Source organism: Ixodes scapularis, unplaced genomic scaffold, assembly GCF_016920785.2.
Source record: "Ixodes scapularis isolate PalLabHiFi unplaced genomic scaffold, ASM1692078v2 PGA_scaffold6__148_contigs__length_123643588, whole genome shotgun sequence".
Lineage (NCBI taxonomy): Eukaryota > Metazoa > Arthropoda > Arachnida > Ixodida > Ixodidae > Ixodes > Ixodes scapularis.
Window position 1 is genome coordinate 2,918,250 of NW_024609881.1, and position 288,358 is coordinate 3,206,607.

At 47.3% G+C, this 288,358-nt stretch overlaps 4 protein-coding genes, 1 long non-coding RNA gene and 2 pseudogenes across 5 annotated transcripts; 3 read left to right on the top strand and 4 right to left on the bottom strand.

Moving 5' to 3' along the window:
* Nucleotides 1-661: 661 nt before the first annotated feature.
* On the bottom strand, nucleotides 662-30,089 carry LOC8033666 (fatty acid synthase-like). The gene is made up of 4 exons (XM_040207050.1): nucleotides 30,071-30,089; nucleotides 29,160-29,356; nucleotides 28,210-28,467; nucleotides 662-778 (listed from the first exon to the last, which is right to left on the bottom strand). Exons 1-4 carry the CDS (start codon nucleotides 30,087-30,089, stop codon nucleotides 662-664), a joined length of 591 nt encoding a protein of 196 aa, XP_040062984.1.
* Nucleotides 12,269-12,942, bottom strand: LOC121838276. Its single transcript, XR_006078434.1, has 3 exons — nucleotides 12,832-12,942; nucleotides 12,610-12,739; nucleotides 12,269-12,398 (listed from the first exon to the last, which is right to left on the bottom strand). It is a non-coding gene; the product is annotated as an uncharacterized LOC121838276 (long non-coding RNA).
* On the top strand, nucleotides 13,617-14,936 carry LOC121045977. Its single transcript, XM_040499503.2, has one exon. It carries the CDS (start codon nucleotides 13,643-13,645, stop codon nucleotides 14,597-14,599), a length of 957 nt encoding a protein of 318 aa, XP_040355437.2. The 5' UTR covers nucleotides 13,617-13,642; the 3' UTR covers nucleotides 14,600-14,936.
* A 28,363-nt stretch (nucleotides 30,090-58,452) lies between the features above and the next one.
* LOC120836901 lies at nucleotides 58,453-60,834 on the bottom strand (annotated as a pseudogene).
* A 2,600-nt stretch (nucleotides 60,835-63,434) lies between these two features.
* On the bottom strand, nucleotides 63,435-224,647 carry LOC8036850 (fatty acid synthase). The gene is made up of 25 exons (XM_029993281.4): nucleotides 224,173-224,647; nucleotides 200,021-200,347; nucleotides 199,534-199,734; nucleotides 190,875-190,997; nucleotides 186,525-186,758; nucleotides 164,345-164,646; nucleotides 163,574-163,729; nucleotides 159,275-159,502; nucleotides 157,514-157,703; nucleotides 155,088-155,317; nucleotides 149,578-149,811; nucleotides 144,180-144,410; nucleotides 118,700-118,919; nucleotides 115,071-115,325; nucleotides 114,349-114,522; nucleotides 111,795-113,019; nucleotides 111,081-111,238; nucleotides 105,282-105,485; nucleotides 104,283-104,612; nucleotides 102,564-102,683; nucleotides 102,083-102,408; nucleotides 96,608-96,961; nucleotides 74,282-74,525; nucleotides 71,702-71,938; nucleotides 63,435-63,641 (listed from the first exon to the last, which is right to left on the bottom strand). Exons 1-25 carry the CDS (start codon nucleotides 224,345-224,347, stop codon nucleotides 63,454-63,456), a joined length of 6,666 nt encoding a protein of 2,221 aa, XP_029849141.2. The 5' UTR covers nucleotides 224,348-224,647; the 3' UTR covers nucleotides 63,435-63,453.
* Nucleotides 224,648-258,920: 34,273 nt separating this feature from the next.
* On the top strand, nucleotides 258,921-259,495 carry LOC115331200 (annotated as a pseudogene).
* Nucleotides 259,496-269,963: 10,468 nt separating this feature from the next.
* On the top strand, nucleotides 269,964-271,091 carry LOC115324830. Its single transcript, XM_040210772.3, has one exon. The coding sequence runs from the start codon at nucleotides 269,979-269,981 to the stop codon at nucleotides 270,834-270,836; it is 858 nt and encodes a 285-aa protein (XP_040066706.2). The 5' UTR covers nucleotides 269,964-269,978; the 3' UTR covers nucleotides 270,837-271,091.
* The last annotated feature ends 17,267 nt before the right edge of the window (nucleotides 271,092-288,358 follow it).

Here is a 288,358-nt window from a genome sequence, read left to right on the forward strand (position 1 = left end):
TTTCTGACTGGACCGGGTGGTTTGCTAATGACCCTTGCACGCCACAACTTTCAACTGAAGAAAGTGTTGATCACTAGCGCTTCTATCGGCTTGAAGCTTTGCACAATGAAGTCCAAGCCTACTTAACGCCGTTTAGATTTCCCCCTTCGACAACGCGTCTCGTGTCTGTGTGGCACCACAACACATGTTCACTATAAAGGACACAATTATCATTCCAAGACACTGGCTTCACACAAGCTGTGTATAGTCCCAGTAAGAGAGGATGTTGAAAAGAAAAGCGATGGTGCCCACGCCTGCAGCAAGCACCCATCTCCACAAGGTGATGCGCTTGTTACAAACTCAAACGTTCCAGGTTCTCAGAATTATTTTAGGCCGGTTTGTTTTGAGGTTGTTACTGGCACTGCATGTCCCAGCAGGTCACACACATCCCACGATTCGATAGTTATTTATTGGGGAAACACAATAAACAAAAACACAATAAGAGTATACATAAATACACAGTGGGGGCACAAATGCTGTTCGTGTCGTCTGTCTGCTGTACAAAAGGAGCGGGGGAGCACCGCAGGGTCAACACGACGAAAACAGCGGGAGCAAGCGGCATTGAGGACCATTGCACGGCAGCAGCCCGGGTATGCCGCCGCTCTGGAATGGGTGGGCCGAGCTACGCCGTGCAGACTTGTTGGGCAACCAGATTGGCACACTCCAGCGCCCCCTTGCCCAGGATGAAGTTTTCGTGGAGTCCCTCCACCACATGGATGTGAACTTTGCCCTCGCAGCACTGCGAGAAAAATGAAGAACCTTCAGCCAATGCCAGGAAACAATCAGCTTCTGGAAACAATGTGTCGACAACCCCAGATTAAGTGAGGCTGTCCTCAGACAAGTTCAACGAAGATGACCCAGACTCAATATTCCAGTATGTATATGAATGCTTCCGATTCAGTCACATTCGCTATACTTCATTCACCCCTCAGCTGACAGTGCGGTGGAAGCTGCAGGCTGGTTGGATCAGTCGTACGCTTATCTTTCACCACGTGATCACCCTAGCCCGCCCATACCCACGCACCAAGAGTGGAGCCGGGTGATGAAAGGGGAGCGGAAAGGGAAATCGCACCACACCTGCGCCCAGATGGGTTTAAAGCAAAATAAATAATGTTATTATTGGTCGTCCCTAATATTTTAAGAAGTTAAAGAAAAGCGCAAGTCACGGGACATTCGCTGCACTTCAATTGGTTTAGCCGATGAAGGAACACGTACAAGGGGATGACAATTATACCTTGATGTCGCGCTTTGATGCTGCGAATCAACCGGCCAGATGCATTGATGGTGCGTATCAACTTCTCTGGTCGGTTGATTGCCGACGTCGTCTAAATTTGCGGACGATGTCGGCGATGCCGGGAACTGAAACTTCCGAGAAAACTTTGCAAAACACTAAGATTGCAGCTCCTGTGATAAGACAGAACCAGGGTCGTGTACTCCTGATCACATTACTGGATTATCACATCCGCCACATGCCTTTATGCCGTGACTGCAGAGTACCGTGGCACTTGTGCCACTCACGTTTTCCTTCACCTCTCACCAGCATGCGTGCGTCGAGCTTCACCACTTTGCACCGCAGTGCTAGGAGCAGCGGCGGATTGGGAAAAGTGCCTGGGTTAGCGCGAGAGGCTCGCACATTATGCTCAGGTTTATTGGTAGTCCACCTTCCCGTCCTAATCCATAATAATCCACAATAAAGATTGATCCATATTAAAAAAGAAATTGTAAAAACAAATTGAGCCGAGAATAGGTTTTTATAATATTTGTTAAAGATTTTTTTTTGTAGTCTATGATAATAGAGTTGAGTTCGGTTGGTTCATTAAACTTAGGGGACACATTTTTAATGATAAATGTGTTGGCATTTTATGGAAATTATATTCACGGGCTAAATGAGAAACCGAGTAAAATGGGGAGGGAGAAGGGTTTTATGTAGGGATGCCGTGAACTTTTTTCGAATCGAAGTTTCGATGATCGAATCGAGCGGTTCGAAAGATTTCGAACTTTCCATATCAAGAAATTCGACGGGAGTCGAACTTTCGAACTTATTAAACAAAGTTCGACGCTTTTCGCATTTTCGAACTTATTACGCTGCAAAATTCGATGTTTGTCGAACTTTCGACCTTGATAGACTAAAAAAAATCGATGATTTTTGAACCTTCGAATTTCTTGCACTAAAAAGTTTGAAGCTTTTCGAACTTTCGAACTTCCTATGCTAAGAAATTCGAAAATTTTCGAACTTATTATTCTAAAGAATTAGAAAATTGTCGAACTCTCGATTCCTGAAAAGTCAAAAGTTCGACGAACTTCGAACTTTTAGGGTAAAAGTTTTTTTCGCCGGTCTTTCGAAGTTCGTCGAACTTCGAAATACCGGCGGGCGGTTTCATTTGGATTCAAGCAGTGAGGTACATTCGTAATTTTTTTTTTTCACAATTTTACATGGGGTGCCGCATTCCTTGCAAAAGACAATGCCGTTTATTTCAATCATCTGGCATGCTTGGTTTTAGAAAAATAAATTCCCGAAGGAGCGAGGAAGGACGACGGGTTTTTGACAATTGTCGTTTGTGCCATATTTGAAGCGCGCTATTGCCGAAGCTATTTATGGTAGAGATGTCAAACTTTTTAAGAATAATTTATATATAGCCTAGGTGAGTGTCGTCTTAAGATATGGTTATTGTTGTTTAAGACGAGTTTCGAATAAATATCCAAACATGTACCTACGGACAATTATGCCCTAAACTTGGTAATTTTTTCGCCTACATTGTTTGGGGTATCGCGTTTAAATTAACACCAGAGACAGTACATATCATTACCATCTGCAGAATACAAAATAATGTATTTATTGTTTTTTTCACGTTGAGGAATAAATTAACTCATGGGGGAAGATTTCTAAAATTGTTCAAGTTCAGCGCGTCATAAAATGTTTTTTTTTTTTCTCATTTTACGTTTTTGGGACGTGTTTCTTTTGGACTGTAGACATTTTGGTAGGAGAAACTTGTTTCATAGTTCTGAGCTTCTGAATATGCAAGAATACAACACTTCTGGCGGGTTCTTGATAGTTTTTTTTTCTCCAGCTTTTTATTTTTGCATTTATTGTTATGTTTATTTATTGAATTTTTTTTTTTACCAATGGCACAGTTATTTATGTCGAAAACACATAGCTTTGAACTTCCGAGCCACCGATCATGTGACGAGTAGTGCCTCCTGACAACGAGTTTCTAAAGGCCTGTTCACACATGCAGTGGAGCGCAACAAGCATAGCGCTGACCTCGTGCTAAGCACGTGCCGACGGGAGCGTTCACCAGCTTTGTATCGCACCGTCAAAACTGTTGCTCATGGCATACGATAAGTACCTGACGGCACGTGAGCAGCGTTACATCAGCGCTTCGCTGCATGTCAGAACCGGCCTTAACAATGACTATCTACGCGATCTTTTATGCAGTGAAGAGCGACAGTAGCTATACATATGCATAAATAATTTCAGATTAAAATAAGCTCGACCACGCCCTCTTTCCCCGTATTGTTGTCTTTAACAGTCCTAAATATCTGGAAAGGGGGGGGGGGGGGGCGGGGGAGACTGGAGCCCCCCCCCCCCCCCCCCCCCTCCCCGTTTTTCCTCTTCCGACGCCACTGGTATGGTAGAACGATCCTCGACCTCAAGTTGCTTCATCTTCTGTGCTTTTTGCTTGGCGTTTCTTCCGCCCCAGAAAATAAACCTTCAAAGCAATTACAAACAAAAAAATTGTCAAGGTGCAGGCGATCAGGTGTCTGTTGATCATGATGCAAAATCCCGAGACTGGGAATGAAATTCGCAAGAAATAGTGTAAGAAGAAAGGAAAAAGGGGACAGGACAACGTCATAAACTTAGCTGAGTTGAGTTTGAGACGTTGTCCTGAGCTGAGTTTTTAGCTGAGTTGAGTTTAAGACGTTGTCCTGTCCCCTTCTTTCTGTCTTCTTACACTTTTTCTTTAAAATTTCATTCCCAGTCTCAGGAGTTTGCATCATGTACAAACTAAACTTACTATATGCCAGCGTCACTCGGGCGGCGTTTGATCGGATTACTGCCAGCGTGCAAGGGGATAGGGGGCCAGTTTGCCAGATCACTTCAAGGTTTTTCTGAACCTCAACCACCTGCCTGCCCCTGGCCGTTTCGAACTGGATGAGTATCGTTAAACAGTGCGTTCGTAGGATCACTACTTCGTAATGCACGTTGATGACCACCCCGGGCTGGCGGTCACAATTACTGATCTATTGTTACACGTCACTGCAATGGCAAATATTCCAGCTCATCCGGGGCACTCGTCGTCTCATTTAGTTGCCTGACCAACTTCGCGCAGTCTAAATATCACACCCGAACTTTTCTAAACCCGATTTCGTGAAAACCAGTGAGGCGTGAAAACGTTATTTGAAACTGAAACTGTGGCGGATTTTCGAATTTATCGAACCTCAAGTAAACAAATATTCGAAATAATCGAACCCGAACTTTTAGAAACCGTGAAAGCTTCGAACGTTTCGAATTCAAAACCCCACGATTTTGGAAAGTTGCGAATTTTTCGAATTCGAACCTCCCTACGGTCAAAAATATCGAAACTTTTCGAAATCGAACATCAGTTCGGTTCGAATATATTGAACCCTTTCGAATTCAAACCTAGGGTGGTTCGCGGCATCCCTAGTTTTATCCCCTGTGAAGTGTTACCAGCGACCCCGGAAGAGCATTTTACGTGGGGAGGGCTAGCGGTCGATATAAAGGAGGGGGAGAGGGGGAGGAGGAGGAGGAGGAGGAAGGAAAAAAAGTAAAATGGAAAAAAGTAAAATGGAAAAAAAACAACTTTTACCAAGATTTTACTGTTTAAAATGTTTATTATCACTAGCTATACCGTGTGTCTATACATTCATCCAAAATTCCTGTCACGAAGCAATCAGATGTTTACACAATCTGACCCAATAGTAGTAAATATACGGCGACATCGAACTACGCGGTCGATGTAAAATGCTCTGGAAAATCGGGCGCCTGCACGGAAAAAGCTGCCATTTTCAACAAAGGTGTATTTTAATCGTGGACGCATTTCGGGGAAATTTTTCGGCACAGCTTTTTTCCTGTAGAAAGTTATTACAGTGCATTCTTGAAAATTTCAAAAAGTCTACCTCTGGTTGACACGGTCGTCCTTCAGGTGTAAACCTTCACGTGCGATGCCCTTTTTTATTTCAGCATGTTTCCTGTTTTTATGGTCGTATTTCAGAATAGGGTAAAAGTGACCCAGTCATGAGCACGTTAGTGCTAAAATATAAAGGTGTTACAGTTACACAGGGAAAAAAGTAACCCTGCTAGTTAGTTACAAAATTTAAAGAGTAACTTGTTACAGTAACAGTTACTTCGCTAAAATAACCCCGCTACTTTGCCGTTATATTACAAAAATAAATAAAAGAAAAACATTTAAAAGTAATTTCCCTAATATGTATCTTATTTAACATAGATTTCTCGTAAGACATTGTGTTGTTCACGGGAGTGACATCCCCAGCCATTCCTGGACACGGTCCCCTTGCGCTCTCTCTTAGCTATTCTAAAAAAAAAATAAAAAAAAGTAAAATGATAATATCAGCCAAACTGCTGCAGAAATCCCTAAGTTCCCCGGGATATCTATAGAGGGCACTGATACACTCTTATTTAATACCTACTTGAACCTCAGCATTGTATACTTTTTATTCCTGGGCCCGATAATATATTGTTGCATTGGGTCCTAAGGGCCACTTTGACAAAATTTTACATTTTTTCTCACTGAAATGAAGAATCGCAAAGTTCCCGAGGAATACATAAGTTGCCGACTCATAGCACACATCGCAGTTAATTTTTTTGTATTTTAATTAATACTTTTTATTCCTCGAGACTTTCAAATTCGGCCCGCTTTTTGCCCCTGTAAAGTTAGCACTCCGCCGTGCACCTAGAAGCTTGCGGCCAAGCTACCTTTACATAGGCTTATCGAAAGAAAGATTTGTACCATGCGTTTGTGACAGCATGATCATTAAAAATGTGGCGGTTATAATATGACTATATAATAATTAGATGTTTACAATCAAAATTCGTGTCCTGGATTTTAAATATAAGCAATTGTTATGTAAGGTCAGAAACACTTGCATTGTATATATTGGGCTTTGAATTTGCCTGTGTACGTAAATTTTTAGCTCGGTTACAGACAAAAACTGAACAAAATTCTTCCAGGCGTGTATAACTAGAAATAACTAGAAATATAACTAGAATGGCGCGCTGCTGGCCATTCGATTGTGGTTTTTTTTTATCTATCTTATTTCATTTATACATATATACGCGTATTAATAAAGAACACGACGACGACGACGTTGAGAGGATGACACAGCGGGCGACGGTGGTGCCTCAACCTGAGCTCTGGTTCCTCGTAAGCGGCAGCTTCTACTTTGACTGGGCTACCTCCTTGGAGCCTGATGCTTTGGCCCAGTGGACCCCAGTGAGCAACAGCGCCATCATGTTCCGGAAGCTCCTTCATGCACCGGTCGAAGGGCGTGCCAGATCCCCATGGCTCGCTGCTGACCCGCCCAACCCTCCTCCACAAAATCCCGACTTCTGCGAATCGGACTGCCATCCTCCCCAATACCAACAATTCCTGTTGTCATCATCATGCATGTATATACTCATCACATTATCATGTTCACTAGGCGCGGCACCGCGGGCCTCATTGGTACGGGCTACTGCCTTTCCGCGGTGCCTCTCCAGAGCCAAATAAATAAAGACTAAAATCTAAGGACCAAAGATAAAATGCTTTGCTGACCTACAGCCGGTAGCGCCTTAAAAGAAAGAACAATAGTGTTTCCTTGATCAGAGGATTCAAATTCCAAAACTACACCATACTATTAACGAGAAAAGAGTCAAAGTACATGCTAGCTGGTGGAAGTCAACCATTTCGTCGTTTACCCTGAGACTGGGGGGTCTTTTTGAAGAGCATAAGTAACAGAAAAAACAGACAGGTCTCAAACTCAGCTACAAGTTTATTTCAACAACTTCCTCTTATATAGTTCATTTTCGTCGTCAACAACCAATCACATACGACTTGTCCTTTGCACCGTGACTTTACAGGTTCCACTCTATCACAAAAGAAGCGGACACTATAGTCGGTTGCAAGCTAAGAAAAACCGGAAATGCCTCTCAGAGGAAAATGTAATCCTACGCCGAGAAACGCCAGCCAATCGTTTTCATGACGTCACGATTCCGTGGACCAATCGCGATCCTTTTGAAGAAAAAAAAAAAGCTCAACATGGCTGCTGGCCTTAGCAACGCGACGCTAGTTTCTCGTGACAATTATTCTGCTTTTTTGCTCCGTGTTTTACGTGCCCGAGGTTACGCCACGAAATCTTAATGGTATCGGCTTGTGTTTGCAGCAGTTTTTGCGCGACAACGTCAGAATCCAGCGACGCTATCGCCAACGAAAATTTCGAAGCGGGCGCGAGGCTTAGCACTGCTGAGAGGTATGTTAGACGGTATGTTAGACAGCATCTTGGATAGAAAATGAATTGGGAAGACGGTACATTGGACATGACTTTCTTTCTTTACTAAACAGCTATTTCGTTGACAAAAACGTATTCTAACTTATTTAAATGTCCTGAATGAATTAAATAAATATTGTAGTAGTTTAAGACACGTTTCCTGGAGGAAGAAAAAGCAACGTTGCTAGCGAACTACTTTCTCGACGGCGGAGGCACTTCAGATGGGCGCAATGCGCTTGTGGGTGGAGCTAAAAGATTGTTCTTAGGTTGCATCCGACTATTGGGCAGGAGATCGAACTATAGGGGGCGCTCTGACCCGTTTGTTTTCCCCACGCTAGGTGTTTACTCAACACAAGGCCTGTGCACATGCCGACAGGCCTTATGGGCATGGGCATGTCATCTTCTACAATAGAGCGCGGGGCGCAGTTTAATGTAAAAAATACTAACAATCAATGAAGCGACGTTAAGTGCCGGATCTATCCTCAGAGAATGCGAGCTTGACCCACTTCGGCTTTTGTGCTAAGCTGGGATCGTGCGTGCTGCATTGTTCATGCAGGCCCTAGTGGAAACAAGAGCCCCTCCTCCCCCTCGCCGGAGAGCACGAACTCCAGCCGAACGCTGACGCCGCGTTCGGTTATGTCGGCCGAGCGCTGCGTCATTGTATTTGTTGTCCCCATCCGTGTAGTTGTTAAGTTAACCGCTTGGGGCGTCACGGTCTGTCCTCCTCCCCAATAGTGGCGCACATCACTGAAAAACATACGCAATACAGAAAATAAGTCATTGCCTCTTGAACGCAAAACGGCAAACTACACATGGTTGAAAAAACCCCGAGACTACGGGTAAACGACAAAACCCTAAAAAGTTTTAGAGACTTGTTAGTGTTTTGTCGTTTACCCGCAGTCTCGGGGTTTTTCATCCATGTGCAATGTACACCAGCTCGTTTGCGCCCTTACTTTTTGTTCATCAAACTACACATAATTGGAGAGATTTTTTGTTTCTAAAAGTCAAATTCAGAAACCTAAACTAAATTGATGTTTGCTGAAACTCGGGGTATATCGAGACGCTGGCTTGCATTGGCTTGCCTCGAGATACTGGCTTGCACTGGCGCACCGACCGCCGGCGTAGTTTAGCGCGTCAACGTGAAATGTCTGCGACTGATGATTATGATAGCTTATTTGCCAAAAAGAGAAGGCTCGGCGCGGACCTCCCCTCTGTCAGGGCTGGATTCGGCGCTGTTGGCGTTCTGTCTAATGCAAATGAGCGGATTATAATGTATTCCCCCTATACTCTGTTTCACCCTATGATGTACCGCAGGAAAGGCTACAAGCGCAAGCTCCTTGCTCTGGGGCACATCTCGGCGGCACAAGCTCTCGTGACTTAAGAGCGGCTGCCAACGCTATGAGCTCGCGCTTCTAGCCTTCGATGAGGTACACCATAAGGTGAAACAAAGTAGAGTAAAGTATTTGGCCAGACGCAAGCGGTGAAAAGGGTGGGAGGCCGGAGAGCTGAGTGACACCGGATTGCGCGCGCTTTAAGATACATAAAAAACGATTGGGCGAAAGGCTGAGATGTCACCACTCAAGCAAAAGCGCGCGTGTATGTGAAGGCACTCTATCTGGCTCAAGGTTGATACGCCATGTGTCGGGAGAATCGGGAACTAAAACAGCGTGTCTCATAAAGCTGGCCATCGGAATCAGATGTTTCGAGACACTAAGATTTTTCTATTAACCAATATTAACATGTTTGATACTTCCTTATTCAATTTTTGCATTGAAGTTCTCCCTGAATGCGTAAGTCCATTATATGATAAGGCATTTAACAGATACTTGCTGATGTTCCATAAAAAAACTTTAAAATTAAATGCGACCACCATAAGGTATACACGAATACACCAGCACGCGTCTAGATCTCGGGTTTATCCAATCATAATGCGAGTTTATAAAATCGGTAAATCCTAATTTCAGATTTCTTTGGCAAGGCGAAACTGGACGGAAGCAATAAACATCGTTCATATGTCCAGTCCATAATAATATAAGTCATACCTTGCAATCAGCTTTGTAGATGTGCCATTCTAATCCACTCGTCAATCGAATCGTTTTCTACAGCGTGCGCACAATTTTTCATGAAACACGAAGCTTCTCTTGAACACTTGAGAACAATGTAGCGGCAACATTCCTTCGTCAAACCCACTGAACAGGGAAGCGGTGAAAAAGAAGCACTGATCGAGGTACAAACGGCCACTTGCGTGTAGCATTTCAGACGGGCTTTGCAGTCTTTCCTCCGCCGCTTCCCAACCAGATCGGACACGTTTGCTCTCCTCCATCTCACCATTTGAACTAGAAGAGAGTCGAGACCACACGGAAAGCCCACGACGTGAATATCCACAAAGCAACCTAGCTGAAAATTTCCATTAGATCCAATTGGAATTCCAACTGGTTTTAATTGGAGCCAATCGGTATTGGTGGGTTCCAGACGGAAGCACACTGGCCAATGGGTCTCACCAATTGTAATAATTTTTCCAGTTGGAACGTGAACGTGATCCAAATGGTTTCCGTTGGTTCCCACTGGCAGTGACCAATTGGTTGTCCGAAAACCTAACTGGTACCAATGGAAAATTCCAATTGGAATGTAGCGGGAATTTTCAGCTAGGAAGTGATGGCAAGTGCCTCTGGTCCCGGTCAAGGGCGGTCTTTCAAGTACAAGAAAACACACAAACTAGCAGAACGACACACTCGGTTCGAGCCAGTGGCGTACGCAGGATTTCATTTCGCGGGGGGCCGGACCAACGAGAGTAAATGGGGAGACGACGACGAAGTTGGCAGGCAAGTCCACTCTTCCTTTGGCTCCTGCTTATATTTCGATTTTTCTCTAATTATTTCATAATATTCATACCTTTTTATTTACCGGATATTAAAAAAAAAAAAAAAAAAAAACAACGTCTGAGCAAGGGAGCAGCGTTTCCAGGCGCCGACGGGCGATCTCCCGCCCGAGAATACCAAGAATGAATTCCGCAAGCCCTGGCACTTCAGGAGGCCTAACGGCCGACCAAAGTGAGCAACTGAGAGACACTGGACCCATCGGCTGTATGCAAGACGCACATCCAATCGCTGATCATGCAGCAAAAAGACCACGTACAGGTACGGAGGACTATTACGAGGACACAACCTCGAACTACTCGATAAGCGGGATGGAGAACATCGAAGAAGGAGGCACTCCATTCACCTTCGTTTCTTATAAAAAAGATCGCCCCTCAGGGATTCCAATCCTGATCAAACCAACAAACCCTGGATCATCGTTCTGGAGGGTAAATCCAAACGCAATTGCTTCAGAAATCCTCGCAGTGTCACAAGAGAAACTGATCGCGCATCGCTTCACCAAGGACGGGAGCCTGGCGGTCAATGTGGCATCACTTGCGTCAGCCAACAAACTCCTGGCCATAACCACTCTGGTTGGTGTTACATGCACAGCCACAGTCCCCAAGTCCTACTCCAGGAATATCGGAAAAATCACGGGAGTTCCTCTGGAATATACAGAAGGAGAACTCTTAGAGTTCTTGAAGGACTTCGGGGTGCTCTCACTACGACGCCAGGCGTCCTACTACCGGCGTGAAGACGATGATAGCACAGACACAATATACATGGTATTCCTAGGTAAACAATAACAAACATGGCGGAACGTCCGGCGGGCAGTCGTCTCATCCGGTCTGGCGCTCTCGCTGTGTGTTTTGATGGGCGAAAATGAGCAGCGGATATTTTAAGTGCCTTTCAGAAGAAAATAAAAGGCGGTATATCGAGAAGCTAACCTACCATGGGTCAGTATGCCTCCCTGACCCCTATGACACCAAGAACGCGACTCTTTTCTCATCCGATTTGGTGCTTTTGCCGAAAGTTACGTGGCCCTTCCTGTTTGACTACCTTGTTGAGACGCCTGGCCCATTCACACGGGAGAAGTTGAAAGCTCACAAATCTCTGGAAGCATTCAATTATTTTGTTAATGGAAAGGTAGCAAGCGTGTGCGTGCACCAACCCGTCGCTGCGACTGTGCAAGCCGGACAGAAAGGAGCTCGCAGTTACGATTCCTGGATCGTAGGTGAAGATGGTGGCGAGGTCCTGGCTGGGCACTGCACCTGTATGGCTGGGTTAGTGGACCATGATTAATTCAAGGGTGCGCTGTTCGCGATATTGAAGGTGCCCCGTTTTGACGTGGCGTTTGCTTGCTCTTGTACCTCAGGCTCGGAGAGGTTTGCAGTCACGTTGCTGCCACGTTGTTTGCAGTATTATCATGGTAAATAGAAATTGTGCTTAGTAAATCCCTTGGCCCATACATATGCGAGATATTTCAATGCAGTAAATCTATATGTCATAAAACTGCAAGAGGTGCACCATTAAGAAAATCTGAGCCAGTATTTAGTTGCTGGATTATATATTTACTTGAACAGGCACAGTTGTCTTCCTCATTGATCTCTATAGTCTTCATAGGATCAAGAGGCAATCTCTCTGAACGTATGAAAATGTCGATGTGGCTCAAACCCACTGACCACACCTTTCCAGAAAGAAAATGTCTCAAGTACCATTAGTACTCGAGGCCTGCTTGATTAGGATTTAACATGCTACTGTCTCATCCTACAGTTGTTCAGAGATATTTACCTAAAGGTGTTTCATCAATTTACAGAAAAATCAGGTCTAGCTGCAGCTCCTTTGGCAATGGACACTTACCTTTATGTGGAGGAAGAGTTCTAAGGGATTGCCTTTGGGCTGTGGCGGAACAAAAATCCTTTGTGAAGCTGGCTCTTTTGGCAGGCCACCACGTTTTGGTTGCGAAAAGTCGATGTCCACAACAGATGATGGGCCAGCCTAGATTTAGAACGAGACGAGTACACAAACATTTAAAATGGGCAGGTACATATTTAGGGGTAGATGCGCACGACTTACACGGACAAATCAATCGGAATCATGATTCTTTTTTCAAATTATTTTTAGAAGTTCCTGAGACAAAGGTAATCAGTGTATTTTGTTTGCGTCAATTCATCTTGCAGTAAGAATTCAGTAGACAAACATGTAATACCTTTCCACTGCTTGAGCTGGCACTCCATGCACAGCGCACTGAGGTCGAGGACACATCGGTGGCTCCGTGTCTGACCGCAGCCTCGATGAAAAAGAGTAGGGCAGCAACGTGACTGCAAACCTCTCCGAGCCTGAGGTACAAGAGCAAGCAAACGCCACGTCAAAACGGGGCACCTTCAATATCGCGAACAGCGCACCCTTGAATTAATCATGGTCCACTAACCCAGCCATACAGGTGCAGTGCCCAGCCGGGACCTCGCCACCATCTTCACCTACGATCCAGGAATCGTAACTGCGAGCTCCTTTCTGTCCGGCTTGCACAGTCGCAGCGACGGGTTGGTGCACGCACACGCTTGCTACCTTTCCATTAACAAAATAATTGAATGCTTCCAGAGATTTGTGAGCTTTCAACTTCTCCCGTGTGAATGGGCCAGGCGTCTCAACAAGGTAGTCAAACAGGAAGGGCCACGTAACCTTCGGCAAAAGCACCAAATCGGATGAGAAAAGAGTCGCGTTCTTGGTGTCATAGGGGTAGGGGAGGCATACTGACCCATGGTAGGTTAGCTTCTCGATATACCGCCTCTTATTTTCTTCTGAAAGGCACTTAAAATATCCGCTGCTCATTTTCGCCCATCAAAACACACAGCGAGAGCGCCAGACCGGATGAGACGACTGCCCGCCGGAAGTTCCGCCATGTTTGTTATTGTTTACCTAGGAATACCATGTATATGCAGATTCCAACCTTACTAGCCATGGCAGCTATCGCTCCTCTTTTATAGACAGTGGATGCAGCCACTTTTACTGTTCATTTGGTTTGTTCATCATATGCTGCCGTAAAGCTCCTCATTGGTGCACAACTCTGTCACCGCCTGTTAAATAAAACCAATTGTAATTTCAAACTTCAAATTTGCATCGGCTTTCCTGATAACATAACAATGCCTCATCATGCTGCAGTGATGCATTATCTAGAACATAACCAGTACCACCCATGGTTACTCTTGCAGGAACACTCTCCAGGTGCAAAGCTCTTGAAGATGGTGCCCTCTCACCAGCTGGATCCAGAGGACACAGACACGGCATCAGAGGATGGGGATGAGCCTGAGCTGCTCCCACTTCCCCTCACAAGTGTCTTTCAGGAGACCTACAAAAACCTGCCAAAGGACGAGCTCGAGAACATCCTCATCTCTGTCTATGATTGTCTTATGATCAGCAAGGTAGAGGCAGACTTTTTAGAGCGCAGCACACGGAAGCAGTCGCGGTCGGAAGCATGGCACTTACACAGGAGGGGGCGCATTACTGCATCAAATTTCAGTAGAGTGCATACTCTGCAGGGAAGCTCTAGCCCAACTCACCTGATCACAGATGTGATGGGTTATGCCACACACACTAACATCGGTGGCCAGGTGCCTCCACAAATTTTGTGGGGCATTGAAAAGGAGCCAGTTGCAAGGCAAAGCTTCGTTGCCACAGAGGCACCAAAGCACACCGACTTTAGTGTTGCAAAGGCGGGACTCGTAGTTAATCCACAGTGGCCGTACCTGGGAGCTAGCCCAGATGGGATAGTCAGCTGTGCATGTTGCCCCCAGGCTACGCTCGAGATCAAGTGCTCGTACAAATACAGACACGTGCATCTAAGCACAGTGAAGGACAAAGATTTTTATCTTGACGCAGACATGACACTCAAGGAAAACCATGCACATTATTTCCAGTTACAAGGCCAGATGGCTCTCCCTGGGCTTCAGATGGGATATTTTGTAGTGTGGACGGAGTGCTCTCTGGTGACCATAAGGATACAAAGAGATGAGCAGCTGTGGGAGGAGCTTCTGACAAAGCTGGAATCCTTTTTCTTAAGACACATTCTGCCCGAGCTGGTCACGCGGCGGCTAGATCCAGATGGCGGACGTTCTGCTGTGGCAGTGTACTGCACTTGTAAGAAGCCAGAGAAGGGTCGCATGATAGCATGTGACTCGGACACATGCACAACTATCTGATACCATTACACGTGTGTAAATCTGAAAAGAAAACCATCAAAGAAGTGGTATTGCATGAGCTGCAAATAAGTGTACTATGTTGGAAATTGCCAGCAGGGAAATAATGTCCAGTTTTGAAGGACATTGATTAGCTTTTTGTGCTAGGTATCTTTTCCTACTACAGAAGAATTGTCACTGCACCAGTTTTTCAATCTGGAGGCCCCTTTTAGCCACCATTAACTAGCAACTCTCACTTCTCACTGCATGTTCCAATTCTTTTGCAATATTCTCTTCTGTCAGTTACGCATTCTGCTCTTTGTGTGTTCATGTGAATAAAAAAGTTGTTTATTGCTGTTTGCATTTGTAAGACCCTGCATGCTTTTTGAAGAACAGATCAAGAACCACCATCCTTCTTCTTGCCAAAAATTGAACTGCGCATATTTACAAGGGCAGCACATATAACGACGATTTTGTCAATCGTTGCCATGCCCCTGTCCCCCTTTTTTTCAGAAGTGAGACAGGAATGATGCGCTGCAGGAGGTGGAACTTCTTCAGCTGACCAATGGTTCTCTCGACTTGTATCCGAACACTGGAGATCCTTCGGGACACTTCAACTTCTTGGCGTGTTAGCTGAGTCTTCCCTCGTGTATAGGCCGGGACTATCAGGAAAGCCCCACGAATAGCTAGAAGTTCTTCAATGGGAAATCCCCTATCGGCCATCACGAGGTCCCCGCTCTGAATGAAGTCCAAAAACCCACAGTGTCTTGTGAGCTCCAGATCGCTCACCTTCCCACCCCAGCATTTAGAAATGAAACAGATCCCTCCACTTGGACAAATGGCGATTAAGAACTTTACCGTGTTATGATGTTTGTAGGACGAGAACGTTTGCGTCCTTGCCTTAAAGGTGCATGGTCGCTCTATGAAGATTTCCGAGCAATCAATGATGCACTGAAGGTTCCGTAGCATTGGTACCTTGCACAGCTTTGGGAGCCGCTGTCTAACTGTGTCCGCTTTAGGCCAGAGAATGCATGGAGACAGCTCAACACTGAGGATGTTAATCCAGGCATGGAAGACTTTTGGTACAGTTCCAGGAGAAATTCCAAACCTGGACGATAGGTCCTTGTTGAGGAGGCCGAGGCGGAGCTTCATCAACACCATCAGGAGTTGGCTCCAGTGCGGTATCTTGGCACTGAAGTTTGGAGTGTAGAGTGCCAGAATGTAATGGAGCAGAGCCCAGAACATTCCGTTGCTTGGTAATCCTGTAAAGAACTCCACCTCCGAGTCATTCTAGAGGTTGACGTTACCATACACAGTTTTTGTTTCTTCTTTGAGAGCTTGATTTTCCATTTGCAGCCTCCTATTTTCTTCCAGAAGAGTGTCAATGTCAGCGCTAGACATATCTGTTTCGCACGACACACCTGTTATCTCTTCCTCATCCATTGGTGCATCGGGCGCGTCGGGGGCACCGGCCGGGTCAGGCGCGTCGGCCACTTCGGGTCGCATCCGTGACGACGCACGATGATACCGCCGCAGTGCAGCAGGGCTCCGCCGTGATGAAGAAGCCCGATGAGCAAAGATGTGTGGCACCCAGTCTGGGTGATTGGGATCGTCAGATGGTGATCCTAGAGGAAATTGAAACAAAACGAAACGTATGGCTGCGCTGCTCGCGAAGGCCTGAGGACGTGGCAGCTTTCCAAAATAAAGCGGTAATCTTCTCTACAACTATACACAGCACTCGTACTTACCAGTTGTGAAATGCTTGCTGCAAATCCTTGTATCGTTATTGGGCACAAACCCAACGCGTTTACCAGCGACGGCCCAAGCTTGGCGGCGTCCCTCGTTCCTCGGAAATCTAAATAATTTAACTTTTGACAGTCTGTTGGTCCCGGCCTGCATTGTGCAGCCAACTGCACAACACTGTGGCATCTTCCCTGTGACCTGATGTTCAGAAGGCTAAACTGACTAAACGGTAATATAAAATGCTGAAGCACAGGGAGCTACTCGCAAGAGCTCCCTCCCATAATTGCCTTGTCAGGCAATCGACGCACTTACGTCCAGCGGCGTCATTTTGCAGAAATATACAGAAACAAAATTGTGAAGCCGACTGTTAAACTCTGCGGTAAACACCCAGAAAACGCAAAATATGTGGGCAGAATAACCGAACGAACACAACCTGCTGAACGCGTTGCCATTGAAAAACATGTAAACAAAACCCGAACCGGAAAAGATTTCTGCCCACTGTCATGGCAACCGGAAGTGCCCGGAATGCCATGTATATCACGACAGCGTGATACTTCACTTCCGACCAGACAAGCCACTACCAACCCGGGTAATGTTAGGTTTCACAAGCCATCCAGTCCAAGAGTACTTTTGAACAGCTGTGCAGTGTTTCCGCTGTCAGAAACATGGTCACATTGCCAAGTACTGCCGGGGACCGCAGCGGTGTAAAGTTTGCGCGGGATCGCATCATCATAAAGAATGCGATTTAAAACAATCTCCTCTCTGTGCGAATTGCGCTGGACCCCATGCAGCGTCGTACGGAGGATGCCCAAGTAAGAAAATTGCGTCTCTGTCGAGGAAACAGGAACTGCAAGAAGGAAGACCACAAAAGAGACGATCGCCTCCGCCCAATCCAAAGATGATTCGCACAACTCCAGTTCCAAGTCTTCAAGACCCATTGCACTTTCCCCACATACAAGGGGCGAAGGGAACGTACTCTACAGTTTTGACAAGCAACCCACTGAAAAGTCAAGTGCGTCAAAAAACCCAAGCTCCGGACGCACAGGAAACTCGACCAAAGCAGACTGTCACTTCACCTATACCTGCACCTCGGAGAAAACGTGCGAGCAGAAACGACGGTGGTACGACTACGAGGAACATACAATCAGAAAATGACAGCTTGGAGAAGATCATCCTTCCACTTGTATTCGCTGCGTTAAAAGCAATCTTACGATCATTTCCGGACATCCGAAATGTACAAGAGGTACAAACTCTCCTAACGATGGAACCTCTGATTACCCTTGCATCACGGGGATTCCAAACTCAACCTTATGAATAAGTCATATGAAACAACTGCCATATTTCAATGGAATGCAAACGGATTACGCTCAAAAAGCGGTGACTTCCGTCATTTCATTGCCCAATACCAATTTCCTATTTTGACTCTCTCAGAGGCCAGAGTAAATGATGATTTTCGTCTTTCAAATTATGTAACATACAAATCACAGCGTTTAAATGGACTTAGCCGAGCCATGCTCTTTGTACGCAAGGACCTGCCCTCATCTCTAGTGGCCTCATCTGACGACTGCGACGCACCGGAGTATGTTACTTGCAAACTTCTATTCGGGCGTGTGAGTGTGTGCTTGTCAAGCGTTTACATCGAACCTGGTGCAAGTGTATTGTTTTCTTCTGTTTTAAAAACCATAAGTGAGCCCTATATTGTATGTGGTGACTTTAACGCCCACAACACAATATGAGGAAGTGATCACACGAATGCGAGGGGGCGTTCGATTGAAAACATTATGGACAAATTCGATATTACCCTACTTAACGACGGTTCACCAACATTCCTGAGAGGTCACGATTATTCGAGTTGCCTGGACTTGACTATGTGCTCAAGTGAATTTGCGCCCGGCATAACCTGGAGAACGGATACTGAAACTAGGGGAAGTGATCACCTACCGATTCTCGTGCATCACCCCAAACTTTTGCGCTCCAAAAATCGTCGACTAATTTCATACACAAACTGGAAGGCGTTTCGCCATTTCAACACGGCAAATATTAATCAAGTGGCAACAATTGACAACTTCGCAGAATGCGTCAGCAGCAACCTCAAAAGAGTGACCCGAAAACTTCCCGTTCCGCAAGGTCACACAGGTATAAACGGAGAATATGAACGGCTGCGGGCCATACGCCGCAGGTCAGAACGTCGATATAGAAGAACTGGAAGTCTTGAGTTTTATAAGGAAGCCCAACGCATCCACGGACTTATGCACAGAGAATTACAAAAACTGGCTACAAAAAACTGGCGAGGAATGTGCGGAACATTGACTCCATTCACTCCGATACCCAAAGTATGGATAATTCTACGCAGCCTGCAGCTCCCTGTTATCCAGAAAACACCATTTCGCGCTTTGGCTGTTGCACGCGGTGTACTTGAAATGACCGTGGCCGACGAGTTTTGTAAATTGCTCTCAAAACCAGGAGAAGCGGCCAACAGCTCTGAGCACAAATTATCTTGCACTTATGCTGAAACCAGTTTCAAAAGGCACAGCTCAGAAGCTAATGTACAACTGGACAGCATGTATACCATGGGAGAAATGAAAACCGCACTTCGGACAACAAGAAAACGCACCGCCCCTGGTCCAGATGGTGTAACGTATGGAGCGCTCGCTAATCTTGGACCAACAGCAACGGACGTATTGTTGCAATTCTTCAATTGCATTTGGGAAGACGAAATTCTTCCTGAATGCTGGAAGATCGCACAAGTTGTTCCGATATTGAAGCCAGGAAAATCAGTCCGTGGAGTCTTTTCGTCCAGTCAGCCTCACCAGTTGTATAGGCAAGCTGATGGAAAAGCTTGTGAACGAAAGACTTCAATGGTGGCTTGAGGTCAACGACGTTCTTCCATACCTAATGACCGGATTCCGACGCCACCGCTGTACCATGGACAGTGTCATAGACCTAGTGACTTCTGTGGAACATGAAAAAACTCTGGGAAACGTCACCATCGCCATATTCTTAGATATCCGCCGTGCATTTGACACAGTAAGTCACATTCATGTGCTTGAAGGACTGCTAAATCTTGGGGTAAGAGGTAGAATGATTCGGTGGATCGCTAACTTTCTAAAAAATAGGAAAATCTTTGTCCTTACATTAGATGGAAAAAGCAAAGACCATGACATGCCTCATGGAGTCCCACAAGGCAGTGTCTTAAGTCCGACATTATTTAATGCCGTCATTTCCCAGCTCTCCAAATTGCTGCCATCATGTCTCAACTTTTCCATATACGCGGATGACATCTGTATTTGGGCTTCGAGCTCTTCTATACAAATACTTCAAGCACAGTTGCAGAACGGCCTAGATATCATTGAAAAGTTTCTAAAAGAACGCGGAATGGATTTATCGGTAGAAAAATCTGTCGTTCTGCCGTTTACGCGGAAACGTATAGAAGAATTTAAACTTGTTTCGCATGGTCGAAACCTTGAAATGGTTCGTGAACATCGATTTCTAGGAATAACACTTGACCAATCACTCACATGGACGAAACATGTAAATGCGCTAGAGACCAGAATTAATAGAGTTATTCATGCCCTGCGCTGCATAGCAGGCACGAAGTGGGGAGCTTCAACATCGGCAATGCTCCAATTGCACGGCGCGCTCGTGCGTCAAGCAATCACTTACTCACTTCCAATCCTTCATGGGCTTTCGAAGACTCTGGACAACCGACTACACTACTTGTTGGCACGTAGCCTAAGAGTGTGCTTAGGTGTCCCCCGCGCTACATCCGGCGTCCTTGTCATAGCTGAAGCTAGAGAATTACCTATTTCAGTTCTCAGGAACCAAGAGACATGCAGGCACCTTCTACGTATCACTTCACAGCATCGCCACCACCCACTTGCGAACCTCGTTCAAGAAAGATATGGAGCGCGTTTACATAGGTCCTTAGCACTATGCGAAGCCATATGCCCACCGTTTGAATACTGGAAATATGAAAACAGCTGTGCACCTTAGACCATTACAGTTCCTCACATTCAAACCAACATACCAAACATTGAGAAAAAATCGGCTGTGTCCGGTGTCGTAGCTGCACAACTGACGTTATCCCACCTCTCGTCATTTCGGGATTCTAGCTTGATTTACACAGATGGATCAACCACAGAGACGGGCTCTGCCTCTGGTTTTACGATTCCAGATTTAAATGTAAAAGTGTGCAATCGTCTCTCCCACCAAACCTCCTCCACGTCTTCAGAACTTCATGGCATCTTGTCAGCTCTTTATTTTATAAAAGAAACCTACGAAACAAGAAGATGGGTCATTTGTACAGATTCGAAAGCAGCTCTATAATCCCTACGAAACGTAAACACACGAAGTATAAATGCAAAGTTCGTTTACAGAATTTTACAGGAAACATCGTTGCTTAAAAGTGCCGGACATGACATAAAATTACAGTGGGTGCCCGGACACAGTGGCGTACCTGGCAACGTGGAAGCCGACAGACTCGCCGCCCTGGGACATGACTGCGCAGAAGCCCAACTGATCCCGATATTACGAACTGACCTGAGGTCTCTACTCCGCAAGTCCAGTGAAAACTTATGTAAAGATTCCTGGTTTGATGAGCACTCAAAGAACTCTCTTCTCTTCTCCATTGATCCTCACCTGAATTTTCCAGCAGACACCATTTTACCACGGCATCTGGACACATTGCTTCATGGACTTCGTCTAAATGTTGCCTTCACAAAAAAATTCTTGCACAAAATATCACGAGCGTCATCCCCTGAATGTCCCTGTGGACAAGCAGAAGAAGATGTCGAACATCTGATTATCCATTGTGTCCGATTTTCAAGACAACGCAAGCGACTTGAACAGCGATTACGCTTCATGGACAATCGACCGTTTACTCTCTCGAAAGTGCTTGGACCATGGCCCAGTCCGGCCCTTCAAAGAAAGGCGTTAAATGCTGTGCGCGACTTTATCGTCGAAAGCGACATGACTTGTACGTACTAACTCGGAACGTTGCCTGGGGTGCGCAACTACGTACCATACAGTGTAGCATCGTTACTTCTGTGCGCGTGAGTGTGGTTTATATGCCCATCCGTATGTATACATGAGTACACAGCTTTTAGGGTATTTTTAACTTGAACTATACATCCTAAGTGGCTCTCAAGTGTATATATTACCAAGACCAACCAACCGTAGTGGAGTAGCCGGCACTGAATAGACAGTGCCAACATCTCCACAAAACCCTCCATTTAATAAAGAAGAGAGTAAATGGGGACAAGATAAAAAGAAAAGAAAGTCCAAGAGAAAATAAAAGCATGCTCATTTTTTTCTAATAGTTATGCATTCTTCTATTAAGTAATTAAAATAAAGTTGTCATATTGGGTTTGGAATGATTGTGATACATAAAAATGATGCCCCGGAAATTCCCCACCAGGAAGGCATTTGCATTTTACTTTTTCATTTACAAGTCACGTCAAAAGAAGGCACTAGAGTAAGCAGAAAACAAGAATCATAAAAACAAATATTTTATGAAGCACGACTCCAATGCACAAAGCCTCCAGTCATCGGGGCTGATAAAACAATGATGCATAACTAGAAACGCGGAACATCTTGATTGATAGACGATAAGCACTGGAAAGCCGCTCCATCATAAAGTACTCCCTATCTTAACCTGATCTAACCAACAAAAATCTCACGTGATTTGTTCGTTGGTGTCGATTTCTAAGGTTTCCGAAGTCCGCTCACAGAAGAAAGTCAAGGAAGTCACACAACGCAACAAAGGGACGATGTAAAATGGTTTACACACTCACATATTGCACTTCGCTCTCGTCCTGAGGCAGCAGGTCGCACACTCGCGCCCCTATCTCGCGCGGTTCTCGAACTGCCGATGACAACTTCCGTACTCGAACCTTACTCGAACCGTACTCGAACGGGAAGGGCACTTTTGCTGTGCCCTTCCCGTCTCAGGACTTCGGACTCCCTCAAGAGTTGCGAGACGATTTGGCGGTAGTGTTTACAATATTTTTGCACGTAAATCTGAGAAGTAACTGTAGCGACGTTACCCTTTCTAGTTACTTTCGAAAAATAATAACCCTGTTAGAGTTACAAGTTCTTCGCACTAAGGAGTAACGAGTTACAGTCACAAGTCTGAAAAAGTAACTAGTTCCCAGTAACGGGTTACTAGAAACTAGTTACTGCCCAGGACTGGAAAACCGTCCAGCTGTATAATAGGGTGGCCGCCTGAACATAGCAGGCTGGCTCGCCAAGAACCAAATGGTGTTTTGAAAACCAGGCACAGAAATACAGGCGAGAATGCCGCGATTTTTGTTTTTTTGTCTTTGACGACCACCGTGATAACGGTGCTTCAACACACACCGCAGTGCGATCTCTTCCTTGAGAAACTGTATCGCCTGCTAAGACCACCACTTTCCTTAGGAGTTGGGATACTTTATTCCCTCAGCTCGCTACATCCGTAGGCAGTGCCTCGTACAAGAAGGGCTTTCGTCTTGCGCAGCCCATCTCCCCGCCTCGCGCTTCGGCTCTCCCCACGGAAACAATTACACGACCCTCGTGGTTACTCAAACCGCCAAAACAACAACTATAAAAAAGCGCAACCGCAAAAAGAAAAAAAAGAGAAACTTTTTGAGTTCTTTGGGAAACGTTCTTTGGGAACTGCTCAAAATATAAGCAAAACGAAGCCGGCTGGCTGGGTGGACAAAAACAGTGCGCTGCGCGTTTCCCCGCATGGCTAACCCGCGAGAATCGTATGGGAGGGCCCCAGGAAAATGACCGAGGAGGGGAAAAGAAGAGGTCTCCCTGACTGCTATAAAAGCCGCAGGCGCCGGCTTTTTTTCTTCTTTTTTTTTTTTTCTCATTTTTTTGGGGGGTGCCGCGTCGTCCACGGTTTACTGACACTTTGCTTTACTTCGTAATTTTTTCCCGGAATTTCGTGGCCGAAGGTTTACCCTTAATTCGGTGAATAACCACCCGTAACAAAAAAATTTGCAGTGGCTTAGCTCGGCTATGCCAGGATATACGTAGCGTGAGTTAAGGTTCAGCTGGTTATTCTTAGCTTTCCTGGTTGTCTAGGATCAGCTTGATTATCATGCTTACTGCTGCTTTAATGACACACACACGGTATACGCATTATGTGACACACGTTTATTTTTAGTTTTGCTCAACGTCTGGTTGTTTTTCTATTCCCACAAAGACGGCTCGGTAATCAGTGTAGTAACAAGCTGCCGTCTCTATGGCCCCAACGCAGTATTTGGAATTGATTGTCTGTCTCTGATATACAAGATCAATGGTAGTTCCCCATTGGGTAGACGGCGCCACTAAACTCAACGTTTCACGCATGGCACTACTTACCGGCGTCAAGTCTTTCATGTGCCAGTCTTTCACACACGTCGCACACATATCCAAACAGATTGTTTAGGAAGTCCGTCTCGAAAATACGAGTCGCACTGGCGCTTTCGCTAAGTTTCACCGTATAGTCATGCAGTCAATCGGCGAGCCTTGACGTCATCGACGGCGTCTTGTTGTTGCTGCTGCTGAGATGGTAGGGCACGTCGCTCAGCCTCCTGGCGACGCCGCTTTGCTAAACGTTCCTTTCTTTGCTCCGATGTCTCCGCAGCACGTTTAGCCTTCTGTTCGGTCTTTCTACGCTCAACCGCTAATTGCCGGGCATCTACTTCGGGATCCGAGTTAAGCTTCGCCGCTCTTCTGCGCCGCTGAGGAGAAAATTTCCTCTCCTTCTCTATGGCTATAGCTCTGATTCTCTCGGCCAGGGGGAGCTGTAGCGTTCACGAGACGCGACCACAAAAGAAGCGCTTCCGATAGCGTCCGCGACACGAGACCATTTAATGGTGACGTGAAGCGGCGTCTAGCGTTCCATTATGTACAGTCGGGAGCAAAAGTTTGCGGGGCACCGGAGCGCGTGCCGAAATGCATCGCCGCGCCGTCCGACGGCGCGCCGCCGCATAAAGGAGATGCGCTTTGCGCATGCGCGGCTTTCGTGCTCGCAATCATGTCTGTTTCGCTCGTTTTTTTTCGACGCACTCCTGATAACAGGAGTCGGCGCCAGGGGCGCGAGTTAGCGCTTCGCTGATTGTCATGCTGTGCGTCTGCTTCAGCCGCCTCAGCCACCGTGCTTTGTCATGGAGGTCGCGTAGGGGGAAGAGGGGGGGAGGGGGGGGGGGGTTAACCAGGCGCTCCGTCACCCAGCGCGGCTGCTGAGGCAGCTGAAGAGGACGCGAGGCATGACCATAGAGTTATTATAATGTACGCTAGAGGTTCAACTGGCGCTAGTGTGCTGCTGCAAATTGAAGCAGACAGCAACCAGTCCGAAATTGACTTCCGGTAATGCATTTCTATGGGAAAAAGCGAGTGCATTTTCTCTCTGCGCTCGATTATAAGAGCAAATACCACACACAATTCGTACGTACTGGGCACATTCGAACATTTCCCAGTTACGCAGACGAAATAATTGGTCAGTTACTGTATTTTTATTTGGAATTTGTGGCATGAAAAACGGTGCTTAAACCGCTTCGTACGTGTATTTATGTGCACTGTCGGACACTGTTAGCGCGAACACGGCGTCGGCGTTTTCAGTATGGGGGATATACGTGCCAAACGAACGAAGGACATGTGGAAAGCCAAAAGAGACGGCAAGAACTACGCAGTACCACTGGATAAGTACCTCCTGTGAATGCAGACGATCAAAATAAATTGAAAGCCACGTAATATAGTCAGATCTGCAATAAATGAATACTGCTTTATTCTTTCTGCTCATGATGTGTGTGCAAAGATGCTTGTTCTGGGTTCAGATCATCATCCGCACGCTCCAAATCTTTGCAAATAGGGAGAAGCCAGAGAACAGGTGCCCGATTAAAACTGTCCGACATAGGAAATAATGAAAAGACACACCTTTCGTAGCCCACATACTTTTTTTTTTTTTTTTTTAACAGATCGTGAAGATGCACGACGGAGTCATTTTCATATAGTGACAGAACGGGCATATTAGCTATGTATAAGCGCCACCGGAATGCTAGCGAACCTTGAACGGACTCTGCATTCCTTTCGATCTTTATTTTGCTTAGAATCGTCGCTCATTTTTACGTACCTGCCTTGGAACGGAGGTTTGGGCCTGAAATATAGCGAAGTTGAACATCGTTCATTGGTAAAGAAAAATGCTGTAACTAAATCAATTAGACTTTCACAATGTCAATAAAGGTACATACTATTCGGTACAACCGATATAACAAAAGTTATTCGCGTTATTTTCCGGCGAAGAGACAAAATTCATGCGCGTTTTCCCATAGGAATACACAGGAGCACCGCAAAAGTTGACTGGTTGCTGTCTGCTTCAATTTGCCTCCCGGAAGTCGCATAGACACTAGCGCCAGTTGAACCTCTAGCGTACATTATAATAACTCTATGGGCATGACAGCCAGCGAAACGGCAACTTGCGCCCCTGGCGCCGACTCCGGTTATCAGGAGTGAGTCGGACAGAAACGAGCGAAAGAGACCTGTCTGCCAGCACGAATGGCGCGCATGCGCAAAACGCGGCTTAGTAATGCGGCGGAGCGCCGTTGCACGGCGCGGCAATGCATTTCGGCACGCGCTCCCGTGCCCCGCAAACTTTTGCTCCCGACTGTACACTCCACGGGCGTAAACTAGAGTCTGTATAGCTTCCCTCGGCGTCTGCTCGCGTCTGTCGCGGCAAACGCCGAAGCGCGCGGTGGCGAGGCGTCTGCAGCGACCGGCGAGGCCGGCGAGGCGCGCTGTGGCGGCTCCGGCGCGTTAGCTGTGCGCCGTGTGACGTCACTGCTCCTCGCGCTTGCGCCGACCGGCGAGGCGCGCGCAATGGCGGCCGAGCCCGCGGAGCCCGTGTGACATCACTGCTCCTCGCTCTTGCGCAGCACGGGGCACGGCTCATTATGCGAGCCACGCGAAACTGCTCAACCTCGGCCAGTGTAGCTCACGCTGCAAAACAGAGCTACGTGGAGCTAAGCCACGATGGGAACACAGAGGGGAAAGGGCAGGGGCAGGGGTGCAGGCATTGTTCAGTAGGCCTTGAGCCAAACGCACGGGGGTTCAGCATACTGTCCAGCACCTCCTGGAAAATGTCAGCGGGTGCTCAAGCCGCCAATGCCCCCCCCCCCCCCCCCCCCCCCCCCCCCCACCCCGTTTCCGGGGTCCTGAGTGTTACGCTACAATTCACTTTTGAACCTTTTTTAGTACTTATTGTAAATGAACCCTACTCTGACCGGAGCGTTATTCCTGAAAAAAAAAGACTGCATTTCTTTTGCACCTTATTTATTCGTATCGCAAAGGTTAATAAATAATATGATCCAGTATCAAAGAGGAAACCTCGATCACTATCAGAATTGAAACCATTTAGAAATGCATTCCATTTTTATCTTCGAGGTACATGCTAACAGATGTTGGCATCTGCTCCAAAAGCGTCAGTGGCTGCTACAGGACTAGCTACAAAAAGTCAAATGCCGCTTTCATCACTGCGATTGGTTCTGCGATCACGTAGGTCTAGCTGCATTGTCAGCTTAGGGGTGTACGGTGTATAGGCACAGCTCTGGCAAGTTATGCCATTCCGTTCGGGTGGCTAGCACTCTATCGTTGCGCTGGAATCTGGCATGTCCGGTTCTTTACCCAATTAATTTATACCCGAGGAACGACCGTGCTCGGATATTACGGACGTGCGTAAGGGGGCGTAGAAACGGCAAACGCGCGAGCCACAGCCAACCAGACTGCGTATCTGTCGTTAGTCCGCGACCATTTCACCGACATGCTCAACGTTCCGACGATTATAACCAGACAACGATATTAGGTCGAATGTGACATACATTGAGGACTTTGGAACAGTGGTAGTGCTACCCCTAAACACACCAGCCCTCCCTCCCTCCCCCCAATCGCACACAAACAGCATATACAACCCACCTACTTTATGCATATGGCAGCCTAACAGATTCTGTGCCTAATCGTTTGTCAGCATGATAGAGCTAGCGTAAAATTGTTTACAAGATCATCTCGAAATTTTGGGCGGGCACTGGCTCGCTCTTTAGTGCCATTACCTCGGACCTTCCACTTAGAGGCTGGTTCACACACTAGCGACTGCTTACGACCGACAGACGACCTTTCGCGATATCTGGCGACCAGAAAATACACTAGCGCGCTGGCGCCGTCTATGAGGTGACCCAGCAACTGCATTTTACGAGATCGAAGTTTTTGCAGTATTTGCAAGATCAAACACTTGTACTAAGAGAAATGGTTGTTTTTAAAATTGTTTTCTCAAACTAATAGTTAAAGAATAATGCACAAAAAAAGTAAATATACGAAAATCGCGAGTGATTCGTGGCTATTCGTAGCATTGTGTTGCCTGGTCGTAAGGGATGGCAAAGGTTTTCATTGCACTGGGTTGCAAGAAGTGGCTAGTGTATGGACGAGCCTTGACACTGCGGTCCAACTTAATGTACAAAAGACAGTCTGCAGTAGACGGTGTCTTCTTCCTTGTATAACGGTGCAGACACGATACACGTGAGGCGTGTCCGCAGGTAATTTTGCCCTCGCGTTTGTAGCGAACACAATGACTTTTTTACCATGTACGAGCAACGTGGCTGCGCCTTAAAGGCCGACCTAGAGAATAAGAATAGTCTTCTGCCGAGAAGACCGATTCCCAGTTTCCTTCTCTCCATTCTCCCTCGCACAGGTTTCTTCTCTACCCACAGGAGCGGGTGTCTGAACTGCTCCCCGCAGAAGGGAGGAGGGCCTCCTCCTCCTCATGTGTAAAGAAGGACTAGAGTTTCCCCCTTTCTGGCCGTTGGTCAGCCTTCAAGGCGCTACCGCGCACAGACCCCAAAATCGGACAGGACCCGGCGCTGAACGCCACGCACCTCGGAGAGGCCGTAATCGGGGGAAAGCTGCTTGGCCTTCTTGCGGAGCCTGGAGGGCTTGACCAGGGTGACGTCCCCCCGGAACTTGGCCGTGGGGGCGTATCCGCTGCCGGCCTTGAGAAGGTCGTAGAAGGCGCTCGTGGCCAGGGCCACGTCCTCCCGGCTGGGGTGCAAGTCGGGGATGCCCGCCAGCAGCAGGTCCGTGGCCGCCTCCTGCTTCGCCTCCCACGTCGAGTACTGCACCACCTGCCGCTTCACCTGCGAACCCACGTCGGACACGCTCGGCACGTCGCACGGAACGCCCCTCTCCCCGAGACCTCTCGCTACCGTGCCCGGAATGCGTCTCCGACCAGTGCGCGTTCGCCGCATCCAACGAAGCAGTCTCTCGATTTCCGCCCGAGGACGTCCTAAAAGTGTCCCGCTGTCGCCGGCCACAATCCTGGCAGTGTCACGGCAGCGGAGGTGGAGGAGGCAGCCTCCCGTTCCGCCTCAGGTCTTTGTTCAGCTTGAAAGTATATGAAAGCGTCGGCAGCCGGGAGTTGTGATAGAGTGACGACGGCGATGCTCACAGACTCGTGCTTTATGAAAGAACTCCTACGGCCAACTTCCAGCATCGCGACATCCGGCAGCGCGACACTACAGCCTTTGCGACGTCACTTACTGCCGCTTAGGGAACCACTTTTGATGCATGGGCAGAATAGGACGCTAAACACACTAGTCGCAGACGCATTCCAGGCACCATATTTTCGCCGACTTGCGCTCTGTACGAACACAATGTTTTGTGAAAGACGGAACAGGAATCGACTCGTAGGGTCTCGCAAAAGTGCACTCTGGAAGCTCCCAATCTTTCTTCTGTCCCATGATTAACACGGTTAACAACGAAAGCACACACAGACGACCATAGACACTTCCTCCTCATCCGGCAGCCCCACTCTCCCCCAAAGGTTCACCTCCCGTCGTTTGGTGTGCCAGGCTTGTGGAGTGGACTGTGCACTCCGATGTACCGAGGCGCCCCGTCGAGGAGCACCAGGCTGCCCACGAGGGCCCCCGCCCCCTGCAGCTGCACCGCCATCTCGAAGGCCACTGTGGCCCCGAACGAGTAGCCCATCATGTGGTACGGCCCCTGGGGCTGCTCCTCCACTAGCCGCTGCACAAAGGGAGAGGGACACGTAAGACCACGGAGCCGGGACTACAACAGACTCGTTATTTCAAGCTCCAGGAAGCCAAGAATTTTGTTTGAATTATCGAAAGCTCTAATTATCAAAAATCCATCTAAATATGATGCGAGAAAAACCTATGATTTGCCACGTGAATGGCTACACATGCAAAGCAGATACTTAATGATTTCCCATACATAGGCCTGCTTGTCATAAGCAGGTGCGCACACATTAAACATTTGTGAAATGTTCGACATAACTTTATTGATCCCTCAAAGATGTTGTTTTCGTGGACTATTTAGACAGCACACCACTGAAAACAAAAATAGGTTTGTTCATTGGTTCATGAAATGGGCACCGTGCGAGTTTTCATAGCAACTTGCATGGACGTTGCGACGTGGACCTATGCCATGCCGCCGCGTCACAGCGTCCGCGCAAGTTGCTGTGGAAATTTCCGCGTGGTTCCCGTTCTCCACTTGAACCCCCTTGAGTGCACTACTCGCCAGGCACCGATGTTCTGCGGAGACGCTACACGCGCGGAAGCAAGCTCCGCGTGTGTTGCCGCTCTGCAGGGCCACGGAAACAAAAAGGATTAATTACACGAAAACGGTGTTTGAATTAGGCGGCTTGTGAATTCATGAAAAACATAGCGGGATAACCAATATATATTGAAGCATTTGTCTGCTTTCAAACTCTTTAATTACAGGACAGAACGTCCGCCATCTTCTATCGTTCTTGCCCCAACCTCCGCGCGCTCTTTCTGTCGCGTTGCTAGCTCGTCTTCTTCCCCGCTACAGTATTTTTTTAAAATTTGTTTGAATTAACCAAAAATATGAAATATCCGAGTTTAAAGGGGTACTCCGGCCGTTTTTTAGGCTACTCAAACAAATTGCATTTTCTGACTACCCGGACTTTAGTCTTCACGTTATGCTATTTATTTTTTAGCAATTCAAAATAGCAGTTGAGATAACTGTAAATGAAGATGTCGCCAAAACAAGCATTAAAATTTTCGCGGGCTCTCCAGTGATGTAGGTTTAGAAAGAGTTATATACGTAAAAACAGGGGACGGTTTTTACGTATATAACTCTTTCTAAACCTACATCATTACCAACGCGCTCACTAAGAAGTTCTCCAGTGATATGGCGCCACAAATGGTACAGACCTTCACGTCGTGCATGTAGCCTTAAACAGAGTATGTCGACTGTTTTTTGCGTGCTTTCTCAGTGAATCAGCTACCAAACATTCTTTTCCCACCATCAAACGTCTTGCAATCAATTTTGAACATGGCTTACTGCCCACTTTGTACCATTTCTGTCGTCACACTTTATTGTTGCCAGTGGGACTCCTGGTTTGAGAAAGACGATGAAAACGAAGTTTGAAAATTTAGTAACTTCGTGAGTTATTTTTTTTTTCCACACAATACTTGGGGAACTGGTACAGTTGTGTCTCTCAGTGTGATGAGCAAATTTTGAGGCGAATCTGCGACCATGAGAAGATCACCTGAGTACCTATAACTATCGCGAGGCTTCAGGACGGCCCTCTGGCGGCAAAGCTGGAAGGAGTCGTAGAACTAACCTATTTTTTGCGCAAATAGTACCCAAGTTTACTTGAATAAAATGCCACTGATCAAGGAGCTTAACGATGCTTTGCATTAGTACCCACAAGACGAAAAAACTGACGGCGTCCGTCTTTGGACAAAGCAGTTGAAAGGGAAGCGCGCCGCGTAGAGAGGAGGCGAGTAGTGAAGGACAGACGCGAGAGAGAAGCGATGTAACAGGGCGGAAGCCAATGCGCACGGGTGCTGGGGAAATTGAACTTGCAGGCGCGCGGAGCGCGTATGCTTTGTTTTATGGTACCAAATAGTGTGTGAACCAGGTACTAGCGCTGGTCCAGGTAGTCGGCAAAAAAAGTAAAGGAAGATCCATCGGTGGATCTTTAGGGAATTCGTTAGGATGACCCTTGGTAAACGATGACACTGACCACGTAACGAAGTAAAAAGGAGGCAGAGAAAGTTAAGGAAGCAAAACAGAAAGTCAAAAGAAAAAAGTGAAGGGGTCAGCGTTTGCCTTCCGCAAAGGGGGACATGAGTGGCATATCCCAACAGTCACGATAACGCACTTTATACCCCACTTATACCCTTGTTACACGGGCAGACTTAACTGCAGTTAGGCTAAGCCGCAGTTAGCGCACAATACTTGCCGACAACATTCTGCGGCTATGCAGTCAAAGCTATGGGCGAATGTGCACTTGAGCATCTTGAGCATCTATCAAAGCAGTGCACGCGCGCTCTTCACTTCTTCTGAAATAGCTGTCAGAGAGTATAGTGCGGTAACTGTGGTGCCGCGCAAAAGCAGTTAAGCTGAGTTAACCGCGGTTCAAGTTAACCGCGGTTCAAGGGTATTATACCCTTGTTACACGGGCACACTTAACTGCAGTTACGCTAAACCACAATTAGCGCACAATACTTGCCGACAACATTCTGCGGCAATGCAGCCAGAGCTATGGGCGAGCGTGCGCTTGAGCATCTTGAGCACCCATCAAAGCAGTGCACGCGCTCTCTTCACTTCTTTTGAAATAGCTGTCCGAGGGTATAGTGCGGCGTCTGTGCTGCCACGTAACCGCAGTTAAAGCTGAGTTAACCGCGGTTAAGTGTGCCCGTGTTATACCCTTGTTACACGGGCACATTTAACTGCAGTTACGCTAAGCCATGGATAGCGCACACTACTTGCGGACAACCTTCTGCGGCTATGCAGTCAAAGCTATGGGCGAACGTGCCCTTGAGCATCTTGAGCATCTATCGAAGCAGTGCGCGCGCGCTCTTCACTTCTTCTGAAATAGCTGTCAGAGAGTATAGTGCGGTATCTGTGGTGCCGCGAAACAGCAGTTTAGTTGAGTTAACCGCGGTTAAGTGTGCCCGTGTAATACCCTTGTTACACGGGCACATTTAACTGCAGTTACGCTAAGCCATGGATAGCGCACACTACTTGCGGACAACCTTCTGCGGCTATGCAGTCAAAGCTATGGGCGAACGTGCCCTTGAGCATCTTGAGCATCTATCGAAGCAGTGCGCGCGCGCTCTTCACTTCTTCCGAAATAGCTGTCAGAGAGTATAGTGCGGTATCTGTGGTGCCGCGAAACAGCAGTTTAGTTGAGTTAACCGCGGTTAAGTGTGCCCGTGTAACAGGGGTATAACAGGGGTATAACAGGGGTATTATACCCTTGTTACACGGGCACACTTAACTGCAGTTACGCTAAGCCACAGTTAGTGCACAATACTTGCCGACAACATTCTACGGCTGTGCAGTCAAAGCTATGGTCGAACGTGCGCTTGAGCATCTTGAGCACTTATCAAAGCAGTGCGCGCGCGCTCTTCACTTCTTCCGAAATAGCTGTCCGAGAGTATAGTGTGGTATCTGTGGTGCCGTGCAACAGCAGTTAAGCTGAGTTAACCGCGGTTAAGTGTGCCCGTGTAACAGGGGTATTACACGGGTAAAATTAACCTCAGTTAAGCCACCCTAGGTTATGCTCAACCACAGTTATCACACTATACTTTCGGGCAGTTATTTTTCGGAAATCAAATGTGCGCGCGTGCAGCGTCGATAGGCGCCCAAGATGCGCAAGCGCACTTGCGCATCTCGTTGGCGTTGTCAAGGATGGAATCCCCAGAATGTTGTCATCGAGCTTGGCGATGTCCGCAGCGACGATATCTGAACGGCTGCCCATGGGGGCCCCCGCAGTGGGCACATAGTGCTCGCGCACAGTGCACGCGAGCACTACGTGAGCGTTCCATTCGGGCTCGTGAGAATGCCTCGACGCGCATTCGGATGATGGTTCGTTCCCGATCGCCGCGATGGCGGGAATATTGCCGCGCGCGCAGCTGGCGAAAGGCAGCGCGGCCGTGGCCCAGCGGTTATCGTATACTTGCCTCCCACGCGAAGAGCCAGGGTTCGATTCCCGGGAGCGACGCGTCTGTCATTTATTATTTCAGTTTAATCTTTTGGTACATTCGAGAACTCTGTTGCTTGTTCGAGGTGCGAATGTTCTAGTCGCCAAACCTTCTAGGTCGAGTGTTTTAGAAGCCGACGCGTGTATGTACATAAGGGGCTACACGTCTCGATCAGTCTCGCCCCAGCGTTCGATCCTGCTTTTACGCCGATTTCGACGCCCGCGACGCTCTGCTGTTCTCTTGTTTCCTTTTTCTCTTGGGCACAAGTTCGCCCCAATAAACGTTTCAGCTTCCTCAGTTATTCTTTGTTTCAGGGTTGGGCAGAAATACTCAAAATTGTATTCGGAAATACAAATACTGGGATACTTTAATATAATACCTAAAATACTGATACTGAAATATATCTGTAAAAGTGTATCGCGATACGTATCGGAAATACATTTTAAAGAGAGGCAAAAAGTATCTGGAAATACAAATACAGGAATACATTTTAGGGAGGGCAGAAATACAAATACAGAAATACTGATACTGCAACACATTTTTCAAATTTATTTGAGACCAAATTAGATGAAGCTTGGAGTTGGAAGTGGAAATTTTTGATCCTGAAAATACTTTCCCGTAGGCTTGGCGCTTTCCCTTGAAGGCAGTGATTTCGGACGTCGAGGAGTCTTCAATGGGCTCAGAAAAACGTTCCATCAAGGACCGACCGTGGTCCCTTCCCTGGCATCCTGTCTGTCTCGTGAGGGATGCGAAAAGACTTCGACCTCTAAATAAATTTTCTGTCATCCTAAATCCCATCAAAACGTCACCACGCCCCCGTCAAATAAGGACGCCCCTGTCAACATTTATCACAGGACGTCATGGTAGAATGAACTGGTATTCTTTATCTGTAGGTGTGGCCTTGAACATGAAACTTTAACACGATGCTGTATGAAAGGACAATATGTAATTTCGCTGTAGGTTGCCTCGTTGAAGATCGTGGAGTATTTTCGAGAATGGTGGACCACCTGAAACATCCTGGAACACATGTCTTATCTTCTGTTACGGTGAAAAAAAAACGATACGGTGGCATCCCTGTTGTGAAGCTGCTTTCTGCTGACCTTCTGCCACCGACGCATGGATTGCAGTCATCAAGTTTCGCCTTGCATACTCCAAATAGAGACCTCATGGATTGCGACCTGATATTGCCGGCAGAGGTGCGGGCTCTCCGAGAAGCAGCGCTCTCGAGACGAGTCGCAGGTGCACGAAGTCTGACTCGGCACAGCGAGGCCACGTCTGACCTTCTTTTTGGGTTTCGGATCACCAGAGCAGCGGGTCACTTTCACGTCGGCTGGGACGTTCCCCTTGAGTCGTGCAATATTACGGGCGCAGCCGCAGACGCATTCAAATAAAAATTGGGTTATGGAGATATTTATACAGCGTGTAGTTGGTCAGCCATTAAAGTTGCGACAAGTCACACGCTGTAGATGAGCAATTTAGCCAGTGCAGTACAACCGCTAGCCTGGGGTCTTTAACGTGCACCACGCGGTAGTGATACACGACCGCACGGCGGTACGAAGCTCATCCAGATCGAAACGGGCAGGGGTGGACTCGAACCCAGGATTCCTGGGTTCTGCAGCGCGAGCTTTCGCTCCACGCGCGTCGTGCTGGGTGTGCGCTGTAGCCCACTGGGCCACCGATCCACCTCGCATTCAAATATCTGTTGAACTTCATTACGCGAGTTATCCTACTATATCAAGTCAACCACCGCCAGGCTCGTGCTGCAACGGATTGTGACTCAGCTTTGCCGGGTGGGCGTACTGTCTACGCTAAGGCAAGAGAGACGGTTAGCAGCGTGCTTTGGATGCCCGCAAACAATGACTCAAGAAACCCCTACCTAAGGACCTGCGGCACAAGATGCTCTGACTCCACTCCTGGCACGCCACCTAGTTCGAGTCCCCGAGCGCAACAGTTCTCAGAAGAGAGAAGAGGACGCATAGAAGAGAGAAGAGGACGCATAGAAAAATAGTTTGGAGAATCGGGAGGAACCTTGGTCAGCATGGTAACAATGCCCCAGCATCTCCTTGACCCTGGTGCCCTCAGAAAAAAAGAAAGCGCTCGGATTTTTTTTTTTCTTTGGGGGGGGGGGGGGGGGGGGGGTATTTTTCAAGAAATGTAACGAAATACATTGCACCCTGATTGTATCGCGATACAAAAGAACATTCAAAATGTGTTTGGATACAGAAATACAGATACTGGTGAAAAAATGTATCGCGATACAGAAATACAGATACGAAATGTATTCCTGAAATACTATCGCGATACTGCCCAACCCTGCTTTGTTTCGCCACCTCGTCATTCGTGATATTTTGGTGGAGGTGCGGGGTAGATGCATTTCCGTGCAGCGTACCCCTCCGAGGGCACACAGTCCAAGTCCGACCCCAAGCCCTCGAAGACCCAACGAAGAGAGCACCGAGTCCCGACGAAGTCGCTACGATCAAGGCCTACCCCCGGAACTTGGACCACTGCCAGAAAAGACAAAGAAGCTACCGAAGCCGACAATGAACACCACGTCGCAACAAGACAGAACGCCACCGACGTCCGTCGTCTACGTGCAGGCCCTACCAAGGACGCCGGCGAATTTCAGTGGCAATCTTCATGAAGATGTGGACGACTGGTTGAGCCAGTACAAACGCGTTGTACGGATGTGTGGCGCATGGCCGATCGATGACTGCTGTGTTACCACTGCGGCGAGGCCGATCACGTCTACCGGAGGTGCCCGTACCGACAAATGGGCCTGCGAGGCTTTGTCCCGAGCGACCCTCCACCCCGCCTTGAGGAGCGACCAAGAAACATCGAGGAGCACCTCCGACAACCCCTGTCCCCGGTGCCGACACCACCCCGAGGTTCCCTTTCGCCTTCGCCTCGACGTGCACTTTCGCTCTTCCACCGCTTATCTCGTCGGGAAAACTAAGTGCGGCAATGCCTGCAGGTGGCGTTGCCGAAGACGACCGAAGCACAGAGCCTCCAGGAATGACGGGGTGCTCCCACTCTCCCGACGCTACGCATCAGAACGACGCCCCTGAATCGGTGTCCAACGACCTAAACGTTATTTTCGACCGCAACGACGCATCGGCACTCGTGAACACCGGTGCAGACTACTCAGTCTTGAGTGGGAGGCTCACTCGCCGCCTTAGAAAATTGACGACGCCGTGGGTGAGGCCGCAGATACGATCTGCTGGACGACACCTCATTACGCCTGTTGGGAGGTTCACTGCTGGAGGCGAAATATGGCGCCGTCATCGACTTCAGAACAAACCCGCTGACGCTACGATAACCTGCTCCACTACCGGAGAAACCCAAAGCCACGTCATCCGCGATCCGAGCCCTCGCAAACGACGTAGACATACCACCGCTGTGGAATGTTTTCGTACTCGTCGGGATCGATGAAGCTTCCTGCGCCAAAGTTCTTCTCGAGGGAAGCCTGCAATTGCTCATGGGAAGAGGAATAGGCGTCGCAAGGGGTGTAGCTGAACTTCAGGATGGCCGCACTGTGGTCCTCGTGACAAACTTCCGGAATGAAACGCAACACCTCACGAAAGGTGCATCCGTGGGCCACGTCGAGGAACTCCGAAATCGCCGCCGAAATCGCCGCGATTACTGACGAATCCTCGCCACCTCCGCAAGACAGCACGTTGCCAGCGCAGTTCGACATTGACCCTAAACTTCCGGGCCCGAAACGACGGCCGCTGATTATATTAGTCCTAATTTTATTCTAGGATCAGTTACGGCATCATGGTTTGGGGTATGACAACTGCTACAAACTACAACCAACTAATCATTTTACAAAAAAAAAAAAAAAATACTACGGATATGTGAAAATTATAGAGACAACATAAGGATTTTAAGAACGCAGCCACTCTTTATCAATTATAATATTCTCAAGGCAAATCAAATTCATTATTTCAAACTCTTGCAATAGACACGTAAAAATATACTTCACTCGACGCCCATTAACAGTTCTAATTCATACTGATTACGGAACCCAAAGCGAAAAACGCCATACGTAAGAACTATCTATGATCGATAAGCAATACATTTTCAGATCACTAAAAATTTTAATAGAACATATCTAAACACAAACTTTGATCAGCCGTTTGGTAGTTTCAAACATTTTTGCAGAAAGATACTTGTGGCGAGTGATGTGTCATTTTCTTTGCTATAAATATATTTTCATAGGTAAAACGTTGTTTGATTTTCGCCCTACAGTATTCAAAAACTCAAATTTGCATAGCAGTATCTGTCTGACCTTTTAAAAATATTTGTCATTTGCCCATCAACAGAGCGTGCAGATATTTTTGTCTTCAAATAATTGTTTAACTTGTTTTGTATACGCTTCATTTCGTGTTCATTCTTGACACCATCATTTATGTTCTCTGTTCATAGCATGCTTTATTTCGTTACAGTGGTTATTTTGCTGGTTTGGTTGAAACTTTTGTTGCTCCTATGTTGAACGGTACGATGGGGGGGGGGGGGGGGGGGGGAGGGGGGAGGCAGTGCTTTGTCAAGGATTCTGCCTTTATCTCTGCAACCTCTGCGGAAACGAATCCGCAAAGCAAATAAATAATAATAAAAAAAAACCTCCTCGACGAATACCGCAAGTGCTTCGCGACTTTATCGAAGGTGCGCCAAACCGCCGTTGCGAAGCACCGCATCGTTACCGAGGACGTCGCGCGCCCTGTGCATCGATCACCGTACGAACTCTCCGTTTAAGAAAGGGAGGTGATCCAGGAGCACGTTCCAGAGATTATGAGCAACGACATAATCCAACCTTCAAGCAGTCCGTGGGCCTCTCCAGTCGTGCTGGTTAAGAAGGACAGACCGCTTCGGTTATGCGTGGACTACCGGCAGCTGAACGCGGTGACGAAGAAAGACGTATACCCACTCCCCTGCATCGACGAAACTCTAGACTGGCCGCGCCACTGTCGATATTTCCTATCGATGGACCTGAAGAGCGGCTATACTGGCAGATCGAAGTCGACGAACGGGACCAAGAGAAGACAGCCTTCGTCACCCCGGATGGACCGTACGAGTTCAAGGTGATGTCCTTCGGAGTATGCACGGCGCCAGTAACTTTTCAGCATGCCATGAATACAGTACTGGAAGGGCTAAAGTGGCAGAGCTGTCTCGTCTACCTTGACGACGTCGTAGCATTTTCATCTGACTTCGACGAGCACTTGTGACGACTCCCAGCTGTTCTCCAAGCCATGCAGACCGCCGGGCTCCCCCTCAAGCCGTCAAAGTGCTGGTTCGCTTATCACAAACTTAAGTTCCCAGGCCACGTGGTTAGTACAGAAGGAGTCCGTCCAGACCCCGAGAAGATACGCTCCGTTGCGGCATTTCCAGCGCCGACAGACAAGAAGGCCGTGCAAAGATTCCTCGGACTTTGTGCCTACTATCGACGCTTCGTGCGGGATTTCGCAAGGATTTCCGCACCGCTCACAAACTCCACAAAGGACGCCGAGAAGTTCGAATTGGCCGAGGTCTGAAGCGAAGACTCCAGACTCTTCCTGTCCTTGGACACTTTGATCAGGATGAAACAACCGACATTCACACGGACGATAGTAATGCAGGACTTAGAGTGGTACTAGATCAAGTACAAGAAGGCACCGTGCGAGTCATCGCCTACGCAAGTCGGACGCTGTACAAATCAAAGATAAATTGCTCAACGACTGAAAAAGAATGTCTTGAAATCGTGTGGGCAATCATGAAGTTCCGCCCGTACTTGTACGGAAGCCCGTTCCGCGTAGTCACAGACAATCACTCGCTCTGCCGACTTGCGAACCAGATGCACCCTTTAGGATGCCTCTCTCGATGAAGTCTCCAACAACAAGAGTTCAACGTGACTGTAGTCTACAAGTTAGGCCACAAGCACAGCGACGCTGACTGCCTGTGCAAGGCCGCTGTCGAAACACATTCCGGCAGCAGCAACGACGAAGACGACGAGTGCTTTCTAGGTACAGTGAACACCGACGACATGTCACGACGTCAAAGAGAAGATCCTGAGTTGCGCGCGCTAATCGAGCACCTCGAAGGACGAGGGGGTACTGTCCCCCGTGTCTTCTCGAGAGCCCTGCCGACTTGACAATGACGACGAGTGCTTCCTTGGAGCAGTGACCACCGACGACCTGGCACAACGTCAACGAGACGATCCTGAGCTGCCCGCATTAATTGAGCACCTTGAAGGGCACGGGAGTACTGTGCCACGTGTTTTCTCACAAACCCTGCCGACCTTCTCCATTCGACAAGGTGTACTCTACGAATAGAACTTCGGAGAAACAACTCGCCGTGGCTGCTGGTAATTCAGACCGACCTTCGAAACGAGATCATTCAAGCATGTCACGATGACCCGACGTCCGGACACCTTGGTTACTACCGGACACTGGCCCGTATTCGTGAAAAGTATTACTGGCCGAACCTCCCCAAAACCATCCACCTCTACACCCGACCCTGCCACGAATGCCAGCGATGCAAGAAACCGCCGACGAAGCCGGCAGGTTTCCTGCAGCCAATTCCTCCGCCAACTGCTCCGTTCGAGCAGATGGAAATGAATCTACGAGGTCGTTTTCCGCCGACCCTGGGAACCGGTAGATAATCGTCGCCACAGAATATCTCATGCGGTGCGCAGAAACGAAAGCCCTTCCTTCGGGGACTGCGGTTGAAGTCGCCAAGTTTTTCCTCGAGTCCATCGTACTACGGCACGGCGCTCCGGAATTTCGGATCACAGATCGAGGATCATCGTTTATGGCACAGCAGACCCAAGAAATCCTCCGACTCAGTGACACCAGTGGTTGTCGTACCATTGCGTACCACCCGCAGACCAACGGGCTGACGAAGCGACTCAACAGGACAATCGCCGGCATGATTTCTATGTACGTTGACGTGGAACACAAGGCGTGGGACGAAGGGTTGCCTACGTCACGTTCGCCTACAATACGGGGGTTCAAGAGACCACTGGATTCACACCTTTCCAGCTAGTATATGTTCGGAAGGTTACGACCATGCTGGACGCTGTGCTGCCCCATTAGCCAGCTGACAATGAGAGTGACGACGCCCAGGTGGTTGCTCAAGGGGCCGAAGAAGCCCGTTAGCTAGATAGACTTTTTAGTGTTGTGTCGTTTACCCGCAGTCTCGGGGTTTTTTCAACCATAGCTAGCTACCGGACTTTTCGGTACAAACCTCGCGCGCTCGCGCGCCCATACAAAAATGTCCTATGGTCGGCTATAGAAAATTCTTTGTATGGTCGGCTTTAGGTATATGGCCCAATTAGCTAAAGAATTTTCTATGGCTGCCTTTAGCATTTTTTATGGTCGCCTTTATGGGCCTCTTTAGCTTCGTCTATGGCCCTATCGCAGTACAGCCATAGCGTTCTTTAGCTTTTCTAATGGCTGACTAAAGACCTCTTTATGGCTTACCCTATGGCTTTCTTTAGCCAGCAAACTCTAAAAAAAATTTTACTTCAACTTCCCTTGACTTGTGAACGCTACATATACTATATCTCTGAACACACAGAATACACAAAGCACAATCACAACATTGACCCACACAACAGCAACAACGCAGCGACACCGGACCCCCCTATATATGCAATGTTCGCACTAGCTATATATATGGGAGTCTAATTTTTGAATCCGACCTTGCCGGTAACCCATCATTTGTCGCAAAAACGCTGAGAGGAGGAGCAAATATTACTCGTACTTAACACATTATTTAAATTGTCTCCTGGAATAGTCCCCCCTTTTAATTCAACACCCTGAGCAAAGGAAATGTAGATCATTAGGTAATTAGCTAAAATTTATTAATTATCTTTTTAATAAGTTTGATGAATCGTGTTGACAGTGAAGTGTTGAAATGCAGTACACTGGTGGTGAACATTGCAATCGAGCTATTTCTAGATTGCAGTGTACTATATTTTCAGTTTTGGTGGGGTAATAATTAATTTTAATTGTTGCACAAGTATTTCAATGGATTTTTCAAGCAAACAACATTACTGGATTTCACGACTCGTTGCAACAGCAGAGAACATAACTTGGGTCATGCTTTATCACCGGTATTACATAAATTTAGTATTGCTTTAAGTTTTTAACCCGGAGCGTTTTTCCTACAAAAAGTAGTTGCCGAGAGTGATAAGAATCCACAAACCATGACTTGTGTATCACAGCAGACGACTAAAATGAGACTGCCTTCGGTGATATAATGCGACCGCTTGAAAACATCAAGTTGCCCAAGTCAGAAAATAAAAAGCCAATGTTGAGAGTTTTAGTAGATCGTTTAGCAGACCGCCGCTGCCGCCGCGAGCATGAAGGAGGAATTTTTAGACTCGTTGTCATAAAGTATTCAAACGGGTAAAGCAAATTTATTGGTTTTCAGTCTTTAGACTCGAGGCCATAAAATTTTCTATAGGCGGGTAAAGACGATTTATTGCTTCACTGTCTTGAGACTAAGGGCCATTGAACTTTCTATAGGCAGGTAAAGACAATTTATCAATCCCCAGTCTCTAGACTCGCGGCCATAGAATTTTCTATAGCGGGTAAAGAAAGTTTATTGGTTCCCTGTCTTTAGACACAGGATTATAGATTTTTCTATAGCTCGCTGTAGCTGCATTTATGGATTTCTATGGCCGACAATAAAGACCATAGGGGGTGATAGCCTGCCATAGAATTTTCTATAGAGGACCATAGACCATTTTTGTATGGCTAGCTCGCCCGACTCCTGATTCAAGACCAGCAACGCGTCGACGCGGGCCGCTACAACCTACGTCATAGGGACGCCCACTTCCAGCCCGGAGACAGGATGTGGGCGTGGACGCCCATCCGTCGCCGCGGCCTTAGTGAGAAACTGCTGAAACGGTACTTTGAACCATACAAGGTACTTGTCGCCTTGGGAAGCTGAACTACGAGGTGATGACCGACGGAACAAGAACACCATCACGCCGCCCACCACGACCTGAAGTCGCCCACGTCGTGCGTCCAACTACGCTCGGCAGGACTGTAGACCTTATGTGTGCCAAACGACTCCTTAGTTTTCCGTTCTTTTTATTTCCTTTGTTTTGCTTCGTGTTGCATCGGGGCGATGCACTCTTTAAAGGGGGGAGCAATGCCGCGCGCGCAGCTGGCCAAGTAGGCATGGATTCCGCTTCTGGCAGCCGTGCTGTTCGGACGCGTGATGGAGCGCTCTTCAGGAGCGGCGATAACGGCCAGCGACGGCCGTGGTAAATCTGTTCAGGCGGCGGTTCCTCGGGATTACGCGGTGGTTTTACCGCCGCTATCAACAGGCGTATCGATGAAGTGCAGCCTTGTGCTGCACTGTGATACTTCAGGGAGGCCTTACCGAGCGGAAGATTTTGTGCGTCCGCTGGAGCAGGCGGGTTTGCTGCCGGACGTGGCCGGGCTGGGCGTGTACCAGATGAACCACGTCTGGCTGCTCAAGCTGCGTTCCCCAGAAGCAAAGGAAAAACTGCTGAGTGCCGGGACAATTGAAGTCAAAGGCAAGTGTTGTCTGGTGATAGACCCCAACCGGCGTGAAATTAGAGTCAAGATACTCTGGGTGGCGTTTGACGCCCCTCTCGATGCCATTCGTCGGGCCTTCGAGCCCTATGGTGTCTTCAAGGAAGCGGTCCGGGATATGTGGAAAATTAACGGTCTCCTGAACGCTGAATCGACGACCCTAACTGTCGTGATGACGCTTCGTCAGGACTTGTCGGAAGACAGCCTCCCACACCAGCTGCGTTTCTTCGGAGGTATGGTCCTGGTTGTTGTGCCCGGGCGTGCGCCCATATGCCTTCGTTGTCGATGCAAGGGGCACGTCCGGCGTGACTGCAAGACTCCTCGGTGCACTGAGTGTCGTGGCTTCGGCCATGTAGATAAAGACTGCGCCAAGACCTACGCCGGTGCCGCAGCAAAGAACGGCGGAAACGATGTCAACGACATGGTGATGGACGAAGCGGAGGCGGAGGAGGCGGCGTCGTCGACGACGAAGGCGGGGAAGGGAGATCCGTGCTTTTCCGGAGCCAGTGACGGGGATGCAGCACGAGCAACCCCCCTTCAAGAAGAAGTTGGGATGACCCAAGAGCAGGAAGGTAGCCCGTCTCTGCAAGACCCAAAGAGAGCAGCAGAGGTACCTGCAGTGCCACCAGTCTTCAACGTAGGAGATGAAGGCAATGATATGATACTGGACACGACGACAAGCAAGCGGAGGCACGAAGAATCGACTGAGGCATCCGATGGAGAGCCGACGTGGAGGCGCATCGAAAAAAAGCGGAACGCACCAAAGAGTATGAAAAGAGGGCCAAAGTCAAAGCCAAGGTCGTCTTCCTTGCCTCGCGAGGATCTTTTGGCCGAATGAAAGGACCTGCTGTGCCATCGTGCTCTCGGTGCCGAACCCAACCTAAGCTCTGGACGCCCTCGTGAGACCACTCAACGTCGCCACTCTAAATGTGCGGGGCCTTGGGGCCAGGCGTAAGCAGTGCCAGTTATACCACCTCCTAACTGAGAAAGAGCTGGACATCGTGGCAGTGCAAGAAACTAAGGTAGGGGGCGACGACCGGGCCGAGGGTATGTTGCGACCTTTCGCGAGCCGCTACGAAGCATGTGTTAGTCATGCGGTTGGGATTTCAGGTGGTTGCTGTATTTTTCTAAAAAAGTCAATTAGGATAACGGAAAAAAGTGTTGTTGCGTGTGAATCAGGCAGATTAGTAACGTGCGATTTTTCTTTTTCCGGCATTAACTGGCGTGCCCTGTGTGTGTACGCCCCAAATTCAGTTCGGGAAAGGTGTTCCTTTTTGAATCCTTTTGCAACTATCTGAAGTGCGATAGGCACGTAATTCTTCTCGGGGATTTTAATTGTGTCTGTGCCAGTGAAGACAGGGTAAGCACAGTGCGGTATCACGATCAGAGTGCTGACCTACGTAGGGAGATGCTTGATGATTGTGAACTTGCAGACGTGGCGCAGTGTGCGTCGAGCCCGGGTTGTCTTCCGTTTACGCATTTTCAGGGAACCAGCCATGCGCGACTGGATAGAGTGTACGTGTCCCTGGAGCTCGTAACTTGCTGCGAGAACTATAACGTCGATCATGTCGCGTTCAGCGATCACTGTATAGTTTCGGTAGAGTTAGGAGGGAGAAGAAATTATTCAAAGAAATTTAGCTGGGAATTCTGGAAGTTAAACGCGAAGCTGTTACAAGACGAGATTTTTAGTGAGACGGTAAAGAACTCTTTCAGCAAGTATAAAGATAAAGAGAACATTAGCTGGGGAGAAAAGTGGGAACTTTTTAAACAAGATATCAAAATGAGCGCAATTGAGAGAGCAGGAAATCTAAAGCACATTGAAAAAGAGAACGAACAAAAACTTCGTTCTAATCTTGGAAAGTTACTTAACCTTGAATGCCAGACGCCCGGATTATTTCGAGATGATATAGCAGATATAACAAGTAGACTGGAGGCAATAGATAAGGAGAGATACCGAGGGGCTACAGTGAGAGCCCGCGCTGAAAGGCTATTGGTTGGGGAGATGCCTACAAAAAGAGCATTGCGTGATGAAATGAAGTATGCGAAGGGGAATGAAATGGAGGAAATTGTCTATCACGGCGTACTTACACGCATTAGGACATGCGTGGAAGAAGCGTTCGTAGACTATTACAGAAACCTTCTCAGCAAAAAGAGTACGAACATAGACATCTTTAAACAAAGATTCCTTCCAACAATGCCCCGGTTAGAAGAAGAGACAAGGAAAGAACTAGAAGAGCCGATCACCATGAACGAGATAAATAAAGTGATTGACGAATTAAAAAATGAAAAATCGCCAGGCCCGGACGGTATAATTGCAGATTTTTATAAATTGTTTAGCGACCAAGCCGCCTCTTTCTTATATTATGTGTTCAAAGAGGCCTATACTAAACAACTTTTGCCACCATCCTTTTTGCGCACGTATACGGTTCTTATCCCGAAAAGTGGCGACCGGGTTAAGCTTCAGTCAGTCTCAGGGTACCGACCAATCACGCTAGCGAATGTCGACTACAAGATACTCATGAAGGTCTTGGGCAGGCGTATGCAAGGAATTATAACTTCGATCGTTGGATCGCATCAGACCTGCGGTATTCGTGGCAGGAGTATCGTTACGAACATTCATGTTGCTCGTAGTATTTTACAGTGCTGCGATTTGATGTTCCGCAAAGTGGCAATGCTTCAAATTGACTTTGAAAAAGCGTTCGACCGTGTATCCCATGAGATTCTTTTTTGTATCTTGCAACATGTAAACGTCGGTGACGTCCTCTTAGCTGGAATACGGATGGCGTATCAAAACTGCTTGACACAGCTGATAGTGAACAAAAGTGTGACTGAAAGAATACCAGTATTGTCGTCTGTTCGGCAGGGATGTCCCTTGTCGCCGCTTTTGTTTTGTATGTTTCTGGAGCCCTTTTGTTTGAAGATTATCCAGAGTGAAAATGTGCGAGGTTTCAGGTTGCACTCCAGCGAAGTACGTCTTCTGACGTATGCTGATGATGTGGCTGTATTCTGTGAAAACGCAGACAGTGTGAGTAATGTAATAGCCATAACCAAGGAATTTTGTGCGGCCACCAACAGCTCGGTGAACTGGGAGAAGTGCTCTGGGTTATGGCACGGAGAGTGGGCATCAGCGCCGGTCTTGTTTGAGACCATAAAGTGGTCAACCTCGCCAGTTCGGTACCTAGGTGTGCCTTTGGAATCTTATCGTAATAGTAACGAATACTGGGACGAGGAAACATCAAAGCTTAGAGAAAAAACAACCAAGTGGGGTGGACGAGAATTTTCAGTGTTCGCCAGAGCAACCGTCTGCAATTTATTTCTTTTGGCAAAAATTTGGTACGTCATGCAGGTACTTCATTGTTCCCGGTTGCATGTACAAAAAATGCACCGCATATTTGCAGTGTTTGTGTGGAACTCAGGATGGGAGCGAACCAGCAGAAGCTGTCTGTTCCGCACTGTTCGTTCTTGAGGTGTTAGTTTGTGCCATATATTTCTGCGGCAAATCGTAAACCGTCTTTTATTTCTAAGAGACACAACAGATTATTTCTTACGGACTTTTTTTCAAGTGGTATTCCCTTATGAGCTGCCCGAGTTTGTGGTTTCTTCAGTTGATGACGGGTGTTACACTGTCACCGGCTATATGAAAGAAGTTGTAAGTTCGGTAAAGTTTTTGGGTACACGATTTTCATTTGAATATCTCTCGACAGTTTCAAGAAAGTGCTTGTCAAAGCATTTAAGAGAAATGCTGTTTGCGGTGCCAATATACCGATCCCTGTATCAGGAAGGCCCAGGACAAAATGTTCTTTCTCGTGTTAAGATGTTCGTCCCAGCACCTGTAAAGACATTTTTCTTCAAACTAAATACAGGGACGCTGCCGGTAAAAACGTGGATGGAAAAGAAAGGCTTGTTCGTTGCTTGGTCGACACAGTGTATTTTGTGCAAAAAGCCGGAGTCCATAGAGCATGTCTTCCTGGAATGCTGGGATGCCATCTTTTTTTGGGACGTTCTACAGTGGACGTTAAAGAAAGACCTACCGTTAACAACCCATGGAATCCGTTTTTTGTCTGTAGACTGTGAGGAGGGACTTCCATATGATATAGTGATGCTCCTTGGCCTGCACGCAATATGGCGAAGTCGAATGGCTGTAAGGCATGCTGATATTGATGCACAGCCAGTTCGCAGTTATTTTGTTCAAAATGTGTGCACTCTGAGAGACGCTTATAAGATACACTGTCCCGGGTGTGAGTGGTTACCACTGTTAGATAATCTGGTAACCTTGAGAGAATTTTAACCGACCGCGTCAGCCGAAGCTAGGTTGACGGTCTTTTATGCGCTCTTTGACCAAGTGTTGTTGTCAAAATACAAAAAAAAGGAAATAAATAAAAAAAAAAAAAAAAACAAAGTAGGCAGCGCGGCCGTGGCTTAACGGTTATCGTACTTCTCTTCCGCGCGAACAGCCAGGGCTCGATTCCCGGAAGCGACGCGTCTTTTATTTATTCCTTCAGTTTAATGTTCTGGTACATTCGAGAACTCTGTTGATGTTCGAGGTACGAATGTTCTCGTCGTCGAAATTTAGGTCAATGGTTCGAGAAGCCAACGTGTGTACATTAGGGGCTTGCGTGGCGATCTGCGGTCAGGCTCGCCCCAGCGTTCGATCCTGCTACTACGCCGACCTCGACGCCTGCGACTCTGTTATTTTCTTCTATTTCCTTTTTTTCTTTTGGGCACAAGTTTGCCCCATTACACGTTTCAGTTTCCTCGATTATTCTTTGTTTCGCCACCTCGTCATTCGTGAAAATATCAGAAACCAATCAATGACGGAACTCTGTCGGGGGGACTAATGCTCCTTGCTTTTCTTTTGTCCTTTCTGCGACAGCCATTCCGTGGAGAACAAACAACTAAGGCTTGTTTCACAGCTATAGGTTATGAATTTCAAGGAACCATTCTGAGCGGCCATAAATAGTACAGAAGACGGAATTATCTGCCCTCGCGCACCTTCGAAGCGCGTCTGTACGTATGCGACCTTCGAACATGTCTGCACGTTCAGTCTCACAGGAACAAGCCTCGGGCAGTATCTGCAGAATGACTTTTGCGCGATGTATTACAGCTCAATCTACTTATAACGACAATGAGAAAACCCGAAAATTCACCATTTTTTTTTTAACAACCTGAGACTGACTGGAGAACTAGAAGAACCAAAAGTGGAAGGGTGAGGAACAGAAATACAGAAGGTGTCATCTTTCGAGACGATTCCTTCTGTCTTTTTGTTCCTGTCCCTTCCACTTTTGGTTCTTCTAGTTCTCCACCTATATTCTCAGCTGTTTCAAGAAAATAATAAATTTAAACCAGCCCGCCCGCGCCATCAGAGTCTTATTGAAAATTCAATCGTTATAACCGATCATAGTTGTATCTGGACTACAACTGAGCGTTTCCAGACTAGAACCGATTGTTATAACCGGTACATCGTTATAAGTGGTATCGCTCTAAGTGGATCGCACTGTAGGAGCGTGACCACGACTAAGATTGTGTGCAGTGCCCCTGCATTCTTTCGATCGAGGCCTCGCGCGACGCCTCGCGCCTGTCGGCCGGCGGGAGGGCGGGCCGTGTGAGCTCACCCGAAGGTAGATGGCGGCCAGCTCCTCTATGCTGCGTGCGGCGACGTCGCGCGTGCGCTGCAGGCCGACGGCCCGCACGGGCAGTTGCTGAGCCAGCTCGTAGAGGGCCCCCACGTGGCCCTCGATGGGATGCACCAGGAACACCGGTCTGCCGGTGTACCCGTTCATCTCCACCGCCACTTGGTCCGGCACCAGCTTCTCGATCAGCGTCAGCCGGGGAACCTCCGACACCGACGCGTCCTCTGCGGGGCAAAAGAGCCAGTAAGCCTCGCACGCTAGCGCGGTATTCGTTAACTACGGCAAAATGATCGCCAGAAACACTCTTTACTGTTTGAATCATTATTCACTTTGTGTACGATAGCTGTTGGCTCTTTCATTGACATTTGCGAAATTCATTCCTTCGTATGTATTTTTTTGCAACTAAAGTGTCAGGTACGGGTTTTAGTTGAGCTAGTTGATAGGTGTACGCTTGGCAATCGGTTCAGCTGAACACATAAAAATAAGAACACGAAGGAAAGGACTGGGCGAACACACCGCTGACAAACAATTGACTTTTAATTTTTTTTTTCTAACCTAGGCCGTTTCTTCTTCATCCTATGGCACATTAAACAAGTTTAAAACAACATTTTGGCCTACCACTCAACGGGTTGAATCGTAGGCCCCGTTGAGTGGTAGGTCAAAAGGTTGTTTTAAACGTGTTTAATATGCCGTAGGACGAAGAAGAAAAGGCCTAGGCTGGGAAGAGGATTGAGTAAAAGTCAGTTGTTAGTCAGCTGTGTGTTTGCCTAGTCCATTCCTTCGTGTCATTGTTTTTCCGTGTTCAGCGGACCTGATTGCTAAAGCCTGAGCGTAAATGTAAACGTAAAGTTTAAGCGTAAACCACTTAAAGGCGGGGTTATTTTCTAGCGTCTTTATAAAAACGCCACAGTCGCCGGTATTTCAGCGCATAACTGCGGGTGTATGGCATAGAAGTCAAGCTTCGGACAGAATTCCTTAAAATAATCTTTTCGGCAGAAAAATGCGCAGAGCACCATCGAAGTCTCTCGATCGCTTCGCAAATTAAGGGCAGCGAAATCGCCATAAAGACGCGAAGAATTATTACTCCGGGCTAGACCTTCCTCGATTCATCACTAAACGCTGGTTCAGGCACTTGAGTTAGATTGCAAGAAAGCGCAGCCCCTTACTACTTCATAAATGCTCATGACCATAGAGGATACACTTTAAGAAAAACTGAAGGAAAAAAGTAAAAACGGCGCGTTTTCCTCCTTTTTAGTGACGCGCCCCCAAGTGGACACGAGAAGAAGCGAGGAACGAGACGTTTTTCTCCTTCTCCAGGCAGACAGGCGAAAGGTTTCGCCCTCCTGCCACATCATCTTTCGGTTTCGTTTTTCGAGTACGTTGTTTAACAAATGTTGAGTTGAGTGAGCTTCAGCGGCAGCAAAGGCCGCCTGTAATTCCGTCTCCCAGTTCAAACGTGCAGAACATTTCGGTTGCATTGGCGTTTTTACTACTAATTTTATTAAACGAGCAAACGCAGCCGCTAGAAACATCGAAGTTCCGGAGCACGGCCAGCATCGCTACGTACACTGGGCTAAGACGGCCGTCTCCGGATTGCAGAACCCACGCGGAACCACGTGGACCGCGCGGAGCACGTGGAACGTTGTGTCGACGCTGATGACGTTAGGGAAATCGCGGAAACTGCGTCCAAGACAGGCAGGTTTTGCTGCTGAGTGTCTGGGTGACTTCTGTGCTGAATTAGTTTCTGTTTTTTTGATTCCGAGTGCTAACACGCAATCAAATTGGTTCGGTATTTGTTCGTGTCAGCAACATAGCAGCGACATCACGATGGCAATGTTGATCGTTGTGAACAGAAGGCTGGAATTATCACCGATGTGATCGCTGTGAACAGAAGGCTGGAATTATCACCGATGTGATCGTGTGTTGGCGTATCAGTGGTGCAACAACAAAATGAGATGACGAAAACGGTCGGGCTAGAGTGCCTTCATGTGCGCTTCGCATAGAGTGATGCCAACTGCCTGTTTCCCTTTCCCACACCCTCTTCCACCGCCATTTTGTTTCTCTCATTGTTTCCCCGTGCGCCGGAAAGTGGCCTTTGTGTCCATCGGTAATCCCATCCGAGGGGGAAAATGCTAATCCTCCCTCCGTGGGTTCCACAACGCTGCTCCGAACTTCTGAGATAAGGTGCTTGTTTCCGGGAGGGTTATAAGCCCCACGGATTATCGCCGAGAAACAAAATGGCTGCTGGTTTGTCGGCGAGTGGTATTACAAAGGGTGGCATCACCCTAGCAAAGCGCACATGAAGGCTCCCTAGGTCGGGCCATGATGCCGCCGGTCGGGCCGTGATTGGAGGGGGCGGGGTGTCGGAGGTTGACACTTCGCTTTACACTAAAGTGTTAAAGACCGCTTGAGGAATTACGGTGCAATCGATCGACCTGCGGATAGTCACATTGTAATGCTAGTCTGAACCGTAGCTCCTATCGTACAGTGGCCAATTTGACTGTCGTCTGCGATGTCCAGTTGTCTCCACCCCGAAAGAGCTTACGCTTTGGGGGAAAGGAATAGAAAGTATAGAAATATGACGGAAATTACGTATATTTACAGTTTGAACTTATAACATTAATGAAGAATGGTAAGTAAAATCGAAAAAAAAAACCTATCCTTTATTTTGCTGTTTAACCATACTGCCATTCGTGGAGAAACTGCCCTCCCAGTGGCGCACTGGGATGAGTGCTAGACGTTTTCAAGCTCACCATGGCGTAGCTCCGCACACTTAACACCTGCCGCAAGTCGCGGCTTTAACTGCATTCAAGTAGATCGAAAATCGATTTCCCTGCCCGTAAAGCATCGCTGCCATCTGAGTGAATATCCGCGTTACAGAGCGGATATTCACATAGACGACAATCGCAACCGCACGCGAACAGCTTAAATAGAAACAAATACTATAATATACAAACTGGCTACGACGTGCTGCGCAGGGAAGCAAACACATGGCTTGGAACCCCAGTGGAGCAGCTTGTTTTATTGATTTCATATAATTAGAGTATCAGCCTTTACTTTTTACTGAGAGGTTGATCCCCTAAGCCGTTCAAAATACCTTCAGAGGCATGACAGTACTGAAAAATAATCAACAAGCGGAAAATATTATTTATGTCTTAGGTGGTCACCGAGAAAATCTGTACTTTCAATACGACAAGTACGAAAAGCGGAAACGAAGAGCTCGTAAGTAGTAATCGGGTTAGTGAGCAATTGTATTGTTGTTTGCATGTGCCGTGTATGGGCATGCGTTCAATGTATACGTTCAGCTGATGCTAGTGGTAATGCATCTACAAGTGTGTATGATAAAGAGGCCCTAAGGTCCCGCAGAGCAACGGTGACGTGAGCAAATAAAAATATTTTTGTAGAGTATAAATTAGGCAGTACCTAGCGCCACCTAGCCTAGCTACTTGCAATTACTCTGCTTGACCCTGCCGTTTGGTGGCAGGTGATTTAACCTTCTTTCACGCTTCGCGATAATTTTTGGTTACCGTGCAACCGCTGCTTCGAATTTGCTCTTTTGAGAGCGGCTTCTGGTTTCGCAAATGAATTACCACTCCTCCCTGATTTATTTGCGGTAGACGAAGGAATTGTGGTTCGAGGAATTGCAAAGGGAAGACGTAAAGTGCGTGAAGTAACTGGGTATCGGTTGTCTCGGTTTAACATCGCACTGCTGACGACACTGAGTAACTGCCTTCGAAACCCAAGTTCCTTTACCTTCGGGGAAAAGCTGGCTTCGGAAATAAATACAGTTTGCAGAAAGCTCGTTTTAGGCTTTTATTTGCTGCTCCTCTCGCCCCGTTCAATAGACGTAGACCCGTGCCACACGGGCAACTCGAATGCGATTTACAACGAATGACATTTATGTGATCGGCGAACCAGCTCGCAATCTGTCGCGCGCTGATTGGCCGTCCGCTCAAATGTCATTTGTTGTAAATGGCTTTCGAGTTGCCCGGGTGGCACGGGAAGTACTGAGCTTGATTTGCTCGATTCGGGCCGCTATAATGAGATGCAGGCGACGGAGGAACTTTGCTACCCTGCATTCAAGAGGAAATCTCTCTTTCTAAAGGAACATGGGTTGCAAGAGCGTTCCTTCCTTTAGGGCACACTATAGAGGCCCTTTTTTCCAAGAGTGTCGCATAATTTTTCCCCACTGTTTACAAAAAACATGACATAAACCCCAAGCCCGAGATTGCAGGCAAAAAACGACACCGTGGCGTCTTTTATCTGCAGTATTTGGGTTTATGTCATGTTCAATCTAAATCACCTCATTTGCGCCCTTACATTCACTTCATGATTACAAAAAGCTTGATGGTGCCAAATGAGTGCTCTCGAAGCTCGCAGCAACACGGAACAAACCTGCATTAGGCACGTTTTTCTAGACTGCCCGCTCGGCCCGCAAGCCCGCCTTCTGTTGACGTTCCTAATTAAGAGATCTCCAATAGAGTGCGCAAAAGAGTATAGGTGAAAAAACATAGGTAGTCTGGGTGGTTAAAAAAAAATTTTAATTTATCTCTATCCGAGGGATAAAGTCTGCGTACGCAGGACGTGTTTCCGCGGGAATCTTTGGGGGTAGCAGAAAACTTTTAAGTTTTTTTTTTATTTAATTATTTTAGTTATATAGACCAAAGGTGTGGGAGAAGAGAGGACAGCGCGCTGGGATGTCGGAGCACCGAGCTCTGGTACGAACGATTAGTGGGTAGACTCGGAGCTAGCCGCCTTCGTCTCTGCTTCCCGTTCGAACGCGTTCGCACGCCGAACGCCGGCGTTTGTGCTCTCCACTGCCCCTCTGTCACCGGCACTCTACCATGACCCCTCTGGCCGTTCCCGTTGGGGTGCGATCAAAGTTCGGTTTTCTTCGCAACTAATTACCGCGCCTTTTTGACAATAAGTTATTTTGTACAGAACTCGTAGCGCAACGGTTTCCGTGACGGGCCGTCGCACTTTCCTCTGGGATCTCAGCCTGGAGCACATTCCGCGTTAAAATTGCCGGAGTGCCCTTCTAATCGAAGGTCTCTTAGGTTTGACCGAGCGGGTGGTCTCATCGCCTTAAACGCCGCTGTGTGCCGCGAGAGAGAGAGGGGGGGGGGGGGGGGGGGGGGGGCTACCTGCCACCTGGGGCGCCGCAGTCTTCGGCTGTATAGCCCCTCTATACTGGGAAAAGTGGCGCCATTCTTTGAACTAGCCGCCTCGCACACTATTGGCCGACCGTCATGTGACATCTGGCTTTCGGTTTTGGACTTCCGGCGGCCATGAATTTCCCAAGATGTTGCTACGTCGTAGCTGCCGGGCTGCTGCGCCTGTAGCGTTGGCCTGTAGAAAAGTCGGCCGGAAAGCTTTAGAGTGTTCTCTCTGGAACGGAAAATGAACCTCGGTGGAAGATCTTGCTTTACCGAATCGGTCGAAAAGATCTCAATCCGACGGGAGCCGCAAAGTTATGCGAGGTGAGTGGCATGCAAGAAGACAGCTGTTTAGAGCGAGTTATCCACTCCATTCCATCGTAAACGCGAGCGATGTAATAGCGAGCACAAGATTGCCAACTTGGCATGCACGGATGCCCGTGCCGTGGAAGTAAAGGCCCCTACGCACAGTTGCGTTTGAGAGCGTTTAACTACGTTGCGTCGAGAAACGAATGTGATTGACCGGCACATCTGCGCTTCGTATGAAGCGTGGAATCCGATTCAAGGAATCGTTTGGCATGCGGCAAAAGAAGTATGAATGTCCTGCGTCCTCGCAGTCGCAACGCAGTGAAACGCTCTCAAACGCAACCGTGCGTAGGGGTCTTTGGTCGTTCTAAGCGGCCCGCTCCCGCTCGTGCTTGTGGCATTAGGGAGTTTTCGTAGATCGTTTTCGCCGTCCCGCAAGGCCCTCCGCAATCCGCTACGATAGCGGGAACTCCACAGTCAAGGCTATCGGCGCGCAGGCGCAGTAGCGACTTCTTTGTTGCGGAACGCTTAGCGGAGGGGGTAGCGCGGTCTACGAAAACTCCCTATTGGCGCCGCTCCCAATTACGGGTGCACGCGGAGTACGCGCTCACGTCAAGTGTTGCGTACAGTGTACTCAACTGTTAAACATAACGCGGGAGCGGTGGCCGGAGAGACTGCCTGCGCCATCTACCAGCTCACTCTGGAAGCTTTTGCAGCTGCTGTTTTCTGGAGTTACACTCCCAGCAGTGTTGCGGAGTTGCCACTCCGGAGTTGGAATGATTCCGGAATCACTCCGCATTTTCGCGACCCCGGAATGGAATGGGAATGGAATGACGGCAAAGTTCGGGGGAATGGAATGGGAATGGAATTAGATGCCTTTTGCCCGGAATGGAATGGGCCAGGTTCTTTATATTTTATTTATTTATTTATTTATTTTTTTACGTTCAGCTATACCGAGCCAGTCAGGGAGTTGGTTGTTCAGAAATAAAATGAGCGCGAAACTGCGAACCCGCGTAAGGCCCTAGCAGACTTATGCGCAAAAGAAAAAAATGCAATACAAAGAACAAGCGTCAAAGCAACGAACAGAGGAGGGAGGGGGGGGGGGGGGGGGGGGGCGGCGGTGGCGCCTTTCACCAGTGAAGTTCAACACATATCCGAATACGTCTGCGCCTGTAATATTGCACGGCTGATACGCCATCAGCCGACGTGAACGTGACCTGCTGCTCTGGTGATCCGATACCCAGGAAGGAGGCCAGATGTGGCCTCGCTGTGCGGACTCAAACTTCGTACACTTTTGACTCGTCTCGAGCGCGCTGCTTCTCGAAGAGCTCGCACCTGTGCCGGCCATCCCAGGTCGCAATCCACGAGGTCCCTGTTTGAAAGAAGCTAGGCGAAACTTGAAGACTGCCATTCATGCGTTGGAGGCGGAGAGTCGGCAGGAAGGACCGTCACAACAGGGATGCCACCGTATCGATTTTTCAACCGTAACAGAAGATAATACATGCGCTTCAAGATGCTTCAGGTGGTCCACTTTTCTCGAAAATTCCAAATGCAACTGCCTGCATGGTCTTCAAAGAGGTCAGCTACAACGAAAGTATGTATTGTCCTTTCAAACAGCAGCGTGGGTAAAGTTTCTTGTTCAAGGCAACACCTACAGATTCAAGAATACTGGTTCATCTCACCGTGACGTCATGCAGTGCTGACAGGGGCGCCCTTATTGGACAGGGAAGTGGTGATTTTTTGATGGAATTTATTTTAGAGGTTGGTCTTTTCGCATCACTGGTCAGTCAGACAGGATGCCAGGGAAGGGACCGCGGTCAATCCTTGATGGAACGTTTTTTAAACCCATTTAGGACTCTTCGTCCGGAACCACTAGCTTCAAGGCAAAGTAATTTCGGGACCCCCCCCCCCAAAAAAAAAAAAAAAAAAAATAAAAAAAAAAAACTTTTATTTTAAACTTAAAGCCTTACCTCAGCTGGCGTCTCAAAGAAATTTGAAAAAAATGTATTGTATTATCAGTATTTATGTTTCTGCCCTCCATAAAATGTATTCTTGTATTTGTATTTCTAAAGACTTTTTGCCTCTTTTTAAAATGTATTTCCGATACGTGTCACGATACATTTTTATGGATATATTTGAGACTTGAGTATCAGTATCTCAGCAACTATTTTCATCTGTCCCAGTATTTGTAGTCCTAAATACATTTCTGAATATTTCTGCCCAACCCTGCAACGTAATGCAGCTGTCAAGTGACACTTTTAACGTTGAGGAATTGGAGGAATGGAATGGAGCGACTCAGCCATTCCAGGAGTGGGAATGGGCCCAGTGTCCCCATTCCTAGGAGTTGAAAGGAATGGAATTATCGAAAACTCTAATTCCCCGGAATGGAATTGGAATGGAATGGGGGTGCCCATTCCGCAACACTGACTCCCAGCTCTGAAACAATCACCGATACGTGACTCGGCGATAAAAAAAAAGTTTTTTTTTTGTTGTTGTTTAAAGAAGGTGGCCTTTATTAGAGAAACTGCAAGATCACCGAGATATGGTAGCCCGGCATGGTAAATGCGTTGATGTGAATAAACGGACTGGAAAAAACAACAAAACAAACAAGTAAAAATTTAAAGCGTGGGTGATAAAGAAAGGAACGAGGAGGTCGTGCGATAATTGTATCGGGGAGTGGCGACATTTCCAAGAAGAGCCGGCTTATTCTCTGCCGCATCACTGATTTAAATGCTAGACAGCTCTGGTATCAGTTTCGGTCACCGCTCCCGCGTTATGTTTAACAGTTGAGCACACTGTACGTGCTCCTGTACCATACCTTGCTTCGCACACATAGCTCGCAACGCTGCCGCAACTGCGGACCCGAGCATGTGGAAGTATCTATACTCCGCCTCAATATAAGTGCGAGTGCAGCCAGTGCGGCAAGCACGAGTATCTTTTCTCTGATGACGGTCTTGCTGAACGAGCGTGTGTATTAGCCCGCTCAAAGTGCGTTCGCTCTCGTAGTGTCAATAGGGTCTCCTTCGCTCGCAGTCTTATTGAAACAAAACGCAAGAAAATAAAACATTTGAGATCAACCCCACACTCGCGCCAGCAGCTTTGTCAGCGCAAACTTTACGTGCAGGTCTTTGGCACGCTAACCTAGGATCTGGAGAAACGGGCGTTTGAGGTGTCATTACATGATGCGTTTTCGACTAAAATTCGATCTCTTCAATCTATTACAGGACCGCTTCATTATCCACCAATTCAAAACACTAATCATGCAAAACAAAGGGGAGCAAAAAATTGAGGAAAAATGCTCTCCCAAATATTTCTTTTTTTGTTACCTTCAACCTAAAGAGTAAACCACCCCTGCAAGGGAACTGGAAATGTAGGGGGTATTTACATCTCACAAACCATTTTTTTAATTTTTTTTTATCAAGACACGTTATCTGTTTTACAATACAAATTCGATGCAAAAACAGATAATTTTGGATGCCTCCTTTACAAAATGCAGTTTCATTTATTTGTTGTGGTTGGCTCCCTAAAGTCCCCGAGGCACCCCACCACAAGGCAATGCCCTCAGTACTGAAACATCTCCAGAACAGACTGCTGCAGCAACCGCAGCTGCTCTTTAGTTTGGCTGTCCGATACTGTTTCTTGGTCGACCGGGGCACCCTTACCACAAGTGCCATCTCTGTCCATTCTAGGAGTGTGTGTCCTCCGGAGGGCCCCCAGCAAGGTTCAAGCGGAGCTTTTCCCTCGGGGCATTCTGCCGCAGTGACCGTAGCTGTTGGTGAGTTTGGCAGTCCGATACTTTTTCCAGGTCAACTGAAGCTCACCTATCACTAGTGCCGTATTCGTCGATTCTAGGTGAGTGTGTCCTCCTGAGGCCCCCCAGGAAGTTCTAAGCGGTGCTGTACAGAAGCCGACTTTCCCAGCTTCCCTAGAGCAGCCTGGTTCGCACCCCCCCCCCCCCCCCCCCTTTTCAGCTGCTGGTGAGTTTAGCACAATGATAGTGTTTCCAAGTCGACCGAGGCACACCTACAACGACTGTCGTCTCTGTTCATTTATTCATTCTAGAAGTGCGTACCATCCCATGGCTGCCTGAACAAGGTCTGAGCAGTGCCCTACGGGCCCTTGCTTTTCCGGCTTGTCCTGGACAGGTTGCTGCAGCAACAGCTGAGGAGTTTTCATGACTGCCTGGAGCTGAGCCGGTTGGTATGACATGATTCTGAAGGTTTCCAGCTGAACGTAGAAGTAAAAACCGAGGAGTGGAAAAAAAGAGACATACACTGCTGGACTATCAACCATTTACTGAAATTCTTCCTTTTCCTTTTCATCTACCTTCATGAATTAAACTATTTATTTATTTATTTATTAACTGGAATTTTTTTTTTCATCTACTCTCATGAATTAAACGAATGAGATCCCTGGGGTAACTTCTTCTTCTGTATGACATTTGGTGGCTAGCGCGGCTAGCGTTCACATCTTCCTGACTTGGTTCCCCACTTGGGGCGCTCCCAGAAGATACAGTTTTTCTTTCGAAAATAGCGTTATGGAGGCGGCACTCACGCAGTCATCCCCGTGCGCCTCAATAGTCAGAGATTCCAGGATTTCCCTTGCGAGCTGGTTTCTGAGCTTTCCGACGATGGTGATGTTTTCGAAATCAGGAGCACATTGGCATACTCGGCAATGCGCCGGTAGATGGCCACCTGACATTAGTGCGCCAACGGGAGCTGCATGCTCCCTGGTGCGGTCGTTAATACACCGCCCAGTTTGTCCAATGTAGCTTTTGCCACATGACAGCGGAATACGGTACACAACTCCTTTTTCGCACGGGGCGTACGTTGTTCGGTGCGCGATGCCACAGGTAGACCTCGGATTTTGATCATTCTTAAAATTTACCTTACGGCACATAGCGTAAGCCTTGTTGGGGGCTGAGCATACGACCTGTACGCCTTGTCGGCCGGCGATCTTTTTTAGGCGATGCGTTATCCCGTGGATGTATGGCATCACCACAAGAGGTTTGGGGGGCTTCTTTTTCGTTGGTTGTGCATTGGTTTCCTGTTTTTGCCGCACTTTCTTGCAGAGGGTCTCGCATACCGGTATGAGGGGTGTGCTTGCGTAACCAGAGTCCTGAAGCCTACTGAGCTGTTTTTGAAAGCTACGGCCGACTCTATGGGGGCAAGATTTTTGTAATGCCGAGGCGAGAGCTTTGGTTGCCAACCCTCGTTTTACTGTTCTTGAGTGTTCGGAGTTGCTTGGAAGGAATCCTTTACATGAGCGGGCTTCATACATCCAGCACACGTGGGTATTTCTGAACTCCAAGGAGAGATCCAGAAACCGTATGGACTGGTTTACCGGAAGTTCCTGGGTGAAAGATAGTCCTGGACAGCTGTGTTTAAAGGTGCGTAAAACAGCATCTAAGCACCCGTTGTTGGGCTCGTCTGCTTCGGAATTACACAGTATGAGAAAGTCATCCACATACCGGAAAATGACCTCGATGCGTTGATCTTTTAGATTTTCTTGGATATTCTTACCGCATGCTGCAAGGTACAAATCACACAAGTATGGGGCTACTCGGGATCCTATGCATACTCCACTTTTCTGTACATAGCGTTGCTCCTGGTGTGATATCACAGTCGCTGTGAGGTAGATTTCGAGAAGCTCCAAGAAGCTATCGAGGCTCATACCAGCTGCATTCTGGAATCATTGAAGGCCCTGCTCCTCGATGGTTGTTCGGAGGATCATCAGGAGAGTGGCATGGGGAATCGAATAATACATGTCCGTGATATCTAAGGAGAACCCCGATACTATTTCACATCCTTTTTCCTGAAGAAAGGAAATCACTCGGTCCGAGTTTGGTATTCTGAAGGGGTCGTTTACTTTAACTTGTGCTAGAATCTTCGCCAAGACCTGTGACACATTACTTTGCCACGTGTGTCTCTCTGATACTATGGCGCGAAAAGGGACATTGTTTTTGTGTGTTTTTGCCGAGAAAAAGACACACAATTCGCCTTGTTGCGATCCTCTGATTTTGGTGATGAGGCTTCTGCATTGCTCCTTTTCAAGTAATTTGAGGATGGCTTTTTTTGCTGATAGAGTTTGTTTTGGATCTACTTTTTTGAAGTTCTTCGTTATGGCTTGTTGGGCTTTTTCTCCATACGACCCCGCATCCAGGACTACAAAACCTCCCTCTTTGTCGGAGAGGCACAGCCTTAGGTCTTTGCGGCGTAGTTCCTGCACCGTTGAGGCAAATGTCATATTTGTAGTGTCCTGGTTGCGTAAGCTGGCCAGGCATTCAAGTCCCTCATTGATGATTTGCGATGATGTTTCCTGAGGTGCTTTGGACGCGATTTCCCTTACCATTAGGACCTTGTCGATGGCGTCTTGCCTTGGTGGGAGGCAGAACTTAGGCCCTTGTTCGAGCACGCGTCGGGCTGGTGCCGAAAGAGATACGTCCCCGATGATCTGGAGCGGCGAGCTTTTTGGTGCCGTCGTAACTCTTCGTGCTAGATGTTGTTTCCATGTTGGGAGGAAACGCATTTTCCAAAGGTACTCCGTTGTGTGTCTTGTCACTGTCATGTGGTTTGAAAAAGCGTTGGGGCTGAAAGATTTCACCCTGAGAAAATCTGTGAGAATGCGTACTTGGCGCCATGCCTCTGATTTCAGAATCTTCGAAACTCGTTGGGCATGCCCCTGTGATGGCTCAATGAAGCCGAAGAAATGCCGTACCTCGTCAAGAAGTATCTTCTTTCTGATGCTGCGGGCGAGCAACCTTGCCCGGCAGATGTTGGTTGCAATGAGATGACAAAGACCTTGCGGGTCAAGGAGGTGAAAATAAAGAGAAGATGTGCTCAGAGAACTAGAAAGATAATTCATGACTGCCTGGAGCTGAGCTGGTTGGTATGACATGATTCTGAAGGTTTCCAGCTGAACGTAGAAGTAAAAACCGAGGAGTGGAGAAAAAGAGACATACACTGCTGGACTATCAACCATTTACTGAAATTCTTCCTTTTCCTTTTCATCTACCTTCATGAATTAAACTATTTATTTATTTATTTATTTACTGGAATTTTTCTTTTTTTTCATCTACTCTCATGAATTAAACGAATGAGATCCTATTGACTATTGAGGCGCACGGGGATGACTGCGTGAGTGCCGCCTCCATAACGCTATTTTCGAAAGAAAAACTGTATCTTCTGGGAGCGCCCCAAGTGGGGAACCAAGTCAGGAAGATGTGAACGCTAGCCGCGCTAGCCACCAAATGTCATACAGAAGAAGAAGTTACCCCAGGGATCTCATTCGTTTAATTCATGAGAGTAGATGAAAAAAAAAAATTCCAGTAAATAAATAAATAAATAGATAGTTTAATTCATGAAGGTAGATGAAAAGGAAAAGGAAGAATTTCAGTAAATGGTTGATAGTCCAGCAGTGTATGTCTCTTTTTCTCCACTCCTCGGTTTTTACTTCTACGTTCAGCTGGAAACCTTCCGAGGAGTTTTCATTTTCGACTGCTGTTTATTTCCTTGCAGAGTGCAGACAGTTAAACACGGTTACTTACATTTGCTCTTATTGTCTCACTGCTAGCCACTTGACAAGACAAAATAATAATCTTTTTTTTTCTTTTTCAGGCACACTGTTTACGCTTGGCATCAGGCCGTATCATCAGACTGCCAGTTTTTCTGGTGTACTGATGAATAACAAAGAGCTACAAAACAGTTAAATGCAGATAAAACTGATATTGGCGCAATGACAGGAGTACCAGTTACAATGTGAAGAGAACAATTTACAATTTGGACTTAAGCGCTTTCTCGTTGCAGACCAACTTAAGTGTCTCGAAAAGTCCACTATGAAGGGGACTGCATGGAGTAAAGGGATCCTCGAGAACGTCTTTAAGATTCATCTTTTTTGTGTTTCCCATGGTTACAATGTGGTACTGGGGAATCGGGGTAGCTTTTGCCTGTAGAATGCACACTTCATTGGCATCTACAGGACTTCAACTTTGTGTCAGACATAATGCACAAGCTGATGGATTCTTTAGCATACAAGGTGAGCCAAACTTGCAGCATATAACACACTCGTGCATCCTTATCTTAAAAAAAACATCTCATGTTGGATAGCTGCACACCCATCTGATTAAATAGCTCGATGTTCAATTCCATGTGGTTTGTACAATTTATTGCTACATGTGTACCGTACCAGTTACAGCATTAGAACGTGTAAGGGCTTTAGAAGTATTTTATGATATGTAAAAGTGACTGCACCTGTCAGTAAAGCAACCCGCACATTTGTGAAGTGTTAAGAAAGCATTTTGATTGTGTATGGTGTGTCTCCGTGTCATATATCTTTTGTCATTCTGTAATCTCTTATCTTATGTACTGGGCATCCGTTCTACTGGCAGTGAATTCTCCTGCCGTGGCCTTTCACTTGGCTAGCAGTTTTGTAAAATAAATAAAATTGTGACTTTGATTTTGTTCTTTTTAACGCCATCTGTGCTTGTGTATTTTCATGGAGATTTTGATCTCGCAATCGCTTATTTTGCATTGTTCTCTGGGTGTAATTTTAATTATTTTTTCCTCATTTCCTTTTACTGAAATAATCAGCAATTGCTTTACTCGAGAACTAGGTGCTGAAACCGAGCGTTAGTTTCCAAGTCTGCACCAGGGCGCTGGCCCAGGAGTCTAAAAGCAGCATAAATCGTAATTAAACCTGGATTTTTTTTGTGTGTGAACAAATAACAAAAATGATACACTGATAAAATTACGGAGTAACAAAACTAAACAAAAACGGAGTTTTAATTTCTAAAAACGGTTTCATCAAATAAAATCACGAAAATTATACGCTCGGAAAGGTAGCGGCACCGCGTAGCCTCGTAGCGAAAGGCCCGCGGTGTCGCTAATTTTTACAGCAAGCACAGAAATACGTAGCGATTTTTATCACTACTAGTACTGCAGGCAGCTCAAAAGTGCTTGCTTAGCGTCAACCACATCAACACTTCCCCGATTAGAAAGAAAGTAGCATCTTGCTGTCTAGGCCGCCAAATTGTTTTTAGCGCCCGCAGGCCGAACCCTCCCAATAGCTCGCCAAGGACACGTATTAAAAAGTAGTCAATCATTTGAAATCGCAAAGAATAAAATTGCAATATCGCGATTTTATATGATGATTAAAAACGACTTGCAATTCCTGTGAAGCCGAAGACTCACGAGACACTGACCTATGCAACTCGGTAGGGACGATTATCTAAAGCACTTTCGGGATCCACGGTTGGACGAACAGATCTAGAGCGGCTTCAGGACGGCCCGATATGAATGCGGGTACTAAAAGAGGTCATTGCCACACTTGTCTGGCGAGAAAAGTCCACACGATCGGCATCTCGACCGCTTCAGCTGACCGAGACGTCGAGACGCTTGGGAAATTCCAGAGGGCACCTCCGTCGCAAAGCGGAAGTTAGAGGTGGGGTAAGGAGGGTTTTTAGAGGAGAAGGAAAGAGAATGAGCCACTTTCCCAGATATAGGGACTTTATTCGGCCGCGGCCCCTCCGCCGATCTCCTTGAGCCGACCGATGCTGAGCTGCCGAGTGTCCTGCATGGACAGGTTGAGGTCGTAGTCCCTCTGGATAGTGTGCTTCACCTCGACGCCCATCAGGGAGTCCATGCCCAGCGCCCCCAGGGTCAGGGAGGGGTTTAGGCTCGAAAGATCCTTCACACCTGCAGCCAGGGAGCGCCACCTCAGGTCGCCGCCACGACGATTACCCCGCGAGTCGCCCGACGGAATGCGTTTCGGGAGCCTTATTACGCCGCCTAGAGCAACGCTCGGCTGGCCCACACACTTGCAACTGCTTACGAGCAAGTGGACCGATAGCTCCATATATTCCCTTTCTTTTCAAGCATTATTCTATCTTTCTTGGCTCGATAAATTTTCCAGAATGTTATGTACTAGCATTTCTCATAGATAGTACTTACATTTCATCTCATAGATACTGGAAAACCCTCGCTCTAGTGAAATGCAGTTCCAGGATCCCCTCGTTGACTGCACCAGTGTGGCATCGCGTTCTCTCGTAAGACATCGCGAGAGGTCGTAATGCGGTTGGTCTTAAGGGGGCCCTGCAATGATATTCGCTTGAAATGTGTTTCACTTTACACGAGCTTACTTGCACTAGGAATACCCAAGTATGTGTTCGCACACAACGCCGTTGACCAAGAAACCTTAATGGAATAAAACAGCGCGAAGATAGAAATAGGAAGAGACACACCAGACAGGACAGAGCGCTGACTCGCAACTACGGCTTCTTTACTCAACGAAAAAGAGAAAGACAAAGAGAAGGAAAAAAGATAAAAATATACAGGAAAAGAAGAAGAAAAAAATTAAGAAAAAAAGGAGAAAAAAGACATTACTGTACGCAATCACACGCGCACCTTTCAGCCATGGTAGCTGACTACGGCACGTGCTGGACCCTCATTGTCAACTTCAGGAATTCCAGCTCCTTGCCTGACAACGCCACTGATGCTGCGCTGATACACTTTTTTCCTCTACTCTGGATGTGGAAGGCCTCCAGCACCTCGCGTGTCACTTTGTCCCTGTGTCGTCCCAAGATGGTGGTGGCACTAAAAAACGGCTCGCACAGGCACTCTTTACAGTGAACCGATAGGTGTCCTCCCACTGTCGCTCCGAGGGAGTACCTGTGCTCGCGGAGCCTTTCATTCAGGCACCGTCCCGTTTGTCCCACGTAGGTGGAGCCGCACGAGAGGGGGATACTGTAGACTACTCCCGTGGCACATGGGACGAACGGCCTGGCGTGCTTCTTGCTACACTTGTTTCTGGCGATTCCCTCTGCCTTCGCATGAACTCTGGGGCAGATCTGGCTCATTTTTTCTGGTGCGGAGAAAACCACTGGGATTCCATATCTTTTTCCAACATTTTTTAAATTGTGAGAGATCCTGTGTAAGTATGGGATAACTACAGGTCGCTTGCGTTCCACATCCCGTTGTGTAGACTGGCTCCCCTTTACTTTCTTCAGCAGTTTGCTTGCGACGTCTGAAAGTAGTGTCGTCGGATAGCCAGCTTTCCTCAGTCTTTCTGTCTGTATCCTAAAGCTCTCCCCCAGAGTGTGGAGGCAAGATTTTTTGAGCGCTGAGCTCAGACAAGATGTAACGATGCCCCTCTTCACAACCTTCGAGTGGGCCGACCTCCAGTCGAGGATGCCTTTCTTGGATCGTGGACGATAGGTCCAGCAGACACGCGAGTCTCCTATGCGCAAAGAAAGGTCCAGGTACTGGAGTACCCCTTCTTTTGGGACCTCAAAGGTAAACCTAAGGCCTCCCCCACACTTCTCGAATACCGCCACCACTGTGTCAACCAACGCTTCCAATGTTCCAGATCTTCTGAAAAACACCAAAAAGTCATCCACATAGCGAATTATCTTGATAATACTCGTGCCGCCTAGCTCTCTTTCAATGCCACAGTCCACTTCACCGAGGTAAATGTCACTTAAGACGGGGGCTACGCAAGAGCCGATACACACACCCGACTTTTGCCGGTAGCACCCTTCCTGCCACCCGACTACCATTGACTGCAGATAGAATAATAACAACTCCAAAAAGCTTTCCAGGGATACTCCACTAGAACTCCTAAAAGCCAGTTCTCCATTGGCTTCGATGCACCCTTTCACTGCTTCCAGCAATCTGTCGTGCGGCAAGGAGTAAAAAAGATCTTCCACGTCTATACTACAAGCGTGCCTCATCTCTGGACCCTCAGCTTCGAGGTACTCTACAAGCTCCAAAGAATTGAAAACCCTAAAAGGGTCCTTGATATTCAATGATGATAACTGTTTTTGTAGGTAGGAGGCCACCTGCCTTTGCCACGATCCCTTTTCCGTGACAATGGCTCGGAACGGGCACCCTTCTTTATGGGTTTTGGCGCTGAAAAACGCTTGCAGGTGTACATTCTCCGCTTTTCCCACTCTCACCGCCAGCTGGGTTAACGCCAGGCGATCACAAAGTCCTTTTGCCCTGTCTCGAAGTTTCTTCAGACCCACATTGACCGGTCTGAAATTTTTCTCAATGGCCGCGTTTGCCTTTTCATTGAACATGCCCTTTGGTAACACAACAAACTGACCCTCTTTGTCGGATAACATGACACGTAGGTCACTGTCTACCATGAAATCCACCAAAGTGGTAATTGGACAAACCTGTCCTCTTCTTCTTGGTGATTGAAGAACTTCCACACACTCGTGAATGCACCTTGGCCTGTCGCCTTCCATTGCCTTCTCTGCTACGTTCTTGGCCAGAGTCACCAACTCGGGAGGGCTTAGGACCGGCTCGAAGCAGAACTTGGGACCCAGCTCTAACGGCTTGCCAATTTCTGGAGGAATCTCGGCTTCACCCAATGTTGTGTATCCGCGGGTCGACGGAGTCATCAGGTCCTTCTTCTTTGGAAGTTGTGGCCGGATTCTCTGCCACAAGAACTCCGTGGCATCCCTTGCTCTCTTGTTCATCTCATGGTAGAAATTTCGTGAATTGGCAGGGTTTTCCTTTGCGGAGGCACAGGCTACTCTCAGGCAGTCTCGGAAGAATTTTTCCTGGCGCCAGTACTCGGATCTTAAAACACGACACACCCTTTTTGTGTGTCCTTCCGATGGAGCGAGGAGGCCGAAAATCCCTTTCAGTTCCACAGGACACGTACCACGTCGAATGTGCCAAGAAGAAACCCTTGCACTACACACACACTGGGCTATTAGGTTAACGAGGACACAAGGATTAGAGAAAAAAACATTAGAATTGACAGGAGAAGGGCCCGATGCAAAAGAAATAAACTGTACTAAGGTTGAAAGCTGGGCTAGTTGGTGATCGTTGTACATAATGGAATAAAACAGCGCGAAGATAGAAATAGGAAGAGGCACACCAGACAGGACAGAGCGCTGACTCGCAACTACGGCTTCTTTACTCAACGAAAAAGAGAAAGACAAAGAGAAGGAAAAAAGATAAAAATATACAGGAAAAGAAGAAGAAAAAAATGAAGAAAAAAGTAGAAAAAAGACATTACTGTACGCAATCACACGCGCACTTTTCAGCCATGGTAGATGACTACGGCACGTGCTGGACCCTCATTGTCAACTTCAGGAATTCCAGCTCCTTGCCTGACAACGCCACTGATGCTGCGCTGATACACTTTTTTCCTCTACTCTGGATGTGGAAGGCCTCCAGCACCCCGCGTGTCACTTTGTCCCTGTGTCGTCCCAAGATGGTGGTGGCACTTGTCTTTCTCTTTTTCGTTGAGTAAAGAAGCCGTAGTTGCGAGTCAGCGCTCTGTCCTGTCTGGTGTGTCTCTTCCTATTTCTATCTTCGCGCTGTTTTATTCCATTATGTACAACGATCACCAACTAGCCCAGCTTTCAACCTTAGTACAGTTTATTTCTTTTGCATCGGGCCCTTCTCCTGTCAATTCTAATGTTTTTTTTCTCTAATCCTTGTGTCCTCGTTAACCTAATAGCCCAGTGTTTGTGTAGTGCAAGGGTTTCTTCTTGGCACATTCGACGTGGTACGCGTCCTGTGGAACTGAAAGGGATTTTCGGCCTCCTCGCTCCATCGGAAGGACACACAAAAAGGGTGTGTCGTGTTTTAAGATCCGAGTACTGGCGCCAGGAAAAATTCTTCCGAGACTGCCTGAGAGTAGCCTGTGCCTCCGCAAAGGAAAACCCTGCCAATTCACGAAGGTTCTACCATGAGATGAACAAGAGAGCAAGGGATGCCACGGAGTTCTTGTGGCAGAGAATCCGGCCACAACTTCCAAAGAAGAAGGACCTGATGACTCCGTCGACCCGCGGATACACAACATTGGGTGAAGCCGAGATTCCTCCAGAAATTGGCAAGCCGTTAGAGCTGGGTCCCAAGTTCTGCTTCGAGCCGGTCCTAAGCCCTCCCGAGTTGGTGACTCTGGCCAAGAACGTAGCAGAGAAGGCGATGGAAGGCGACAGGCCAAGGTGCATTCACGAGTGTGTGGAAGTTCTTCAATCACCAAGAAGAAGAGGACAGGTTTGTCCAATTACCACTTTGGTGGATTTCATGGTAGACAGTGACCTACGTGTCATGTTATCCGACAAAGAGGGTCAGTTTGTTGTGTTACCAAAGGGCATGTTCAATGAAAAGGCAAACGCGGCCATTGAGAAAAATTTCAGACCGGTCAATGTGGATCTGAAGAAACTTCGAGACAGGGCAAAAGGACTTTGTGATCGCCTGGCGTTAACCCAGCTGGCGGTGAGAGTGGGAAAAGCGGAGAATGTACACCTGCAAGCGTTTTTCAGCGCCAAAACCCATAAAGAAGGGTGCCCGTTCCGAGCCATTGTCACGGAAAAGGGATCGAGGCAAAGGCAGGTGGCCTCCTACCTACAAAAACAGTTATCATCATTGAATATCAAGGACCCTTTTAGGGTTTTCAATTCTTTGGAGCTTGTAGAGTACCTCGAAGCTGAGGGTCCAGAGATGAGGCACGCTTGTAGTATAGACGTGGAAGATCTTTTTTACTCCTTGCCGCACGACAGATTGCTGGAGGCAGTGAAAGGGTGCATCGAAGCCAATGGAGAACTGGCTTTTAGGAGTTCTAGTGGAGTATCCCTGGAAAGCTTTTTGGAGTTGTTGTTATTCTATCTGCAGTCAATGGTAGTCGGGTGGCAGGAAGGGTGCTACCGGCAAAAGTCGGGTGTGTGTATCGGCTCTTGCGTAGCCCCCGTCTTAAGTGACATTTACCTCGGTGAAGTGGACTGTGGCATTGAAAGAGAGCTAGGCGGCACGAGTATTATCAAAATAATTCGCTATGTGGATGACTTTTTGGTGTTTTTCAGAAGATCTGGAACATTGGAAGCGTTGGTTGACACAGTGGTGGCGGTATTCGAGAAGTGTGGGGGAGGCCTTAGGTTTACCTTTGAGGTCCCAAAAGAAGGGGTACTCCAGTACCTGGACCTTTCTTTGCGCATAGGAGACTCGCGTGTCTGCTGGACCTATCGTCCACGATCCAAGAAAGGCATCCTCGACTGGAGGTCGGCCCACTCGAAGGTTGTGAAGAGGGGCATCGTTACATCTTGTCTGAGCTCAGCGCTTAAAAAATCTTGCCTCCACACTCTGGGGGAGAGCTTTAGGATACAGACAGAAAGACTGAGGAAAGCTGGCTATCCGACGACACTACTTTCAGACGTCGCAAGCAAACTGCTGAAGAAAGTAAAGGGGAGCCAGTCTACACAACGGGATGTGGAACGCAAGCGACCTGTAGTTATCCCATACTTACACAGGATCTCTCACAATTTAAAAAATGTTGGAAAAAGATATGGAATCCCAGTGGTTTTCTCCGCACCAGAAAAAATGAGCCAGATCTGCCCCAGAGTTCATGCGAAGGCAGAGGGAATCGCCAGAAACAAGTGTAGCAAGAAGCACGCCAGGCCGTTCGTCCCATGTGCCACGGGAGTAGTCTACAGTATCCCCCTCTCGTGCGGCTCCACCTACGTGGGACAAACGGGACGGTGCCTGAATGAAAGGCTCCGCGAGCACAGGTACTCCCTCGGAGCGACAGTGGGAGGACACCTATCGGTTCACTGTAAAGAGTGCCTGTGCGAGCCGTTTTTTAGTGCCACCACCATCTTGGGACGACACAGGGACAAAGTGACACGCGAGGTGCTGGAGGCCTTCCACATCCAGAGTAGAGGAAAAAAGTGTATCAGCGCAGCATCAGTGGCGTTGTCAGGCAAGGAGCTGGAATTCCTGAAGTTGACAATGAGGGTCCAGCACGTGCCGTAGTCAGCTACCATGGCCGAAAGGTGCGCGTGTGATTGCGTACAGTAATGTCTTTTTTCTCCTTTTTTTCTTCATTTTTTTCTTCTTCTTTTCCTGTATATTTTTATCTTTTTTCCTTCTCTTTGTCTTTCTCTTTTTCGTTGAGTAAAGAAGCCGTAGTTGCGAGTCAGCGCTCTGTCCTGTCTGGTGTGTCTCTTCCTATTTCTATCTTCGCGCTGTTTTATTCCATTATGTACAACGATCACCAACTAGCCCAGCTTTCAACCTTAGTACCAAGAAACCTCTTTGTCGCGGTGTAATTTCACGAATAAAAACGAGCGTTTTCTTTCAGTCTTTTCGCAAATCTTCACGACGTAGTTTAGAGCATAGAGTTATTATAATGTACGCTAGAGGTTCAACTGGCGCTAGTGTCTATGCGACTTCCGGGAGGCAAATTGAAGCAGACAGCAACCAGTCTACTTTTGCGGTGCTCCTGTGCATTCCTATGGGAAAACGCGCGTGCATTTTGTCTCTTCGCCGTAAAATAACATGAATAACTTTTATTATTTCGGTTGTACCGGATAGTATGTACATCTATTAATATTGTAAAAGTGTAATTGCTTTAATTACAGCATTTTTCATTATCACTGAGCGATGTTAAGCTTCGCTATATTTCAGGCCCAAACCTATGTTCCATGGCAGGTATGTAAAGACAAGCGACGATTCTAAGCAAACTAACGATCGAAAAGAATGTGGAGTGTGTTCAAGGTTCGCTAGCAAATATGCCCGTCCGGTCACTCTATGAACATGACTCCGTCGTGCATCTTTACGACGGTTAAAACACATAAAACATTCGAATGTAAGAAATAAAGTACGTGGACCGCGAAAGGTGTGCCTTTTTATTATCTCCTATGCCGGGCAGTTTTTATCGGGCACCTGTTTTCCGACTTTTCCCTATTTGCAAATATTTAGAGCGTGCAGTTGATGATTTGAACCCAAAACGTGCATCTTTGCACATATTCATGAGCAGAAAGAATAAAGCAGTACTTATTTATTGCAAATCGGACTATATTACGTGGTTTTCAATTTATTTTGATCGCCTGCATGCACAACGAGTTACTTATTCAGTGTTACTGCGTAGTTCTTGCCGTCTCTCTTGGTTTTCCACATGTCCTTCGTTCGTTTGACACGTATATCCCATGGTGGAATGCACCGATGCCGCGTTCGCGCTAACAGTGTCCGACAGTGCACATAAATACATGTACGAAGCGGTTTTAGCACCGTTTTTCATGCCACGAATTTCACATAAAAACGCCGTAACTGACCAATTATTTCATCTGCGTGACTGAGAAATGTTCCAATGTGCCAGTACGTATGGAATATTCGTGATATTTGCTCTTATAATCGAGCACAGCGAGAAAATGCACTCGCTTTTTCCCATAGAAATGCATTACCGGAAGTCAATTTCAGACTGGTTGCTGTCTGCTTCAATTTGCAGCAGCACACTAGCGCCAGTTGAACCTCTAGCGTACATTATAATAACTCTATGGTTTAGAGGTCGCAGTGTTGACATAGTTGCCCATGGCAATATTTGAACGCGGCTCGTAGATTGGACACGAGCATTGCACGAGCACTCGATTTGGGCTCTCGATAATCAATAGCTCGACGAGCATTCGGGTAGTAGCTCGTGTCCAATCGCTGCAATGACGACCATAGCCGACTCCCTAACAACGTGTATCTATGATAAACATGGGCGGCATATAATCTTCTCCAGATCACGCGACTACTTGTTCTGGCGGCGAGCTGAGAAAAAAAAAAAAATGCTGCACGTGTTTCCTATTTTTTTTCGACTACCTTTGCATGACGAGAAAGACGCGTGTTTCATAGGTAAGGAATTAATTCTAAATGGAATTTTTGCAAAGTATCAAAATAGTTGCTTCTTTATGTAGTCGCAAGTCTGTGAACCGGCCTCAGCGCCTCCCACGAGGAGCACGAGAGAGAGGACTTACCGAGGATGTCTGCCACGGACTGGAGGAGGTCGTGCTTGTCCTTGGCCTTGGACCCAGAGGAGAGGTTGGCCTTGATCAGGCTTGAGACCACGGGGTGGCCTTGGCGCAGGAAGTGGTCCAGCACCGTCAGGCACGAGCCGATGCGCTGGGGCACTGTGCCGCCCACCCCCACGTCCGGCCCCATCGTCTCCCACAGGACGCCAACGTCGCCGATGGAGCCCCACTGGATGGCCAGGCCTGGGGGAAGAGGGAGGTCGGCGGGGGTTGTCCTGCCTCGCGTCCAGTTTGCGCGAGGGTCACCTCTAGCTCACTATATTGATCCACTGTATCGGCACAGATTTCGAGCTTCGCGGATCTTATGTTAAAACCTAAGAAGCGTGTTGGTAGGGACTTCAAAAACACAAAAAAGGAATGAACACAAATAGCTTGTCCTTTTTGTGTTTATTCTTTCGGTGTTTTTTAAGCGCATCTTGTGTTTCAGGTATGTACAAGAATCGTTCAAGGTCTGCCGGGACCACGGAGTAAGATATAGAGGCGTGGGTATCGCGCGTGTGGACGCCACAAGTGCTAAAAGTAGCGCTAATGTGCACTACAATTGCGTACACTATTTTAAAACTCCATTGGCTCTTGTTTTGTGTCTCGATCAACAGCAGCAAGAACAGTTTTAGGAACGCATTGAAGTGAAGAGAGTCGGAGCAGATGCACCGAGCAAAAAGTTTTGTTGCAATGGCACCCCGGTGCCATGGCAACAAAACACTTTTACAGCGAAGCTGTATATGACTCAAGTCGGATTTCTGGAATTGTATCGTGTCGTCATCCTCACGAAAAAAACAAAACAAAAAAAACCTTCAGCGATTAAAGCGAAAAGTGCATATCACCCATACAACATACAGCTGGGCATTCGTTTCAATAAAGACAAGCACAAAACAAGCATTCGAACCACATATTTGATGATAAGGCGCTCCTGATAACCATACGAATCACGTAGCGCTCACCGCATACGTTTCCCGGTGAAGATTACAGTTGTGGAAGCTGCCGGGACGACAGCAGCTTGCGACGCGGGGAGTGGCGTCACTAGCCTTTATATTTAAAAAGAACCCGCCTATACTCCGTTTCACCTTACATCCGGAAGAAGTAGACGCTACAAGCTACCCTAGCCAATCCCGTTCTGTGGACGCAGCCCGCGATACGCTTATCGCGCTTTGCTCTGCCCCTCTCTAAAGTCACGAGACATTCACACGTCCTTGGATTGGCTCCGATGGCTCGTAACATCCGCTGCGCTCGGACGTAAAGTGAAATGGAGTATAGCAACCGATTGCGTTGTTATTGTAGCACCGCCATGGGTAGGCTACGCATAGTTAGGACTCCCGAGGTGCAGCGTGAATACGAGGAGCGGCAAAGGGAGAAGATACGGCAATACCACCAGTGGCGGCATTTGATATATGGGTGATCTTTGCAGGTGATACCACATCTTCGCTGGCCAACCGCCTTCACTGCGTGAATTGGAGCCCTCATTGTTTTGTTTCTGTTGGTTATTTTTACTCAGTTGCGCCGTTAGGCCAACGGTGACGCTGTTGGCATAGGCTACTCGGATACTTTCCAACAGGACTTTATGCAGCCGATCGCGTCGATGCATTCACCGTGCTGCGTGTCCTAACCTAAAGAGGAGTACCTTACACCGTGGCGGGAACTTTTGTCCGTGAGATATTGCTGAGCAAGTGTAGCACGATTAAATTTACAAAGGAACATTAACATAATGCTTCTCAAGTATCTCGTGCCAGGAAAGACTTATTTGATGCGATTGCAGCATTCCGACCATCGTGGCGATGAGCCCATTTGTGGGGCAGTGGTGCACAGTCAAATTGTTAACAAAGGAGATGGTTAGACTAGTCTAAATTTTGAGAAGAATGCAAGCACAGCATGGTATTTTCGATGGATGCACAGAAGGGTATCTTGCACCAAGTCCCAGAGCATATAGATTCCTCGGAACTCAGGGACTCCCCAGAGAAGCTTTAAAGGGTCTGAAAACGATTTCCTTAATCGCTTTTTCTCCTAAGCCAAAGTTTTATACAAATTTAATCACAACTTCGGAAAATTTGAGCCACCCACAGATGCGCACGTATGAGCCAAACACTCCTTACTGTGAAGGTACTACTGTTTACGGTAGTTGTAGGCTTCCGAACTGCTTTATATCATCTTTGCCAAGTTTAGGAGGAGTTCCTCAGTTGTCATTCAAGTACTGTTGTGCGAGTGTCCAAATGTCTTAATAGTAGTTTCGAATATTACATGCTTTTCGACGTCCGCCTCGACGTGAACTGCGATATTTGTACTTTCCGAAACATTCATCGCGGCGGGTTAGGCCCGTTGAGGGCACTTCTCAACGAATACGTGTGAACCGCGGTGAAGCAATACCAGCGGACCCGCTGTAATCAATACTTCGGTAAGTATAGATATTGCGTTTCACCTCGAAGCCAATATGGAACGACGTTCTAATAGAAACCGCTAATTGAATACGCACAATCATAGTTCCTCAAGATTGCAAATTCCAAGAACTCGTGCCCTGGAGCAAGAGACACCCACCGGGCAGTCCGTCGGCCACCCGTCTCTCGCAGACGCGTTCCATGACGGAGTTGGCGTAGCCGTAGTTGGTCTGGCCCTTGTTGCCCCGGCCGCACGACACCGACGAAAAGACCACGAAGTGGTCCAGCTGGGGACACAGCTCCCGGGACGCCGCATCCAGGTGCAGGGTGCCGGCCACCTTGGGGCGGCACACCGCCGCGAACGCCTCCGCCGTCTGGTTCTCCAGCAGGGCGTCCCTCAGCACCTGCGATCCACACACACACACTCTCGGGAACGGCTCACGCATCCGCGTTTCACTGCGACTAGAGTAACTGTATATGCTCCGCTTGCAAAGCAGAGTGTCGCGACGGACCCGAATTTTTTACTGCACTTATTGCGGGAGAAGCGACCGTTATCCTTGCAGGAGACGCAGCGGGTGAAAAGACACGAGGCGGCGATTGACCGCGAATGCGCCGTCGTGCGTCTCTGTGGTGTAGCCAACGAGGCCCAAGTGACGAGCAAGCAGCTGCAGTCGCGCATGGCTTTTAATATATCAACACTTGTTTATGTAGACAACAACAGTGGCGACACACACAGTACGAGGTTGACAGACTTAATAGACAAATTGAAACTACGATACAACATATTCCCCACCTTAAAAAGTACATTCGAAACAACGCCCGTGCCAGCTGCAGGTGAAACAGACCAGCCCTCCGTAACGCATATTGTTCCTGCACCCCCTTGGCTTCCGAAGACTCTTTCCAGCGAGTTCGGATCTCGTTTTGCCCCAGGACTTAAAGTTGCCAAGTCCTGGTCAAAATCTGAGCGACGGTAGCACTTTAAAAGAATAGCGTGCTAGGCTGGTTGGTTGTACGACATATTACAAAACAGCGCAAAAAGACGGGACACAAAGTAGAAGGACACAGGACTTACGCTGACTACCAACCAAACGTTTATTGAAACTTCTCGCGAAGTTCGACCGCACTGTTTCACAGGCTTCGACTGACGTCCTTTGTTGTCAAGATCTGTAGATATGTGGATGACTTCGTCGTACTCATTAGCGTACCCCCTAAAACTCGCCTGAACTCTGTCGCTCAATCTGTCGGACAAGTTTTTGAACAGTGCTCGAGCCACTTACGTTTTACGCTCGAGTTCCCGGCGGACGGTGCATTGCAGTTCTTGGACTTACGTTTGTCCTTCAATGGTTCCGACCACATCTGTTGGATGTACTCACCGCGAACCAAAAAGGCTTTTTTATCATTTGACTCGGCGCACTCTAAATTAGTAAAACGGGGTATCGTCAAGCTATGCCTCCGCTCGGCTTTACAAAAGTCCTGTGCCCATGACGCACTTCAGAGCTTCGACCGTCAGCTACACCGCCTGGAACGTTCGGGTTTTCCTCCTTTTCTGGTGAGAGGAGTGGCTGAATCCCTGCTCAAGAAGATGAAAAATCCTGACATGGGAACTAGGAAAACGCCAAACAAATTCGAAGTGCTGCACTATGTTCACAGGATTTCGCACAATCTGAAACGTGTAGGAGCGAAATTTAACTTCGACGTTGTCTTACGGCCCCCTGCAAACCGTCCAAACTGTGCGCGATGTCAAGTGGGAGAAAACCTAGGAACGACCCTTGTGACACGAGGCATGCCAAGCGGTTTGTGTCTTGTGTCAAGGAAGTCGTCTACGAGATCCCTCTGAGCTGTGGTAGCGTCTGCTCAGCTGCGGTAGAGACTCTTATCTGCTTTGCAGCCACGTTTATCGGCATTTCTCGCTGTTCATTATTCGTGGAAATTCAAGTCATTGTCACATGGCCAACTCAAGGGACGAAAACAGACGGCGCCTACCGTCATCGGGGATTATAAAAGAAGACAGCGGAGCCAGGCCCGTCGCTTTTTGAGTCGTTGAACGTTGCCGCGAACAATTGTGTCGCGCGCGGAGTGCCACCGGCAGTGCGATAGAAGTTTCATTATCTTCTTGTTTTTCTTTTTCCCTGGAAGGTGACTCAAGACTCCGCAGGCACCCGGCCACTCTTGACACCGCCACACTCGCTGGGAGCACCAGGCTGCGTCTCGGGCTCGGGCCTTCTGGCGCGATGTCCCAGATGGGTGAACCGACCGGAGGACTACCACCTACGTCAACGAAGCGACAACTAAGTGCGGACAGCGCCGGCGAGACCGCCAGCACAACATCGACACCAAGCAACGCCATGGACGACATCGTGCTTGACGGTCAGGAGGACGGCGATTTCAACATGGTGACCAACAGAAAGAGAAAGAGAACCTGTCACGAAGGAGCGCAACGGAGCAAAGGTACCGTGAAACTTGCAACTACATCACGCACCGTCTTGTTCGCGCCAATAGACCCGAGTACGAACCTGAGAAAAATCAACCGGTAGCTTCTCTCAGACGAACGTGCAAGCGCTGGCCCCAGGACAATTCAGCGAAGTTCGAGTAAACACACGTAAAAACATCATAGCCGCAGATGCAAGGTCGGAGGCGGGGGTACTGGAGCTTCTCATTCCGAACGAAATAGGCGGTGTACCGGTCCGCGCGTTCCTGCCTCGCGCGAAGAATACACGCGCAGGCGTAATTACAGACGTCGACACCACAACCATTGAAGACAGGCTGACGACGCTAATCGACAGCGGAGTGCGAGTCATTGAAGTGAGGCGCATGGGTACCACTCAGGCAGTTAAAATTGTCTTTGAGGGCGACACACTGCCTGCCCACGTCAAGATCGGCTTAATATGCCACAGCGTTAAGCCTTTTGTGCCACGCACCCTGCAGTGCCGATGGTGTTTTCGCATCGGACACATAGCGGCAGCCTGTCATAACGATGCCATTTGCCCCAAATGCTCACAACCGCAGGGCGATAAAAGCTGCGCCTCTTTGCAGAAGTGCGTGAGCTGCCATCAAGCGCACGCTGCAACCTCGCCGGATTGCCCAAGGCTCAAAACGGAAAGGGAAACCTGCCAGGCCAAGGCTCGGCAGAACCTAACGTTCCTAGAGGCAGCCAAGGTGGTAAACGATCAACGAAAGAACAAGAGACACAGCGACCAACAGTCAAGGAAACTTGAAGCAGGCATCGCGCTGCCCAGAGGTCAGACCACTACGAGGGTAACAGATCCTGGGTTACAAGACAGCCTCCGACCGTCAGGGATAGCAAAGATCGCGATTCCGGAAAACGATGGCAGGAACCCCACAGCCATGGACACGGGCACCCACACCTACTGCAAGGCCACCCAGGGCATCCCCCCAGGGGCCCTAATCTGGACACTTGGCGGAAAGTCGGCGAGAAATTCGGCGGCTATGATTGGCCGGCGCCAAGGTCAAGTGTGGCGTTGGCCAATTGCGGCCGCCAGATTTCTCGCCGTCGTTTTCGCCAAGCGTCCAGCTTAGGGCCCCAGATCCGGCTCAGGGCACCAGCAACCCACGCCGCTCTTCTGGGGTGGAGGCCTGGTCGAACAGGACAAAGAAGGCGACCGCGGGGTCAGTATGCAGTCGACAATGGGAAAGGTCATCAAGCTAATTTTCACGACGCTGCGTCGGCTTCTTGAGCTGCTGCCACCATCAGATTTCCGCACTACACTGAGGAGTATCCTCTCCTTGGAGAAAATTCTGGGGATTTTCTTCTAGAGGAGAGCAAACAGACGTAAATTTTCATCCGATGACAGAACGACCCTCCAGACCCACCAAGCAGACACGAACGGCTCCTACTGTCCTTCAGGAGGTTGTAACGTACAGTTACAACCTCATAAAAATCAGTAATTTCGCAGAACGATTCTAATATCTCACAATTTCTTTTATTTTTTACCAACATAGCAGCACCGCCGCCTAGCCTATCGTTTCTATTTAGGTTGACATGATAATGTCCCGGAAGCAGAAAGGAATCAGCACTACAACTGTACCATGTTTCCGTTAGCATGACGACGTTAATATTCGGTCCAATGCAGTCGAACAAAACACCGAGGTCATCGTGCTTATTTCTTTCAGATCGAACATTTAGGTGAATGATTGTCATCTGAAATGCAGACTCATTCTGAAGTAGATTTTGTAGTTTAAAAGGTGAAATGAAGGATTCAGACATAGTTTTTCAAGAAGACAACCAAAAAATCAACACACGAATGTTTGCTAGCTCGCCGTTATCTTGCACACATCATCAACATGCGTTACTTTCAGAAGCGGCGTCTGTTCAGCCTTACGAGCAGCTATGCTATCGTTTCGCGCCCAGGCGAATTTCCAGTTGCATTCTTTTTTCTTTGCGACGATCACTCCCAGCAGTTTCTTTAGCGCGGGGCACATGTGCTCGTTCACATAGACTGAGCTACCCGATCTAATGCCAAGATTCTTGCAAGTGACGAGTCGTTTTTTGGCATGCCCAAGGAAGTTATTTTGCCTGTCCCGGCGCATGAACTGAACATCAATGTTCCTAGCCGTCCTGTTCGGAACGGGCACACGGTGACACACCTCGGTATCAGTTTCAAGTATAGGCGCGCCAATCACGACTCCCAGTTTTTCAACAATGTCAAGTAAGTTTTCATTTTGCTGGGGTGGGATGCCCTTTATTTCAACAGTTCGACTTTGGCTGTATTGCTCGCAGTTTACAAGCCGACTTTCACTTTCTCTGGCCTGCTGATACCACTGCTTTCATTCCGATCGAAATTTATTGATTTTCCACCCCGAGCTCCGCATTTTTCTTTATTGTTGCATTTAGCTTATCCTTTATTTCCTCGAACGTTTTGTTAATAAATTCCATACTTGCTTTCACTTCTCTAAACTCTCCGCGCAACTCTCTTCCAATCGTGCTTCTTAATTATTTGTGTTCTGCGTAGTCCGCATCTCTGTACCCGCTCCAGCTAGTCCCTGTCCGTTTGTGACGGCGTCATGTACGAAAGTCTGTATAAGACTCGTGATGATCATGATACCAAGGCTCTGTGGGCGGTTGCAAGTGTCCATTCTGCGCATCCCCAAGAGGTCCCTGTCATGCAGCGGATTGCATTTGCGGCCGGTCTGCAGACATCCATTACAGCTTTCACGGCCTGAGCCCATTTCAGTTGTCTGGTGAGTATAATTCCTAGGAACCGTTGTTTGTGTACCTGTTTGATCTTTGACCCTGACAGTGTTACGTCGGCTTGAGGGAAACGCCGTCCATTTCCCCGTATTGGCATACAGGCTCCTTTCCCCTGTGAAAGGGCGAGTCCAGATTACACCAGGAAACCCTCCGTCGCATTGATGGCTTCTTGAATGCAGTGGTAAATTTGTCTATTGTATATTCCTGATGCCTACAAGCAAATGTCATCTGCGTATATTGACATCTGTATAGGCAGTGCGGTTCTGGGGATGGACTGTGGGAGTTTGGTCATCATTATGTTGAAAAGTGTCGGACTTCGCACGCTTCCCTGGGGAAGCCCGCGGTGAATGATCCTTGGGGTGAATACGATGCCACTGTCCCGTATGTGGATTATTCGCCAAGTTAAGAAATTTCTCAGGAAGGCTTGAATCTTGCCAGTGAGTCCGATCTCGGTGAGCCTTCCGAGGATGGTGGAGAGGGGTACGCCGTCGTAGGACCGCTCCACGTCGAGAACGACGACCACGGTATTACTCCGCCTGTATTTGTTGTCTTCGAGATCGCTCGTTAGATCCAAGATGCAATCTTAAGCTGTTAGCCCTTTCCTAAACCCCGTCATGCATTTTGGAAGTCTTTCGTGCTTTTCCAGGTACCAAGAAAGCCGTGCCTGCAAGAGGCGCTTGAAAAGCTTGCTTAAGCACGACGTCAGTGCCACTAGTCGATAGGACTCCGCCTCGCCAGGCTGTTTGCCTGTCTTTAACAACGGGGTGATGTCTGCCAAATTCCTGCCTTCAGGAACGTCTCCTGTTTCCCATATCTTATTGAACCAGTTTACCATGGCCTGCTGTGCTTCATGTGTCGAGTTTGTTAAGGCCTGGTATGGTATCCCATCCGGGTCGACCGCGCTTTTTTCCGGCATTTCTTCAGGGCGCTTTGGAGCTCTTGTACCCTAAAAGGAGAATCATTTGGCCCAGGCGTCATGTTCGGTTCTCTGGGTCGTTCTCGGGCTTCTACGGGTGCGTATCGTGCGCACAAGTCCTCTGCCGCCTCTTCTGCCAACTTGTTGCTTGACAGCGCTAAGGTATAAAGCGAGTGTCTTCATCTGCCTTTTCCAGTCATGGCCCCCAAAAGTTTCCACAGCTTGGTCATGGAAGTGTGGGCGTCCGCGTTCTTGCAAAGTAAGGGCCAATGGTTTCTAACGAGGGATTTTGCATGCCGTCTCAACTTGGCTGATATCTTGTTGAAGTCGGACTTGTCGCGGGCCGAGCCTGTCTTCCAGAACCTTCGGTGTGCACGGGTTCTCGCCGCCGTCAGGTTCAAATACATCAGGTCTGGCTCTGGAAGCCATTCCGAGATGTTTGTTGTTTTTGTGGTCTTCTTAATGGCTGCTATAATGGCACTTGGTATGTCGCCTTGGCTTAGGCCCAGCGCTGTGCGGAACACTTCCCAGTTCACGCAGGACTTCCGCCCTTTTCAGAGCGCAGCTCTTAGGGGCCCGTTTCCAGCCTGAGCGGCGTCGGCGTCGCCGTTGGCGTCGCCGTTGGCGTCGCCGTCGGCGTCGCCGTCGCCGTCGGCGTCGGCGTAACCGCGCCCCTTCTCTCCTCCTCCTCCCCCTCCTCCTCCTCTCCTCCTCCTCTTCCTCCCCCTCATTCTCCTCCTCCCCTCATTGTGTAGTATGGTCCGGGCGGGTCACGTGACCTCGGGGGGAGGGGGTCACATGACCCGTTTCCAGCCTGTGCGGCGTCGGCGTCGCCCCTCCCCCTCCTCCTCCTCCCCCTCCGTTCCTTCTCCTCCCCCTCCTCCCCCGCCCAGGTCACGTGACCCCGGGGGGTGACTCCCCTCCCCCCGTCGAAGTCACGTGACGGCCCGCCCAAGGTCATGTGATCCCGTCCCCTCGAGGTCACGTGACCCCCCGGACCTCTGCCCTCCCCCTCCTCCCCCTCCTCCTCCTCCCCTCATTGTCTGGTTCGGGGGGTCACGTGACCTCGGGGGGAGGGGGTCACATGACCAGCGGCGAGGAGGAAAGCAGTACGAAGGTGGAGGAGGGGGGAGGAGAGACGAGGAGGCGGAGGCGAGGGGAGGGGAGGAGCTTGAAGGACGAGGAGGTGGTAAAGGAGAGGGAGGGGGAGCAGGAGGGGAGGAGGAATAGCAGGCATGATCACGAGGGAGGAGGAGGAATATACCCTCCACTCCTCCTCCTCAAGAGCTGCGCTCCAATTCGGCGTTACAGGAAGTTGTAAACTGCTTTCACTTTTTTTTGTGATCTGACAGCCTTTCACCGTAATGCCGATGGGAAAATGGTCACTTCCTCGGGTGTCCGGAGCCAGTTCCCACTTTATCCACAGGGATGGGGAGTGCGCTGTGACATCAAGTGCGCTGTACGAGTTTGGCGGCCTGAAGAAAGTTGGCTGTCCATCATTTGCCACGGCAAGCCCTAGCTTCTCGGTCACTGTCATCAGGGCGTCCCCCCTCCTGTCTGTGCGCAAGCTGCCCCAAGCCACGTTGAGGGCATTGAAATCGCCGCACATGAGCACCTCCTCAGTTTTTTTTTCCTGGCACCACTTCAGCATCTCCTCGCTCGGCAGGATTGTGCCTTTTCGACGAACTTACCCAAGTAGTATTGCAATTTTGTGGTTCCTATGCGCACCCTCACTCCCACAAACACTGCTGACAGTGGCATAATTGGCTGGTGTCAACTTGTTCATGTGGTATTCCTTTGAGTATATACAATGCCGCGCTACCATACGGAAAACTTGGAATGGATTGGCTGGTTCATCTGATGTATCCAAGCAGGGTTCTCTTACCAGGAAGCCCAGCCTCCGTCAATGCCAACACCGGGCATGGGTAACGTTGTGGAAACAGACTGACCTCACTGTGCGCGATGACGGCGCAGTAGAGGTTGGTTGCACTATCTCTCCACGGAGCGCGGTGCCGCCGGGGCCCAGATGCGCTCTGATAGCAAACCGAAACTTAAAAACCCGTCGATTTTGTGCGGTTTTTCAGAAAGCCGCAAAATGCTTCGCGTGCCTTCTATCGTTTTGCAATTTGTTAATTTAGTGTTTTTCGATGATGCTGAGCAATTTTCTAATTGAAACCATGCCCTTAAACACAATATTAAAAAAGTTAATTACGCAAAAATAATTAAAAACTTAATTATCCCGGACTTCAATAATTTTCCTAAATGGACCCCTGGCACAGGAACAAAACGCCACAAGCCTTTCTTTGTTGCGATGAGTAGTTTTCGCAGGAGCGATTTGGCCTGCGTTTTCTGAAACACCCTGTATATATATATATATATATATATATATATATATATATATATATATATATATATATATATATATATATATGGGTGGTTTCATCTCAAATCGTGCAGGCAAAAACGGTCGAATTTTTTATTTCGCTGAAAAAAATATATGTTATGGCGCCGTCTCTAAAAACACAGTAGCCACTAACCGCAAGTTCGTCTGATTTTTGTTCTCGACTTACGAATTTTAAGAGGCCGCGGCGGAAAGCACTGTTTTTCACATCCGTCGTAGGTCGGATGTTTCGCTCCATCTCCCGCCGTGGATTTTCAGTCCACATTATATTAAATTTTTTCAAGAACTTTGTGAACACATTTAAAAGGCTCTAGTACCATAAAATAATTTTAGGCTTTTTTCTTTTTTTCTGTAAAAATGTCAAAAACGCCCCCTCGGTCAATTGTTGACGAAATTCATCAATTAATTACTGGCGATCTACTTGGGTTACATTAATATTTCTTAAGTCCACGGAGAGCCCAAAACACGCTCTTTACATATATTATAAAATGACTCGGCTGTGTAATATAAGCTTTGCGGGACGTTTACGTTAATATAATGCAAAAACCAAAAAGTACCATTTTTGAAATCAATTTTCTAAAAAAAAAAAAAAAAAAAAAAAAAAAAAAAAACATTTCTATAATTTCTATTTTTTGTTAAAATGTAGATATGATAGTTGTCTACACGAAAAGCAACTCGAGAAAGTGTGTTTTGTTTATGTTCTATATTTAAGCATCAATATCGTATAAAAACGTGTTTTTACGGCTCGAAATGAATTTGCGAATTGCGCGCCTTCACAAACGGTGAAATATTTTTGCCTTTTTTCAACGTTCCCACATAAACATGAAATACAGTAGTTCCACCCTGTTCTATTTATTGATTATTTAAATTTTATTACAGGCGGCAAGCTACATTGGAGGAGTTCAAAAGAGAAAGCAACACTTCTAAACAAACCAGTAGGAGTCGTAAATGTTTAATAAGTAGAAATCGGCAAACGTCGTATTGATTCGGGGCCTTCATTGGCCTATATAAACGTCCCGCCCTTTCGGAACCAGCAGATGATCATGACCTTTCGCACTCGTTGTGTTAGATAGGACGGCTGTGGCAGTAAAGTGAGTAGCGCAACCTGGGGGGGGGGGGGGGGGGGAGTGAAATAGTACGAATGTGTCGTTGACGCGGCGAACATCTCTCTTAGCGGAGATCCGATAGCACCGAAGGGTTATCTCTTTTGGAAACAGCAAAGCCCGAAGACTTACATTAAAAACGAGCGTGTTGGTAAATAAATATACTTGTGTTTATTCTGCCCGGAACCTAGTTGGGTCGAAGTCAGCCTCCTTGTTAACTCTAATCGTTTGTGAACAGTGGCCTTCTCCCGAGATGAAAAGTTAGCGCCGGCTGACGTGTTCTTTTGAAAAAGGGAAGGGGAAAGAGAAAGTTTGAGTAACTGCAGAAACTACCTCGAAAGCTCCTCTCCCGATATGAGGCTCGAGGTATGTTACGTCTCGGTTACCTTCTCGCGCATCGCTGCTCGAATCGATTCCTCGCTTTGTTCCGCACAGAAACTGTTCCGCACAGCCATCGTGGATGTGCGGAACAGAGTGAAGAACAAATTCGAGCATCATCTGGATGCCGTCAACCTGCCAGACTTCAGTGTGGTGGGACTGGAGTCTCTGAACTCGGCATCGGTCAGTTAATACTTTTTTTATTTTGTGTGTGTTTCATCATTTCGCTGAACTTTGTTTCTCATGTGCGGTCCTGCTGAACTATTTTGTTTTAATGTTTTCTGACTAACTGTTTGTTAGCACTGTTTAGTTGTTGGGTTTATGTCGTCATGACATAGCGGCCTGACGGTGCTGAAGAGAGCGTGTTCGCACGCATTCGGTTGTGCCCCGTTTAGGGAATGCCCGGAGGAGTTGGTTTTTGTTCGTGTCATGTGCGGCTGAGTTTTTCCGTCTTTATTAAATCTTTGTTTCTTTGTTTTACCTTTACGTGTCGTCGACTTCTTTGTGTGACTCTCCACCGGGCGTGGACCTATCGCCTTGCCACCGCCTTTTATTTGTTTAACGCAAATTTCGTTAAGATCAGAGTTGGCTAATTTTATTTTTATTTATTTATTTTTATTCCCTACCCCTCTCCGTGACACTTTCTTTGTGTGTTTCGAATCGCTTCTGTGTCACCTCTTTTGTGTATTACGGAAGTGAAAGGATATTCCCTGGTGATCTAGCTGTGCGATGTGCGGTGGAACAAAACCTAGCGTTTGGTTTCGGAAACAATTGTATATAATATATCAATGATGTGGTGACTTTCTATGTCTTAGTAATATGACAGATAATAACTAGTCACGCTAGTTTACAATGAAAGGTTTATAAATCGAAACAATACAACGTCTGCGCCTCTTGGATATTGATGGTATACTAGCTAGGCCTACTCATTTGGTTAAATATGTTTCTCGTGGTTTCCCACTCTTATTAAAACATTAAATAACTATTAAATATCACGAAATACGTTTATAATTGATTACAAAACGCAGACAAAATTCAAGAAAACTTTTCCACAATTCATAGAAACGCATGGGTCGCTATGTCTGACTTAGGTCTTGCAAAACGAAGACGGCTTTATCCGATATTGAGGCTCAAATATAGAACATACAAACAAAATACACACTTTTCGGACTTGATTTTTGAGTAGACAACTACCATATCTACATTTTAACAAAAAATAAAACAATAAATAAAAAATGGTTTTTTTGAGAAAATCGATCTTAAAATTGGTACTTTTTGTTTTCGCATAACATTAACATAAGCGTCCCACAAAGGATATTTTATACAGCTGAGTTATTTTATAATATATATAAAGAACGTGTTTTGGGCTCTCCGTAGACATAAAAAATATTGGTGTAACCCAAGTAGATCGCCAGTATTTAATTGTCAAATTTCGTCAACAATTGACCAAGTGGGCGTTTTTGACATTTTTACAGAAAAAAAGCAAAACGCCACAAACTCTTTCATGGTATTAGAGCGTTTTAAACGGTCTCACAGAGTGCTTGCTAAAATTTAATATAATATGGACTGAAAATCCATGGCGGGAGATCGAGCTGCGGCTACTGCGTTTTTAGAGACGATGCCATAACATATATTTTTTCAACGAAATTAAAGATTCGGCCCTTTTTGCCTGCACGATTTGAGAGATATATATATATATATAAAGGCATGTGGGAATATTCAAAATTTCAAAAAGTAGTTTCGAATAATAGACTATTCGATAAGGCTTCGAGAAGAATTGCACTATTCGCGTTTTTCGAAGTGTTGATTGCGATGGGTTAGCCCCGGTGAGTGCACTTCTTTCCGAGCACCAGTGCATAGCGGAGAAGCAATACCCACAGAAACGAGCTCCGCGGGTGTTGCTTGTCTGCGTTACATCGGTGCTCGGTAAGAAGCGCACTTAACGGAGTAACCCGCTGCAATAAAGACTTAGAAGAGTATGAATATCGCAGTTGCGTTCTTGGAAGAAAAGCATACATTCAAAGCGGGATGGTGCACGAGTTCCAAAATTAAACTGACCGTTATGGAAGAGTATACTTTATTAGGCGCCCTTACAACCTGCGTTCAACATGTGCCATTATGTATTTTTGACTCGAGATTAAAAAATGCATATTTTAAATAGCCAACTTTGTAAATTCACTCAATTGGGTATAGCTCGCCTTCTCTATAGGACTCATTTTATGTCGAATTCGTTGTTTAGTTGCCATCCCAAGACATCAGACCTTACGAAGACACAGTTGAAAAATATAGATAAACTTAGCTTATAATTGAACAAGTGGAACAACCTTCACAAGTTAGCTGTGTTTTCGTCTAAGCATTACGCAATGGTAGGGAAAGGCATGGAAAAACTATTCGATATTCGAATCGAAAATATTCGGCCAAAACCAGTCTTCGCTTCGAATTCGCTTCGAACTCAAAATCCACTATTCGCACTATGCGAGGTGTTATATATATATATATAACCTCGCATTAGAAACAGGCTGTTTTCCCCTAAGAATGAAGGTATCGAAAATTAGTGTTCTACATAAAGGCGGTGATAGGCTTGACAGAAATAACTATAGGCCCATCTCAATTCTTCTTGTCGTTTCTAAATCACTTGTGAAACTAATACACTCATAACACATCTTGATAAGCATTATTTAATTTCCGATGCGCCATTCAGTTTTCCTAAACATGGATCTACCGAATTGTCTTTATTAAACCAGAAAAAACAAACTGTGAAAGCTTTTGACGAAAGAAAAATGACATTAGGCGTCTTTCTTGATTACTCAAAACTCTTTGATTCCGCCGATCATAATATTTTACATGCCAAATTACCATTTTTTTGGAATAAGAGGCGTAGCACTCGGTCTTATAGAATCATACTTCGTAAATAGCAACCAATACGTGTCTTTTCCGAATTTTCATTCGGATAGGCTTGCTATCAAATCGGGTGTTCCCCAGGGTAGCATTTTAGGCCCATTGTTATTTATATCATACATAAACGACATTGTGCATGTGGCCAAAAACGGTGATCTGATAATTCACGCTGATGATACGAGTATTTTTTTCTCCCATAACAATCTTTGTACTTCTATTGCTACAATTCATGAAGTACTAAAACAAATCTCCACCTGTACGCTAAACAACAAATTAAAATTAAACCGTAAAAAGACCAAAGCTGTTTGATTTAGGCCCCAAAATAAGAAAATAAATATTCTACATCATCTTAAAATAAACAACAGAGAAATTGAGTTCGTAGACTGTATTAAAACTCTAAGTGTGTTGTTTTCTCATGATATGAGCTGGAACGCGCACATAGACTATGTGCAAGCAAACATATATAAAAATGTAGGCCTAATTACAAGATTTAGAAGTTCACTTCCTACTCGAATTAAATTAACTATATATAATGCGTTAATTTGTTCTCAGTTAAATTACTGTAACTTGATATGGGGAACCACAACAAGAAGTAATCTTAATAAGTTGCGTCGATTACAAAAGAAGGCAGAACGTGCAATTTCAGGAACTCCATTTCCTCATCCCACTAAATCACTATTTAAATCCCTAAATGTAAAAACCGTCCAGCAAATGTATGCTTACAAGCTTCTATCCACGTATAACAGGGCTCTTCAGCACAATAATGTTAATTTAATAAACTAGCCAACCTAAAACATCACATCATCCTACGCAACCAAGACAAAATGAGCCCTGGATGATTCGCCCAACGCGTACAAATTACCTAAATCAAACGCTTCATTTTGAGACTGTCCACCATGTTAAATAGTTTGCATAGAAAGGGTCGACATTTGGAATCACTATCACATAGGAATTAAAATAACTTACTTTTTATGCGATTTTTGAATACTGCCGATGTTTTTATCAGTGCTTTAATTAGTCGTGTTTTTTTCACTGGCCTATGCATTTTTCGTCTATATGTTCGCATGAAATCTAGTATCGTAGAAATAAGGCTTTTGCACTGGTTTGTACTCGTCTCTGTGCACTGTTAAATTCTGTTTAAAACTGTTGCGGACTGCACGGGGGCTGGGACCTTTGTCAAGCTCCTCTTTAGCAGCTTTCTGACCGAGTCCCTGTTGTCATGTAAAATGTGACAAAAAATAAACTTGATTTGATTTGATTTGATTTGTATTTCTTGGGTCAGCTGTGCCATGAACTACCATCCGCGATCTGTATTAAGAACTTCGGGAGCGTCATGCCGGAGGAGGATGGACTCGACAAAAATCTTGGCGACTTGAACAGCAGTCACTGAATGAAGGGCTTTTGTTTTTACGTACCGCGTGAGATAATCTGTGGCGACGATTATCCAACGGTTTTCCTGGGTCGACGGCGGAAAATAACCAAGTAGATCCATTCCGATCTGCCGGAACGGTGCAGTTGGTGGAGGAATTTGCTGCAGGAGACCTGCCGGATTCGTCGGGGGTTCTTCCGTCGCTGGCACTCGTGACATGACCGGGTGTAGAGGTGAACGGTTTCGGGGAGCTTGGACCAGTAATACTTTTCACGAATACGGGCGAGTGTCGGGCTGTAACCAAGGTGTCCGGAAGTCGAGACGTCGTGAGATGCTTGAATGATCTCCTCTCGAAGGTCGGTCGGGATTACCAGCAGCCACGGCGAGTTGTTGTACCAGAAGTTCTCTGTAGAGCACACCTTGTCGAATGGCGAAGGCCGACAGGGCTTGTGAAAAAAACACGTGACACGGTTCGCCCGCGCCCTTCCAGGAGCTCCATTAATTTGCGCAGCTCAGGATCGTCTTGTTGACATCGTGCCATGTCGTCGGGTTCACTGTTCCTAGGAAGCACTCGTCGTTATCGTCGTCGCTCCTGCCGAAAGGTGTATCGACAGGGGCCCTGGACAGGCAGTCGGCGTCGCTGTGCTTGCGGCCTGACTCGTAGACTACAGTCACGTTGAACTCTTGATTGTAGTCGGAGAACCATCGAGCGAGGCGTTCTGAAGGGCCCTTGAGGTTCTCAAGTTAGCAGAGCGAGTGATGGTCTGTGACTACGCGGAACGGGCTCCCGTACAAGCATGGGCGGAACTTCGTGATTGTCCAGAAGACCGCGAGACATTCTTTTTCAGTCGTGGAGTAATTTCTTTCCGCCCTGCAGAGTGTCCTGCTTGCGTAGGCGATGACTCGCTCTGTGCTTTTTTGCACTTGAACCAGTACCGCCGCAAGTCCTGGTTTACTAGTGTCCGTGTGAATCTCGGTTTCCGCACCCTGATCAAAGTGTCCAAGAAAAGGAGGAGTCTAGAGTCGTCGCTTCAGCTCGTCAAATGCTTGCTGCTGCTCCTCGGCCCATTCGTACTTCTCGGCGTCCTTCGTGAGGTTTGCGAGCAGTGCGGAAATCCTTCCGAAATCCCGAATAAAGCGTCGACAGTAGGTACAAAGTCCAAAGAATCTTCGCAGAGCCTTCTTGTCTGTCAGTGTTGGAAATGCCGCGACGGCGCGAGTCTTATCGGGGTCTGGACGGACGCCTTCGTTACTAACGACGTGGCGTAGAAACTTCAGTTCTTTATTGGCGAACCGGCATCCCAACGGCTTGAGGGTGAGTCCGGCGGTCTGTGTAGCTTGGCGAACAGCTCAGAATCGTCGCAAGTGCTCGTCGAAGTCACATGAAAACCCTACGACTTTGCTAAGGTAAACGAGACAGCTCTGCCACTTCAGCCCTGTCAGTACGGTGTCCATGGCACGCTAGAAAGTGGCTGGCGCCGTGCACAGTCCGAAGGGGATCACATTGAGTTCGTACAGTCCATCCGGCTTGACCAAGGCTGTCTTCTATCGGCCCCGTTCGTCGACTTCGATCTGCCAGTAGCCCCTCTTCAGGTCCATCGATGAAAAATATCGAGAGTGGAGCAGCCGGTCTAGAGTGTTGTCGATGTGGGGGAGTGGATAGACGCCTTTCTTTTGTCACCGCGTTCAGCTGCCGGTAGTTCACGCAGAACCTAAGCGCCCCGTCCTTCTTCTTTACCAGTACCACTGGAGAGGCCCACGTACTGCTTGAGGGCTGGATTATATCGTCGTTCAGCATCTCTTGAAGTTGCTCCTGGATTACCTCGCTTTCTCTTACGGATACTCTGTACGGTGATGGATGCACAGAAAGCGCGTCGTCCTCAGTAACGATGCGGTGCTTTGCAACGGCGGTTTGGAGCACCTTTGACGACGTCGTAAAGCAGTCGCGGTGTTCAACGAGGTTGATCAGCGGCCGTCGTTTTGGGCCCGGAAGCTTAGGGCCAAAGTGCAGCTGGGCTGGCGACACACTGTCTTGTTGAGGTGTCGTGGATTTTTCAGTAATAGCGGCGATTTCGGCGGAGTTCCGGAGTTCCTCGACGTGGCCCACGGCTGCACATTTGCGAGGCGTTGCGTTTCTAGTCGGAAGTTTGTCACAAGGACCACAGACCATCCATCCTCAAGTTCAGCTACTTTTCTTGCGACGCCTGTGCCTCTTCCCAGGAGAAATTGAAGATTTCCTTCCAGAACAACTTCGCCACATGTAGCTCCTCGGTCACGACGGGTACAACACCACTTGATCGCAGCGGCAGGTTCACGTGATCGGCAGTGAGTCGGACGGCAGCTGACGCTGTTTGGTGTTTCTCGGAAGGCGGAAAAGGTATCTGCAGCGTCAATGAATTTTTTCCAAGGTCAATGACGGCGCCGTATTCACACAAAAAGTTCATACCAAGAATGCCGTCTCTGGCACAGTCGTATAGAACGACGAATTTCACAGGACAAGTCTCGCCGTGAATTTCGACGCGAGCAGTGCACCCTCCGACAGGCGTGATGAAGTGTCCTCTAGCGGCTCGTATCTGCAGCCCCTCCCACGGCGGCGTCAAATTTAAAAGAGACGGAGAGTCAGCCTCCCACTCAAGACTTAGTAGTCTGCTCCGGTGTCCACGAGTGCCGATGCGTCGTGGCCGTCGATAACAACGTTTCAGTCGTTGGGCACCGTTGCAGGAGCGTGGTTACGATGCGTGGCGTCGGGAAAGTGGGAGAGCTCCGGGGTTCGTGGAGGCTCTTTGCACAAAAACTAAACTTTGCCGGGCTTAGTTTTTTCGCTGAAACAAGGGCGACAGGTTCTCACGACGGGGTCAGTGCATCGGCGAAGCCAGAGGTCGTGGTGGCGGCGACCGGGACCCGCGGCTTGGTGCAGGCAGGGGAGACTGAGGTCGCTGAAGGTACTCTTTTATCTCCTGTGATCGCTCTCCATAGCGTGCGCGTGGGTCGCTTGTTTGGAGGCCGCGCAGCCCTATTTGCCGGTAGTACCAACGGCGGTAGATTTGGTCTGCTTTCCCGCAGTGGTAACACAACGGGCATCCATCGGCCGTCCTCCACACATCGATCTTCCTCGGCGAGGGTCGCTCCAGGCAAGCGTCCTGGAGTTGTTCTTCCTGGCGCCGAGGATTCTGCGGCATCGGAGGGTCTCGTCGGGGTGACGCAGTGAGATTGCGGTTAGCTTGAGGCGGTCGTCTGGCCATGGGAGCGTAGCTCAATGTCGGTTCCTCTGTAGTCGTCGTGTTGATGGGAACTTCCGGTTGGAAGGCTTGGTAAACATCCTCTCAGACGACCTCGGCGAGCGATAGTGAGGACGGGCGATCCGCAGTGGGGAGCTCCTCCCGAAGGACTTCACGGATGATGTCGTGAATGTTGGGGACGCTAGGGCTGATGTCGTAGCCCCATGGAGAAGACGCAGCGACGTTAGAGTGCCGATGGTAGTGGCTGGCCCTTTCGAGGAGGGCACGTTCCATATTCATGCTTCATTGACGAAATTTTTGACGGTGGATGGAAGGTTGAGAACAAGACCACCGAAGATGTCATCTTTTACACCTCGCATCAGGATTTTCAGCTTCTTTTTGTCCGTGGCTTGAGGGTCGGCGCCGGCGATCAGGCGCAAAACATCCTCGACGAAACTGGTGATAGTCTCGTTTGCGCCCTGGGTCCTCATTCGAAAAAGGTCCTCGGCCCTCTCCCGTCGATATTGGTTGGTAAATGTCCGTCTTAGCGGCATTCTTGCAGGCGGTTCACGAGACCAGGGAAGTCTCGCGATTCTCGAACCAGTGCCTGGACGTTCCTTCGAGCTCGAAGTAAAGACTCTGGAGGCGCTGTTGTTCCGTCCATCGGTTGTGCTGCGCCACTCGCCAGTCCTCGACGTCTTCATAAGGCTCCCCATGGAAGGATGTGGGCGTACGTGCAGCGACGGGTAGGACAACGACGGGCGAAGTGGTCATCCTCGCGGTCTGCTTGTTTAGCCTCTGTGGCAGGAGTCAAAATTCCGGGGGTTGCCCTTTGGAACAGCGGCTTGTTTGATCTTTGGCGTCTTTGACGAAGGGTAGCCTTCCGGGGCTGAGCACCTCACTTGGCCGTGGTGTCTTCAGAGGCGTACGCTCCATGGGAATAGAATGCACTACCGAGCACCTCCACCAGAATGTCACGAATGACAATCGATGAGCCAACGAAAGCAGAAACAAATTAAACGTGTAATGAGCAAACTTGTGCCCAAAACAAAATAGAAAAAGGCTAGCGTCGCAGGCGGCGATGGTGGTGAAACAGCAGTATCGAACGCTGGGGCGAGACTGACCGCGGCTCGCCACGCGGAGCCCCTTATGTACACGCGTTTGCTTCTGAAACTATCGGCGTAGAAAATTTGGCTACTAGAACATTCGGATTTCGAATAAGCAACAGGGTTCTAAACTGAAAGCATAACTAAAAGACACGTAACTCCAAGGAATCGAACACTGAGCCTCCGAATGCAAGTCAAGCGCGGTAACCACCTGGCCAATCATGCGCTCGCTCGCCGACGCGCGTGGCAAAATAGACAACACTAGTGCCACTAAATAAGCTATGCTTCAAAGTAAGGACACTTGGCCATATCGTTTCTTAAAGTCATGGTTGCCAGTTATCTGAAGCTTTATCTTAAATCACAGGAAACACCTGTCCACCCTCCACAAATGTTTAAACAGTTCGCGACAAAGCAAGGCAATATTACATGAGCTTCCTAACACCAAATCTAATGCCGAAGAAGTCGCACTTTTGGATCATGACGATCGGCAGTTTCGTCTGCTCTGCAAAAGTACCAAAATGCCCACAACAATGTCGGGGAGCGGAGTGCCGATAGTCAACGCGTAGCTCATTTAGTGGCTCTAGACAACACCACTAGCGACACACGTAGTACAGGTTTGGCACACTTAATACAGAAACCGAACCTACGACACAACCGTCTTTAAATTGTCGTCGTGCGTCCCTCAAAGTCAACCGTTCCCCCTCTAAAGGTTCGGTAATACTGCGACGTCGAGGGCAGCGAACGCAGTGTAGTGCAGAACGGGCGCGTTTCGTTGACCGGCAAGCAAGAACTCGATATCTGCGACCAATCAGTATCCATGTGCGGTGCGCTACGGCGGATTTGCTACGCTCGACGTCAAAACATAACGGAGGCTTAAGTCTTTAAAGGGCAATATTTTTTTTTATGAAAAAACGACATGCCCCAGTTTCTTAGGAAGAAATGACAATTATTAGGTCAAGAGGATAGATCTGGGGAATGCTTTGCCCGCGAGGTCACATCTGTCCAGTAGGCCTCTGCGCATGGGTACGCTTTCACCCCTGGCATATTCTTCCTGCTGCCGCCATTTATAGCCTGGACTGTATAGTATGACCAATAATATCGGAGCCTATCTGCGCACATTTTGACTTTTGTTGGCGATTCCTTTTCGAGCATAAGTAGCACGGGTTATACAATTAAAGGTAACAAAAATCGATACAATGGTATTGTGGGAGAAGCGCTAAGTAGATTCACTCACCCTCAAACTCACACTCACACTCACACCAGAAAAACGGTCATTCACGTCGCGCTGACTTTCAACTCAAATTGTATTTTCGTCTTCTTTCGTTTTTCTTTTACCCGTTTTAAAATTGTCATCTCACTTCATTCTCTTCTTTACAAAACAATTAGCAATGTCTATCGCATATTACCTTCGAGAATCAAGAAAAAACAATTATTTTTCCGTCGGCGTTATGGATGGACTGCTATCACAGGTGTCGCTTCTTTTTATGATGTGAGCTGCCTCTATTATCTCACGTGTTAACTGATGATGGTTCTTTGCGATTATGGTGCTATTTTCGAAGTCCGCGGCGCACCCACAGTCACGGCAGTGAATGCCCAAAAGTCCTGAGTTAGCTAATCGGGTGTTGTTGTTGTGTTCCCTTAATCTGTCGTTAATACATCTTCCATTTGATGGGGGCGGAAAAGACTACGTCGATGTTTGCGCGATTCCCAATCTTCTTCAGGTTATGAGAAATGTTATGAATGTAGGGGATGACTACCGGTCTCTGGTTACTGAATCTTTCGCGTGGCTTGCGGGATGTGATTTGACCTTTTTTAATCTGTTTAAGGAGACTTTCGGCGACTGAAGTTAATATATGTGAAGGATATCCCGCACTTACTATCCTAGATACTTGTCATGTGAAGCTTGTTAGGCCTGAATGTGGGCAGGACTTGAAAATAGAGTTTTTGAAGCACTGATTAACTATGCCTCTCTTTACCAATTTGGAATGCGCCGAATTATAATTGAGGAGTGGTTTTTTCCCTCTTGGCTCATACGACCAACAGACATGACGGGGCTGAAAAGACAATCTTAGGTCCAGAAATCTTAAGGATCCTAGCACTGGAAGCTCGTGCGTAATCTCCAAAGGGTTTAAGCATGTTTTAAACTTGACGAGCACATTGGGCACATGAATCGGGAGGTCTTTTTCGTTGGTGTCCAGGAGTATCAAATAGTCGTCAACGTAGCGGAACACTTTCACAACAGTCGAGGAATCTAAGCTCTTTTGAAGCAGTCTGTCGTGGTGTGCTAGGAATAAATCACTGAGAATTGGCGCTATGCAGGATCCAATGCAGACTCCCTTTTTTTGAAGGTATGTGTTACCGTTCCAAGACACGAAGGTAGACCTGAGGTAAAACCTGAGCAAATCAAGAAAGTTGCTTTGGGAAAGTCCTGAGGTATTCTGGAAAGCTATGGCACCATACGAGTCAATGCTGTCTTCAAGGCACTCTAAAAGGCGTACCTGAGGTAAAGCATAGTATAAGTCTTTGATGTCAATTGAGAAGGCCTGGTATTGGTTGGCGCTGTGTTCTTGTAAAAAGCTTATGACCTCATATGAGTTTTTTTACCAAAAAGGGGTCATCAACTGTTAATAAATTAAGTCTTTTTTGTAAAAATATAGCCAAAGATTTTTGCCAGGTGTCTCTTTCTGACACAATAACTCGCAAAGGACACTCAACCTTGTGCGTCTTGGCGCTGAAAAATATTTCTAAGCTAAGGCGTTTGCTTTTTTCAAAAGAAGGGCAAGGCTCTTTTATATTTAGGTCCTGAAGGAGCCTTTTAGCTTCACATTTTACTTTTGTTAATGAGATTCCGTCGTGACGTTGGAACACAGATTCGATTGCTAAAAGGGCTTTTACCCCGAACTCCTCTTTAGGCATGACAACAAAACCGCCTTCTTTGTCTGCTGGTGTTAAGGTTAAGGAATTCTCCTTGAAGTAATCTTCAACCTTTTTGATTGGCAGATGTCTTACAGAAGGTTTATATCGTGATAAAATGTCTACGCCCTCTGAAGTGCATCTATCAGACTCAGATAAGGAAGCCCTTCTTGACACTTGCCTTACTAGAGACAGTAGCTCAGGTGCCGATTTTCTGGGTTCTACGGCGAACTTACCCATACTGAGAACGTGCTGCACATGTTGCGGTAACTGTACGTCTCCGATGATGTGTACAAGATTGCAGGGACTTGTGGTTTTATTTGGTGTGATCGCGCGAAGATGGTTTAGGGTGAGACGCCAGAGAAACTCCGTCATTCTTTCAGTAGTGTAAGAAATCTCTCGCCATCTCTTTTTTTCCCGTCGAAGGACTTGCATTGTCAGAGAGTTTAAAGTGAAGGCAATCACGGTAATGTCTTGTTTGCCTATGCCACTCGGATTGTAAGATCTTGCATACTCTCCTCCCGTGACCTACAGAGGGGGTAAAGCCCCCAAACAGCTCCTTGACTTCGGGGGGTAATATTTTCACCCGGAGACAGTAACCGTAGGTCCTCGCTTGACAAGTGGAGATGGAAATCATGGTGGTGAGGAAGGACGAGCTCAAAGATGTTCTTGCGAATGGGCCCGAAATACAATGGTACTATGCTAATGTGTTCTGGCGGATGGAAGAACGCTTGGACGACGTCGGGTGTCCCTTCGTTTGCAATTCACAGTAGTCGCTCGTCAATCGGAAAAAGTCCCTAGATCGAAGGAGCAATTCCCGTCTGCCACTGACACTCGAAAGTGACAATGCCCGACAAAATACAGCTTCGCGACTGCCTCCAGTTTGCCAAAAAGCGAAACTGCTTTTCACGCCACCAGATGGCACCGGATTTCAAAAAGAGCACGACGCTTTCGCCGCCGCCAGGCGCCACCCACCAGGGCGAGGTTGAAGATGCCGCCCACGGGGCCGAGGGCGGCGGCCTCCCGCAGCAGCGCCCTGGCGCCCTCCTCGGTGGCCACGTCCGCCCGGCTCACGGCCACCTTGGCGCCGGCCATCCGCCAGCGGTGCAGGCAGAGGCGCTGGTAGCCCGTGCGGACGCCCGAGCGGGCCGTGAGCAGCAGCCTGCGGCAGCCCCGGGCCACCATCCAGTCGGCCAGCTCCAGGCCGAAGCCGCCCAGGCCCCCGGCCACCACGTAGCTCTTGTCCTCGAAGAAGTAGGTGCGCGCGTGGGCCTCCACCGAGAGGGGCCTGGCCGCCATCGTCTGCCGCTGGGGCTCTTCGGGCCGCACCTGGGAGAGGACGCGTTCGGTCGTAAGGCCCCTCGGCCAAATTCACGCTTTCTTTTTCTTACGAGTACCGAAAATATTGGTTTGCAAGTGCCGAAAACCGCGTGGTTTTTCTGGGGCAGGAAGTAAATAGAAAATAATTAATAATAATGATAATAATACTTTATTCGTACTTTGCAGGGGTTTATCCAGGCGCACAGGGTCGCAAAAGGCAGTGATGCCGATACCACGAAGGCTTGGAGTCCCAACCTGGGGCCCATTATCGCACACGCACGTGAAAAAAAAAGGAGGGGGGTGTGAGAGGGAGAAGAAAAAAAAAAAGAAAAAAAAAAGGGGGGGGGGTAATGTCAGAACCCATCACACGTGATAGGTCCAAGGTCGTGGCGATCAGGGGGAAATGTTTGTGTGAGTTTAGGCGGCAGCTGTCGCCACAGTGCTACAGCACGAGGTAACCACGAAGAAGCATGCCTTGCTGTTCGGGTGAGGAGGGGCTGCAGGCGGGCTGTGCGGTTGTTGAGGCGGGTAGCATCCACTAGCTCTTGGTGACCAGGAGCCAGGAGTCGACAAAGCAGACGGGTGGTGGCTGCCTGCACCCTCGATGCAAGGGGATGCCACAAGGCAAACCGCAGCAAGCCTTCTGTTGTAGCCTGGGTATACATGAAAGGCGTAAAGCCAAAGGCGTGCTGCGGCTGTAATATGTGTAGGCAGCACGCCGCTACACGCTGGCAAGGCGAACCCGGAGAGCGGCGGAGTGAGGCAGCCAGATGGCAGAGCAGTACTCTAGGCAGGGTAACACTAGGGCTGTATACAGCAGCCGAAACGCATTTGGTGGCATGCCAGTGGTGGTACGAGCAACAAATCCAAGCATGCCGCGGGACTTGGCGACTGTTCGGTGAACATGGGTTGCGAACGACAGCCGTGTATCGAGCTCGACACCAAGCACAGTCACAGAGGACACACGCGCCGAATTTCTCTGTACCCAAAAGTGAGTGCGGGTGCTCCTAGGGAACGGCACAGTCCAGCAAATGTCATTGCACAAGACTTGTCAGCGTTGACGGGCAAGTTGTGCTGCTTGGTCCATCGGTGACACATGTCAAGGTCGGCTTGGAGGGAGACATAGTCAGCGGGGCTGCGAATGGGCTGAAGTGAGGTAAGGTCATCAGCATACAGAATTGGGAAGCAGCTGAGACTCCGGGTGATACTGTCAATATATATCGTGAAAAGCGTCGGGCCGAGGACGCTTTCTTGGGGTACCCCCGCTAGGACAGCTGTGCTCGTAGAAACTGCGCCACGGTATATAACGCGTTGAGTCCGGTCACTGATGAAAGATGCAAGCCACGAGAGCACAACACCTGAGATGCCCTTAAGCTCAATGCTACCAAGCAGGGCAGTGTGAGGCAGGCGGTCAAAAGCACGTGACAGGTCAAGCTGTATGAGTTCGCTTGGGATACGCCGATCGAGGTGGGCACTGACTGTATGAACCAGGGCTTCGAGAGCAGTTTCACAACTGCGGTTGTGGCGAAAACCGTGCTGGGCTGGGGACAACAGTCCATGCTCCTCAAGATGGGCATGGATCTTTGCGTTCAGAATGCGCTCAAAGGTGCGGCAGACAATTGAAGTGAAGGCAATGGGCCGATATGATGACAATAGGTCAGCGCGGGCACCATGACCCTCGTGAACCGGTGTGATCTTCCACGCATCGGGTGTCATGCCGGAGTCCAGAATTTTTTGGGACATAGAACAAAAGAATTGGGCCATGGAGGGAAAATAAGATTTGAAGATCAAAGGATGGATGCCGTCGGGACCAGGACTTTGGAATGCATTGACGAGGGAGACAGCCTCTAGGACATCGTCAACGGTTATGTTCACGGTGGGCAACCTGGGTGAAACGGGTACTGTGGGCGATACAATGACGTCTGCGGGTCTGAGGACGGTACAGGATGGGTCAGGAGTAGCTCTCTACACGGAAGAGAAATGGCGGCTAAATGCTTCTGCAAGGAGAGATGGAGAAGAGACCGTGTCACCACTGAGGAGAAACGATGGACACTTGGACTGCTTTCGCTGGGAATTGACGTAAGCCCAGAAAAGCTTCGGCTCCTTAGCTGCTCTGCTGGCGATGTCCTCAACAAAGCACCGGTGAGCTATACGAATCTGCTGCTTGACCTCCCGTTGCCGTTGCTTGGCAGCTAGGATATCATCCCGGGAGTGGCTCTTCTTAGCACGGCGAAACAGATTGTCCTTGGACTTGCACATGGCAATGATGTCGCGTGTAATCCACGGAGCGTGGTGCTTGTGACGGAAGCGTTTAACTGGAACAGTGTCGGACGCAAGCGAGCACATTAGAGTGGTGAAGAGGTCATACATGTCGTTGATGTTTGGCTCAGATAGCACAATATCCCATGGGGTAATGGCAACAAGTCGCTGTAAATGACCGGAATCTAAATTCCTATAGGAATGAACGAGCCTGGCATGGGGGCCGCGAGTCGGGATGGATGCGGGCGTGGTGAGGTGAATGGCACAGTGGTCAGACGAACTTAGGCCAACTGTGATGGCACACTCCCGGACAAGTGTGGGGTCCAATGTGAAGCAAAGGTCGAGGTAGGAAGTACCACCAGCAGGGGAGGTGTAGGTAGGCTCAGTGTACAGTTGAATAAAGCCAGACGATTCTATAGTCTCAAGGAAAGAGTCTGATGCGGGGTCCTGTGGGACTTGGGTGAGGGGGTCACTCCAATCGATCTGGGCGTTGAAGTCTCCAAGAATGTAGACGTTGCGGAATGTGCTTCGCAAGGACATGACACGTTCAATCGACGAGTGGAGGAGGCTGTAGGATTCAGCACGCCGACCAGGCGGGCAGTAGGCGCAGACCACTAGGTATCTCTGGTGCTTGATGGTGACCTCGATGAAGAGCGATTCCAAGCTTTCCATTTCAAACTCCTGGCGCCGGCGGCACAATAGCGAGCTCGGTACCGCTACGAGCACGCCACCACCACGGGAGGTAGAGCGATCCCTGGGGAACACAGAATACTGGCCAAACGCGTCGAGCTGTCCGTCATGATTTGATGCATCCAGCCAAGTCTCACAGAGAGCGAAGATCGTGTTGGGCATTGATGCCATCGTTGTCTGGAGTTCGGGTATCTTGTTCCGAATGGATCGTGCGTTCGAGAACCAGATCATGGCACTGCTAGGAACCGAGCGCTGGGGCACAGTGGAGTTAGGAGGCGCCAGGGGTGGGGGACTTGCTGGTGGGGCTGCAGGGGTCGGGTCAAACCGCCGCGTAGCGCAAGCATCCACTGGGTCGAGGGGAGGGGTTGAGCACCGAGGAGCGGGCGTTGGGAACAGGGCATCGTCGAAGTCCGGGAGCTGGCAAGCGGCACAGTACCATTCTTCCGATGTCAACGACAGGCGTCTGTAGGAGCGGAGGGAGAGCGATTCACACTTCCGGTGCGGCCAGGCATTGCACTTGTCACATTGTAAAGCGGCGACACTGTCGTAGACGGCTCGGTCGCAGCGGGGGCAACTGGGACAAGGGCCAGGGTTCAGTGACACGTCACCGGCAAGCAGGAGCAGCAGAGTCTGCGGCTGACAGATCCGGGTAGTGCGGATCAGCGTCCCCTTAGGCTTAGTGCTCAGCCAGTAACCGAGCGAGTCCCGAGTACAGGCGCAGTCGGGGGTCCGTGTGACCAACACGGCTTGGGCGCCGGTACAATCCAGGCAATCACCGTCTCCTGATGTGACGGGCGAGAGGCGACGAAGTTGGAGAATGTTCACAGTACAAACAAGAAGGCGGAGGAGCGCAAAAACGCGTGAGTCCGCCATTGTAGCCGGTGCCAACAATGTTGACACCGGCTACAATTATTGTTGTTCAAAACGCGAGCCACCAATCACCTCTGCATGAAGACCGCGCTTCGTGCGGCAGAAGGAAATGGCGGGGCAGCTCTGAAATGAGCCGCCCATGGAAGCGAATGGCGCCTTAGTCGCCATTCGCTTCTAAGGGCGGCTCATTTGAGAGCTGCACCGCCATTTCCTTCTGCCGCACGAGGCGTGGGCCTCACGCACTGGTAACTTTGACGCTTGAAGAACTTTTGACACGTCGAGGAGCTTTACTTGGTTGCAGTCAGCAGTGCCTCCGACCGTCCGCCGAACGCGGCAGAAACAAATCGGGCGACGAAGGAAACGGCGGCGCTCCAGGGCGGATCGAAACGCGACACAATGGCGATTTTCCGAATTCTCTCCATAGGCTTGTTCACACACCCAAGTTTGGTTGCAGCCGAGCGCACTGTGCGCTGCTGTGCAGTCTAAAGGTCGGTTCACACACTTACAGTACTTACGACCGAATGCATTACCGCCTTTAGTGATCTCTTACGACGAGAATAGAGCTCAGAGGTAGAGAGGGTCCATCTCAAAACACGGGGAGGGTTTGTAATTTAATGGCGGAGATTAATCGCAACGGCGCATGCGCCGTGGTTACGCGTGGTAAGGAGAAAAGCGGGTGGAAATGCAGAGACGCTTGCAGATGATCGACGCTTTCGTCACCTCCTCGCAGCACGTATTGCAAATATAAATCACGTGATCCTGATTCCGCAGTTAGAGCCTCTCTGCAATGTAGGCTCCTTAACGACGAGAGAGCACAGTGGTGCCTTCTATCGGCTAGCCGTGGAACACACGCGATTGCGATATATTTCCTTTTTTTTTGCGGATAATTCTTTCGCTGTTGGTTCGAAGAGCTTTTGACAATGTTATAAACAACCATTTCACGTACACGGTATATGTACATTTGATCTCCCAAATGCTGCGAAACCTTCGCTCTAGTGAAACTCAATACCAGGGTTGCTTCATAGATGGCGCCAGGGTGTCCTCTTGCAAGATATCGCAGGAGGTCATACTGCACTTGGTCGCAAGCAGTCACAAGCGCGGTTGTTTGCGACCGAGTGCGAAAAGACACTCACTGCAGACACGACAGCAGATGTATTTCTAGACACGCCTCAAGTACGTTGCAAGTATGTTTGCCTCATACGTATGCTTCCAACGTGTGTGAAGACAGGGCGACAAATGGGACAGTCGTATGAAGGAAGCGCTACTGTAACACTGGCCAGAACGACCTGGCGAGCGGCGTGGGGCACCCACCTCGAGCACCACCTTGCCCACGTGCTTGCCGGAGGCCATGAAGCGGAAGGTCTCATCGACGCGGTCCCGGGCAATGCAGACGGCGTCCAGGGGCCGCACTGCGCCCGAGGCGATGCCCTCGCGCACCAGCTGGGCCACCCGACGCTTGTCCGCCGCCGCCCCGGGGTCGTCCCCGAACAGGGCTTTGAGGAACACCGCCATGCCCACGCCGTTGTTCCGAGACAGGTCGAACTTGCCGATCTCCAGGAAGCGGCCGTGGGTGGCCAGGCAGCGCACGCTCGCCAGCAGCTTCTCCTCGGCCAGCGTGTTCAGCACCAGGTCCACCCCTGGGCGTGTACGAGAGGGTTCTTAGCCCTCCCACAGGCTCACGGAGCTAGCCGTGTCTCTCGCACCGTCTTTTCGTCCGGTGAAAGCGGGACTTGGTAAGGCCGTCGTGGCCCGGGGTCTCGAGGTGCGGGGCAAACGAAAAAAGTTGACTCACCCCTTCCCTCGGTCGCGCGGAGGATGTGCTCTATGAAGGACAAGTCCTGAGAGCTCGCAAAGTTGCGGTGCTGCAGTTGTGGGAAGCGCCGCTTCAGGAACTCCCGCTTCTTCTGGGAACCTGCAGGCAACGCCGAGCGGACAGCGTGCGTGAGCAGTTTGGATGCCAGGGATCGGCACTTCTATTATCCCCACAGATTTTGTTTTCGTACCCCCTTTAGTACTTGGCCATGAAATGGCTTTGACTACCATATTTCTCGGACTATATTCCGTGAAATACCTTAACGAAATAAATGAGTGTGCAGGCGAGCTGGCGATAACTAATCCTAATGTAGCACCCGAGACTGTGGTGTGGAAAAATGAAGAAAATTATAGGTCTAAAAGAAACAGTAAACAAACTACATTTTCGTTTTTATAAGGAGGGGGCGGTTTAGTTTTTTCCATCAGTGCACAAGGTCGGTGTGTTTCTGTATTGCCGCCTGTCCTCCAAATCTTTTTTTTTAGAGGGTTTTGTAGTTAATTGTAAAAGAAAGTGTCTTTAAGTCATAGCCACTGCGAATAAAGGTTGTACGCTTAAGAGGAATGTTTCTACCGGTATCGACGTGTTGATATTAACAGGTCATTCAGTTGTTGTGCACACTAAGAGTCTATCCTTCAAGAAGTCGGTGAGATAAAAAGCGGGTGTATATAAGGAGCGAGAAAAATACACGATTTTAGCTTCGTTTGACAGGTTCTCCTCCTGCTGTCTTTTTTTCGACTTCAGATTCCTCATTTTTCCGCACCACAGTCTTGGGTGTTACATTATGATCAATATACTACACATGTTTAAAATGTTAAGTTTATGCAGTGCAGACTCTCTTAGCTTCGTATACAAGGTTTTGTTATTTCTGGATTGCTTATTACAATAAGACGCGAGATAGGTATTCTGTTAATGTCTGCGTATGGTAACGGTGACCTATGTACAATACAAGCTTTTTGTTTTTGTAAGCTAATGAAGAAGCGATTGCCAAGATGTGCTTTGCTTAAGAATTTTTTTACACATAGACTGGGCACCAGATAAGGATTATCCAAGCAAAATTTTTTTTTTTCAACCGAGATTTGCTTTTTGAGACTACACCAGTGCACGGCTCCTATATCGTGCCGCCGCGGTGGCGACGCTGTGCAGACGCAGACACTTCACTTCATTCGAGTCTGGTTTCTGCCCACGTGCAGTGCCCACACTTGGCGTAGACAAACGGGAAATCGTCTGTAAAACGCACTTCGATCCAGAATACCGGGCGTGGACTATAGGGTGAGTGATACAGTAAATGGTTAGCAGTCTCCTCGAAATAAATTCGACAAAACTAAAGTACAGGCAGACCGCTGAAGTCATAGATTTTAAATAATAATCTAAAGATACCATTCTTTCTGGCCGCTTTAGAATGGAGGGGCATAGACGTGGACATTGGTGGCCCCAGTAGATGGCCTCGACGGGTCCGTCTCGCGGGCTGAACATCGTCCGTAAGGTCTCAATCCAAGTCTTTTCTAGCTTACTTCGCAGGAAAGCGCCAGCGTCGTGCAATGTTTAGAAATAGATCGAGTTCACAAACAATCGAACGCAGCAAAGTGAAGACGCCCAACTTATCGTCCGTATTCTTCTTCTGCTCTTTTTTTGCTCTCATTATCCTCGTCTTGTCTCAAGACCTCCCCGGGGCGTTGAAGTAAGGAGGGTCCCACCCACCGACGGTGGTGAAGACGGTGCAGCCCATGGAGAGGGCGATGGAGATGGCGGCCTGGCCGACGCCCTCGCTGCCCGAGTGCACCAGCAGGGCCTCCCCGGGACGCATGGCGCCCCGCACCAGCAGGGCGTAGTAGGCCGTCGAGTAGGCGACGGGCACCGTCGCCGCCTCTTCCATGCTCCAGTCCGCCGGCACCTCCCACAGAAAGTCCGGGTCGGCCGCTACGGTGGTCGCCATGGCTCCGGCCGCCACCGAGCCCATCACCCGGCGCCCCGAGGGCTCGCGCCCGGAGAACTCCAGCCCCAGCACGCAGTCCGACGTCGCCAAGGTGTCTGCAACCCGAGATGCAATGAGCGACCCCTCTCGTCAATTGGTAAAAGGACGGGAGAATGCGCAACTTGCAGAGCTCAGACAGCTGCTCTTTAACCCTTTGACTGTCGTTTTTTTTCCACCAATGGGTGCTTTGCAGAGGTCGGGTTTTGCAATCCGAATAAAGGTTGATGCGCAGGGTTTTCTTAATTAACTAGCGGGAGCATGTACGGTGCATCCGAGCTGTACGGGTTTAGAAGCATCGATTGAAAATATTGAAAGCAAAAAGTTCTCCTGTTTTGTTCTTCGGTTTCATTTTGGAGTATCCGCTTATGCAATATTCCGGCGATTTCAAATTTACAGCCGGAGGTACTTTAGGGCTTCTCCATGGGACAGTTCGCTCTCATCTTGCGAATTCAACTCTCAGAGACGTTAAAAGCCTGAGTCAAAAGACCCGGCACTCCGATTGCCACTACAGCTGGAGCAGCAAACGCGTGAAATTTGCGAAATGACGAGCCCAAGAATATAGAGTCGTTAACGGTAACAACCTATTCCTCGGATGTCGATAGTGATCAAAGTTACCGAACTGAATTTCGAAACGTATCTTTTTATGTCCGTCACTGCGGGAGACAAACCTCTCCCTCCGAAGGACTAAAACCGATTTGTATCTTTGGCAAGCGACGTGCACCCACAGAAGAGGGCATCCGGGGGCAGCTTGCCCGTGGCCAGTATGATGTCACGGAAGTTGAGGGGCGCGTAGTAGACGCTACAGAGCACCCGGTCTTCCGAGGCCGGCCGGTACCACAGGGGGCTCTCGTACCACTGCAGGCTCGACAGGTCACCCCGGGTCTGCACGTCAAGGTACGCCTGGTCCGTCCACAGCCGGGGGGCGCCGCCTGTGGGACGACAGTAAGCCGTCGAAAAGGGGTCCACTCTCGATTGCGATAGTATGTATTGCACTTAGTTCGAGGGGCGTTCGGCATGCAGGTGAGCGTGGAAAGGAATTACAGCGGAGCCTAGATTACGGAGGGTTTCCCACTGCTGCATCGAGGTCACGTGGTTTACGGACCGCATTTGCAACACGAGCGTTGAGGCGGTGACGAGAGCGTCGATCGCCGGCAAACGTTTCCGCCTGCTTTCCTCCTCGCTACAATCAGTTGCCATTAGGAGGCATTCACCATCAATTTGAAAACGCTCCCCAAGGTTGAATATTGACTTTCTCTTCAATCTAGACTCTCTAGCCTTTACTCGACAACTGTCCCTGGCAACCGAGTGACACACAGAGAAGTTACGGAAAAAATACAAACACGTGCACCTGCTTACACTAATATTCGGATGATAGTAACACAGCGCTCAAGGATGTCATCTTTGTCACAAGTCTCTGTTAACTCGAGCCAGAGCACGGATCACCAACCGTTCGACACACACCCCTTTTGCGCAAAACGCGCGACTCAAGCACCGAAACCAATCGCCGTGGAGTCGGCCCCTAATGTTACCGCTCTTGTGGTAGAACTTTGCGCCCAAGTGCCGTCGTAACGAGCGACCTCGTCCCTTACCGAACGACGTCACTACGACGGTCTGTCGTCCGTTCACGTCAAGTTACGTTTGTTTACGCTCCGGCAGCCGATGGATGTCTCGTCATTCTGTCGTGCGGGTCTGAAACGCGGCCGTTTGTATTTTAGAACCTGCGCCCAGAGACGGTGCTGTCTCCTTCGGTCACTTCAGTCGGCAACGAGATGAGGACGGCAGGGACGAGCTTCACTTGCTACGTTTCCAGCGCGAGCTTCCTGCCCCGGACGACGCTTCAACGTCTCGTGCACCTCGAGCGTGCGCGTGTACGGCAGAGCACGACGGAAGGCACGGGATGGCGCCTTCAGCTACTCTTACGAGCCGGAAAACAGAGGCAGTGTTCCAAATCTTCCTCGCACGAATCCGAGCTACTCCGGCGGGTCGTGTTACGTAACATCACAGACAGAGAAATGTGGGACGCTGTTAGGCTTTTGAACGCCAAGGTAAAGAACTGCGCAATGAGGACCTTGAGGGACCAGGTTTGTCAGTGCATTGCGCCTCCTCGTCCTTCCCAGGGACAGGAACTCGTCGGGGTCGAAGGGGAGGACATCATTTTCGTCTTCTTGACTTTGTTCCTGTTGCTCCTGGTCTGGTCTCACAGGCGCAGCTTCAAGCGCCGTTCTGGCAGCATTGTCCGCCTCTTCGTTGCAATATATGCCGGAGTGTCCCGGCACCCATCCAAATCGAAGGACGCGTCCTTCATCTGAAAATTGTTGGCATAATTCTCGCAGCTGTCGGACGGTGTTGCTATAGGTGTCAACCTTGTCGCATTCTGCGTGTGCCTCCTTACTATCAGTGAATACACACACGTGTTTGTAAGGGGCTTTTGTCTTGTTGCAGTGTGTGGCCACTTGTTTGGCTCCTGCCGGTATAGCTGGTAGCTCGGCTTCCTTGAAGCTACATTCACCCTTAAGTACTTGGCTGCATGTCATCTTAGAGTTTAAATTGAAACCATCCAATGGCTCCTTGTCCGTCTCCTCGCAGTGCAGCATCTGTGTATGCGTACAGGTTGGTGAAATCTTTGCTGTACTCTCGAACAAAGTCGATGTGGTCCATGACTCTTTCAAACCGCCGCTTTTCGTGGTCCTTCCCCATGTTGCGAGCCAGTGGGGCAAATGTAGTAAGCTGCATGGTTGTATCTTCGAGGCTTCGGTTTGGGAGCGTCGGAAGGTGATCCGCTGCGTAACCAATATGTCGCAATATGGCTCTTCCCGCTTCTGTGGTCTTGAGTCGGTTCAGTTGCACGTCCTTGAGTGCGTCTGCCCGCTCTTTGAGAGTATTGAGCTTAGAGTGTATGTGCAGGTCTTCTATTTTTGCGAATCGTGGAAGTCCGCTAATTGCTCTCATAGCTTCCCTGTTGAGCCTTTCAAGTTTTAGGACTTGTGTTTGTGTAACTCTATTCTAATTGTATGCATAGAGTGCTTTCGAAGTCAGAAGCGCCAGGGCTAGGGTACGTGTTACCTTTTCTGTGGCTCCCCATTTCTTCGTGGCCACTCTTCTGATTAAGTGCAGCGTGCACTTCCAGGATTTTGTTAAACTCTTCATCCAGGTATGGGGCCTTCCGTCTTGATCGAGGAATAGTCCGAGAATTTTCAAACTTTCAACTCTCTGTATCTCATCTCTCTTCATTGTAAGGCGTATGTCCTGTGTTTCTGTCTGAGATTGAATGTGTCGGTTGCCCACCACTATATATGAGGTCTTATTTGGTGCTGCCGACATGCCTACGGAATCCAGAAGCTCTACGATGCTATCCAGTGCCTCCTGTAGTAGCTCTTCTTGTCTTCCGACTTTTGGTCCAGATTGTGATATCATCTGCATAGATAGTGAAGCAGAGGTCTTGGATCCGGGCCAGGCGAGGTGGGAGATCGGTCATGACTAGGTTGAACAGCGTAGGTGAAAGGAATGCGCCTCGAGGGACTCCGACCCCATTCGGTGTTCTTGGACCTGCGGTGTTTCCCTTTTTGACTGTAAATTTCCGTCCCTCCAAGAAGGATTTGATGAAGTTGAGTGGTGCTCCTTGGATACCATGGTCGACTGCGCTGCCGATTATTGATAAGTGTGGTACGGAGTCAAACGCTTTTTTGACGTCCACTGCTACAACGATGCCTGGATCAACTTTGGAAGGTGTTTCCAGCACATCCGTGTAGATCATCAAAAGACAATCTTGAGTCCCGAGGTGTCTTTGGAAGCCTGTTTGCGTGTAGTGGAATGTGCCATTGCTCTTTAGAATGTGCTGAATTCTGTATAACGCCATTTTTTCTGTGAGCTTGCATAAATTCGAGGTGAGGGAAATGGGTCTCATGTTAGCAAGCGACGTTGTGGGTTTGCCTGGTTTAGGAATCAGGATGACCCCAGGACGTCTTACACTATTCTGGAACTTGACCTGTGGTCTAGACTTGGTTGATCCATGTTAAGAGCTCCTCTGAATGTTCGTCTGGCAGGTTCTTAAGGAGAGCATAGGTAATGCCGTCTGGACCTGGTGTGCTCTTGGTTTTGCATTGCCTTAGGGCTGTGATCAGCTCCCCCATAGAAAAGTGGGCGCTGGCAGGATCCCCCGGTGCCCAAATATTAAAAAGAAAATTGCACGTCAAAAGTACCTTTATAACAAACAACCCATCAAACTAATAGCCCCTTCCCCTGGCAAATGCTGAGCGCTCCACGCTAGCGGTCGTCGAGCGGTCGGCATCCGTGAGCGATCGGTCACGTGACCCATCCCAGTGGCACGCGCTGCGCAGAAAATCGAGCGTAACGCTCTCAGCGCCACGGCTTCCAGAGCGTCTGCTCTCGCTTTTAAACAGTTGCGGTTCCCATTGCTATCTTGCTGAAAGCATGAAGTACTGATCGGAACTTTATGCTTTGACAAACAATTGTCTGTTTACTACTTGATTAACGGTGACCCCGACGTTAAGACACAATTTATTTTTCCTTACAGTTATATAAGCCCGATGAAGACAACTAGAAGTACAATTGTACGAGCCGTAAGATGCTATTAAGCAATACCTAACACGTATGCCGTAAAGCGATCGTCATCTCCGAAGGCGACTTCCATCTGCGGAGTATTTGACGTGTTGTCTTCTAATTATTCCAATTACATTACAGAGACCACAAAACGAACAAACGACATACCTAGCTTTTCATCCGAATAGGCGCGCACAACGTTTTCCACGCAACGCGGTATCTTGGGCCTCTTCGCTGGCCATCCAAACGACTCGGCAAACACTTCGCCGAGAATGGCTGCCTCGTCGTCACTCGAGCTGGAGCTAAGCTGGTATCCTCGTCGCTGTCTCTGCGTTTTATTAGACCTCCTGAAATTAACTGCAACGATGTCATCGCCGCAGTATGCTCCGGCGAGTCGGTCATGACGAGGGGAACGAAAGCCAGCACACCAAGAGAGCCCACCTAGCAATCCAAACAAAAAAGCCGCGAAACTCCTTCACTCTCCCGCGGGAATGTCGATAACGAAACTGAAACGTTGCGAGAGACAACTACAGATCGCACTCCTCCGAAAAAGGCTGCGCGGAAAACTACTCCGGACCGCTAGACGCGCTCCGCCACTTTTCCACGGAGCGGTTGGAGCCGCTCGGCAAGCGCCCCACTGGCTCCAGATCTACAAGCCGCACACGGAGACATTGCTCTCATCTCGCGAGGGAAACAAAAAACCGCGCGCCGAGCGCTCGCTATATGCCAGCTGAAGGGGCTATAAACTTTGGACTTCAAAAACGCGCAAGCAGCCATCCCGTGTAAAAAGAAAATAGAAAATATAGACACGAGTGCCCCCCCCCCCCTCCTAAACGGACATGAAAAAGCGAAGAAGGGGTGCGTAAAGTTAAAGTTTCCCAAACAGCAAACAAAAAGAGCGACCACGAAAAGCGCAGAGAAACACACACACACACACACAAAAAAAAAAGCAGAAAAAAAGTCAATGTCAAGACAAGTTGTTGGGAGTAACTGTTGGGAGCAGTCTCCACTCGAAGTTTGCTTTTCTCTTCGCCCAGTGCTTTCCAATTGCTTAATACAGAAGTCGCGTCGGATACTTCCTAACCACCGCTTGCTCTATTTTCTTTGTTAGCTCTTTTTCATTTGACTTCCGCCTGCTAATCTGGAAGTGGTAACCGTCTTTGCCATTCTTTCACAAGCTTGAAATGATTCCTTGGCGCAGAGTAGATTTTAGCGATCATCGAACTTCTGCCTGCGACCATGGGGCATTCGCGGCTGGACAGGCGGCGGCGCTCGCGTGCAACCAGTGATCCTTGCTGCGGCTCTCTTTTTTTCTTTGTGTACGGTTCCGCTGGTTTTGTTTGGACTCCGGCTTCACGGCAGCAAAATCACATTTCTTTCAAGGAACGATGGCCATATGCAGATTGTGGTTTTATGTGAAGACGAAAAAGCTTCACTAAAATGGCAAGATTTGTTTTTCGCGATCGCCTGGGTGCTTCCATGTTGTAAACGTCGTCGCCTGGAACATTATCGGTTATTTGCAGGTCATAAATGCCTTTCGCGGCCCGCTGAATAATGCATTAACATGCATTTACCGTAGTTTCAAGAAAATAATTGTTCATTAGGAAGCCCCGGCGTCAAAATTTGCGGTAGGCCCGGTTTTAACATAGCGAATTACGGGATAATCGAAGAAAAATGCGTGTACGACGGACTTCGTTATAAACGGATTCGACTAAGAACAAACACGTCAGAGGCAGCAAAGTCTTTTCTCCTTTTTGTATGCGCTGTTAAACATTTTCGGTCAAAAATATGTGCCCGATTGTGAAGTCGTGATTAGTTCAAAAATGTATTGTCGGTTGATTGCGCGCAAGCTGTGGCGCCACATCCAATCAGAGGCCGAGAATGTTCTCGCTTACAATGATCGGAACTGGACCCCAGGGAGTACTAGTCCCTCGGGTAAAAAGGCTGCATGGAGCCCCACTCACGTGACAGCGTCACGGTGTGCCTGAAAGAGCCCCACTTTCCGTCGCGGTAGACGTTCATGACTAGGTCACGTTCCACGAGCTCCTTATGCTCCGAGCTGGCCAGCTGGAAGTTGGCCACTGGGTTTGCGCCGCCTTTGAGGCTGGCATTGAAGATGCACCTGGGCGGAAGACCACACTAAATTTAGGTGATCTACAGTTAAGTATGTCATGGTTCGGTACACGGTTTTTAGGTCCATTATATTGTTAGGTCCAAGACAGCTAGGTCAACGACGGTTAGGTCCGATGAAGAGGTCGAAGACGGTTAAACCAAAGACAGTTTAAAGACAGTTAGGTTCACGATGGTTGGTAAGAAGGTCGTTGGGTACACAATGGTTAGTTACATTACGGTTAAGTGCACTGCCCAACCCATCGTGAACATGACATCCACACTTTTTTGTGCATTACTTATACAGACTACTGCAATGTACCAAACTGTATGTGCTGCGTTTCAGCTCCACTTAAGCATGTTTCAAAGGTAGAAGTCTCAATGACATTGTGGTTTCTATGTCAAAGAAAGAGGAGACTTCCAACCTAACTGCCAGCTAACACTATGATTGATAAGACCGTGGTTAGGAACACTTAAGCAGTCTGTGGAGCTCAAACGCACAACCGAAACCTATCTCGGATGTTTGCACACTGCCGGAACCGTTCGCATCCATAACTTGGACTCCCTACCTGATGTGGTCCCCTCCAGTCTCCTGCCTTAGGCAGTTGGTGAGCCCGACGACCCCGCTGGTACCCTCGTCCTCGGCCACCAGCCAGACGTTCTCACCCGCCGGCCTCTCCTGGTACTCTGTCGCCTTGGCTTTGAGCTCTTCCACCCAGCCGAACCCGCCGCTTCCGACCCGAATCACTGCCTGCTTTTCTGCACCGGCCGGAGTCGCCGGCCTCTTTCTGAACAGCAGGAGCGCAGACAAATTGTTGGACCGGAGGCCCACGAGCCGAAAGCCACGCTCCCCGAAGGCAGCCTCGACGAAGTCTCGAGAGTGCACCCTAAACGGCACCTCGCCCACAGTCGACAGGAACATCTCGGCGGGCGTGAGCGCGGTCCGCAGAGACAGCAGAACGAAGCCGCCCTCCCTCGACTGAGCCGCGAGCGCGTCTGTGAGCGCCTCCAGCGCGTTGCTGCCAGCTACGTAACGAGCTACCAAGAGGTCAGCCTCAGGAAGGGCGGTCTTCGACGGAGACGCCACGTCCCAGGCGACCTTCTTCGCGTCTTTCGGAACTTGCTCTGCCGTCAGAACATTCGGCTGCGGATGTGCGATTGTCAGGTCCGTCTTGAGGAGGATGTGGGACAGCGCCAGGAGGTTGGATACCTGGGGCGCCAGGAGGAAAAGCCCCGCATCCGCGGCCATCTCGAGGACTTTCAGCTTCTCGACGCCGGTGTTCTCGACGACCACGTCTAGAAGGTGCCGTAATGGGTCCTCCTCCAGGAGGGCCGTGTTGAGGAGGTCCCTCTCGAGGTTTTTCTTGTGGGCCGACAGGGCCGACTGGACTGTGGCCACCAGAGAGCTTGCCGAGTTCTTGGCCTCCTTCTGGACGCTGGCCAGGACGCGCAACAGCCCGAGGTTCTCGGCCAGGCTCTCCAGGTACTTCTGGAGGACCTGCTCGGGCGCCTCGCGGAACACGTTCATCATGTCCGAGATCTGAGCATTGTTTTTGCCGCACGACTCGAGCACGCGGCGGGCAACGCCGCAGCAGACCGCTACATACTCGCGGACCGCAGCCTCGCGCTGGCGGCCGGCCGATTCGTCGTCCAGGTACGGCACGAACTGGTACTCCTCCAGAAACGGCTCCTGCTGCACGCCCTGGCGGGGCGCCACGTCGACCTTGAGGCCCTTCATGGTCACGCCGCCAGCGTGGCAGACGTTGAGGTGCTTCTCGTAGACCACATCCACCCCTGTTCGAGAAGCGTGAAAGGGGGAGGTTTTCGCTACTTTGCAAAAAGAGACACCGAACAAATTTATAGTTCCTGAGACGAGCTGTACAGCCTAATGGTATTGGCGAGAATGGGTGCAGGATTGTTTCACGATCTAGTGATCGCAATTTTTGTGTGTTTTTCTTTTAGTAAGAAAGAGCATATATGTAAAGTACTATTGTTGTGGAAGGTTCTGTTTTGGAGCACTAACCTATGTGGTAAAATTAGGTGCATACTAATAAATAGCCTTAGAAGTAAAATGTGAAATAGTGCTGATCTCGTGCTTAGGCTAACAGAGTTGCGAAGTGCATGTCGTGGGAACCACTGGTTACCTTCCCCCGAGAAGGCGTAAGCCGCGAACGTTCCGACCGAAGTCGTCTGGCTACGAGCCTGCTCGCTCCGTATTGCGTCGGGGAGAGTACGCCACCATGTTAGCGCACTCTCTCGCACTCCGCCGCGCGTCTCCCGATTTCGGGGAACAAGCGAGGTCACGTGACACTCGGGCCTTCCCTCCTCGAAGTCGACGGCCGTCTGCCGAGAGCTCTGGCCCAAACACCTGCAACGACGGTTAGCGGCGTGAGCTCAACCCACAGGCGATGATTCCGCTCGAATATCCCTTTGGCTCTCAGGTAGGCGGGCGCTCCGGGCTCTCTGTGTCCACGCCTCGATTGACCGCAGTGTCTTGTTGGCGACCTCTGTTTCCCAATAAACGCTGTTGGATACCGGGATCATCGTTGTTAGCATGGCGTTGGCGAAGCCGGTGCGGCGACGCGACCGCCCTCACTTGTAGCTGTCGGCCGCGTGGTAAGACGGGCATCGGGCTCCCCTTTGAGCACCAGTCCCCGGACGTAAAGGTACGTAATCCTCCCCACAATGTGTATCGAACTGGCTGAAGCTAGCCCCCCCCCCCCTCCGCCCCTCCCCCGCCCCTCCCCCGCCCCCAGTATACCTGGTTATTTTTTTGTTGTTCTTCAACATTTCAACCGAGACACATGGCGTCGCACCAAACTACCATATGTTGCACTGAGTGGTTGCACCGAGCAACTAGTCTTGAACAATAGATAGCATGAAGGACAGACAAGAACAAGAAGACGAGACTATACCACTAGTTTCATCTTAGTGTTTCTGTCCTTGTCTGTCCTTTGCGTTATTTGTTGTTCATAAGGTTCATCCAGTGAGCCCACTTTAACATTTGAGTAGAGCTGCCAGTGTAGCTCCAAGCTGCCGGTGTTGCACCAAGGTGTGCCAAGCTGCCAGTGTCGCACCGAGGCATTGCACTGAGCTACGTCAGCGTCGCGCTGAGCCACCCACCTTGGTCTCCCACTGTGCCGACGACCTTGGCATGGACTGCAGGGTCGACCTTGCAGGAGTGGATCCTGACGGGCAGGTTGAAAGAGCGCACGGGGTTGCTGAAAATGCTGAACTGCAGCATGGTGTCCAGGAAGGTCACCCAGTTGTCCTCCCACTTGAGTTTGCCGTAGGGGTCTGCATCAACGGGCACACAATTGCATCCGATCAAGGGAAGAATAGAGGCTACCATTTGAAAAGAATTTGCACAAATCGAACGAAGCATCTAATCTTAAAGAATCCTTCACACCATTGCGACTGCTTGTGACCGAGTGCGTTACAGTCTCTTGAGGTGTCCTGAGAAAAACACTGACGCCATGTGGAACACTTGCGATTCCTGTATAGTTTATTTTTTCGCGGGTCATTCTTTTCTTGTTGGCTTGAAAAAATTTTGGCAATGTTATGAAGGATACTTTTTTAGTGATAGTATCTACATTTGATCTCACAAATACCGCGAAACATTCGCTCAAATGAAATATGTTTCTACTGGCACCTCTTAGATGGTGCCAGCGTGTAAGTCTGTTCTGTCGTAAGATATCGCGAGGGGTCCTAATGGCTTTGGTCGCAAGCAGTCGCAAGTGTGTGAACCAGTCTTAACAATAACCTATAGACCGGATAAGTGCCCTGCCCCTCATGGGTTCCCGAAACACGCTCATGGCAGGAAATCACCGCCCTCTCGGACTTACGCAGGATGTCGGCCTTCAAGATGCCCTTGAAGCTTCCTGAGTACTCGTATCCGCGAAGGCGTAGCTCCTTGTAGATGTCTTCGGCGTCGAGGTCAAAGGTCACGGTCTCCGGGGGCCCGGAGGGCGCCTCGTCGTCCAGGAGGTACTGCCCGTTTTCGGCCAGGAAGATGCGGCCACTCGCGGCCACCGTGCCGGCCTCGTACACCTCGAACTCACCAGACACACGCATCACGTTTACCATGAGGCGCACTAAATCTGCATAACGACAAAAAAAAAAAAATACATGCGAGGCGTGAGAAAAAAATGTAATTGACTGAGGTACTTCGATTATGGTCACCATGGACACCACGAATCTTCGAGAGTTAAGGAACGTTATGCAGATCTTTTAATTTAAGCGTTATGCTTAGATTATTGAACAGTGTCGTTCAAATTGTTCACAGTACGGATTGTCTTTTCTTTTTAAAGATGGGTTTTTGCGAAGTGCCGAGTGATAAATAATCTGTACTTCGCTCGAATATCCCCGTCACGCTGATGCTGCCGAGTGTATGGGAGCAGAGAGCTCGCTAAGCAGCCTAGCGCGTTTTGTTTCTCTCGGTCCCCACCGTTGAATTGAAATGAATATAAATCGCATCATTTATGGTGGAAGATGTACACATGTGTGTGGACGCCATACACATCGCAGCTGTCTGATAGTCTTCTTCCTGCCTTGGTCGTAAGCGGCGCCACTTCGGTCGCAGGCCACTTTAGTGAATGGCCAGTGGTAGCCCGTCTCGGCCTCGGTTTCCCGCTTTCTCTACGGGAGACGCTTTTGTTTTAGAGCGCAGCTCTTAGGCGCCCGTTTCCGGCTTGAGCAGCGAAGCCGTCGTCGTCGCCGTCGCCGTCGGCGTCGGCGTAACCGCGCGGTGCATTATGGGTAAATTTCCCCGCTAAATCTAGCGGAAAAATTTCCCCGCTAAATCTAGCGGAAAAAATTCCCCCTAAATCTAGCGGAAAAATTTCCCGCTAAATCTAGCTGAAAAAAGTTCCCCGCTAAATCTAGCGGAAAAAATTCCCCGCTAAATCCAGCGGAAAAAATTTCCCCACTAAATCTAGAGGAAAAATCTCCCCGCTAAATCTAGCAGAAAAAATTCCACGCTAAATCTAGCGGAAAAAATTCCCCGCTAAGTCTAGCGGAAAATTTCCACGCTAAATCTAGAGGAAAACATTTCCCCGCTAAATCTAGCGGAAAAATTTCCCCGCTAAATCTAGCGAAGAAATTTCCCCGCTAAATCTAGCGGAAAAAATTCCCCGCTAAATCTAGCGGAAAGATTTCCCCGCTAAATCTAGCGGAAAAAATTGCCCGCTCAATCTAGCGGAAAAAATTTCCCCGCTAAATCTAGCGGAAAAAGTTCCCCTCTAAATCTAGCGGAAAAAATTTCCCCGCTGAATTTAGCGGAAAAAATTTCCCCGCTAAATCTAGCGGAAAATTTCCCCGTTAAATTTAGCGGGGAAATTTTTTCCGCTAAATCTCCCCCTCCTCCTCCTCCTCAAGAGCTGCGCTCTAATCCGGCGTTACAGGGAATTGTAAACGGCTTTCATTTTTTAGAGCGCAGCTCTTAGGCGCCCGTTTCCGGCTTGAGCGGCGTCGCCGTCGCCGTCGGCGTAACCGCGCGATGCATTATGAGAAATGTCCCATAATGCACCGCGCGAGCCCCCCACCGGGGTCACGTTACCTCGTGGGGGGCACGTGACCCCCCGAGGTAACGTGACCCCCCGAAGTCACGTGACTCCCCTGAGGTCACGTGACCCCCGCCGATGTCCCGTGACCCCCCCCCGATGACGTCATCTTCACTGATGACGTCACCGGCATCCACATCGTCATCGTCACTGATGACGCTATCACTGATGACGTCATTAGTGACGTCACTGGCATCCACATTGTCATCGTCATCATCACTGATGACGTCACCGGCATCCGCATTGTCATCATCACTGATGACATCATCAGTGACGTCACTGATGACGTTACCGACATCCGCATCGTCATCGTCATCATCACTGATGACGTCATCAGTGACGTCACTGATGTCTTCACCGGCATCCGCATCGTCATCGTCATCATGACTGATGACGTCATCAGTGACGTCACTGATGACGTCACCGACATTCGCATCGTCATCGTCATCATCACTGGTGAAGTCATCAGTGACGTCACTAATGACGTCATCGGTATCCGCATCGTCATCGTCACTAATGACGTCATCAGTGACGTCAGTGATGACATCATCGACATTGGGGGGTCACGTGACCTTGGGGGTCATGTGACCCCCCAAGGTCACGTGACCCCCCTGGTCAGTTGAACCCCCCCAGTACCCTTCCCTCCTCCTCCTCAAGAGCTGCGCTCTAATTCGGCGTTACAGGGAGTTGTAAACGGCTTTCACTTTTTTCAAATCGTTTTCTGGGTGGGACACATCATGTAGAACTTGTCACTTGCCCTACACGCGCTGCATAAAAAATGCTGCGTCATAGATTCATTTGAGGCCTAAACGGCAACAAGAGCAGTTGAATGTTCTTGCTGAGCGTATGCGCGCGACGAAACGGACAGACCTCTGGGACGGGTGTTCCAGCCAGCGTCCACAGGGACCCGAGGAGATTGCCGACCAGAAACTGCACGCCCTTGGGGCCCTAAGACCGAGGGACCGAGGGACCCTTGTTTTTTGTTTGTTTCTTTTCTCCTCTATTGCGTCGTCTGCGCTGGTGGAGACATTTCAAGCACAGGCTGCTCAAGCACGTAAAATAGGGGGTATTTACTGGACGCTTATTTTAAGAATGAAGTTTAGGACGGATGCTCAAATCTAGCTGACATTAACAGTCTGCCAAGGCAGGCAAAGTTGATGGTGCGGAATATATGGCGCAGAAGAACTATAGAATCTCGGCGTCAGCACGCGCTCAGCAGTCGCGCACACAACTATAGGCGTCAGTGAATATTTTCTATAGGACTATCTGTTGCATTGTGTCGCAGCACTTGCCGTGCTGTGCGTACTTAGGTAAAAGGGATCTTGCACCAATCAAACCACCATATGCAGAATTGCAATGTAAGAAAAACGGGAACATTTTTTCCCATTGCCACACTGGGGTTAAACATGCGACGTGTACAATAGGACGGGCCGAGTCCTACGGGACAGAATAATGTCAACAACATATTTTCCACGAGCACCTAAGTTTCGCGAATCTTGCAACTTCACAATATTGCAAAAAATTAATTGCACGAATATATGAGCCCCTCCTAAAGAATACAAAGAATATCACTCTAAATCGCGAAATTAGGTGTCTGAAACAAATTCCTAATACCCACTGATGTCGAAGTTTGTGAAATAATAGGCCCGTGAAGATTAAGTTATTTAGTGACCAAGCTATCCAAGACAGGCTGGAGGGTGCTACGGTTTAATCATAATGCAGAGAAATTGACGGGACACGCGAAATGGAAACTTGATTTTAGATCAATGTTCCGTTCCAACACTCTTCGCGGTATTCGCGCATAGAAAGGCATCCGACGAAAGCTTACTAATGTGGGCCGGCACAGATTCCAGTGGAGATTTTAAGCCAAAAGCGCCGATGCCCCGCGGCGTTGCATCATGGCGTGGACGTACCGCACTTAGGAGGGATGGTGGCCCTGTGCAGGGTGAGGTCCTCGAAGACGACGGGCACCTGGGTGTAAGGCTTGCCCGACAGCTTGGCCAGGGATTTCCAGGCCAGCACCATGTACTTCGTGGCCGGGAACAGCACCCGCCCGCCGATTTGGTTCCCCGCCAAGTAGGCGTCGTTCTCCCCGGCGACCTCTAGGTCGAACTCCACCACTTCTTCGGAGACCTGTGGGACGGAAAGGATAAAACTAATTTCAACCGGTGTGCAAAATCTATACGACACAATCCGTAGAAACAGCTGCCGAATCGAGGCCCGTGGGAAGGCGACGGATGCATTTGGAAGGGACCGAGTACGCTGTGCAGCCTTGGTACCGTTTACAAGAGGACAGACTGGTACATTACATGTTGAATAAACCTGAGACTGGGGCAGAAATGAGCATAAATAGTCGAAGGGACAGAAAAGGAGAGGATAACGTTTCAAACTCAGCTACCAGGTTTATTTAGTCCGCCTCCTTATATTGCGACGCGCGTTGCCGAGCGAGCGCGTGCGTGGCCGAGTAGTTAGAGTGCTTGGCTGTCGCGCGAAGGATCCGGGTTTGATTCCAGGGAGCGGAATCTTTTATTTATTCTTTCTACTTGTCCTTCTCGTAAATTCGAGAACCTTCTTGTCCAATCTAGTTACGAATGTTCTATGAGCCGAATGTCCTAGGTTGAATGTTCCAGAGAAACACGCGGGTACGAAAGGTGCTCCGCGTGGCGAGCCGGAGTCAGTCTCGCCCCAGCGTTTGACTCTGCTGTTACGCCGACTCCAACGCCCGCGACGCTCTGCTGTTGTCTTCTGTCTCCCTTTTTATTTTGGGCACAAGTTCGCCTTGATAAACATTTCCGTTTCCCCAGTTATTCTTTGTTTCACTCCGCCCTTCGTGACATTTTGGTGGAGGTGCGGGGTACCGCATGTTTATGCAGCGCACCCCTCCGGGTTCCCGCAGTACAAGTCCCAACCTAAGCTCCCGAGGGCCCAACGAAGACCAGATCGAGACCCGATTAAGCCACCGCAACCAAGGCCTACTCCCGGAATTTGGACCCTTGCAACTCAAACCAAGCAGTCATCGAGGCCTTCGATGGACAACCAGTCGCCTCAGACTCCGGCCGCCGTCGCCGTCGTATACCCGCCCGTCGCACCCCGGACTCCGACGCCTTTCCGCGGGGAGACGTTGAGGATCGGCTACAACATCCTCAACGTCCTCCACGAGGACGTTGAGGTTCAGCTACAACATTACGAACGAGTGGCCCGCCATAATCAATGGACACCGGAGCAGTGCCTTCAGAATGTCTACTTCGCTCTGGAAGGCACGACACGCACCTGGTTTGAGAACCACGAAGCGTCGATTTCGTCGTGGGAAGAATTTCAGGCCGAGCTTCGACGCACTTTTGCCAACCAGCAGCGACGACAGCGTGCCGAAGAACTGCGAGCGAGAACCCAGGGGCCGACCGAGAGCGTCACAAGCTTCGTCGAAGACGTTCCCCACCTGATGAATGGCGCCGACCCAAACGCTCCCGAAGAGAAAAAGCTGCGGGTCTCGATGCGCGGCGTGAAGGAAAACATCTTCGGAGGTCTTGTTCGGAGCCCGCCTACTACCGTCGAAGATTTCATCACGGAGGCCACCAACATCGAACGTGCCCTTCAAGCACGTGCTCATCACTATCACCGAGTTTCCGGCGTCGCTGCCTTTTTGTCTTCCGGCTGCAGCACCACGGACATCTGCGAAATAATCCGGGACGTCGCCCAGGAGGAGATCAAGAAGCTTCTACCTGCCGCCGCAAGCCCAGCTTTGCCCTCAATCGCCGATATTGTCAGGGAAAAAGTCCAGCAAGCGCTGCAGTCAGAGGTTCCCGTCAGCACCGCTCTGAAACCACCGACGCTGAGTTACGCCACAGTGGCCCGACGGACACCGCCTCCTGCTCGCACCTATGTCAAGCAGCCCCGGCGTCAGTCTCTTGTGCCGCAACACGACAGACACCACGACGACCAGGTGCAGTACGCCTGCCCGGAGACTCGCGCACCCCAGAAGACCGACGCGTGGCGAACGCCCGACCGACGCCCTCTCTGCTTTCATTGCGGGTAAGCAGAACACGCCTACCGCCGATGCCCATACCGATGACTCGGGCTACGCGGATTACTTAGTGCAATATGGTAACGTTTTCAAAAAGGAGCCAGTTATTTCATTAAAAATTTCTTCCAACCTCAATCTTCAGTAACCTCCCCCCCACCCCCCACTCGCTCCTCCCCCGGGCTGGGATGTGCCGTTATTAACCTTGAGGAATATCGTCACCCTATTACTGGCAGATTGAAGTTGACGAACGCGACCGCGAGAAAACTGCCTTCTTCATCACTCCCGACGGACCCTACAAATTCAAAGTGATGCCGTTCGGACTCTGTACAGCACCAGCCACCTTCCGGCGTGTTATGGACACCGTGCTGGCAGGTCTGAAATGGCAGAGCTGCCTCGTCTACTCGGACGATGTCGTGGTATTCTCACAAGATTTCGACGAACACCTGAGACGACGTCGAGCCATGCTTCAAGCCATTAAGACCGCCGGCATATCACTCAAGCCGACAAAGTGTCGGTTCGCCTATGGGAACTAAAGTTCCTTGGACACGTCGTGAACAACAAAGGTGTTCTTCCTGACCCCGAGAAGACCCGTGCCGTAGCTTCATTTACGCCGCCATCTGACCAAAATGCCGTGAGACGATTTCTCGAAATCTGTGCCTACCACAGGCGCTTTTTTTCGAGACGTCGCCAAGCTGTCCGCAACGCTGACGCACCTCACGAAGGACGCTGTAAAGTTTGAGTGGACAGAAGAACAGCAGCAGTCATTCGACGAGCTCAAACGAAGACTCCAGACGCCCCCGATTTTTGGCCATTTCGACCAGTTCGCTGAAACAGAGATCCACACGGACGGCAGTAACACCGGACTTAAGTCCGGTGTTACTGCCGTCCGTGTAGCGGTCCAAATACAAGGCGGGGCAGAGGGAGTCATCGCATACGCGAGTCGGACGCTGTCGAAGGCGGAGAAGAACTACACAACGACTGAAAAGGAGTGCCTTGCTATCGTCAAGGCAATAACAAAGTTCCGCCCATATTTGTATGGAAGTCCTTTTCGCGTGGTCATGGACCACCACTCGCTCTGTTGGCTCGCGAATCTGAAGGACCCCTCCGGACGCCTCGCTCGGTGGAGCCTACGACCGCAGGGGTTCAACATGGCCGTGGTGTACAAATCCGGCCTGAAGCACAATGACGCCGACTGCCTGTCAAGGGTCCCAGTCGATTCCGGTCCCGTCTGCACCAATGAGAGCAACGATGAGTGTTTCCTCGGCGTTCTTGATGTCAGCGACATGACAGCACTCCGACGAGACGACCCTAAGCTGCGAGCACTCATCGAGCACCTGGAGGTACAAGGAAGCGCCGTCCCCCGCGGTTTTGTAGAAACACTGCCAACCTTCTCCATCCGACAAGATGTGCTCTACAAAAAGAACTTCAGCAACAACAACACGGCGTGGCTGTTGGTTATCCCTTCCACTCTTTAAGAAGAAAATTTTCAAGCCTGCCATGATAATCCGACAGCGGGAACCTTTGCTATAGCAGGACTCTTGTCAGGATACGCGAAAAGTACAACTGACCCAAGCTTCCGAAGGCAGTGCACCATTACACCCGATCTTGACACGAGTGTCAACGACGGAATAAACCACCGACGAGACCGGCGGGACCTCTTCAGCCTATTGCGCCACCATCTGCCTGATTCCAGCAAATCGGAATTAATTTACTTAGGCCATTCCCACATCAACGCAAGGAAACCGATGCATAATTGTCGCAATTGATTATCTCACACGGTACCCGAGACAAAAGCCCTTCCAGCAGGAACTGCTGTTGAAGTTGCCAAGTTTTCATCGAGTCTATTGTCCTCCGTCACGGCGCCTCGAAAGTCCTCATTACAGACCGTGGATCATCGTTCATGGTCTAGCTTACGCAAGAGATCCTTGGACTCAGTGGTACCGGCCACCGCTGAACCACGACGTACCATCCGCGGACAAATGGACTAACATAACGGCTAAACAAAACTATCACCGACATGATCTCCATGTACGTCACCGTAGAGCACAATACTTGGGACGAGGTGTTACCCAACGTCACGTTCGCCTACAATACGGGGGTTCAAGAGACCACTATATTCACACCTTTCCAGCTGGTACATTGTCGGAAAGTAACGAACATGCTTGACGTGATGCTACTCCGCGAACCAGTTGACGATGGGATCCCCGACGTCCAGGTGCTTGCTCAACGAGCCGAAGAAGTTCGCCAGCTCGCCCGACTCCGAATTTAAGATCAACAACTTGATGACGCTACCCGGTACAACCTTCGTCGGATCGACGTTCGCTTCAAGCCCGAAGACCGTGTGTGGGTTTGGACCCCAATACGACGACGCAGTCTTAGTGAAAACTTTTGAAGCGATACTTCGGACTCTACAAAGTGCTTCGTCGACTCGGGGATCTATACTAAGAGGTGATGCCCGACGGAACACGGACTTCATCACGCCGCCCTCCAAGACCGGAAGTCGTCCACGTCGTGCGCCTCAAGCCGTTCTACGCGCGATAAGACTGTGAACTGTGATCTTGTGCAACAATTGATAGGATTGTGTTTTGCCAGCCTCCGTCTTTTCCCATTATTTTGTTTGTCTTGTCCGTTTTGCTGCCTTTATGGTTCATCGCGACGATGGTCTTTTTAAAGGGAGGAGTAATGCCACGCGCGTTGCCGAGCGAGAGCGTGCGTAGCCGAATTCCACTTCCGACGCTCGACCGAGACGGTTGTGATAACATGAGCTCCAACGGAGCGGTGATAACGGCCGCGTCAGGCCGTGGTACGTCTGTCCCTGTAACCGCTGCAGATTATCAGATTATTCTGCCTCAACTACCAACCGGGTACGTGATTACCAATGCTGTCTTCCTGCATTGTGATGTAAAAGGAAGGCCCTACCGGGTGCAAGACTTTCGTCAGGAACTCGAGCGGCTGGGTGTGTTGAAAGACCTGGCAAGTGCCGGGCCCCACCAGATGAACCACGTCTGGATGTTTAGGATGCATTCGCTGGCTGCCAAGCAAAAACTGGTCGACGCCAAGAAACTGACGATTAAGGGGGGGCGGTGCCTCGTCATCGACCCGGCGAACACTGCCGTGAAAGTCAAGCTTCACTGGGTCCCGTACGACGTCCCGAATTGCCAGGTGAAAAAGGAGCTGGAGCGTTATGGCAAGGTCTCCGAGATCACCAGAGACCTCTTCCGGGAAAGGGGATTTGAGGCCGTTGAATCCAACACCCGTAGTGTACGCCTGACCCTCAGAGAAGGCTACACCGTCGACAGCCTACCCCACGAGCTTCGCCTGGAAGGGTGTAAGGTGCTCGTTGTAGTGCCAGGACGCGCGCCGCTCTGCCTTCGGTGTCGTCGTACGGGACACATTCGCCGGGACTGCCGTGTTCCCCGCTGCGCGGACTGTCACCGTTATGGCCACGAGGCAACGAACTGCATCAGGACCTATGCCACAATGGCCCGTGACCGAAAGGCAGAGGACCAGACAGACTACATGATGGAGGACGCCGAAGCGGAAGAGGCAGTCGGTGCGTCCGCGCCGGCCGTGCCTCATCCATTTGAGGGAGCGGGGCCGGACGGCCCAGAGGCTGTCCGACTCCCTGTCCCTGAAGCGCAAACGAGTGCTCCTGAGACAGCTATGCAAGGCGCAGAAGGAACGGGTGAGAAAACTAAGAAGACACCTGACGCAAGACCACCGAGCGACGGCAACGACGGCAGCGGAAGTCAAGGCCCCGCGGTTCCGGTGCCAAACGTCGACGTCGAGATGAGCCAGGTTGTCAAGCGAATGAGGGACTCAACGCCATCCATGGAAGACACAGAAGTAAAAGGGACCGGCAAGACGACGGAACATGAAGCTGGATTGAAAAAGATTCGTGTCCAAGTCAAGCCTCGTAACTCGCCTGATGACCGTCGGAAAGGCAAACCACAATGAGTGGCTTGCTGTGAAAACGTGTGTTAAGCGATACTGTTTTTTTTATTAGCTTTTGTTTAGAGGGCTTTTATTACGATCACATCGTATGACGCCTTACGTCTCGAGCACGCTGGATTTTCGCGAGCCGATTCGGTTCGCAACATTAAATGTACGTGGCTTGAACTCGCGAAAAAAGCAGTACCAACTGCAACGCCTACTCGCTGACCACCAAATAGACTTTCTTGTTGAGCAGGAAACGAAAATGTCCTCGAATAGCGACATAGAACAAGCGCTATGCCCCCTTTTAGGCAATTATGAGGTGTGTGTAAGCCATGCCGTAGGTATGTCGGCGGGATGTCTTTTGCTTCTTAGAAAGTCTGTGCCGCTGCGAGATTTGCGCGTAGTCTTGGACGAACGAGGCCGATTCATACTGTGCGATTTTATCTTATTTAATCGCGAGTGGCGTGTTATGTGTGTCTATGCACCCAACAGAGCTAATGAAAGAACAGTTTTCTTTGAATTCTTAAAATCGTACTTGCAGTGCGATAAGGTCGTCGTTCTCATGGGCGATTTCAATTGCGTCTGCAGCCCGGAAGATAGGGCATCGACGAGGGAAAACCGAGATATCAGCGCAGAAATGCTCATCGAATTGTTGTAAGAGCACTGTCTTGAAGATGTAGCGCGCGCAAGGGCAATCCGAGGCAGGCTTCATTTTACGTATTATCAGCGGGCATCCAACTCGCGATTAGATCGCATTTACGTTTCAACTGAGGTTATCAGCAGGACAGCAGATTATAAAGTGACGCCCATTTTTTTTTACAGACCGCTGTTTAGTGAGCGTGACGCTTGGGAAAAAAAGAATCGCGAAAGAAAAGGTTTCATTGGCAGCTTTGGAAAATCAACAACACATTACTAAAGGATGACGACTTTGTCAGAGGTGTTAGCGATATTCTGAACAAAATGATCTCAAGGAAAGATACATGTCTCCTTGAAAAATGGGAATACTTAAAAAAAAGAGGTTAAGCAAATAGCGATTGAAAGGTCCTCGTATTTACAGCGTGAGGCGAGAAGAGAGGAGAAAGGACTGCAAATGTCATTAAACGAACTTTTCAAAATTGAAAACAGTAGACCGGGTGCAGTGGAGGAAGAAATTAAGAATCTAAGGGCGAAGCTGGACTCTTTCCATCAGGAGCGCTACCGCGGAGCAATTGTGCGAGCGCGTGCTCAAAAGTTTTTGTTAGGTGAGCAACCCACGCGGAGGGCTCTAGACGAAGAACGGAAACATGCAATTAGTAAAGAAATCCCGGCTATTTACCATGAAGGAGCCACGAGCAGTGATACAGATTTTATTGAATACGTTTTCACTGATTATTACTCGCAACTATTTGGTGGTGTAAATGTTATTGTAGACGAAGATAAGCTCGCAGTGTTACTGGAGAGAGTACCGCAGCTATCGGATGATGTAAGAGAACAGTTGGAAGAGCCAATCACACTCGATGAGCTTGAGCGTGCCTTTGACGGCTTGTCGTCTCATAAAACATCAGGGCCTGATGGATTAAGCGGAGGATTTTTTAAGGAATTTAAAAATTTACTTTTTTTTTAGAGGTTATTCGTGAAGCGTATTCTCTTAAAGCATTGCCGCCTTTTTTTGTACAGACGCATACTGTGCTGATACCAAAGACGCCCGATACTGTGCAGGCAAGACGTGTAACTGAGTATCGACCCATTACATTGTGTAACGTTGACTATAAAATTTTCGCGCACGTTTTAACTAGTAGACTGCAGCATGTTATTCAAGAATTAGTTGGGGAACACCAAACATGTGGGATTAGGGGCCGATCGATACAGTCAAACATTCATGTAGCGCGATCAATATTAAAGTTTGTTAGCAGTGAAGGCGGCCAAGTAGAAATGATTCAAGTAGATATGCAGAAGGCATTTGATCGTGTTCACCATTATGTTATTTGGGCTGTTCTAAAAAGGGCGAATGTTGGGAAAGTTTTATATGACGGGATACGTATGGCGTACACTGGGTGCACCACTAAACTGGTCGCAAAAAATTCTTTAGCACCTAAAATACCTGTGTTGTCCTCTGTTAGGCAGGGATGTCCCTTGTCACCTTCATTGTTCTCGTTGTACTTAGAGCCACTTTGTTCAAGTGTCATTCAAAGCAAGAACGTGACCGGTTTTTTTATGGGTTGTGTTGAAATCAAAGTATTGTCATACGCGAATGATATCGCGCTTTATTGTTCTGACAAGAAAAGTGTTACGGAAGTTTTAAAGCTGTGCTCTACGTTCTGTGCGGCAACGGTGGCTGCAGTTAACCTAGAGAAATGCTCTGGATTATGGCATGGTGAGTGGGCTACAACGCCAGCACAGTTTGAAGGAATAAGATGAAGCACGATTCCGTGCAAGTATCTGGGAGCCCCCTTGCAGCACATTAAGAGCACAAAACCGTATTGGGAGAGTGTCGTCGAAGACCTCAGCAAAAAAGACATCTTGTTGGCGCAACCGCAATTTGTCCATATTTACTCGCGCGACTGTGTGCAATGTATTTTTAACTGCAAAGATATGGTATGTTCTGGAAGTCATGTGGTGCTCGAGGAGCAGCATCCAGAAGATGCACCGAGTATTTGCGCTGTTTGTTTGGTTGCGGGGTTGTGAACCCATGTGCCGTGATAACCTTTTCCGCCGTGTATCCAAAGGAGGCGTCGGGCTTGGCCATCTTTTTGTTCGGAAAACTGTTTCTCGTTTTCTTTTTCAGAGGGATCAACAGAACCCGCTGTTGCAAGTTATGATACAGAGCCGACTAGCAGAAGCCCTGCCGTCTTTTGTTATAACTTCAGAGTTTGGCCCACCGGCAAAACTAGTTGGTTTCGTAAAGGAGGTTGTTGATTCTTTTTATTTCTTGAATGTAAGATTTTCGCGTGAGTACCTGGCGACTGTCACGCGTAAAAGACTGACGCGAGACCTTCTTGATGTACTTTTGCCTGTGCCACTGTACCGTCTGCGGTACATCTCAAGGCCTGGACAAGATGTACTAGCCCGTGTTAAGAGAATGTGTGTGCTGCCGCCAGTCAAAACGTTTTTCTTTCGGCTGCACAGCTCCACCTTGCCAGTAAAGGTCTCCATGGCTTCAGGAGCGTGGGTTGTACGTCCCATGGGGTGTAAACTGCCTGTTTTGCCGACAGCCGGAGACGATCGAACACGTCTTCGTGCACTGTTGGGACGCTGTCTTTTTTTGGGATGTGTTACAGCGAACCCTGAAAAAAAATATATAATAGAGAAGGGGGATAACGTGCCATATGACATGTTTATGGCGCTAGGGCTGTACAGTCTGTGGCGGTCACGCTTAGCGGTAAGACACGCGGAGGTTCAACCAAAATCGGCGAGATTATACTTTATCGAGCTTGCAGCTCAGGTAAAAAGTGTTCTTGAAAAAACTGAGACCCCGCCTGAGTGGATTGGCCTGCTGAATAAGCTGATGGACATGAGAGAGTTTTAGCGCCGCCAACGGGTCCAAGTTAGGGTCCTTGGAGTTTTAACCTTGTGTGTCGTGTTTGTTGTGCTATGTGTGTTTTTACACAATAAAGAAAAAAAAAAGAGCGTGCGTAGCCGAGTGGTTAGCGTGCTTGGCTGTCGCGCAAAGGATCCGGGTTAGATTCCAGGAGCGGAATCTTTTATTTATTCTTTCTACTTGACCTTCTCGTAAGTTCGAGAACCTTCTCGTCCATTCAATCATGAATGTTCTACGAGCCGAGCGTTCTAGGCCGAATGTTCCAGAGAAACACGCGGGTACAAAAGATGCTCCGCGTGGCGAGCCGTAGTCAGTCTCGCCCCAACGTTCAGCGACTCTGCTGTTACGCCGACTGCGACGCTCTGGTGTTATCTTCTGTTTCTCTTTTTATTTTGGGCACAAGTTCGCCATATTAAACGTTTCAGTTTCCCAAGTTATTCTTTGTTTCACCTCGTCCTTCATGACAATATAGCCCACAATCAGCCACCACCAACACAAAGGAGCAACCTTTAACCAGTTCAAACGCCAAACCCTCCAATCAGCCACCACCAACAAAAAGGGACAACCTCTAAACAGTCCAAACGCCAAACCCTCCAATACACAAAGTGGTACTATGGACGGCCTTTCAAGCCGCTTCACAAAGATAACTCTACAATCTCCCCCAAAATTTAACTGAAGGATCAGTATCTATCTACTGTTTAGAGGTTGTCCTTTGTTTTGGTGGTGGGTGATTAGAGGGTTTGGCGTTTGAAATGGTTAGAGGTTGCCCCTGTGTGTTGGTGGTGGCTAATTATGGGTTATATAAGGAGGCGGACTAAATAAACCTGGTAGCTGAGTTTGAGGCATCGTTCTGTTGTTTTCTGGGTAAAACGTATGAATTAGCGCAAAAATCAAAAACAATGACAATAAGTATACAGGACAGGCCCTAACGTTCAACTAGTTTTATTCAGGAAAAGCAAACATATATATACACACGACAGGCAAAGCAGCACCAAGTAAAAGTGATTAATTGTTTACCCGATCATTCAAAAACTTTTTTATATGTTTTACTGACATGAGCCAACTATCCCAACAACGTACCCTACCGAACTATGTTGTTTTCTGTTCCTTCGACTTGTATGTTAATTTCTGCCCCAGTCTCAGGTTTATTCAACATGGTTAACATTCACCAGCTCGCCTGCAGTGTTACTATATTATCTCTGATCATCCCAGAGGCAGGCCTAGTCCCCTTCTCTTATGGTTCAACATTCGCACCTCCACCCAACACGTTAATTCTCCAAGCCATTACGGTTTTGGACAAGCTGGGCCGTCGCTTTTCCGAGCTGGAAGCGGATGTGGCTTTCTTCGGCGTCTGCCTTCGGAAAAAGTTCGTAGACCCAGAAACCTTCAAGCATCTATCGTCAACCAGTGATCCTTGGTACGCCAAAAAAAAAAAAATGAAAGACGTATACAACACCCAGTAACGCTGAATTGGAGGGTAGCTCTAGAGGAGGAGTGAAGTGTACTGAAGGGAGGGTATACCTTCCCCCTCTTCTTTCCCTCCTCCTTCTCCCCTGTTCCTTCAAGCTCCTCCTCCTCTCCTCCTCCCTCTCCCTCCTCCTCTCCTCCTTCTCCTCCCCTTCTCCCTCCTCCCCTCCCCTCCTCCCCTTCCCTCCTCCTCTCCCTACTCCCCTCCTCCTCCTCCCCGCGCGGTGCAGTATGGGACATTTTTCATAATGCACCGCGCGGTTACGCCGACGGCGACGGGGACGCCGACGCCGCTCAAGCCGGAACCGGGCGCCTAAAGGCCCGTTCACACTCTTGCAACCGAGTACGACTGAGAGAGACAAGACCGGTTTTTAATCCTCTTGCGACTTCTTAGGACCAGCTCCGCAGCAGCGCGCCTGGTCCTAAGAAGTCGCAAGAGGATTAAAAACCGGTCTGGTCTATCTCGGTCGAAGTCAGTCGCAAGAGTGTGAACGGGCCTTAAGAGCTGCGCTCTAAAAGATCATCAACGCCTACCGGGCCGGAGCCAGCAAAATGATCCAGGACATCAGGGGGGCCAGCGACAGACTTTGGACGCTCCTCCTGGTGGACGATTTCAAGTACCACCGGGAGTACCATCAATGGAGAAGCACCAAAAGCACCCTGTTCGACCGGTTATGGTATGTGAAGCGCAGACATGTATTGGACCGTCTAAAAAACTCAAAATTGTTAATAATGAGGCTCGGAAAACGTGGTTTAGGGTTGATGCATGGTGTAACTCACGACAGTCTCCTTTCAATTCATGTGGGGAAGCATTAACACGCAAGACGGAGGAAGTGTTAGCTAAGGGACCGAAGTGTTGTTTAGATGTAAAACCTTCGAGACTTGACGTGCTGTCTACCATTCATACTGTAGCCAGAAAGGTCAGCCCGGAAGAAAAGGTCGCTTTTGTAGATCAGGCTATCAGTAAGATGGAGAAAGTCATGGGGGAGGCGTACCCGAACGACAAAAACATTTCAGAGAAGTTAACGAGCTTAAGAGGGAGTCAAAACGAAGTCTTTAAATCTATTGGAAACGGATAAGTCCGGAAAGTTTGTCGTCGTGCCAATGCCAGTATTCAAGAAAAAAACAAACAGAAGTTGCAATGTGATCTTTGTTTTCTGATTGGGCCGGCAATGTAGGCAAATTGAGAAGAAACATTTGGGCAGTCGTGAATGAAGATGATTCAAAGAATGTAGCAAAACGTATCACGAGTGCTTCAAATTCGACATTAAGTATCAAGTTCCTTCTCAAGGATCATAAACCTGAAACGCCTCTTCGTGCGGTCAACAATGAGAATGGAACTAGGCAGAAAGTAGTTTCAAAGTTTCTCCAGCGAGTGTTGGTCTATGCATGCTTGAAGAAATCATTGTCTCTAAGAAATTCAAATGAACTGATCGACATGTTGGAAAAGTACCATGGGCAGAAATGTTCGGTTATGTCGATGGATATTAAAGACCTTTATTACTCCCTAGAAAACACTCGGTTGATGCAGAGAGTGTGAGAGGCATTGGAGTTGAATCTCGAAAAGTTCCAAGCAGGTTCATGTATATAAGTAGAGAGTTTCCTAACGATCCTCTAGGTTTATCTGAAGTCGACGGTAATCGAATACGAAGAAAGAAAGTACGTTCAAAAAGACGGTGTTTGTATAGGTCCGTCGGTCCCACCGATTTTATCGGAAGTTTACTTAAATTCCTTGGATCGAGTAATGCATGATAAACTGCAGGAGAAGTCCCCGGGTATGGCGTTAGTAAGAACATGTGTGGACGACATCATAGTATGCACGGTAACGGATAATCTAACAGGCAGTCTGGAACGTGGGATAACATCAGCGGCTCCGGTATTGACGTTTACCACAGAAAAACCGGAGAGACGGGTCCTAGAGTTTCTAGACTTACGTATTTATGTGAATCCAGGGATATGTTGGGAATACGGAAAAGAAAATTCGAAACCGGTGTTGCCAAGGATCAGCTGTCATTCGAATACCGTAAAAGCTGGGGCTGTAAAGTCGTTGGCCAGAAGCTCGCTAAACAGGTTGTGCGTAACTACATTTTACCACGGATTCGGTTGAAAAAAAAATGCAAAAGTTTGATCAGTGTAGAGTATAAAGACAGTTTTATCAAACGGCAGGTAGAAATATCAAAGGAATGAGAGAAATGGAACAAGGTTAAAGGACGACTTGTTGTGATCCCATATTTTCATAAAATGTCTCACAACTTGAAAGCATGTGTGAAAACGTTTGGAGTAGACACGGTCTTTGGCTCCAATTTTAAACTCAGTAGACTGACGCCATTTCAAACAGGTGCGAATAACTGCAAAAAGAGCCATCGAGAAAAATCGGTAAATTACGAGAATGGTGTTGTGTATGAAATACCACTAAAATGCGAGTTTAAGTATGTGGGACAGCCATCACGATGCATCAACGACAGATTAAATGAACACAAAAAAAAAAGCGTGAAGAACAGTGCACCGAACTCAGAAATCGCAAAACATGTCCACGAATGTAACAACTAAACTGCGATTTGGTCGGAGACAGAAACCATTCACAAAGAGAGGAATGATGCAAATCGATTAGTAGGGGAGACGGTGCGGGTAAAATCTCTAGGTAATTGCATAAGTCAAGCTTCGTTACAGTTCGGTGAAAAATCCAAAAGCATTTTAAATATATATATATATATATATATATATATATATATTGTGACGAAGAGAAGCGGCACGAGTCTTCGGGGACGCGCCATCCTGGGAGAAGAGGAAGAGGAAGGACAGACTGAACGAGCGGCAATATATACCGGAAGGTCATCTTGATTTCTATCTCCAATACCCGTGTAAATAATAAACCCCCATCACTGAATCCGACTTCTGCTACAATTGGTGGAGGTGCGAACTTCCCCAACTCGGACCTCACTCGCAAGTATAATTCCCAACCCTGGAACTCCGCAATCGGCGACTACCATCAGCAATGCCAGGCGAAGGAACCTCGGATGCTTCAAGATCGGCTACCTCCAACCAAGGACCCACGACTATTCTCTGTGCCGGAGCACTTCGCCAACGTGACCCGAAGCTCTTCAGCGGGATCGGCGACGATGACATTGATGACTGGTTGGAGTCCGTGGAAAGAGTAAGCCTTCATAACAAATGGGATGATGTGCTGAAACTCAATAACGTTATTTTTTATTTGACTGACGTCGCTAAATTATGGTACACCAATCACGAGTCAGAGCTGGCGACCTGGACTCTGTTCAAATCGAAAATTCAGGAAGTATTTGGGAAGCCAGCCCAGCGAAAGCTGATAGCAAAAAGAACCCTGGCATCACGGGTTCAACAAAATGATGAAAGCTTCGTCAGCTACATTGAAGATGTGCTAAAATTGTGCAAGCGCATTGACACACAGATGCCAGAAGACGAAAAACTGAAAAACATCATGAAGGGAATTGCTGAAGACGCATTTCAAATTCTTGTCGTCAGAGCCCCCGCGACCGTCATTGAAGCCATCGATATTTGTCAAAACTTTTCTGAGCTGCGCACCCAGCGTTTGCCACTCAGCCGCAAGCCGCAGCCTCCCATGGAGCTAGCTAGCTTGAATAACGCTGCGGACTGTCCTCCCGATAAATGGGGTGACCTTCGATATCTCATTCAGGAAATCGTCCGCGACGAGGTGGCTCGCCAACTAGGAAAGCCTGCCACTTCCCCAGAGCCCTACGTCTCACCTTCCATCAGAGCGCTTATTCAAGAGCAAGTCACAGCCGCTATCCCTAACCCTGTGATACCGCCCACCATGCCAATGCCGCTCGCGCCTACTTACGCCGAAATGGTAGCGCGTCCGCCCCCCATGCCTGTCGTCCAACCCCAGCAACCATTTCCTCCCCCTCGTTGGCAAGGACGTAGAGCCGACATATGGAGGACCCCGGAGAATCGACCAATTTGCTTTTCATGTGGTCTGGTTGGACATGTTGCTCGGTTTTGTCGACGTCGGTACCCTGAAAGTTATGGTCCCCCACCACAAGCTCACTATCGACCAGGCTTCGCTGGTAGTCGTCGAAGTGATGCTTTCCAAGATTACTCTGACTACCAACGGCAGCAACGACCAAGCAGATCTCCGTCTCCCAGACGATGCTCGCTGTCTCCTCTCCGCCCACGTACGACATCTCCCGCTCCAGAGGGAAACCGCTAGGAGCAGTTCCAGAGGCGAGAACTGCGAATCCTTCTACATCCTTAAGTCCTCGCCCTATTGCACGAAATATGATTGATATTGTAATTAATGGTTTGCATGTTCAAGCATTAGTTGACACCGGCGCTGCAGTATCAGTCATTCGGGCTGACCTTTGTAATCGATTGAGGAAAGTCACGACCCCTTTTGTTGGACGTCTATTTAGAGCTGTTGGTGAGCAAAACATTGTCCCTACCGGGGTCTGCACAGCACGCATTGTGATTCAAGATATATGTTACTGCGTCGAATTTGTGGTGCTTTTTTCCTGCTCTCGTGACGTGATTCTTGGCTGGGACTTTTTGGAAGCAACGAATGCCCTTATTGACTGTGAACGTGCAGAGGTGGACTTTGCTGAAATTCGGCTTCCTGCAGAAAATGGCGCTGTCGACACGATCAAATTATTTCTAACTGATGACACAAGAATTCCTGCGTTTGCTTCTGTGTTTCTGCCGATTCAGTCATCTAAACTCGAAGTGCTAGTCCTAATGGCATCTCCATCTGCAGTTTTTTTTCGCAAGACAGGTATCCTTGTTCCTTTTTCCTTGCTCAACCTTGACAACGGCTACGGATTTATTATGGCTCTCAATATGTCTTCTCTCCCAATAATGCTCCCTGCCGGTGAAGTTGTAGCCTACGCCGAACCATCTCAAGCCACCGAGGTTTTCGCATTCGATACTCCCTCTCCTGCATATTGTTGTACATTAGTTCAGCAGCGACATGACGAAGACGAGTTCTTGTTATCCACTGTAGATGGCCACCTCGATTCGTCTCAAAAAGACTCAATTCTGTCTGTTCTGCATAGATTTAACACCATATTTGATCGCCCACAGTCTACTTTGGGCCGTTCCACGTCTGTAGTCCACCACATTGATACAGGCAACGAGAAACCCTTACGTCAACGTCCATACCGTCTCTCAGCGTCTGAACGAAGCATAATAGATGACGAAGTGAACAACATGCTAGACAAAGGTGTCATCACGCCATCTACGAGTCCGTGGGCTTCCCCAGTGGTCCTCGTCAAGAAGAAAGATGGTACTATAAGGTTTTGCGTTGACTACCGGCGGCTAAACAAGATCACGCGCAAAGACGTATATCCAATGCCCAGAATCGATGATGCCCTTGACAGCTTGCAGGGAGCCGAGTATTTTTCTTCTTTAGACCTCCGTTCAGGATACTGGCAAATCCCCATGGCCTCCAACGACCGAGACAAAACAGCCTTCATTACATCGGAAGGACTGTACGAGTTCAACGTCATGCCTTTCGGCCTCTGCAACGCACCCGCGACGTTTGAACGTATGATGGATGCCGTGTTGCGAGGCCTGAAATGGAAAATATGTCTGTGTTATTTAGATGACGTAGTTATATTTTCGAAGACATTTGAGGAGCACCTCCATCGATTAACAACCGTATTGTCCTGTCTCAGCCGCGCCGGCCTCCAGCTAAATGTCAAGAAGTGTCGATTTGCGGCGAGGCAAATGAAAGTTCTGGGTCACCTCGTGTCCAAAGATGGCATTCAGCCGGATCCTGAGAAAATTCAGGCCGTTTCCAACATGCCAAAGCCAACCACGGAGAAAGAACTGCGAAGCTTTCTTGGACTCTGCTCCTATTTTCGACGCTTTGTGCGTGGCTTCGCATCCATAGCAGCACCCCTGCATGACCTTTTGAAGAAATCGTCCCACCTGCCTTCTTGGACATCTGAATGTGAAGCTGCCTTCAATCAGCTCAAGGAAATTCTAACATCCGCCCCAATACTCCGACACTTCGACCCCACTGCTCCAACAGAACTCCGAACTGATGCCAGCGGCTTTGGAGTCGGAGCAGTTCTCGCTCAGACAAAAGCAGGTTTTGATAACTACGTTGTCGCCTACGCTAGTAGGGCTCTCTCAAAACCCGAAAAAAATTACACCGTAACCGAAAAAGAATGCTTGGCAGTCGTGTGGGCAGTCACGAAGTTTCGCCCATACCTTTATGGTCGACGTTTCAATGTTGTGACCGATCATCATGCCCTTTGCTGGCTATCGTCTTTAAAATATCTCACTGGACGCCTTGGTCGATGGATGCTGCGCCTACAAGAATACGACTTCGCGGTTCTGTATAAATCTGGCCGCAAACATGGCGACGCCGACGGCCTCTCGAGATGTCTCCTGCGCTCTGACGCACCCGATCCATCTGACACCGACGAAGACCCTCTCACCTTGTCGGCACTAAATATTGTCGACATGCAACTCGAACAAGCAAGAGATCCGTGGCTATCGAAAGTTCTGACAGTTGTGAGAGACCCTGACTCGTCCCAAAACCGGTCACTACGAAGGCAGTTCTAACATTTCCGCATTCGGAATGGGCTCCTTTACCGGCGCAACTATTCACCTGAAGGTCTCCATTGGCTTCTCGTTATCCCTCGTCACTTACGGCGTGAGGTTTTAGAACATCTCCACAACGATCCAACATGTGCTCATGGAGGACTTCTCAAGACCTACACTCGGGCTCGTCTGCGGTACTACTGGCCAGGGCTTTATGGCAGCGTTCAAAAGTTTGTAAGATCATGTCCCGAATGCCAACGTCGCAAGTCGCCTTCCCATTCATCTCAAGGTCTGCTCCAGCCCATACCGTGCCCAGAACGACCATTCCAGCGCGTCGGAATAGATCTTTTTGGTCCCCTTCCGAATTCCTCCTCTGGAAACCGATAGACCATCGTCGCCATTGATCACCTCACCCGTTATGTCGAAACCGCTGCTTTACCTTCGGCGACAGCAGAAAATGTCGTTAATTTTTTCTTAAACCAGATTGTTCTCCGTCATGGAGCTCCGAAAGAGCTCCTTAGCGACCGCGGAACTGTGTTCCTTTCAAAAATTGTGGAAGAGGTTTTACGAGCTTGCAGCGTTATTCATCGGACAACGTCACCATATCATCCGGAGACCAACGGCATGACTGAACGTTTCAACCGAACACTCGCTGATATGCTTGCCATGTATATTTCCCCTGATCACCGAAATTGGGACAAGGTTCTTCCATTCATAACCTTTGCTTATAATACCGCCGTTCAAAACACTACCCAATTTTCCCCTTTTTTTCTTCTTTATGGGAGGGAGGTCTCTTCAATACTCGACAGCCTGTTGCCCTATTCGCCGGAGGAGTCTGAATGCACACCACTCACCGACATCCGAGAACATGCTGAACAATGCCGTCAGATAGCAAGGACACGCACTGCCGACCTTCAAGGACAACAAAAACGCCGCCACGATGCCGCGTCCAACCCTCTTTCATTCAAACCGGGTGATCTTGTCCTGTTGTGGACAACGCAACGCCATCCCGGTCTCTGTGAGAAATTGCTTTCAAACTACCACGGCCCCTACCGTGTGCTTCGCCAGACTTCAGAAGTCAACTATGAAATCGAGCCCCTTTCGCCACCTACTGATCGCCGCCGACGTGGTCGTGAAATAGCTCATGTGAACCGCCTTAAAGTCTACAGCCCGCCAATCTCCCAGCCCTAACATCACCCTCGCCAGGATGGCTACCTCTGCGAAGGGGATATATTGTGACGAAGAGAAGCGGCACGAGTCTTCGGGGACGCGCCATCCTGGGAGAAGAGGAAGAGGAAGGACAGACTGAACGAGCGGCAATATATACCGGAAGATCATCTTGATTTCTATCTCCAATACCCGTGTAAATAATAAACCCCCATCACTGAATCCGACTTCTGCTACAATATATATATATATATATATATATATATATATATATATATATATATATATATATATATATATATATATATATATATATATATATATATATATATATATATATATATATATACATATATATATTGTTACGATGGAAATCAAGAGCAAGGACAAGAGCGGTCCGTTTCAGCCTCGATCTTTTAATCGAACTGCCCGCTCCAGCTCGCGCTGGAGCGAGCCCCACCGCCAGCGGCCCGATAAAGACGGTCATCGTCGTCTTCTTCGTAACATTACCCCCCCGGTGTGGCGGCGGTCGTCCCGACCGGGAGTGCAGAGTAGGGTCTGTTATGGTGTGAATGGTTGCAAGTAGGGTTTCATGCGGGCGACATGTACGTTGTCGGTGGAAGTCCGGCGAAGGTCAGCCGTTGGTTCGTGGAGCGTCACTTGATATGTGAGGTCTGATAACCGTCGAGTGACGCGGAAGGGCCCGGTGTACCGGTGAAGAAGCTTGGTACACTTGCCTTGGTGCCGAGTTGGTGTCCAAACCCAGACGAGATCTCCAATAGCATAGGAAACCGGGCGATGGCTCTGGTCATAGCGTTGACGTTGGCGTTGTTGAGAAGAGGCTGTGCGTAATCGTGCTATTTGACGAGCTTCTTCGGCGCGGCAGACAAGTTGTGCAACTGTTGGTTGGAGTTTTTGTTCGGTAGCACTATATGGCAGAAGGTTGTCGAGAAAAGTCGTTGGAAAACGATTGTGCAGAAGGAAAAATGGAGAATAGCCTTGTGTATCTTGGATTGCAGTGTTATACGCGTAGGTCACAAAAGGAAGCACAGAATCCCATTGTTGTTGGTCTGACTGTAGATACATAGACAACATATCAACGATTGTTCTATTAAAACGTTCAACCATGCCATTCGTTTGGGGATGATACGCTGTCGTTGGTTTGTGTACAGTTTGGCACAGATGTAGAAGCTCCTGAATGACGCGGGAGAGGAAGACTGTTCCACGGTCACTGATAAGGTGCCTGGGAGGGCCGTGGCGGAGAATTACTTGTTTTAAAAGAAAAGCAGCAACGTCCTCAGCGTCTGCGGTGCGGAGAGCGGAAGTCTCTGCATAACGAGATAAATGGTCCATTGCGACAATAATCCAGCGGTGACCAGCTTGAGTGGCGGGAAGTGGTCCCAGGAGATCAATTCCGACTCGTTCGAATTGATAACGCGGTGGTGTAAGAGGTTGCAGGAGTCCAGCTGGTGCTTGGGTTGGTTTTTTACGTTGCTGACATTGTAGGCAGGATGTGACATACTTAAAAATGTCGCGGTACATTCCTTTCCAGTAAAATGTGTTTCGAACGCGCATGTATGTTTTAAAAAATCCCATATGTCCAGCTGTAGGGTCATCATGTAGAACGCGCAAAATATTCGTCCGGAGGTGTTTCGGAACAACAAAGAGTAATTCAGGCCCCTCGGGGTTATAGTTACGACGATAAAGTATGCCTTCTTTCAGTGTATAAAGACTGCTCAAACGCTGTTCTTGGCGTGTAAGATGAGCCTTTTTTAGGCATTTGAAGACCTGTTGTAAGTGCGAATCTCTTCGCTGTTCAGAAGCAAAATCTAATGTGGACGTCAAGGAGATTGCCGCGATTGGTGGATTATGATGTGTCGCATGTGCCGTAGAAACAGGATTTCTCGACAGACAATCTGGGGCTTCGTGTTTTTTGCCAGATTTATAAAATATAGAAACGTCGTACTCCTGAAGCTTTAGCGCCCAGCGTCCGAGTCTTCCGGAAGGGTCTTTTAGATTCGATAGCCAGCACAAGGCGTGGTGGTCAGTGATAACTTTAAATGGTCGCCCGAATACGTAAGGCCGAAACTTTTGTATTGCCCAAATCACGGCGAGACATTCTTTCTCTGTAATTCCATAATTCATTTCAGATTTTGATAGCGACCGGCTGGCGTACGCGACAACATGTTCCTTTGAGTCACAGATTTGAATGAGGATGGCACCAACTCCGTAGCCGCTAGCATCGGTGTGAATTTCAACCTCACGAGACGGGTCAAAGTGAGCCAGGACAGGCTGTGTTGTTAGTGCCGCTTTGAGGGAAAGAAACGCCTGCTCTTGGTCTTGGGACCACACGAAAGGGACATTCTTTTTGAGGAGGCGCTGCAACGGTTCGGATAAATCAGCAAAGCCGCGAATGAAACGTCGAAAATAAGAGCACAGGCCAAGGAAAGAGCGCAAAGCTTTTAAATGTGCAGGGCGAGGAAAATTTGTGACAGCCAGGAGCTTTTCTGGATCGGGGGATATTCCCTGACGGCTGACTACATGGCCAAGGATTTGGATTTCCGTATTACCGAAGGCGCATTTCTTTACATTGAGTTGTAGACCTGCTTTACGAAAGCATCTCAAGACCAAAGTAAGGCGGGAGAGATGTTGTTCAAAGGTAGATGCGAAAACTACAACATCGTCAAGATAACATAGACAAGCTGTCCAGCGTATGCCGCGAAGTAAAGTGTCCATCATCCGCTCAAACGTGGCGGGCGCATTGCACAGGCCAAAGGGCATTACTCGGAACTGGTAAAGACCATCGGGAGTTACGAAAGCTGTTTTTTCTTTGTCTTTTTCATCTACAGTGATCTGCCAGTATCCGGTACGCATGTCTATTGAGGAGAAATAGTTGGCATCATGTAAACGATCAAGAGCATCGTCGATTCGAGGAAGAGGGTAAACGTCTCGTTTTGTTATTTTGTTTAGACCTTTTCTGACTCGGGCATGGCTGCGTTAACGCGTTTGCACAGTGCGAGGATGTCTTCGGTGTAAGAGGTAATCGACTCGCCTGCAGTCTGGGCTCTTGTAGCAAGTCAATGTGTAGCATCTTCTTTGCGGCTGACGGGACATCCGAAAACATCCGACAGGTTCGCTTTGAAGGCATCCCATGAGGAGATTTTGTCTTCATGGTTATCGAACCACACTTTAGCTGTGTCTCGTAGATAAAATACCACGTTTGCGAGCTTCAGGGTGTCGTCCCATGCGTTGTGGGTGCTTACTCGTTCGAAGCTTCGCAGCCAGTCGTCAACGTCGTCGGTGCCGAAGCCGGCGAACGTCGGAGGGTCCCGTTGGCGGTAGGGCACTGAGCCAGGGCGGAGCGCCGGAGTGCCTGCCGCTTCACCTTGTGACATGGCCAGCGTAGGGGGCCGTTGGTGGCTTCGGAGAAGCGTGGTGATTAGCGTGCGGAGAGGCGAAGAGGAAAGACCCGCACCTCCACCACGATGTTACGATGGAAATCAAGAGCAAGGACAAGAGCGGTCCGTTTCAGCCTCGATCTTTTAATCGAACTGCCCGCTCCAGCTCGCGCTGGAGCGAGCCCCACCGCCAGCGGCCCGATAAAGACGGTCATCGTCGTCTTCTTCGTAACAATATATATATATATATATATATATATATATATATATATATATTAAATTTTTTGTGATCGGGACGTGTGTACACATCCCGATCACACCTTTGCCCCGTTCCACCTTCGTCCTGTTCTAAGCCGGTGTGTGTCATTCCTGCATCGCTAACATAATTTTCTTTTTTTGTGTGTGTAGAGGGCACTGTTCGTTTTATTTGTTTGTGTGTGAACCTTTATTAGATTGGATTTGTGGATTTGTTAGAGATCGTTCGGTAGAGACAAACCTTTTTTTTCTCTACTCAGTTACACTGTGCCGTTTGTTGTTGCGCGAGGGCAAGTCGATATTGTTTATTTTGATTTATCGAAGGCCTTTGATAAGGCAATCCACAAATTGCTTCTGCATAATCTTTGTTTATATGGTGTGTCACCATTACTTTTATTGTGGTTCAGTAGTTATCTGAATGATCGCCCGAGTAACGTACGTGTCTTGAATAGCATATCAGACGTTTTTGTATCTCACTGCAGGTGTACCTAAAGGGTCAAACCTGGGGCCGCTTCTTTTTCTTGTATTTATTAGTGATATTGAATCTTGTGTAAGGAATGCTCAGTTGCTCTTATTTGCTGACGATATCAAGCTTTATTTAGGAATTCAGTCGACGAAATATTGTTTTTTTTTACAAGATGACGTTGCCCGCATATCAGGGTGGTGTTCTGACAACTTATTAGTGGTCAATTCAGATAAAATAATAAAATTCTGACGATGTGTAGAAAACGTGAAATCATTTCCTATCCGCATCTACTTGGCAATACTTCAATTGACCGTGTTCAGAAAATCCGTGACCTAGGTGTTTATTTTGACAGCTACCTTTCTTTTTGATACCACGTAGCCCGAATCGTCACCTCTGCTTCTAGAAGGTTAGGGATCATATCACGCCTGACGCGTGACTTTTTTACTCCGCTGTGTATCATTCGATTGTTTGGTTTGGTTCGTGTTAGGCACGAGTTTTGCAGTGCCGTATGAAATTCGCTGACGGTAACTGATGCAGCAAGAATCGAAAAAGACGATTTATTCGCATTGTGTATGACATATCTTCAGAGATGTTTTGAACTATGAATACATCCTTAAAGAACTTTCTTTACGCGACTTGCCAAAAAAAAAAAAAGAACTGCACGTGATCTTTTATGTTTACATAGAGTGGTTCATGGACCTGTAGATACTAATTTGTCATCATCATTACAATTTCATGTGTTGGCTCGTGTTTCTAGATGTTCACGCATATTTTAGCCATCTATTAAAGCAAAATCGTCACCATTAATAAGAATGCAGAACTGTCTGAATCACCTGTCTCCTCATGTTGACGTATTTTCAGATTTGTCTGTTTGTAAAAGGGAGCTTGAGTTGCATCTTTTTTTCTCTTAATCTGCATAATATTCTCGTCGAATGTGATTATTAACCTGAACTGTGTTTTGATCTTGATTTATGTGCCACCATATTCTGACCGGCTGGTTGTTCTGGGGCATTAAAAAAATAAAGCATCATCATCATCGTCATCGTCATTATCATTAATATTATTATCATTATCATCATTATTATTATTATTATTTGTTAAATTAGATAGGTACTGATCCTTTTGTTAAATTTGGGGGGAGATTGTAGAGTTATCTTTGTGAAGCGGTATGAAGGCCGTCCATAATACTACTTTGTGTATTGGAGGGTTCGGCGTTTGGACTGTTTAGAAGTCGCCCCTTGGTGTTGGTGGTGGCTGATTGGAGGGTTTGGCGGTCGAACTGGTTAGATGTTGCCCCTTTGTGCTGGTGGTGGCTGATTGTGGGCTATATAAGGAGGCGGTCTAAATAAACCTGGTAGCTGAGTTTGAGACGTCGTCCTGTCCTTTTCTGTTTCTTTGACTTATATGTTCATTTCTGCCCCGGTCTCAGGTATAGTCAACATGGTTAGCATTCACCAGCTCGTCTGCACACTTACAATATTATCTTTGATGCATTCCATCGAGTAGTCTTGGCATACTCACCATTGCGCAAGGTTTCTATTTTGTTTATGCACATCAATATTTCACTGTGGGCTTTACAAACATTTGGAACTGTTACAAATGACCCCTTCTCATAGACAGTGATACATATATTAGATCCCTGAAATATTACAAAACTTTCACTATAGTAAATGCAGTTCCAGGTCTACCTCATAAAAGGCGCCAGTCTGTTTTTTCGCCACAACAAACCGCCTTGCCGCAGGTGTGGACAGCCAGACGTGACCGGCCTTGCCGACGGTGTGCCCTCGCATCATCTGCCCCAAGCTCTCCACATACAAATCCGCACACCTAAATTCAATTCCTCCGAGCTAGCGGCCCATGAGCTACGCAGGTTGGACACGCCCTCGCCCCACAAAGCCGCCCGACCACCGGAAACGCATTTTCAACTCGCCGCTTGCCTTCGTGTAGGCAGCGAGCATTCTCTCGTGCATTCACTCGTGCAGCGAGCATTCTCTTTATTCCTCTCTACGCCTCTCTCTCTCTCTCTCTCTCCCTCTCTGTACTCTCCGCACCACCGTTTCAGATGATTACGGCAGGGTGTCTACGAAACTGATTCTCTCGAATTACATGACTTTACCGGGTTTTTGCCGAGTATTTCGATAAAACGCCCCGATCATTACGAGTGCGCAGAAGAGGGGGTTTCGGCGGATGTTCAGAACTGTTCCTCCTTGTTCCAGCGAGTCGGCTGGTGGCTGAAGATGCACAGTGTTACCTCGGTCAACTGCTGCAAGGCGCCAAGGTCATCCATGCTACCGAAAGCCACACCATCCCGCTTTTTTGAGTGTCGCTGCGCCGGCTTCATTGGTTATTTTTCCCGAATTAACCAATTTCCGAATAATTTTCCTGACAAATCACAGACTTTTCCGGAAGCTTCAAAATTCCCCGACAATTCAAGGTTTTCCAGATTAACTAGACACCCTATACAGTCAAGCGAATCAGCGACTCATTTAATTTTCACAGAAATAAAACGATTCGAAAACATCAGGGAGCACAAGGCTGCACAACGCGCTTGGTCGCAACCCGACGCAAGTGAGTAGACCGGCCTTTTCTCTCCGGCCCCGGCGGGCGTTGCAGTCACGCTCACCTGTGGCGAGCTGAAGAAGTCCTTGTAGGTGACCACCGACCAGGACTGCGAGTGGTCCCAGCTGACCAGGTGGGCCACGCTGGGCGTACCCCTGGGCACAGGCCACGGCACCCGGGGGAACAGGGGCTCTAGCTGCAGGGGCACCCCGTGGGCGTGCAGCTTGCCCAGCGAGGTGAGGAAGTAGGCCGGCACGTCCGGCACGTCCCGCTTCATCAGCCCCAGGCAAATCGCCTGCGGAGCACACGTGCAGGCTGGGTGACCATTCCGCTGCCGCAATCATGCGCCGACGTTGTTACGTCTTTATTCTGGGAATACAACCACCGGTGCTTTCTGGCTCGGACGAAACAAGCGCAATCGTACCCTGCGAGAGAAAAGCGCGGGACGTGCACCGCGTAAAGCCTGGTTCGCACACTTGCGACTGCCTAGGACCGAGTGAAGTACGTCCTCTTGGAATCTCTGGCGACAAGATTAAAGTCCCTGTATCTAGGAAAAGTAGCGCATCCTCTTCCCTCCTCCTCAAAAAAAAAAAAAAAAAAAAAAAACCTGCTTACCCCACTTCTAACTTTCGGCTTGCGAGGGAGGTTCCTTCTGGAGGTTCTTAGGCGTTTCGATGTCTCGGTCAGATGGAGCGGCGCGATGCCGGTCGTGTGTACTTTTCTCGCCATATGAGTGTGGCAATAACCTCATTTAGAGCCTGCATTCGCATCCGACCGCCCTGAAGCCGCTCTCTATTTGTTCGTCCAACCGTGGATTCCGAAAGTGCTTTGGATAATCGTCCCATTTGTTCCTACCGAGTTTCATTATCTGTCTTTGTCTCGTGGGTATCTGTCCGCCTCTTCGGCTTCACAAGAATCGCAAATTGCTTTTATTCATCATATAAAACTGCCAAAAATTGCAATAGACCGATCTTACCATGCAGCCAGCTTGACTACACCACCGCTGCCACAATGCGTCGGGGGAACTTCAGTCTTTCTGCACGTGCGAGAAACTCGCTGGAGCTCTGCGCGTGTAGAGCACGAGACAGCCCGAGCCCTCTTGTGCACTGCCGTTTGTTTCCTGTGAACTAAAGTTATGGCGGCGTCACGCATGCGCCGAACGCTTGGTGAGTCGGTCTATTATATTCTCCACGATTTCAGATGATTCTCTAACGATTTTTAGTGCGTGCAAAGAAAGCATACTCGTGCTTTTTGCACTGGCTTCTTTCGCACTTATGTTGAATCGAGATATAGATACATCTGGTATGTGAGCACATAAGCCACACTTGACGAGCGAACCTACTCCGCACCTCCGCACGCATCCGTAAGTAGAAGCGACGCCGATGCTCCAAGCACGAGCAGGAGCAGGCCGTTTTGAACGACGCTTCTTCCACGGCACGGGCGTCCGTGCACGCCAAGTCGGCAGTGTTGTGATCGCTATTGCATCGCTCGCGCTTACGGTGGAATGGAGTGCATAACTCGGTCTAAAAAGTTGCCATTTTGCATTGTGGTGATTTTTTTACAGAGCGCCTACATTGCAGTTCCGTTTGGGTTGAAATCTTTTCGACCGATTGGGTGAAGCAAGATCTTCCTCGGGGGTTCATTTTCTGTTCCAGAGGGAACACTGAAAGCCTCTTCGGCCGACTTTTCCAGGGGCGCGGCAGCCCGTTAGCTGTGGCAGCGACAGCTTGGGAAAGTAATGGCTACCGGAAGTCCAAAACCGGAAGCAGGATGTCACGTGACGACTGGCCAATAGTGTGCGCGGCAGCTTGTTCAAAGAATGGCGCCACTTTTTCTAGGATAGAGAGGCTTTAGACAAGACATTACCCTGGCACCATCTACAGGGCAGCAGTAAAACACTCAACATTTCTAGGTTTACATATTTGTTTGCTGTTGTTGACTTGAAAAACTTTTGACAATGTTATAAATGACCCTATCTCGAATAATATGTACATTTGATGACGAAACTACTGCGGAAGCTTGCCCCTGGTAAAATGCAACTTCAGGGTCACCTCATCGATGGTACCAGTGTGTTCTCTTGTCTTAAAAGGATACTGAAGCGAAACTTGAAATACACCTATTATGGTCAGAAATAGGTTTAATATGATCCATAATATCCGTAAGTCATAATCGCGCGTTTGTATTTTGAACGGATGGCTATATTTTTCACCCTGAGATGCCCGATTGGGCGCGCGCTCAAAAATCAACCATTGGAGAGCGCGATGCGTCTTGGGATATTGGGCGCATTCGTGACGTCACTTGTGCCAGACGGGAAAGGCTACGGCGTGGATGTTGTGGTTACGAGCGTTGTCACTTGGTGGCGCGTCGACGATTTACGACCTGTGACAACGTGGCCGTTTGAGATGTGCAAGGGCTGCACGCACGCTAAACCACGGCAAGTCGGCAACCACGGCACCACTGACAAAACCAGCTCTGAGGCCGGATTCTCAAAGCGAACTTACGACGAAAAAAGTGCGTACGACAAATGTGAGAGAAAACCCGTATTCTCGAAACGAAATTGTCGTAACTTTTGCGCAGGTTACGACAGAATCCTACGGCAGCTCCGCAGCTGTCTTACGAACTTTTTACGATCAAATCAACATGGCCGACAGCGTCGCTCAGTCACTTGGTAGCGACGACCAACGGACATTTATTTTTCTACGTGCTCTTCTCGTGCGTCCCGACTCCAAGCAGCAAGAAAAAAAAAGAAGAAAGGAGTACTTTAAACCAGTGTGTCGAACCGAAAAAAATACGGGTTCGGTTACGGTTCAGGTAAATTTATTTTGTTCCGGTTCAGTTCCGGTTCGATTAATTCGATCCGCGAACCGGTTCGCGAACCGGTTCGGGGCGCTGAACCGGTTCGCGAACCGGTTCGGAAATTATAAATGACAAATTGCAACATCAAAATAAATTACAAATAAAACATCCGAAATCAGCACATACGAAACAGGATACATCGTAGTGTAAGGCTCAGGGATTTCTACCAGGAATGGTTTCTTTATATGCACTTAAAGGTTACCTCACCGACATTTACGCATTCGGACTTCATCTAATTGGGTCCGACGCAGTAGCTGTGAAATCCGCGACCTCCTCACAAACCCACTTACAAGTAGAACTCGCTAACTATCCCGCCACCTCGGCGTGTAAGCAATTGAAGGAACAGTGGGGAGAAAATACTGTTTTCTTTATTTGAACTAGCTTTCGGTAACTCAAATTAGAACCTTAAAAAAGTTTTCATTAAACAAGATACGGAACATGAAAAACACTTCACCGAACGCAACGCCAGAAGGACGTAATAGGATAAATATTAAAATAGAAGAGTTCGCTGTCTCACAAATATGTTAGCTTCTAAGTGCCTATACGAAACCGGGTGCATTATTATCAAACTCCACAGCCTTTTCTTTTCTCATTCCGATGGAAGCAAGCTTCAAGAACTCGCGCGTTCTAGAAACGTGTTATGAAATGAGCACACAGCAGCATTTAGGATTTACGAGATTGTAAAAAAATAAAATCCCGTGACGCGATTTTTTTTTTTTTTCACAGCCTTCCAATTCTTTTTCTTCCGTGCAAGCCGCGACCAGCGCAATACTGGTTCCTATGTCAAGATTCATGGATGCAGCGTTTGTCAAGATTCATGGATGCAGCGTTTATATTCCTAAGACTGAGTGGAGAAAAAAATATGTAAGCGAGGGTGTGTGTCAGTTGACGGCATTAAAAAAACAAAAGGCATTGATAGCACATTTATTGTCAACAGCGCGTGGCCGAACAGTTTTGACATGAGCCGGTAACCGTTATTTTTTTCCCGGTTCATATCCGGTTCGGGTTCATCGCGATAACAATATAACGGTTCGGGTTCGGGTTCAGTTCCAGAAAAAATACCGGTTCGGTTCCGGTTTTCGGTTCGGTTCGGTTCCGGTTCGACACCCTGCTTTAAACAGACCACGACGTTCAAGAACTCAGGATCCACGAATACCCGAGAAGAGCTACAACGGCCACGATTCTACCGACCAAGCGAGCTCGGCAGAATATAGTAGGCCTAGCAGCAACAGCGACTCGGCGCACCGTTGCTCCGGCGGTCCTTGGCCAAAACCGTCTGCCCATGACCGGCTGGCCTGCTGAATGGAATGTGCCCGCGTGACCCTTGTGGACCCTTCCCGGATGAATAGTTTGATCCCTGAACTAAATTTCAGAGGTCAATCTTTTCCCCTTGTCATCTCGATCTCCTTGTTTTCCGAGACAGCGGTGACGAATGCTGTCGTCGAAAAGGGACTCTCATTGATTCTATCTCCTTGTTTTGTGTGATATAGAGCTCAAATAAACGCCATACGGAATACCTTCGCAACACGGTATGTACACTTTGTTATTAGTACGCCATTTTTATTCTGATACGACGCTACGTCACTGTCGAGCTATAACAGTTCGTGGGAGCTACGCGATGTCGGTCCAACTTTTCTTTGCCGAGTGTTATGTCAGTATCGAGTTGCAATCGTAAAAGACCGGTCCAGAAGCGCTCACCGAAACGCGGTCTAACAAAGCGAATCCAGCACTTCGATCAAACGCGTGTGTCCGCTCCGAGTGTGAACAGAGATTTGCGTGGCTCTTGCTGACACTCTCGTAGTTCAAACATATAGTTTTTAACGTCGGCTCGCAGCTCGCAACTCGCAGCAACTAATACCGGCCGTGCCGGAAGCATGCTCGGGTCGTGTCGTGCAAAGAGCCGCAACGAGAACGAGCTCACTGTGGCCAACTACGCTTTGGCTTTCTCCGCCAAAACTTTGGAAACGCGTTCAGGCCTAGCCTAATTCTGCCGGCACGCCGGATTGCCGCAGAACGGCGCTGCTCCTATGCGACAAGTGATGTCACGAGAACTTTCCCACCATCCACCAGATGTGCATTTGAAATCGTTTAATTAGATTTAAAATAAGTTTTTCTGTGTTTTACAGCGCGATATTTATATTTCCGAGGTGGTGCCTGTCCCTAGCCCATATTTATGCAGAAAGATCGGCGCTAAAATTTCGTTTCCGTACCCCTTTAAGAGCACTCGGTCGTAAGCAGTCGCAGTCGAGTGGACTAGCCTTTAATGTTGTTTCTTTTCTGGATGCTCCTGTGCGAAAACGTTTCCATGATTGTGAATTGACAGATTCACATCGATGTATTCACATCTTTGTCAATGTGAATGTATTCACGATTGTATCAATGTAAACACATTGCTAGAAATAAGAAGGAATGTGAAGGCAAGCCGGTGAACTTTCGACATCTTAAACACCTGAGACATCTCAGGGAAAAAAAGTGGACACCACTCACGCAGGTTTTTTGTTCATTCTTTTGTTCCCAAGTCTGGGGTATTCGATATCGAGCGAATACAATACTTGGGTACAAAGATAGTCGGGCATACATCTCGTAGATTAAAGAAAGGAACCCACCTCCGGTCCTAGGGCCCGTCGCAGGATCGCCTGCAGCAGGCAATGTGGCGCAATCTCGACCACGATGGCGTCTTTCGGCACGTGCTCCAGGGCCTCCTTGAAAAGGACTGGCGAGACCAGGTTGTTCACGTGGTAGGCCGCCGAGCACTTCCGGGCCAGCGGCTCCCCCCAGCGGCTCTGCGGCACCGAAGAGCTGATCCAGCGTTTCGTACGGGGGCGGGCCTCGGGGACTACCTAAGAGGGGGAGCGGCACCGTCAACGTCGAGGCCTGGTCGAGGCGACGATCGGCACGCTTGTGGCGGTGCAAGCGGGCGCCCCGGGTGGCGGAACGGCGCAAGGTCGGAAAGATGCGAGACGGTTCGCCCCTTTTTTTCTTGTTTCGCAACAAACTCGGTTGCACCGTCTACCCTATAGACCAGTGTCCGCGCCAATTCCAGGGCGCCGCCACGTTTATCTACGCTCGCGCCACCACGCGGAAAGAACTGGCAGGCAGGAGGGGGGGCTGCGTTGGCGGCGTTGCTTTGGGGAGCTGGATGCGGCAGGCTGTCCGAATGCACCGACACATCGTGAACGATGTCTTCACCAGAAGCCTCTGCGGCCCGTTCTTCAACAGGCAAGATGTCGTGAACATTCGAGAACCCATCTCGATCAAGGAAAATAAGGGAAAACCTTTCTTGTCTTAGATGTTCTCGGTGTCTGCTGACCCTTGACATCCGCGTTTCAATCCGGGTTCATTGCGTAGTAAATATTTCGCTACCGCTTTCTTGTAGCTTTCAAATGCCTGATTGTTGGCTTCTTGTATACGACATTACATTCGTGGCACGTTTGAGACCGATTTTCGCGATCTGCTTGCCTTTCTGCGGCAGCGCGGCTCTGCCGAGCCGAAATAAGTGGGAGGCGTTCACTTGATCGAACGCCGTTTTAGCGAATGAAAACGAGACGACGACGTTTCATCGAATGACTAGCGAATGGGTCGTTACATAGACAGCTCGGATTAGCCCTCTTTTGTAATGCGGCGCCTTGTCTGCCGCTGCGAAGCGGCGTAAACGAGGGCTCCGAGTATGTTAGCACGCGTCCCCCCCCCCCCCCCCCACACACACACACACAAACACACACTGCGAGCGTCTGGGTTCGAAACTATTAATTGCCAGTTGTAAAGGATGGTACTTACTTGAAGTGGGAGCTGGAATTCTACGAGGTACCAGGATACACTTACTATCCGACAACGAAGCACGGTGCCTGTGGGGGGCGGAGTCTAGGAACGCTACTGATTAATATTGTGACAGGCGATCAGTTATGATAGCAGACGAAACTTCGACTCGTTTGTTCAGAAGTTCGCGGTGATATTTTATTAGCCCTCGTTACAGCACACCAAGGATCTTAGGCAGTGAAATTCAGATCACGCAGGCTCGTCCGTCGTAGTCAAATGAGCGCAGTCGACGGTGAGGTGTAATGAGCTACTAAGCTTCACAAGGAAAATGCGCGTGAGAAAGAGTTTTGAGGAAGTCCAAAACACCGATCCAGCAGACACACGTACGTACGTTTACTCCGGACTTCATGAACCCGACGGCGCAAGATCAAAGAGCACCGCCGCCATCGCCACCCGGTTTTCTCAGCACTTTGCGCGACGACGGCACTGCAACGGAGGGCACTCGCCTCGGCGTTAACAATCCGCGAAATAGATTAATTTCCCACTCTTGAAGCCATTCCAAATGATAAATGAAAATACCTCAGCGTTGTTGAACATCTGACGACACAACCAACACAAGTGTGCCGCTGGCTGCGTGAGCCTGACACAACTGTGCCGAGCGCCTGCTCGGCACCGTTGTTGCTCGTGAAGGCCTGCTTATTTGTAGTTGAGACGATGATTCCACATCTTTCGTGGTGCTTGCAATAACTTCGAAGGGCAGGGGAACCTTCTCACGAGGACGTTGAAGACACTCAACACCGGAGCCACCAAAGCAATCGCACAAACCGTCGCCATGTTTGCTTCTTCTTCGTCACTCGCGGCGCGGTCAACTCGTCGCGAGATGTTTTCTGGCTCGGCTAGATGAAAACCAACAGCGGCAAAGTGGCGTATGGACACACGGCTCTCACATTACGGGCACTATACTCACATACCGCGGTAAACAGGACCGATGCCGGCGAAACGGCAGTCGGCACACCAGCGAAGAAGCCCTCAACGGGAACCGGCGGCGCAGGCCGACGCAGCCCCCCCTCCCCGTGAGCGTCTGGTGTCACGATCTTTCTAGAACGTGGACGAAGGGGGCCGAAGCACCCGCCGAGAAGAGACGACACGCAGCCTGGTTGAGGGTGGACGATGACTGACCGGAGCAGCGTGTGCTCAACGGTGTTTATTGGTGAGGTGAACAATGTTGCCCGCCGAGCCAGGCGGCCGCAGACGGGCGGACTGGAGGGGGGCGCCACTAACTTGTCACATCTGGGTTCGAGATTATTGTTCGCTTTTGCTCCTTGCGGTCGAGGCTAAAAAGAGCACTTCCGGACAAAGGTCTATAGCACCGACACACTGCCGATTCATGCACATTTACTTTCTAGAGCGCAGCTCGAAGGCGCCCGTTTCCGGCTTGAGCGGCGTCGCCGTCGCCGTCGTCGTGGCACGACCACATTGGCGTCGCGGAGGCCTGCGCCGCGACGGTCGGCGCGGCCGGCTGCCGACCGAAACCAGTTTCTGGCTTCAGCGGCGCGACGTACAGCGCCGCAGAGCCAACCGCTCCGTGCGCGGTTCAGAGCTCGCCGCAGAAGAGTGGCCCCAATGGGAGGTGGCTTATAGCGAGTTCGTTTCACGGCACTCGTGCCCACGCGTGCCCACTCGCCGCGTGGAACGGGTTCGTTTCGCCCGGCACTCCACGAGTGGTTGCACTCTCCGAGTTCGTTTCAGCGCTGACACCCCACGCGTGCATGCGCTCGCTGCACCGAGAATCCCGTCATGCCTCGCTCCGGTGGGGCCGGCGAGGGGCGGGAGCAGACGACGAGGGTTCGTCAGCTATGATGTGTCGCAGAACCGAACGAGAAAAAAAGTTGATTTTCTGATAGAAATCGCGTCCCGCGGGCAACGAAATCAAACGCGAGCTTTAATTGTGAGCGTCTGCTATTTCACGAAGGAAGCAATTGACAACCCGTGATTTATTTGGAGGTTTTAAATCGCTCTGTTGCCGTACAAACGCTGAAATATACCACTGTGTAAAGTAAAGAAATTCTCAGAACAAACGCAACAGCGGCCCCCGAGATATCTATCACCATACGTGTGCGGGTGAAAAATTTAACATTTGTCGACAAAACTCCCCCAGCGGAAACCTCTGACTGCCCAATAAGCATCAGAGAAAGCTAAAGATGGAGACTTTGCCCGAGGATTGGGCAACATCATCATGTTTAACATTTACCTACGTCAGCTAACTTGCCCCGTCGTATTTTGTTCGAGAAAGCTCTCGTTCTCGACGCCCTCACCAAGGCTAATATCTAATCCACCTATAATGACGATCCAAATCGAAAGTCCCAGTTTTGCTGGATATTCCAACAGGCTAGTTTTAAGCCGTACCCTTTTAGTGGTTCACGCATAATACCATGCTCAAACGGATCAAGCTTCTGCTCGGACATCATCATCAGTTTTTTTCAGTGTAAACGGTTATAAGAATTGAAAGATCGCAGCCAGCTGCTTTGTAGACAGCTGGTTGCGGAAATTTACGCCGTCTGTAATTATCTCTACGGCAGACTAGCTGCTTGAAGTCATCGCAACTTTAAACTACAGGTTGCAGCGACCAACGTTTGTAGATAAACGTTGGTAGCGACTGCATTCTCGCATTCCCACGCATCACTCCGAACAGAAAGGCGCTAGTTTCGGTTTGAAGTCGGTACCTTTTCTACAACATAGATGGCGGCAGCATCAGTCTTCTGCACTCGGTGCATTTGGAGAGTTCGTTTGAGTTCAGTTTTCCGTGCAACACTCGGTGAGTGCGATGCATTCTGGGAGAGAACTCGAACGGTGCCAGTGCGTGTGAAACGAACTCGCTATTAGATAGTGACGTTGCGATGCCATGGCAACGCTCAAGCCGGTCCTCCGCGCGTGTTTCACGTTCCGAAGGGCGTAGCGTTGTTTCGCGTCGTCTGCTATCCCTATTTCCCTACAATGCCTTCCCCAACGGAGCGGTTCCTTGAAACTGTGCGACTGTTTCTTTTTTTATATGACAAGACGCAGCCAGACTACCTAGACAATGACGCTAAGAACAACCGCTGGGAAATTATAGGAGAGGAATTCGGAATTAAAAGTGAGTTTCTCCGTGGCACTTAATTGTTGCATGTCATCTGTGTTGTGACGGATGTCGTGTTGATTTGGTGAAAGCGTCGGCGTAACCGCGCGGTGCATTATGGAAAACGTCCCATAATGCACTACGGTGACGCGCGCGTTGCATTATGGGACGCTTTCCATAATGCACAGCGCGGAAGGGAGGAGAGGGAGACGGAGGCGGGAGGGGAGGAGGAGGAGAAGAGGGGGAGGAGGCGAGGAGCAGATTAGGAGGGAGGAGAAGAGGCATACCGGCCCCTTCGTACCCTCCCCTCCTCCTCCTGCACATTTCCTTTTTTTAAGAGCAATTCTGTCTCCGTAAGGGTGAATTACATCTGCCTGTGCCCTAAGTAACCAGTTTGTCAAGACGGGGCATAGATTTCTTTTCGTAAACACTGCAAAACTTGAATTTAGTTCAGAATTCCGGAAGTGTTTCAGGGTTATTTGCACACGGCACCACCAATTTCAACTCGTGCGAGAAAGAGTGAATATCCTGCTGGAGGTTAACCCCTTGACAGCCAGACTTCTTCATTGGTGCGCATCTCATGCAAGCGTATTTTGTGCCATATGAATACACATTTCTGTGCAAGTAACGCTGTAGCACGAAAATATATGCGTAAAAAATATGGAGACGTCGTCCTGTCTATTTTTAGTTCCCTCTATGTTTTGACATTTCTCTTTTACCTCAGTTTCAGGTTAATTCTACGCAGTACCAGGCTGTACAAAATATACTCGATTATCAATTATACGTTTATTTATCGGCACGGTGTTAATCGATGTCCGCGTGCCTGCAACCGAGTAAAAGTTCCTCGCGTTGTTCTTCTCGGGGCAATTGTGCAAATAGGTATCTCGACCTCGCAGCCTGAGGGCACTCTTCTTGGACGGCTAGAGGCGGTAAAAAGGAATTCGCAGTTTATTCAGAACCGCAAACCACCAGTTATTTTATTTTTGCAGTCTTCGGATTTCGGATTCAGAATTAATTGATAATTTATAGATCTCGGTGGGTTTGCCATGGAGCGCGAGGTCGAACGGGAAAGAGTCACCGTTCTGGAATAACGAAGGAGCAAACTGAAACAGAAGTTGCCTAAACAGATTTCCACTTGCCGAAAAGAGGGGATACAACGAGACACACAAATAAAACCAGGAAATGAGAATATTCAGGCACGGCAGTGGGTGTGCGTGGAAGTGCGCTAAGGAGAGCGGGCCCCACCTTCTCAAGGGCCTCCTGCAGGGCTGGCCCAACGGGCTGCATGTAGCAGCTGTGGAGGGCCACGCCTAGGCTGTTCACCTCCCGTACAAACACATTCTCTGCCTTGAGCTGTGCCACCAGTTCGGCCACCGCCTCGGCCGGGCCGGACACCGTCAGCGAGTCTTCGGCGTTGTGGCAGGCCAGGATCACTCCGTTGCGGCAACGCTGCTTTGCCTGGTCCCAGGTCAGGCCTGAAGGAGGTCGGACAGAGGTCCCGCCGGTTAGGGCAAGAGATCGCTGACCGTGCCCAGTACGGCTCCGTAGAGGTCACGATCATTGGTTGGATGAGGACATACAATGCTTATTGACAAAGTAACCTCAACATCACTACTTCCGTTTGCAAAGCACAACGTCAGCACGGCAGTCGGTAGTCTAGGCTAGCGCGCGATAGGGAAACGCCAGTTGACCACGAAGTCAATACCAGTGTTAGAGCAGCTCACTTTTAGCAGCTACTAGCTTTTGAATTGCTCCCACAATTTTGCCTTTTTCAGAAACGTTGCATTGCAGGAGTGCAGTGCAGGTTTATAGTGAATTTAGCGCAGAACATTTTACAGCATGCAGGTTTTCACTAACATGACGGTGCTCTTAAATAACATTGAAAACACAGCTCCCGAGTAATTATCTATAGCCTAAACCGATCATCGCCGCCAGTCTGCTGTAGCTCAACGTTAGGGAATAGACCTAGGACATTGAGGCACCCTAAATAGACCTATTGCTAAGTTACCCAAGCGTCAAGTAGAATGCAGAGATTGGTGTTCGACACGCGCACGCCTTCCCTGTATAAAAGGTTCGAAGTAAATAACCAAAATAAAGCATTGACGAACGCATGTGCAAGATGAAATTTGTTTTAGGCATTTGTTTTAGAAAAGCTATTACTGCTGAGGCCAGCACGTGAGGCGTGTGTAGCATCAATTCCTGCAGTCTCCTTGATGCTTGGGTAATTTAGGAATATGTCTATTGATTAAACCAGAAGGGCTCCACTGTTAGGTGCTTTCTGGGCTCTTAAGAGTGGCTCAAGTGAATCTCTTTTTGGAATTGCCTTCGCAAAAATAACTACTTTTTTCAGAAAATATAACTTGAAAGTTGTTTCTGCTTTGCTTCTGTCGTGCACGTTTTCAAAAAAGTTCCGTTAATTATTTTATTAAACTATTTTGCGAAGGGTTACAATCGAATACATTGAGACGAGAAAGATGACGCGAAATGCACAAATAAGTCCGATCACCTAGTCCCACCTAAGATCTGTTCAGTCTGGAGCTTTACATTCCTTGGTCAACAAATCTGAAAATAGTGAAATTAATCTTTTTAATTCAGGAAAAAATTGATTCAACTTGCCTTTTATGCAGCATGTTTGGGTGCAAATATCGGGAAATAACGGGTGTTACCCGAAAACGAAAGTTCCTAAATATAGACAACATTCTCGGGGACTAACTGGATAAATGTGAGCATTATGACCATTTTTTTTAGAGAACGGAGGCGTCCATAATAACAACTAACGAGCAATGTTGCACAAATATTCTCAATTTCCAGTAGTAGTTTCGAATAATAAACTATTCGATATTCGCTTTGACATGAACTAGCTGTTATATTCATGCTTTTCGAAGTGGTGATCGCGGCGAGTCAGCCCCCGTTGAGTGCATTTCACACCGAGCATCTGTGCACTGCCGGGAAGCAATACCCGTTGCATTTCCGCAAAGCACAGGCGCTCGGAGGCTCCCTTTGGCTCATGACTTAAGAAATCGGGAACAGCACGTAAGAAAGACGAAGACAACAAAAGTAGAGCACAGGACGACAGCTCGCCCTGTGCTCTGCTCTCGTTGGCGTCGTTTTTTGTTTTTTTTGCGAGCTGTTTTAATTTTTTTTAAGTTAGATTATGCGAGAGAATAATTTAGGCAGCAATGTCTTGAGAACCTACGCTCATCATTCTTGCTTGTTTTGTTGTTTTTTTGTCAAATTTCGTTTTGAAGAAAGAATATTTGCACGTAGTAAGCAGATTTATAAACCCCTGGTATAGTACAGTTGCAACAATTTTGTTCTTTACATATGTCACCCTTCATAAATATAGCTATACTAAAATTAACCGAGCTTAGAAGGGGACAAGTGGAAAGTTGGAAACAACCCCCAAGGGTTCAGTTGAATTTTCACTTAGGCATGGTGCATGGTAGTCAAAGGTTCGGAGAAACTATTCGACATTCGACTAGAAAATTTACGGCCAAAACCACGTTTTGCTTCGAGTTCGCTTCGAACTTAAAATTCACTAATTGCACATTACTAACGAGACATAACTGTATTTAGACTCAAAGAAGTTGCCAGCAGCCGCGACAATGCACAGAAACCCCACGCCCAGACGGGACAACCTGGAGACAACGACCCGCGCAGAGAAGACTGACCGACAGCAGCCATGGCCCCCTTGGGCAGGTTGCCCAGCTCTGTGCAGCGTCCCCTCCAGTAGGCGCACAGCACTGTCTGCTCGGCCGTCAAGGCCCCGTCGGCAAAGCCGCAGCCGATCTCGCCCAACGAGTGACCCACAATGCCGTCCGGCTCCACCCCCGCCGCCTTCAGCATGGACACCAGCGCCACCTGCGGAAAAGCGCAAGGTCGCTCGTCCTGCCAACCACGCCCAAGAAGACGGAACACAGTCTCGCCTGTCTCATAGAGGCAGTGTACAATTATCTAGAGGGAAAAGTCCCACGTATTTCGGTCGTTTCGGAACGGAGGGGCACAGACGCCGACATCGGTGGTTGTTGTGGGCCCATATTGCTGGCGATGCTTTAGTGTACACAAAGCGGAGACAAAACACAACTTGCAAGCTCTGTGCTTAGTGTTCTAGCTTTATTTTGGACGAAAACACTGGCCTCGTGTATTGTACAAAAACAAAGATGACAAGCACTCTACCAACTCGTCATGGCGAAACGAACACGCCTCACCTATTGTCTCCTATCTTTCTTCACATACCCGTCAATCTCTTTATCTGCCATTCTCTCAAGAACACAGATGTCGACGGTTACGATTTGTCATGTTCTGCTCCCGCCTTAACCCCCGTTGTGCTGCTGTACTCCGGCCAGGGGTAAATTTATGGGTCGGACTTGGGGGGCATTTTGACGTCGCGGACGGATGTGACGTTACGGGCGAAACGTTGCCCGGGTGTATTTGGGTCATCTAATATTCGCCATTTCAAAAAAAAAAAAAAAAAAAACATTTTTTTTCTTCAAAAAGGAGGTGTATATTGTTTGTTTGTTTTTTCATAAAAAAGAGGGGGGGGGGGGGGAGGTTACTATATAATTTTTTTTGAAGATGTTGAAGTTCCGAATTTGATTCAGAAACTCAAAAAATGATGTTAGACTTTGTAATATGGGAAAATATGAGGGCAGTAGAGCAATTGTTCCCAACAGGTTACAAGAGGTTTGGTGATGCCAAACGAATGCCGCATATAAGCTCATGCCAGCAAAACAAAAAAGCATGCTTAAAACACTGGAACATGCGATAGGCTCGTTCAATTTACCTGCACCAGCCGGCGCTGGTGCAGAAAAATGAAAATTTAAAATTGAACGAAACCGACGTCACCCCACTGGTAAATGGGGCGAAATTTGAATGTAAAATTTAACATTGCCTTCATTTACCATTTTCTCAATAACTATTTTGAGTTTAGACATAATAAATAGCACGCCGAAAAGGGCAAAACTTGGGTATTGCGCAAATGTTTTTAATTTGGGTCGCTATAAAAAATTCCGAGGACACCTAAGCACTTCTAACGAGTTGTGAATGCGAAAGCATGAATGTACTTCTTCCGCTCCCTCAGCTTGTCTGCGGTGTACTGGCGTGAACCGCCACGTTTCGCTACTGCCGAGGTTGCAGCCGCCGACGATATCGATGCCTCAGGCGCCGTCATATTCTTCCCCCGTCTCTGACAACACCTGACACGAAAGCGGCGGCTGAGCGCGCGCTCTCGTGAAGCGGCCGCAGCCAATGGCTAAGTGGAGTCGTTTCGCTCAGCCAAAGCGAGAAGAGGAATTTTGTTTTTATGTTTTTTTTTGTTTTTTCTTTTTGCGGTTACAAATTCCGACAGCTCTGCTCCATGAAATAGTTCATGCTTTCGCATTAAAACCGCCCGAGCTCCCTTTTAAATTTGGGCTCTCTATACCGCTGCTCACCTGCACGGCGACGATGGAGACAAACGGAGACACCATTGTCTGGTTGCTGGAGTTGTCGCTGGTGATCAGGTCTACGAGGTCAATGCCGAAGGGCACCAGGAGCTCGTGGGAGCGCCGGATGGAGTCGGCAAACACGTCGAACTGCATCATCTGGCGGGCCATGCCACTCCACTGGCAGCCCATCCCCGTGAAGACGAACCACAGCGGCCGCTTCTCAGATGGGGCATGCTGTACCGTGGGAGAAAGGGGCAACGGTCTGGACGCACACGCAGCTCGGTTATGGTTGCGGATAAAAAAAAAGACTAACGACCACACTGACAGGGTTGCCAGGTGTTTGTACTCGAACCCGCCAAATTTCTCCGGGATATATTCCAAAAATAGTCAAATGTCGATCCAGAAAGGCAGCCCAAAAATAGCCAAAAAACAACGAAACACGGACCATTTGAAACATTTGTTTTAAACACAAAAGACTCATAATACATTTTTGTACATCAAATAGAAACATTCACACCACTATCATCACTAGTTCGCAGAACCAACGGCAGAGCACAGGTACTAAATCTTGCCAGAAAAACCTCTGAAAGAACATGGTCCTTGCAGCACTGCTCTTTGTACTACAGTCCGAATTTAGCATACAAAATGTTCTCCAGCGTTTAAATCGACATCCCGTTTGGCAAGTCCGTCTTTGTGATGATCACCTGGCTGAAACAACACGCGTTCTACTGCAGCGTTGGACAGTGGTAACCTAAGCTGTATTAATGGGACGCTTAGTATAGGGGCTTGGCGACCATAATGACGTTACGGGAAAACTATGCAGGATTAGACACAAAGTATAGGTCCAGGCCAATTAACAGGCAACGTAAAGAATGCACAGAACAGGGTCTGTTGGGGCCGCAAGGAATTGCGCCGTCACTGGTTGAAATGGAGGAATAGCAGCACACGCTTGCAATCGGACAAGATTTGAGGGTAAACAATTGTACAAGGTGCGCAAAGAGCAGACGAATGTGCTTGCTGTCGCATACTTATCAGGGTCAAGAGACTGAAGCGCCAAATGTTTGCGTAACTTACTCTAAAAATACCATATTTGAAAACCTAAGTGTTTTGAGGCGTTTTGGTGCGCCCGGCACGGGTCAGAAATAGACCAATATCAGCCAAATAGCCAACTACCACTTTTTCCCGCCAACTGCAAATAAAACTAGCCCAATTTGGCTATTTATAGCCGAAACTGGCAAACCTGACCACAAAATGTGTGCTGCGATTGTCAGCGGTAGCTGCCGCGTTGTGGAAAGGCACGTTAAAGGCGTACTCCGGCGATTTCTTCATGGTCCCCGATTTGCTTGAAATTTTGCTAAACTCGCCAACAAACATCGCTAAAATAGTATTCCAAATATTAGGTCAAAATAATTTTTTTCGCGAAGTTATTGAATTTACAATGTTAGTCCTCACCGTGTTTTTTAAACTGAAAGTCTCTATTGGCAACAACAAAAATGTAAAAATAGTCAGAGTGCAGGCGAGCTGGTGTAAGTTGGACATGATTGTAAACCTGAGACTGGGGCAGGAAGAGAACACAACAGAAGGTAGTAAAAGAGGAGGCAACGTCTCAAACTCAGCTGCAAAGTTTATTTCGAACACGCTTTATATACCCCATCTCCAACGCCGTCCCTACAAAAAAAAAAAAAAACACATGACAAGAGGACAATGACACCTCGGTAAACCTTCTCTTATCTCCCTTGACCTTGGCTGTGGGACACTCACACAAAGGGTCACATTCTAGCATAACCTCCGCTACCCGGCGAACGTAGGTGAAAACACTACTGAACACAAAGAAAGGGTTTGACCTTCAAAGGTGCGTTACCTCTAACAAATCATTCAGTCCAAAGAAACAATACTATACACTGCTAACCGGCGGAACTGGGGCCATCTCCAAAAATGAGAACGACATTGCCCTCGTACCACGAACCACAAATGGATAACACAGCGACTTTCTCGAACAAGTCCAAGGATACACATATAAACAACACTAATACTACAAAAAAAAAAAAAAAAAAAAAAACTTTACAAGCGTAGAAATTGGTTACATTCGTTCCCAAACTGCAATGACGCCTGACTTATACAGTTGCCAGACTTTTTTATACGAATCGTTTTATACAAATCGTTTTATACGAATCGAATCGTAGTCCAAGAAACGATTCGTATAAAAACGTCTGGCAACTGTATAAGTCAGGCGTCATTGCAGTTTGGGAACGAATGTAAACAACCTCTACGCTTGTAAAGTTTTTTTTTGTAGTATTAGTGTTGTTTATATGTGTATCCTTGGACTTGTTCGAGAAAGTCGCTGTGTTATCCATTTGTGGTTCGTGGTACGAGGGCAATGTCGTTCTCATTTTTGGAGATGGCCCCAGTTCCGCCTGTTAGCAGTGTATAGTATTGTTTCTTCGGACTGAATGATTTGTTAGAGGTAACGCACCTTTGAAGGTCAAACCCTTTCTTTGTGTTCAGTAGTGTTTTCACCTACGTTCGCCGGGTAGCGGAGGTTATGCTAGAATGTGACCCTTTGTGTGAGTGTCCCACAGCCAAGGTCAAGGGAGATAAGAGAAGGTTTACCGAGGTGTCATTGTCCTCTTGTCATGTTTTTTTTTTTTTTTTTTTTTTTTTGTAGAGACGACGTTGGAGATGGGGTATATAAAGCGTGTTCGAAATAAACTTTGCAGCTGAGTTTGAGACGTTGCCTCCTCTTTTACTACCTTCTGTTGTGTTCTCTTCCTGCCCCAGTCTCAGGTTTACAATCATGTCCAACGAAAATGTGGCGTCAGTGGAAGGCAGGGGTTCACTCTTTGGACTGTAGAATTTGTTCCCAACTGATTCGAAGCAGTCCTATGGTGTCAAATGAATGCTTTGGAAGCTCGCTCCAGTCCCCGCGCTCCAGCACGGAACAAATGATTGGCATTTTCTACTGTTTAGAGTCTATTTGCTTGACTGGCAAGCCTGCCCGCCACTCACGTCGGGGTACTGAAAAGTGCGAGCATATTGGAATGTTGGTTTTCGCATCATTTTCCTTTGCCGATTTCACAGTAACTATTAAGAATTTCGTGATACCAAATAGCATACCGGAAAGGGTAAAGGCCTGGGAGTAAGAAAATATAGTTAGTTGAGGTAGCTCAGAGACTCACCGGAGTACCCCGAAATTGGCCTTCAGCAAGTATGCTTGTGTTTGCCATGGGTTCTTTGCGTTCAGTGAAATTGATGTAGGAGACATGTGTGAGGAGATGTGTGCTTTAATGGAAAGATTGCGCAAAATGTTGCATATGTCGGAGGACACAGAGATGTGTTTTTTTTTGGCTGAAACGCTTTTCACGTGACTGCACCTGCGGTAGAAGAAGCGAAAGAATGTATGCAAACTGTTCCCTAGAGCCACGGAGAGACGCGAGAACGGAACCTGGGCGGCGGCAGTGGGGAGGCGAGAAAGCCTGTCCGGACAGCGCGACCTCGTGGGCATTTTGCAACAGTAGCTCCCGGAGGGGGGGGGGGGGGGGGGGGAGGGCAGGGGAGGAAGAGAGGGTGTTGCGGGAGGGTATGTGGATGTAGCAGCAGAACGATGGGGAGGCGAAGAGCACTCTCCCTGTAATCACGTGGTTCTTCGGAAGAGCGGAGGGCTAAAGTGAAAGGGAAGGGGGGGGGGGGGGGGGGGCACAAAGAGTCTTGTTGTTTTTTTTGTTTTTTTTTGTGAGGAATGACGAGGAGAGGGAGAGCAGTGCATCTGCTGTAGAATGGGTTTTTGCGTTCGTATATGAAAATTTTTTGCCAGGAAGGGTCACTATCAGCTACCACTGTAAAACAAGCCTCTGACGAGGCTCTTCCAGATGCCTTTCAAATGTCTTGTGGCGTTTCTGAAACATGCCTTGTACATGACAAACACATGTCTTGCACAGGTCTTATACAAGCCTTGCACAGGTCTTATAGAAGCCTTGCACATGACTTTCACATGGCTTGGAGAACACTTTTTGTGCACAGGTCTTGTGTACAGGATTTGTGCACAGGTCTTGTGCACAGGCCTCATGTGTGCCTCTATTTTTACAGAAACGCAACCTACGACGACCCAATTCCAAAGAAAAATATTTGCAGCTCGCGATTGGGTCCTATTCGCACAAAATCGACTGGTACTGGACCAAACATTCGGCGCTAGTCCCGATCTCGAGGAAAGTGCGATAGACTCGTCCGTTGAAGAGCGCCTCCCTCGACGCAATAGCGCACGGGCTGTGGCGCCTGCGCCCCCGAGACTGGAGGAAGGCTGGGACCCACCTCGACACCCTTGATGGGCTTGCGGGAGCCGTCCACGGCCACCACGGAGTAGCCGCGGAACGGGAACTGGTTGACGCTGGGCTGCCCCACCCGGTTCAGCAGGGCATAGGCTGGGTCTGGTAGGGGTCCGTCCGCCTCCAGCCGGTCCAGGGTGGCCTGCGAGAGGACGTGGGTCTGCCGTGAGAGTTCTCGTCCATGGGAGAGCCCCGGGCACCAAAGTTCAGAATACTCTAGAGGAAACAATCCCGAGCATTTTGGCCACTTCCAAATGACAGACGTTGACATCGACGGTCCCAATAGGACCTATCACTGGCAACGGTTTAATATGCACAAGGAAGCAGAACAACGTCACTTCCAAGGCTACAACTAGCTGTTTCCTAGAGTTATTTTGCGTAAAAACATTGTGCATTGTAAAAAAAATACACGAAGCTGACGAGCGCTCGAATAACTTCAACCCATTTTAGCAAAACGAATGCTCCTAACCTATCGTCCGATTTTTTTTTTTTTTTTTGCTTTTCTTTCGCTCTCTTTCTCATTCCTTCTTGGGATCACCAATGTCAACACCTACGATTTGGCGTACTCTGTTCTCGTCTTTAGCACCAAGGCCAAGGTGGCCCTGCGAAGCGGATTACTAGCTCTTTCGCCAAAAACACTTTCTGGCAACGCCATTGATTTCAAGTTTTTCAGGTTACCAGGTCGGTAGACACCTTCGTCACAGCCAAACACGTCCCAAAAATCTCACCCCGAAGAGAGGACGCCGGAAAACCTCACCGTCAGCGACTCCTGGGTCCTCCCTGCGAGCAGTACCAGGCGGGGCAGCTGGGGCTTCTCCCGGGGGAAGGAGTCCACGTGGTGACCCGGGTTGGCCTCCAGGATTGCGTGCACGTTGGCGCCTCCGAAGCCGATGGAGTTGACCCCGACCAGGCCCCCCAAGAAGGGCGTGTGGCGGTCCACCACCCGAACGCTGCCGTCATTCAGCGACGGGATGCCCGGGTTTGGCTCGTTGAAGTGCAGGTTGCCCGGGATGGTGCCTGTCTCCATTGAAAGAATCACCTTGGCAAGCGAGCAGATGCCTGCAAGGGGACGCCAGAGTCACCAGCAGCGCACGCCCAACCACCCGCTAATATGCACTAACTAGCGAGAACCTTATTTATACCTGCCTATAACTGATAGAACTGATGTATGTTTTCCCGTGTTTCCCTCGTAAAGAATACCGCCACGACAGTAATGCCTCACTCTTGGAACTCTCCGCCATTGTTTTAAAGGAGGCAGGAGTTAAACTGTCTATTTAAGGAAAAACAAAGCAGAACGCATTATAGTGTCCAGTATTGTACTTCGAGCAAAGGGAAGTCACGCCGAAATCCGTCGACAGTCCTTCCCCTCCGATGGTATGCTTGCGATAAATAAATATTTCGCAAAAACGAACCGATGTCCTAGCGGCGTAGTGTCCTGCAAAGAATCTTGGGAACCACTTGGTCAGTTTCCGTCTTGAGTGGCCAATCTCACTTCACGACATCCCTGTCACAACCAAATGTGGTGCTTGCATTTTCGACTATGTGACTTTTCTTTAAATGTTTAATACAGTAGGTGTTCCCTAACCAATATAGACGAAATGTTGGGGCATATTTTCAGGGGGGGGGGGGGGGGATCGTGACGTGTCAGAGAAAACAGGACTACGAAGACACGTGGAAGAACAAGTCCGGGTCAGTTATCCTGTTCTAACTTCTCCTCAATTGACTTCTTATTCGTAAGCTTGTTCAAAACAATCATGAGTATTTAAGATAAGATAGTACCCAGGCAGCACAAAATATTGGGGCGATATTCACCTCGGGTCGGGGAAGTTGTGTGAGTACTGCCGATTTTTCCGTTGCATCGGGAAAATTTTGCCGGTACCATTTTGATACTGCTGATGTCGACGCAATATATGCTATATTGCGGCGACGTAACTATGATATATAGGGTGGTTCAAGTCACCAGGCACGATCTAAAATGGACCGTAAAAATCGACGCCTGCACGTAGCCATCTAAACTTTTCGTCAAAGGTGTACTTCACAGGTCGGTTCCTTCTTGTAAAGTTACAAAGCGTAGTTCTCTTTTAGTAAAAAATAGGGCCAAGAAACTTGCCAGGGTCTACGGCGGGGGGCGACCCAGACGACAGGGTCCACTAGCGGGTTAAAACAGAAGTTCGGGCGAGTTGGTAGTTCATGACGCACGAGGACACAGCGCACCCGTAACAAACACTCAACGTTCACAGTCACACCAAAAGAAAGGGACACTTACACAGCGCTGACTTCAACTCTTTGTATATTCCCGCCTTTTCTCTTCTTTCACGTCTAATGCATAACCTAGGCCTCATCTTTTTCTTTCTTTGCTAAAGGTTAACTGTAAAAGTTTTAAGCCAGAAATTGAAAATTAAAAATTAAATGAAAAATTAAAATTGAAATTACTGTAGATCAATGATGCAAAGCTAAGTAATCCAGCTCTTTTTGTGACAGCGCTATAGATGGATTACTAATACACCTGCCGTTTTGTCTGGCAATGTTCTCCGCTTCTATTATTTCCCTTGTGAGCTGGTCTCGACTCCTTGCCAACACCACACACTTGTCAAGTTCCGCTGTGCACCCACAGTCCCGAATGTGTGTGCCAACATGTCCAGAGTTCTTGTTGATGGTGGACAGGTTGTGTTCTCTAAGGCGGTGGTTTAAACACCTACCCGTCTGTCCGATATATGTTCTTCCACAGGACAGGGGGAAGGAGTAGACCACATTATCAGTGCATCGAACGAACTTATTTCTGTGATTCGTTGTGCAGGACGTCGGTGTTCTTGAAGGAGTGTTTACCCTCTTGCACAGGCTGTAGAGCTTGTTCGGAGCGGAGAAAATAACGTCCGTGCCTACTTTGTTTGCTATTTTCTTGAGGCCATGAGAAAAATGATGGAGATATGGCACAATCACTGGTCTTTTTGCCCTGTCCCGATGACTTTTCTTAATTCGCTCATCATGCTTAAAATCTCTGAAAAGTCCTTCCGCCACTGATATTAACAAGGATGGTGGATATCCAGCGCGTTTTAATCTCGACACTTGCCCATCAAAGCTCCTTTGGATGGAATGGAAGCATGACTTCGTAAGAGAGTTCTTAAGGCACAACCGCGCTATGCCTCTCTTTACGAGTTTTGAATGCGCTGAGTTGAATGGCAGAAGTGGCTTCTTTCCCCTTGGCTCGTAAGTCCAGCACGTATGGTACGGTGACGTACAAAGACGAAGATCTAAGAATCTCAAACTTCTTTCACTTGGAAGTTCGTGGGTAATCTCCAATGGGTTCATGCACCTTTTGAAACTGTTGAGAATGTCTGGTACCAAGGCTGTCAGATTTTGGTCATCGGTGGCGAGGACAATTAAATAATCGTCGACATATCTGAATACTTTTTTAACTTTTGACCCGTCGAGAGTTTGGTTTAAATTCCTGTCAAGGTGTGCAAGATACAGGTCACTGAGGATAGGTGCAATGCAAGAACCAATACACACCCCTCTCTTCTGTAGATACGTATGTCCATCCCAGGTGGCGAAGGTAGATTTTAGATAGATGTCAAGTAAGTTTAAGAATTTGCTTTGGGATAGGCCTGCCGCATTCTGAAAGGCGGTAATGCCATATGTGTCTATGCAGTCCTCAATACATCTTAGGAGATGGGGTTGGGGCAGGGAATAGTAGAGATCCTTGATATCGATGGAGAATGCTCTTAGATCTAGGTCGCTATTTTGATCGAAGAACCTGATGACGTCATAAGAGCTATGAATCAAGTAAGGATCATCGATGACTAGCAGCTTCAGTCTTTCTTGCAAATATACACCTACCGACTTCTGCCAAGTTTCCCTTTCTGAAATTATTACTCTAAGAGGGCATTCCGGTTTATGAGTTTTGGCGCTGAAGAATAATTGAAGGCTCAAGTTTTTGCTGCGTTCAATTCTGGAGCAAAGTTGATTCAAATTCTGTGACTGACAAAACGTTTTTGCTACCCGTTTCACTTTTTCCAGGGAGATCTCGTCGTGGCTGCTGAAGACAGATTCGACCGCTGTTAAAGCTTTTTCTCCGAACGTCTCCTTGTGCATGAGCACAAAACCGCCTTCTTTGTCAGCTGGCATAAGTGTCAGTGAGTGTTCTTTGAGGTATGCTTCTACTCTCTTGATAGGCAGAGGTGTAGCTGAAGGCTTGTAACGAACGAGCATGTCCACTCCCTCGGAGGTGCATCGATCTATCTCGGTCTCTGGAGCTCGTCGCGACACTTGCCTAATGATGGAGAGTAGCTCCGGTGCCGTCTTCTTGGGTTCCACTGCAAACTTGGGGCCCAAGCTTAGAACGTGCCTCACAGAACTTGGTATATCAATGTCCCCTAACGTGTGTACTGGGTTACTTGAAGCCGTTTCTTTCTTGGGTCGGGTGGTCCGGAGATGCCTTAACGTGAGTGTCCAAAGATGCTCAGTCGTACCTTCCGTTAAAGAGGCGTAAGTTTGCCATATTCTTCTGCTGGAAGAAAGAGTGGTATCCTCATGCAGTAGTGAGAACAGGCTATTTCGATAGTGCCGTGCCTGCCTATGCCACTCGGCCTGGAGTATTTTACAAATTCTCTTCCCGTGCCCTACGGATGGTAGGAAGCCTCCGAAGAGGGCCATGACCTCAGGGGGCAACATCTTTACTCGTATGCAGTACCCAAAGGATCTTGCTTGGCAGACACATATGGCGATTAAGGTGACAAGGCCGTTACGGTCCAAGGAATGATGGCTAAAAGGGCCCGATGTACTAGAAATGAAGCTTGTTAAAACAGAAGTTCGGGCGAGTTGGTAGTTCATGACGCACGAGGACACAGCGCACCCGTAACAAACACTCAACGTTCACAGTCACACCAAAAGAAAGGGACACTTACACAGCGCTGACTTCAACTCTTTGTATATTCCCGCCTTTTCTCTTCTTTCACGTCTAATGCATAACCTAGGCCTCATCTTTTTCTTTCTTTGCTAAAGGTTAACTGTAAAAGTTTTAAGCCAGAAATTGAAAATTAAAAATTAAATGAAAAATTAAAATTGAAATTACTGTAGATCAATGATGCAAAGCTAAGTAATCCAGCTCTTTTTGTGACAGCGCTATAGATGGATTACTAATACACCTGCCGTTTTGTCTGGCAATGTTCTCCGCTTCTATTATTTCCCTTGTGAGCTGGTCTCGACTCCTTGCCAACACCACACACTTGTCAAGTTCCGCTGTGCACCCACAGTCCCGAATGTGTATGCCAACATGTCCAGAGTTCTTGTTGATGGTGGACAGGTTGTGTTCTCTAAGGCGGTGGTTTAAACACCTTGCATCATTGATCTACAGTAATTTCAATTTTAATTTTTCATTTAATTTTTCCATTTAATTTTTAATTTTCAATTTCTGGCTTAAAACTTTTACAGTTAACCTTTAGCAAAGAAAGAAAAAGATGAGGCCTAGGTTATGCATTAGACGTGAAAGAAGAGAAAAGGCGGGAATATACAAAGAGTTGAAGTCAGCGCTGTGTAAGTGTCCCTTTCTTTTGGTGTGACTGTGAACGTTGAGTGTTTGTTACGGGTGCGCTGTGTCCTCGTGCGTCCACTAGCGGGGTGTGTTTGGCGTTCGTATTGATAGATGGCGTCGAGAGCAGCGTCGGAAGTTGCAGCCGACCAGCGAAAGATAGCAGACGACACGCAGACGAAATCCGTTAGCAGCAAAAGCGTCGCCGTTATGCAGACGCGGTTTTTACTTTACGTTTTGCACTTATTGTTCACTTTTATATTTTAACCGAAGGTGCATTTCAAAAAGATTATATTCATTTTAATAAACCACGACGGTCGAGAGCCGTCGCGATAAGGAGGTAGCGCCATCTATCAATAAGAACGCCAAACACACCCCGCTACCGAACCCCTGTCGTCTGCGTTGCTGCCCGTTGTAGACCCTGGTAAGTTTCTTGGCCTTATTTTTTGCAGAAAAAGAGCTACGCTTTGTAATTTTACAAGAAAAATCCGACCTGTGAATTACACCTTTGACGAAAAGTTTATAATGCTACGAGCAGGCGTCGATTTTTACGGTATATTTTAGTTGTACCGTAAAAACCGTAAGAACCCTATATATGGTACACGAACCGTGCCTTTCTCTGAATGTCGTTTCTGAATCGACAATAACTGCGCAGTATTAGACATTTTCGGCCGATTCGGAAATTATATTAAAAGAAAGCTGGTACCATTTCGACACTGCCGAAGTCCACAGATTATCTCTTACTCGTATATTGCACCGACGCAATCCTCATATATTGTTTACGCATACCGGGTAACCACGATTGACACGAATATTGTTTATTTTTCTTCCTCCCAAAAAGACAACTTGGAAAGGGAGAGGAGAGGAGACGGGACGACATGAGCGAGAAAGGAGGCATAATGATGGAGAGTGAACCCAACCTCTTTAGTTCAGCGAATTTCAAAACTACAGAGATGTAACCTCACGTGACCAGACTCCTTGGCGCCTTCACTGCCTTCACCGCCGAGTCGGCCGAGGGGGAGAGCAACGTGCACCCGGGGCGTGTTCCAAAATTTACTCGATCCTACTCCAAGGTAGAAGTTTTTTACCTTGGCGTTCTAAAAATTACCCGCGACCAGCGTTGTTCAATCTGTGTTGTCACGTGACACGACCCGCCGGAGTAACTCGGATCCATTTGGGTAAAATTTGGAACACAGCGCCGGGCGCTTCTCCTTTCCTGATCACGTGTTCTTTACACGTTTCGCCCGAGCGCTGACTAACGGTCTTTCCTTGTAATCGTAATCGTAATAATCGTAATCTTTATTGGCTCAGGAGAGCCGTGGCACCGCGGAAAGGCGACAGCCCGTACCATGGAGGCCCGCGGTGCCACGTCTGGTGATGATGATTATGAGATGATATATACAAGGGGGGACGACACGGTCTTCTCAACATCGCAAGCACCGTTGCTTGAAGGTTCGGAGTTTGCCAAGACACTTCTACCAGCTGCAAGGAGTGCCTGGGCAAAGGGTGCTGTCCGGAGCCTTCACCATGCGGCTGGGAAACCCTTGGCGGTTTGATGATGTTCAGGACGACGTGCTCTTCTGATCCGCCGCACGAGTCTTGGAGGTTCGACGGCGGTTCAGGCCACTAGGCAAGCGAGCCAAGGTGACCTTCGGTAGGCTGTTCAATGGACGTTCTGGATGGTAATGCCCTAGCGGTTGATGGAGCGCTCGCTCGCTTTGTTGAAGGCAGCGGCTCCAGGTGGTGGCCCAGTCAAAGTAGACGGCTGCCACCCCCGATGCATTGACGTCCAGGGCTAGAACGTAGCGCCCCGGTCACCCGGTGTAGCTTCCTGGCATCGTCGTCGTCGTCGTCATCGTCGTGATTGGAATCTTTGGTTCCCGACGCGCACGCATCGAGGAACGAGCAAGGCTTGCAGCCGGTGCTCATGTGTGGTTCTTTTGAGAACTGTTTCCTTCTTCCCGTTGTTTTTCTGCCGTCACCGCAGTCTCGGGTAGTTTTTTTATGTTGGCTTGATACTACGGCATTTACGTGCACTCGCGGAACAAGTCCTGCTACGATTTGAGTGACATGTGTGGTAACTAGCCTAAGATGACACTGGTCATTATCGATAAACCCCTCTCTTGATAAAGAGACTTCTCGGAGTTCGTGTTCAAATGTTTTCGTGGCAAATATTGCGGGACGGATGGATACGATCGACAGGTGAGAAACAACTTATTTATAGGTTGTCTTGGTCATGTAGGACGCAAGTAAAGTGCTGCAGTCAATTTTTTTTTTAAATCTCGTGATAGAATGGAATCTGGTTCTTCGGTGTTATTTGTGTGCTGTTACGTCGACATTTGTAAACATGCGTGGTAATATTCTAGTTTTTACTGGAAGGTGAATAACAAGTTTGTGTGATTATTGAACGTGCGTTGTTTGTGCTTACGTGTTCATTTATACTAATGTTATTTTATTGCATTTACCGCGTTTATACTACAATCTTAACTGTATTAAGGTAATAGTATTACTGTATACAAAATAAGTTATATTTAGTTCTAAGGCAGCTCGAGCTTATAGGGAGAAGTAAATTAGTTGACTGTAAATAGTAAGTTTAGTACCCCTGCCACACGGAAAAGTTATATTTTCTTTAACTTATATGGGACTGGATCAGCTCGACATCTTAAGTGGTTATACGAGCGTAGCAAGCTGATTTATCGACCCCATAATGTCCTTCGATCGAAAGTACATTTCTTTTGCCATGTAGCCGGGGTTTAATGCAAGAAGTTGGTGACTGCAAGTGATAACATCTCTTACATGATCGTAAATGACACCTGTCTGGCCGTGTCCGCGTTGACTACGTCTCCCTGATTTTTAACTGCGATCTGTGTTGCTGTATCCAATCACTGCGCGTCTCGCCATTTTGTCGAAGTATTTCTGTGTGAAACATGCATTCCTACAGCAATAATTGCGTGACTCAATGTTTTCGACTTAAAACAACCACATTTTTCTATAGACGTCTTATAGACATACCTCGTGATATTTCGTACCGATTATTTCGCGGTGTAATGTTTTGCCCCTGTAATAAAATGTTTTCTTGACCCGTTGCTACGTGCAGCTTGCATTCGAGCTACCAAGACACGCGTTTGTGATTAAAAGTGCGTCACGACTGTCGATCCACGCGCGTGTCCTCTGTTGGAACTATTCAGAGCGCTCGAGGACACCGGAAAAAGTGAGCCAGCACGCGACCAAAGCATTGGAGCTGCCACGACCTCGGCCGCTTGATCACGAGGTGTGCACTACGAGCAGAAGAGGAGGAAGAAGATAGATGGATCCCGAACCAAACGTTGAAAATTCTGTACCTGATGTCGGACAATTAAATTAGTTCTTTTTTTTTCAGATCAAAGCATCGATCTAAGACAAAAACAAAAAAAGATCCTTCAGCCTCCGCTTCGACGCGCGCCTCTGATGGCCTTCCTTTACGACGTCACAAGAAGAGCGCTGCCACCTTATTTCTAGGAGGTGTTTGTTTTTGTGCTGTTGGGCTGATGTTTGTATGTACCGTTTATCTGTATGTGCTCAATGTATATGTTCAGCTGAGGCTTGTGGTATGCGTAATGTATCTACATGTGTGTATAATAAGGGTGACAAAAAGGCCAGAAGCGTTTATATACTAGAAGCAAGCCGACTTTCAACTACAAAACCCTTTTGATTACTTGAACTGGTGGTAGCAACTTGCATATATCATATATATACACTCTAAGAAAAAAAAATGGGTGTAGTCGGGTGCATCAGGCGCACATGCACCCTTTTCCTGAAAGATGCACCCTCCGTTACCCAGCCAGGGTACTTGTACACCGACAGTGAGTATCCTCCTCTCCCTTAAAATCCTCTAGGTGTTTCAGTGCACCGCCACGCCAGCCACGCGCCCCGATCAGCTTGTGCTTGGATTCCCTCTTGGGGGAATCCAAATAGACTACTTCCATAAAGCCCTACATGCAACACGGCACGCGTTGCACTCTGGGAACTAGTTGGCCAGCCAGGGAGGAGGGTGGCATGGTTTCGGTTTCGATTGACACGTCGAGAGAGAGAGAAGTGTTGAAAGGAAAGGAAGCTTGGAAATTGACACGTCGACAAAAGATTATACACAGAGCGTGGACTATTAACGGCCGTTATCTCATGTTTTCTGGTCCCGAGAGCGTCATTTGTAGTCTCTAAACTAACCTAAATGGCCAGACCTTGAAGCTTTAGACAAGCTCGCGACGTATAGTTTGTCTTAACTCATGCTTGTTGTATTTTTGTACTTGAGCCTTTCTGTTAGCGTTCCAATCGAGGTATGTGGACGAGCCAGTGCTGGGAATCTTAACGCTGCGAAGCTCGGGGATCTTGCCTATGTACGAACCAACAAGCTGTAGCAACCAATAAGTGTGCATACATCGAGCTCGCGCCTTTACATTAGTGTTGTTGATCAGGAAGTTTGTTTGTTTCGTGCGTCCATAGACGAAAAATCACTTTTTGCAATTACTGTTTTTCTTAATGCGCCTGAGTACGCGAGGTAAAACTCGGAGGCGCCATTGAAAAGCTCAATTTTAACACACTTTTAATCTCTTATCTGTACTGACCCGCAGCACTGCACGAAGTGAGGTCCCCACCCGCTTGCATTCCACTAATGTTCAACATGGCGTATGCGCATAAAGTTATCCTGCAATCATATAGGCACATTCGCACATACAGACCATTTTTAGAAGGCAAAAGTCGAGCACTTGTGTGAAGAATGTCGCACCGTTCGCCGGGAGTGCGTCGGACGGGCAAGAACCCCTATGCGGTGCGCCAAACGAACGAAATTATTCAAAGCGCGTTTGACAGTTGCTAATGGCCATAATATTTGTTATGTGTTTGCTTTCTTCCTTCACGAGTATGTCGAGATAATTTCAGACACACCGTTCAGGCACAGATCTTGGGCGTCAGTAAAAGCTTGTCCAAAAAGGCTTAGCGAGGAGTAGGGGACGCTTGTTAGGGACTCCGTCGTAACTAGCCGATCTCAGCGTTTGCAAAAACTTAATCTTCTATCAGCATAAAATTTGAGTGAGAGATATATGATGACACGAGGAAGACATCATAGTAACTTTTGTGCAGTAGCGAGGTCGAATTTATTGCGTTTTCTTAAAAGTTCATGCGTGAACGCTGGGCTCAACTTTGATACTCCTGTGAGAATGCGGCTTGCTTTTTGCCCAATGAAGTAACAAGAAGCGGACGTTTGGCAAACAAAATAGGTGAAAGGCTCCAGGTGAACGAATTTCAGTTCTAGTTCACTGGTACTAGACGGGATTATTGAAATTGAACTCAAAGATGCACTCGTTGGGTGAGGTGACTAAGCCACGTCTTACTACGTTTGCATACGCACTCTAATATCCGGTGTTTCGGGAACCAAGAAAAGTGCCCCGGTCTTCGTTTTGCATCGCTCGAGAAGGAGTGTATTGTACGTTCGTGAAAAGTCAGATAATTGAAAACGTAAGCAGCGCGTTCGGTCGCGGAGTGATAGCATGATGTGAAGCTGCTCAGTCGAAACCGAAACTGAGCGGCCAACTAGTTCCCAGAGTGCACTGCGTGGTATTTCGCCGCGATGGGGCGCGTCGGTTTTGGAAGAAGTCCATTACTGCTTTTGGGTTGAGCAGTTTCTTAGGAAGTATGGAGCTATCCTGTTCACTCGATATTGACAGTAGAGTGGACGCTATGCTTGTTTTAGGCCAATCGGATCTCCGGGTAGGAGCACGTGACTACAGCCTCCAAGCTAGAGATAAGGCAGAGCACGGCGCCTGCCTGAAGGCCAAGGCCACGGATAGCATCCACGGCACTATTAACTTTGGGTCGAACTTTCAAGAGGATATAAGTGACAAAACCTCTCGTTGTGTTCATTGTTGGGTTGCCCCTGAAGATAAGCCTTTGTGAGGGCGCACCCCTTTTGGCGTTGAAGGAACTGCTATTTTCTTACTCCTCTTTTTTTTTTTTTCTCTCCCTAAGCTGAAAGCGTGGAAGAAGGTGCGGAGTCGCCGGACCAATGAACTGGAGGCTTTTTTTATCCCTCGACTATGCTGTCTGAACGCGGGTAACGGCAGGAGCGTGGTCATGTGGTAAACGTTTCACGGATGACGTAGTAGCTTTTTCCGACCTCAGAATGTCTGCTGCTTCCCGGCCTAGTTTCTTGTGTGCTGTGCTGCGACCAGCGGGGCTGCCGTACATTTCGTCCGCGACAACGTATTCGAGTGTACCAAGATTTCCAGTGTCTGAAAAGTCCTACGCATATATCGGCCACAAGTGATTTCTTCAAAAAAGTTCAAGGAATTCATGTGATGCGTTTATTGTTCGGTTCGGCAAATTACTGCTTGTGTCACATCGTTTCGAATCTTCACGGACCCCTTTCTTTTCGTTTTTGTGTGGTTCTGCAGTGCCCGTGTCGACATATATCTCGGATTACATATTTCAAGTCCGGTATTTTCATTGTAAGTGCACTGCAGCCTACTCTTTTGCAACAGTTGACCGTTCCGTTCCGGATTACCTCTAGAATTAGGCGGTGTCTATTGTCTAGCAGGCGGGAGAATAATTTTTCCGAAATTCTATCGGCAGTTGCCCTGCCATTAGCTGTCTACAATCATGTGACAACTGCAGGTAGAATACTGACTTTCTTATTCTACCGGCGTTGTGTGAAAACAAGTTTTCGTTGATACATGTTTTGTAGACACGTTTCATCAACACTAACGTTTCGTCGTCACCCGTTACACGAAATGCACGCTGTAGGGACATTTTGTCGCTCGTGTATCTCTGAGGCGCATGCTTACTGATCCAGCCCACCCGTTCACGCCGCTTCGTGGCGACAGTCTGCTGCGGCTCATTACAAAAATGTTAAACCACCTGTCCCACCCGTACACGTCACTTCGCGGATACATTATTTGACGGCTCATTACAAGAAAAAAAAAAGAGAAGTTAATATAGGAAACCTAATCTGAGCTGTCGAGGAAACGTCGTTCGATGAATGAATGGCGACTGCCGGTGGAATTTCGTGGAAATAATTCTGCCGGCTGCTGGGAGAATAGACAAGACACTACCCAAGACTCACGCTCGGTTCTTGTTCGCTTAGTAATCTTTTCAGTTGTGTAACAGCTTCTTCGTATCTCTTCACATATCACGGATTGCTTGCAAGTTTGTACTTGTTTAGGATATAGGCTGTCTAATAAACTTCTATGAGATTTGAAAACAATCCCGTGTGTCCGTTTACCTGCCTTTTTGCAATCACCGGGGCGCAAACATCTTTTAAGGGTTTCCTTGATGTCTGAAATAGGTTTTTGAAGTTAGTTATGAAGCGGGTGCATAAAGTGGTGTGACCATGCACCTTTGAATCGGGTGCACCTATGTTCTCTTCGAATTCAGTGGGTGTAGAAAGAGGTGTAACAGTACACTATTGAACGGGGTGCTCCTGTGTTCCCTTTGAAAGCTGTAGATGTCGAAAGGGGAGTAATGGTACACCATTGAGCGATTGAGCGGGGTGCATCTGTGTTTCCTTTGACTAAGGCGGTTTTATGAAGCGGTGCAATGGTACACCTTCGAATGGGGTGAATCTGTGCTCCCTTTCATTTCATTTGGTGTAGAAAGAGGTGTAGCCGTACACCATTGAATGGCGTGCACCTGTGTTCCCTTCGAGTGAGGTTTCTGTAGAAAGGGTGTACATGTGCCAGGGTGTCGAACCGGAACCGAACCGAACCGAAAACCGGAACAGAACCGTTATTTTTAGCCGAACCGGAACTGAACCGAACCGAAATCTTCGCCGCCATCTTGGAACTGAACCGGAACTGAACCGGAAAAAAATATTACGGTAACCGGTTCAAAACGGTTCACGGTATTTTTTTTGTTAGTATTACAAATTTATTATTATTGGCACGTGTACTCCTCTACGTATTGATCAAATCGTAATATACAGAATTGCAATGTATAATAAATCCTGGTTTTTTGCGGCGCTTTCTTATTGGCACTATGATTAGCCATGTGTCACAATGTCACGTGACGTCATGATGTCAAGACATGCTGTCAAGTAATGTCACATCACGTGACCCCGTGACGTCACGTGACTCACCGCGTTAAGTCGATTCGAATTGAGGACGTCGCTAGATCTATTAACGTTGTTGATACCGTGACGTCACATGACATCACAACTTCGCACTGAGAGTCACGTGACACCATGATTTACCCGATTGTCATGATCCCGAGTCAAATGCTCTGGTTCATGACAACCAGTATCGCCAAACATTCGGGTAACGGCTCGTGTTCAACTCAAAGATTATGATGGGCCCGAGTCCCACTAGAGCTAGAAACAGAAACAAACGAAAGCGACAAGCCTCAGACACATGCAGCATGTTCGCGATGGTACCTTTATAGACGCTTTCAGGCAGCTGTGCATGGATGCCGCCATAACCGACCTTCAGTTTTTGTTCCCTCTTATATCGTTCGCTCCACTTCATCATCGCCACGGTAGGACGGGTTCTTGCCATTTTGAGTGTTACTGTGTCCTTCTCCCCAGCATAGGTCCTTGTGGAGACCCGTCGACGCCCGCTTCAGTGGCTGGGCACCGCGGTAAGACAAGAGAAGGTCGGCTATGGCGGCTCAATCTTGCGCGCGCTGAAAGCGTCTATACGGCTTTGAGTTGTTCGGTGCTCGCGAAGTTAGCACGAGTGTTTAGAAGCCTGCAAATGGTACCATCGTGCGCATGATACTCGTGTTTGAGCATAGCCTTCTTTATTCTACAAAGCCTGTCAAATCGCGAAATACTCTGGTTTAAGGCTAGCCGCTGTCGTTTGTTTCTGTTTGTCGCTTTAGTGGGGCTCGGGCATTATAGCCCAACTAAAATTATATCTGAAGATCAGCCCATGCTCTCTGCTTTGCCAACCCTGCTTATGACTATGATAAACACTGACGGTGTATATATTAGGATCAGATCACGTGGCTGATAGTTCTAATTGTGAGGTGAGGAGGGGAAAGCTGTTTCATTTCTTTCTTTCGACTGTCTGCCATTTCGCGGAGGGGCAAACTAATGGATGCTTTTGCAAGTTATCAACGTCAAGGATTACAACTTAGCGGTATTTATTAAACTTAAGGTAAAAAAAAAAAAAAAAAAAAAAGATGCTGCACGACCCATTTTACATGTATGCACACCATTGAGGCTCCCAAACATGTTTTCGTTATTGCTGAACTGCCTCAGAAAGTTGTCCCGAGAATAGAAGTGTTAAAGGGTCTAAATGTGACGCATTAGTCGGACGTTACATGGAACTATTAGTGTGTACAGGAGGGATACCTGAAAAGAAAGATCCTAGTGGCCTCACGGGGATAGCCGAACGTTGGCAGCCGCTCTAAGTCTCACAGGAGTGTCGCTCTCAAGTTCTCCAAGTTTCGACCGCCCTGTATTTCGTTTAACCTTCACAGTTTGGTGCAAAGTTAAAGCAAAGAAGAATTATTGTTAACAAGTGACACAAATATAATTGTCGAGTGAACACCGCTCAATACGGAGCAGGCAATCCCTGAGGAATAAAAAGTATCTTGAGGAGCAACTAAAAAAAAGGGAGTGGGGAGGGGGGTAGTTTTAAAACATACTGTGTCGTAAAGATTCCTCTGCCCCACATTTTCGGCGCAGACTAGAAAGCGTGGCCTGGAAACGATAGTGACAGATGGGTAGTTGGTACAACTTTTATTTGTAAAAACACTCTTGCCAGAAAGCACGTTTACGTCGTGCCAGATACTCGCGCCGTGCCTAACGACGATGCACCAACAAGAAAAATGTGTGCCTTTCAAATACATAGCTTGCACTGAGCGTGAAACTTTTGCAGCGTGCATTTTGCCAAACCGGATTTGATTTTCTCAGCAAGAACAACTCGCAATGACAACCAGTATCTAGTGCGATTACGTCACGTGCAAACCATGTTAAATACTTCAGCTTTCTGGTGAAGTGCGACGTTCGCAACACCAGCAGTAGACGTCCAATGTGTAAAGTTGTGTAGTATTTATAGTAGTCTCGCGATGATATACGGCAGCCTAACGAAATGTTGGAGCACATGACTGATAAAGAACAGAGTCATGAAGTAAGGTCTCAAAACAAGTGCACGTAAAACCTAAGATAACATTAGCCTCCCGAGGTAGTATCCCGCGACGTTTCGAGCTGAGGCAAGCTGATGCCCAAAAGTGATTTATATTAGGATTCTAAAAAATATTTGTTTGCCCTGCGCGGAATCTATGTTTAATTAGGAATATCATTTTATGCACTTCTATGCATTTCTTTTTGCAGTAAAGCGTTGTGTAAGGGATTATTTAGAAAAAATTGCGTGTCATCTCCTTATTTCTGCACATTTCGTGTATTTGCCTTCCGATATATCATGTGACCACAGTGTTTTTTGGCATGCCCTGCAACCCACTATTTTACACTGCAAACCAGCTAACAAAAGCACGTTGCCGAAGACACAACAGCTGGCGTATTTTCGAGTATCGTCCTTCCGTGTCGGTCTCAGGCGGTTATGTGAACTTCATAAAGTCAAATTTATCGATGATAATAAAAATATACTTAATTCCTGTCTGAAGATTTGGCAGCATAAATAGAAGATTCTCACCTCCAAGATATATAAGTAAATGCGCCTTTAAATTATCTGAAAGATGTTCGGCAAATATTTTTCGGCACTTTTATCCTCTATAGACACGTTATAGGTGATTTTGAAAAGCTTTAAATAATGTTTTTTTTATTATTTTGAAGCTAATTTAAATAACTATATGTGTTCCTCACGCATATATAACTTCTCAAATATATAGAAGTTTATTATCGCGTTTTTTATGTGTTTTTATCGCCTTTTTTTACTGGAACGAATGGTGGAACTATGACGATTGCACACTTAAACTCTCAGAAAGTGTCCAATTAGGTAGCTTCCGAATTGAGTAGAGCATGAAATACCACTTTGTTCTATTTAACAAAAATCATCAATTAGCGAGGGTGATGCTTATTTGCAAATTAAATTGACCTGCATTTTGTCAGGAGCAAACCTCAACATCCAGGCTATGCCGGTTTATCCAATATAAGAAAATGTTCACATGGGTAATCACTGTTTTAGGTCAGATTCGATCTCAGTACTAAGGTGCTCATAGGTTAGAGTGAACAATTTCAGTCACTCCTTTTCGCATGATTCGTCGCCCGCATCATGGTGCTGAGAGCAAACAATATGCTAGTTAGAAAAACAAGCATTGCGATTGTCGCTTAGTGTTCCTATAAAATATAGACTGGAAGGACTTGTCCCGTGACTTTCGTGACATTTTGAAAATTATATTCCCTTAAGCTCAGTCGTCTCGTCATCATATATATATTGTGAAACGTATTCCGTAAAACATATTTCATGATATATATGGCGACGAGGTGCCCATTTCATGATTGTATTCACTGTAATTAATTCCTTAGTTCAAGGGCAAAAGCACGATTCAACATCTAATACTGCGATACAAAGCTGTACCAATCACGGGTATTTTAGGCAACCTACTTCACTTCCGAAAACATTTCGATTCAGGTACAATATATGTGACTCTGGTAAACGAAGGGATGTTGAGTCGTATAAACACGACGTTTTGTATGTTAATGTAGATTTTCCTTTCTTGTTGTGTAGGAATAAATAACAGAATTTTATAATTTTGGTACCTGAGAATAAAACTGAATTGAACAAACAATAAAAAAAACTATATACTGTAAACGACTATTTTTCGTGGGCTCAATATTTCGCAATTTAGGTCAAAGCTGAAGTTTTGGAATAATTCGCGGGTTGTAATTTTCTCGACGCGGTGGAATCTCAATATAAATTTCAATCTGTTTACATTTTACCGAAATTGTTCGAGGGGGACCCATTTTTCGCGAATTGTAGGCGATTCGCGAAATTCTCAAAAATAGGTCCTTGCAAAAATCAGATCGTTTACAGCAGTTAGTTTCACGGCCTAAATAGCGCCTATTGACAGAGCAACGCGGAAAATATATTCTCAATTTAGCGGTTCAAACCGGTTCAAACCGGTTCGAACCGGTTTGAACCGTTATTTTTTGCGCCCCGGAACTGAACCGGAACTGAACCGAAAGCCGTGAACCCGAACCCGAACCGAACCAATAAAAATATCGGTTCGACACTCTGACATGTGCACCACACCAACGGGTGTACACATACTCCCATATTTGGGGTGTACAAGTATTCCCCCAAAGGGTGTAGTATACGTCACAAGCACTTACACCCCCTATGGGTGAACCCCATGATACCCTTTTTTTTAGAGTGTAGCTTGTTGGAGATTGAAGTCTTAAGAGGCCCAGTGATTTTCAATTTCAGTTCAAGCAGTCAAACGAATAAAAATAATGCGGACGATCCTTCCACCATAGAAAGTAAATATACACGTAGCAAGCGCTTTGTAAGTTTACTGGCTTATGGGCTGGTAGAGAGTTTGGGCGAGTGGATGGCCGGCGTTAAAGTTTTGTAGTACTTTGGCAAAGCTACTGTAGCCGAATTCTCGAATATTCTGAGCTCGCGAAGTCGTCGCCGAATGCTTTTGAAAGCATTCTGCGAGGTCTTGCGCTGCAAGCTTGGGGTGCTATTTTGGCGTCGAGTGATGAAGCAATACTGCTTGATAATTTGGTGCTCAGTGTCGGTGAAATACCATGTTTGCGCGCTTATCAATAGAGAGCGTTCGTAGACCCGGTTTGCACCTCCGCTAATGCCAGATCGGTCATAGTATATTTCTGCCTTGGCATGGTTCGCAGCGAAGACGGCAGCCATGTTCGTTTCAGCGACCTATGCTCCGGCATAGATGACCGATCTAGCGTTAGCGGAGGTGCAAACCCGGTCTACGAAAGCTCTTTAATAGAAGCGCAAACCATGGTATTTCACCGATACTGAACACGTATACGCAATGCCCGGCGGACACTCAGCGGACGCTCCAAGTACTCTATAGATATACGCCCAATATTTAGTCTTTCGAAGGTATTTTTGGCAAGTACGTTGAAAGCCGGTAATATGCGAATAAGAAGGCATAGGGGAATGCTCTACTTTTGATGACTTTTGTCAAAATCACATTCTGCTGCGATATTTATGAATTTCAAGAAGCGCCTTAACTGGTGCCATCTAAGTTTGCTTTAAAAAAATTCGGGATAGGCAACACAATGGGTGCAGAAAAGTTTTAGAAACAAAGGGGGACTCACACACTTGTCCCTGTCGTTTGTGCTATTTTCTATTTTCCCTGTCTATTTGCGCTTTTAAACCTTATACCACATATTGTAGAGCTGGCACCTTCCGTGCTTTAGTTTGGCGGCATGCTTGGCTCACGACGCATCCCACATTAAGTTTGTAATTTTTACCGCCGCGATTCGTCAGATTTCACACGTTGGCCGGCATTGCACAGGGCCGTCAAGATAAATCCGGACGCCTCCCAGATTTCGTCTCTCAATATTACTTTGAAGCTAACCGACCACATTGCGCTTCTGCGGCCACGTAATTTGACACTCGGCCACCGCATGATGAACAATTCGCAACTTGCTCACAAATTAAGTAGAGAATATGACTGGAGGGCAGCGATACTCGAATGGCAACGCGCCGGAAAGTTGCCCAAGCAAATCATTGCGTTGTATCGCTACAAGACACAAATTTAAAGCATTGCCAAGACGTTCAGATAACCTGTAAGCCAGGAAAATGTTGTGACAGACCGAGCAAAGCACAAAAAACGGTCGATATTCACTTTATCTTTGCCTCTGTCTCTTCTCCCGAATATGGTGAATTTTCCGAATTTGTCTCGACGATCCAGCATACCCCTAACAACCAAACCATAAGTTGTTCAGGCAGCCAAACTTGTAGATGAGTACGCTAGGGAACGACAAACGTGCACGCCCAGGAGAAACGTCGACTCGAGGACAGCAGCCTCTGTCCCTCATAAAAAACAAAGAATGAAAAAGGTCGAGACGGAAACACACACAACACTAGAGAATGTCCACGAAACAGCTTTAAAACTTTGTTGTCTTGCCCAATTTCCGCATCAGCTCAAGCCTTTCTTGACGTACCAAGGTGAAGATTCCAGAATCAGAATTCATCAGTTTAGAAATAACTAGCGCCATCCGGCAGAAAGCTGAGTTCGAGGATTCCGAGGATGAAACAATGCTCGCACTTGGACGGAGATGAAAGAAACAGCTTTAAACGAGCTTGGGAGCAAAAGTTGAGCCACAACAGCCGGACAAGGGGCTTTGGAGAAACCCAATGTAGGTAACTGCAGGTCAATAAAGCCAGCAGGGTCCAGCTTCCTTGGCCGAGGGAGTGCCTACGCTCGCTTGAAAACACGCTCTCGCATTTTCATACCAGAACTTTTTGATGCGGTGATCTGTGGAGATCGTCGGTTCAGATTGATTGATCATTGCCGTCACAATTTTCTGCTGACAGAACCCCTCTAGCTTCGAACAAAAGGTGGGGTCTGTGTGTAAAATCCAGACGACCTTACTAGCACTCTGCTTGCTCCAAGCGTGACGTGCCTTTGAGAGAATACGTTGAAAAGAGAGGACAAGAGGAGGCATAAACGTTGGCGCACTTGAGGCTATCCCTCCGGTCATTTGCTGGCATTTGAAGAGCGTGTTTTGCTCGTGCTTTGTTTCCTGCTATGTGTTCGGTCGCTTGGTTCCAAGTTTGCGATCGGTTCAGCTTTGCCATCGAGTCTCACGATCCCTGGTTCCGGAGATTGCTCTGGCTCGAAATTGTTTCCGAGGTAAAGCATTCAAGGCATTTCCAAGACATATAAAGACAATTGTATCACTTTCCGGTTTAAGATGTAAATAATAAAAAAGACAGCAGAACATAAAAGAAATACAAATTATAAATAGAAATAAAAACAAATAATAAAAAAATAAAAAGTAAATTACAAATAAATAGAAATGAAAACAAATAATATTAAACAAAAATAACAAAAAAAACTAAAAATATCGAATAAATAAAATAAGGTATAAAACATTTAAAAAGAAACAAAAATAACAAATACATAATTATATAAAAATAACACAAAGATGAAATAAAATAAACATAATTAAGCTGTGTTTTCTTTGTATTTGTGCTGCCTCTAGCTTTTCGTCCTGCTCAGAGTTTATTGTCCTTCACCGAATAACCGTTCTCGAGAAGTTCTTCCTCAACTAAAGTCGCAAGGCACAAAGCAGTAAGATGACAGCTTTTTTTGTTTCTGAAGTTGTGCCCAAAGATAGCGTCCTCTTGGACACTGACGGGGGTGCACAGCCGATATGGCCGTTATCTGATCATACGGAGACAGAATAAAGATCTCAACTTCCACTCGAGAACGACGAGACACTTCACACCAGGGTCATTTTAACGCGAAAACAGACGATAGCGGTCTGCCGCTGTCCATTTCTCTTCGTAATCGACGCCCTATAAAAATGATCCCCGTGATAAGGCCAGCAGGGCCTGGGCTGCCGAGTTTTGGTCGAGATAAGAGGCTGAATTGGCAGGAAAACCGCGTTTCTCTCGCGTGTCCTCGTACCGCCTCGCCGCGGAGTTGCGAGCGCCCTCGAAAGGCTCACGACGAACATGCATGTTACAGCGAAGTTGTTTATGGCTAGGGTTCCGCAGATCTTTCGTGTGCATGGCGAAAAACTCAACGCTCGCACCACCGGAGCTGGCTCACGCGCACGCCTTCCCCGTATAAAATATTCGAAGTAAATCACCAAACCAAAGCGTTGACGAACGCGCGTGCAAGATGCCATTTGTTTTAGGCTTTTGCTTTAGAACAGTTAAAAAGGGTCGTACAAAAATCATCCTTCTCCGGCCGTCACCTGTAGGAGCGCTAGCGATAGGATCCTATACCAAAAAAAACAGCGAGAAAATCTACGTTGTCATGCTGGTAATTAAGCTGGTCAAACTGGTCAGTGTGGTAAGCAAACTGGTTTAACTGGCAATCAAGCTGGTTTAAGCTGGGCCAGTTAGAATTTGAGCTGGCCAGTCTGGTTTAAGTAAAAAAAAGCATGGTCTAACTAAAATGTAGATTTAGATTCAATCTGGTGTGGCTGGGAGCCAAACTGGTCATAACTGGTCAAACCGGTCTTCGATGGAACCAACGTGTTGAAGCTGGTCAAACTCCTAATCGTGCTGGTCTTGCTGGGAGCGCGCACGCCAAAGTCAGCTAGAGCTGGTCGAAGTGGCCCTGCACGAAGCGCTCGCGCCAAGGTCGGCTTGGGCTGGAACGAGGCCACTTCCTGTGCTTTTTCTTCTCGTGTTTGGTATGCGACTTAGTGCTTCAGACCCGCGCAAGGCCACTCCCACCCGTCTGGCACAAAAAAACGTCAGCTCCATCTTGTTTGCCCATTGAGCCACTGTGACCTAGATATGGCTCCCCCCACCCGCGTTTGTCCCCATCATGTTGTCTCCTGCCCTGAAGTTGACACAAAGAAACCATCTTCCCTCTCTACTCGGCCAGAAGGAAGAGAGAAGGTACTAGATCAATTTACTCTCGAAACGATGTTTCTACAAAAGGTCCATTTCGAAGCGAAGACCGTGTGCTCTGTACGGAGACTGCTCGGACGGCAGTGCGAGCAACGCTCGTTTTGAGGAGACAGCGAACGGCAGTGCGTTGAGCGCGGGAAGAGGTCGGACGTCCCGACTGAGGCGTCGCTTCATGTATTCGAACGTGTGTGTGCTCGTGAAGGATGGTGGTGCCGAGGAGCATCGCCAATGCCATCCAAGCCACACGGATTTCTCGCCTCTACCGACTATGCAGGAGGCGGCTTCGCCCCAATCACTACGAGATGTAGGTTCGCTTCTCTCATCCGTGTAGTATTTTTTAATTTTACGGCTTGTTTTTGGCGTGTGTATAGTATTTTTCATTTTGAGAGATAAACAATCTAGTTTTAATAGTATTGTTTGTTTTGCACCGAGATCCTGTGTCTGTGGGCCGCTTAGTAATGTGTCAGTGCCGAGCATGTGGAGCATATTAGCTAATATGAGCAAACTGCGAGTACGAAAAAAAAAAATTGGGTGCGGAGTTGGCTTTTGTGAAGAGTTTGGCTTGTATATCCCGTGTATAAATTTAAACCGCTGGGGAAGTTTATGAGCTTAACCGGCATGACAGCATGCCAAACTGGCCATGCTGGGGCAATAACCCAGCTTGAAGCTGGGACCAGATCAACCAGCATACCAAGCTGGGCATGCTGGAGCAATGACCCAGCATGAAGCTGGGACCAGATTAAAGCCGGTTCTTTCAATAGGATCGCTATACGCTTGTATCTGCTCGCGTGCAGGCGACATAGAAGAACCGTTTTCGAACGTCATCTTTTCGTGCAGCTTGTCAACCGACCTAAAAACTTTGTTCGGGGTCGGGCAGCCTGTCCAGGGGCGGGAGGGGCGCTCACCGGCGGCGGCCTCGGAGTGGCCCATGTTGGACTTGACGGAGCCGATGAGGAGCGGCTCCTTGCGTCCCTCGCCGCAGAAGACGTTGCTGATGGCACTCAACTCCTGGGGGTCGCCCGCCTTGGTGCCCGTGCCGTGCGCCTCGACGTACGACACCGAGCGGGGGTCGACCCGGGCCTCCTCGTACACGTCCCGCAGGAGTGCCTCCTGGGCACGGCCCGAGGGAAACGTGGCGCCTGCAACGAGGGAAGAAGCACCGCCCTGCACCCCAAGTACGGGGCATCCCCCAAACGAAGTTACTCTTGTTTTAACACAAAATCCGTTTCATCGGCCGATTTTCACGGAAATTTGTAACATTTGATTGTAACGAAAAACCAACACCAAAAAGCGCTACTACGCCCTCGGGGACCCATAAAAAAGACCCTAAAGAAAACTCCGGCAGGATTTGAACCCACGACCTCGAGATTGTGAGTCCGGTGCTTTACCAACTAAACTATCGAGGGCCTTTCTTCTTTTTATTGCACGACTATTTTTTACAAGAAAACACAAGCGTCGCAGCATTAAATTACGTCATCAACACTTCTGACTGAACTTTCAAGAGACGGCACTTCCTCTCGCACGCGAAAGCCGACACTTTTGCGAATAAGGACGGTTCCACCAGCACCATGCCAGGGTGTTTGTCGAAAATGGGAGCGCATCTTTGACACACTTTCTCTACTGGGGTCTAGGACGTTTTTGTGAAGGACGTATCGGTGCACAAGCAATCGAAATCAATAGTTTTTTACTACCGTAATACGCACTATTTTAGCTAGAAACGTTTTTTTTTCGCTATTTATAATTTTGTAGATATGGTGATTCATTTACAATCACTTACTGATATACGACCTAAGTGACTGTGTTAGGTGCAGCACCATCCCGCTTGAGGACTGGAGACGTTGGACCTAATGGTTTGTTTGCCGGTGTCTCTTTTCCAATATGCGCACTAGAGGTATCATATTGCATTTACGTGTTTGTTCGATAGAGGCGTTCTTGGCGTCTTCTGTAAAGGTATTGGCTGTAATGTTGGTAATCCCTGTAGGAAAGGCCCCAACAGCAAGAAGATTGAGAACATTAAAAATTGCCCGAGTTAAAGATGAGCAACTTCGTGGAATTTTGAGACGTCCTTGTTCCTGCGTAATTTTTCTTCCACGAAGTTCCCGTCTTTTACCACAGTCTCGGGTTATTTTCATCATGGTCAACATCTACCACCTCGCCGGTACACTCACCGTTTTTTCCGTAAAGCTTGAAATGTTTCTGCATGATAGTTGTATTATTGGTTCATTCATTGCACTATCACTTCATGCAACTGTCTTATCACACTTATTTCAGCGGAAAATATGGCGGCGAATATCTCCAAGCCGGTTCCTTCTTTTTACTTTCCGTAAATTGATCTAGCCCTCTATGGCGGTAGCCTTCAATATTTCATTTTCGATATGGACCCAGAAGTTACTAAATATAAAGTTTTTGCAAATTTTAGAGCATTAGATAGTGAATTTTTATATCTTTTGCAATTGATAGTGACTTCGCGATTTAAAGCTGGCTTTCAAGAATATTTTTTCCAACAATTATATTGTTGGAAATTAGTTAAAGCTTTCGCTGAAACACCTGGTATATAAAACATAAGGGGCTTGCTTACGAAAAAAAAATTAAGCGTGGTGCATTCGTCTTGCGTGCTTCTTTGTGTTTTTCATCCTATAAAGAAAACCCGTGACAATCGAAATTGTGTCCAGCGGGCGCGTTATCGGGGTATTTGTCGTGTTTCACTGGCGTTTTTATTGGTCAGAAAAAAAAGCACGTTAACGGTATCACGTTGCGAACAGCTAATTCGTGTTTTTCTCAAAGAGCACTAAAGTTTTCCATTGACACTTCGGCTTTTAACACAAGGTTCGAAAAATGAGGCGATTTGTCCTAAAATTTTATTAATTAGCCTTTTCGCAAAATACTACAACTGTGAGCAAGAGATTAGGGCTCAAACGAGCTGCTGGTGGTAAAACATTTGACTAAAAACCCCGAGACTGGGAAGAGAAGGGACGGACAAACACAAAGGCTCGTGTTTGTCCGTCCCTTCTTGTCCCAGTCTCGCGGTTTTTAGTCATATGTTATACTACAACTCTCGCAAAACGCTTGCTAACAGCATACAGTTAGTTTTATTGGCAAAGAGCGATCCACTTCTGAAGAAAAAAAAAATAATCAGAGTGCGTTAATTCGGATATTCGGTATTTACGTCGATATATGTTTGGGTTGCTCGAGAACGGAAACGTTGCTATGTTTTCAGACATCTTTTATTTTGGGAAAAATCACGGCACCTAGTAGAGCGATGGAATAATACACGGCAAGCACATGATATTATGAGAAATAGGATAAGTTTCTGATGCATTGCAAGCCGACAGAATTCGGACTTCTCTTCTCACTCCCCAAATACAGCCCGTTGGAATTAATGCTACTTTACGTCGTGTTCCTTGAAATTTGGGAAAACAAATCGAAACTCATATTTACACCGAAAAGTGCGTACACCGAAACGCCCGTACATTGAAATGTCCCACATCGAAATGTCCGTACACCGAAAAGTCCGTGCACCAAAAAGACCGCGCCGAAACGCCCTACACCGAAAAGTCCTACACCGAAATGTCTGCATCCCGCTCCGTGGCGAGACGGTGCCTTCAAACGCTTCGCCTTAGGTACCGTTTACGCACTTGTGCAACCGAGTACGACCGAGAGAGACGAGGCCGGTTTTTAAGCCTTTTACGGCGTCGCAAGACCTGCTCCGCAGCAGCGGACCCAGTCCTCCGCCGTCGCAAGAGGCTTAATAACCGGTCCTGTCTCTCTCGGTCGTACTTGGTTGCACGTGTGTCAACTGCGCATTACACTTGTGACCCCACGGCTCTTAAGAAGCAGAAGGATGCAGAGCGTATGCGCGCTCATCGGGAATGCAAGAGACGGCGAAAGTAGCCCTAAGCGGAAAGCATGCTGAACCTCGACGAGAGTCGCCGCAAAGCGGCACGCGTGTCCACATTGGCGTCGGCCTTATGCTAGCGACGCGCTCGTTGTATCGAGACACGCTGCAAGGCAACGCTGACAAAAGCTGGACGACGCCGCGATGATGTTATGACGTTTGAGGGCGAGAGCGTCTTCTAGGAAGTGGCCAAGTACACGACAAATATCCAGAGTGGGCAGCGTGTCCCCGAAACAGCCAGACGGCGAATTCGCGTGGTTCTTTCTGCGCGCTCTCGAGCGCTCTTGCCAGAGCGCGCGAAATCGAGTGGTGGAACGAGAGTGCTGTGGCCTGATCGGCTGGTTCATTCCGAGGGTGCCTCTCCCTCTCAGAGCGCTCCCTGGCGCTCCGTCTGTAGCGGTCGGAGTGCGGAGCGGCGCAGGCGTCACGTGGTACTTGGACGGGGATCACGTGGTTTTGTTGACGATGGCCGGCAGTGGTCTGTGGTGGTGTGCGGAGTACGGCATGGCGGCGATTGCTATGTGGTTCTACAAAGTGCTTGTGCATTCGACGGTGCGAGGATTACAACGGACGGGACGACATTTGTTTGTGACCGTAACAGGAAAAGTGGACGTGTGAAGTATTCCCAGTGCTTTTACGAGATCATTAATCTCGTGGAGGTGATTCCGCTAAGCCTAACCGACGAAGAAACGGCTCGCTGAGCTCGCCGCTGTTTTGCCGGGTTTTGTGGTCGCTTCAAGAAATTTTCAGGTTTGGAAATGTGCGTTCAAAGGTTTGTCTTGTAAAATAAAGGGAAAGCCGAATCTAATGCAAAGTCATTTGTGTCACTTGGTGATATGTGTTATATACTGCTTGTACAATATTTCGCCGTGAGAAAAATACGGTTTATTAACCATTTCATATTTGCCTGCTCTGCCGTACGCATGGTCACTGTCGCAGCGAGTTCACTGTGAAAAATGCGACGAGTTAACAACTCTTTCCAAGCATTGGCTTACGTTCTGTTCTGCAAATATGAAGTGGCAAACTGCTGTTTTTTTTTTTTTTTTTTTTACATGTTGATGCGGAAAACAATTCACGTCATACCCGCTATTTCATCACGTTGCGAGCGTAAATTTTGCTCAATCGGCCACCGTACGCTGTAAAAATTTTTTTAATTTTAAATGCATCATTAAAATTAACAAGTTTTACTTCCATTACTGGTCTGAGAATCTCGGAGCGCTCAGAAGCCAGCAGTTGTGATCGGCTGAAAAGGGTCCCGAGTAGCGCTGGCGGCGAAGAGGGAACGCTCTGCTGAATCAAGGTTGGAGGAGAGAGGCGACCACGCGAATTCACCAAGAGTTTCTTCGGGGTCGGCGCTTACCTTCGTCCTTGAAGCCGTCGGCGTTGGCCTTGACGTGCACCAGCTTGGCGTAGATGCGGCGTGCCTGCGAGATCCGTTGGAGGAAAAACACGCCCACGGTCTCGCTCCTCACGTAGCCCTTGCCTGGGAAGAGAACACGACCGCATGGGGCTCCAATCCGACTCTTCCAAGGCACGCACGAACACCTACCGGAGGGGTGTCTTTCCCCAAGGGCCGTCAAGAGCTCCCAGAGCATTTGGAAAGCCATCAAAAGCAAACGCGAAGTTCCACGCATTCAATAAATAATCTCCGGATAAGTTGGGAACACCGGCGGCGGCATATTTTCGAGGCACGGCTAGCTGCCCGACGCGTGCGATTGGATCCGAGTTGACGCCGAGCGCTAACGCAGCGCTCGTGTACCCAATGCAGGCGCAAAGTCGACGCTCGAAATATGGTCGGATAATCGATCGGATAATCGACGCAGTAGCTAGTAAATAAAGGTCCATTACGAACACCGCGTAGAGGCTAGAAGCCCCAACCGACTACTGACAAGGTTAGATTTGAGAACGACTGGGAGGATCTTCAGTTATCCCGCGACTATTGCGGTGTATTCGTGCGAGTTATACGGCAAGGCGGACATAGTGTAGGGTGCGTCGCGATCAGTAAAACATGTCAACTAATAATAATAATAATAATTTTATTGTCGATGGGGAGAAGATTAAAGAAGTTTAATTAGCGGGACTGGACAAAGCCTGCATGGGCTTATGGGCCCAGACCCAGTATGCTAAGTTGTCTATTAAAATGTTTAGATTATCACTTGCTTGCAATACATTATTGCTTCCACATACGTATCTACACACAGATATACACGCACGAATGTCATTCTTGTTGCACCGTTAAACCACAGTGAAGCAGTGCCAGGTCGTTGCCTCGGGAATGATTGCAGTTTGAAGAGAGGCCGGGAGACGCCCACTTTGTTTCATTATTGAAAATAAATGCGTGGTTTAAGTTAGAAACTCTCCGAGCGTCATCGAAAACCAAGCCAGTCGATTTTAGGAACACTCGGAGGAGTGGAGCGCTAAAGGTACCTCTCGTGCAGCAGGAGCAAGGCTATACCGACGCGATAACGTGCCCGTGTGGTAATATCTTTTCTTATCCGCGTTTTCTTGCCCTCACCTCGCGCCTGTTGTACGAGTGTTAACTTTAGCGCACTGCTAAGCTTCCCAGCGCTCAGTCTTTGTGATAATAGCCGATTTAGTGGCTTTCGCCTATTTTCTATTTTGTGTATTTTCACTAAATAAAACAGTAACAATTTTGTGTTCATTAGTCGACTTATCCTGGCCGTACAACTCACTCGCACAAAGCGCATTAGTGTAGTTTTCCCTACTTTGTAGTGCGACCTTCGAACATGCTTCAGTGCGTCCCGCGCTCCTCAAGCGCAAGCGTGCAGCCAGAGTGCAATATGGACCGGGTGTTCGAAAGGCACGCCGTTCTCATTCAAAGAAAGGCAAGAGGAAAAAAAATCATGATCCATTCCACACTTCAAAAACACGACGGGAAAAATACGCGCATTTGTGCCATCAAACGGTACGTTGCAGCCTCGTTTCTTGAGAAGATAAGTTTCCATCGTCATAATTTGGGTCGTTTTGGATGTTGAAAATTTTCTCATGAATAATGAGCGTTATGCACATGTGTTTCTTCCACTTTTCTTACAGGTACTTCCATTAGAAAAACCCTAGCGAAGGCACCTAGAATCGCCTGAGGTAACACAAAGGTTAACGGCATTCCTGCTCGAGTCCCGAACCCTGCCATCAAACTTCACTGAACCTAAAGGTATATTTCCTTTTCTTAACTTTTCCCCTGAAATGTGCCTGTGCTTTTTTTTTTTTTGTTTTGGTTTTTTTGTAAAAAGAGTTGTTTAACATTTAAACACCTGAATGTTTTAAAATAATCCCTGTATCAGACAATAGGGTGTCTCGGGGAACTAAATTCAAGTACCGTGGAGCTTTGGCTTCGATCCCACCTAAAGACTTCTTTTTTCGCCATTCGTATTACATAGATATATACTCGTTTTTTTTTTTAAGTTTTAACGTATCGACGTGTAATTTACACCCTAATTAACATTCAGAAGCGCTTTAATCCACACCGTGTGGCTCCCCAGTGCTTTCAATAGCTTCTCGGTGAGCTATTGCAAGCTCTGGAAAGAAAGGGGCATCTTCCCATGCTTTGCAGGCTGTAAACCCGTGGCTTACACAGCTCTAGCAGGTCACAACTCGCTCGCTGGCTCCTTCACGAAGCATGGGGGTGGCATTGGTCACTCCACATCGTAAGGCCATATACGGTTGGGTCGCATCACCTGGGACCATTTGTCACTGCACTCAGCTATAATATGGTGGTATGGTCGGGGCATGAAGGAGGGATGCAACTTGGGAATGCTGACCATTACATTTGACACACATTTTTATTTTCTTTTAGCAAGATAAGCCATACTATTTAACTAAGGTGAAACTGAGAATGAGCCTCTCCACCTGGGTCTGTTTTCATTTCTCACAGACACAATTTCCTGCTTTGTGTGGTTTGTATCAGACTTTTGTGTCTCTGTTCGTCCAAAGCATCTGTGTTAGACTAAGACTGGGTTCTTTAGAATATGTGCAGGTATTCTTCGCAGCAAATGGCTGCCGATCAGGAACACGAGTTTGTTCTCGGCCACAAAGAGCAAGTATTTTCAAGGTGAGCTATTGCCGGCCTATATGAGTTTTGTGTTCCATTCCTCTTGGATGCCATTACCTATGTATAGTGGTCTTGCATTAGTATTTTGTTGTCTCTCTTCTGCAAAAACACCCAAGTTTGACTAAGACCGGGTTCTTTCTTATACATGCAGGTTTTGGTGGCAAGCACCAGCCAATCAAGGCCAGAAGTTTGCTCTTTGCCGCTCATGGCAAGTGTTTTCAAGGTGAGTGGTTGATTCTATCTGAGTTGTGTGTTTCATTCCTCACAGACACTCTATTTCCTGTCTTTATAGTGGTCTTGTGTCACGCTTTTGTGTCTCTGTCCGGCCAAAGCATCTGTATTAGACTAAGACTGGGTTCTTTAAAATATGTGCAGGTATTCTTCGCAGCAAATGGCTGCCGATCAGGAACACGAGTTTGTTCTCGGCCACCAAGAGCAAGTATTTTTAAGGTGAGCTATTGCCCGCCTATATGAGTTTTGTGTTCCATTCCTCTTGGATGCCATTTCTTATGTGTAGTGGTCTTGCATTAGTATTTTGTTGTCGCTCTTATACAAAAACACACCAATTCAACTAAGACTGGGTTCTTTCTGATACATGCAGGTCTTGACAGCAAGCACCAGCCAATCAAGGGCAGAAGTTTACTCTTGGCCGCTTATGGCAAGTGTTTTAAGGTGAGCAATTAATGCCTATCTGGGTTGTGCGTTTCATTGCTCACCCTATTTCCTGTTTCTATAGTGGTCTTGTGTCACGCTTTTGTGTGTCTGTCCGGCCAAGGCATCTGTGTTAGACTAAGACAGCTAGGGTTAATCGTAGCCACCGCAAGGGTGAAATCAGACTAAGATCGGGCTTCCGATATGCACAGGTACCTACAACAGAAGGCTGCCGTTGAACAAGAGGCCGTTTGCGTTTCCGGCCAATGTGGTGTTCTTTGAACAAAGTGAGTTACCCTCTGGGTGAACCCTGCATGCTCCTTATTTACGAGGGAAAGTCAGTAAGTCACAAACGTATATGAAACATCTGATATAAGTAGTGACTAGTTACCAAATACGTCAATAGGTGGCAACAAAATGATATCAATAATATTCACTGTGCAATAACTAGATAACAGACGCACACATGCGCAGCTCAATTTACAGATGGCGACTGTGCTCAAGCAGTGCACGCTAGACGAATAACATGCTGTTGTGCGTTTTTTTGTGGGTAAAAGGGCTTCCTGCAAAACATATTCACAACCAAACGTTTCCTGCTTATATTGAGAAGTCTTTATCGCGTCATCTGGTACACAACTGGATTGAGAACTTCTACCAAGGGCGGCCGGATGTTGTTGACGAGCAGCAAACTGGTCGTCCTGTTAAGATTGTGACGGAAGCAACAGTGCAACGGGTGGAAGAAGTGATTTGAGTTGACTGGATAGTAACAGTAGACAGCGTAGCAACAGAAATTGGCTGTTTTTATAGTTCAGCCTACACCATAATGCATGACCGTCCTTTAACTTCCGAAAAATGTGCTCGCGGTGGGTGTCCAGACAGTTGACCAAGGAACAGAAAAAGAATCAAATGGGCCTGTCCATGTAACATCTTTTTCGGTATGCCAAAAAAAAGAGAAGGCATGCTTAACAAGATTGTTACTGGGGATGAATCCTGGGTTCATCACTACCAACCCTAAACTAAGTGTGCTTCAATGCAATGCCCTCAGCTGCCAAGGTTACGCTTACAGTGTTGGGATTTTCACAGTTTTGCTGCTCCTTTTCTAAAACGAGGTGAAACTGAATGCTGAGTCATACTGTGAAGTTCTGTTAAAGCTTCGGGCAGAAATTCGCAAAAAAAAAGAAAAACATCAAGGCCTATTGACTGCAGGAATCTTGCGCCATCATGACAACGCCAGGCCTAATATAACTCTATTAACTTATTAAGAATCCACCCAAAGCGACTATTACTTGTTTGGTACGCTAAAAACTCTCCTTGGCGGAAAACATTTCGCGACAGATGAAATTGCAGATTGTGAGGTACGCAGGTGACTGAGAAGCAGCCCAAATAATTTAATACAGGAGGTTTTTGGGGCACTGGTAAAGAGATGGGATAAACATGTCAATGTCGGGAGAGTATATGTCGAGAAATAAAACAAGAGTTTTATTCGGACTGCAGTACCATTTTTTTTAATAGCCTTTTGTGACTTACTGAATTTCCCTTGTATTTATTATGTCTACGTGCGGATTTATTTTGCACTTTTGAGTATCTTAATAGGTGGGAACAGCGCAGGAAAAACCGACGAAGGACGAGTAGAAGAAGTGCACAGACACAGCGCTGTCTCACCTACTCGTCCTTCGTCGGTTTTTCCTGCGCTGTTCCCACCTATTAAGATGCTTAACCAACTCGCCCAACTCTCTGCCGTGTTAAACTTTTGAGTACACTGACAAGAACTTTTGGTTAAGCATACATCTTTCTCTTCCTTGTTCAAGCAACATCTGGATGCTCCCATGGTGCCAAGGGAGGAGCTGCCGACGTATTTTAGCATATAATAAAAATTTTCCATAGATTTAATCTTCTTTTTCTCACCCTCTAAGCTTGCTCAAAGAAAAAGTTAGAGCCAGAGGTTAATAGCAAAATATTTTACTAAAAACTAGTTGATCACAGTATTTATCAACACCCACGTAATGCAATGAGCTCATTAAATAGACTCCGTGTATTCATAGGATGTTAGGCTCGCGCGAAGACTTCGCTCTTAACTGTTCTTTATGGGCATTCATGTTGTGAGAATGCATCACTTATGCATGCTAATGTGTTGCAGCAAAGGTCATGTGGTGCTCTGGAAAATTGCCAGACCAGTCTGCACCATGAGCTGACAACACCTGTGGCCGCCGGTGCATGTGGGAATCTGTAAGTCGCTGCTGTTTTGCTGCATGCTATCTCACTTATTCTAAAGCTCCTGTGCTTGGTATTTGCATATTTCAACCGAGAAGTGTGAGCTGCCTAAAAGTGCACGAAACAAATTGTTAACAGTCCATTGTTGCGCTGTACTTAACATGATCTGTTTTCTGTGCTACATGAAGATTATTCTAATGCTAATCTGTGCAGGAGCTCTGTTCAGTGCTTTATTTTCCGCGCTTCGAGTCAGGTTTTTTTCTAATGGATCAAGAATGCTGAGGTTTCATTACAGGTTATTGTTGCAAAGACGCTTTAGTAAATGAAAAAATGCTGAGCAGCAAAACACCAATTACTTTTAGACTATGTCTGGACAAAAATGAACAATATCTTATGTTTACTATGTTTTCAGAAATTGCATTCGAAAAACTTGCTCGACATTTTTTCTTGGCAGGACACAACAACCAAAAATGTTTTTTTTTTTGTGGTCAAGGAAGCTTTGGAATTTGTGAATCCTAGACATTTTTCAGCTCTGGAAGTGTAAAATGTGTTAGAGCACCGAGTATGTTTAAGGGCACATACAGTCTCCTAATGCCTTTTGCACATCTGGTGTTCGTGAAGCAAAACACTTTCTTGGGTTCAACAGTTTGCTCTACGGTGAATATTTTCTGGTTACCGTGCTCCTCCGAAGATAATATGAACGGCTATTCCTTGGAGTATGACAGTATGAACCGTCCCTTTTTTTAAAGCTGTTTTTTTTTTTACGCAAAACGTTATTTCCAGCAAGCTCGCTATTCAAGTTACCCGCCATTTTCACTAATGTGCTCGTGATTTAAAAAACAAACAAAGAAACAAACGTAAAGCAATAAATTGATGCCTTTTTCTACAAATTTTCAGAAAACAATGGTACGTTACTTTAACGGAAAATTCTTAATAATAGAGCGGCCAAGTAATTCACCGGTTTTTTCTCAAAAAGATTTTTGACAGTGCACTTTTTGAAGATGGATGACCAGCGAAGCTGTTTAGCAGCCGACACAGACACGTCCCGAGGAGACGGGGGAAAGTAGACACGCGCGACGAGACCGCCACTCCGGGAGAGCGGAAGGACAGGAAACTAGGCACGCACGCGCTTGGAACGACGACAAAAAGAGGGCGGTGTGTGTGTAGACATGGCCGACACCGGTCGCACAGCGGCAAATCTTTGAGAAACCTTTACTGTGTACCTGAGAATCTACTGTCCTTGAAAATGGTGCCTATTGTTAGCAAATCTACTGAATAGACCTATGATTGATAAGGCAATTAAATGCAAAGTTGAAAGCCAGCTGGACAAGAATGGCGATAATAATCCCTGGAGAAGGGAGATCAGGGGACACAAAGGACAAACACAAATCTCCAAACACAGCTAGGTGACGGGTGCGCGACCAAAAAAATCCGCTTGTCCTGGTATCGAACCCGGGACCTGTCCATTTCCAGTGGAACGCTCTATCAACTGAGCTAACCAGGAGTTAGACGTCAGTAGAACAAACGGGTTTTATCAGCTGCCACCAACAAGAGTGAACGGCTTGAATTTTTAAGGTTTCCTGTGTTTGTATGTTTGTGATTGTCCTTTGTCTCCTTGTTCTCCTTCTCTAGGGATTATGTTTGTCATTCTTGTCCAGCTCGCTTGCACCTTTGCATTTAATTGAAGTATCAGTCATAACCTTAAAAATGCAAGCCGTTCACCCGTGTTGGTGTTAGACTGGTGGCAGTTGATAAAAAACATTTGTTCTACTGACGCATAACTCCTGGTTATCTCAGTTGGTAGAGCACCCCACTAGAAATGAAGAGGTCCCTGGTTCGATACCAGGACCAGGCAGATTTTCTTCAGTCATGCACCAGTCACCTAGATATGTATGGATATTTGTGTTTGTCCTTGTCCCCTTGTCCAGGGACGATTTTCGTCCTTTTTGTCCAGCTCACTTGCAACTTTGAATTTAATTGCATTATCAATGATAAACTTAAAAATGCAAGCCGTTCACCCTTGTCGGGGCTAGACTGGCAGAAGTGGAGAAAACCCGTTTGCTCTACTGATGTCTAACTCCTGGTTAGCTCAGTTGGTAGAGCGCTCCACTGGAAATAGAGAGGTTCCTGGTTTGATACCAGGATCTGGCGGATTCTTTTTCGGTCGCGCACCAGTCACCTCGCTGTGTTTGGATATTTGTGTTTTTGTTTTGTCCCCCTTGTTCCACTTCTCCAAGAATTATTTACGCCATGAATAGACCTATTGGTAAATTACCCAAGCACCAAGTAGAATGCAGGAAATAGTGTTCCACGCGCTGCACGTCCCGGCGTATGCTGTGGTATGGCCTCCTATAAACTGGCAAAGCCTGACAGATCTTCGAAATAAATAGCGCGAAGGTAAAAAAAACAAACTGACGGTACATGCGCTTGTACCGTCAGTTTGTTTTTTGACCTTCGCGCTATTTATTTCGAAAATGCATATCCAACTAGCCCACCTTAATATTTTAGTACCTGACAGATCGCCACGACAAGGGGCCGCCGAAATAGTAAAGGGTGGAGCGGCAGACCACGGATGAGAAAAGAGCCACGTGACCGGCGCCCGCTGTTACGAGACGCCGAAACACGCTTTCACCGAGCGAAAAAGTGCGTTTCGGGTCCTCGCCGCTGCAAAAGCTGTGAGCTGACGTCCAAGTCAGCTCACAGCTTTTCGCCGAGGTCAGCTCACAGCTTTTCCCCGAGAAAAGGCTCTTTGGTGCTCTGTGCTACCAGATCCTCGCGCTCTAAATCTGCGTCCGGCCACTCCATGGCTCCCTCGTCGAACTGCCAGGCTTTGTGAGTATCGAGGAGGCTATGGCAGGAGTAACTGTTCTGAAGCAAAAGCCTAAAACAAATGGCATCTTGCACGGGCGTTCCCCAACGCTTTAGTTTGGTCAGTTCGAGTCTTTTATACGGGGAAGGCGTGCGCGTGCGGCGGTGCGAGCGTACAGTTTTAGTCACTGCACACCAAAAATCTAAGGAGCCCTAACCATAAACAGCTTCGCTGTAAAACGGGCATCCGAAAGCGGGTCCCGACAGAAAGTGGTCTCACCGTCGGCGTCGAAGGCCTTGCACTTGCCGTCCGGTGACAGCATGCCGAGGCGGTACAAGTTGAGTGCCGCGATGGGATTGAGCGTGAGCGTGCTGCCTCCGACCAGGGCCGCCTCACACTGACCCGAGCGCAGCGCCAGCATGGCCTGGCTCAGCGCCGTCATGGCCGACGAACACCCCGTGTCCACGGTGAAGCTCGGCCCTGGAAGATTATCCAGGCACGCCGTCGATCAAATCTCTTCCCATGCCGGAAACAGCAAAGCTACGGAGCCGTTTGGACTTTGCCACCAACCTTGTGTTTGACGAACAGCCCCAAAAGTTAAGCCTTTTGACCTTGAGGAGCTTATATTGGCTCAAATGGCAGAATAAGGACTCCCTCCCAGTCTCGTCAGTCATCCAATAAGACAACGCATAGCGGGACATTCAAAATAGGCCTATCAGGGTCGGGGATTCACGCCGTGGTTCTACTCCCCGAGGAAGTTGCTCACCGTTGAAGTCGAAGCAGTAGGAGACGCGGTTGGAGAACATGGCCCGGCAGCAGCCGACCAGGGTGTAGCCGTCTGTCTTGTCTGTTTGCACGTTGAAGGTCTCGTCGGTCTCGGACTTGGTATTGCCCATGAAGACGCCGATCTTGCGTCCCCGCAGCGTGCCTGGGTCGTAGCCGGCGTCCAGGATCGCCTCGTACGACGTCTCGAGCAACAGGCGAAGCTGCGGGTCCATCACGTGCGCCAGCTTCGGGTGCACGCCGAAGAACTGGGCGTCGAACTGGGACAGGTCCTGGATCTTGCCGGACCGTTCGGGAAGGCCCAGCAGCCCTGCAAGAAAAAACAATGTCTGTCCCGTTCCCAAAGGTCTTCGAAATGTAGTGCATTGCTCTTCGCGCTCCTCCTTTTGAGGGCAAAGGCACTCTGCGAGGATTCTGTGAATATCTGTCACAGGACGTTATGGAGTCACATGACGTCATTTTGGCTACATGCCACGGACACAAAATCTCCGAGGTTGGCCCAATAAATGCTATGGAGCAGGTCGCTATACCTCTCGACGCTGGGCATCTTAGGGGAAAAAAAAAAAGCAAGCTTCGCACGTAGCTATTTTCGAACGTTCTTTTGGCAGTTATCCAAAGCCAATTACCTAATTAGGTGAATCGTGCGTTACTTTATTTTTAATTTTGAATAGCCATGCTGTAGTTTTGAACGTAAATATCACTTACAGAAATCTGTCTGGTTAGGAAAACAATACACTGACTGAAATTCTAGACACTCACAATACTTACATTAGGCTATGCTCATGTTGGGCTATATTCACATTTGGCTATACTCACGTTGGGCTATGCTCACGTCGGCCTACGCGCACGTTGGTCGCGTAGGCCAACGTGCATTCTTCTATATATAGACGAATGCGAGCATAGGCCAATGCGAGCTAATCTAACGTAATAGACTATTTTGGAAAAAAAAAACAGCGTTTCTCATCGCCCTTTTCACGCACTATGGCAATCCCGTGTGCGGCCCACGAAGGAGTGACCATTAACAGGAGCTATTCATGTTTGTCTAGGGTTTGGGGATTTCAGAACACAAAGAAAGCAAGAGGATAGCAAAACAGGGTACGTTTTGTGGTATGTTCGCTATGTTTCCTTCGTGTTCCAAACTCGGAGTTGTAAGAGTGAAGGAATTGAGCCACTTACAAAACGTACTGAAAGTGTACATTGGAACGGCCCCACAATTTCCCGAACCTATTTTGTTGACATAATATTCTCCATGTCACCAAAAACTAGACATTTCTTCCTCGAATAGGCCGATCATCAAAGACCGGCACACGCCCCTCTTTCTGCACCTTGGTGCATACACCAGAGGGCGCCGTCGGACGGCGTTTTCAACAATAATCTCTTAATTACGTCTCATACGGCCAAAGATTTGACGTTTTTGTTTAAATATTATTCACAACGAGCCAATAAAGGCCACCATTAATAATGTTCAGAATCTTCACGCAATTAACTATTTTCATTGGTCGAATTGTATGGGGGTAGTGAGGACCCGAGGTTATCCCTGCCCCCCCCCCCCCCCCTCCCCTTATTAAGAGAAAATAATGTCCGTGTATTAATTTTGCTGCGACTTTACGGACGTCTTGCCATATTGAACTGCTGATTTTTATTCACTAAATCCCAGCAAATAATATAACAAATAACAAATATGCAGCGGGGTCTGCAAATCTTCATTCAACTTTTTCACAAAATGCGGCGCAAGACAAGGACAGAGTAAGTGACACAACACGAAGCGCTACTTTCAACTGAATGTTTATTGAAAACACACTATTTATATACCCAATCGGGCTTCTCAAGTAAGAATTCAAATTCTTTGTCTGTCAGATGCACTGACGGGGCACTAATGCACTTGTCATCCCCCTGCATTCTAACATTAAATGACTCGAAGATTTCTCTCGAGATTTTACTTCTCAGCTTTCCCAGAATTTTTGTTTTTTCTAGTACCGGGGCGCAAGGGCATCTGTCGCAATGAATAGCTAAGTTGCCCGAGGGGGAATTCTTTACTGATAGCGCGTGCTCTCTTGCCCTTTCATTAACGCATCTGCCCGTTTGGCCCACGTACCCTTTTCCGCATGTCATTGGAATTTCGTATACGACCGAAGATGCGCATTCCACGAATTTTCTAGAGTGCTTCGTTCTGCAAACGTCACCTCCTTCTTGTTTATTGTTAATTCTTTGGCACAGGCTGGACAGCTTTTCCGGGGCCGAAAACACAACCGGCAAATCAAAGTGGGCCGCCACTTTTTTTAGGTTGTGTGAGACCTTGTTTATATACGGTGTAACAGCGGGTCTCACTCTCCTCCTGGGCTCCTGTGCTTCCTCTTCTTTATTTTTCATCTTGGAAACAAGTGTTTCAGCCACCTCTTGAAGAAAGCGATCAGGGTATCCCGACGATTTTAGGCGTTCCACCTGGTTGAAAAAACTACTTTTCACGGCGTGCTGACACGACTTGGCCAACGATGCCTTCAAAAGGGAGGAAGCGATCCCTCTCTTAACCAGCTTAGAGTGTGCTGAATTAAAGGGCAGGACCGTTTTCTTTGAGCGAGGTCTGTACTCCCAGCACATGTGCTGCTCTTGAAAATCTAAACTTAAATCCAGGAATTGCAGATTTCCTGAAGCCATTGTTTCGTGAGTGAACTTTAGTCCTCGCGAATTTAAACCGAAAATTCCCAGCACTCTTTTAATGAGGTTTTCATCCAACACAGTTGGCTGCGGTACCAGCACATGTGCTGCTCTTGAAAATCTAAACTTAAATCCAGGAATTGCAGATTTCCTGAAGCCATTGTTTCGTGAGTGAACTTTAGTCCTCGCGAATTTAAACCGAAAATTCCCAGCACTCTTTTAATGAGGTTTTTATCCAACACAGTTGGCTGCGGTACCAGCACCAGCAAGTCATCCACGTATCTTAGTATCTTAACATCCCCCTTTTCTTTTAGACTGCTGAGCACTTCCCGGCCAAATCGCGCCAAGAAAATATCATACAGGACGGTGGCGACGCGTGACCCAATGCAGATCCCATGCTTCTGAACAGACAAGTCACTTTCAAAAGACGCAAAGGTAGAATCCAGGTACCATGTGAGCAGTTCTATAAATGAGTCCACACTAAGTCCAGTAGAGTTCCTAAACACAATCTCGTCGTTACGCTCTATGCACTCCCTGACTGCAGAGAACAATTCGTCATGCCGTATGGAATAAAACAAGTCCTCTACATCGATGGAGAACCCGCCCGAGCAGAAAACATCTGCAGACAAGCACTAGATGGCCGCCTCTGAATTACGAATCAGAAACGGACCGTTCAAATCAAGTCCCGCAAGCTGCTTCCCAAGAACCCCCCGACTTCACGTTGCCATGAGTCCCTTTCCGACGCTATCACCCTAAAAGGAATATTAGCTTTATGGGTTTTAGAAGTGAAAACCATTTCCAGGCTAAGCTTCTTGGAAGCCTGAACCCTCTTCGCCAGATGTTCAATTCAAGACTTTCACAAAGTTGCTTGGCCGCTGTCTTGATCTTGTTAAGTGACACATTTTCAACTTGCCTGAAGTTCTTCTGGATAGCCGCCCGCGATTTCTCCCCGAAGAAATCCTCAGGGATCACGAAGAAGCCGCCCTCTTTATCGGCGGTCAGGAGCTTGAGCTTGTTCTCTTGGAAGTAAGAAACCACTGGTCTCGTCCTTGGGGCCTTCTTCTGCCCGCCCGACTTGCATCTCAGGACGTCGACGGCCTCCGAGATACACCTCTCTCTTTCTTCTGGCGGGACTCTATCTGCCAGAGCCCTTTGCAATGCACAGCTTCTCAATCGGGTTGGGGTTCGGTGGAAGACTGTACTTGGGTCCTCCCTGGAGCACATCTGTCCCACTCCTCGGCGCCGACGCTTCCCCCAGAAAAAAAACCGGGCTGGGAGCTGGGGCGCATACTTTCTTCTTCTTGGGCAGGATAGCCCTGAGGCTCTCCCACATGAACTCCGTCACTTGCGAAGCCAGCCAAAGGTGTTCCCCGTAGGCTCTCTCAGCAGACCCATCGTTGGTACTTGACTGGCGGCACCACATCCGCAGACAGTCTCGATACCATCCGACGTGTTTCCACATCTCCGAGCGCATGATTCGGCACATCCTTTTTGCGTGCCCCGCCGACGGTAGCATACCCCCGAACAGCCCAGTTATTTCTGGTGGGTATCGTCCCGTAGGTATGGCGTAAGCATAATTCCTCGCCCTGCAGGTGAAAGCTGCTAGAAGATTGACATGCAGGATTCCCACAGACGGTTTGTTGCTGTTAAGAGTTAATACAGAGCCCGATGTAGAAGAAATAAACTGCATCAATAGTGACAGATGGGCCAGTTGGTACATGACTACTTTTTCACAAAATGCGCCGCAAGACAAGGACAGAGTAAGTGACACAACACGAAGCGCTACTTTCAACTGAATGTTTGTTGAAAACACACTATTTATATACCCAATCGAGCTTCTCAAGTAAGAATTCAAATTCTTTGTCTGTCAGATGCACTGACGGGGCACTAATGCACTTGTCATCCCCCTGGAATCTAATAATAAATGACTCGAGGATTTCTCTCGAGATTTTACTTCTCAGCTTTTCAAGAATTTTTGTTTTTTCTAGTACCGGGGCGCAAGGGCATCTGTCGCAATGAATAGCTAAGTTGCCCGAGGAGAATTCTTTACAGATAGCGCGTGCTCTCTTGCCCTTTCATTAACGCGCATCTGCCTGTTTGGCCCAAGTACCCTTTTCCGCATGTCATTGGAATTTCGTATACGACCGAAGATGCGCATTCCACGAATTTTCTAGAGTGTTTCGTTCTGCAAACGTCACCTCCTTCTTGTTTATTGCTAATTCTTTGGCATAGGCTGGACAGCTTTTCCGGGGCCGAAAACACAACCGGCAAATCAAAGTGGGCCGCCGCTTTTTTTTAGGTTGTGTGAGACCTTGTGTATATACGGTATAACAGCGAGTCTCACTCTCCTCCTGGGCTCCTGTGCTTCCTCTTCTTTCTTTTTCATCTTGGATACAAGATGAAAAAGTGCTCAGCAGTCTAAAAGAAAAGGGGGAAGAAGTGCTCAGCAGTCTAAAAGAAAAGGGGGATGTTAAGACACTAAGATACGTGGATGACTTCCTGGTGCTGGTACCGCAGCCCACTGTGTTGGATGAGAACCTCATTAAAAGAGTGCTGGGAATTTTCGGTTTAAATTCGCGAGGACTAAAGTTCACTCACGAAACAATGGCGTCAGGAAAGCTGCAATTCCTGGATTTAAGTTTAGATTTTCAAGAGCAGCACATGTGCTGGGAGTACAGACCTCGCTCAAAGAAAACGGTCCTGCCCTTTAATTCAGCACACTCTAAGCTGGTTAAGAGAGGGATCGCTTCCTCCCTTTTGAAGGCATCGTTGGACAAGTCGTGTCAGCACGCCGCGAAAAGTAGTTTTTGCAACCAGGTGGAACGCCTAAAATCGTCGGCATACCCTGATCGCTTTCTTCAAGAGGTGGCTGAAACACTTGTTTCCAAGATGAAAAAGAAAGAAGAGGAAGCACAGGAGCCCAGGAGGAGGGTGAGACCCGCTGTTATACCGCATATAAACAAGGTCTCACACAACCTAAAAAAAGTGGCGGCCCACTTTGATTTGCCGGTTGTGTTTTCGGCCCCGGAAAAGCTGTCCAGCCTGTGCCAAAGAATTAACAATAAACAAGAAGGAGGTGACGTTTGCAGAAAGAAGCACTCTAGAAAATTCGTGGAATGCGTATCTTCGGTCGTATACGAAATTCCAATGACATGCGGAAAAGGGTACGTGGGCCAAACGGGCAGATGCGTTAATGAAAGGGCAAGAGAGCACGCGCTATCTGTAAAGAATTCCCCCTCGGGCAACTTAGCTATTCATTGCGACAGATGCCCTTGCGCCCCGGTACTAGAAAAAACAAAAATTCTTGAAAAGCTGAGAAGTAAAATCTCGAGAGAAATCTTCGAGTCCTTTGATATTAGAATGCAGGGAGATGACAAGTGCATTAGTGCGCCGTCAGTGCATCTGACAGACAAAGAATTTGAATTCTTACTTGAGAAGCCCGATTGGGAATATAAATAGTGTGTTTTTAATAAACATTCAGTTGAAAGTAGCGCTTCGTGTTGTGTCACTTACTCTGTCCTTGTCTTGCGGCGCATTTTGTGAAAAACTAGTCATGTACCAACTGGCCCATCTGTCACTATTGATGCACTTCATTCAACGCCTTCACATACACACCGAGAGAGGCCGCTCCAGCAGGCGCGAGCATTAGTCTGTATATATTCGACGAGACAGAAAATTACGGTTTATAGATTCAACTTTCGTGCACCAGGCCCATAAAATCAGTGTGCCTTAATTCAACACCTACTGGGGGAAAGTAGCGAAGCTGCGCACAGAAGCGTTACTGTTCTCAACGGTTCTGGAGGCGCAAAAAATAAACAATGCGTTCATAAATCACAGAACAGGAATAGCTTTTCTCGTTTAAAAAGTTTTTTTTTTTTTTTATAAAATAAAAGTGTTTGAGGTTGCATGTCTTTTACCCCTCAGTCGAAAAACGCGTTTTATTGAATGAAAGGTGGTAAAAGCCTCTGCGCCTGATCAACACAGCCACTTCATCGTTAAAAGTATTTACCTACAAAAAATATTAGTGCCGTTTTTATAACCGGTCTCCAAACGGCGAAATCTCTATCGAAGTTATTATAATAATAATATAATATTGGATATATTTACCATACAAATATGGTGGGAGCTCAGGAAAAAAGCTTTCTGAACAGCTTGAGTGGTCCTCAACCCCCCCACAGGTACACAGCGGTTGCAAAAGCTTGCACAAGAAATTTTATAAAGCAATAAAAACAAAACAATGAGAGCTAAGAGAAAACAAAAGACACGACGGAATCAGTGTAATCACATAATTACTTTGAAAGAAAACATTTCCCAATATCACACATGCTATATGATTCTATATCGAAATTAGCTTGAATCATTTTGTTCAGAAATGTTGGCAGTGTTTTTTTATTATCTGTAAGCTACAGTCAGGTCGAGATGCATCTACTACCCGAAAATCGCCATGGCGAGTAAAATATGTTATAAGTTTGTTTCTGAGGGATGCTAAGCGTATCAAAAAGCTGTTTATATCTCGATACTCCCGTTTATATTTTACACACAGTCTAAAATCATAGTACTGAAAGGCATTAATAACACCCAGCCCAAACAAAAATTTCGTCAGTATGAAAATTATATGGCACGTTGCCTATGATCCTCAGCACTCTTTTCAGCAGTAAAAATAGTTTTTGCAGATTAGTTATTGTGGTTGAGCCCCAGACTAGATGACAGTAGTTCAGGTGAGATAAACATAATGAGTGATATAAAATCAGCTTTACTCCAATAGGAAGAACATGACGATGTCTATGTAACATACCAGTTATACTGGCAAGTCTAGAAATTAAATAGTCCACAAGTTCGGTCCAAGACATGTGCTTTGAGAAAATTTCCACTAACATTTTAAATGAGTTTACTATTTCAATTGGAGAGGAGTCTAAGAAAATGTCGCTTGTTAGAATAATATTCCTATTTCTGGGGCTGAAAAAGGTCGCCTTAGTTTGTTTCTTATTTATGATAAGATTATTTGAACTAGCCTTGATTTCTATACTTTTTATGGTTTTATTAGCGACACAAGAAATTTCATTGCAATTTTTAGCTGAAAAAAAAAGGCTGTCGTCATCAGTGTAAATAATAAGTTTTACGTTTTCTGCTACGTTAACGATATCATTGATGTATGTATTAAACAGTAGTGGCCCCAGTATAGTGCCTTGTGGTACTCTAGATGTAATTGATTTTGTATCGGAAAAGTAACCGGTAACGTCAACGAACTGTTGACGACTTTCTAAGTATGATTTATTGAGGAGTGCTGCATGTCCTCTGATACCATAAATATCAAATTTTGAAATGAGCGACTCGTGGTTAATATAATCAAATGCATTTTGTAAAGTCTATGAAAATGCATACGACTACATTCCTCTTTTCTATGGTGCGTAAAATATATTCTTTCTGGTCCAGTAAAGCTAGTTCTATAGAAAGTTTCTTTCTGAACCCAAACTGAGATTTTGTAATGATGTTATGCTTCTGTATAAAAAAGAGTAAGATGATTATGCATTATTTTTTCTAAACCTTTCGAGAAGACAGGGAGTAGTGACACATGCCTGCAGTTTATATCATTTCTATCCCCTTTCTTATGAAGTGCAACTACCTTAGCTATCTGCATTCTTGGGGGGAGTGTTGAGGACAAAGATTAAAGATATATGCCAGATTGTGACCTATAATGTCTAGAATGTGCACAAGTGGACGTACCTGTATACCATCGGCGTCGCAGCTATCACTAACGTTGACGGTGCGGAATACTGAGGCCACCCCTTCTTCAGTTACCGAGTTTAAATAAATTGTTTTATCTATGTTTTGATGGATTTAAGAACAAGCATGGGCCATGTTTGGATTCCCTCCTAAATTGATAAAAATAATTGAACAGATTAGCCAGAGAACGACCGGTCAGTTCAACATCATTATGGGTTATTGATTCGATGTTACTTTGAGTTACGTTGCAATTCAAAACAGAGTTCAGCTTTCTCCACATTACATCAGTGCGGTGGGTTACCGTACTAAACAGAATGTGATAGTAGATAGCTTTTCCTTTCTTCAATTCGTTGTTGAAACTATTTATGTGTGCCCTGAAAATAATAAGTTTCTCGGGCTCTTTACTTTTGATGAAAGATTGATAAAGTTTGTTTTTTAATTTGAATCTTGGCAATTAATTCTGATGTTATCCATGGTTTCCAAGGTTTCTGGAAGCGCTTCACGTTTACATAAGGGAAGTGTTTATTATAAATGGCTTTGTAAATACGAAGAAATATCTCAATATTTTGATTCGCTTCAGCTTTGTTCAAGACTTCAGTCCAGCCTGCACTGTTCAAATTATCTCTGAAACGATCTAGGCTGTCGTTGGTAATTTTTTGTACTCGACTGTGAAGCGTACAGTATTTCATTTACTCATATTTTTATCTAAACAAAATAAAGTTGCAAAGTGGTCTCTGATATCGCGAGCTATTAGACCTGATTTTGTTTTACATAGCTCGAAATTGGAAATTAATAAATCAATAGACATTTCTGACGTGGTAGTAATACGTGTTGGTTGAAATATAACGTTCATACACCCGTTTACCAGAAAAAGTGTAGCAATATATTTTTTTGAACTACTATCGCTTAACATGGCAATATTAAAATCCCCTCCCTAAATTATGCTGTACTTTCTCGCTTTTAAAAACCAAAAAAAAAGGAATCACAAAACTTGAAAAAGTTTTTATCTGGGGGACGATAAAATACTGACACAACATGATCATCCATTTTTATCGAGAGTACTTCATAGTCATCACTAGAGCGACAATACTCGGATAGAAGTTCGGAACTCATTAATTCAGCAATTAACTGGGCAACACCGCCGCCGCGCTGAGATTGCCGATTTACGGAATGGGTATTGTAGTCAGGAAGTTTGAAAACATCACTATCACATTTATACCAAGTTTCCGTTAACATGATTACGTTTGAATAAAAGCCAGATTCGGAGTGGCAAATATATTTTTCTCGGTTGTTAGGCCCTCGTATCACACCAGCTTTAACTCAATATTGACGCGACAGTTGGTAATTCGATAGTAATATCGTCATACTACCCCGTTGAATTGCGAAAAAAAAAATGCAGTTTTATTATAATGGCGTTTTATGAAGAACGCAACGAATGATGTGCCTTCCAGGCACGCGTAACGCCGTCTCTAGCGACGCCCTCCTTTTGTAGTTTCTTTATGGTGGTTTTCAAAGCTTTCGCAGTTGGCGGAGTCCTCTCGGAGCGTGCAGAGCAGGTGTTTGGCAGCCGGCCAACTTTCTTCCGACGGTGGGCTTCATTCCCTTCTTTCCAGGCTGAATCAGAGTTAGCTTTAGTAAGAATGACCCCTTCTAAAAGTGCGCGTCTTCCGGTACTTTCCGAGGGCGCCATATTTTGGGCACAAAACTTGAGCCTTATTTCAGGACACGAGTGCCGCGTCAGCGTTCGGTGCGACTCGGGTGCAGATGTATTGGAGACGAGTGCTGCGTAAGTGCCAGCGTGGAACCAGCTACACGCTTCGCAGTGCCATGGGCGCTAAAATATTGCTACCGCCCACTGGCGGTATACCATTTCCGATTCGCCCAGCGAGGCGGAGGTCGCGACGACAGCAGGATAGTGGGTCCGTCGGCGACGAGCACCCACGGCGCGGTCTGGACGGTAGCACGAAGCGGAGGGGAGCGAAGTTGGAAGGTCATCCTGGCCTCATTCGATTCATAGTGCTAGTCTCCATGGAGATGTCAATTCATCTTGAGAACCTCAAACGGATCGGACTGGATTCAATGCGATTGGCGAGCGAATCGAGGCGCCTATATGAATACGACAATAATAATCGAGCTAGCGTATGGAATTTCATAGACTAGCTCGATCTGATGCGCTACTATCGCATCCATATCATCGGAGCCAGTATTGCTTCATGGAATTTTGAAAGGGGCCTAATTCTAGCTATTTAGGCACTTATCTCGCTTCATACGAGGCGCTGGTACGGGGATGCTTATCGCGCGCCTCGGACAAGGTCACTATCGCCGTGGCGCATTCCGGACAACCTCGTGGCCCGCAAAAGGCGAAACAACCGACGGAACGGGCGACAACATCCGTGCCGTCGTAACGCGATTGACGCGGATTAAAAGCCGCAACATCGGCGCGCATGCGCCATAATAAACGTACCATTCGAACATTGTTAGCATCAGTTCGACCGTTCTCATTGGTCTACTGCCCTGTTTGGCTTTGCCTCATTGCGCTTTGTGTTATGCTTGGCGAGTTTTGTGTGTCCCAATTATTGTGCAATGTCATAATTAGCTTAATATTGAATTTCCAAAGAAAGTATATACACCTAAGATTTTTTTTTTAAATTTTACTTCAAATTATAATTTTGTATTTAAATGAATGTGTAAGTTTATCTTTTTGGAATTTCCTCATTCAGTTTCTAGTCCTGGAGACTGCGACAGATCCCGAATCCGGCCCCTTAGCTAAAGAGATTGCAGACCCCTGATTTGGATGATCGCCCTAGAACGGCAGTACGTGACCGGGTCTCCGACGCGTAAGTGATTCTAGTTTTGCTATATACATGCAGTACTAGAGCCTTCATTCTTCCACTTCGGGAAGGTGTAGGCAAGCAGATTTATTCTGAAGCTGATCATCCAGGAGCTAGGGACCAGGATTCTCACATCGCGCATGATCGCTGAAAGTTACGAGTAGCTGCCTCACTTGGGATTGGCAACAGAGCACAAGACCAGCACAAGCCACTGTTTATTCGATCTGTGGGTGTCTCTGGTGCCAATATCTTTTGTGCCTTTGTGTCTTTGTGCCATGTGTTAACAATGGGCGACGGCCCCCGTACTTATAGAGCGCGTGTGGGTACGTTTTGTTCAATGTGCGCAGGGAGAAAGAAGAATGAGCCCTAAAGGTTTGCAAGTAGTGCCTCATTTCTGCGCAAGCTGCTCCCCAGTGGGCACATTCTAGTCGTAACGTTCTGCATTGCTAAATTACTGATATTTTCCGGCGAGATCGAGGCCAGCCCCGGGCCTGATGATGCCAAACTTGATCAAATACTTAAAAAAAACTGAACACTGTCATCTCTGAAAATGCAAGGCATCAGAAAGAGACCACGGACAAACTATACCAACTCACGTCAGGGATCGGAGGCTTAAAAACAGGTGTCTGAATTAGAAGGTGCGGTAGGCGAAATCGCGGAAGTACAAACAAAAATAAGGCTCACAAACTAGGTGGTTACAGAAATTGAAAAACAAATCCAGCAACTGTTTTCAGAACAGCAAGAAACTGACATATTGCACGGTGCTGTAGACGCGGTCGAAAACCAAGTGAGAAGAAGTAACCTGCCTATCAAAGGAATTCTTGAAGAAAGAAATGAGTCAAGGTCACAGACGGAGCGTATCGCACGCAGTTTATTTTCGAACCATTTGCAGATAAACGCCGGAGACATGGAGCGAGCACACCGCATTGGCCGAGGAGAGAAGGCTTTCACAGGCCAATTATCGTTAAATTTCTAAACTTCAAAAGCAAGTAAGAAACACTTTATGGGGCATCGAGGCTAAATTCAACTGACAGTCCTCGAGTCTGGATCAACGAGGACTACTCACCAAGAGTGAGGCTAATTCGGAAGAAGCTATGGGATTTCGGGAAGTCGGTGCGGACTACAAACCATATATAGAGCAACGTTACTTAGTTGGGAAACTGCCATAGAGACTCCTCTGAAAAAGTGGCCCCAATCTGTCCACCAGAACCGAGCTAATGGCGAACACAACGCCGCCATTTCTCCCGTAGTGACCACTCGAGGAGCTGCACTTTACTTCTATTTTGACTGTAATCGGCCATTTTGGCGCCGAAATAGATACAGCGGAAGAGGTTTCAGGGGTGCCACCCCCGTCTCCCCAGCGGACGCGCCGCGAATTACTACCGAAGTTAAAATGCACCTAGGTCGGGACGCGCTACCAGAAAAGACCGCTGAGGCATGGTTGTATGAAAACAATATTAATTGTTTGGGAAAACCTTGCAAACTAAAGATTATAAAAACATCACGCGCCCTTCATTTTGTACTGAACTCCAAAAAACTTTAATACAAAAAGAGTGTTTTCGGTTTGTTTTTTACGCAAAAACATGCTTTCTAAAAGCTCAAGGTGACCACAGTACAGAGAAATGATAAAGAGGGGCGCTTTTGTCGTATTTAGCTCGGTCTCGGTGGACGCCAGCGGCCCAGGTTTCGGCGGCGAGTTTCCCAACTGAGTGTTCTAGTAGCGTTGCCATAGAGTAAACTTGGTTGATAAACTTTTTGTGAACAATCTGATGTACATGTACGATGCCGAAACTGATAGAGCACTGCTTATCCCGAGAGAGCCTAGAGCCATTGATGCGGCACATGTGCGTCCGCAGTGACGCAACGGCAATCCCAAGCCCCCAAAACCCACTGCCCCCGACAGACAAGGCCACCCTCTTTCTTTTCTTTTGGTAAATTTCAGGAGCCTCCTGTCAAAGCAGGATGAGCTATTGGGCACCATCGTTTCTTGTTCACCCGAAGTAATCATTGGCACCGAAACATGGCTTTCCGATACGACTCCAAACTCCTGTGGATTACTACTAAACACAAAAATTTCAACATATTTCGTAAAGACCAAGCGACCAAACGGGGCGGGGCGGTGGTGTTATCATTGCGGTCCTTATTAACATAACCTGCACTGTGCTGCCCGTTCACTCGCCTCTTGAAACATCTTTGGGTGTCTATTGCTAATGTTTCTTTTCAAAATGTTATAGTCGGTGTCTGCGATCGGCCCCTGATTCAAGCGGTGAATTTGTAAATTAATTAACCAATGTCCTCGAACGTATTCAATCAAAATATTCACGTGCAGTGATTATTTTGGCTGGTGATTTTAATTACCCAGGAATTGATTGGGTTAACTTAAATGTGTGTACCCCCTGTTTACGGAAAGAAGAGTCTTCAAGCTTAATAATTTGTTGAATTTTTTTTCAATTTAACAACTAGCCAATTAGCCTACGCGAGGTGAAGTAGTACCGAACCTTGTTTGTACCTCCAACCTCGAAAACATGACTGTGTGTGCTATTCATGAAATTAGCGACCATAGACTTGTTTACTTCAGCTATAATGCTGCGAGAACTACGAGAGTCGATATTGGAAAGATTATTTATGAATATTCTAAGGAAAATGGCGGTGCCATCAAGGACTCTTTGTCGAATTTTCTGGCCCAATATTTAAAGGGGCTCTGCAACAACTCTTTGACTGGTTTTTAATTTGCACCGAACCTGAACGCACTGAACGTAGTTACTTAAAGAAACTTTTATTTTCTCAAAACTCCCTTTATTTTAAAAGTTATAGGCAAATTAGAAATACAAAAACACGCAAAAAATAACCTTTTTCATGACGTCGTAGGTCCTGGCTTGGCGGTGAAATAGAGGAGGAGTAGTGAGCTCATCGAGCGCTCACGGCTGCCGCACTCCCTGTCGACGGCTCGAGAGGGCGCCACTAAAGCACGTGTTGGATAGGCTGTATGAAGCGGGCGGCCAGGGCGGCTCGCATTGCATTTGCTGCGCGATTAAACACTAATTTGGCATGACACTTCATTGGCCACAAACGACTGCAAACACGGGGTAAAGATCAGTTCAGAACGGGAGCCACTTCGCGCTGCTGTACTGCCAAATGGCCAAATCGCCAGCCAAGCTCGCGCCGAAAGCCTTCGGAACGCTCCGAACCGGTTGGATCCTCGAGCCGGTATACGACCGCAGCGCCGCCGCGTACATCCGGGACCTTTCTACGCTGCTTGCCGTTCCTCGGAGTAGGGTGGCTAGAGAGTTGGGTGTGTCGAGCGCGCCGGCTCTCCCATGCATCGCCGCGGCCGGTTTAGAAAATCACCGTCAGGGGCGCTCTAATCAGCCTGTATGCTAGGCGCGCGCAGCTGGCGCACTGATTTCCGTGCGGCAAGGCGGGTAGCGACGAGTTCACGCCCGCTTTCATCTGTTCTTTAGCGCTCGTGTGAATTTATTTTAACCGTTCCTGCATGCCCGTCAGTCAGGTGACACGCGGAGACCACGGACATTGCCCCGTCAACCTCCGCCGTAAAGAAAAAGCAGTTCGAGGATGCACGACAGGCTAGAGGTCTGCAAAAGAAAAACACACGTTGTTCACCGTCCCGAAAGGCCCAGTCCTCTTCTCTCAGTGGGACAGGAATATTTCGAGGGGAGACACGCATCTTCAGGAAAACTCTGTGATGTGCGCACTTCGCTTCGACGAGCGGTACAACAAGCGATACTTCTCTAAAGTATCGCTCGATCCGTTCGATATATCGCTGTATGAGTGATGTTTTGGGGCTCGTAGCGTCCTGCTGAACACGTCTGCGGCCAGCGTTGGGAAGTGCATACTTTAAGTACATTGTACTTAAAGTACAATGCACTTAGGTACATTGGACTTAAGTTACTACTTAAATTAGATTTAGGAAAATCGTACTTTACTTGAAGTACGTTCTCTGAGTATGTACTGTACTTTTTTTTTCTGCTACTTTCCGAGGAAAGTACAATTCCCGACTTTAAAGCACATTCCCCGAATTTGGTTTTGTTAAATTTGTATCACGAAATGACGCTTTGTCAACGCCGAAGAAATACTGGGAGGGATATTCTACTCTCACCAGAAACGTGAGCAGACGACGCATCGCTCCGTTTGTTTTGGGGGCGGCGTTCCCGTAGCTTTTTAAACTCTCGCTACTTCTCTGTCGGTCTGCGCAAGCAACGAGCTTTAAGATATCAGGAGAGCAAAATTAATCATAATGTAGCACCTGAGACTGTGGTGCGAAAAAATTAAATTTTCAAGTCGAAGTGAAAGACAACAGAGGAGGACGTCACAATGTTTTAAGACATTCTCTTTTGTCTTTTTCTTCTATTTGAAAGTTCCTTAATTTTTTTCGCACCCAAATCTCAGGTGTCACGTTATGATTAATTATCACCAGCTCGCTTGCACACGCATTTTTTTTTTTTATTAAAGAGAGGACATTTTTTTTATGAGAGCTATGGGGCTGACGTCATGCTCTGTCCTATTACATTTAACCCCCTTGGGTGCTACAATCCAGTGCAAGGGGGGCCAAATTCAGAAGAGGGTCTTCTAAATCTGGCTCCATTCCTGAAAAAAAAACAAAAAAACATGGCCACTTGATTTTATCAAATATTTGCCGCTGTTTTTGAGGCATTGCTCCCTTGATTACCCCTCGGCAATGCATACCAATTAAAAAAAAACAAAAAAAAACACTGTATAGGGGAATGAAAGAGCATCATAAAAGATTGTGTTAAAATACTTGTACTTTACATAGAAAGTACATTGTACTTATAGTTCTTTACTTCAAGTACGTTGTTCCCAGTGTATTTCATACAAATTTACTTAAAGTACATCACGTCTCATTTACTTTGTACTTTAATTACCTGAAGTATCTTTTAGATGTATTTTACCCAACGCTGTCTGCGGCCTCATTTTCTGAAATCCGAATTTCGGTTCAGCATCCCTTTAAGCTGGTCGCATGCACTTTTCAACACGACTTTAATGAAGCTGTCCTTTCGCGTCGTCAACAGGAAGGAGCGGGCGTCAGTGACAGACACGAGCCTAGGAATGTATGCTTGCATATACAACAACAATCCTGTGTGAAAGAGGTTGTGTAAAAGACGTAAATAAAATTTGGAATGTTTTTCGTCTTCAGCGGTGGTTTACATTCGCAATCTCTGCCCCCTTCCCCCCCCCCCCCTCCCCCCCCCCCCCCCCCCCCCCCCGATGATCCCCGTTTTTAGCGTCTGCATGAGAAAATTCACCAAAAAGCACCGGTATTGGTGAAATAAATAAACGCCGATAAACATCCGCCGATTTTGTTATAAATAAACAGCCTATGATGTATAATATGTTACTTCGCTCACTCTCTTTTAAAATCGATTTTGTATTTCATCGCTAGTTTTCCACGTTGCATAAACATGTAAAGTGCCAAAAATGCATTGTTTGCTTTGTGCCATGACAAATTTTCGCGTTGTTTCTCGCCAGCCATGTCTGCTCTTGAATCAGAGGGGAATTGCTCCAGAAGTATCCAGCGTCCTCACACATATTTTAATGTTAAAAGGCCTGAGCCGTTCAGTGTCGATTCATCTGATAGACGTAACACAGCGGCTTGAAACGCGAAATTTCGTCACGGCTGCTGATACCTCGGCGGACGTTTCACGTATTTGGAAACATAGTACACGAGAGAAAAAAAAATAAATTGCCCCATTTTTTATATTACCCCGAGAGCGTTGCGGTGAGAAGAGAACGACTTCAAGTGCGGATTTACCTTCGTCGAGGCTCCAAAATCGGGTCGACTATCGAATCCAGGTTTATCAAACTTTCATCATGCCACACCAATTAATTTTGTAAAAAAACACAGCCGACAAGTGGCCGAAAAAAGGTCCGCACGCAGCGCATTTCGGCCCCAGCGCAGCCAAACTGCCGCTGACGCCGCGGTCGGATAGCATACAGGGCTTCCGAGGCGCCTCCTGGCGACAGATTTCCTTTTGGTGCCGCGCGCCGGCCGCCGCTCGACACACCCAACTCTCTAGCCACCATACTCGGAGCCTCATCTCACTAGCCTTTTCTGGTATGCGCCGTTTTTTCCGCCGTTTGGTGGCGGGTTTGTCGACGGGTCTTTTCTTGTTTCCGTACTTTATAAACTGCATTTGTTTCTTTTCTGATCTAAAATACTGAACAAAAACTAGTTTCATACATAATTGAAACGGTTCGCGACACTAATATTTTGTATCTCGACTGAAAAAAAATCTTTTAGCGGCTTTGACCAGTAGCAAGCCTAGGACCAAAGACGTCACATATTGCGCGCTTTCGGCAACGCGGGTCGCCCTCGTAGGTGGAGGAGGTTTCCGCGTCGTCCGGTTAAAATATGACTCACTGATATTTAATTACTCTCTCCGCGCCCGCTCGCTTGCCCGAACCCCAAGAGACGTGAAAACCGCTAAAAAGGTGGACGCTTAAATATGATTGCAGGGCCCCTATAAGCGAGTGCCAACATGCCCTGTTGAAGACAATTGGCAATTTAATAAAAATGAAGTAATACTGATACGTGGAAATTTTATCCCGAAGTTGGTTATCACCCCAAGTGAGAACTGTTCCTAATTTTCGCAAAGTGTAAAACTAGCGATCTCAAAAAAAAAAAAAAAAAAAAAAAAAAACGTTCAGGAAGGCCAAATCTTTGGGTAGGGAGCATGACTGACAATTGTACGAAGAGTGCGCTCGTTTATGCCAAAACGAGATACGAAAGGCAACATATCTTTTTTTAACCATGACTTCACTAGCAACAGACCCCAAAAAGGTCTGGCGCGTACTAAACCCCAAAGAAAAAAATTAATTTCCTCTGCTCCAGGAAGAACGTCTCCACCTTTGAATCAACCTCAAAGCTGAACACCTTTTTTGGTGAAGTGTTCACAGATGAACTTCCTCTACCTGAGTTATCTTTCACAGAATCAAGTGTTGAAATGGATGAATTTAGTATAAACATTGATGTTGTCGTGAGTGCTATTGATCGACTACCCCCAAAATCAAACCCATGGCCAGATGGGGTATGCTTTAAGCTACTACAACTGACTAAAAGTGTGTCAGGCGTTGTGCTGGCCAGCCTTTTCCAGTAGTCACTGGACACCAGTTGTGTGCCGACCGACTGGAAACTAGCCAAATGCAGTCCCAATTTACAAATCCGGAAACCGAAACTGTGCAACAAACTATAGACCCATATCCTACTATTTACATCCTTCTTTTTCAATTTTTTTTTTTTTGTAATGGTATATAATGTATAGTTTCTGTAAAAATTTCCTCAGATGGCATATGACAGAGAGGATGTCCCACATGCTGGATTCTTCTCCTTTTATTTTTCATTTCTTGTTTTCTTATGTTGATATGTTTTAAAAAGATGAGAAAGAAAGTAAGTCGGGAGTCAGCGCTGTGTCTGTGTCCCTTCTACTTGTCCTTGTGTTCATTTGCGCTGTTTTATTTCTATGTTTTTTTTTTTTTTTTCTTTATTTGTTTTGCGGATATTTTCCGCATGGGGGGCAGAGATAAAGGCACAAGTGCCTGACGGAGCCTCTACCCCCCAACAGTTCAGCCGTGGCAAAAAAGATAAGAGTGTAACATATGCTACAACATTGCAACTAAGCAGAAAATACACATGCACTCTGGAAGCCGCAATCACAGGATCGCACAAGCCAGGCAAAGCGCACCGTCAACGACAACATAACAAGGCAACAAAGCAGAGTGAAGATTAGAATATACGCAGGCAATCAGTTGAAATAGTAAAACCGCTTGCGTGACACATCACATTATGAACATATTAAAGTTGGACATCAGCAAAGTAATGCATGCTGTACGCAGAAAAAACGACAAAATAAAATAAAATAAAACAACAACAAAGAAATGTACACTCAAGTAGGTCACTAATATAAAAAATTTGACCAAAAGAAAATAGTGGTCTAAATTCATACACAGAGAGATCACGAATAGGATAAGTTCAGAAACTAGAAATGGAAAAAGAAAACTTCACAATGAAAATGTAATAGCACCACCAACCAGAAGCGTTCTGCATTTACTTTTGAATTTATAGAAAGTTGTGTTATAGTTTATGTTCAATTCTGTATTGTTAAGAATTTTAATGATTTGAAAAGTTAAAGTTTGTCGGCCGTAATTCGTTCTTATGGTGGGTATTTTTATCTTTGGATCTCGAAGCATATATGCGCTCACGCTGTTTGTTGGGGTGGTGTGCAGTTTGTTCTTATGTATCCATTGTAACAGTTTAAAGTAGTAAACCTGGTCAGCCTTCAGCATATTATATTTTACAAAAAGTGGCTGTGTGCTTAAGTTTCTTCTATCACCTCTATAGTTTTCACATATACGTAGTATTCTCTTTTGTAATATAATTATTTTATTGTAGTTCGTAGCTGTTGTTGTACCCCAGACCAATATACCGTAACTAATTTTAGAGTAAAATAAGGAATAGTATAACATTTGTTTTAACCAGGTAGGTACTAAGTTTTGAATTTTATATAAGCTGCCGGTAACTCGAGATAATTCAGTTTTAAGTTTATTGACATGAGTATTCCACGATAGGTCCTCGGAAAACCATACACCTAAAAATTTTTGATCTCTTACTTGCTCTAATAAAGTGTCTTCAAACGTAATATTGATAGAGCTGCAATCTCGTTTATTTACTGGTTTAAAAATTACATACTTAGTTTTACTTGTATTTAAACTTAAACAATTGCTTTGTAGCCAGTTTGAGAGGTTCACGAGATAGGCATTTTCAGAAGTTTCTAAACACTCTTTTGTAAAGCCAGAGAAAAATACATTTGTATCGTCTGCATACATTATTAACTGAGGAGAGCCTGGTATATTTGTTATATCATTAATATATACAAGAAACAACAGAGGCCCTAGGATAGAACCCTGAGGAACGCCGTTTTGTATTTTCAATTTATTAGATGATTGATTATTGACATAAACGTATTGATAGCGATTTGTAAGATAGGATTTGATTAGTTTTAATGCGACACCTCGAACTCCGCAAGTTTCAAGCTTTCCTAGTAGAATATTGTGTTGCACAGTGTCAAAAGCTTTTCGTAAGTCTAGGAATAGGCCAAGTGTATACAACTTATTCTCAATATTTTCAACAATTTTGTCTTTTATTTCAATCAGTGCTAGTTCCGCAGACTTCCCTTTCTGAAATCCATATTGAGCCTGGGTTATTGTTTTATGCTTCTGAAAAAAACTGGTTAGCCTATCATTAATAACTCTCTCAAAGATCTTCGAAAAAACTGGTAGAATTGAAATTGGTCTATAATTATTTATGGTGGTCACTCCTCCTCCCTTGTACACGGGAATAACTTTGGCTATTTTTAACTCATCGGGAAATTCGCCACACGCAAGTGTGATATTTATTAGATGGGATAATATTGGGCTAACAATCCTCACGGTGTACTTGATTGGTAAGATTTTTATTTCGTCATCCCCAGCGGCAACATCATTTTCTAAACTATTTATGATTCTATCGATTTCCAACGGCGTCGTTGGAAAAAACATAATTGATTCCAGTTGATTTTTTCCGGGCGCGCATTTCTCCAAATCTGCATTTTCCCCTGTATACCTTCCTATGTTAACGAAGTGCCGATTCATTTCATCTGCTAGTTCTTTCCCGGTGATGTTTACATTATCTATCATGACTTCTTTCACACTAGAATTGGCTTGCTTGCGATTCGTTAAGTTGTTTATCATGTCCCATACTTTCTTATGATCATTGTGAATATGCAGAAATTTATTTTGATGGTAATCACATTTCGCCTTTTTTAGGTCGGAGTTTAGTTTGTTTCTGTATTTTTTAAATTGTGCCAACATGTGGGGATCACGACACTGAATAAAAGTATGATATATTTTATTTTTTTCTTTTATCCTTTTATATAGGTCGCCCGTTATCCATGGTTTTCTCATTTTTCTACGTCCTGTTTTACTTCGCCGTAAAGGAAAAGCTGCATCATAGCACTGTTTAAATTTAGACAAGAAGCTTTTATAGGCATCTAAAGTGTTATGCTCTTCGTAAATGTCATTCCAGTTTTCTTGCTCTATAAGTGTGCCAAAATGACTTAGCGTTTCTTCATTTAAGGTCCGATGCCAAAAGATTTCTGTACAGTTGTTTCTTTCCTTACCTAAAGACGATCCTAAGCAGAAGATAGGCAAATGGTCACTAATATCGTACAAAAGTGCACCTGCCGTAGTCTGACCGTTATCAACGTTTGTAATACAAACGTCAAGAGACGTTGCAGTGTCAGCGGTCACCCTGTTTGGTAGTGTTATTACATTGCTACAGGCATACTGATGAGTGACATCGCGGAATTCTCTCGCATGCAGATCGTCAGAAATTGTATCTATGTTTATATCTCCGAGAATAAAAAATGACGTTGTTACAGTTCCAAGATAACATAGTGCACTATCAAGAAAAGCCATAAATTCAAACATATTGCCGGAAGGCGGTCTGTACAAAACAGCTACTACTACGTTCGATATGTTAACAAATAAACTTTCAACATTTTCGTCTATTCTGGTTAAATCATCAATTATTTGGTACTGGAAGTGGTTTTTCAAATAAAGGGCTATGCCGCCACCTCTCTTTTTTTCTCTGCATAGACTTTCACACGAGTACCCCTGAAGTTGTGGTGGTATGTCTTCTGTTGTCAACCATGTTTCCGTGAGTGCTATAGCATCAAATTCCAAACTTAGAGAGTGTAATAATAGTTCAAGGTCTTCTACTTTATTTTTAACACTCCTCGTGTTAAAATGTATAGTCGAGAACTGTCCCTTGCTGTTTTTATACTTGTTATTGAATGCTTGACAATCATAATAATAACAATCAGGCCCTATCCCTAACATCTGTTTTATGTTAACTTGTAGAACATATAGCCTATTCATCAGTGACGAAGTACCTTGTTACTAAGAATATACTTCTTCTAACCAGCATGGATTTCAACGCAGTCTCTCATGCGAAACTCAGCTATTTGAACTGATAACTGATCTGCGCACCGAAATTCATGCATCCTTTGATTCTTTGATCGCGTACGACACAGTCGTCTTATTAAAAAATGCAATATCTTAAAATTAACACAAAGAACATGGGTTCGAGGATACATCAACAACCGAAAGCATACCGTAATAGAAAAGGGCATAGGTTCACCCCAGGTAAGTGTCAAATTTGGAGTGCCACAAAGATCTGTTCTTAGGCCACTTTTGTTTCTAGTTTATATAATTGACCTCCTTAACAATCTTTCATCAAAAATTCGATTGTTTGCAGACGACTTAGTGGTATACCGTCATATATCAAATCAATCAGATTGCATTGCTCTTCAAAAAGACTGGAATATCATAATTTTCAGGCGTGAAACATGGCAAAGGCAAATAAATATAGAAAAATCGCAAATGATGTAATTTACAAACCGTTCTTCCATTCTACATCATGACTACACCCTCCTAGATTCAAAATTGAATAAAGTAATATCATTTAGATATCTGGGTGGTAATCCAAGTCCTAATCTTTCATGGAATAATTATATAGACTACATTTTTAAAAGATCAAATAAATCTTCAGGTTTTCTGAGAAGCATTTGTACATAGCAACAAGAGAAATGAAACTACTAGCATACACTTCTCTGATTAGGCCGAAGAAGGAGTATGCATCTGTATTTTGAAACTCGCATCAAAACTATTTAAATGACAGGCTGAAATCTCTTCAAAACAGGGCAACTCGATTTAAACACAAACTACGCACACCTGTAAGCGTCACACAACTTAAAACCTCAATTGGCTTAAAACACCTCACCAGAGAAGATATTTTGCTAGGCAATCGCAGTTTCATAAGCTCTTTCACTCTTCAACTGAATGTCGTGATAATAACGTCATTCCACCCCCTCATCTTTCCTTGTCATGATCACCCCGACATAGTTCATATTCTCTTCGCAAAAACTAACTTGTATAAATATTCCCCGCCAACAAACCAACAAACAAACCAACGAAGACAACAAACCATGATACGTTTGTTTCATTGTTACGTTACTTTTATTATGGCGTCTATTTTGTTTTTATTTTCTTAGTAGCACGTGTACGTTTCATGCCTTTATATATTCACTCGTTAATTTCACCATTGCTGAGTAAGTCTTTTCTATAAGGCTTTTTTATGTACCCTCATTTTTGGTAGCACTCGTACATTTCTAGTGAATTACTTTTTAATCACTTAGAACTTATTACATGTCGGTGTGCGTACCCATGCACCATGTTACGCGTTAGAGCTATGTTAGCGTGATTATCTTTCCTTATATATTTTCATGCAATTACAACATTGTATGACTATGATGACATTCTATGTACCCTCCTTTATGTAATGCCCCCGTGGGCCTTTAGAGGCAATTAAATAAATAAAAATAAATAAATATTTAAGACTGCATGCAAAAAAAAAAAACGATGTGTTTAAATGAATACGGAAGAAGCACGCAAAAAATCAGTTACAAAGAAGGACGCCGTTCGCGTTCACGACTGATGCCGACGTTGGGCGTGCATGATTCGATAGGATAGACAAGTGGCAGTGAATGCTAGATCTGCAAATCGGCCGAGGTTGCAATAATCCACGAGAGGCTTGGGTTTAAAAATATTTTGATTCAAATAAATTCTACAGCCAAAAGGCGAATAACTAGCCAGGAGGCGGATACTCTTTCAGTCGCACTCGTATATCGCGTAGTTTATTTTTTTCCTTCTTACAATACGTAGGGGAGAGCTTTCACTGAGTTATGCGTTGGCGCCGTCTCGCAGTGGCTCCATGGCCGTCAAGCAGTTTTGCCAGGGAGACGCTGTTGGGTGATAAGCACGGAGCACGGGAGGATTGTTCGGCACGACGTACCTCTGGGCCAGCGTGCCTCGTCGTCGGTGACCATGTCGCCGCCATCGTAGAGCTTCTTCCGAAACTCGGCCAGGTGGTTGGCCTGGGGAAAGTAGGCCGAGAAGCCCGTGATCACCACGTCTTCGTCCGCCATCGTGTTCTGCCAAGAGGAAAGGCCCGCCGGTGAGGAGACCATACGGAGAGCAAGTGGCCCAAAACCTCGCGTCCTTGGCGCGTCAGAAGGCAAGAAGGTACACGCCAACCGACTTGGAGAGCGCGACGCGTGGTGTCACGGCAGCCGACTGCGCGCTCTCATTACTCGATATCGGGGGAAGAACAACCACGTGGGCGCATGTAGACAAACGCAAGAGGTGAGCAAAGGGCAGACGAAGTTCCGCGTCGTGCCCAGCGTGACGGAAGCAGGCGGCTTCACACAGTAGCGTGACAGCTTAACACACGGGCGCCATACATCCGCTAGCCCCGAAAGACTTTTAGCCTGCGTAGATATCATTCTCTACTTATCATTCGTTCGCCGCGGGCTCGAAATAATTACGTCGCGAGCGATTGTTTCTCGTAGATATTGCGAAGATATCATATCTGAAACACCGAGAAACCGTTTAGTTTTATTACAGGCTCTACTTTGTGACACGTGAAGAATTCGGGAGAGGGGGGAATTAAAAATTGTCCCCCCCCCCCTTAAATTGTCAGCTAAATTTAGCAGGATTTTGGTTTCTCCGCTTTAATGGGAAATTTTTCCGCAAAATTTAGCGGGGCTAATTTTCCTTCAAATTTAGCAGGAATATTCTTCCGCTAAATATAGAGAGGAGATTTTGCGAAAAAAATTTCAGCAAAATTTAGCGGGAAAGTTTTTCTATAAAACGCGCGGTTTCCCTCGCTTGCATTTTTACCATAACGCAGCGCGCACGGTTACGCCGACGCCGACGGCGACGCCGCTCAAGCCGCAAATGGGTGCCTAAAGCTCTAAAAAAATGAAAGACGTTTAAAATTCTTTGTAATGCTGAATTAGAACTCAGCTCTTGAGGAGGAGGAGATGGTACGAAGGGGAGGGTATGTCCCCCCTCTCCATTTAGAGGGAAAGTTTCGCTAAATTTCGTGCTAACTTTAGCAGAGAAACTTTCCCGCTAAATTTATCGGGGAGATTTTTCCATAAAGGCCCGTTCACACTCTTGCGACTGCTTGCGACCTCTTAAACCTGGGTTCCTTAAAACTTCTTAAACCAGAGAACACACTGGGGCCATCTATTGGGAAGCAGTGTAAACTCGGCGGTCCGGCATATTTTTTTTTATTTCTCGCGCAATATCGTTTCTTTTATGGCTCGAAAAACTTTTGTCAATGTTATAAACGAGCCTTTCTATGGGTATTACGCACATTTGACCTCGGAAATCCCGCAACACCTTCGCTTTTGTGAAATGCAGTTCTAGGGCCACCGCATAGATGGCGCCACAATGTCAGTGTGTTCCCTCATTCTAGAAACATTTAAGAAGTTGTAAGAGATCTCGTCTCTCTCAGTCGTACTCGGTCGCAAGAGTGTGAACGGGGCTTAATGCAACGTGCGCAGGTACGCCGACGCCGACGGCGACGCCGCTGAACCCGGAAACGGGCACCTAAGAGCTGCACTTTAGAAGTACGAAGCTCAGATTTGCCTTTTCGTTCAGTGTTACCGCGGGTTCATGAACATATGCGTCATTTCTAAACTGGCGCAGCTAGCGAATAGAGCAAAGACAAAAGGAGCGCACAAATAGAAGACAAAAAGGAAGCCATTGTTTCTCCGGGCTGTCAGCTGCGAATACGTTACTTCCTGCGCCACGTCAGAATGCTTGCAAATGCATATTCAGTCGTTCGCTCCACCGACCTACGTGCCGGGTGCATAGCCACCCCACATGCACGGCAAATGGCGCTGTGAGCACGGATGGATGGATGGATGGATGAATCCGGCTGAGCCCTTTGGATCGGGCGGCAGCTTACGCCACCTAGCCATTTTGTTTTACCATTTAAGCTTAGAAGATTTAAAGGTGAAAACTATATTCACTCCGCACTGAAAAGAAAGTGAGACTATAAAACCCCCTTGACATCAGTTAATAAGAAAATACCTAGTTTTCTCTCGCTTTCTGCCACCATTCACTTATTCTTTGCTTGGTAATCTCTACAGTCTTGAAACCCACTCTTCCTTCGCTGTCTCTAAAACCCAGCGACTTTATTAAATCTATGTTGTCTTCGGTAGGCATAGGGTGAAGCCCTTAGTATCAAGTGCTCAGCCGTCTCGTCCTCCTCTCCACAAGGGGCGGACGGAGTGGGGAAAGCAACTAAAGTTGCTTTCCCCACTCCGTGCATTCCGAAGCTGAGAGTGCTGTGGAAGCCACGTGCTCGCTGGGCCAGCGACACTTTCGCCACGTGATCACGCTCTCTCGCGCATACCCACGCGCAGAGAATAAGGTCAGGTGAGGAAAGGGAGGCGGCTGATTGGTCCGGCAAGCGCATCGCTTCCACCGCACTATCAACTTAGGGGTGAAGGGAATAACTGAGGTCCGGTGTCTCGTGTGACGCTTTTGGGACGGGTGACGCGCTTTGGGTATCGAGGATGTATCCATGGGCGTACCAACCGGGGGGGGGGGGGAGGGAGGGGGGCAAGGAGGGCAAGAAAGGCGCTTGCCCCCCCCCCCCCCCCCCCGAAACAGCCGCCACTGGGCAGGGCAAACACTGACCGGCTGCGGCCAAGGGATACCAAGGGCACTGCCCCACGGCCTGGGGGGGGGGGGGGGGGGGGGGGGAAAGGTGGGTCTAGTTTGCCCCCCCCCCCCCCCCCCCCCTCCGCCACCCGTCAATAACATCCAATGGCGTTGGTACGCAACTGGATGTATCACAGTGAAAAGGCAGAGATCTTTTGAAGGGAAGGAGGTAGGAAATAGTCCGCTGTATTTTAAAATTCCGGTACCGAAAATCAGGCTTTTGACTTTCTGCCTTCTTTTTTTTGGCCCACTAAACGATATGCTATTAGTAAAATCCCAATCTAAATTCATTTATTCCATCCGAAAATTCGTTTCATGGGTCCTTTAAGACTAAACAATTCCTACCAATAAAGTGATAGAATAATTTTTTTTGGAACAAACTGCTATGCTTCGTTTCACCTTACGTGCGCCAAGAGCACATGCCACCAAAACCAATCCAATGTCGGGTGTTACGTGACCTTAGAAAAAGGGCGGACGGCGTATCACGTGCTACGTTGACAGGGCTGGATTAGTTGGCATCGCTCGTAGTGTCCGTGTCGGTCGGAGGTAAGGTGAAACCGAGTCACGGCGGACGTCGGGGAATGAAGAAATCGGACTAACTAGCTAAATAGTGAACTAAAATTTAATCATCTTTTAATTAGAAAAATTAATCCTGCATCCAAATCAAAAGCTCGCGCCATCGAAAATAGCCTAAATCAAATTATGATGAGGGATATCGAGGCAAAGAGCTATGTTTGTACAGGTTGACGAGCCCTCGGCACCACTTGCAGACAACGGAAATAGAAATAACCATAAAAAACAAACAAACAAATAAACAATGTGCATGTTTACAGAATGTTAGCGATGTTAGGGATGCGATCTAATTTAGCGAGTGAGGAAGTGCCTGTTTAATTCTTGGATGACCGAAGTCAGTACGCGATTTTGGTATTTTCCATGGATGTATTTGACGTGTTTGATCAGTTGAAATGTGCGAATGAAGGTCGGCTAGGTTCAAAAATGTTTTAGATTTACCCTTTATGGCCGATTTGTACGTTATTATTATTCGTTGACAGTAAAGTTTTGACACATCGGTTATAAAATGTCGTAAAAGAGTGGCAATGACGGTGAGGTTGAAGGAACATTGGCACGAAGAACTTCCTTTTTGCAGCACACGGAGTAAATTTAAATTAGTTAAGCCAGTGGATCTCCATGTTAGATGAGCGTAGCAACACGGTGTTGAATAGCGATTTAAAAATTTGAAGTTTCATACTGCTAGGTAAGACGGTTCTCTATTTGTTTATTTCATTCACTGTTCTTGAAAGATTAGTTTGCACATGTTTAACATGCTCAGTCCAGGACATGCTGCAGGAAAAAAAAATACACCGGGAGTTTTAACGTTTTGAAAACATTGAATAATATCGGAATCATATTTAAAATTATGTGTAAGTTATATTGAGCCCTTCAATGTAGTTGAAGTATTAAAACCTTGCTCTTATTAGTATTTATGTGAAGGAAGTTATGTTCGCACCAAATCCTTAATTTGAATAGAAGATTATTTGTTCTGGTAACAAGATGTTAACTATTTTATCAGAAATAATCATACTAGTATCGTCTGCATAAATTATAATATCCGCGTTAGGGTCAATAAGGCGATATTGGTATGTGCCAAAGTCAAATTCTAAAATCAGATAATTTTAGAAAAACTTAAAGGGATGCTAAAGCGGTTCTGTGAGTAAAAACACTTCAATCGGCTTCACTTCGCCTCCAGGATAACGAATATATAGATTTTATTTTGTGCAATTTGGAGCACAGAAGCTGCAGAAAATCTTTTTCAAAGTACCGCCGAAGCCCCTCCTTCCCGGAGCGTTACAAAAAAAGTTTTCGGAATCTCCCCTCTTGCGCATCTTCAGCGTCCATCAAAGTTACGCGCGCGCACGTTCGCTATCTTCGCCCCAATCAACATCATTCACCACAGGGAGATGCTTTTTTGTTTTCGTGTTTTCTCGCGTTTAGTTACATCTTTGGAGTAAACGATCGTGATATCCAGATTCACGGGATAAAAATACTCTGGAATTCACCCCAAACAATTTTTTTTAAATTAAATTTTAAATTTTTTTTTTTTTTTAAAGATGGCATGAGCGCACTGTAGTTTCCACTCGTGCAGCAGGCACAAGGCTGGCAATGGCAAAAAGCGGATAAGAATATCGTCGGCGTTTTCGCATCGGCGGCCTCCGTCTTTCGGGAGGTTCGCGAGAAACGCCGGAGCCTTGAACGTTGAAAGAAATACGTCACCGATGACGTCCCTCCACTTAAAAGAAATGTTCGGGTTCCAGCTCCCGGAGGGCGGATGGAGAGCTGAACCGGACCGTTCCGAATCAGAAAGAAGCATCGAATACAGTTTATTGGGGGCTGTGTTCCGGATCAGCACAAGATAAAGATATATTTTCCTAATATTTCTATTTTTATTCAAAGACAGTTCGAATATTTCGGCGGGAGTGGCGCATCCTGTAGGAGGACTATCGTGATGGCAAACTCGAGGAAAGAAAAGAGGTGGAAGGACAGTGGAGAAGCTTTTTTGTTCTAGCACGAAATCATCGTACCGACGACGACCATTCTAGGTCCCGACTCAAGCTTTACGTGCACCGCAATTATGCCGGTGAACCGTGTAGCCTTCAGCTGTCGGAAATATTAACGCTCGGGTCGTGCAAATAGCTTCTTTTCTGTTTTGTTGTGGGCCGTCGCCTAATCGACGCCCCGCATGGACGTGCCTCGCCCGCTCGTCAAGGTCACTCAAAAAGTGCGCATTCTTAAAACAGTTTACTCACGCGGCTTTGGTAGAGTTCTTTGTCCCCCGTCACTGTCGTCTGTCCGTCGTCGTCCTCCGCTGTCCAGTCCGCAGGTCGAGAGAGAACCTTCCTCTGCCCCCTTCTTATACCCTCGGCCCCCGCCGGTCACGTGCCCCCACGCCATGGCCAGGGTCCCCCCCCCCCACTCTATCCCTGAGCGAGGGTGACGCGCCATGCGATGACGCTCGCTCGTCTAGGCCTCCATCCTGGTGCTCGGCGCGGTCACTTCGCCTGCCGAACGGTCCCGGAGCTCCTCTTTCAGCTTCCAGTCCGCGAACTGTGCCGCGCCGTTCACACTGGTCGCCACGTCGCCCACGGGCGCAAGCGAGGCACCCGCTGTCAACGCGGGCGTGTCAACTGAACCCGCAGCGGCCTCTTCGGCGTCGGCCTCGTCCATGAGGAGCTCCGATTTCTCGTCTCTCCCCAGGGAGCCAGGACCGCCGCGTACATCCGTATGCACTGGGCGCCCTCGTGGCCGAACCGCAGGCAGACGTTGCACCTGGGGACTCGACAGTCCTTGTGGATGTGTCCCATCCGTGGGCAGCGCATACAGAGAGGAGCACTGCCTGTCACCACGACGAGGGCCAACTCGCCACCGGCCCGCAGCTCGTGTGGGATGTCGTCAACACCCACACCCCCCTTGAGTCGGGGGACCACCGTGCGCGTCATGGTGCCGACGCTTGCGCAGTCATCAACGGGCCACTTTTCCTTGGCAACTTCTATGATTTTCCCGTAAGGTGCCAGAGCTACCCTCACGTCGTCGTCAGCGACGTTGTAGAGGAGCCAGTGCAGTTTAATCCGCACGCCCTGGTTGCATGGGTCGATGACGAAGCACCGACGGCCCTGGACGACGAGATCGGACGTGGCCAGCAACTTCTTACCCTTATCGTTCTTGACGGTCAATGCCCACACATGACTCATCTGATACGCCCCAAGGGCGATAAGCTTAGGGGAGTAAGGCGAGACGAGCCGGCGCGTCGCGGATGTCTTTGACGTGACGTAATACCGCCCCTTGATGTCGGCGTGAAGAAAAACAGTACTACAAAGGACTGATCCGGTTGACCGTGGTGCCAAAACAACGAAGTATTCCTGTGTCCCTTTTTAAGTCCTGGTACCACGACCCAGTGAGGCCGCTGAAGCCGCTCCTGTGAAGTACCATGCCACGTCCGTTCACTACTGTGGCCGGACATGGAATCCCGCGCAAGGCACGCGTTCCACTCCTCGGGAAGGAGCGGGAGTTTATATGTTTCGTTACCGGGTTCCACTCTTAACGGCGAAGCTTAAGCGCCCTCCATTTTTTTTTCATTGTTAAACAGATTTAAATAATTGTGTTCGTGAGGCATATTTAAGCTCTCAAACATATAGAAGTCTGATATTGCCTCTTTTATGTGATGAACTGCAATTTCATGTGTCTGTGGGCCGGACAAAAACAAAGTACAAAGGGGCGCATGGAGGAACTGGATTGGGTGCACAGACCGTCAGAAAGTGACCAATTGAGTAGCGGCATTTCGCGTACTATAATGAACACTACTTTGCCTTATTTAGCAGAAAATCATCAATTAGCAAGGGTGACGCTTATTTGCAAATTGAATTGACAGGCATTTTTCAAGGAGAAACCTCAAACGGCAAGCTATGCCGAAAAGGTTAACGTAAGTATGCCCCATTACAGGCCAGGTTCGATCTGAGTACAAGGGTGCGTATTATATTAAAGTGAACAATCTTGATCACTCTTTTCTGCATGATCATCCGCATGCATCACGGTGCTGAGCGTAAAGAATGGTGATATTTTGGGTCAGAATAAACAGTCACCTTTTTGGCACGCAATAACATGCACTTATTTTGTTTATTTTTATAGGTAGTCTATTAATTTCTCTCCAACTATGTAGCTGCGAGAGCATACGATTTACTTTTTTTCGATATCGTCGCATGTAGTGCCTTTCAAAAATAATGTAGTGACATCGACGTAAGCTATGGCTGTACAAACTGGTACACTGTGTTGAATGCCATTAGGAAAGAAAAGAAATAACAGGGTACCTAACACTTCAAAATATACTCCTGTACTTACTCTTTTTATGGTTGTAACTGAATTATTGATTTAGACAAACTGTCTTCGTTCAGCCAGGTATGACTTAAATAAATTGAGTACATCAAATCAAATTAAAATTGAAATAAAAAAAATGTTTATGTTTCTTCCTTTGGCGAGGGCAAACCGAGCAAAAAGCAACAGAACAGTGCTTTGCAAGGTCTCTATCTGCCCTCAACAGCAGCAGCAACAAAGCACACAAAATAGTTGACACACACAAAAAAAATAATATATGTAATTTTTAGTTAAAAAAAAGAATACCATAGCATTGTAACTTGTGTAGAAGTATGCTGTGGTTAACTAATTCAAATGCCTTAGAAAAGTCGATATACATGAACAATGTCAGTAGTTTATCTTCTATATAAATTATGATTACGTCTTTTTGGGCCAATAGAGCGGATTCAGTAGAGCTTTCTCTTCTGAATCCGTGCTGACTGTTCGTTAACAAGGAAAAATTCTCCCAATATGTCGCCAGTTTACTAAGCAGCATTTTGTTCAAATCTCTTAAAAAATTATATTGATATTGGCCTATAATTCTCCAACAAGTTAATACCGCCCTTAAATAACAAAAGAACCTTAGAACTTGGCATAAGTTTAGGAAATACACCAAAATACATTGCAAGATTAATCGTAAACGTGAATGGTATAGGTAATAAGTAAATTACAAATTGAATTGATTTAATATCCAGGTCATTTACATCTTCTCCCCTGCTCTTTTTTACCCCTCGAATTGCTAACATTAGCTCTTTTTCATCAGTTGGACTTCAAAAAAAGTATGAGCGTGTTTGATAACCACATGGGTTTTGGCTATTTGTTATATTTTGAGTGCTGGTGGCTAAGCTCACCAAGTAATCATTGAAAGTATTTGCGAGTGACGTGCCAGACAGCTTTAGCCCACAGTGTTCAATTTCTGCTAACGCGTCTTTGTGATCATCAGGCTTTAATACGCGGTTGTTATTTTTTCAAACTATATCTGGCTCATTGTTTTTCTAATGTTACCAAATAGATTGCAGTAAAATTAATGCTTTGATTTTTTCATCAACGTATTTAGTTTGTTTTTCTGTCTTAACTTTTACAAGATCGTGATCGTCTTTAGATTTTCAAAATTTATGACATAACCTATTTTATATGCATTTTTTTGATAAATCATAGGAAACCCAAGGTTTCTTTGTTCTCCTGTTAGGCTTTATGAACTTATAAGGAAAGCATTTGTTATACATATCTCGCAAAGTTTTCAAAAATGTTTCGTATGCCGCATCAAATAAATCATTAAATAAACAGGGCCCCAATTAACGGCACCAATGAAGTCCCTAAATGACTGCATTCTTTGTGGCGTAATGTTACGTATTCTAAATCATTCTGATTTGTGTTTGAAAGCTAAGAAGTAAAAATGATAATAGCTTTATTTCTAACAGTGAGGTACAGTGTTGGTGGGGGCTTGGGAAAAAAGCTGTTAAAACAGCTTGACTGATTAAATGGCCGTAATTAATTTGTGAGTAAAATAGCAAGTTATATATTAGCAAATTTATTCTAAAAGACAAAATATATTTGTGGCGATACGCCAGGCCAACAACGCTAGACAGTTTTGATGTGATAACATTTACATGAGCATCCTATGACATGTTCTCTGAAAAAAAGACACCTAAACTTTTAAATGCTGCTACCACTTCTATTTTAGAAAGATTGAACACTATATCCTCGTCTATATCAACAATTTTACTCTTCGGACGAAACAAAACAGCCTTTGTCTTATTCACATTTATTTTTAACCCATTATACCTACTCTATGTACTTAACTTTTCTAGCGTGACGTTTGCATTCTCAATGAGTTCTGCGGGGCTATCTCCATTAAGCAGCATGCTCGTGTCGTCTGCGTAGATAATAAATTTCGTTGATTTGCTTATATTTACGATATCATTAATATAAAGATTAAATAAAAAAGTACCCAAAATGCTTACTTGAGAAACGCCTGATTTAATTGGCTTTACACCAGACAATTGACCAGCGACGTCGACATACTGCTGACGAAAAGACAAGTATAATTGAATAAAAGCGAAACCTCACCCCGATAACCAGATATTTCGAGTTTTATTAATTAGAAGGTTGTGATCAAGAAAATCAAAAGCCTTCGTGAAGTTAATGAATAAGCCAAGAATTAGTTTCTTATTTTCAAAACCTTTAATAATGCATTCTTTTTGGGTGAGAAGAGCGAGTTCAGCAGATCGTTGCTTACGTAAACCGAAATGAGATGGGGTGATTACGTTATGTCTATCTGCAAATTTTGACATTCGAAGGAGCAGCATTTTGTCTAGACCTTTAGAGGACACTGGCAAAGTTGAAATCGGTACATAATTACCAAGATCGTTTTTATCGCCCCATTTATATTAGACCGATCCTCTTGCGAACTGCATTCGCTTTGGGAATATGCCGTTTTGAAAGCAAAGATTGAAGATATGCGTCAGACCAGCGGAGATAAGATCAATGACGTGTTTGACGGGCTTTATCTGTATCCCGTCGGGGTCACAGCTTTTACTGTTGTTTAATGATTGAAATGTAGATATTACCTTTGTGTCAGTAAGCGGGGTAAGAAGGAACGACGAACAATTTCTAAACTGTATATACTTGCAGGAATCATCCTCGGGGATTTTCTTACTTAAGTTGACAAAATATTCATTGAACTTGTTCGCCAGTTCCTTTCCGGCTAGCTGCTGACCATTGTAGGTTATATATTCCAAGTGCTTTGTACCGTCCATATATTTCAATACGGAATTAAGCTTTTTCCATATCATATCGATTCTATTTCTACATGCTAGAAAGAAGTCACGAAAATGTTTTGATCTAGCATTACCGAGTGCTTTGTTCAATTGGTTTCAATAACGTTTAAAGGCACTAAGGCTATCGATATCTTTCGTTTTCATTAATTTTTGATAGAGCTCGTTTTTGTACGTATTTTCGCTAGTAATTCTTCGTAATCCATAGCTTACGTGCTTTTCTGGACAAAGTTATTGTTTTATAAGGAAAGCAACTTAAAAACAGCTTTTGAAAAATGCTCAAGAACATACTATTAGCTTTTTCTGCGTCTGTCTCGAGAAGTACATCGCTCCAATCAAAATAAGATAGATTTTGTCTAAAATCGTTTAGACTGTCCGGCGTAATATTCTGTTACGTTGGCAACCGTGACTGTTTAATTGGTTTTGTAACATTCGTGTTTTTTGTGCACAAGAAAATACCTAAATGATCACTGATGTCAGTAACTACCACGCCGGATCTTGTTTGCGACTCATCAACATTCGTAATAAATGAAACAAGTAGAGTCGATGACTCAGCAGTGATCCTTGTAGCCAAAGGGATTAAGTTCATGCATCCGCATGTTTTAATTAACTTGTTCATATCTCTTTCACAAGACGATTCAAGTATCATATTTATGTTAAAGTCGCCTCCCAAGATTACGTTGTATTTATTATCATTTGCAAAATAAAAAAAAGACTGTAAGTAAGTAAAGAGAGATGAAAGGTTTCCGTCCGGTGGGCGATAACAAACAGCGATATTGTTCAGACCGATCAATAAAGAAAAGAGCTCGTAATCCTTGTGACCGCAGCTATAATCAGTAAGAATTTTACCCGAAATGGTCTCTTTAAGCAATGGGGCCACGAACCCTCCCCGACTAAACCAAGTCTCTAATACCATAATCACATCAAAATTAAATTTAAACTGATCAAAAAGCAAGTGGATTTCGTCCGATTTATTTCGTGCTGATGGAACGTTAAGGTGAAAACATTTCAGAGAGCTGCTGTACTCGTTTCCTAGGAGCGAGCTTACATTTGACGGCAGAAAATATTGGTCGTCTGCCACAAAATGTTTGTTGCTAGACAGTGTGCAAGTATTCTTAGTCATTTAAAAAAGGAAACAAGAAAACAAAACATGTTTCAAGAGTTAACACACGGGTAAAAAATTACACTAATTTTTCGAGATCATTCAAAGACTTAATTACATGCACTGGTTCCCGGTCCTCCTTGAGCACGAGGACCTTTCCGTTTCTGAACCAAACATATTTGTAGCTTGTTTCCTTAGCCCACTCTTTTGCTTCCCAAAGAAGCGCTCTGTCTTGCCTTGGTAGATTTTGCTGAATGTAGAAATCACTTTTCGCTGTTTTCAGCAGTGCACGTTTTACTAGCCATTTATCTCTTGTCTGGTGGTGAACCGAGCGCACGATGATGCCTTGGGTTTTATCAGGTCTAGATGCTAGCTTATGAATATTGGCAACCTCATTTGTTGTCACATCCGGCACTTCGAGCATTTTGGCAACCTCATTCACCTTTGCCAGCATATCTTCGTTGGCATTCATAGGAATACCGTAAATCTCAAGATTTTGCTTTCTGTTCCTCCATTCAAGGTTGTTTACTTCTTGCTTTAGCCTCTTTATTTCAACATCAGTTTTTACAAGCCTTCTAGTCTTTTTTTTTATTTGTTTGATCTCTTTTCTTTGTTCCCCGACCTGCTTTAGCACCGCGTCATAGTTATCCGTCATTGCTTGCACGGATTTCTCGATTCCATCAACAGATTCTTTTAGGCTGACTAGATTCTCTAGTTTAGAGTTGATGAATGCGAACATGGCGGCTACATTAGGTTTCTTATCTTCTTTGGCACCCTGAGTGCTTCGTGTCACTGTTTTACACGTTTTACATAGCCATGATTTGCGCAAAGCGTTGCCCTTTGACTTATAAGTTTCATCCGTAACCCCAGAGCAACTTAGATGGTAGGAATTGTCGGGCTCTGTACATGTCAGTTTGACCTCAGTGTCTAATACTTCTGCACATTTGTAGCAAGTGTGTTCCATGGGGTACCAAATCAAAAGAAACCACAGCACCAGCAGCAGCAGCAACAGCACGGAGGGGTAAAAAATAAACCAGGTAGCATTTTATCAACCTGTAACAGTCCTAGATATGGCTTAGCACACGTTCGGACGTGCTGCGGCTGCTGCTGTGTGCCGCTGGAGCGACGACCGGGCTCTTTAAGGCAGCGGTTGATGACGTCAAGTTTACGGTGGAGTCCTGCACCAATCACGGCTCACAGCTTGGATGACGGGCGCTGCTGAGCTTCTGCGAGGACGGTGACGATGACTGCCGCACCACGATGACAGGCACTGCTGTGAAAGCAATGATGAGGGCCGCAGCTTCCCTGGCTGGCGGACTTTTCCAGCTGTAACAGTCGTAGATATTGCCGCGAGCGCAGCTGACCAAGCAGGCAGCAGGCTCGTGGCCTAACGGTAATCGCGCTCTCCTTCCACGCAGAAAGCCAGGGTTCGATTCCTGGCCGCGGGTACGCATTTTTGTTGTTTCTAATGTGATGTTCTGGTAAATTCGAGAACCGTGTTGGGGCTAATTCGAGGTTAGAATCTTGTACGCGAAGAACCTTCTGCGCCGACCATTCCAGAAGCCCATGCGTGTACATAAGGGGCTTCGCGTGGCGAGCCAAAGTCAGTCTCGCCCCAGCGTTCGACTCTGCTTTTACGCCGACTTCGACGCCCGCGACGCTCTGCTGCTTTCTTCTGTTCCCTTTTTATTTTGGGCACTAGTTCGCCCCATTCAACTTTTCGGTTTCTTCGGTTATACCTTGTTTGTCACATCGCCATTCGTGACAATATGGTTTAGCACACGTTCGTACGTGCTGCCGCTGCTGCTGTGTGTTAATAAGAAGAAATATGGGTAAATGATCACTAATGCTGCAGGTAATTAAATCTGGCGCATAAATATCTTCCTGGTTGCAGCTTGTAACGAAGTAATCAAGTAAGGTACAGCCATTTTTGTTATTCTCGTTGCATCCGCAGTAACACATTCAAAACCATTTCATTCGACTACAAAGAGTAGTTCATTATGATTATTTCACGTTTTCTTAAAGAAATCAATATTAATATAACCTCTCAAGAAAAGGGCATAATTATTGTCCTCAACATAACTGAATAGGTTATCAAGCACGGGAAGCAGGATGTTAACAATTCCAGAGGGATGTCGATATAGCACACTGAAAACGTAGTCATCACAAAGTACTGACAATATTTCAAAATAGTCATTCATATCCGGAAAATCGGGAATAATTCAACAAATCAAAGATGATTCAACAAGCGTTGAAACACCTCCCCCTCTTCTAGGATTTCTTCGTCTAGAAAAATATTGGTAAATAGGCAAGACATAGTAATTTGAATCAGAAGTATGCCATGTTTCGGGGAACGTAAGTACGCAAAAAGAAAAATGCATAGTATCAAGAAGAACTGCAATGTCATCAACTTTCGAGGGCTTGGCGCCAACGAGGTAGAGGGCTTATAGTGATAAACCGGAAGTTCGAAAGTGGCACCCCCCCCCCCCCCCCCCCCCCCCGGGTTGCTGCCATATTGTACGAAAAAGTGACTAGTCGTCACGTGACCGCGCAAGAACCGTGACGTAACCGGAAAGATGGCAGCGCCCAGAGCTGGTGTATGCGAGCTTGTTCGGAGCGTGGTTTGCGCGGTAGTTATGACGTGCCCCTGCTTGCCGACGATTTTGGGCTTCTTCCTGTTCTTTGACGCAGGTATAACTTAAAGATGTGAAGAAATTGCTTTATACCCTTTTTGTGCAAGATCGCTCTGGATCACTTGGATATTAACACATGAAAGACAGCATCAGTCGTATCGCCGTAGTGGTGCTCGAATTCTTGGATGTGATCGAGAATCGAGAAATCTTTTAGTGCTTTAGCATAACGTTTTCGCATTCTCTTAGCTTTGTTTGAACGTTAAATTTCCTAAGAATCGATTCGAAATATAGGCGTCGGGCTTAGGGCCTAGGGGAAGTTGTTTCAGCCCCAAGTAACAGCATAATCGCAACAACTTTTAGCGAGGAAGCTTCTGCGATCTTGAAGTTTTGTATTAATCAACGATTTTACGACATAACGTTTAGCATAACAATTTTGCATTTTTCTAGCTTCGTTTGAACGTTGGAACATCCGAAAATCGAAGCGAAGGGCATACGTCCCGTGTAGGGCCTGCCATAAGTTGTTTCCGCACTAGGTCACCAAACAACCAAAGCAAGTATCTTTAGCGAGGAAGCTCGTGCAATCTTTAATCTTTTGTGCTACTCGACGATTTTACAATATGGCAGTTCTCAGGATTTTGATATATTGTTCTTTCATTGCAGTAGCTTGCAAACGATCGCAATACTTTCATTGTTTTAAGGAAAAAGCTGGCGTTTGTTTATGTGACGTGCATGCGACCTCTTACAGAGCATTCGAACCAATCATTGGGCAAGAAGTTCAGTACTAACTTTCATAGCGCAGTCCATTTATCCCCTTGAAACTCAGAACACCTTTCGCAAGACTTCACATTTTTGATTGAGCACATAATATTGCATCCTATGTCCCCTAGAAATGAGTAGGCTCACGACTTTGCTAGTCCACGGTGACATCCATGTGTATGATCAACCTCCTCTTAGATGGTTGTTTAATTTATCATTTTAACATCTTGAATGCAGCCCCACTCTTTAGAGGTTCAGACATAGCACCACAGTTATCACCAATTTGTTAAATTTGATGAAACTCAGAAATAGAAGATACTGCACAGTTTTCCCTTTCGTAGGATTTATTGCAGCATTAATTTTTCCCCCATCAAGATTGCATTCTATCAGTCAGTCGACTATTTACATGTTCTAATTACCTGGACAAGACGACTTCTATTTGGTTAGACTTGTGTTTCTGTTCGTCTCTGGCCCGAAGAAGCAGTATTGTTGCAAAAGTGCTGACTTGCATTCCTTTCAGCCTCTTCAATAGACTTTTTTTCAAAGTGAGTGCTGCCTGTACGTCATTTAACCATAACTTGGCAAAGGGAAACCGCCACTCTGGCCAATCAGAGAGATGGGCTGAAGGTATGTGACAAATCTCTGCATAAAAAGTTCCCTCCGACGATAACTTGACTCGTGCGTCTCTCCAACGTGCATATTGGCTCACTGGGACTGTAGCCTTCGCGTCTTGCCAAATTGTGATGAAACGAAGTACAGAAGTTACTACGCTAAATACACACGACCTTAATACTTTGGGCATTTGTTAGACAAGAATATTATGTCAGCGATCACTGTGAACTCGGCTTGGCGCCTTTTGGATTAAAATTCTGCATTAGCGTTCGACGTGAACTGGGGCCAATTCATGTGCTTTACGCCCCAAAAAATAATGGTGGAGGTCAATGTGTTTGATGGGGTTTTGCAAAGGGTCTATTGCGTTATATGTATATAAAATGTCCTGGTATAAAAAATGCATCAACACAAACTATTAAACTAGACGCTCAGATGCGTGTTCGTCTTTGTAGTTAACAAGTTACAGCAAAAGTTATTTCTTACGAGTGTAATTTATTTATGTTCAGTAGCTGGACCCGTTATGTGCTTATTGATGTCAGTGCGCAATGATGTCATTATCATGTGTGTATAGTTTTAAGTAGTCTCTCTCTAATGTCTACATAGGCCCTTGGAGGAAATAAACAAATAAATAACAGTTTCACATCACTGGAGTTTGTTTTCGGATGCACCACATGTTCATGAGAGCTGGAAGGAGTGCTGCTCCATGCAACAAGTCTGCCAGTCTGGTTCGTTCTATTTATTAATAGTTGGGGGTCAGAGATGCAAGTGTCCTCAAGCTCCACCTCAAGCAGCGAACACAATTCTTGGTGTGTAGAATCTGAAGGCGCAGAGGCTTGAGTGTGAATATGATGCACACTTGGTTAGTATATCAAATATGTTTATTTCCACTTGATTACATAATTGATTCTTGTCAAACGGTTGCTTAATGAGTTCTTTCTGCGACAGCAGGGGGATGGCATGACATCACGAGAATAGCCTCCGCAAGGCAACTTCTTCTGAAGCCGCCTCTCCCCCTACCCTCCTCACATTTTTTCCGGAAACGGTATGCATCTCGGGACGAGTCGGCCCCGGCACGTGACTTTTTCTGGTAGGTTCTAGTAGACGCGCTATTATGGTAAGCTGTAGTACGTTCAATTTACGGAGTAGGCAGTGAGCGCGGAGGCGGTGGGTGTCGGATTGGGAGCGTCTGCTTGTCTTTCTTTTGCCTTGTATTTACGTGAGCGCGGAAGCGGTGGGTGTCGAATTTGTAACGTCTGCTTGTCTTTTGCCTTGTATTTACGGAGTAGGCAGTGAGCGAGGAGGCGGTAGGTGTCGGATTCGTAGCGTCTGCTTGCCGTTCTTTTGCCTTGTGCTTACGGAGTAGGCAGTGAGCGCTGAGGCGGTGGGTGTCGTATTTGTAGCGTCTGCTTGTTGTTCTTTTGCCTTGTAATTATCGACCGCTACGAATAGAGCATGAACTGTGGAATTTCAGAACTATAGTACTCCTTCGCGGTGCACCTACGTCGTTGGTGAATCCCTAGGAGGCTTCGTAATGTAAGTCGAGTGGCTCGCTCGAAGCAGCGTCTCAGCAGAGACTGTCTCAAGAAGGCGCTGTCAAAGGTAGCGCTCAACCTTAAATCGTATCTTACGCGCTCGCGCGCTCCAACCTTGACAGTGCTTTTTTTAAGTCCGTCTCAGCTGAGACGCCGCATTCGAGCAAGCCGGTCTTTGGCAGCGGTCCTTCCGTGCGCTTTAGCATTCTCTTCCAATCTGCTCCGAAAAATAAAATATATATATATATATATATATATATATATATATATATATATATATATATAGTTTTTTTCTTGTTTTTTTGCGAAAACGCACAAGAGCACACGTTGTCATCGCGATGTCTTCGGCAACGAGAAAGGATTTAGTGATGCAAGGCGTCCGCCCGAAAACTCTGAATATCCAACACAGGGATGAAAACGATTTATTGTGAACCTCCCCTCCTGCTGTGCTCGTGGGTTATCAACTTACCTTGTTGGACGCAGCTTCATTTTGTCACCGCGAGTAAAGCCTAGCTCCACTTGTCTCGAAGTGTCTTCATTCACGTATTTTATTTACATTAGAATCATCGAAAATTAAAACAATATATACAACACCTATTTACCACATAGCAATAGATTAGCAACACAACATTGACTTATAAAATAGTTACGGTACCCCTTTCAGACGGACAAAATAATTCCAAAATTGACTGAAGACATGGCAATCTGTTCAATCTGGCTTATATATATACATAACTACTGGCCTTTAAACTGTGCGAGTTCGGTGTGTCTTCGCCTTACTTTCTGTTGGTGTAGTTCATCTGTGGACACCGTGCTTATAATTCGCTGTCTGATGTCCAGGTACTTCTGTGCAACAGACCGCGTATAGGCGTGGTTCTCCATAGGTTCATTCTCAAGCATGTGGTCATTTAGTGAACTAAAGATGCCTTTGCCAATGAAGCGTTTCATCAGCAAAGGGTGAACGCACTCACCGATGAAACGAAACACCAGTGGGCGACTTCTTCGACCGCTCGGACCGATTACTGCAATTTTGTACACTACACAATCCCATCGCGGTTAGGAAACACCAGCACGATTCGTCCACACAATCAAGCGCGACCGCCGCGATCGCAAACACTTTGCAAGGTGACTCTTCGATAGAGATGTTGTCGTTCTCCGTCGTCAGAACTGTTGCTCAAGCGGTGCTCTGCGTCATCACGCGGATTTCACGCTTCGATGGTTCGCAGACTCCGCATCTCGACGATCTCGGGCATCGCCGCGTCGCTCCTCGGTCGGCTCCGTCCGTAGTTAAACGCCAAAACTACAGGGATACGAGAATAGATGCGGACAGGACCACTCGCCGTCTTAATTCCGCCCGTCAGTTTCGACGACTCCGTAACTCGTAAATCCCACCGAACGAGCTAGAATTTTAGAGTACACCGCCAACCGGCGCACTTCCGGGCCGACTTTTTTTTATGACTAGGCTTCAAAAGAATCACGTGATGCCATCCCCTGTGCGACAGTCTCGTGTCGGGCGTTCAGTCATAGTAACGTGTGCTCGTTGATGTCGGATGATGCTCCTGGAACGTCGGTGTTCAGTTTGGTCGAGTGGCGACTTTAACTGATGCCGCCTTGTGTTCATACGTCATTTACTGCCACTGATATGTGATGCAATGAAGCTGCAGGGCTGGCCTTTATCTGCAAATTTTTCTGGTAGTTTTCTGCGTCAATCTAGCAAGTTCGGGCATGTATTGCTTACGTGGGTGTGGCCTTTGCTGTACCGATGACTTCATGGCTGGCAACAGTGTTTGTTTGCTATCCAAGCCACCTCACTTCCATTCCGCAATGTCCATTTCTTCTGCGTGCCAAGACCACTGCATCTTCTGTAAGTCTAGTGTGGCAAAGTCGGGTGATGCTTGATAGCATGACCCGACTTCCATTCAATTTCTTCAAGTCATTCAGCAGCATTTTCCCTAAGTGTTAGAAATCGCGTGCTTCGTCGAGTGGACACAGATAATTGGTGACGGAAAATTATTGTTGCCCTTGGACGGCGACGCCGACATATAAACAACTGTCATTGCATTGCCGCTCACCTACGTTGTCGTGCTCAGTGTAGAAGCATGTGTCGTGCGTACCTCCCTTCAAGGTGATAGGGATCAGGAGCTCCGGGGTATGTCGGCACCAGGGACAGAGGCCGCCGAAGACACTCATCAATGTCCCATGGTCGCTTCACGAGACGTGGTCAAGGTACGTTGGGCACGAACCCTCGTGGGCCCATTCATTGGTACAAGCACCTCCGGTAGACATGGTCGGCCTCACGTAGTGGTAGCAGGGTGGTATCGGTCAGCCGTTCGCAACACCCCGCCTTCATCGGTGTACTTTGTTCAGTGCGGACCTGCACTGGTTTTTCCGACATCGGGAATACTGCGGCGTTGGTGTGCCACATTAAATTGGCACACTAATAGAGTGCCGGTGGCGGTCGTCGTCTTGCCATTGCGTCGTAAGTCAGCCTCGGTTCGTCAGATGCAGCTTTGCTCGCAGAAGTCTCCGGTTGAAATGCCTGTCGAACTTTTTCCCGAACAATCTCGGCTATCGAAATAAAATCTGGGTAACTGGTGGCAGGAAGTAGCTCCCCGATCTCCTCCTGGAGAACATTGTGAATGATGTCGCGGATGCCTTTGAGCCTGGCGTAGAAGTTTCAGCTGGACGACTCGAGTGTCGAGACGCTTGGGAGTTGTTCATAGTGACGGTCTTGGGCATGCAATGCACGTTCAATGTTGGGTGATGAACCCGTCGGAGGGTTGCGGACAAGGCAGCCGAAGATGTTGTCCCTCATATGAGGGGCATGAGGATTCTCAGCTTGTTATCTTCTGTTGCTTGAACGTCGGCGCGGGCGCTCGATCAGGTGCAAAACATCTTCCATGAAAGCGGTGATGCTCTTGTTGAGTCCATGCCCTGGACCGATTTAGGTCCAGGGCCTTTCTCTCGTCGATGTTGGTTGACGAACGTGCGCATCAGCTCGATCTTCTTAACTTCAAACGACACTGAGAAGGATTCAGGGGTCTCAAGCTAGTGCCAAGTAGTTCCTGTCACAAGTATCAGTTCTGCCGGTGCCATGGTCGTCTGTCCACCCATTTTGGCGTGTGACACGGTAATATTGTTCAACACAGGCCTTGACGTCTTCATACACCTTGCCTTGAAAGAGCGTCGGAGTGGGAGGTGCGACGGGCATGCAAACAATGGTGGGAGCGGACGCGGATGGCTGCTACGGTTTTGTCATCATTGGCTTAGTCCGCTTCGGTGTTTTTGGCATGAGACCGAATTCCGGTGGTTCTTCTTGGTAGCGGCGAGCAACTGGCTCGGATTTGAGGTTCTTCGTGCTGAATTTGCGGGGTTCGCTCTCGTCGGACCCCCTTGTCTGGCGATTTTTCTACCGGTCTCAAGATTGGACTTGGCTCATTGCTCCCCGGAAGTGTAAGCCGCGGGACAGTCCGCCACCCGTGTCCCGTTGTCGGGCAACTCGGCTGAGGAGCCGCCAGGGCGCAGACAGAGTGAAGGGCTAAGGGTAAAGTATCCAGCATCTCCCCCAAAACATATGATGACAACCGAGCATGGCCTGGAACTTTCCAGATTAGTAAAGATTGATAGAAGAAAGGACTGGACCAAGCGTTTGTGACAATATAACAAAACTGACAGAAGAGAGTCCATCCTGACCAGTAAAGGCGCTGGATTCGTTTAGTGCCATTCTGTCCCAAGAAGTTCCCTCCTTCGGAGTTGTGACGACTGCCGTGAACGAACTGAACTGAAACGGATGTGCGACCACTTTTCGAGGAATGAGCCGCTGCAGACTGTCGCCGCAAAGCAGCGTGAACGGGTAAACTGGATAGGTAACACGCGCCTCAGTCATACACTCGCGTTCAAATGACCATACAGCTTGTAATTCGCGTAACAAGTGTTCATAAAACGTTTATGTTGACGAAACGTTCGGCAGACCAGTGGATTCAATACCAACTGCAACACCTGTTCTCCGCAAAAGTGCACGTCTACGCCAGAGCAATTTAGAAAGAAGCACAGCATCATCTAGCACGGCACGGGAACTACTAGCTTCAAGGCAGCTCGTCGGTACGCCGCGCACCTGCGCTTTGTGAAAGTGCACGTCTACGCCAGAACAATTTAGGAAGCAGCACAGCATCACAGGAACTACCAGCTTGAAGGCTGGTAGTTCCTGTGCCGCGCACCTTTGCTCCGTGAAGGTGCGCGCCTCCACCGGAACAATTTAGGAAACAGCACAGCATAATCTAGCACGGCACGGGAACTACCAGTTCTCCGGTGCGCCGCACAATCAACGTGTGCCTTCGGTCATTTGAACGAAGCGGCACCACGATTCCACACCGCAAAGCACGACTCATGCAGTTTCCGTGGCTAAGCTGTGAATTCAAATACATTGCAAACGCTTCACTGCAGACCTCAAAGATTTCGATGGTCAACGAGAGCACAAAAACGTCGCGTTGAAATTTGTCCTAGCGATTTTCGAATCAATCCTGTGTCCGAGACACGCAGGATCGATTGTCTCTTTCGTGGCGATATCCCCGTCGATCACCAGCGAGATGCACACCATTCCTCTGAATCTACAAGTTATGCCTACGTGAGAGCCAACGCTGAACTATGAAGACGCTTTCGACCGCCTTCATATGACGGCTCCCGGGTGTGAAATCAACTCACTGAGACCAACGACAACGAACAACTCACCCGACAAGTTCCGGCCAATGCTCCTACCCAGCTGGGGCCAGCCGCTGCCCGGGCGCTGGCAACTTTCCTGTGACGTCACGTATTTGGTTTGGCCACGTGACGAGGGGTCAAATTTTCGCACAATGGCAGAGGCCTGGGGGGGGGGGGGGGGAGGGGGGGGGGGAGGGGGTCACTTCCGAGTGCAGACCGGAACCCTGGTTTATCGCTCTAAGCCTCGATGCATGGGGTGGCATGCATGCATGGGGTGGCAACAGTTGCCGGAGGTGGCTGGCATGCTCTTCAGGCGTAGTGCTGCGTGGGATGTCCTTCTGCTTCGCCTATCTGGACGACATCCTGATTTTCAGCACCACGCCTGAAGAGCATGCCAGCCACCTCCGGCAACTGTTCACACGACTGGCAACATATGGCCTGGTTGTAAATGCGACGAAGTGCGAGTTCGGTGTCAAGGAGCTAGATTTTCTTGGACATCACGTAGATTCTCGGGGAATCCAACCGCTTCCTGACAAGGTGGCAGTAATTCGCAGTTTCCCCCAACCACCAACAGCAACAAAACTTCGAGAGTTTCTTGGACTCGTCAACTTTTATCGTCGGTTTATCCCTCACTGCGCCCATATGTCCCAACCGCTATACAAGGGAATATTGTAGTGATCAGCCGGCGCGAGAAGAAGAGGAAGAGGACAAAGCTGTCTAGTGCTGCTTGTCCTCTTCCTCTTCTTCTCGCGCCGGCTGATCACTACAATATTCCCTTTTTTAGTAGCGAAACGCACTTGCGTTTTATTTCCTCCTATTTTTTGGGGTTCACGATAAGGGCGCACTGCCCGCTGTCCTGGGAGCGAACCGGAGGAGCCCGGCTTCTGTACCCTCGGACCGGGCTGCTGCGGTTCGCTCCCAGGACAGCGGGCAGTGCGCCCTTATCGTGAACCCCAAAAAATAGGAGGAAATAAAACGCAAGTGCGTTTCGCTACTAAAAAAGGGAATATTGTAGTGATCAGCCGGCGCGAGAAGAAGAGGAAGAGGACAAGCAGCACGAGACAGCTTTGGAAACGACGTTCGTCCCAGCTTCGCCACTCGGCCGCTTAACGCTTTTTAGATGTATATATGTATATATTATTGTTTATTATTATTGTTTTTCGCTTTTTGCACGTTGGGCATTTTCATGTTTCGTTTTTAAATTCAGCTTTTTTTAAGAGTTTTTAGTGACACCCGAGCATGTTCAGAGATGATAACTGAAATCGCATATGCTGCAACACAGAACTGTGTTGCTTTGGGGGAGTGGTTGATTGCACGCGCCATATCTGTTATTTTCATTTTCAGACATATCACAGATATATTTGATCAAGCCACGAGAGCAGCTTTAGCAGCAGCAAAATCTGTTACGTATTTTTATACCAGTACCATCCTAAACCAGCGATTTCCGAAAAGGAAGACTGCAAAATCAAGTTCGGGCAGAGATGAACTTAAAAGTAGGAACGGTACGTCCGGAATGCATTCCAAAAAATGGGTACCTATTCGTACACCATCTAGCGAATAACAACAAAAAAAAAGAAGAAGACAAAAAGGTGGGTAAGCGGAACCTCCATAAAATAAGGTTGGAGAGCTCATCGCCTCTTCGGGCTAATGAAGCATTTTGGTGAGAATACGCGAATCCTTTCTATTAAGCTAACCGGATTTTGCTAACGGTTAAGAAATTGCGTAGTTCCTTGTTACAATAAAAAATTTAAAAATTAACTTTAATAGTTAACTTGCTTTGGCTAAGGAAGAAAGAGAAATTACCTCCTCTCCACTATCCCATTACAGGGTTCCTGAAAAGAAAAAAATAACTGTTTTTCAAACATTTGGGACGCTCGTGTCAAAAGAATAAATTTTACACACACACAAACACACAAATTAGAGCAATATTGACGGCGAGAGATTTATTTGAAATTCTGCGCGTAAAGTCCACGACGTCGCGGTATGGTCATTCGCTCGGGAACGCGACAGAACAGCATCTGTCAAAACAGCACACCGTCAAAACCGCACGGCGAAAAAACAGCACGCGTCAAAATAGCACGCGACAAAACAGTACAGCGTCAAAAAGACGCAGCCACTGAAGAGCACGTGCCAAAACAGCGCGGCGTCAAAACAGCACAGCGACAAAACAGCGCGCAGGTAGCAACTTCCAGGACACTCTTCACCTCTCTCTGCGTGAATAATTTCGAACCTCCTTGGCCTCTTCATTTATAGTCGCTGGGTTATAAAGAAATGTATTGCCGATTTCAGTGCTTATTAAACTCTGTAACCCGGAGACCCCCCCCCCCCCCCCCCCCTTCAAAAATATAAGATATCGCGTCACCAGCAAACTTTCGTGTCAAAAGTAGCAGAACTGCTCGAGAAATAGCCAGAATACGCACCAGCGGGGGTTTCGGTAATGCCCAGGGAGCCTTCATGTGCGAATCGAGTATACTCCCCACTCCGAACTTGTTCCCAAGGGAACGGATTCGACAAATTGGCCGTCGACGAGTTGGCTTTCGACGAACTGGCCCAGACCCTCAATTCTTTTACAGTGCCTAATTTTAGATGCATTTTTAACTCCGTACGCTATATTTAGGGTTCGGCGTTTCTGGCTGAACCGTATGAAGCCGGTAGAGTACGCCGAATTAATTTTTCCAAATTTGGTTTTAACGGAAAAAAGGAAGTATTTCCGAGGGCGTTTGAGAAGGGGGGGGGGGGGGATGTAACTCATTACTGACCAGTGTTGGACAAAATATTGGATAAAAGTATTTAAGTTAAAGGACCAATGCAACAATATTTGTACTTTGCGCAAATACCGCTTAAAACGGATCCCTAACGTTAATGACCTATGAAACACGCGTTCGTTTTTAACCCCACGCAATAGAAGTTCCAGAAAAAAATTTAAGAAAAACGAGCAGCGTTCACCCCCTCAACTCGCAGCCAGAACAAGCGGCCACGTGATCTGGAGCCGATTATATGCCGCCAGTGTTGATCATAGCCACGCGCTGGGGTTGGCAAAGCGCAGGACACGCGCTGAGTTCCAGGCATTGTTATGGCTCGGCTGTTGTCGTCGTTGCAGCGATTGGACACGGGTCAAAACCCGAATGCTTCTCGAGCTAGCAATTGTCACGAGCCCAAGTCGAGTGCCCACGCAATGCTCGGGTCCAATCTATGAACCGCATTCAAATATCGTCACTTGGGTGTACTGGGACCCCCGAGTTACGTCATCAAATTTTGCAAAGGAGAGATTGAATGAAAAGGATCGCTTTTGTCCTTGAAATTACACCGCAACAAAGGAGTTTCTTGGCCAATGGCGTTGCGTGTGAGTATCCTTGAGTCCCAGGTGTGCCAGTAAGCTCGTGTATAGAGAGATACATTCCAATTGAATATCGTTGCACAGCTCCTTTAAGTTGCTAAATACCTGCTTCATAAAGTATTTAAAGTACTACTCAAGTTACTTTCACTCCAAAGTATCTTGAGTAGGATACAAATACTTAGAAATGGAATTCAATTACTTTTGAAGATACTTCCGGTTTGCGTACTTTAAATCAAAGTCAGTGAAAACAATTATATTGACCAAATCTGGTTTACCAGAATGGTTTATTAGCACGCAACAACACCAAACGACAAAAAAAAAAAAAAAAACATCGTAGGGTTATTTTATGCAGCCCAACTATAAGGAGCAGGATATTGTCACAACTGACAAAAGATGAGGCGGCGAATGACTGAAGAAACTAAACGTTTAATGGGGCGAACGTGTGCCCAAAACAAAATGGAGAAAGGCTCGCGTCTTAGGCGTCGATGTCGGCGAAACAGCAGAATCGAGCGCTGCGACAAGACTGACACCGAACCAGGCACGTAGCCAGGGAGGGGAGGGGGGGGGGGGGGGGGGCGGCCATAGGGCGCGCTCCCCGCCCCCCCCCCCCACCCCCCGAAATTTTCTATTTTGCTGGGACCTTCTCTCTTCCTTCCTCCTCATACAGCATTTTGTCATGGGCGCCCCCCCCCCCCCCCTCCCAAACAAAATCCTGCCTACGTGCCTGCACCGAACCAAAAAAAAAAAAGAAAAGAAAAAATTGGCTTGCTTTTGTATGTTTATACAGCCTTGAAGATGGTACGCCTCAACGGGTGACCGGTCGCTTAGCTGTAGATGAGAAATTTAGCCAGTGCAGTACCTGGGGGTTTTAACGTGCATCACGCAGTAGTGATCACACGAACGCGTGCCGGTGCGAAACTCATGCAGATCGAAATGGGCGGGGGCGGTGGGGATCGAAGCAAGGAGGTTCTCAGCGCAAGCTTCCACTACCGCCACGTGGAGCACCTTTTGCACCTGCGTGGGTTTCTGGAACATTTGGCGTAGAACGTTCCTGGCGTAGAATATTCATAACTCGATCACACGACAAGGTTCCTGAATTTACGAGAGTGTCAAGTTGATAGAATAATTAAAAAAGGAGTCCGCTCCCTGGAATCGAACCCGGAGGCTCCTCGCGAGAGCCAAGCGCGGTAACCATTCGGCCTCGCGCTCGCTCGGCGACGCGCGTGGCAATATCACTGATACAAGTTACAAGACATTTCTGGAATAGAAATAAAGAGTTCGCTTTAGCTATAGTGACATCGCTGAATATCACATTATGCGGCGCACCTTAGACGCATCGTTTAACTACAATCCATATTCCCTATATGAGGAGTTCACTATAAACGAACTTGGGATACGAGTATGAGTGAATGGTTAACAAAAGGAACCCACATAAAAGCCATCGGCAGTGGTCTCACCTTCTTCAAGTTGGTTGCGTTCAGAAAGGCACTCAGCGATGGGGGCGCTTTGTTGAGATTTTGAGAGGTCATCCAGCTTTTAGTTCATTTCCTGTCCTGTTTTTCCCTTATCAATGTTCGCTTAGAGACATTGTTCGCGAGACGGCTGACGACAAAAAGAAAATAAACAAAAGGAAGCTTAGAAGTTTCGCCATAGAGGGGTAAAACGAGAATTTTTTGTTTTTATCCGTCCACTTCTCTTTTTTTATTTGTTATTTTCTTGACACTCAAGTCTGCATTGTTGTCGTAAGTCGTTTCCCGGTCTGTGTCGTGCCTCAGTGTGGCATTTAATCCTAACTTCTGTAAAACCAACCCTTTCGTTTGAGGAATTTTCGGGGAAACTCCAGCAAACAAAAAGCGCCTTTGGGAAGGCGAAGGGAAAAACTTTCGTTGTACGAACTTTGGGCTGAAATATGAGTCACAATCGGCAAAAAAGCAAAGATTTTTTTTTATTTTTTTTTACGGGTTTAATTAAAGTGTTTCCCAACCAAAGTCACCTTAGCTAATCGGAGCTAGCGAGGGGATTTGGTTGCTCAAAAGAATGTTCACGTTTGCTCGTGCCACGCCCACGCCACTTCACACCGAAAAACTCGGAAAATGGCGGAATGTCAAAAATGTATTTGAGATAATGAGTACAAGATAGTCGAAATGTATTTAAAATGAAGTATTAAATACTCGCGATCAAAAGTATTTTCAAGATACCAATTAAGATACTTCAAAATAGTATTTGAAATACTGTATTTTGAGTAGAGTATTTGAGATAGGCACAAGTCTGTTACTGACCGTATGACCAGTTCCTTTCGTAGTTTTCAGCTTGTCTCTGAGATTGGTTAAACTTTCCACAAAAGCTCCGGGGCCGCACGGGTCTTCAGGACGAAATTTGGGTTTTTAACCTGATAGGGCGCCCGTAAAATGCCATACATTTTTTAACACCCCTAGCTTCCGCCTACCAGAGGAGGGCATAAATACAATTGTGTTATTGTTGTTTCTGTGGTCGGCGCAAATTTACCACCTCTCGCAGCCGTGAAAATGGGGCAATTGGCGCATCTCCCGCTTTTTTGAGGGGGACGCTCTAAGCTTAGGTGGTAATTACGAAACGACGAGTATTACGGAAACTTACCGGACCGCCGCAAACCATAGGTTCATAACTTGAACTTATGAATTTATTTTTTCTAATATTAAAAATTAAAAAAAGTGCAAGGACACGCACAAGGACAAGAAGGTAGGCGAACAAGGCGCTGACTTACAAATGATGTTTATTCGTGCTCGAGAGATCATTGAAGCGCGGGAAATTGGAAGATTTAGGGGAAAATTGTGTCAGCGCTCCTTCACCATCTTTATCCGATAATGAATGTTGCTTTTTAGGCACGGAGTGACAGCGCATGACGGCGGCTAAAGAGCACGTGGCGTCCATGTCATACATTTTCTCTTTGTTTGTTTGTTATTACAGTATTTATTCTCGGTGTCAGCACGAATAAACTTCAGTTGTAAGTCAGCGCTTTGTTCGTCTACCCTCTTGTCCTTGTCCTTACGTTGCTTTATTTGTTAATCATGAAATACCAACTATAGCCCAAACTTCTACGTTAGTCATTTTTCCAACAACTTTTCCTCTTTCGCAGGTTCCACAAAAAAGACCAGACAGCGTGGCCAACATTGACGCGATGATGTCACCTCGAATTACCAAATCTCTTCGGAGATAAGCGTATACTAGTAACTACTGTAACTTTATTTGTATTTAGCAATGGCACGGTGGCAGTACTCGGGACACTGATTTATCACTAAAATAGGCAATAAATTCCTTTCTAACCTAGCGACTATAAATGAAAGGGTCAAGGAGGTTCGAAATTGTTCGCGCAGAGCGAGGTGAAGAGTGCGCTCGAAGTCGCTACATACGTGCTGTTTTGTCGCTCTTCTCGCCGTGCTGCTTTAGAACATACGCTTCTGTCGCCATGCTGTTTTGACGCTGTGCTTTTTGGAACGTGTTGTTTTTTCGCGTGCTGTTTTGTAGTGTGTTGTTCTGTCGTGTTCCCCTGAGGTGGACCTCGTTGTCGTCGGGGTCTACAATGATGCATCGCAGGCCATTCAACTTGAACTCGTGGCAACCCAGCAGTCGCCGCTTTCCCTTGGTGGTTTTGAGTGTCACAAGCCATACAAGGTTCATTTGGAATGACCCTAAGCTGGCCACCTCCTTCATCACGTCATTCTTTATCAGTTCGTCTTTTTAGGTCGTCCTTTTAGGTCACAGTGCAATATACGAACAAATATGTAGAATGCGAAACAGCGGTGGTTTAAGAGATACCAACGTCATGCGGGAGAACGTATATAGGGCAGACGGGGAGGTGCGTCAACGAGAGGGCGGTCACCCTCGGGAAACTTGGCCGTTCATTGTGATCGGTGCCCATATTCTCCTGCACTCGATGAAACGCAGATTTTGGGACGATATAAAACAAGAGCAGAAAGAGAAATCTTCGAGGCTTCTAAAATCAGGGTGAAGGGCGATGCACGTATCAGCACTTCCTGAGTCATGGTATCAGATAAGGAATTTGAATTTATCTCACGAGAAGCTTGATTACAACCAAATGGTTGCTTGGGTGTGTATATACATGTTTGTTTTCCGAATAAAAATTCTGTTGACGGTAGCGCATCGTTTCGTCTATTCTTTCTGTTGTCCTTGTTTTCTGGCGCTTTTCGAATCTAAGGTGCAATATACGGTCGTCCTTTTAGGCCAAAGGGCACTGGTGGGAGAATAATGGCTCGTTCACACTTGCGAAATACGCACTGGCCGCCGACTGGATTCGCTCGCCAAAAAAATATCGGGTGGTTCACATATGTTGCCGCCCGCGGAGTGCGCGGCGCGAGCGTCTCGTAGTTTCCCGAACAGACGAGAGCTGACGACAGTTCCCGAATCTCCTCCTTGCCAGCGTGCGTCTCGTCGCCTTTGTCACCAGCTCGTCAGCGGGGATCTGACGTCAGCAAGCGCCACTTCCCCCGTGCGTTCTGATTGGCTTGCGGCGAGAGAAAACCTTTTCCGGCGTTCAAAATTGGTCCCAGAGCGATATTGCACTCCGCCGGAAATTCTGCCTGCTTTCGTCGCCGGGCGTCAGAATTCTCGCGTATCCGGCCGCCGGTTCGCAAGTGTGAACGAAGCACAAGTGGATACTCGACATTTGACGAAGTAGACAGAAAACCACAGCCGTTATCGACGCTCCAGAGGAGCTCACGATCATGCGACAGAACGATGCGAGCACCGGAAGCAGACGGGACACAGGCGCGCTTGCTCGCAGACGCGGGTGGCATTACTCTCCCCTTTAAAAATATTCTCGATGCTACGTGCAAGAAAACAAAACCGAGCAAGACAAATAAAACAATGGGAAAGAAAGGAGGCTGGTAAAACACAGTCCTAACGAGCGTAGTGCGGATTTAGGCACTCGACGTGGACATTCAGGTCGCGGAGTGCGGCGTGATGATGTTCTTGTTCCGTCGGGCATCACCTCGTACTTCAAATCTCTGAGTCAATGAAGTACCTTGTAGGGTCCGAAATACAGTTTCAGAAGTTTCTCGCTGAGACCGCGGTGGCGAATCGGTGTCCACACCCACACCCTCTCTCCGGGTGGAAGTTGACGTCCAGGCGACGATGGTTGTAACGACCAGCGTCGACACGTTTTTGGGCTTGAGTTCGGAGTCTGGCGAGCTGGCGGACATCTTCTGCCCGTTGGGCAAACAGCTAGGCGTCGTCTCTTCCGTGGACAGCTGGTTCTCGAGGTAACATCGCGTTCAGCATTGTCGTTACTTTGCGAGCTTGAACCAGTGTAAAGGGATGTTACCCCGGTGGTCTCTTGCACGGCGGTGTTGTAGGCAAATGTGTCGTACGGCAACACATCGTCCCATGTCTTGTGCTCCACGTCGACGTACATAGAGATCATGCCGGCGATGGTCTTGCTGAGTCTCTTTGTCAGCTCGTTGGTCTGCGGGTTGTAAGCCGTGGTGCGACGGTGGCTGGTGTGACTGAGACGGATTTATTGTGTCAGTAGGGCCATGAACGATTGTCAGTGGCAGGCGCTCCGGAACCGGGGAAGGGGGGGGGGGGGAGGGGGGGTGGGGAGGGCAGGGGGGCAGTCGCCCTCAGATCCCAAACTCAAATGTGTTTTTTTGAGTTTCGGATCGTGCCCCCATCCCACTTTTCTTCGACAGCCCCATCCCCCCCCCACCCCCCCCCCCCCCCCCCTCTTCTTCGCCGTTTACCACCCGTGAGGCTGTTGCGTGTTGAAGCTTCACCCCAAGGCTATGAGGTGCCACAGGCTAATCTGACGCAAAGCCAAACCATGTGCGGAAAGTGCGTTGGAGCCTCCGAAGATTCTATCAGGCTGCAGCCTTCATTTTTCTGCTCTGCGCTTCATCAGTGGCTGTTGATATATATATATATATATATATATATATCAGGGTGTCGAACCGGAACCGAACCGAACCGAAAACCGGAACCGAACCGGTATTTTTTTCGGAACTGAACCCGAACCCGAACCGTTATATTGTTATCGCGATTAACCCGAACCGGAACTGAACCGGAAAAAAGATAACGGTTACCGGCTCATGTCAAAACGGTTCGGCCACGCGCTGTTGACAATGAATGTGCTATCTATGCCATTTGTTTTTTAAGTGCCGTCAACTGACACACACCTCGCTTACATATCTTTCTTCTCCACTCAGTCTTAGGAATATAAACGCTGCATCCATTAATCTTGACATAGAAACCAGTATTGCGCTGGTCGCGGCTTGCACGGAAGAAAAAGAATTGGAAGGCTGTGCGAAAAAAAAAATAAATAAAATCGCGTCACGGGATTTCATTTTCCTACAATCTCGTAAATCCTAAATGCTGCTGTGTGCTCATTTCATAACACGTTTCTAGAACGCGCGAGTTCTTGAAGCTTGCTTCCATCGGAATGAGAAAAGAAAAGGCTGTGGAGTTTGATAATAATGCATCCGGTTTCGTATAGGCACTTAGAAGCTAACATATTTGTGAGACAGCGAACTCTTCTATTTTAATACTGTAAAACCCTTTATTTTCGCGGCCCCTATTTTTCGCGTATCGGTCACAGATGACAATCGCGACCACTAAATTTCGCGAATTCCAGACGCCTGCATTGAAAATCTTAAGGACCGAAATTTTCGCGCGCCCTTAAATTTCGCGAATTCTTCAATTCGTGAAATTCGCGAAAATTGAGGGCTCGCGAACATTAAGGGTTTTACAGTATTTATCCTATTACGTCCTTCTGGCGTTGAGTTCGGTGAAGTGTTTTTCATATTCCGTATCTTGTTTAATGAAAACCTCTTTAAGGGTCTAACTTGAGTTACCGAAGGCTAGTTCAAATAAAGAAAGCTGTACTTTCTCCCCACTGTTCCTTCAATTGCTTACACGCCGAGGTGGCGGGATAGTTAGCGAGTTCTACTTGTAAGTGGGTTTGTAAGGAGGTCGCGGATTTTACAGCTACTGCGTCGGACCCAATTAGATGAAGTCCGAATGCGTAAACGTCGGTGAGGTAACCTTTGAGTGCACATAAAGAAACCATTCCTGGTAGAAATCCCTGAGCCTTACACTACGATGTATCCCGTTTCGTATGTGCTGATTTCAGATGTTTTACTTGTAATTTATTTTGATGATGCAATTTGTCATTTATAATTTCCGAACCGGTTCGCGAACCGGTTCAGCGCCCTGAACCGGTTCGCGAACCGGTTCGTGGATCGAATTAATCGAACCGGAACTGAACCGGAACAAAATAAATTTGCCCGAACCTGAACCGTAACCGAACCCGTATTTTTTTCGGTTCGACGCACTGTTATATATATATATATATATGTATAAAACTGAGAAGAAAAAAACCCTTAGTGAAAAACAGCAACAACGGACGATTTAATCTTTGACGTTTCGGCCGGAGTCCGGCCTTCGTCAGGACGGACTCCGGCCGAAACGTCGAAGATTAAATCGTCCGTTGTTGCTGTTTTTCACTAAGGGTTTTTTTCTTCTCAGTTTTATACCCACGCATTCGGCCTCCCGCCACCATGCCCGTTATATATATATATATATATATATATATATATATATATATATATATATATATAGAGAGAGAGAGAGAGAGAGAGAGAGAGAAAGAAAAGAGTGAGAGGGGCGAACTACACAATGTGACATGAGCGCCCAGACGTTTTGGAGCCACTGATCCGCGGTATGTAATGAGGACTTCGGGGGCGCCGTGCCGGAGGGCAATGAGCTCGATTAAAAACTTGGCGACTTCCACGAACGTTCCTGATGGAAAGGCGTTCGTCTCGGCGTACCGTGTAAGATAATCGGTCCAAACGATTATCCGCCGGTTTCCTTGCGTCGATGTTGGGAAAACGGTCCAAGTAAATCTATTCCGATTTGCTGGAATGGGCAGATGGCGGCGCAATAGGCTGAAGAAGTCTTCCGGTTTTGTCGGTGGTTTCTTACGTCGTTGACACTCGTGCCAAGATCGAATTTAGTAATGGAGTGCCTTCGCAAGCTTGGGCCAGTAGTACATCTCGCGCATCCTGGCAGGAGTCCTGATGTAGCGAAGGTGTCTCGCCGACGGGTCATTGTGGCATCTTTGGAAGATTTCTTCTCAAAGACTGGAAGCAATGACCAACAGCCATGCTGTGCTGCTGTTGACAAAGTTCGCTTTGTACAGCATCCTCTGCCGTATGGAGAAGGTAGGCAGGATTAGTAAGAAAGCATGAGGAACCGTACTCGCTTGTCCCTCTAGGTTCTCGATAAGTGCTCGCAGTTTAGGGTCGTCTCGTTAAAGTGCTGCCATGTCGTTGACACCGGGAGCGCCGGGGAAACACTCAGCGTCGTTGTTTTCGGTGCAGGCAGTACCGGGCTCGATTGGGCCCTTGAAAGGCAGTTGGCGTCATTGTGCTTCCGACCGGGCTTGTGTACCAGGGTCAAATCGAACTCCTTCAGTCGAAAGCTCCACCGGGCGAAATGTCCGGTGGGGTCTTTCAGATTAGCGAGCCAGCAGAACGAGTGGTGGTCTGTGACCACGCGAAAAGGACTTCCATACAAATATGCTCGGAACTTTGGTTTTGCCCAGACGACAGCAAGGCACTCCTTTTCAGTCGTTGAGTAGTTCCTCTTTGCTTTAGACAGCGTCCGACTTGCGTATGCAATGACTCGTTCTGCCCCGTTCTGCCATTGGACTAGTACCGCGCCAACTCCGGTGTTACTCGTGTCAGCGTGGATCTCTGTTTCAGCGGACTGGTCGAGATGGTCAAGAATATAGGGCGTCTTTAGTCTTCGTCTGAGCTCATAGAATGACCGCTGGTGTTCTTCTGTCCACTCAAACTTTACGGCATCCTTCGTGAGGTGCGTCAGCGGTACGGACAGCTTGGCGAAGGGTCGAACAAACCGTCTGTAGTACGCACAGAGTCCGAGAAATCTTCTCACGGTCTTCTTGTCAGGCAGCTGAGTAAATGCGGCTACGTTCGCGGGTTTTCTCAGGGTCAGGGAGAACACCTTGGTTTTCACGACGCGGCCAAGGAACTTTAGTTTGCCATAGGCGAACCGACACATTGTTGGCTTGAGTGAGAGGCCGCCGGTCTTGATGGCTTCAAGCACGGCTCGAAGTCATCTTAAGTGTTCGTCGAAATCCCGTGAAAATACCACGACATCGTTCAGGTAGACGAGGCAGCTCTGCCATTTTAGACCTGCCAGCACGGTGTCCATGAAACGACGAAAGGTGGCTGGTGCTGTACGAAGTCCAAACGGCATTACTTTGTGTCATGTATTGATAAACACGCTACCCTGACGTCAGCAACATGACGTCATCGCCCTAATAGTGGCGACTATATAAAAAAAGTACACAACGAATAAACGTTCTTCTTGTTCGGTTCGTTCAGACATGAGTCTGCTCTCCGTACCTCGGCCATGATAGATCAACTGGCGACGAAGATGGGATCTCACGGCGGCATCGGCGGCATCGGCATATCGACACAACGGCCGGTCAAGTAATAACGTAGCACCGCGGAAGCCAGGAGCAAGCGTCACGGAAACGATGGAGGAAGGAGCGTGTAAGGTCAACGGAACAGATCAGTGCACTGTTTCGACCGACATTATGTCAGCAAAATTAATCTTTCGACCGACATTATATCCTCAGCAACGCCTAGGAGGCATGTCTGAGTTCAACCCAAAGAGCGACAACATTAGGTCTTACTTAGAGAGGTTTGAAAATATTGTCGACATTAACGAAGTACCCGCGGCGAAAAAGCTGAAGTTGTTCTTGAACGTGGATGGTGGCCAGGCTTGCGAGGAGCTCAAGAAAATCCTAGTTCCACAGATGCCCACCGACAAAACTTTCGAGCAAGTGCGGGAGTTGATAGAAGACCACTTTAGTCCGGAGTATTCCGCAATTGCCGAACGCTGAAAATTCAACAGGCGAACACAAGAAGAAGGTGAAAGTGTGAAGGATTTTATGACAGAATTGAAGCACCTAGCCCGTAACTGCGGATTCAAGGTATTTCTGAATGAAGCTTTGAGAGACCGCCCAGTAGCAGGCTTACGCGATGAAGAGCCACAGAGAATATTGTTTGCTACGGAGTGTCTGAATTTCGAAGGCGCATGTAAAATAGCTCTTGAAAAGGAACACGTATCGGGGCAAACCAGCGAGCTACGTACAGTAAAGCGAGACCGAAAGATGTTCACGCTATCAGCGGCAGCACCAGCGGGAAAACGCACGCGTCACGATAAAAAAAAACCAAGAAAAAGAAAACAAGTGGGAAAACTCACGCGCCACGATTAATGAAGGAAGGCGCATCAAAGACAAAACGCGGTTGTTATCGCTGTGAAAAAGGACACGCGCCTGACCGATGCTGGTATCGAAATAGGAAATGCCGGGCGTGCGCAAAGACAGGACATTTGGAAGCAATGTGCCAAGAAAAGAAACGGCGTCCGATAAACTATGTTGATACGTGAGACGATGACTCCGAAGCATCGCAAGTTTATCATGTCGTGCTCTGTGCAGCCAGCGACAAGCGTGGGTACAAGGTTTCCGGAAATATTGAAGGGAAGCCAATCTCTATGTTGCTGGACACGGGCGCAGCAGTTACGCTGATTCCTGAAAGCGCCTACAAAGCGAACTTCGCGAAAGTCGGATAGCAATCAACGAAGGTTTTCTTGAGAACATACAATGGAGAACGTTTGAAGAAAAAAGAAGAGGCAGCTGTCAACGTGGAGCACGAGAGACGCAGCGCGACGCTCCCCCCTTTTTGTGGTAGAAGATAACCACAGAACTCTACCCGCACTACTAGGTCGCGACTGGTTAGAAGAGTCGCAACTTGATTGGAAAGCCGTCTGTGCAGTAACAGAGGAAGACAAAGTCAAGTCTCTAAAGGAGAAGTTTGCAGAAGTCTTCCGTAGCACACCTGGAGTTATGTCCAACTACGAGGCAAAGGTCGTCCTAAAAGCGAACAGCACACCAGTGTACTGCAAGGCGAGGCCTATACAACTCGCAACTAAAGAAGCCGTTGCAGCAGAACTACGTAGGTTAGAAAACGACGGCATCGTGAAACGAGTGACGCGCAGTGATTGGGCGACCCCTGTAGTAGTCGTTCCCAAGCGCGGCGAAAGAATAAGGCTCTGCGGAGAATATAAGGTGACCATAAACAAAGTACTAAAGACTGACTGCTACCCGCTACCTCTGCCGGAAGACCTCTACTCCATGCTTACTGGTGGCAAGGTCTTTTGCGTCTTGGACTTGTCCTCCGCTTTCCAGCAGGTTCCACTCAGAGAAGAAGTCAAGCCCCTGCTCACGATTAACACGCACTTGGGACTCTTTGAATATCAGACTTCCGTTTGGAATTGCCAGTGCGCCCGCAACCTTCCAGGTACTGATGGACAAGGTTCTGGAAGGCATCCCTAACGTAGGATGCTACATAGACGATGTTATCGTCACGTGCAGTAGCAAGCAAGACTGCTACAACACAGTCACAAACGTTTTGCGACGGCTAAGAGACTCTAACATCACGCTCAAGGAAGAAAAAGTCAATTCTTTTGCGACTCGGATGTTTACTTGGGTCACAAGGTTTCGGCCGAAGACATCTACCCGACATCGACAAAAATCAAGGCAATCCGAGACGCAACCGAGCCAGCAAACATCATAGAACTGAGAGCCTATCTGGGACTATTGAACTTCTACGCCAAGTTCTTGAGAAATTTTGCAACAGTGGCCGAGCCCCTCTACTCACTGTGGAAGAAAGAGCAAAAATGCCACTGGTCAAAACAGTGCAGGAAAGCTTTCGAAGCCACGAAAGACATATCCCTATTGAAACATCCGGCAAAATCTTCCAGTGACATTCGGTGGAAACGGGTTAATTTCCACTCATTTTCACCAGAAACCAGCGTAGTTTATCAGTCTTTGGTGGAAATATTACCGACCGCCACTTCCAGTAACCAGATTTCGCTGGACCTTTTACCGGAGCCACTTACGGTTAAAATCCGGTATAAACTTCCCGTGACATTCGGCGCAAACGGGTTAATTTCCAATCATTTTCATCAGAAACCAGCGTAGCCTCTTTCGCTGGAAGTTATACCAGAACCACTTTCGACTATCCGCCGCTGGAATCCTACCGGAAGCCACTCTCGTTTGCCGGACACCGAACATCACTGGAAGCGGACGCAAGGGGAACGGCTAAAGTCAAGGATGCCAAGACGAGCAGGGGGACTGTGTTTGTAATGGCGGCCGCCAATGCAGCGGAATTCTCGTGAGTGCGTGTTTTAGCTCGAAAATACGTTGCAATTCTGCAAGAAGTGCGTGCAGCGAACTGTTTTGACGATCCAAAAAAGTGGGCAGCGATCACCGGCAACTTGATATTTGCGACAGGCAAACGTCTGGGCCAGAGCAGGTACGAGACCACTCGAGCGGCATTCTCGTGAGTGCGAGTTTTAGCTCAGAACGACTTTGCAATCTTCAAGAAGTGAGTGCAGTGAACTGTTTTGACGATTCAAAAAGGAGGGCACTTTCACCCGTTTTCATCCGAAACCAGTTTACCAGTCTTTGGTAGATTATTTGCCGGCAAACAGATTTCACTGGAATGTCACCGGCAGCCCCTTTCGTATACCAGACGACCCGGTTTGCCTAGAAACGTTCCCCGAAACGGGTGACTCGCTTCCCTGTTTACCGACCTTCACTCGAAGCCGACGGGATGGGACGGGAAAGCCGAGACAAGTCGGGGGACTGGGCGTGTAATTATGGCGCCTCGCACCAAGGACGAGTCCCCACGCACCCTCTCTCCCTCGCATTGGGTTCGTGGAGAAAATGCAAAAGGGTCGTTTCGCTGACTTTTTTTTTTAAAGCAAACCGGTTTCTTTGTCCGTCAACGAACAAACAGGAACGAACGCTCAGTCTCGGCTTCTCCTTTCCATGTGTGCGACCTGTATCTTCCAAAGCAGCTGGGTGTGCAGATGAAAAGAATATATTTTTCAGTGACCTGTTTCTTACGCCTCTTTCTCCGCCCGTCTTCAGAAGCATCCAGCGAGCGAAAAAGTCTGTGCCCAAGATTTCTCAACGTCGGCGGATGTTTGTTTTGCGCGTTCGTGGTTCTCGCTAAGCGTGCTAGTGAAGCCTGGTGCACCCGCGGCGACGGCATCAGGGACGACATCGTGAGTGTGCCCGGGATTTCTCAACGGCGACGGATGTTCGCTGCGCGTGGTCGTGGTTTTCGCTAAGCGTGCTCCTGACGCTTGGTGCACCCGCGGCGACGGCATCAGGGACGACATCGTGAATGTGCCCGGGATTTCTCAAGGTCGGCGGATGTTCGTTTCGCTCGGTCGTGGTTTTCGCTAAGCGTGCTACTGACGCCTGGAGCACCCACGGCGACGGCATCAGGGACGACATCGTGAGTGTGCCGATTTCACAACGGCGGCGGATGTTCGCTCCGCGCGTTCGTGGTTTTCGCTACACGTGCTGGTGACATTATACGTGTGTGTGTCCGTGTGGGGCACCTGCGCGGTTTTATAGTTGAGCTACCGTGCGTCTATGAATTTACCCAGCGGCATTGTGAGTGCCATGAAAGATATCTTTTGCGGCATAGAACTTGGTTGTTCCTATTTGGTCTGATTGCTTTCGTCTAGAGCGGTGCAAATTGTTTCACTGGTATTGACCCTGTTAAATAAATACATAGAACCTTCAGGTCTATATGGACTAACCACTTTAATTGTTACCGAATCGTCCAGCATCTCGTAAACATAACCAACGACGGTTCACAGGCTTCCTCCTAAGTGCCTTCCGTTGACGTCCCAAAAAAGAAAGAAAAAACACGGTAAATTCCGGCCAGTCTGGTGATGTTTTGGTGAATTCTGGCTTTACTGGAAGTGAAAAGAGTTCCATAATCCAGTAAAATAGATTTTTACTGAAAATAAACTTCCGGTAAAAATCCGATGACATTCTGGTAAAATATCTGGCGACATTCCGGTAAAAATCCGTTAAACATTCCTGTAAAAGAACCGGTGACATTCCAGTAAAAGGTCCGGCGACATTCCGGTAATCTACGGCTTTACTAGAAGTGGAAACAGTCCCATAATCCAGTAAAATAGACTTTTTCTGGAAATGACATTCCGGTAAAAAATATTTTTTCAATAGGGCATCAACAGCGATGCGCTCACATTTTTTGACGCAACCAAGCCCATCGGTCTCAGCTGTGATTCATCTGCATACGGTCTGGGAGCTGTGATTTTTTATGAAATGCCGGACGGAAGTGAAAGGCCGATAGCGTTTGCCTCGCGCACTCTCACAAGCAGTAAACGTAACTACGCGCAAGGAGAGAAGGAAGCCCTTAGTATTATTTTTGGCCTGAAAAGGTTTCACCGGTATTTGTATAGACGTAGCTTCGGTCTGTATACTGATCACAAACCTCTGGTTGTCATTCTAGGACAGGACAAACCGACTCCAACGCTAGCAGCCGCAAGAATCTAAACATGGGCTGTAACACTTTCCGCATATCAGTACAAGCTCAAGTTCCGGAACGGTCACAACATGCAAGTTGCGGATGGGTTATCACGGCTGCCACTAGCGGCGAAAGACAAGGATGACGATCCAGAATGTCTGGCTGTTTTCGACGCAATGCCACTCCCCGCCCAACAAGTGGCGAGGGAAACAAAGCGTGATTTGGTGCTCACGGCAGTTATCAACTACACGGTCTCGGGGTGGCCAAGAAGGTATCCCGAAAAAATGCAAGCCTTCTTTGTGCGTAGGGACGAGCTGTCAGTGGAAGGAGGATGTTTGACTTGGGGGCATCGGGTCATCATTCCCAAACTTTTGCAAGCACACGTGCTCGCTCTACTACACGAAGCCCACCCATGTATGACTCGGATGAAAATGTTAGCCCGGTCTTACGATTGGTGGCCTCTCCTCGACAAGGAAGTGGAAGACACAGTACGTCTTTGTCGTATTTGCCAAAACGTCCTCCCAGTGAAGACTCAAGGTCCACTGCAGCCGTGGCCTTATCCAACCAGAGTGTGGCAACGCGTTCACGCGGACTACGCTGTCAAAGACGGAGTTAACCTGCTCGTGCTGATCGATGCTTACTCCAAGTGGATCGAAGTTTTTTTTGCATGAGTAAAACGACAAGTGCACAGACAGTCCAGAAATTTGACACACTTTTCGCAGCCTATGGCTACCCGGAGGAACTTGTAACTGACAACGGCCCACAGTTTACCTTGGACGAGTTTCGAGAGTTTTTGCAACACGCGTGGTATCAGGCGTACGAGGACACCTCCCTACCACGCTGTATCGAACGGAGCCGCTGAAAGACTGGTGCGAACCACGAAGACAGCGCTGCTCAAGCAAGTAAGTGTAAGTAAGTAAGTGATTTATTTGCACTTAAATTGGTGCGCACACGGCGGCGTGCCAGGCAAAGCAGATAGGCAAAAACCCTTACGCGTGTGCGTCTGCCAGCCTGCCACCATGTGCGTTGGGAGTTGTAGCACTACCCAGCTTTAGAAGCGTTAAAATTATGATGGAAGGGATGATGCAGGTGGTGGTGATGACGATGATGTTGCTGATGACGATGGCGATGGTGATGATTATGATTCAAGAGGAAGAGGGGGTGAGGGAGTGAAGATCATGATGGCAGCAGACGCGAAGGCATTAGTCTAGCAAATACCTTGCAAAGTTCCCGGGATTCATCGTGTGATGTGGGCAGAGGGCTACGAGAAGCTAATGGTATGGTCAAAAAGTCTCTAATGGCGGCAGGCAGCAGGGATTCGGTGTGACGACCAGTCCTGCCTGGAAGAAGTTCGGGCTGACCTGATCTTTACCGGACGTACGGCTGCCGATAGGCGATTCCCCGAAAGAGATCCGTCGAGCAATCGGCACAGTACGCGAACTCGAGAAATCCGCCGTCTCTGATCGAGGGGCCGCCAGCCAAGGGTTTTTAGCTATGTGTGGTGCGGCAAGTCGGTCGTGCCAGGGGACCAGGCGCAGATTTTGCGGGTTCTTTGCGACAACTTGGCAGGAGCGAAGCGCACAACACAAGAGCGCCTTAACGATTTCTTGTTGTCGTACAGTTGCACGCCAAACTCAGTGACGGCCAAGACTCCAGTGGAGCTCTTCCTAAAGCGAGTGCCTGCCATAAAGTTGTCTCTGCTCAAACCATGCTTTGCAGGTGACATGGCAGACCGTCAACAAAGGAGCGCCGACGAACTCAATCAGCAAAGAGGACCAGCAGAGTTCTTCTGCGCCAATGAGAAGGTTTACACCGAAACAGCGCGAGGAGAAGCCGAGTCATGGCAGGAGAGAATCGTCGAACAAGTCGTCAGCCCAACTAAGTACCTCGTCAGAGTAAAAGACAACGTGCGATTCACCCATGCTGACCACTTGCGGAAACGATGGTGTATTGCACCGAGACCACCTTTTACATCAGGTCAACACGTTACAGCGATCCCGGACAGCCCACTCGATGATCAGTGCAACCCTTGGAAGAACAGCCAGCCAACAGAGGCCAGTTCTGCAGTTGAAGAGCTAAACGACCGTGCCCTACCATCAGCACAAGAACCCTAACTTCTCAAAGAGGGATCACCGTACTCCGATGGCCAAGCCGAATGCAACAGGAGGTCATCACCAGCAACCTCATCTCATGGCGTTGCAGATTTCGATGGGACTCAGACGGCGCCAGGAAGCGCCGGAGAAGCGACGTCCACCGCCGCAAGGATTCAAGGTGAAGCACCGGCACCGCGGCGAAGCAACCGCACCCGGCGACTCCCCGATAAGTACCAAGCCGATGATTAGAGAGCGAAGGCCAAGTAGCCTAGACTAATTTACAAACCTTTGTTTTGTTAAGGAGGGAAGGGTGTAATGTATTGATAAACACGCTACCCTGACGCCACCAGCATGACGTCATCGCCCTGATAGTGGCGACTATATAAAAAGAGTACGCAACGAATAAACGTTCTTCTTGTTCGATTCGCTCCGACATGAGTCTGGTCTTCGTACCTCGGTCACGATAGAACACTTTGAACTGGTACAGTCCGTCGGGACAGTTATGGCCAGTCATGGGTAAGTTACTTTTAAAAAGTAATTCGTTACAGTTACAGTTACTTTCAGAAAAAAGTAGCGAAGTTACCGTTACAGTTACCGGAACAAAAAAGTAACTCGTTACAGTTACAGTTACTTTTAAAAAGTAACGACGTTACTTTTCAGTTACTTTTCTATAACACAAAAAAAATTTAGAAAAAACTGGAAAACGCCCCTCACTTCATATTCTAACTTGGCAGCAGTTGCTTCTCGAAGTTATTGTTTGAAAGTTTCCACGCCACAGTAGTGGCGCAAATCAAAATACGAAACATGCGCAGTACGGAGTAGCGGTGCTAATCAAAATACGAGACATGCGCAGTGCCCTTCACTTGTATTGTTGTTTTATGGTTGATTCACCCGATTAAGAAGCGTTTGCACAGGAAAAAGAAAAAACACAACATAGGTAGTGCTTCAAGACACTAAGATGTAAGTGTTCAGGCACAAAGTGCAAGCGCGTGCGTAAAGATAACTAGATATTTTTTTCATAAAATCTACACCTGGCTATATTCGGGTCGTGACTCGCGAGAAAGAAAGTATTCACAACTTTGTGCAAGGCCAACTTGACACTCGAAATGTCGGAATAGACGATTTGGAAAATGCAACAAGGAATAGCTAAGTTGCACCCTCCGTTCAGTGATATATTATTTATAAAACACTGCAAAGTAACGAAAAAAGTAACGTCGTTACTTTCATCGTTACCTCAGAAAAAAGTAATAGAACTACAGTTAAAAGTTACATTTTTAAAAAGTAACTCGTTACAGTTACAAGTTACCGAAAAAGTAACAAAGTTACAGTAACGCGTTACTAGTAACGCGTTACTACCCAAGACTGGTTATGGCTATCAAAACGGCGGTTACCAATGCGCCGAAAAAGTGAGGGAGAGGAGGAGACGAGAGGGAACATTACAACGCCGAGCTCAGCTTGGTCTCGGTCGGGCGTGGCGTGTCAAGGGTGTTATGAATGGCCCCCGGACCAGACCGTCTCGATCTAAACCACCCGGCACTGGGGAACCCCCTTGAAAATCGTCGCCATATGGTTCCGGTCAGTTGAGATTGAGCCCGGAAACGAAGCGAGCGGCGACAAAGAGATGGCTTTCGACGGAGGACCACCGTGTTGTTGCCGCCACACCTAGGCGCGAAGCTGAGCCAGACCCTTACTTCTGGCGGGGATTACACTGGCCCGAAACAGGGTCACCCGACGCAGGAACCGGGGATTATTGTGCGAAGATTCCGGATGACGGTGCGCCAGCTGCGGGACCTCCGTGAGGGTGTGTTCAGCACGGATCATCTTCGGACGCCACTTGCGGTTGTTCCGGCCCAACCCTTTTCGTGCCACAAAGCCGCCTAATGGAGAGATCGGCACCACCTCGGCCAGCGTCGTCTCCCCGGCTGAGAGTGGACCCTTTGTTGTCGCCTCCTCGGCGCGGCATTCGAGAGCGGGAGTGACTCAGCGCCGGGATGTGATGTCCGGCCGCTACTACGCTGTGGGCTTGTGCGTGCTAGTGGGCGGGGCCTGACCAGTTGGGGAACGGCGCCCTGGCCTAGAGACGTAGGGAAGGGGGACCTTATAAAAAGAGCGGTTTTACGCGCTCTCGGTGTGTTCTCACGTTGTTCTCATGCCGTACGGCAGACTGTACATAGAATGTAAATAAACAGTTTGAGAAGAGACACCCTGGCTCGCTACCAACTCTGCCCGATGCCTGGGCGACGCATGGCTCCAGCGGAGATCGACTACTTGGACAAGTCCCGAGTCACAACAACTGGATGGCAGCGGTACGATTCGACTCCAAGCCACTGAGAAGACCTGGTGCGATTCGACTCCAAGCCGCGGAAGAGACCTGATGGGAGCGACGGCACGGAACCTGCGGAGTTCGGGCTGCGGCACCGGTGAGTGTTCGACACTTTTCCTTTGAGATTTACCAGGATTTGGATATCAAGGAGTAATATTTAATCTGGTTCTGAACGTCTACCTGGAAGAAAGAAAAGGGCTACTTCCAGGTGTGTGATAGGAAAAGTGACTTACACGTCAGGTATCATGGATCTTAAGGCACTATGCAAACCAGATCTAGAGGCAATTTGCCTAGAGTTGGGGATCGACATTGCGGGCCTGAAAAGAAAGCCTCAAATTATGGATGCTATTCATCGGTCGGGTGTTGACGGAGACGAACTGCAGGAGTGTTGGGAGTTTATTCAGGAACGCGAGAAAAGAGAGCAAGAGGAAGAAAGGAAACGCGAGAAAAGAGAGCAAGAGGAAGAAAGGAAACGCGTGGAAAGAGAAAAGGCGCAGAAAGAGTCCGAGGAGAGAGCAATCGAGAAGGCCAGGATCGACCTCGAGCTTGCGCGGGCAACTGGGAAACCAAGTTCAGTGGGGCAGCAGGGCTGGAAAATGAAGAATCTTTTGCAGCCCTACAGGGTTGGCGAGGATATAGGCCTATTCCTCGTCAATTTTGAGAGGGCTTGCGAGAAGGCAAGTTTCTCTCGGGAGTCGTGGCCTCAGCGCCTCTTGACGTTGTTGCCGTGTGAGGCGGCGGACGTGGTAGCCAGGCTGAGTAGGGAAGACTCGGAGGACTACACAAAAGTAAAATCGGGCCTCCTCAGAAAGTACAGGTTGTCCGCCGACGCTTTTCGCAAGCGATTCCGCGAAGTAAGGAAAAAGACCAGCGAGTCTTATCCTGAGTTCGCGTACAGCCTGAAGTCGAACTTAGAGGAATGGCTAAAGGGTTCCGAGGTTTTTGGGGACCATGACAAGGTGGTAGAGTGCGTCTGTCTGGAACAGTTTTTTAGTACCTTGCCCGAAGAAACCCGCTACTGGGTGCAGGACCGGCCTGACGTGAAGACGGTACGGCGAGCGGCGTAACTCGCTGAAGAGTTCAGCTCTCGTCGTGGCGTGCTTCCCGAATGGCGCGGTCGCCAGCACAGAGACCTCTCGAAAGGGACCGGCGCGGGGTTTAAGGACAGGTTACGGCAAGGGAAAGAGAAGGGTGGGCTCGGTGGCTGTGCCACAACACGGTCCATTAACCCGCTGTCCTCCACCATGCAGGTCCTTACCTCGTTCATCACCCTCGTCATGGTTCCAGCCTTCCTGAATGATACCTGGATTATCGCCACGGAAAGTACGCCCCTTCGCCACGCGCACGGCTCGAGAGATTGGCAGTCATCAACAGCAAACGCGCCGCTAAACCTTGTGGCGCTGCCATCTGATCCGTGGATCCCCAGTTCATCGTGGGAAGCACCATCGTCATCGACGTCAACAGATGCGCCAGTCATAAAAGAACAACATCCGGCGACTGCACTCTGTGGGCTCGGTGGCTGGGCCACAACACGGTCCATTAACCCGCTGTCCTCCACCATGCAGGTCCTTACCTCGTTCATCACCCTCGTCATGGTTCCAGCCTTCCTGAATGATACCTGGATTATCGCCACGGAAAGTACGCCCCTTCGCCACGCGCACGGCTCGAGAGATTGGCAGTCATCAACAGCAAACGCGCCGCTAAACCTTGTGGCGCTGCCATCTGATCCGTGGATCCCCAGTTCATCGTGGGAAGCACCATCGTCATCGACGTCAACAGATGCGCCAGTCATAAAAGAACAACATCCGGCGACTGCACTCTGTGGGCTCGGTGGCTGTGCCACAACACGGTCCATTAACCCGCTGTCCTCCACCATGCAGGTTGGTCTGTCATACGTTAGCTCGTCTAAGAAATCGAGCAACTATCTTTTAGTACAGCTGCCGAGCCTGCAGTGTTGCATTGCCGTTGCTAGAGAATGTGCTCAAGTCATCCGCCGCTTACTGATGTTGTCTGGAGATGTAGAGACTAATCCGGGTCCTGTTACCTCAAGTGAAATCCTAAGCGAATTGCAGAAGCTGTTTGCAGGTCAAACTAAACTCATCGAGGAGGTAAAGGGCCTAAAAAGTCAGCTGCAGATAACCGATAGGACCATATCGGACTTAAGCAGGCGGATGACTGACCTGGAGGGTCATTACCAAGGCCTTTCCACGCTACGTGCTGAGGTGGAGGCCACGGTGACCAGGGCCGCCCACGCGGCTCGTCAGGTCTCTGACCTTGAGGCCCGTGTGGACGACACTGAAAATCGATCCCGACGAAAGAATCTAATATTTTATGGTGTGCCCGATCCCTCACCTACAGAGACTTTTGCCCAGTCCGAACAAAGAATCATTCGCCTTTGCTCTGAACTTTTTGATGTAACATTAGACTCGAAAGAAATAGAACGTGCCCACCGCCTCGGGCGTCATTCGGTCGAGCGTCCACGACCAATAATAGTGAACTTCTCCTTTTTCAAAACTAAAGAAGCCATCCTTTCGAATGGCCGTAAATTAAAAGGTACTAACTTCAGCATGGGCGAAGATTTTTCCCGCTCAGTTCGCAACGCACGGAAGCACCTCCTTGCCTTTGCTAGAAGCAAATCTGCTCCCTTTTCTTTGCGCTACAAAACACTGCTCATCGGCGCAAAACGTTACGTTTTCGATGAATCATGCCAATCAGTCAAAGAAATCTCATAGCAATCGCACCGTCAACAGAAAATTACAACACGCCCCCAACGTGCCCCTCGAACTAATCTTTCTTTTTCGGTGATCTTTACTAACATACGCAGCTTTCTTCCGAAGCGCGAACTCGTATCTGGCGTTGTATTATCTTCTGAATGCAATGTACTTGTGCTCACTGAAACTTGGCTAACCAGTGATGTTACTGACTCCGAAGTTTTAGCGTACCTGCCAAATTTCCGTCTCTTTCGTAATGATCGCAAAGGTACTCGCGGGGGAGGTGTTCTCATTGCCGTAAACCATCAAATACCATGCACTACTATTAACACTTCATCCGATCTGGAAATACTCTGGCTCATCTGTCATGCCGCTCCTGAAACAGTGCTGTTGGGTGTCTGTTACAGGCCGCCGCATAATAGTCCCGATTTTCCGGGGCAGCTTAACGATATGCTGTGCCACCTCAATGCAAAACATCCCAATGCCCACATACTTCTTTTTGGCGATTTTAATTACCCTTATGTCGATTGGGCTAACGTGGCGCCTACAACAACGAGCAACGCAGAAACGAGAGAATTTATCGATGTTTGCCTCAATTTTAACCTGTCCCAAATATTAACTGAGCCAACACGTGTCACGCAAGAGACTGCAAGTCTCTTGGACCTAATATTAACCAACCGTCCTGACAGTATGTCGTCAATTACTTACCTACGGGAAATTAGTGACCATAAGGTCATTCACGCTGATTTTATGTTTTCGCCGACGTTGCCCCCTTCTCAAAATAAAACAATTCGCCTCTACAACAAAGGAAATTATGAAGCGATAAATAACCATTTAACCAATTTTTTTACTGACTTTGAGGCTGCTTATCAAAGTCGATCCATCCATGAAAATTGGGTACTACTCAAGAACAAGTTTAACGAATTAATAAATACATTTATTCCTAAAATCAGTTTTCGTGTTAGCCGACAGAAGCCATGGTTCACTAAAACCCTTAAGAGGCTGGAAAATAAAAAAAAGCGTCTTTTTCGCTCTGCGAAGTCAAAACCAAACCCATGCGCGTGGGAAAGGTACTACGAGGCCGAAGAAACATATTTAAACGCGATCATTGAAGCCAAGCGCTCATTTTTCCTTATTGACTTACCAAACATATTAATCAATAACCCAAGAAAGTTCTGGCAGGTCATAAACCCTCAGCAGACTCCCGGTTTAACTCTTGCCGATGAATCGGGGAATGTGCTTAGCGATAGTGAGTGCGCTAACATGTTTAATATCGCGTTCTCATCAGTGTTTACTCAAGAGCCCGACGCACCACTCCCACCCGTAATCGTAACTATTGAATCGGAAATGCACCCCATCTCATTTTCCACTGCCGGTATTTCGTCTATTATTGATAACATCAAGTTGTCATCATCAGCGGGCGTCGACGAAATCACCTCGAAATTTTTGAAGAATTGTAACCATGTATGTTCATCATTTTTCTCACTTATGTTCTCGCAGTCACTTTTCACAGGCGGCATTCCAGATGACTGGAAGGCGGGGAAGGTCGTTCCCGTTTTCAAATCGGGCAACAAGGACTCTCCATTAAATTATCGACCCATTTCCTTAACAAGCGTACCCTGCAAAATCATGGAACACGTCATTTATACCCACGTTATGAACTTCCTGGACTCTAACCAATTCTTTCACTCTTCTCAGCACGGGTTTCGCAGGAACTTCTCCTGCGAAACTCAACTAGCTCTCTTTCTCCACGACTTGCATACCAATCTCGACTCTAACTGCCAAACTGATGCTATCTTCCTGGACTTTGCAAAAGCCTTCGACAAAGTACCTCATAGACGCTTGCTACTAAAACTTTCTCGGCTAGGATTAGACCCTGACGTCTTGAAATGGATACAGGAATTCTTGACTAATCGCTCTCAGTCCGTCCTCGTTAATAACCAGTCCTCCAACTGCCTACCAGTATCATCAGGTGTTCCCCAGGGCTCCGTCTTGGGCCCACTGCTATTCCTCATATATATTAACGATTTACCCTTACACGTTACTTGCCAAATCCGTATGTTTGCCGATGACTGCGTTATTTACCAACCAGTTGCTAACATTTCTGACCAAATCAATCTACAGGAAAACCTCAACCGCATCCAGGAATGGTGCGACCACTGGCTCATGTCACTTAATCCTAATAAATGCAAACTCATGTCCTTTCATCGCCGAACCAACCCTTTCCTTTTTCCCTATTCAATTGCTAACACTCCCGTCGAACTAGTACAATCCTATAAATATCTTGGTGTCACCTTAGGTAGCGACCTATCATGGCGCGCACATGTCACTAACATTATCTCATCAGCAAATAAAAGTTTAGGATTTCTAAAACGCCATCTACGTACCGCTCCTCAAAGCATAAAACTGCTAGCATACAAATCACTCGTAAGGTCAAAGCTGGAATACGCATCCCCCATCTGGAGCCCGCACCAAGCCTATCTCAGTTATGCACTCGAACAGGTTCAGAACCGCGCCACCAGATTCATCCACTCATCTTACTCGTACAAAGTTAGTATCTCATCCTTAAAAGCTGAATCGGGCCTTTTAGACCTCTCCTCTCGTCGCCAAACTGCTAGCTTATGTCTATTTCACAAGTTTTTCTATTCTCCGCTCCATCACGCGCCCTACATTGTACCCCACGCCCGCATCTCTCTCCGAACAGGTCACCCATTGCAGGTCACCCGTCACCGCACTCGAACTGCCACTTTTTTCAATTCCTTCTTCCCCCGTACTGCAACAGACTGGAACGGCCTTCCCGGCGAAGTTGCTACGATCACCTGCCCATTAAGGTTTGCTGAAGCTGTGTCAACCATCAATCCAACGTAACAACCTATTGTTAAAGTTATTGTTTTTTTTTTTTTATATATTCTCCCACCCCTTATGTAATACCCCTCTCGAAGGGGTCTTTAAGGAAATAAAGTGAAGTGAAGTGAAGTGAAGGGTGGCCACAACGGTAGCGCAGATGGGGCGGCGAAGGAGGGCGAAAACGGAGGAAAGAAACCCGAGGAGAAAGGGCACGGGAAGGCGTTCGAGTCCCGAAAACCTTCAGTATGCTTTAGGTGTCACGAGCCAGGGCACTTCGCTGCCGGGTGCCGTAAACCACGAGTAGTGTTTTCTTTCGTGAGTGAAGACGATGAGAACATGCGTCTGTTGGAGCCCTACATGCACGACTTGGTGGTGAACGGTAGACCTTGCAAAGTTCTCCGTGACTCAGCCGCTACAATGGACGTGATTCATCCGTCCTACGTAAGTCCATCTGACTTTACAGGCGAGTGCGCCTGGATTAGACAGGTCGTTGAGGAGAACAGCGTATGTCTGCCGATTGCCAAGGTCAAAGTGGAGGGGCCTTTCGGGGAAATAGAAGTAGAAGCCGCGGTATCAAAGTCCCTGCCCGAGAGGTACCCTTACCTCTTTTCAAACAGATCCGAAACCTTCTGAGGGAAAAGGGCCTAAGCTTTGGGGAAGGAGTTGTCCAGGCTTTGACACGTTCCAAGGCGCGCGAGCTCGCAGCTAAGCAGTCGACCGAACACGGTAGTGAGGGCAGTCGGGACGAAAAGCACAATGGGTCAACTACTTCTGACTCCATCGAGATCCCTGAAGTGATTGAAGTTGCGCCCCGAGAGAGCAGTGACAGTGGGAGTGATCCGGCTGAGGATCAGGAACAAGTAGATAGACCAACTCCGGAGGAAGAGGGAAATTTTCTCTCGCCTCACTCATCGAGTTTTCAGAGCCTGGTGGAGGTGGACAGAGACACTTTAGCGGCCGAACAGGCGAGTGACCCCACCCTGAGTAACATGACAAACCACACTCAAAGGGAGGGAGTGGCTAAGCGGAACGTTTCGTTCCACACTCGTTCTGGCGTGGTTTACCGACAGTACAGGGATCGCAAAGGGGTCAGTTATGACCAGCTAGTAGTTCCGACAAAGTATCGCAGGGACCTTCTCTGTCTTTCGCATGGTAGCTCTTGGTCGTGTCACTTAGGCGTAAAGAAAACCAAGGCACGATTGCTACAGGAATTTTACTGGCCGGGTTGTTTCAAGGAGGTGGAAGAGTTTGTGCGCTCGTGCGATGCCTGTCAACGCGTTGGAAAGCCCACTGACAAGCAAAAGGCGCCACTGAAGCTAGTACCACTAATCACCGAACCGTTCCGACGTCTGGTGATTGACGTCGTGGGACCTCTTCCGGTGACCGATTCGGGATACCGGTACATCTTGACCATGCTTTGCCCCGCGACTAAGTTTCCGGAAGCAATCCCCTTAAAAGAGCTTAGTTCCGCCGGGGTAGTTGACGCGCTTCTGTCGGTGTTTGCTCGGATAGGATTTCCGGCAGAGGTGCAAAGTGACCAAGGGAGCGTTTTTACTAGCGCCCTGACCACGACCTTTCTAGAAAAATGCGGCATTCGCGTAGTGCACAGCTCGGTTTACCACCCTCAGAGCAACAGCGTTGAAAAATGGCACTCAGTTCTCAAACGCGTTCTACGCGCGCTCTGTTACGAGCATAAGAAAGACTGGGAAGCCTGTCTGCCTGCTACGATGTTTGCTCTGCGGACGGTCCCGCATGAAACTACTGGGTTTAGTCCCGCTGAGCTGGTGTACGGGCGATCCCTGAGGTCTCCCCTCCGAATGTTACGTGAGGCATGGGAAGGCGAGGGCGAGCAGGTGACGGTAGTGGCCTACGTTTTAGAGCTCCTTGATCGCATGCACAGCACTAGAGAGTTAGTAGAGGCTAACATGAAAGCCGCGCAGACGAAAGCCAAACTCTATTACGACAGAACAGCCAGACGTCGCACGTTCGCCGTGGGGGACGCGGTCATGCTGCTCAGGCCCACTAAGAAGAATAAACTAGAAGTTCAGTGGGAGGGGCCAGCTGAGGTAGTTGGAAAGTTGTCTGACACGAACTATGCGGTGAAGATGCCTGGCCGGCGTAGGGAAGCCAGGATATTTCACAGCAACTTAATGAAACCATACCGACAACGGGAGGCAGTAGTCAACCTAGCTCTAAACATGCCCGAAGAAGTCGAAGCAGACTTTCCCGCGGTCGGTAACGAGCCAGAAGGTGAGTCTCTCCAGCGAATGCTGGAGAGGGTAGAACGCGAGACGGAGTTAGATCCAACACAGGTAGCCGAACTCCACGCGCTGGTTAATGAGTTTCGTGACTGTTTTGCGGATAAACCAGGGAGAACCAGCCTAGTGGAGCATGACATCGAATTAACGACCGATACTCCGATCCGTTCCAGACCTTATCGCGTCTCTCCTAGGCAGAGAGAAATCCTAGATCAGGAAATAAAGCGAATGCTGGAGCTAGGGGTCATCGTACCAGCGGAGAGCGACTACACCTCCCCGGTAATCCTGGTAGAGACTCCTGGGAAAAGTCCTAGACCCTGTGTGGACTATCGAAAACTAAACGCCATAACGCGGGACCAGACTTACCCAATCCCTAATATTGAGGAAAGAGTCGAACAGGCAAGCAGCGCAAGGTTTCTGTCAACTTTAGACTTAACTAGAGGTTACTGGCAAGTCCCCCTAACGGAGCGGGCAAGCCAGTACGCGTCTTTCATCACTCCGATGGGAACTTTTCGGCCAGTAGTGTTAAGCTTTGGCTTAAAAAACACGCCATTTTGCTTCTCCCATCTCATGAACCGGGTATTGCAAGGGCTGGAAACTTTTGCTCTTCCTTACCTCGATGACATTGCTGTGTTTTCTGAGAGTTGGGAGGAGCACGTGGCAAATCTGAAGGAGGTTTTGAATCGCCTGCGCGACGCCGGATTGACCATAAAAGCGGAAAAATGTCAGCTAGGCCGAGCCGAAGTTAACTACCTGGGCCATATCGTAGGAAGAGGATACCGACGGCCGTCTGAGCTCAAAATCGCAGCTGTAGAAGAGTACCCGAGGCCACTAACCAAGACGGACATAAGATCATTCTTGGGTTTAACGGGATACTACCAACACTACATCCGAGGCTACTCCCAGATCGCTAGTCCGCTGACAGACGCTCTTCGAAAATCTGAACCTTTGCGGGTGGTGTGGAGTGATGCGAAGGAAGACGCCTTTCGTTCACTCCAGAGACAACTGTTGAGCCAGCCGATTCTTCGGTCGCCGGATTACAGCCGTCCTTTCATAGTGCAGTGTGACGCGAGCGACCGGGGCATGGGGGCCGTGTTAAGCCAGAGGGAGGACGATGGGAAGGAGCACCCCGTCTTATACGTTAGCCGAAAACTTTCTACCAGAGAAGAGGCCTACAGCGCCTCGGAAAAGGAGTGTGCATGCCTGGTTTGGGCGGCCGGAAAGTTGGATTGCTATCTGGCAGGTACGCGCTTCACTTTCGAGACAGACCACTGCCCACTCACGTGGCTCCAAAACATGTCCGCAAAGAATGGGCGTCTTCTGAGATGGAGCTGAGCTCTACAGCGGTATAATTTTGAAGTTAAGTACCGAAAAGGCAAGCTAAACGGGAATGCGGATGGGCTTAGCAGAGGCTTTGTCGCGTAGGTTGAAATTCTTGATAATGTTGCCTTTTTCTTCTATTAATATTTTTTTTTTTTGCGTGTGTAATATGGTTCGATGTCAGCCTGATTTGGATGAAAAGCATCATCATATGACTTTCTTTGGGATCAAAATTGAATGAGTTAATCGTCTGCTTTCCGAGGCGGTATATCCTTCTGACTTTTACATTTGGTTGCGTGGTGTATATTTTCTAGATATTTTGACGTATCAGTTACGGGGTTGATTGTATTCACATTAGTGGTCTTAATTGTTTGTCTTCGCTACCTGGTAAATTTCACTGGTGGAGTGTTGGGCACTGGCTGGGGTTACGGCTTCGGCTTTTTTTGCGGGTTCTGTTATGCCTTCGACAGGTCTTCACCCAAGTCTGCTCCACCCGGGGCAGTTCTTCGTTCGCCAACCAAGTCTACGGAGGAAGCGGAACTTCCTGGACTCTTCGGAGAGCAGCGGTGACTGCAACCCCTTCGAGTCCACTACCTGGCGGCGGAGGAGCTGTTATGAATGGCCCCCGGACCAGACCGTCTCGATCTAAACCACCCGGCACTGGGGAACCCCCTTGAGAATCGTCGCCATATGGTTCCGGTCAGTTGAGATTGAGCCCGGAAACGAAGCGAGCGGCGACAAAGAGATGGCTTTCGACGGAGGACCACCGTGTTGTTGCCGCCACACCTAGGCGCGAAGCTGAGCCAGACCCTTACTTCTGGCGGGGATTACACTGGCCCGAAACAGGGTCACCCGACGCAGGAACCGGGGATTATTGTGCGAAGATTCCGGATGACGGTGCGCCAGCTGCGGGACCTCCGTGAGGGTGTGTTCAGCACGGATCATCTTCGGACGCCACTTGCGGTTGTTCCGGCCCAACCCTTTTCGTGCCACAAAGCCGCCTAATGGAGAGATCGGCACCACCTCGGCCAGCGTCGTCTCCCCGGCTGAGAGTGGACCCTTTGTTGTCGCCTCCTCGGCGCGGCATTCGAGAGCGGGAGTGACTCAGCGCCGGGATGTGATGTCCGGCCGCTACTACGCTGTGGGCTTGTGCGTGCTAGTGGGCGGGGCCTGACCAGTTGGGGAACGGCGTCCTGGCCTAGAGACGTAGGGAAGGGGGACCTTATAAAAAGAGCGGTTTTACGCGCTCTCGGTGTGTTCTCACGTTGTTCTCATGCCGTACGGCAGACTGTACATAGAATGTAAATAAACAGTTTGAGAAGAGACACCCTGGCTCGCTACCAACTCTGCCCGATGCCTGGGCGACGCATGGCTCCAGCGGAGATCGACTACTTGGACAAGTCCCGAGTCACAACAAGGGGTGTCCAAACAGGACACTACAAAACGCACGACTCCGACAAATCGTGAAAATTGAAGCGGGCTTGAAGCGGGCGCGTCCGCTTCAATTTTCACGATTTGTCGGAGTCGTGCGTTTTGTAGTGTCCTGTTTGGACACCCCTTCACTCGTGCCCGGCCTCTGCGCCGTGCTTTCCCGTCCCTGGCGGCGCGGGGATTCCGGGGCTTGGGCTTCGTGTCCGGTGATGTAGTTTCCACTCTCACGTGTCCCGATGCTCCTTCGTCCTATTTGTTCTTCCGTCGTTGTTGTGCTTTAATTTAGTTCTCCTGCTCTGGGTGGCTGGCTAACAGGCGCTCACACGTACGGGCCCCCGCCTATCTGCCTAGCTAGGAATTAGTGTTGCATGAAATGACTCCTACTTTATGTGGGTGATCCATCCGTGACGACATGTATGAAGGTGATGTTAACAGTTCACCGCGTAAAGTGGTGTGGTGGAAATTTTTATGGAACAAACAAAGTCGTGCGTTTTTGCGTCGTGACGCTAGGGAAGAAAGACCTAGGTTAGATTTCATGGAGGATACGCTAGCAGCTCGTTGGTAGTTAAAATATATAAATCGAACCGAGTTATTTTGAATCATTTCCAACTGATTAACGAGAGTTCCGATGCCAGGATCCCATATCGCTGAAGCATATTCTAGTTGTGAGCGCACAATTGTTTTGTAGAACAGTAATTTAATAGAAGTAGGGGCCGAGTAAAAGCTGCGTTTTAGGTACCCAAGCATACGGTTAGCCTTGTTAGTAATGGAGTCGATGTGAATTTGCCAGCTAAGATTAGAAGTAATATGGACGCCTAAATACTTGTATGATTCGACAATTTCGAGTAGACTACTATCAAGGTGATATGAAGGTAAGTTAGCGGAACAACGAGAGATTCGCATGAATTTGCACTTGTTAACATTTAGTGTCATATGCCATGTTTTGCACCAAGTGATAGCGTCAATATCAGATTGAAGTGCATGCACGTCATTGATAGAGGTTATTTCCCGGTAAAGAACACAATCATCTGCAAATAGATGAATCGAAGATGATACACAGTTTGGTAGATCGTTAATATAGACAAGGAAAAGTAATGGCCCAAGTACAGTACCTTGGGGTACGCCAGATATTACAGGGTGAAGGAGAGAGCTGACTTCATTCGCGGTTACAAATTGCTGACGATGTGTGAGAAAGCATTCAAGCCATTTTAGTATGTTAATATCAATACCTATTTTTTTTAGTTTTAGTAGCAGGAGCTGGTGAGATACCTTATCAAATGCTTTCGCGAAATCCAGATATATACAGTCGGCGGATGATCGGTTATCGAGTATAGATTGCAACTTATGGGTGAATAAAGCCAGTTGTGTCTCGCACGAAAAAGATTTGCGAAAGCCGTGCTGTGCGCGGTGAAAAAAAGAATTTGAATCCACAGATAGTTCGCGATATGGGAGAAAAGTATGTGTTCTAGAATTTTGCAAGGAACGCTAGTGATTGATATGGGTCTGTAGTTGTAGGGTGAGTGCTTGTCGCCAGATTTGTGCACGGGAACCACCCTCCCTATTTTCCAGTCCTGCGGGAGCTCACCAGAATTGAGGGATTGCTGAAAAATTTTAGCGAGGGCGACAGAGGTATAGGCTTTCGTGTTTTTTAGGAACATGGGAGTAATACAGTCAACACCAGAGGAGGAGAAAGGTTTGAGAAAGTCAATAATTTTGGCAACACCATCAGTCTCAATCTGCACAGGATACATGGGTAAATACTCAGGGTTACTAAATGAAGGCAAAACGTCAGAAAAAACACACGAAAAAGCGCTGGAAAACACGTTGTTAAGCATATCTGGACACTGTTTGTCATCAATTGGTTCACCGTCCAAATTCGTTAGTACAATTCGCGAACTATCAGCCGGGTTCACTACATTCCAAAATTTTCTTGGATTGTTCAGCAACATATTTGGTAATGTGTTGGTTAGAAAATTTTCCTTCGCCGATTTGACTGCAGAATTATATTCATCAGCCGAGGTACGATATAGAGACCATCGATGTTGGTCACTAGACGTTTTTGCACTTCTATACATGCGTTTTTTTCGATTGGAAAGGCGCCTGATAAATGAATTATACCATGGTGCTTGCGGATTATAACAGATTACACGAACTGGAATAAAACGGTTAGCAAGCTCTGTCATCTTCGTTTTTAGAAGCATCCAATTATATTTAACTGAGCGTGCTTCGAACCCGTTTAGAAACGCTTGTAGAAATAAAAACAGTTCATCATTGATTTGGTTAAAGTCAGCATTAGGATAATTACGTATCCCTTTAGTTCTATTAGAAAACTTTTTTACAGGAATAGTCACAGAAAAATTTAGTAGAGAGTGATCACTTATTTTCGGCATGTATGTTACTTCTGAGCATAACTCGGGACAAGTAGTTAATACCAAATCTAACAGGTTCGCACTTGTCGGTGTAACTCTGGTTGGTTCGGAAATAATCTGTGTAAAGTGAAAGTATGAACATAACTCGATAAATTCCTGGCAAACAGACGAGGACAAATTTAGTGAAGGGGGGGACGTTGACCATTTGATTCCTGTATAATTAAAATCACCCAGCAAGAATACAGGGGATGTTGGGTACCGTGTGATAACGATGTTTATGGCATCATAGAGCTCAGTAACAAAGGTAGAGGAATCATTCGGGGGGCAATAGCAAACCCCGACAACCATTCTACAATGAGCTAGTTTTACAGACACCCATATAATCTCTAAGCATGACGCAACATGAAGTGCGAATGACTCAAATTCCTTTTTAATCGCTATTAGTACACCACCACCTTGCCTCGTTTCCCTATCTCGTCTGTAGAAATGAAATTGATTGGACAAATCGAATATTTCATTTTCACGAATGTTACTGTTAAGCCATGTCTCTGTTAACACGACAATATCGGCAGAGCAAGAATCAATAGCAGAAGAAATTTCGGTGCGGTTTCTGACAACGCTTCTGATATTAGTAAATAAAATAGAGACTTGTGATAAAGATGCACGATAACCACAGCCCCTCGGTAACCCCTACGTGTCTGACGTATCACGTTGCCTGGATGACGCAGCGTGTTGTCCCGAGGGCACAGTTGTTGGTGTATCGGTAGTAGCTGATTGTGAAATCGGAATTCTTGACTCACAAATTTTATCGGAGACAGGGTCGTACGTGTATCATTTTCCATTAACGGACAGTTTGTTGTATTTCAGCTGGAAGGAGGGACTGTTAGGCATCGTTTTGGCAAATTCGGTCAGCTTCCTCCGCACTTCGCACGTCGCGGGTGAAAAATCCTCAGTTACACTCACGTCGTGTTCTTTCAGTTTAGCTTTGGCCTGAAGTACCTTTTCTTTAGTTTTAAAACTAGAAAATTTTATTATTACGGGGCGGCACCTTGAGCCGGAAAATTTTCCTAAACGGTGAGCGCGTTCGATATCAACCGAGGCTAGCTGAATACCAAGCCAGTTGGACAACAAGTTTGATACCTTTTCTTCTGTTTGTGGCCACGTTTCCTGAATATCTGGAATTCCGTGGAAAATCAAATTGTCACGCCGTGACCTGTCCTCTAGTTCGTTAATACGAGTCTGCAATAATTGGTTTTGTCTTTGAAGACCTTCTACCGTGTTGGAAGTATTCCGCAAATCAACTTCAACACTATCTAGCACCTCTAGCTTCTCTTCGACAGCTGTTAATCTACCGCCTATATTTGTAAGCGTAGATTCAATGTTTTGTTGACCGTTTCTAATTTCAGTGATGCTTTGTTTTAATTCCTGATTACCTGTTGCTATTTCAGCTGATTGCTTTTGAAGATCGCGCAACATGCGCAAAATTTCTATGTTTTGCTCTGCCTGGGTCAGTGCAACCGCTCCCTCAGTATTATCATCTGTCATACTAACCATGGGCTGGCTAGTTTTTCCTTTGGTGGACTGTGACGACGTGGTTCGTGTGAAAGGGCCGGGATTGGACTCTACGTCACCCAACATCAATAAAAGAAGACAATTTTTCAAGTACTCCAATATCACACTAAGAAACACCCGTGGGCTCGGGAACAGCAATAGCAAACGTTTGTTTTTGTTTTTTAGGTTCAAAGGAATGTGGATACCCACCTGAGGTACGAAGAAGCAAGGTTTGTAAGCCATTGCGACCGTCGCGCTGCTCCCGTGCCCACTGGACAATTCACTGAACTGCCAGCCTTTTACATCTGGCGCTGCGGGCGTCGTCGATGTCGATGGGTTTTCTTTGATGAAGCGAGGCGAATCGTAGATCCAGGTGGCCTGCTTTACGTCATCATGACGGCGGAAATCGCCGACTGGAACTTGCGGCAGCGAATCCATGGTGATGAAGTCGAAGGCGAAACCATTATACCGGGACGCGCAGTAAGCCAGGAGTGGTAGTAGGACCTGAGGTACGAAGAAACAAGGTTTGTAAGCCATTGCGGCCGTCGCGCTGCTCCCGTGCCCGCTCCTGACTTGTTTTGGCTCCATGTTGCTATTCGTGCTGGATCGACCGTTGTGTCCGTTCCGATGCGCAGAAGGAGGACTCTCGCTCGACGACCCAACCCGGACGGAAGAGGGTCCGGGTCCTCGGGCAGAAGTTCCTCGAGCCGAATGCGAGATTCGTATCTGATGAGAGTGCGGTGCTCGTCCGGGTCCAGTTCCGCGTGATCGATGAGGGCGGTGGACTGGCGGTTGTAGGTTCGGAGACAAGAAGCGCGATCACGCTGCGTCGCATATCCGTGTTCTGATTGATGTGAGGGACTAGTCTCCTCGCCCGAGAGGAAGAGTGCGGCACGGGCGATTCGATGAGCCTCTTCGTTTCCAGGAATCCCGGCGTGGCAAAGTACCCATTCGATCTTGACGTGAACTCCCTGGCCACGAAGTTGCGAAGCGAGGTTTTTAATTTTTCGCACTAGCTTGGAAGGGCTGGCTCTAGCCTTGCATTCTTTGATTGCTTCCTGTGAATCTGAAAAAATACGAAGGTTCGCAGGGAGGGCTGATGCTAAAGCCAGGCAAATGGCGTGGAGTTCTCCCTGTTTGGTCGAGGAGGAGGGAGGATGACAAGCACACAACCACTATGGTTTACGCCGTCACTCGTACATGGCGGCAACCTTTCCAACTATAATAGAAGAATGGAGAGTTGGGCGCGTTGGTAGGAATAGACCGATCTCACTAAGTGTTCCACGCATGCGTGACGCCGCCATAACTGTAGCTCACAAGAGGTAGGCGGCCTTGCACGAGACAGCTCGTGCCGTCAGCTGCTTGCGCAGACCTCTGGCGTGGTTGTCGCGCGTGCAGAAAGACTACAGTTTCCACGATGCATGGCGACAGCGGTGGCGTACTCAAACTAGCTGGTGAGATTGGTCTATTCATCGTAGGAAACAGCGCGAAAAACAGACGACGACAAAGAACAACCACACAGTGTATCGAGTACAGCTGCGCTGGTCTTCCTTCTTCAAGAGAGTGGAAAGGCTGAACGTTTTTCTCTTTTTTTTTTTTTGCTTTACACGAACTTTTTACACTATACTTTGTTTCAGATGAAATAAGAACTCCGGCGTTTTCTTCATTGTCCCCGATTCGCCTGAAATTGTGCAAAACGCACCAACAAACATCGTCGAAATAGTAACCCAAATATTGGGCCCTAAGATTGTTTTTTTGTCACGAAGTTACTGAACTTACAATTTTGGTCCTCACCGTGTTTTTTCTTTTCTTTTCAAAGTCTCTACTGTCAAATTGGGAGTGACGTCACCGGGAGGCAGAGGTGACTTTTGGACTGTAGACTTTGTTCCCAGCTGATTACAGCAGTTTCATGTTGTCAAAGGAATGTTTTGGAAGCTCACTTCACCACCCGCGCAGCAGCACGAAATGAATGCTCGGCATAGTCCACTTTTAGACTGTCCGCTCGACCCGCAAGCCTGCCTTCTCCTTTTGCCTCATTTTTGCGTGCCAATCTCACAACTATTGTGAATTTTGCGATACCAAATATTATAGAGGAAAGGGGACCCCGATATATATATATACTATAGTCAGTTGGGGTAACTTAAAAATAGCCGGGTACCCCTTTAAGTTGAGACATAGCCGACGCTACGAGGCAATGGGCCCAATCAAGCAGCCTGGTGTCTCATCTCTATATGAGTCTTTAGCCAGAGTAGTATGATATAACATTAAAAACGAGCGTGTTGGTAAATATACTTAAACAACCGGAAACAATAAACACACACTCGAGACGAAAACTGACGCATACTTCAGTTTTCGTCCCGAATTTGTGTTAATTTTTTTCCGGAGGTTTAGTATGAATTCTAGCCTGGGGCTACAATTTTCACACCACGCAGTAGTGATGCACAACCGCACGCCGGTGCGGTGCTCATCCAGATCGGCACGGGTAGGAATTTAAGGCCACGGTCCCACTGAATGTGGCAGTTTAGGTACTTTTTGGCAGGCCATTACTTATCTCCTTTTAAATACTGTTTTGTGGGATTGATGTCATTCGAAAGGCAATGCAATCCTCTTTCATTTCATATTATGTGTGTGTTGGTTTTCACTGTTCATGCGCATTTGTAGCGTTGCGAATATGTAAGTAAGTAAGTAAGTAATATTTATTTTCAGCAATATTGTGCTGAGGGCACCAGACAAAAAGCTTCCATGAGGTAGCTTGACTGGGCCTGGTGCCCCTGCACTTACAGGGCATTATAAAAAAAAACAAGTACTACAGAATACACTTTGACTAAACAAAACAAACACGTACATCTTTTTTTGTTAAACAGTGAATATCATTGTGGTCTATAAGGAACTTGTTAAGTAATGAAGGCAGGTTATGCGCAATAGATTGGAGTGCATAATTTGTACGAAAATGAGGCACGTTCCAGAACTCTCTGCGTCTGACAAGGATGAAGGATTCACGTTTTGTCAGATGGGATACATTAGACAAAAAAGAAGCAAACTCAGCGGTCGAAAATAAATAAGAACATAGCAAACGGTACTCGTATACACTGGCAATCCTCATGATGTTGAATTTAAGAAATAATGGCTCAGTATGAGTGTCGTAAGGCACGTTTGCAATAAAACGCAGCATTTTCTTTTGTAGGATTGTGAGTTTGTTAATATTAGATTTGGTTGTTGTGCCCCAAACCAAATGACAATAGTTAATTTGTGAGCTAAACAGAGCATGATAAATTTGCATTTTAATATTTACAGGCAACAAGGAGCGACAGTGGCATATTATTCCAACAACTTTTGACAGTTTCGTAACTAAGTATTCGATGTGATTATCCCATTGCATATGTTCTGAAAAAATGACACCTAGCGTTTTGTGCTGTTTAACTATTTCAATCTGGTCAGTTCCAATCTCTAGAGTATAATTACTAATAACGTGCTTATTTACAGGTCTAAACAAAATTGCTTTGGACTTTACAGTGTTTATTTTAAGACCATTTATTTTTGACCACGAAAGAAACTTTTCCAAAACTAAGTTTCCCATGGGTATAAGTTCGTCCATATTCGATGCAGACAGAAATATACTCGTGTCGTCTGCATACATTACAAAACGTGCTTGATGGCAAATATTGACTAGATCATTTATATATACATTGAACAGCAGAGGGCCGAGTATGCTGCCTTGGGGCACACCAAACTTCAAGATTTGCAAAGAGGAAACATGATCACTCACGGAGACACATTGCTTACGGTGTTCTAAATATGGATGAATAAGTATCAAAGGCGTGCCACGTATGCCATAACATGAAAGTTTATCAAGGAGCGTCGAATGGTTAAGACAGTCAAACGCTTTGCTAAGGTCAATAAATATTCCCAGTGTCAGCAGTTTGCATTCTATATTGTGTAATATTATTTCTTTCTGTGATATCAGAGCGCTTTCCGTGGATTTTCCCTTGCGAAATCCGAACTGGGAGTCAGTTAGCACTGAGGTCTTCGTAAAAAAATTGTCTAAACGATATAATATAATTTTTTCCAGCCCTTTAGAATATGATGACGCGGACCCTCACTTGCTCCGCTGGTTCATGTTTTATGAACGATCCATTAAAGATAACACGGTTCCAAAGTAGCAGTCTCGTTAAGATGATGTCGGAGCAGAATGTAACGATACACTTTTTTGGTATTTGCACTACTTTGTTTTTTTCATCCCTCCAAATATTGCCCTAAAATTTACATTTTTCAGCAGAAATATGTTTTTAATGCCAAGCGCTAGAACAATGAAATTAGCTACAGATGTAGTGCTTATAATTGGTAATATACAAAGAAAAATTTAGCGTTGTGTAAAATTTTTTTGTTTAGATATTTTATGTCAAACGTAGCACTTTTTCGTGCTTCGAGTCATGGTACTTCAAATGCCGCTGAGGAAACAAGTAAACTGTGGTAAAATCTTTTATAACACTTAGAGCTACAATGGTTGCCCAAGAGGTGGACGATGGCTTTTTTCAGTTTCAAAGTCATAACGCTCCAGGAGCCCTTCAAACGTACCTGTTTTTGACGCATATCTTTTTTGGACACCAAACAGATTCATTAGCATCTAACAACATCTATTGTATGGAATATATATACATTGCGATGTATTAAATTCTCACAATGATCTTGCTTTGGTTTTTTTAATAGGTGTAGAGCTTAGCTAATTTTAAAACAATTAAAACTGTTTGGGTGTTTGGTTGCGCTACCTTGCGGATGGCAGACAAACTGCTGATTTCTATTGTTCAAAAAATGTCCGAGGGCGGCGTTGGCGTCTGTATCATCATCAATCTCCGTGTCTTTTTACCTTCACCTTAAAAATATATATTGGAATATTACAATTGATAAATGAATGGTTTCATTTATCAATAGCGTTGATTAAACAATCAACGCTATTAAACAAAACAAAAGCGTTGATTAAACAATCAACAAACAATAAAGACGAAGAGGAAAAGACTACAGCCGAGTTCATTTCATGCCTAGAGTCATTGAATGAGCTTTAAAGTATCGGCACTCCGTTCCCCAAACTTGTTTTGGGCGCCGCCATTTTGGGTAGTGCTCAGAGCAAACGCAACTCCCGATCATCATGATCCAAAAGTACGACTTCCTCAGCATTAAATACGGTGCTAGGAAGCTGATGCAATATTGCAATGCTCTGTCGCGGGTTGTTTAAACATTTGTGAGGGACGCAAAAGCGTTTCCTGTGATTTTAGATAAAGCTTCATATAACTGGCAACCATGATTTTAAGCCACAATATGGCCAAGTGTCGTTAGTCTGAACCGTAGCTAATTTACTGGCACAAGCGGGAACAATGAAGAAGAGGCAGGTGTCAAAAAGTAGTGGCTTGTGGAATCCACGGGGCTTACGTCATGCCCCCTCCAGGTATTACAAGCCTCTTGAACAAGAGCATGAATGGTGTCATTAAATAAGCTATGATTCAGAGTAGCGACACTTGGCCTTATTGTGGCTTAAAATCATGATTGCCAGTTATTTGAAATCACAAGAAACGCTTTTCCGTCCTCCGCTTTAAACAGTTTGCGACAAAGCAAAGCAACATTACATAAGCTTCCTAACACCGAACCCCGCAGGGGGCACCTGTGAAAGCAGGTGTTTGGAGAGTGGCGTCTCCACGGACCCCGAGCCCCGCAGGGGGCGCCTGCACCTTAGGTGCTTGGTGCTTGGTGAGTAGCGTCACCAGGAACCCCAGCC

Bases quoted from the DNA above. Each gene is read 5' to 3' on its own strand.
- LOC121045977 (XM_040499503.2), top strand. From the start codon at position 13,643: ATGGTGCCCTCTCACCAGCTGGATCCAGAGGACACAGACACGGCATCA.
- LOC8033666 (XM_040207050.1), bottom strand. The intron at 28,468-29,159 runs GTGAACCTTTGG...GTGGGTTCGCAG, and splicing joins GGCACACCAAACGACGGGAG to GTGAAGCGGCAGGTGGTGCA. The intron at 779-28,209 runs GTGCGTGGCGTT...TTTTTCTCGCAG, and splicing joins CCGATTACGGCCTCTCCGAG to TGCTGCGAGGGCAAAGTTCA.
- LOC8036850 (XM_029993281.4), bottom strand. From the start codon at position 224,347: ATGGTCTCCTCACCGGCGGGCCTTTCCTCTTGGCAGAACACGATGGCG. The intron at 200,348-224,172 runs GTACGTCGTGCC...TTTTTCTTGCAG, and splicing joins CGAGGCACGCTGGCCCAGAG to GGCTGCTGGGCCTTCCCGAA. The intron at 144,411-149,577 runs GTGGGTTCCTTT...TGTGCTCCGCAG, and splicing joins GACGGGCCCTAGGACCGGAG to GCGATTTGCCTGGGGCTGAT.
- LOC115324830 (XM_040210772.3), top strand. From the start codon at position 269,979: ATGCAGGTTGGTCTGTCATACGTTAGCTCGTCTAAGAAATCGAGCAAC.